Source organism: Aulostomus chinensis, chromosome 5, assembly GCF_037954235.1.
Source record: "Aulostomus chinensis isolate RoL2024-O1b breed Wild chromosome 5, RoL_Achi_v1.0, whole genome shotgun sequence".
Classification (NCBI taxonomy): domain Eukaryota; kingdom Metazoa; phylum Chordata; class Actinopteri; order Syngnathiformes; family Aulostomidae; genus Aulostomus; species Aulostomus chinensis.
Genome location: NC_141324.1, coordinates 26667348 through 26952469, shown reverse-complemented (window position 1 = coordinate 26952469; position 285122 = coordinate 26667348). Strand labels below are relative to the sequence as shown.

The 285122-nt window shown below is 43.0% G+C and overlaps 12 protein-coding genes across 21 annotated transcripts in view; 9 read left to right on the top strand and 3 right to left on the bottom strand.

Annotated features, from left to right (window-relative positions):
- piezo2b (piezo-type mechanosensitive ion channel component 2b) overlaps nt 1–74163 on the top strand; it is a 74448-nt gene extending 285 nt beyond the window's left edge. Inside the window, exons 1-54 of one of the 3 annotated variants that reach the window (XM_086204290.1) lie at nt 1–284; nt 7143–7238; nt 13189–13314; nt 19845–19887; nt 23622–23784; nt 25528–25792; nt 27400–27613; nt 32480–32654; nt 34517–34636; nt 35933–35968; nt 36612–36717; nt 37291–37469; nt 37613–37843; nt 38432–38552; nt 38846–39042; nt 39423–39547; nt 39743–39916; nt 42908–43254; nt 46221–46381; nt 47273–47449; nt 47619–47741; nt 48248–48448; nt 49263–49467; nt 50081–50182; nt 50532–50697; nt 53537–53780; nt 53869–53977; nt 54467–54623; nt 55598–55687; nt 56412–56530; nt 57089–57157; nt 58158–58261; nt 58825–58923; nt 59605–59725; nt 59839–59916; nt 60060–60226; nt 60311–60504; nt 61622–61795; nt 62179–62844; nt 63562–63820; nt 63974–64153; nt 64230–64536; nt 64878–65010; nt 65661–65808; nt 65886–66097; nt 66456–66614; nt 67910–68057; nt 68362–68550; nt 69011–69103; nt 69444–69613; nt 70138–70257; nt 70394–70473; nt 70737–70935; nt 72558–74163. The exon at nt 1–284 is cut by the window's left edge and continues 285 nt beyond it. In XM_086204290.1, coding sequence (XP_086060416.1) covers nt 221–284; nt 7143–7238; nt 13189–13314; nt 19845–19887; nt 23622–23784; nt 25528–25792; nt 27400–27613; nt 32480–32654; nt 34517–34636; nt 35933–35968; nt 36612–36717; nt 37291–37469; nt 37613–37843; nt 38432–38552; nt 38846–39042; nt 39423–39547; nt 39743–39916; nt 42908–43254; nt 46221–46381; nt 47273–47449; nt 47619–47741; nt 48248–48448; nt 49263–49467; nt 50081–50182; nt 50532–50697; nt 53537–53780; nt 53869–53977; nt 54467–54623; nt 55598–55687; nt 56412–56530; nt 57089–57157; nt 58158–58261; nt 58825–58923; nt 59605–59725; nt 59839–59916; nt 60060–60226; nt 60311–60504; nt 61622–61795; nt 62179–62844; nt 63562–63820; nt 63974–64153; nt 64230–64536; nt 64878–65010; nt 65661–65808; nt 65886–66097; nt 66456–66614; nt 67910–68057; nt 68362–68550; nt 69011–69103; nt 69444–69613; nt 70138–70257; nt 70394–70473; nt 70737–70935; nt 72558–72810 — 8958 coding nt within the window. In that variant the 5' untranslated portion in view covers nt 1–220 and the 3' untranslated portion in view covers nt 72811–74163. The remainder of the gene's footprint in view (nt 285–7142; nt 7239–13188; nt 13315–19844; nt 19888–23621; nt 23785–25527; nt 25793–27399; nt 27614–32479; nt 32655–34516; nt 34637–35932; nt 35969–36611; nt 36718–37290; nt 37470–37612; nt 37844–38431; nt 38553–38845; nt 39043–39422; nt 39548–39742; nt 39917–42907; nt 43255–46220; nt 46382–47272; nt 47450–47618; nt 47742–48247; nt 48449–49262; nt 49468–50080; nt 50183–50531; nt 50698–53536; nt 53781–53868; nt 53978–54466; nt 54624–55597; nt 55688–56411; nt 56531–57088; nt 57158–58157; nt 58262–58824; nt 58924–59604; nt 59726–59838; nt 59917–60059; nt 60227–60310; nt 60505–61621; nt 61796–62178; nt 62845–63561; nt 63821–63973; nt 64154–64229; nt 64537–64877; nt 65011–65660; nt 65809–65885; nt 66098–66455; nt 66615–67909; nt 68058–68361; nt 68551–69010; nt 69104–69443; nt 69614–70137; nt 70258–70393; nt 70474–70736; nt 70936–72557) is intronic. The other 2 variants (XM_086204291.1, XM_086204292.1) reach the window with 2 other exon arrangements.
- Nucleotides 74164–75030: 867 nt separating this feature from the next.
- On the bottom strand, nt 75031–79754 carry napgb (N-ethylmaleimide-sensitive factor attachment protein, gamma b). Its single transcript, XM_086204303.1, has 12 exons — nt 79598–79754; nt 79262–79329; nt 79074–79158; nt 78981–78998; nt 78866–78896; nt 78665–78774; nt 78307–78373; nt 78145–78215; nt 77708–77786; nt 77248–77327; nt 76947–77076; nt 75031–76234 (listed from the first exon to the last, which is right to left on the bottom strand). Exons 1-12 carry the CDS (start codon nt 79651–79653, stop codon nt 76094–76096), a joined length of 936 nt encoding a protein of 311 aa, XP_086060429.1. The 5' UTR covers nt 79654–79754; the 3' UTR covers nt 75031–76093.
- A 322-nt stretch (nt 79755–80076) lies between these two features.
- On the top strand, nt 80077–87967 carry rab12 (RAB12, member RAS oncogene family). The gene is made up of 6 exons (XM_086204306.1): nt 80077–80532; nt 81682–81742; nt 83503–83641; nt 84574–84663; nt 84944–85048; nt 85848–87967. Exons 1-6 carry the CDS (start codon nt 80298–80300, stop codon nt 85953–85955), a joined length of 738 nt encoding a protein of 245 aa, XP_086060432.1. The 5' UTR covers nt 80077–80297; the 3' UTR covers nt 85956–87967.
- Nucleotides 87968–88664: 697 nt separating this feature from the next.
- mtcl1 (microtubule crosslinking factor 1) lies at nt 88665–148185 on the top strand. Of its 7 annotated transcripts, XM_086204298.1 has the most exons (16): nt 88665–89955; nt 93657–93881; nt 94229–94387; nt 117377–117436; nt 118784–120169; nt 123986–124126; nt 126726–126827; nt 127474–127698; nt 128278–128442; nt 131341–131508; nt 135093–135365; nt 137918–138259; nt 138525–138601; nt 139019–140561; nt 140771–140795; nt 146880–146992. In XM_086204298.1, exons 1-15 carry the CDS (start codon nt 89149–89151, stop codon nt 140786–140788), a joined length of 5691 nt encoding a protein of 1896 aa, XP_086060424.1. In that variant the 5' UTR covers nt 88665–89148; the 3' UTR covers nt 140789–140795; nt 146880–146992. The 7 variants fall into 7 exon arrangements, with proteins under 7 accessions (XP_086060424.1, XP_086060425.1, XP_086060420.1 ...); XM_086204299.1 differs by lacking the exon at nt 140771–140795 and having other exon boundaries at nt 127477–127698; nt 146880–148185; XM_086204294.1 differs by lacking the exon at nt 140771–140795 and having other exon boundaries at nt 127477–127698; nt 146862–148185.
- Nucleotides 148186–156347: 8162 nt separating this feature from the next.
- Nucleotides 156348–168354, bottom strand: acss2l (acyl-CoA synthetase short chain family member 2 like). The gene is made up of 18 exons (XM_086204289.1): nt 168068–168354; nt 167715–167910; nt 165045–165136; nt 164084–164187; nt 162094–162166; nt 161856–161931; nt 160931–161015; nt 160500–160637; nt 160152–160322; nt 159902–160035; nt 159060–159192; nt 158868–158924; nt 158577–158657; nt 157776–157884; nt 157543–157611; nt 157275–157451; nt 156932–157006; nt 156348–156834 (listed from the first exon to the last, which is right to left on the bottom strand). Exons 1-18 carry the CDS (start codon nt 168189–168191, stop codon nt 156707–156709), a joined length of 2022 nt encoding a protein of 673 aa, XP_086060415.1. The 5' UTR covers nt 168192–168354; the 3' UTR covers nt 156348–156706.
- An 833-nt stretch (nt 168355–169187) lies between these two features.
- ndufv2 (NADH:ubiquinone oxidoreductase core subunit V2) lies at nt 169188–175594 on the top strand. Its single transcript, XM_086204288.1, has 8 exons — nt 169188–169343; nt 169840–169893; nt 170973–171035; nt 172210–172326; nt 172482–172650; nt 173068–173177; nt 175236–175312; nt 175401–175594. The coding sequence occupies exons 1-8, from the start codon at nt 169302–169304 to the stop codon at nt 175492–175494; spliced, it is 726 nt and encodes a 241-aa protein (XP_086060414.1). The 5' UTR covers nt 169188–169301; the 3' UTR covers nt 175495–175594.
- A 2832-nt stretch (nt 175595–178426) lies between these two features.
- ankrd12 (ankyrin repeat domain 12) lies at nt 178427–213983 on the top strand. 2 transcript variants are annotated; one of them, XM_086204285.1, is made up of 13 exons: nt 178427–178620; nt 194284–194397; nt 198402–198552; nt 200184–200255; nt 200627–200767; nt 201947–202150; nt 202519–202661; nt 203342–203489; nt 203647–208055; nt 208766–208864; nt 209303–209446; nt 209537–209632; nt 212651–213983. In XM_086204285.1, the coding sequence occupies exons 2-13, from the start codon at nt 194338–194340 to the stop codon at nt 212834–212836; spliced, it is 5853 nt and encodes a 1950-aa protein (XP_086060411.1). In that variant the 5' UTR covers nt 178427–178620; nt 194284–194337; the 3' UTR covers nt 212837–213983. The 2 variants fall into 2 exon arrangements, with proteins under 2 accessions (XP_086060411.1, XP_086060413.1); XM_086204287.1 differs by lacking the exon at nt 200184–200255.
- A 1176-nt stretch (nt 213984–215159) lies between these two features.
- twsg1a (twisted gastrulation BMP signaling modulator 1a) lies at nt 215160–227997 on the top strand. The gene is made up of 5 exons (XM_086204284.1): nt 215160–215719; nt 216402–216543; nt 224095–224194; nt 226192–226449; nt 227527–227997. Exons 2-5 carry the CDS (start codon nt 216415–216417, stop codon nt 227706–227708), a joined length of 669 nt encoding a protein of 222 aa, XP_086060410.1. The 5' UTR covers nt 215160–215719; nt 216402–216414; the 3' UTR covers nt 227709–227997.
- A 1307-nt stretch (nt 227998–229304) lies between these two features.
- ralbp1 (ralA binding protein 1) lies at nt 229305–239025 on the top strand. The gene is made up of 10 exons (XM_086204283.1): nt 229305–229404; nt 230990–231295; nt 233198–233629; nt 233709–234058; nt 234584–234745; nt 234950–235081; nt 236103–236213; nt 236361–236482; nt 236730–236850; nt 237154–239025. The coding sequence occupies exons 2-10, from the start codon at nt 231046–231048 to the stop codon at nt 237451–237453; spliced, it is 1980 nt and encodes a 659-aa protein (XP_086060409.1). The 5' UTR covers nt 229305–229404; nt 230990–231045; the 3' UTR covers nt 237454–239025.
- Nucleotides 239026–239466: 441 nt separating this feature from the next.
- rab31 (RAB31, member RAS oncogene family) lies at nt 239467–248618 on the top strand. Its single transcript, XM_086204282.1, has 7 exons — nt 239467–239650; nt 240626–240705; nt 242144–242225; nt 243814–243885; nt 244355–244461; nt 245104–245213; nt 246070–248618. The coding sequence occupies exons 1-7, from the start codon at nt 239615–239617 to the stop codon at nt 246165–246167; spliced, it is 585 nt and encodes a 194-aa protein (XP_086060408.1). The 5' UTR covers nt 239467–239614; the 3' UTR covers nt 246168–248618.
- A 2746-nt stretch (nt 248619–251364) lies between these two features.
- vapal (VAMP (vesicle-associated membrane protein)-associated protein A, like) lies at nt 251365–263411 on the top strand. The gene is made up of 6 exons (XM_086204305.1): nt 251365–251563; nt 258121–258273; nt 258830–258933; nt 260170–260250; nt 261789–261968; nt 262458–263411. Exons 1-6 carry the CDS (start codon nt 251506–251508, stop codon nt 262617–262619), a joined length of 738 nt encoding a protein of 245 aa, XP_086060431.1. The 5' UTR covers nt 251365–251505; the 3' UTR covers nt 262620–263411.
- A 1288-nt stretch (nt 263412–264699) lies between these two features.
- Nucleotides 264700–282060, bottom strand: LOC147261950 (protein APCDD1). Its single transcript, XM_086204281.1, has 5 exons — nt 281564–282060; nt 274062–274236; nt 273406–273931; nt 267378–267699; nt 264700–267031 (listed from the first exon to the last, which is right to left on the bottom strand). The coding sequence occupies exons 1-5, from the start codon at nt 281601–281603 to the stop codon at nt 266574–266576; spliced, it is 1521 nt and encodes a 506-aa protein (XP_086060407.1). The 5' UTR covers nt 281604–282060; the 3' UTR covers nt 264700–266573.
- Between the last annotated feature and the right edge of the window lie 3062 nt (nt 282061–285122).

Here is a 285122-nt window from a genome sequence, read left to right as displayed (position 1 = left end):
GCTGCCGCTGCCGCTGTGGTGAAGCCCGGCCGTCTCTCACTATGGAATAACCGGCGCCCAGGTGTCTTCAGGGAGAGCTGATGTGGCCATTTGGAGGAGCGCACCAGTTTGATGCCAGCTGGGATTTGACAGAGCGCAGGAGTTTGGGATGCGAGAGGAATCCTAGAGAGAAAACCCTCGGCTTAGTTCACCTGGGAGTCAACACGGGCTGCCCGGAGCCATGGCCTCGGAGGTGGTGTGCGGGCTGGTCTTCAGGTTGCTGCTGCCAGTGTGTCTTGCAGCTGGTGAGTTGTTTTTTTTATTTTAAAAAGAAAAACATCTTTCAGGCATTTAAATGTGTGCGCCAGGTGGGTTTGAGTGCTGACGGGACGTTAAAATTGCGTTCGCCGCGTTTACTTCACGAAACAGTTTATTTTGTTTATTTTGTTTCATGTTTATCTCCTGACATTTATCCTAAAACATGAAGCACCTTTCTAAGGTGAAAAAACCGGGACTTTAATGGTTTGACCTCCTGATGCTGGAGGTCACAGCTCATCTGTCGCCACCGCTGGTGTCCAACTCAAACCAAACAAACACGAGGACTCACGCAGCTGCACAGATGACAAAGTTCTGCACCACATGGCGCATTCATCCCGCTTCTGAAAGAGTGCTTCTGATGAAACCGACTCATATGAAGTGCATATTTTCTCTTTTCAAAGTTTGGAAATGCTTAAATAAGTTCCCTCTTAACCAGTTTGTTCAGCAGAGGCTCTTAGGTATTTATGTAGCCCAAAACCACAGTTTACCCCAGGGGGCTTTATCGTCTCTGTCCTTTGACCCTCAAGTGAGGAAAACTGCCCTGAATGACCTATAATAGGAGAAAATGCCCTGATGAGGAGTGTGTGTGTGGGTGTGTGTGTGTGTGTGTGTGTGTGTGTGTGTGTGACCCAGGACTGACAGACATGCAGCAGAAGTACAGACCAGATAAATCAGTAGTAGAATATAAGTAAAAGCTAAGTGTTGAGTTATAATATCAGAGATCACGGTGTGCAGGGCAGTGGAGGCTTCATGACTCATCATTGCTGTGGATTGCCGGGTGATTCTTGTGTGTCTGGTGTTAATTGTAACATTCTCAGTGTGTAGATGTGTGCTGCCAGCCTGAGCCGCTCTGCTCCAGCACGTTGGGTTCCCTCTCTCCGTGTTCCTGTGCATGAATGAGTCCTGCAGTGACTCGCTGGTTTGCGGACATGATGTTTGAGGTGGGATCACATCTTAGATGCAGACTGGATTAAATGGAGTTTGTGTTTAAAGCTTTGTGGTTCCGTGGTAGGCCACAAGTGAAAGTGATGAGCGTTTAACTGCCACGGAGGTTCTGCTGCGTCGTCTGTGTAAGGCTCAGGAGTCTGAGGTACTTTTAAAGCTAACAGCATGCTTTCTATAGATAAGACCCACTCAGTTCCACCATAATGCATCACTTGAAAGCCTGACGCCCCCTTTATTTCAAAAAGCAATTGTGGGACCAGGCATTGTCTCCATTAATTCGTGGAAAGTCGTTTTAACAGTATGAATTAATAATGTGGTTGTGAGGGAGAGAAGAACTGCCTTCCCTTTTATCGTAAACATATCTTTAATATTTTATGTTTTTTCAAAGTGCAAATGAGCTCTTGTCATTCACTGCGGGTGCTGTACACAGCAGCTGACAGGATGGAGGAAATGTAAAGTGGAAATCAGGGAACGCACACAGGAAAAGACACTGATGCTGATTTCTGCTGCCAGCACCACCTGATCAGCAGCTGATTTCCTTCCTTGGTTCCTCCTGGTTGTCCTCTGTGACTTCACCGTAATGAAAGTGTTCATCAATAACCATCAGCTCGCTGTCAGATTATTGTTGATCCTCGTTAGTTATATTTCATCTCTTAATCAATCAGCCAATCAATCAATGGTTATTGTGTACAGCAGTTTTCAGGTTGGTGCGGCTCAAAGACGAGGGACGTGTCCATGCTGGGACAGAGCGAGTTGAGAGAGAGAAAACGAAAAATTCACGTTTAATGTGACATTAAAAAAAAAAAAAAAAAAAGAAAATGTTCGGTTATGGAGTTAAAAGCTGCAACAGTGGTAGAAGTTAATAACGGGAATAAAATCTCATTTATAATTGCTCAGATATTTTACAAAGGCAAACAAACCGATGAAAATAAAAGTAATGACAGTAACAATTAAGCTGTCACAAAATAGCTGCAATGAACATAAAGCAGAAAAAGTTGATTGCTGAAAGTTGAAATTGATTCAAAATTGTTTGAATATTATGACATTGAAATTTCCTCCATCGTATTTCAGGGTGACTGTCATTAATTGGTGGAAATAATTAGATTTTGTTTTCTTGTCTTTACATTCAAGTTGTGTTTCTGCAGTTTAACGGTCGGTAAGTCACGTTTATGTCCTCTTCTTGTTGAGTGAATCCTGGAGAAACACAGCAGCAGACCCCCCCCCCCCCCCCCCCAAGGTTACATGACTCCACACACCCACTTCTATCTGTCTCTATACATCAGTGTATTAATGTATACAGCAGATCCTGGCCGGGCCCTGCAGGAAGACTTTGTCTGCTGACGTTACGTAGTCGCCGTTTCCTGCCAGCCATCTTACAGCACCTCTATTGAAAAGCACAAAACTGTTGGGCCAGTGTGTACACAGTCGTCCTGCCACCACACACACACACACACACACACACACACACACGTGCACACACGCACACACGCACACACACACACACACACACACGTGCACACACTTGGTCACGGCTATATCAAACAGGTTGCTTGTTTATGTGTTTACCGGCAGTGTGTGGACATGATTAAGCGCATACACTCGGCCAAATATCTGATATCAGACCCATGAATGCAGACAGAAGGCTGCAGGTCAGCTGGGTGGCGGAGGGCGGGGCCTGACACGGCGGAGGACACGGCTTCATCATCAGACTCACAATGCTTGTTTCACCTCTTGGGTTTTTGACTTGGCAGTTTCCACACATTGTTCCACAGAAGCAGCTGTAAATGGCTGTTAAAAAAAAAAAAAAGATGCTTTAACTACAGTGAGGATGACAAACATCCATTTCTAAAACTCCGGGAAACAAAAACGGTCCCAGCCAGTGTTGAACTGGGCAGAGACAGAAGTTCGACCTCTGCAAATGTGACAAAAAAGTTCATCAACAAAGCTGTCAGATGAGCTCCAAGCTTTCAGTGGAAGTACAGCGAAAGTGGGAGAGGAGCGCTTGCGTTTGCTCCGTTTACATCTTCCTCTCTCCTCCTGCTGCCAGTCCTCTCCTCCATTTCTTTCTTGTTTTCCTGCTGGTCTGCATTTGTTCGCGTCAGCCACGCCCTCGGCCACCAAACCAGACCCGCCTTTTAATTGACTTCTCACTGGAGCTGCTGTAGCCTTACCAGAGAACTCTGCGAGTGTACTTATATTACTGAATTTACCGATGTTTTAATGGACAAGCTTAACTTCTCCACTTGTCAAAATAAAACGTGTAACACCTGCTCACATCTGGATTTAATCGGCATTCAAACCTGGGTCCGATCGGCACTGATGCGAACACAAACCCTGTGAATGTCGTCATTTGCAGGCAATGCAAAGCGAACATTTTTATTCCCTGACAGATGCAAGGCGGTGTTTGTTCACTTTGTTTCCTGGCGTGATTCTGACTCACCAGAATAAGGAAAGGAAGTCAACTCGTCCTCTGACAAAGGAGAAGGGGTGGATCGTCTGGCCCTCGTGCAGGCGTGTATGTGCAGTAAACTCATTAAGAAAATAAACGGCTGATTGAGACTAAACACGGCTCCCGCAGTTTTAAACGACATCAGCTGGATGTGATTCACCGCGGTTCATTTCAAGATTTTTCGAGTGTTTGATGAAACGCTTGAGCTCCGCCCAGCGGTGGTGCAGATTTGATGTGGTTTGCTCTTTCTTACTTTCCTTTAGGAGGGCTTGAATTCCTCCGTTATCTCCCAGCGCTGGGCCTGACCAGGCACCGCACCACCTTATCCTCAGTCTCTACTCGCAGTTACGTTTTGGCGCTCAAACTCTGAACTCTGGAGCCTCTGGGTTGCGGCTGTAGTAACAGCTTTTAACTGGAACACACAAAAGCCTTATTCAGCTGTGAATGGGATTTTTTTTTTTATTGTTCTTAATCTGATGTCTGAAAACAACAGCCGATTATTTTCGTTCCCTGTGTAAAAATCCTCCGATGGTGAGTCACACGGCGAAGGCAAATGGTCAGGAAGACTGTGGTCAAGTGTCTGCAGGCGATCAGTGGGAGCGGAGCCACGCAGACACAGCACAGAGAGATTTTCTGTATCTCCGCACGCCTCGGAATCAAAAGGGCAAGTTGAGTTGATGCAGATGAGTAAGGAGGCTGTAAACAGCAGACTTGGGTAAAAAGAGGCAGGTTCACAGCTTATTTAATGTCCCATTTGGTAAAGATAAGTGAAGTGGGTGGAGACAGAAAGTGCACAGGGAGCTGTAAGGCATTCCTTTCACACAACTCACCTACTTTTTTGAAAAAAAAACAAACAAACTTGCAACATTCAAAAAAAAAAAGAAAAAAAAAAGGGGGGAGATTAATTTTCATTGCTGCATATCTGTGCACAGAGAAAACCAGGGCGCCCTCTCTCACTGCAAGGCGCAGTAAAGCGAGAGGCAGAGCCAAGTCCAATCAGCATGAATAGGGCCTTTGAATGTGCAAAGATAAATAAAAGCTCCATTTTTTAGCAGTTAAGTGTAGTATTTTTGCTCTAGTTCAAGACCAGTAGCTGCCCGCTCCAGCCCATCTCTCTGACTCGGCCAGTAACTCACGCAGCCAACCAGGTTGTAAAATCTCTGTTTGTTGATATAACTGAGAAATTTGAGAGGTCAGACTATTCACCCACATTTTATAAAATCTCACGTTGCATTTCCCTGCAGACCTGCAGTGAAATGAAAGGAGGGAAAGTGCTTATCACTCATTTTGAGCATACTTGAAGTGATACCTCACCCCAAAAAAATGATCAGTGACTCTCTGGTACTTCTTTATTCATGTTGCTGGAAGCGACTGGAGATAGAAAACTACCAACAACTCTCAAATACTCGGATAAATCTCATCCAGTTCCTCTACACCAAGACTTGGCTAGCACTTCAGTTTGTGTTAAAAGCAAGCTGAAACTGAACTGGTTCTTGTGCGTTTTAGCTTCATGCTTTTACGCGGTCTTGCTAATGCTGCTGAGTACAGAATCTAAACTTTTTTAACTGTAAAATTATTTTGTAAAATCACAGCTTTTGTGAAATATTCAGCATTTCGCTTGATAAAGAAGAACTTGACAAGTTTGTAAGCAGAGCTTTTGTTTAGTTTTGCTGTCGTTACTCTTTGGTCTCCATTAGCTCCCGGCAAAAAGTATGAGGCTAGCATTCTCCTCAATCTCTGTTCGCCTGGAAGTTATACAGAAGAAAAAAACAAAAACAACAACCCTTCATTAGCTGACATCTAATGGTGGGTAATCGATAATTTTTGGGTGAAGTACTGCTTTAATTTAATGCAAAAAATTTGTTTAATCTATTTTTTTTTTTGTTTTTAAAAGAATTTTAAAGGTGAAAGTCGGACAGCTAAAGATCAGCGAATGTCCCACGTGTGTTTGCTAAAGCGTGGAAACGGCTAAGTGTTCACATTAGTGCGTTTCGTTCTGGAAGTGATAATTGACGTCCGAGCTGTTTAACTGGTAAAAGCTCCAAACTGGTCCGATGGTCAGTCTGACTCGAGGAAATGAGGCAAGCGATGGATCAATACATCGATTAATGGTTTTTGGAAGTCATGTTTGCACTCAAGTGTTAGTACTTTCATGTGAGCTCAAAACACTTCCTTCGTGTGTGTGTGTGTGTGTGTGTGTGTGTGTGTGTGTGTGTGTGTGTGTGTGTGTGTGTGTGTGTGTGTATGACTGAAGTCTTCAGGGACACAAACCAGATTTACGACCACTTAATGGGGACAGATGTTTTGCGTCCCAAAGTGGTAGGAATTTTTTTTTTTTTTTTTTAGGTCAGTGTATGTCAGGAAATGCACATACGTTTACATAAATACCTCAAAAGTAAATGAGTGTGTAACGGGGGGGGGGGGGGGTGGTGGTGGTGGTGGAAGGGGGTGAGAAAGGGTGAGTGTGTTGTGTGAGCATATGGAGTTACATAATCCAGTATCGAGTGTAGTGACGCTTCCTGAATACTAAGACAAGCCTTAATAAATTCAAAATTTCTTTTCAAAAGTGATATGTTTTCAATTATTCAATTTTTAGTCACAAGACTTAATTGATTGTGCGAAGTGAGCTGTACACAGGCAAAGAGGATGACAAACCTACACTGAGGAGGGGTTGGAAGTATAACAGAAAGACCAATCAGTATTTTTTGTGTTCTATCTTGACCACACATGTTAAAGCCAAACGATGACGTCACGGACGCCGCTCCTGACATTCCTAACTCCTCGCGCTCCGTGCGGCTGTGTTTCATTTAACATCTTGGCAGCAAGAAATGATTTTTTTTTTTTTAAACCTCTCAGTGTTTTAGGGTCCTCTGGCATGTGATGTCACTCTTTTTTTTGGGGGGGGGGGGAAGTCTTCGTTTTTCTTTTTTTAAGAGTAAAAGTAAACATCCAGTTTCAGTAAAATACCTCCTCCAGGAATTTTTTTTTCTTTAAATCAAATATTTAAGTATAACATGAGGCTGTAGTTTGTTGTGGAGCACAGAGAAGCAGCGCAGTTCTCAGTTCGTTAATTGTCTCTCTTAACAAGGACTGTTGGGTGCTTATTGTGCCTCAAAACAAACATCAACTGGGTCCGCTTTGTTTTACAGGCCAGATGAACAGATGATGAGGCTTGTGAGTAGAAAGTTTGGTTAGAGGAATGTTCTGGCTTTTTATGACTGCGAGAAACTTTTTCTACAGCGGGAACATTTTAATGCCTTTCCCCACATGTTCCCTCAAATCTGTGTTCAGTGACGAGTCCTGACCGAGGAGCTCGCCGCCACTGCCAGATTCTCTGGCTTTGTTCTGCTGCTGAAACGATGCTGTGGCGTCAACGACGCTGAAATGCAGTTGTGTTCTTGTTGGATGGAGTGGATTTTGCAGCTGAACTCCTTGTGTTTTGTCTCTGCAGCGTGCGTGTTCAGGTACAATGTCCTGTCCCTCATCTACCTCATCTATCTCCTGCTCATCCCGCTCTTCCCGGAGCCCACAAGCACAACCATGCAGGGTAAGATCAACCCCCTTTGAAGTTTCACACCTCGGCTATTTCAAGGATCGGCGGTTCCCCGAAAAAAAAAGCCTTGAGTTGCAATATTTTTCTCTGTAATATAAACCAGCCCTTCACCGGGCGACGTGAATATCCTTGTGACGAAGATGGATTCGGCACATACTTCAGTCCGTGAAAGGTAATATCAGGTGTTGCGGGCTTTAATCCACCTGTATAAATAAAAACGATCCACGGCGAGCCAGATCTAATATTGGCAGCAGTGGTCAATCAGGGTCAAATCTCATCCACTTCATAAAAATTAACATTTGAGGCTTCACAAAAAATACAGTCTTCCTCACGAGCTGGACAGACGAGAGCATAAATCCAACACAGCGTATAAAATATCCCTCGGAGAAGAGAAGCTGTTGGGATGAGGGCTGTTTTTGATCAACTTTCAGTTATCAAAACAGGGCCTCTACTGGCACTTCGAACCACGAGCTGTACGCCTTTGACGAGTGTTATTATTTAATTCAGGCGGTGTAAAGGTTAGGGTGAAGATCTGTATTTAAACTGCTTTAGAAAAGTAAAAGTATCCGCATTCTCCGTCCACTCATCCCCTCAGAAATATAAATCACTATGGAGTTCATGAGAGGCCCTGCCTGATGAATGTGGGATTGTGGTCATCTCGTTCAGCCGCACCTCGATGCGCTTCCATCACCGCAAGATGCTAAACAGCACACCTCCCAGACCTCTCGCTATCCGGGCTTCTGTGGAACCCACAGGCAGTGTTTAATAATACATAGAACCATATGGGAGGAGGGAAGGACATCGGGTCGGAGAGCTGTCTCTGCTCGTCTCCAGCTGAAATAACAATCAGGAAGTAAAGCAGAGAGAGAGAGGGAGAGAGAGAGAGGGGGGGGGTGAGTAGAGGGAGGGGAGGGGTCAGACAAAGTGGACCACTTACACTCTCATCAATAGTTAAAGAGAGAAGTCTTCTAGTAAAGCTGCATGTTCATGGATCTCATTCCTGCTGACTTTAAATGTGGTTCAACATATCATGATGCTATTTACCTGATATTGTTTTATGATTATGAACTCTGGAGGCGTAGCAGCCACGAGCGCCGCCCCGCCCCCGCCCACACAGTACAGATATGTTAAACATGCCTTGTTATGAAGTTTGTGTTATTCATGTTGACTTTCTTTCGCCTGCACAGGAAAACCAAAGCGTTTGTTCCTTTAAATTCAAATTGAAGTTGTCATGAAGTCCTCAAACTATTCTGTTTATATGGGAAAAAAACCAAACTATTGATGTAATACACGACCACCACACGCACACGCACACGCACACGCACATCGTTACGTACTTGTCATCATTAATTGTACCAGCCAGAAAAATAAACTTTGTCTGCTGTTGAATAATTGTCTCCTCCCCTTTAAAATCAGTTAACGGCAATAAATCAACTTTCGTCTAAATGCCATGAGAACTGGAAGGAAAAGATCAGGTTTGTTGTTTAAATGTCATTGACTTTATGTAAACATGTATATTTCATTTATGTGAACACACATGTATCTAAATGCAGGTACTGTGAAATGTTTTCATAATTTTCATGAATGAAATTCAGAATGCAGATACCTGTGCTGACGGGCAGCCCTGTGCACAAGCAGCACCGCCCACCCACAGCTGCTCTGCCCCAAACGTAATCGGCCCTTCCATTGTTGATGCTTCTCCCTTCCGCCAAACTGAGTGAAAACTGACCTCATAGTTTTTTTTATGTTATCTTGCAAAACAAACCAACCAACAGCACAGATCATTCATCATATTCCTTCAAGTATTATATGCTCCGATTAGGAGGCTCCCAGCAGAGTCACGGAGCGGCGATGCAGTGGGCTGCACCGCATCCCCGCAGTCACGAGCTCCCGGGTCGGTCAACTTCTGTAACAGCGTCTCTTGTTGCTTCTGCTCCCCGGTTACTCAACTTCAGGCTGACCTGCAATCAGTCGAAAGTCCTCTCATACGTGACTAAAAGAATTATGTCCGGGGTGGCGCACGCAGCCTGAACCTGGAAGGCATCAGATAAGAGCCCCTGAGAACAACAGCGAGAGACGTTCCCTCTCGTGGGGGTGTGTGTTTACATGTAGCTGAACAACAATAAAAAGAGGATATCACACATCTAACCATGCGCCTGTTGGGACTGGGCGAATGCCACGCACATTCCCACACACACACCATTCCCACACACACACCATTCCCACACACACACCATTCCCACAGTCCCTTCGACAAGCAGGAGACACACACTCACAACGCATCACACTCACATTTCCTGAGAAATAAGCAAACTAAACTACACGTGCTCACGTGAGCTCCCGTCACTCACATCACGTCCACTGTGACGTCTTATGATCAGGGGGCTTGAGGTGGGGGTGCGCGGGGCATGGGTGGGGGTGGGGGTGGGTATGTGATGTATGAGCCTCGGAGAAAGAAAAACAGAAGAAGGGAACAAACAAACAAAGAAGAAACCAAAAGCTGCCGCTCTAGTTGAGGGTCCGGGGGCCGTCAGACAGACAGCGTCTAGGCACCTGCTGATCAGCTTCCTGCGTGGAGCCAGGACCATGGTCACCATAGCAACAGACCTGTTCAAACAAACAAACAATTAAAGAAACATCTGTCTGTAAATGCGTATGTATCTCAATACACTTTACGGTATATATGACATATAATGTTTTTGTCTATACGTTTCCTTTCTTCTTTGTCAATCATATAAAAAAAAAAATGAAGATTAGGAATTACTTCTAATATCTTGTGACCACTAATTAATCCAAGTGTGGGATAATCTATATCTCAGAGCCACAAATTAATAAACTTTTACCATAATTCATGAAGTATGGGCACAGAATATTTTTTTACCCGAGTCTCAGGCCACTCTGGGATTCCGTACGGATTACAAATCTTGTATTGAAAATCATCATCCAGAGTTTCTAATTGGCTGTAGCTGATTTATTAACCTGCTGCAGAAATGTACACACTACCAGTACAAACATAAAAACACAACACACACACACACACACACACACACACACACACACACACACACACTTAGTGGGCTGAGAGGAGACCCACTTTTTGCATTCTTTCAGAGGGACTCGGGAGAGGGATGAGATTAAACTCAGTACTTTGTTTTGATGGTCCGTTTCATTTTGTCTGTAAAATCTTAAAAGACGCGCAGCAGTTGAACAGGTAAAGTTAATACGTACCAAATGTTTGATGTGAATTATACATTTAGATGTCATTTTCTTTTTTTTTTTTCTTTTTTTTTAAAAAATCAACAGCAAAACAAAACAAAGCAAAACAAAAGCCACAGCACGCCCAAGGATATGCTGCTGCTCCGATACTAGCAGGACAAAATCCAGTGCAACCTGTAGATTGACTCTCTAATTTGTAATTCCGCTGTTTGGCTTCCCCTCCGCTTGAGCGCTCTGGGTTCTCAGTGGAGGGGAACGTACGGGTTCTCACATGGGTGGACAGCATTTGAAGAGCCTTTGTTGAGCTGCTGTATGGGCTGGAAAGTGGCCGGTGACATGGCGCTTTGCCTCGAGGGAGTCTTTCAGCACAGTTGCATACATTTTTATAAATATTTGATGTTATGGATGTTTAGGCGGGTCGACTTCTTACTGATATCCAACATCTGTCTCCGATCGCCAAAACCTCTCAGAAGCTGATTTACGATGCTCGCTTTATTTCCTGGTTTTAGGCCTCTATTGAAGTCGGCTCTCTATTAGCTGTGTTGTAAAAACAAACAAACAAAAACAAACAAACAACAACAACCAGATGCGTGCAGCATTTTTAACTGCCCTCTGGAAACACTCATGTTGGGTTTAATGGCGAGTTTGCAGTGTGTTTTCTTCACTGCCCGTGTGGTGTTTAAAGGGATGCGCGTTGAAGACGCGGCGTGTGGAGTTCTCATGGCCGCTCTAGTTTTGAGATAATCTCACAAAGCAGAATATCAGCTCCCGATGAGTGTGAGGGGACCGTAGGAAAGCAGAGGCCCGAGCTTGAGGCTACAGAGGCGAGCTAACAGTCATCATACTTCATATTTACAAGCATTCTTTTCCCTTCTTTGTGAAAGCCAAGGGAATCGCAGTAGGAAATTAGCACAAATTGTTTTCGCTTCAACATTTAATGAGCCTGCCAGGGTCTGTGGTGGAGCTGAGGGTTCACCCTCCATGGCCAGAGGCTGAGCAGTAGCACTTGGCCTTAGCCAGCATATTGTGCCATACTGCTGTAAAACTGTTATGTGTTCCCCACAGGGATGTAATAAATGTAATGAAGCTGTGCAGAGAGAATTGATGCAATGGAGATGTTGAACCATGACGAACCGCTGGACCAGTTCGGCAGAACTTAACCTTTCATGGCCGAGGGACACTGCCGTCGAAGCCCATGCTCCCTTGAGGATGAACATTTTCATTTGAGATTGAGAGGAAGTCAGAAAATCCTACTGTAGGGGATTATCACCATAACAACTCCTGAAATTATCCCAAATACCTGTAGGTGCTCTATAAAATGTCCATGTGCTGAACAGCTGTGGCAGCTCCTCAGCCTGCTCACATCCTCCCCTCCCAGGAGCCGTGCTGCATCTCTGCCTACAAACAGTGGCCGGTCGTACACCGACGGTGTCGTATAGCCACGCCATTTTTTTTATTTTTTTTTTTGGGCAACAGGACCAGCCACAAGATCCAGTAAGGAAAGACTCCAACCTTGAGATTTACTCAGTATCAAAGGTTATTCTCCTGTGGCAACGAATGAGAGACGAAGGCCTCATTTGGACAAAGCAGATCATTTTTCTGTCCAAATTGTGATTTTCCTCTGATGTCCTCTGATCTGTCCTGCTTTGACGTCTCTGACCAGTCCACACGACACAAACTGAAGACAAACGATAGCATGCGCCAGACGCTGGGTGATACTTCGGACTTTTTATTTATTTATTTTTTTTTAGTGTGCAGCCTGAGATTTATCTGCACAATCTGATAAGAATCCGATTTCAAACCTCCAAATGCGGTTTTGAACAGATTCGCTAAAATCATTTCATGTGGTTTTTGGCTATCCAAACTGTTTCAAATCAATCTGGATACACCAAAAGTTAGGTTTTGGCGCATCTGAACAAGGCCCCAGAGAGAAGAGAGTAGTCCTAAGACCTGCAAGTAGTTAGCACTGTTGAGCTTATTTAAGTTTATTTTCAGTTAAGTGCCTAAAATACGGTGTAAGGGTAACACTAGATTAAGATATTTTGTTGCACAGAATAAAAAGCAAGCAAGAACACCACACTTAATGTGTCTTCAAAAGCGACGGTTGCTAACAAGTGGCTGCATGAGGCTAAAAGGGTTGTCGTGGACGTCATCACGACGAACAGAAGAAGCGTCTGTGCTGTACTTCATTCACAGCATAACGTTACGTTACGTCGCACCTCTTAGACTTCATTTATACTTCAAAAATCATAAAAGAGATTGTTCATATGTGGAAATGATCACGCTTCGAAACTTTTATTTCTTTGTTTTGGGATAATCTAAAGCTGTGAGTGAAAACGCAGCTGGCTTTTGCTGATGCCGGCGTTGTCGTTGGCCAACGAAACGACTTCGTCCCTGCGCTCCGGCTGTCACGCGTCCACCTGAACATCCTCCTCCTGCTCTGACATTCACCCTCTTTACCAAATCTGAAGCAGCTCACAAAATAAATCTTTGTTACAAGATTTATGATTCAGATGCCTTTTTTTTTTTTTTTTTGAGTTTTACAAGAATTCAGAAGTACCAGCTACTTTAAAAAAAAAAAAAAAATCACCTACGTGTGAGACAAAGTTCTCTCTGTGTAAAAGCAGGCAACTCTGGGTTTTTGGTGCCTGAACGGCAGGAATAACATGTGGAAATCCTTAAAGTGAGTGGTTGTGGTGATGAATTCACTGTAGCTGTTCTCCTTCAGGCCACACAGGGCGCCTGCTGCAGTCCCTCTGCTTCACCAGTGTGTCCTTCCTGCTGCTCCACATCATCTATCAGATTACCATCAACAGCCTCCTGGCCGGGAACTCCATCGCCTCTGACTTCAACTGTAAGTAGACTGCAGCCTTTGTAGTTCAGGCTGTTATGTTTAAACTGAAGAAATCAAAGCAACTCGCAGGACAGGAGACCTCAAAAGAAGGTGTGTGGAGAGTTGCTGTTTTTTGTTGTTGTTTTTTTTAACCCTGAAAAGAATAAAAATGTTACTTATTCCAACTTTTTGACGAATTATTGTCTACTAGTTATCTTCTTTGTTGCTGGAAGTCTCATAGAAAAAGAGAGCCAGCATTGTTAGCTCCTGACTCAGTGCTGGGAAAGCGTTGATAGCTTCTGGTGAAAGCCTCCGTCTGAACGTGTCTGGAGGGGACAGACCTTGTCTTCTCATGACTTCTCTCTTTCTAATGGACGGTCCAGACACGCCAACTGTACTCCACGGGAAGAACAACTTGATCGTCTTAAGCATAGACACACAGAACTGTTCAGACAGGGTGAACTCAATATTTTTTCTGAGATCTTAAATCTACATTTGGCGTCAGTCTGTCAATCAGTCTGTTTTTACTCCCTTTATTTAATGACGTCTAGTCAAAGATCTCAGACTTCTTATGTGTACACAAAAGATTCTTTCTCACAAATTTTGTTTCACAAATGCCCCCCCCCCCACACACACACACACACCATTGCTGTGAGCGTCTGTCCACAGGTGTGACGTAGCAGCATCATGCTAATCGTACAGGTGCATCTCAGATTGGTCACGATAAAAGCATGTTAACATGAGCCGTAGTCTGGGAAACACCTCTGTTATTGGCCCTGGACTGTGGCCCCGTCACTCACACATCCCCCTCCGCTACAGCGCAAACCGGGAATTCTCCGTAACACGTCCTCAAAGTGCTGGGTGCCATTGAAGGCAAGCGTTTGCGAACTCTAGTTTCAACAACAAATTGCAGTCAGGTGAGGACGACGAGCTCTCAGATCAGCTGCCATGAGAATTCTGTCATTGTGCGAACCGGTTGTTTCATCAGCGGACTGGATGGCTGGTCCGAGATGACCTCCAGAGGTCAAATGTGGCGGTCCCGGTCCGGCGTGGTTAAACGTGGCCAACGTGTGTTAGGCTGGTCTGATGTACCCCCAACAACGATGGCTTCTGTTTGCAAACTGAACATTTTATTTCACTGGCGAAAGGCTCTGGGGAAAACTGCTGCTGTCAGCACGCAGATTGCACGCTCTTGTGACCTCTGTGGTACCACGGTGTCTTCGAGGGTCCTTTGATCGAGCGATACAAAACACACCTGAAGTGCCAAAACGGAGGGTGAGAAAGTAAGAAATCAGGAAATGATAGAATGGATGGAGGTATTTTACCCTGAAGCGCGTCTGGTGTTGAGCATCGCTTCTGATGATGGATCCGTGTGTCACATCACACAAATGGTGGCGAACGCCATAGGGTGCCTAGGAGGCTCTAACTTGGTCCTGATGTGTTATTTCATTTTGGGGATTTCAGTCTAAGTGTAAGTCATTGCCGTGAGCTCATTACAGAGGATTCTAACAATCCTGCAAACTATTTTGACAAAAAGCGCATGTCTGAAGGTTCCACTCGTATCATTTGTGAAGGTGTTTTGTGATTTCTATTCCTTTATCTTCGACCGGCGTTTGTCTCAGGAAGTCGGACATTACTCTTCCTGTCCTGAATCCAGTGCCTACATGTAGAGTAAATTCCTTATCTCAGGTTTCTAAATTTGGTTTTAAGCCCCTTGACACCCTTTCCCTTTTGGCAGCCAAGTGTAAACAAGTAGTCCTCCTTCACAGCGAGTCCCCACCTCCCTAGATAACTTGATGTAATTTCCTCTGTTCGCCGTAGCCAAACACACCATTAGAGCTGTAAATGGAATTGTGTATGAATGAGAAAACATTTCCAGAGAGCGAACACCTCCAGCTGCTCCAGCAGGTCAGTGACTGGTCACCAGATGAGCCTCAGACGCCCTCATCCGTCACCCCCGCGAGCTGATGGTGCATTGACAGATACTCGTGGGCTCGTGTATGAAGCAGATGGGTGGAGATGATTTAAGATAACGTCAAGTCAACTGTCAGATGCCCCAGGCGGTTTTCCTGTGATTGTCTAAACCTGTTGGCACTCATTGTCCCTGATAGCAAACCGCGCCCACTTAGTTACTCAATTTGGTTTAAAAAAACAACAACCCTTATATACATATTTGTAGGTTTATCTTATGACCATGAGCACCGGCTCATGGCGGTGAGACGGTGTGTTGAAGGGCTGCTCGGCCCCCTGGTCCGTGTACCTTCCGTTCATTCTATTTTCAATTTTCAAACTCAAATTAGAAAACAAAAAAACCCGACTTTTGTTCTATTTCCATTTCCGAAACAGAAGGTACACGGACCCTGATTTATTGCCCTGCTGATAGCAACCTCGAATTGCGTGTTGGATACATGTCCCCTCCTGGAAATGATACGACATGCACAAAATCTCCTGACACTCACTTCAGAACGTCCCTGCTGCATTGTAATAGATTAGTGGAAATGTCCAGGTACGAGAGATTTTGAGCTGTTGTGTCTCTTATTAAATCCCCGTAGGGCTCCAGGGACACCATCCTGTCCAGGCTTCAAATCCAACGCCACCTGAACCTCCTACTGTTTTGCTAAAACCGCTAAAATGTGCTAATCCCAGAAAAAGGCTGAAACACTGCCGCCCGGTATTCTGCTTCCAGTTCACCTTGTAAAAATACCTAAAAAAAAAAACAAAAAAAACCTTGGACGGGAAAAAAAAATAAATCCGGAATCGAAAAACACCACAATGTGTAATTTTATGGCTGTATTTGAATGGAAAGTGCCTCGTTTGTTTTTGTTTTTTAACCTGCTGCACATATTAAAAAAGAAAAATGCCCTGTTTTTTTTTGTTTTGCGATATGCCTTTCAAAAATTGAAAATAGAATGAACGGAAGGTACGCGGACCCCCTCTAGTCTTCTTGGAGGCCCCGTCTGGGACGCTCAGGATGCACGTTGACTTTTGATCGCTGCGACCACATTCAGACGCATCTCTCAGTCGTGAGAAGTAGAGCTGTGTTGTAACCTTGATACAGAAATATTCCACAATACATTTTCACAGTTCTGTATCGATAAACCAGTCGCTGGAATCAGTGAGCAGTCGTCTGAGAAACATTTTGAATGAAGTACTTTTGATTGAGTTTGCCTGTTAAGTTATTAATGTTGTGTCTGTCATATTATTAGACTGCACCAAGTTCTCATTCAGCCTCATTTGGAAATTCTCACTAAATTTTGAAGAGCAGGAGCCCCAAACCTTTTTCTCTGGGAGGGCCTTAACTGGAACTTAACGCTGGGCTGCGGGCCAGTAGCCAATAATGAGGGTCTTAGATATGTTCAGAGCATTTTTACCTCTAAAAAAGAAAAAAGGGACTGATTTCTATCTCTCTTCCTTCATAGACATGGGGATGTATTGCTGCAGCCGACCCAGCAGCCCTTCCCTCTCTGCATTTGACCGAATTAGATCCGACGGATCGTCCGAAACAATTGTGCTAAATGATGTTTAACTTCCACGGGATTGAGGAGACCTTCTTGTGTGTGCCATGATGTCATGTGTTCATTTGTATTCGGAGCAGGGACGTGAGGTCCGATCACGTGACTGACCGACTCATTTCTCCCTGCGGATCATGTGATCATCGCTGCGATGTGTAGAAATGTTGGCGTTGCATATCGGCAGTCTCTGCAGAGGAGGACAACTGGTGGCAGGAGGGAAAGTGCATCGAGGTTAACGGTGCTGCAAGTACAAAGAGCGTTTTATGATGTTCACATCAAGAGTGAGCACCGGTATTGTTGGAGCACAGCTGCCTCTGTACACATCATCATAGTAACACCTTCCAGTCGGGCCAGTCAGTGTTTCGCTGCTCGTTCTCGGGATCCGACCGGCCTGAATTGACCTCTGGCATTCCTACGGGGTGAAATCATAAGCGGGACAGGTTTCCTCCAGCACTTCACGGCTCAGTTTGGACTGGGTGAAGTTGAGTGTTGCAGATATTTAGGCTCCGGGGAACCGAATGAGTTCACGCTGAACGGCTTTCTATTTGAGGATATAATTTGATTATTGTGATTATTTGGCCTTACAGCAACATTAGTGGATCTTATCTCCTCCTCTTCCTGTGAGTGATCCTGGAAGTTCTCATTCACTTCCCTTTGTAAATGACACAAAGACTCGAGTATTTGATGAATCAGAACTAAACGGTGAACAGGTCGGCGAGTTGTGATCAGGGACGTCTTCATACAGTTTTTTAAAAAAAATTTTTTAATCTCAGCTCTCACTTTCTTACAGGGCAGGTAGATCTCTGTGCTTTGATTTGCTGCTTCCACTGATTTCAAAATGTGGTTTGGAGGTTTTGAGATCTGTGGGTCATGATGTTAAAGGGCTGGCTGTTAAATCTCGGTGCTGAATCTTTATCTTTGAGGAATTCTCTTAATAAAGCTTTCAGCTTTACAGGCTGCCAGCAAACATTCCCACTTGCACATTTCAGGTTTTTTCCGTCTCTAAAATGACTCCTCAGAGGTACTCAGAAGTTTTAGCTCAGGCTGAGTTGTCTTGGCTTGGACTTCCCTCATGTGCATGGCTTGTATTTTAAGTCCTTTATCTGTGTGTGAAGTGCTTTTCAGCAAGACGGCACGGATGAAACCTCTCACTGACGTAACAGAGTCGTGAGATATAATGAGTTGCACGCCGGTTACCTCATGATGTTTCAAGCTGTCTCTCCCAATCTTTGGAATTCTCGTCACTTGGCCTTGTTGTTGGTTTTATTCAAACGGGCCTTTGCTTAACATACTTAGTTGCAGCATCACATTACTTATTTATTTATAATTGGCATAATTATACATTCATGGTTTTGGCACTCGGATGTCTCTGAATTTTCTGTTCTGCTCGTGTTGTTTTAATTTGTCAGCCCTGCAGTGTTTTTTTTTATCTCTCCCTACTTTCTCATGCTTTGCTTTTAATTGTGTTTGTTTTATTAATGTGAAGCACTTTTTGATTTTCTGTCTCGCAAGAAGGTGCCATTTAAATGAACTTTTCCTGCCGATTCCCCAAATCAGCACATTTACCTCGCTGTAAGTGCAAACACATCGATCCAAAAAAACGTAGAAATCGTTCCCATCATGAAATACTAGACAGTAACCTTGAAGTTGGTTGAAAAAAAACAAACAAACCTCAAATTTGATTCAAAATCCCTGCACAAACATCAGCTCCAATCATAAACACATGGACATGCACACGCCACAGTCATTCATAGGTGTTCCTGACTGAAATATCATTTTTGAAGTCAAAAACCTGCAGGTTGCCTCCCACTGGTCCCACGTCAGATCAGCGCCCGTCTTCCTTCACATGTTGGAAACGTGAGAGCGCAGGTGGGCGGATTCTACGAGAGTCTTTAACGCCTGTGTGGGCCCGTGGGTGGCGTGTTTGCTGTCAGAGGTTATGTCAGGGCTCAGTCACGAGGGTTCCTCCCGGCGCAGGTGCTTCGTTAAATAGAACCGTCACACACCCGCTGACCCCTTCGCTCTCGTTCGTCTCACACAGATTTCATTTTATCGTGATCCTACCGTTGATCCCAGGAGCAGAACTTCGAAGGTTGCGTGTAGTTTATTGGACACATCTGTGATCGTGAGCTATTCCTGCAGCTGTTTGTGTCTCTGATGAGTAATAAAGCAGCAGCCGAGTTTGTACTGACAGTCCATTAATGTTTTATCCTCTGTGAGTGGAGTCTGTTTTTTATTTCCATGCCTGATAGTGTTACTCATTCTTTTACTGGACATTGTGTCATTTATAAGAGAATCTCGATTTTGTTTCATCTTTTGATTCTCATTTGGAGTTTGGAAGTTTTTCGTTCACTAAATGTGTGATGGGACCTTCCTAAAAAATAGCATACAACGAAACAATGCTGTCCTCATTGAATGTGTAAGCCAGAACTGCTGCAAAAACATTTTCTGAGCTTAACAACATCCTGAGAGTTTTCACCCGCTGGTGACACAGCTTTGTCACTCCAGTGTGTAAAACATCTTCACTCTGTTTGCTTCGCTCCGTAAAGCAGAAACTTGCACCGCGGCAGTTTAACCCTCAATTAGTCACTTAATACACTGACAAAACAGCCGGATGCACCGGTGTGTCATTGAGGCGAGCTCCTCAAGTCACCAGCTGATGTGATGTTTGGTTTGGCAGAAGAACAGAGCAGAACAATCAACCTTTCTCAGCGTGTGCGGGTTGAATACCTGGAAATCTCTCTGAGCTGCAGAGTGACGTTCAGGAACACTTCAACCAGTCCAAGCTGTGGAGACCCGGCTCACATGAAGTGGTTCACTGTCGCATTCATGCATGCAAGTTTAGTATGCAGATCGTACATGCTGGAAAACAAAAGAGCGGAGGCAGCGTGAGCCTTATCAACCCAGCTCTGACTGGTGTGAAGATTTTATCAAACAGCTTTCGACTCTAATGAAATGTATTATTAAGTGTTTTATGTATTTGCTTGTACTGTTTATGATATTATTATTCACCAAACCTCTTCATACATTTCCCTCCAGGTTCCACATGGGAGAAGTCCATAAGACAAATAGGGTTTGAGAGGTAAGACACCGTCACAACCACCTGCTGACTACACGACGTTTCTTTACAATACAAGATGAACATTTATTCCATGTTTTTAACCCTTCGAGTGAGATAATAATGAGCTTTTGTTATTAAGTGCTGAACAAAGATGACACAAAATACTGAGATCAAGGCCAAAAGACACCAGCGTAGTGCGCAGAGGTAGAGACCGGAGCAAAGGTGGAGTAAAATGTTCAGATGTATGAACACAACTTGAGTCAGGTCTTAAAAATGTGTGCGAACAGTAGAGATGAGAGAGTCTCAGGCTTTTCTCAAAGCTTCCACCAAGAGAACAGTTTTAAGAAGAGACTTCGAAACTCTTGACATATTCAGTTGTCATTTTCTCTCTCAGCAACCCCCTCTAGATAATAAATGAGCCCACCCAGCATCCGTGGGTGTGCTGATCGTACAGGAAGTTGGTGGCGGCCGCCGTCTTCCTCTCTAGAGGCAGAGCCAAGTGCCACTGATCAACAAAAACCAGGTTGCACGGGGCTATGAACGGCTCAGTATTCAGACCATAAGTGGCACCAGCACTTGATGCCCTGCTCATTACACACGCGCACACGCACACACACACACACACACACACACACACAGGGACGCAGCAGTGCAAATCTTAGTCCCACTCCTCCTGTACAAGGTCTGCATGCTTGCAGGTCCGCGACAAAATATCAAAAATATTATTTTACAGAGACAAGTGAGCAACAAGACGTTTTGGATATAAATACCAGTAGTTGTGGGTAGCTGACCGATTGATTGGCGATTGTGTTACGCCCAAAACGCACCTTGATTCATTTAAAGATCAATAACGTCCCCTTTGTTCCTTGAGCTGGACTTTGCACCCAGAATATTCATCATTTAATTGATTGGAGGGGTCGGACACCATTGGCGTGAGACCACGTGCGGTAGATCTCTTACGGGTCAGTTGATCCGTCGCGTGGAGGCTCAAACAGCAAAAGCCTGATAACCTTTCCTCCGCCAACTGTGACCTGGAAGTAGCCAGCAGGCTCCATCGGCAGAGCGTAGAGACCGTTAGGGCTCATAATAGGTTAGTAAATCAGGGATGTATCTCGGGGCCAGGCAATTTAAGGCCTTAAAAGTGAGCAGTAAAATTTCAAAATCGATGTGAAGTCTAACAGGGAATCAGTGAAGAGAGGAAAGCCGCGCGGTAATGCGATCAAGGCTCCACGTCCCAGGTAGCTGCAGCATTTTAAACGTGGAAGAAAGCTTGACAATGATCATTTCTTTGTTTACGTGTCAAAAATGAATCATGGGTCATAATGAATCATTACAATAGATCAAGTGTGTCTTCTTTTTAAGAGAGGCCTGACTCAGTTCGTGGTATTTCAGGAAGTGATGGGGCTCACTAAAGGGGAGGGGCCACTTTTTAAAGTTTTTTTTTTTTTTTTTTTTTTACAGTATGCAAGCAGGAAGGTGCATATAACACCACTTTTATTCAGAATAAAGATTGTGTTTGATAAAATAAAGATGTGAGGTCAGGAGGCCACCCGTCTGATTCTCACCCTCTACTGTATTTACAACTGGAAGGTCACATTGTCTCTACAGTGTCCTAAATATAACCCAACCACACAATGACATTAACCGCCACTTTTTTTTGCATTTAGCTGCGCAGACCCGCCGTCCGACGGCTCCTGACTGATCCCTGTGTGGCTTCTTGATGAACATTAAACCCAGTTACACCTGACAATCCGTCCACAGCCTTATTTTTCAAAGCTTTTGTCGGTGTCTGTCTCCTCACACGCCATCATCGTATTAGATGTGCTTTTAAGGCCACGTCGTTTTTCCAGTACTCAACATTCCTTGGTGGATAGCCTACTGTAAGTGGCGGAAGTAGGGTGGTAAACAGTTTTAGCCCCCTGCTTTTACCTTTTGTGTGTTGAGGATCAACTATATTTACTGTTATATTTTCTCCACAAGCGGATGTTTTCCTCCCAGAGCTCACTGTTGGGCGTCACTGACATATTCCAGCTTCTACAAAACCGACCTTTTCAAATCCTTAAGTATAGTTTATAGAGGTCATAACTTGAGGAGTCTGAATTTGTAGCTTTTTTCGAAGAAGCTGTGAGTGATTGCCCCCGCAGCCTGAGACAGCAGGTCTCTGCATATGGAGGATTCTAAGGTCTCTATTCCAAAACGAATTTTGAGCGTGTGATTTCCTAATTTTGCGTTCAGATTTTGTATTGCTGTCCGTCAAAACCCCTCCCTCGTGTTCAAATAGCCGCTGCTCACTCATGGTAAGATTTTAAGAAAATATTATGATTAACAGAAAGGTGGAGAGGAACTCCCCGGCTCAACCTCGCCTGACTCTTGACGGTTTCCATCTCTTTCATCGCGTGAGGTTGCGTGACGCTTCCTGACAATGAAGCACGTGGGGAAACAACAAGACGGTCAGAATAACCTGACCAGCAGCAGCGGATGAAGGTTCTCCATCATGCTGATTATCACTTTAACGTGTTAACGTTTACAAGTGTGGAGCAGTTTCTGATAGAGAAGACCAGTTCTTTTATCATTCACATTTGGCCGGCTTTGTTTTTTTCTTCTCGTGCAGCCTGAGCCTGTGACTCATGAGTGGGTTTTGTTTACAGTAAACAGTGTAATTTCACTTGGAGCCCAGCGTGAAATGTAAAGAACACTGCGGTGGCTGAAACACAGGATGCAGTGCGATTGCTGTAAAAACTAAAATAGAAATTGGTTGGGACGATAAAATGAGTGAGTTTTAAAGCTTTTTTGAAATCTGTTAGCAATTTCAAGGACAGTTTTTATTTGCCTTAATTTAACGTACAATCATGACACCTCATAAAAGACAAGCACATCACAATGAAGCATTTGACGCCTGATGTTACTGTAGCTGTCATAGCAACAGTCTGCCGCCACACCGGAGCTTCCTGCTTGAACAAACCTTTTGGTATTTACTCAGAGGTAAGCAGACATATCGAATAACAAGTGGTACAAAAGCTGTGTGTACCCGGAGAGATAGAAAGACTCCTATTGTTGTTGATTCATGATAAACACACAATGTCTAGACTGCAAATATTAAATATAAATGATTCTAACATGCTCGCCCAGGCCTGGCTGCAAAGAAAATTCACATTAAATTCTGTTTCTGTCGTCACTCGGGTTATGAGAGTAAACAGGTCTACTTGTTCAGACTGTATATCAGGACACTCTTAAGGGAGTAAACATGTTTTTTCCCCCTCACTTCAGTTGAGACTTTTCGCCTGAGTGGAGTTTGACTCACTTGTTAACAGCAATAGCGTCCTGATTTCATTAAAAGTGGGTGGTTCTCCATATAAAAACTACAGCACTCAACACAACACATGCTAAAATAACAGCTGAGCGCTGGAAAACTCCAGATTCCCATGCATGTGAACAGGTAGAATGTGTGGAAAGATGTAATTGCTGCAGTATCTGTTCTCATGACTCAGAGTACAGAACCGCCTTCATGGGCACTGATAGCAGGGACAGAACTCACCTTTCTCAAGGGTACATGTGTGTACAGGCAATTTTTGGAGGTGACATTTTTCTGAGTGTCATGAGAAATGATTCCCTTTGGACTCTTAGGTTTGTTGTACTTAATGTCATCTTAATCCCGTTTTCTGCCTGAAAGACGGCTCCAAATCCCAGTCTGGCGAGGTACTGGGGTTTCCGTGCTCTCTGTCACTGTGTGTCCTCTGTGTTCGGGTCGTTCCCAGTGTCATCGGTGCAGATGCTGGCAACGGCATTCGAGTGTTCATCCCCGACATTGGCATGTTTGTGGCTGGCCTGGCCATCTGGCTTTTGTGTCGAAGCCTGGTCCAGAAGAGGCCGCCTGAGGACATGGCCCAGTACAACACCGACTTTGAAGCAGAGGACCAGGTGGGTTTCATTTGGAGTGACACACACTGCCTGTCTGTCTGTCTGTTTGCAGGGTTTAAGGAAGGGCTGAAAGACATTTTCAGGTTCTCAATCAACTATGGGTGACACTTGAAATCATAGTTCATCATAATTCCACATAAATCCCGGACATTGCAGCCCTCGCTGAACAAATCCCCACAGTGGTAATCAAGCTCATCGCCGCCAGGTAAATCTCTGCGGCTCACAAGAGTTTGCGTATGCAGTGACACTCCTACACTACGGGAGGATCAATACTCCACATGCTCCGTTTAGCTACTTCCTGTAGCCTATTGCTAACTTATACAATTAAATGATTTGTTTGTGCAGCTCTAAAATGTTTCTAAATTTATCTGATAGTGAATCGCGCCATGTTGCCAGGGTTTTTTGATGCTCTGAACCGTTTATCTCACGTCTTGCGGCCAAAACACCTGCAGCGGTGACGGGAGCACTTGTCAACAGTTGTTAGGGTTAACATACGAAGACGGAGGCGCCACTCTATGGTCTGGAGGTCCGGCTGAAACAGCGCTCTGAAAGTGTCTCGTGAAGCAGGATGAAAAGCCAGACAATAACACGAGGAGGAGAAGTGGGCGTGAAGTCCCGACAATGTTTGGACCCGTGAGTGAGTGAGAGAGAGAGAGAGAGAGAAGTTTGTCTCCATGTAGCTGCTGAACCCGACCCCACCACCCTTAACAAATATGTTTGTGAGGAAAAGGCCCGCTTGCTTCTGGTCATGCATGTTTATGCGCGCCGCTAAAAATGTAAGATGGATGGAGGAGTCGGTGTCATGATATTATCGGTTCAAATTAGTCTGCGCATGCTTATGTAAGCCGGCGTCAAATCTCTGTATAGGAAGGAAGAAACTGTCGGGATTTGATATGAAGATACAAGAAATAGATATTTTGAACACACTGATGAATAGTCGTGATCAAGGATCTTAACTGGAAGGGTTAAGAGTGTTTTTGTTCTCTTTCTGCCAGTCTTTGTCGTGTTTTTTTTCCCCTCTCTCTCTCTTATTCAGTCAGTCACAAACACTCATCTAAACATCTTCCCCATGAAGAAAAGATGCCAGTATTTTTCAGACGAGCAATATGCCGTGGTAATAGGTAATGTTTAAGTGCAGCCTCTGTCCAGTGGTGTGGACGTCAGGAGGGGTTTGACTACAAAGTTCCCTGTGATGGTTGACGACTTGGACTAAAGCCCCCATCCACTGGCACCGTCCTCATTTCTCTTTATGACTCCATGTTAATTAAATCCACACTCACTTTCACTTCAGCTGTGCTGGCAGATGGCATCACTCCATTACCGAGAAACACCAGAAATTAATCTAAAGCCTGCACTGTGTTCAGGCTTTTATTTCTGTCAGTGGGCCCTCGGAGCTGAAATTATCGTTTGATTCATTGCAGGGTTCGCACGTCCTGCTGCTTTCTTTGTTTATTGTCTTCGGTGTTACGTGTATAAATCACCCTGAATGAGGTGAAAGCTGGACTTGATGCAGACCCAGTGTGTTGGTTCCTGAGAAAAACCTCAGCTACCAGTGGCTGATCAGTTCCCTGCAGCAGCTACACAAACCGCTCAGATGCTGGGTGTGAGGGCGGCGGGTGCAGCGGCGTGGTTACGCTGCCGTTACCTGTAGGGAACTGTTTTCAGCACCATGGAGAGCTCTGACCTCCAGCGTTCATCACTCAACACAGAAATGTCTCTGTCATTTACACGCAACCGTAAAAGGAAGAGGAGGAGAAGCTGAGCCTGGACGACAACATCCTGCTGGAGGAGGACTTTGAGGCCGGGTACGAGGCCGAAGAAGAGGAGGAGGACGACGAGCTGGAGGGGGAGGAAGAAGAAGAGGAGGAAGAGGAGGAGGAGAAAGAGAGCACAAAGATGAAGATCCTGCGGCACGTGGCTCAGGTTGCGTCCAAGTTGAAGGAAATTATCGGTAACTTGATCACCACGGCGGGGAAGGTGGTGGTGACCATCTTGTTGGGGGTAACAGGTGAGTGGAGAGTCATGTGACATCAGTTTAGCCAATGATGGCACCTGGAAATGACAACAAAACTCAGAAGGGACAATATTCCTTGCTGTTTTTTACTCATTTCAGCTCAGCGTGTGTCTGTATTCTACTGCTATTTTTTGGGGATGTTTGTCTTTGACTTCACGTACAAAGAGGGATCGACTTTTTTAAGTTTTTAAAAGTCGATCTGCTTGGATAGGTTTTGTTTTGGATATGTGTTTGTTTTTCATATTATCAGTAGCTGCGTTTTTTTGTTTTTATACGGCTGCCAATTAATGTCCCTGAAGAAGAAAAACAAAACAAAACACTAAAACATTGTTCTGAGTAAAGACTTAAATGTTTTTAGGTTGGTTTTTTCCCCCATTCAGTTCAGTGAAAACGTGTTAGAGACACTTCATGTTCATCCAAAAGAATTCCATTTTAGGAGTTATTTTAATAACTTATTTATTTATTGGGTATGTTTTAAGTTTACACTTTTTTTAAACGAATTGTTGTTCATATGATATTCATTAGAGACTTTCCCTTTGACACGTTAATTCACAGGGAGTCTTGCAACTGAATATTGTCTTCTGATTTCCGTTACCGGCTTCCTCGACTCACTGATAATCTGTGATATCCCTGAAAACTCAAATCGGTCCATTTGTAATAAAACAAAAAAAAGACAAACTTTAACTGAAATAATGACCCCAAAAAACACAACACAAAGCTAACGTAGGGCTAAGTGTCGACAAATTCTGAATACCTGAATATTTACTGAATAATTTGGGTGTGTGAGATGTTTTTACTGTGGCAAACAGAAACACCCAAACATGGTTGCTGATAGAGAGTCTCCGCAACTCCAACTGTTGATGTTTCACTACCGCAGCGCTCTTGATGTGTCAGCCATGAGACCGTCTCCGCCTCTAACACCACAACGTTGCTTCTGTCTGTCTGTCTTTCCGTATTACAAAGACGAGCCTCTGATGGAGGGACAAAGAAAATATGAGGGAGGAGAAAAAGAGATTATATGAGGACTGGACAAGACAACATTGTATTGTGTTTATATATATATATATATATATATATATAATATATAATATAATATATATATAATATATATATAATATATATTATATATAAAATTGGTAAAAGACAATTTTTCTGTCTAAATCAATGCTGAAAAGCAAATTGTAAATCAGACTTCACACGAAAAGATTTGTGAAAGTGTGATGATGCTTTAGTTGTGAATTATATGATGAATTTTAAGCTGTCATTTGCATGTCAAGCACTCCCTGTTAGATAAGTGGATTTCATAAGGAGTTTTCTTCCACCTGCATCAATTCTCGGTGAATCAAGGAGTCAGAAAACGGTAGCAACGCACTTGTTGATGGGAGCTAACGGAGACCGGAGAGTAACGACAGCAGAACGAGACGAAGCCTCCATTTACGAACCCTCAAATGCATCATCCGGTTTCATTCAAATATTCTTCATCCAATCATATGATCAATATTCAACAAACCCTTTGATACCAGCTAAAATTGACCCATCGGTTCTGGTTCATTTATTGTTTACGTCCACCGAACTTCTCGCCACTGTTTTGGCGTCCACAGGCATGATGCTTCCCTCGTTGACCTCGGCCGTCTACTTCTTCATCTTCCTGTTCTTGTGCACCTGGTGGTCCCTGCGCCGCAACTTTGACACCCTCATCTTCAGCTGCATGTGTGTCCTGATGGCCATCTTCAGCGCTGGGCACCTCATCGTCCTCTACCTCTACCAGTTCCAGTTCTTCCAGGAGTCCATCCCGCCCGACGACAGCTACATCAGGTCAGACACGCGAGGGGATTGGATGTCTACCAAGTTTAGTGTTGTTTTAGTGAATATTCAAATTCTTGGCATTATAAACAGAGAATCTCATCATTGAAATCCTGTGGATTTTATGGGTTTTTTTTTACCACATACTTTCTACCCAACAGGATTTAATCCTTCAGAGCCAAACATAAACTGTTGCTCACCCAAGCGAGCAAAAGTCAAACTCACCATCATTAAATCATGTCACTTGTAGGATTTTATAAACACATAATTCTAAAGCGAATACTCTCAAACCCCGTGATAACACGAACACCCATGACGTGATGACTGCGCTCAGCAGCCGCGGCGTTTTTTTTGACTCTCCAATATTTACTGCGCCCGAGGCAAGTTTGTTTAATAGATAATAAATATTTACTATTGTTGCAAACAAGAAGGCAAAGGGAAAGGCAAAGCCATCCGGAGGGTAGACGTATCCACCTCCTACTCACAGCACATCAAACTCAGCAGCGGAGCTTTTAAGCTGCTTTCTACAACCGCTGTTGCTTTATTATGCAGAGACAGGAGACAACAAGCTGTCTGTGGCTGCGGCGGTGAAGGGTTGTGGTCGGAGTAAAACCACATTGTTGCACTTCTTGCCAACATACGTTAGTCACATTGGTGAGGTCGGGTCACTGAGTCGCCGGTCCTGCATGGATGTGATGAGAGGAAATAAACGAGGGAGAAAAAAAAAAAATCCTGCGTGGGATTTTTGAAACTGAGCCAAATCTGTTCTCACTCACAAATGTTGACGAACCACGTTTGATCTTTAACTGGATGAACATGAGCAGGAAACGTGCAATTAGCAGCATAATTAACAATTCAGCCATAGAAGTTTGTAAACCACAAACCAACAAACTGTTGGACCTTTAACGGTAGACTACAATCAAATAAGCTGAGAAAGAAAAGAAAGAATAAAAGAAAACTTTCCTCGGTTGTTACTTTTTTCTAACTTGAGTCCCGGCCTGCGGCGCTATGCACCTGCATGAACGTGTCGAGCACAATCGTGTCATCGTTTCCACCTGTTGTGTCTCGGCGGCCGCCCGCTTGTCGGTACAGCTCTCCTGATGCGCCCCCACCTGCGCGTGCGTGCGTCGGTCTCTGGTTACAGACCGGGATAATCCATGGGGGGGGTTATGCTGAAAGTTGTGTCACAATAAAGAAACTGCACATCTCCAGCAGTACCGTGATCTAGAAACACACCCACCGTGCAGTCACAGCTCCTCCCCCCACAGGTTGTGACGCTCCAGATGTGATTCGTTTATTATTTGAGCTTTAAATGAAATGAACTCTTTTGCATTGAGGAGGAGGAGCATGGGGGTGGAGGTGGTACCCTGATGTGCACCGCAAGTTCAGCAACAGGAATAAAATCCCTTTTTAAGGGGGTTTGTTGAGCAGCAGTACCTTGAATATTTGAATGAGTATAAAGATTTAAGGATTTACTAAATAAGTGGGTGTAAAAAATTGTTGAATTTTTTTTTTTTTTTCTCGCAGCACAAAACTCAGCATGCTTTTGTGCACTGGTAGGAGAAGTTGACAGCACCCAAATTGTGAGCCTCCCTAAGAACAAATGGGAAATGCCAAAGCTGAAAGCTACAAATGCTCCTCATGCACAATTTAAGATAAAGTCAGTGCTCATTTTATGCACGAGGCCTGTTAAGTGTTTCTTTACGGATCAGGAATACCAGCCTACAGGTTTGGAGAAACGGGGATTTTCTGCCACGAGGAGGGACAGGAGGCTGCAACATTCTCATTAAATCTCATACTGCTCTTCATCAGGTCTGCCTGTATTCTACAATAAAATTCCTTTGGGGATGATATTGGGTGTAAAAGCCAATATCAGAATTTTTTTTTATATTAGATAAACTTTGAATCTGCTCATGAGGTCTGGAAAAAATGAATGCATTGACTCTCCTGACATATTCTGCTAATTTGAATGTCACCACTCACGAAGGTAGGACAGTGTGAGCAATTCTCAAAATCTGCATTCGATGAAAAACAAACAAAAAAAACAGTCGCCTGCTTGATAAAAAGTGAGATGCAGCTGGAATAAAAACAAAAGGCCGCGTTGCCGTTCAGCAGCTTGCGTTGCCAACCGTGTAGAAACCAGGTGACCGGCAGCAGAGCAGCTGTTGTCTCAGCGCCCTTGGTGCTGCTTGGTCATATTGATCTCCTAGTTTCTCATTTAAAAGCTGTGCGACTGAGAGTCAAGATGGAGGCTATTTACTGCTATGAATAGATGAAGCTGCCTTGAACCAACCTTGTGTCCTCTCCCAGCATAGGCGGCTGATAAAGCTGTGATTACAGTGGTGTATTGATGGGTTTCCAGTAGGGAAAACAACTCATTAGAATGGATCCCTACTTTACACCTACAGTGACATCTCCTCAGACCCGATACCACCCAACCTGGAGGAATCTGGGCGGATTATAAAGGATATTTTTGATACCTCCCTTTTATTGTCTTGGATTCGTGCTCCTAAAATGAGTGAAAGTCCCCATGTTGTTCACCGTCTTAGGCCTTTAAAAACACATCTCAGAAAAATCAGGAAAGTTAGTGCCTCTGCTCACACACACGGAGGCCATAACTTGTAAAAATGGCTCCCTTAAGACTTTGAAAAATAATATATGATGTGGATCTTGTGGCAAAATAAAAATGTCACCCGGCGAAGACATTTTAAGTCGGTCTTTCACACTAGAATGGCGTAAGCTAGAATGCACCTTTGAGGTAGATGACACTTCATTCCATCATCAACCAGGACCACTATAATCTTATAGCTGCCCCGCGCTGGCGAAAGTCTCCCCGGTAAACTAAACTTAGTCACGCTGGGGTGCACAACGTCATCTGGAGGCAGTTAAAATGACGAATGTAAGGGGATTGACTGTTAGCAGCAGTGGAGATGTGAGACACTCCCCCTTGTGATAAACGTATCAAAAACAGTGCAGAAGGAACCGCACCGTGATGCTGATTTGTGTGTGTGAATTCATCGTTTTTCTACGCCTGTCCACAAGCCAGCACGCACCTTTTTTTTAAAAAATGCTTGTTCTCTGAACGGAGCTCAGACTTGATCAGCTCTGACATGCCGTAACTCTTAATGTTTGGAATGGATCAGTAACACGGGATGTAACGGGAGATCGTTTGTGAATTATTGATATTTATACATATATTTCTCAAGGAATTTGAGCGTGTCGATGTCTTTTTTTTGTGTTTCTGTTGGAGGTTATTTAAATGTGTCACATCAACACACTTTATTGTAATATTTTGGGTCACATTGGCTTTGTGGATGCAGGCAGGAAATTTGCATAAAGGCAAACCATACAGGAGAGTTCATGAGCTCTGTAAATCATTGCGATGGAGTTCTGCAAGGCCCCTCCTTTTTTTTTTTGGATACTAGGGAAGATTTTGGAGATTCTATATCCAAATGTGTATGCGTAGCCTCCCTGGTGGAGGTCTGTGCTCTCTGAGTACTTTCTAGTCTGCATATGACAGGTTGCTGTAAGAACAACCACAGTGAGGTACTGCTTCGGTTTAAGAGGTCACATAAGTAACACTTTTTTTTTAAAAGATATTTTAATGGCATTTGATTGTAACCTCCAACAGAAACACAAAAAAACACATCTACAAGCTCAAATTCCTAGAGAAATGTATGGATGAATATCAATAATTCACAAATGATCTCACGTTCGCTTTACTGAAAATTCATGAGTAAAGTCAGAAATTTGCTCGATTTATTTTCCAGCTGTAAACATCGGAGAATAGATGCACCTTTTTGTTTTTCTTTGGGACAGTCACTTCTGATATGAACTTGTTCGTGCAGGCTAACATTTGGAAAGTTCGCCTCTTTCTTTGACGACGATGACAACGACGGCGGCCTCTTTCTTTGATGATTCATTACACGAACAAGCCAACTATTTCATCATCTGTCGCCTCCTCGTGCGTTCATGCCGACCTTCCACCGCGCTGAGGCATTTCAGAGTGAAACCCAGTGTGATGATAAAAGTAGCAGGTTCTGCTCCGCTCCAGGTTAGGAAACTCTTACCATCGTAAATATGTGCAGCTCCTACCAGACAATAGCCCCCCTCACTGCCTACTGTAATAGTGCTTGTTGACAATGGCTCGGCCTTGCCGCTGGGCCGGTGCTGAGTGAGGCTGTTGAGACGCCTGGTTTCCACTCCACTTCCTGCCTCCCTGACATACAATTGAAGTCCCCAGTCATGTGACCAGTGGGCCTTCCCCAGCTGCAAAGAGAAACCTTTCAGGAAATGGGCCGGGGTCAGGTGGGGTTATCCTTCATATGACACAGAGGAAGAAGTCACAGAAGGCTTCTAAATCTGCAGGTTGTCACTGCTGTACGTAAGCAGCATTCCTGTTCCGCGGGTTACCTTTGTTCTGTCCAGAAGAGAAGAATACAATCACATCCTTCGGAGGTCCAGATTTTTAGCCTCACTTCCTCTTCAGATTCCAAAGTTAGAGCGTGCAAATAGATTGACTTTTATTTGCTTTATAGATCAAAAGTAGCAAAATTGACAGCTTATATATTAGAGAAAACGACGGTTGTCATTTCGTGCTACAAGTGCAAATAGTATTGTTTTTTGATTTGAGGAACTGAAAAGGAATGCAGCAAACTGACAAATCTTAAATGTGTTTTCGATATTTCTGTCCCTCTTGCATGAAAGGCATATTTGTGAAGCAGTTATTACCCTGTTCTGAACTTCCCACTGCAGCAAAACAATACGTAAAATTGTCTGTTTTGTAAATCACCAGCACAAAACGCGTGTTGCTGTCAAGAATTCACATTTTGGATACGACAAAACTTCACCCGAGCATGATATTTTGTGTCTCTGCAGGATCTTTGGCATGTCCCCTATAATTCAGAGCAACTGCTCCAACACATGGAAGCTGATTGTGCACTCGGAGCGAAAATGGCACCATTTCGTCAATCCCTTCATGCTGCTGCTCCTCTACTACACCCTGGCTACGCTCATCCGCCTGTGGCTGCAGGAACCTCTGGACCAGCTGACGGTGAGGACGCCACACAGAAATGCGGTGAAAGTGCATTTTCAGTCCAAGTTATTTCCCCTACTACATACAGTTTCATTATATTTATGATGTCTCTGTCTTGTTCTAAGAGCCAAGACATTAAATTGATACAGGTTGTTTCTGGAGACCGATCCCCGTAGCAGAGAAGAGACATTCGGCCATTAAAATGAAAACATGGCTGAGATCTAAAAAAATGAATCATTGCTTTTATTTATTGTAATAATTGACCTGAGTGTTATCTAATCGTTGTTGGAGACTAAAGAGAAACTCTTTTTTTTGCAAGCATCGTGGATTGTGGGAAGCAACACGTCTCCTTTCACCTTAGAGCTTCAAGCTCAGCTCCTCTGTCCTGTAATGGAGTTATAGATCAGTGTTTTTATAGAGGGGTCAATACTTCCCTGTAAACCTGTGGGGCTCTATGCATTATTGATCTCTCCACAAAGGAGTGTGTGTGTGTGTGTGTGTGTGTGTGTGTGTGTGTGTGTGTGTTTGTGTGTGTGTGTTTTCACCTGCTCTTACTCTTTAGAAGATGCTAATAATAAAATATGAATCTTACGTGAATCAGCACTTGAAAGGCTTGTTCGATAGTGAGGCCAGATTATGAGTATGACCTCATGTTCACCAAAACAGAAATCTAGAAGCAGTGTTTCAATTAACCGAAGGGTTCAACCGTAATGTCATGTTTTGTTTTGGTTTTTTTTTATATTTATTTAATGACATTAATTTACAATTGTGGCAGAAATGAATGAGTCAGTCTCTGCTCTGTCGTGAGGCTGAGACGAGAGGTCCGCATCAGTGTTGCCGAGGCGCCAACTGCAGATGCAAACACACTCGTCGCCTTATTTAGATAGAAAGTAAACGTTGTTACCATCCAGTCTGTCTGGTTAACAGATGAATCATTTTGTTGAGGCTGCTGGTGTTTCTTTGCCTCCTTTGGAGGGAATGTGTTATTAGCCATGTTGTCCAAGCCAAACTCTCGTTTTTGCTGGAAAAAAAAATTGGATGTTAATTGAAGAAAACTTACCGGTGATGTTAATAATGCTTAAAAATTACACACACAAAAAGTAGAACTTGTGGTATTTTCTTCCCCGCAAAATGGAAGGAATAAACGTGTGTTGAAGGTTTTCTGTTTAAGAGCCTTGAGAGTGAACGACTTGTAGAGGAATGTGCACTTTGTAAAAGTTTGGGGATGTAATTGTGCAAGCGCATGAGGCGATGGATACCACATAGTTTACTGGCTCTTAAACTGGACCCTGTTACTCCCCAGTTACCACATTTAACATACAGGAAATCAACCAAAACAGGAGCTGACCCCTGGACTTGCCCTGCACTTCCACCTACAACATGAAGTTTTAGAGCTGCGAAGAAGAACTGATTGGTTTGTATTGTTAGAGGAATGAAGTTAGCAAAATGTCAGTATTTTGCATTTGAAAATTGCGCCGATAAAATGATGCTAACCGATGAAGTTCTGTGGCTTCATTCTCTGTATCTATTTGTTCATGTTTTACAAAGGGTTGCTCCTGAGCCAGGTCACAGAGCAATGAAAATGTTGGATGTGTTTTGTAATGCACTGATATTGGATCAGTAGGTGTTGCCTGGCAAACTTGGAATGTTCATTATCCCAGTAGATGGTAAGAAATGTGAAATATTGACCCTTAAACATGATTTTTCCTCCGAGGTCGATTGGCTTCCCTGCTACTGCTCTCCTGCACCGTCTCCAGCTGAAAAGCTATGAAAACTGTGGTTCTTGAGAGTCTGGTCTGTGTTGCAAGGACACGCAGCTGACTTCAAAATCCAGCAGGGAGAGACTGAATCATCCAAACGGACTATCTGTGTTATTTCAGGACAGCAAGGATGACGACGTGTGTGAGGAGGACGAGCTGGTTGGAAACGGAACAAATAACTCGGCCAACAGGAAGAGGCAGCTGTGGTGGGAATCCCGCCAAGGCACAGATGAGAAAAATGTACGTGAAGGTTAAATTGCATGTGATGTTGTCGGACTATTCAAGGTGTCATCTTCCAGTTAGCTAAATGTTTAATATCTCCCATTGTTGAATCACTGCTTGGGGTCAATCGGGGGGGGGAAATATCCTTCCAGGGAAATACTGGGGAGAAACTGTTATGAAAAATAGCAGGAAATTCAACTGAAAATATTTTCCTCATCTACTGAAGTGCTAAACTTCTCTCAATAAACTGGGCCGATAAAAACAAATAAAACACTTCCTTCTTTCTCTCCACTGATAACTGATGTGAGTGTGCGACCACAGGCATTGGTGACTGCACCTAAATGGATATTAAATATCGAATATGTTCAGTCAATTCTGTTCTGTTTGTCTTAAGCCGTCAGATGAGGCAGTGACCCACACATGCTGAGTATCCCAGCGTTGCTTGCGTTAACGAAGTGTGTTGTGGAAACGTGAACGCCTCAACTGCACTACACGGTTTTATCCTTTTGTGACGCGTACAGCGGTCCAACGGCTTGACGCCGCGGCTCAAACTTCCGGGTTTTTAGTTTGAAGCACATTATTATACAGGATTAGCAAGAAAACACTGAAAATACGTCAATAGTTGGATGACTGCTGTCCAAATGCAGTCAGTTAAGGGTGAGTTGAAGCATCATAACTGGAATTTTGGACTACGTGTACATCTAGGAAACAGAGAAGAACCTCTTCCCAACAGAAGGTAATCCATAAACATGCAGTAAATCAGAGGCGGTGAGTTTGAACGCTCACGTTGGCCGGCCCAGTGTTTGTTCTTAGCCAAATCTAACCGGGGCCTTCTTGTACCAATCAGTGCTGCTGGGCTTGGAGTGAGTATTCACTCTGTTGTGTTACAACATCGTGTGAAACAAATATGACAGTGTACTGGAGTACTCGAGTGTGTATTTAATGCCACTGTAGCTTAAAATGACAGGAAAACAGTTCTTTAACTGCAAACTGACGTCTCCCAGCTTTACACAGGTTTTCTCCCAAGCTTTCACCGTCGTAGCAGACTAATCCCCGGAAAGATTTCAGCTGGAATACTCTCACAAGCGCATTCTGACCTTGTTTCCATACCAAGGTCTCTGCTGGCCACCTCCTGAGGTTTAAAAGCTTTTAGGGTGTGCAGACACAGATGAGTGATGGGCTCGATTTACAGAGTAGTGCTGTTCAGCTTTGTTCCTGCTTATCAGCGACTATAAAGAACAAGGAGGCCTTTGACTTCAGCAGCTCGTCGATAACACGCCTTGCCTTGTATGCTCTTTTCTCGTCCTGCTGTAGCTCCTCTCCACCCAGGATGGCATCAGTACAACTGAGGTGGGAGCTGCTCTAGATGTGTCTTGTATCTTACCCCCCCCCCCCCCCCCCCCCAGTGTTGCTGCTAGCTAGGAACCACTGCGAAGCACTTCTCACACGGCACTGACCAGGGTTGTAGATTACGGCCACGTTTGGCGACAATCACGCACCTACTTCAGTTGTGTTTTTTTTATTTTTTTTATTGACTGTCGAGTTTGTTGAAATAACTTTAAAGCCAAATCTCTAAAAATTCATGTTTGTTGCAGAATTTCATCTTTAGGCCAACATTTTTTTTGTCTGCCCTATTTTCAAAATTTGAAGCCTAGCGTGCTAAATATCAAAGTGATCCTCTTTGGGGTTTTATTGTTTAAAATGCTTCTTAGAAGTACGGGGCAGCTTGTACTTGTACTTGTGTGCCGTGTGAAAAGTAGATCCCTGTAGCCCCTTCCAAGCCAACGTGGAGGAACTTATTATCCCCTAAAACAAAATTCCAAATAATCTACTGTTTTGATGGGAAAATCTTTGATTTGGTGAATAGTTTATTCACACGAATGCAGTCACTCATTTTTGCCTTTGCGGGGCAGAATGCTGAATGTATTCTAATCCCAAAAATAATCCCTCATTTACAGAAATCTAAGTGTTCCATTTCTGATTTTATCCGCAGGCCATGCCCCCCAACGGGACATCCTTTGAGTTTGTCACAGATAACGGACCAGTCTGTCTGTACTCCACCCCCCAGTATAAAATGGACCAGCCCATTGACTCCACCGGTGAGTTATTTCCAGATTGACTTCACGGACCATGACAAGTTTTTGAGAAATATGTCTATTGTTCACACTCCCCTAGCCAGACAAGAAGACTATTGATGAGCAGTTTCATCTGTTTGATGGCATCATTTTTGCTCATTCTTGACTCTTTCATTTGGAACTTTTTCACGTTTGAATTCATAAGTGTGTTGAAGGGTCATGTCACTGATTTAACACTTGAAAGAAAGCAACCCTGCTCAGTTGCTATTCTCTGTTGTTTTTCATGCAGCTGTATAATGTATGTGTCTATTGTCTGGGAAATGTTGTTCTTGGCTCACAGATTCAGTTTTGGCGGAAAGCAGGGTGCTGAGTTTGAAAGATATGAGCAGTTATTAGGCAGGAGTGGTCTAATAACCTCTGTTCAATTGCATTAAAGGAGGGTTTTATCCCTTCTCTTTAAAGTCAGTATGTTTTGGCATGTGCTGCCTCAATCTTCTTTTAATTATCCCTGACTCAGTGGAAGCTCACCACCTTATCCTTGACTCAAAAAAAAAAGAAAAAAAAAGCCTCAACTATTTCACCAATGTCTCCAAGCAGAGAAGAAGCAGTGTGTGTATGAGGTGTGTTTGCCTCCGGAGGACTCAGCCTTGGAGGGAGGCGAGGAGAAGTCTGAGGGAGAGGAGGACGAGATGAAGAAGAGGGGAGTCGGCGCAATGGTCAAGGTCTTCCACTTCATCATGAAACAGAGTTACATCTGTGCTCTGATAGCCATGATGGTACGCCACGTAGCCCGGTTCACTTACGCTGCATTTGTCTCGTCTGTAAATTTACTTTTAATTTGTGAGTGTAAAAATGATCACAAACAAATTGTTTCAAAAATGACTTTCTGTTTCACTTCCTGCGATTTGGCTCTCTTCAGGCCTGGAGCATCACGTACATCACCTGGCTGACCTTTGTCTTCCTCATTTGGTCTTGCATGCTGTGGATGGTGAGGGACCGTCGGCGCTACGCCATGCTGACCTCCCCTTTCATGGTGGCCTACGGCAACCTGCTGATAGTGCTGCAGTACATTTTCAGTTTCGAGAGCGTCGCGACGGTCCCAGGACTGTCTGTTGAGAAGAAAAACCTGTTCCACTCACTGTCCTCCAAGGTTTGGAAGTTTAGATTAAAAGTCAAAGAATGTTTTGCTTCCTTGAAATGCAGCCATGAAAAAGCTGATGCTTGGGTGAGAAGCTGTGACCCCAAAACTCCATTTTGATGTGATATTAGCAAAGATTTGGAATACAAAATGTCAGAATTGAATATATTACACGATTGAGAGACCACATGAGAATACAAATGAGGCTGCCGAATTAAACGTCCTTGAATTTATGAAGAGAGGGCGGTCGTCCAAGGGTCTCTTGAGGGATGACGTCTGGTTTGTAGGCTTTTTGCATTCCTGGAATTGCTCATATGGAATTCCACCTTAACAGCTACTGAACCCGAGCTAATTTCCTCCCCTGAGGGGTTTTTGGTGGTGGCGTTGCATAAAACAATGTCGCTGAATTTCACTGAACTCGAGTGTAACACAAGCCAAGGAAGAACTCAGTAAAAATTTGTCCCTTAAACATTCTGAAAAAAATGACTTTTTTTTTTTTTTATTAAGTTTGATTGATTTCACCTTGGCGGAGGTAGACACGCACACACGTGCAATTTGATTAAGAGTCTTTCTCACACTTTTCATTTTTATTTCATGTAGGTCCTGTGTCTGCTGAGCTTCTGGCTGCTGCTGAGACAGACACTTACAGAGAGATTGGAAAAACAGAAGGAAGACAGTGCTGATCTGTCGGACGTTCAGGTGGAGGATCAGAAGATGAAGGGTAAGCCCCCGACGCTTCGTATTAAATATTCCCATCAAAGCAGAATCCTGTTTTATTAAATTGATTATGTTTTCTTGGTTGTAACGGCAGGTGGTTCAGTTTTGCTCTGAAAAAAAAAAAAAAAAAGTTAAACTGTGCCGCCGCAGACCTCAGGTTTTATTAGAATATAAAGTATTTTACAGCTCTGTAATTTCTGCTGCACAAAAAGATAGTTTGTAAGACAAAAGCCTGGAAAGTTATTCAATAGTAGCAAGGGAGTGCAGAGTTTTCTGATTCCCTGCTGTGTTTTATAGAGAAAGGGGACACTGAGCAGGAGGAGGAGGAGCCGGACCTCATGCAGGTTCTGGGCAACTTGGTAATGGCCCTGCTGGTCAAATACTGGATCTACATCTGTGGCGGCATGTTCTTCTTCGTCAGCTTCGAGGGAACCATCGTCATGTACAAGATCATCTACATGATGATGTTTCTCTTCTGCGTAGCACTTTACCAGGTACAGTTGACCTGAGTACACCTGAGGCAGTAGGCGACGTTTACTTGGTTAATGTCTACGTTAAGTACAGACGGATGAGTTGTTGCAGGAAGTGTTAACACTCGTGTTTTTTGGTGTTTTTGCAGTTTTTATGGCTACACTCTTGTTTTTAAATCATCTTGAGGTACATTTCCATGATGAGAACGGAATATTTCTATGTCCGGACAAGTTTTCAAGGTGTACAAAGCCTGTCAAAACCTAATGAGATGCATTCTAGTTTTATTACCAGTTGAATTAAGGCTGTTAATTTAGTTGTAGGGTCAGCTTGTAATCTAATTTAATCTAACTGTGCTCTCCGTCTTCATGAATGCGTTACAGATTGTGTTTATTTTAACTATCAGGTGCATTACGAGTGGTGGCGGCGAATCCTCAAGTACTTCTGGATGTCTGTGGTGATGTACACCATGCTGGTCCTCATCGCTGTCTACACCTTCCAGTTTAAGCGTGATGGGACAGAAAAGGACAGGTGAGCTCAGCCGGCAGACTACAAGTTTGAGAAGTAGGAAATTGACTCGCTGGTGATCTCGCTTCCCCGACAGACAACGGGGACGTCCAGTTGTTTTTTTCTTTACGTGATCAACATATTCAAGCCTGGTGGCGTCCTCAGTAAGAGGACCTCAGAGACGATTTCATGACTCTTTGTTTCTTTTCCTCGCTGAAGTTTCAAGGACCTGGGTCTTGAGAAGTTCTCTGTCGCCGAGCTGTTCACCAGGATTTTCATCCCTACTTCCTTCCTGCTGGTGTGCATTCTCCACCTGCACTACTTCCATGACCACTTCCTCCAGCTCACTGACCTCCAGGCTGTAGTTGCCAAAGAGGAAAGCACAATTTACAGGTGAGAGATATTTATTGTTTCTTCCAATCCAACACTGAAAAGTCTATTTTTCAAGGCCCTACAAGGAGATTTTGCATTGATCTGGAGGACTTAATGTGATTTAATCTTTTGATTATCAAGTTTTGTCAGCAGTGCACCTTTGGAGGTGAGTTCATGCTACTGGGTTTAAATTTTAAAGAAAAATATAAAAAGTAATACACAAATTTTCTACTGGCTAACCTTTTGGAGCTCACTGACAAAAGCCTCCAATTTGAGGCCAGACTGCTTGCAAGAATTTTGAGTGTTTAAATGGCTTGCCAACTTCTTCAGGAGCACGTTGAATATCTGAAATTTTTGGATGAGCTTTCGCCATTCAAGCCAATCAGAGCACAAGACACGGTGTTAAAGGGGTGGTCTGAACAATTAGGAACTGTTGTCAAGGTATGTGCATTTGCATCATAGACCAAAGTTATTGTTGCACTCTAGGACTCCGGCCTTAAATGGACTTTTAAATAAACAGGCTATGCATTGTGAACGCGTAAGCGACATTCCGAACACGTGTTCTTTTCTCTTTCTTCCAATTGGTGCACAAACATCTCGATTGCTTGATTCTCAGAGGCATCCATTTTTAGGCAAAAAAATCCCAGCTGGTGCATGGTTGGCGTCATTTGCCGTGTGAGTTCTGTTTGTTTTCATCATCAAAAATACTTGGAGGCGGACAGACTCATGGTGGACTCATCGATCTGGTGATGTGTGACCCCCATGTCTCCATGCAGTCATGTGGGGTGTAAACAAGTGAAGATCTTGAGCATAAGTCCAGCTTGCAGGCCTGGGTTCATGCTGTATAGCATTCTGTGCACTTTAAGAAGCAGTGGAAGTAGCAGTTTGCTGACTAAGTAACATGAACCGGCTGTATTTGGCATGAAAACATCCCTCCCATGACTTTGTTAGACAATCATTCACCCTCCTGTGTGACAGACATCATAACCACCACCCTCATCTGTCATTGTGTGCTTTGTTGTGCTCCTCTGTGTTCAGACAGCCACATTTTCACACTCTGCAACTTCACCATTGCAGATTTTCTGTCTTTTTGCGTCCGTTTGTCCCTGCTTTGCTTCTCTCTGTGACCTGCTGCCATCTCTGCTGCTCTTGTCTTCCTCTCCTCACAGCCATGATAAAGTTAGTGGGCGTGTCTATCTGATCATGAATAGGTGGGTAATATGCTCGCTTTCTGTTGCATCCATCTCCATCCCATTTCACCTCAGAGGCTTAACTTCTCCCTCCTCTTGTCATACATTATTTCCCACTTTCTGACCTGTCCCTCTTCTCTGTTAGGGTAAATTGAGGAACCTTAATCTTGACGTGAATTCTTGTTCAGTTTTGTTCCATGATTTTGCCTGTAGCCCTGTCATAGCTCTCTCGGGTCCCCTGTTGTCTTTTTTGGATCTTCAACGCTCCCTGAATTCAGGCCCAAAACCCCCTTCAGTTCTCTGTGATACTTGCCAACAAGCATGGTGAAGTGTGAAAGAAAACCTTCTTCTTCAGTTTCCCGATCTTGCAAATAATCCACCTCCTCTACTGCACCGAACCCAGGAAAATAACCCCCTTCCTGAAAGAGCTTGATTCCCCCAAACCACACTGGCCCTTTGGCCAGTTTTCCTGCATTCGAAACAAACTAAATGGATATTTTAAAGCGATTGCAAGTATAAGTTTCATCCTGCCTTTGTCGGTGTCTCTCCTCACTGTTTATCCTGACATTTTTTTGACTTCATTGTCCTGAGCAGCATCAAGCAAAAAATTACTCAACAGAACAAGTAAGTGTGACCAGCGGGTACCGCAGTGCTTGCTTTGATATGTGGCCGGTTCATGCAAGCCAAACCCAACCTCTGACTTTGTTCCACTGCCTGAGAAAACGTGGTTAATGCCTCCCTTCAGCTACCAGCATTTATCTGCTTCAAGAAGAAAAAAAAAACCCACCCTGGACATGAAAAGAAGAGCAACATCGATTGTTTTACAGAATGCAGAGAGAATGTGCACTGCTTTGTAATCACACTGCCTGATGAAATGCAGCTGTTCATTTACTGGACGAAGAGCTGATGAGATTTGCACCCTACTGACAAGCCGCTGGATTATTACTGTGTGTGTGTGTGTTGTATTTGTATACTAATGAGGACAGAATGGCTTCTATAAGATGCTGTGAGACAGTGAGAGACTCTTCAATCTGCTCAGTAGGTGTGGAGACCTCATTTATTTTGAGCGTGAAGAAAAATTAAGTCAAGAAATACATTAAAATGAAATATATTATCAAGGAAAAGTTACAAATAGGAAAAAATCCTGTGAATCAAATCTCTGGTAATGTTCAGAAATTAAATTGATTTCTGTAAATTGATTGTTTTTCATTAAAGACTCAACATACCGCCGTTTGTTATCCCGGTTCATCACATTTGCCATAACTGCAGTATAAAACACGTTTGGATTTGTAATGATAATTACACACATAAGAATAATGTATAGGAAGTGACGGACGCTCTAAAGTTAGAGAAACATTTCAGAACAAGCTTGTCATCAAATCTTTTCTTATTCGCTGTTATAAGGCGCTGAAACAAACAGCCAGTCGCTTCAAATAATGCAAAACTGGATTTCTTAAGCATTAAATTCATACCATTGTTACATTCTCCAGTATCACGAAGGTGTCGTAAATTTTGCAGACACAACTACCAGAGGCTTGAGACCGAAGCTGTCAAACAAGCTGCAGTAATCCCTCTTAAAAGGTCTGAAAGCTCCATCAGGCGTCGGACGCGATGCTTTAATTAAGAACGTGAACAGCGGCAGTCTTTTGCCTTAACTAATGAAATTCCTCAGAATCAGAGTCTCTTATTCCTTTGCAAAAGCAGTGAAGACAACTGCCAGTCAAGAGTGTAACAGTGGTCATTGATGGTCCTCGTAAGTATACTAATAAAGATGTGTGTGAGTGTTTGTCTTTGTGTGTGATAACCTGTCACGTGTTGTCAGGTTGGTGCACCCAGAGGGGAGCCTGGCAGACCTCACCATGCTCAGTGCCAGCTCAGTGGATGCAACGCTGACCAAGACGGAGGAGGAGGAGGAGGTGCAGGAGAAGCAGGACGATCAGGGGGACAAGGGGGACCAGGGGGAACAGGGAACCCAGAGGGACCAGGGGGACCAGGGGGATTGGGACATGGCGAAAGAGAAGGAGCAGACCCTGGTGGTGGTGATGGATGGCCCTGATGTGACCGGAATGAAGCCCAAGACCTTGTACGACCCGAGGCAGTCCAGCACAGATGAGAGCCACCAGTACAGTGTGGGGACGGAACCAGAACCGAGCACCGAGCAGAGCTCAGGTACGCGGTACCTGCAGCTGAGTGCACGTTCATCATTTTAGAGTTTCAAAATGTCCGACAAATCATGTCGCACTTGCTCGTTTCATCTGATCATCAATTAGAGGTCAGTCATTCAGTTCAAGGGGCTCCTGCCTCTGTTTCATACTTTAATTTTGAGGGTGTTTTTACTAATATTAACATGTATTTATGGTCATAAAGTTTCCAGTTATGGCTCAGAAAATCCCACTCTCTCGTGGGTCTGTTGAATACATCACATTCCTCACGGTGAATGAAAACACCTGTGTGGGTGGAGAACGTATAAAGAAAGACACAGGGCTGGTGACAGCTTCAGTGAATCCCCTTTGTGATGCGTTTAGGGGCATCAAAATGGAACGGTTCATTGACTCACACAGATCAGGCTGGCCCACATCACAATGACGAGGTTTTGTTATTTTCCAGTTTGTGTGTTGGTTGGCTCGTCAGGGACAATTGGATAATTTTGTTCCATGAACAAATTGATGTTGCTCCAACCAAAAAGTATATTTTCGCCTTGTAAGTACTGACAGTTAGCTCTCTTGAGATAACGAAGATATGTTTTTTCCCCCTGTGTGACTCTTAAAGAGGGCGACAGGGTGGTGCAGAGGTCAACACTGTCCCCTCACAGCAAGAAGGTTCTGGGTTCAAACCCACGGTGGAGCACGGGGTCTTTCTGTGTGGAGTCTCCATGTTCTCCCTGTGCCTGTGTGGGTTCTCTCTGGTACTCCAGCTTCCTCCCACAGTCCAAAGACATCAAGAGAGGACGAGGCTGATTGATACTCTAAATTGACCGTAGGCGTGGCTGGGAGAGCCAATGGTTGTCTGTCTCTATGTGTTGGCCCTGTGATGGACTGGTGACCTGTCCAGGGTGAACCCCGCCTCTCGCTGAAGGCTGCTGGGATAGGCTCCACCCCCCCACCCCCCCTGCGACCCTTAATCAGGATAAGCAGTAGAAAATAGATGGATGGATGGATGGAGGGTTGGATGACTCTTCAAGAGTCAACCACACATATTTTAGGTGTCTCTTAAGATAAGGAGAAGTTGCATCAGCATAATCACCACTACTAATACTTCTTTATAATGTCTCATGTAGTTACAGCAGTGAAGACGCTAAGGACAGTTTCATTAGATATTGCAGTTCTACACGTCCTGCTCCAGCTTGACGTGCTGCGTGCTGGGCGGTACTTGGTTTTGGCTGGACTGGGTTGCACGAACTGTTGCAGAACATCTCTTACTAAAACACCACAGGATTGTGGTTTGCATGCGTATCATGTAACCTCACTGGCTTGAACACGTTGCACGTCAGTATCATTTCTTCAGATTGCCCTGATTCATATTTAAAGCGCCTGAGAGAACAAATTCCAACAAATTGTGAATATATATTAGTATATTTCCGTTCATACTGCTGACTGCACCTCGAGGTTGTGGCTGATGACATAGCGGCAAGTGTTCCATGTTAGTTTTCTTGTATGTTCCTTTGGAGCGTTGTGTTTTAAAGGCTCTTAAGAAGGTTGTAACACTGCAGCACGTTTAGTCTGAGCTCAGACTCTTGGGACAGTGTTTGTGAGGGTCTTCCCTCCCTCACGTCTGACTCCAGAAGCCCTCAGAGGACGTGTAGCATGCAGTTATTCAGGCCAAAGCTCTCTTAGGGCTGTTGCCCAAGTATCTGCTGCCCGCTCCCTCACCAGCCAGCTATTCATCACTCCGAGGAAAGTTATGAAGATCTGTCCATTGCAGATTTTTGGTGTCGGGACGATTTATCCTGAGTTTTCTGACACAGCTCACTTTCATATATTACATTCTCCTGCAGAGGCCAACCAAAGCTACACCCACCGCATATTTACATAGACAGTCACACTGCTCTTAAATTAACGTGGTGTTTATATACATAGAATATAAAATAGGTGATAAAACACAACCCTGGAGCCCTTCTCAGTTTATAATGAACGAGGGGCGATTCCAACTATATGAACTCGTAGAATTTCTTATCCAAACAATAAGGCCTCTATAGCTGAGATACTAAAGCTTTGTAAAAATGAACACCACCCTCTCTAATTGTGACTTTTATATCCTTTGTGAGAGTATAAACCCAAACGCTCAGGTGATTAAAGCAACAGTTTGGAATTTCCATCCACCGTGACATACGTGTTCCAGCAAAATGTTTTTTTTAATGTTAGTTAAAAAAAACATTTTACAGCCTCAGAACTACTAAAACACACGCTGAGCTTAATGTAGTGACCATGAAAGTTTTATTTCACTCACGATACTTAAAGCCTAGACAGTTACATGATTACCAGTTCTATTTACACTCATTTTCATGCACATATGAGTTAGAGGTTCTTTGCAGGGCTACATTTTTTCTTATTGTGGAATTTATCGAATCATTAAACAATTGACTGATTAATAATTTAGTGTATAAGGATGCAGAAACTACTGAATAACTTATTGTACTTTCCTAAAGCTGAAGTTGTAAAAGTACAATGACGCTTGCTACCAGAGTTTGATCCATTTGGTCTCTTACATTTACAGTTTCAGTTATTCAGTTAAATTATTTATCCACGCTGAACTTAGCTGCAACACGACCGGATCGAGCCACCTCCGCCAGTGGGTCAGTTTGTTGTCAGACTTTACGTTTTGTGAAACGCAGGGATTTTCCCGGCAGCGATGACCTTAATGAGGGCAAACTTACTGGCAAGGGCCTGAATGTGAGGGATGTTCATTTAAAGTTGCAAGTTCTTCGGATTTGTTGATAATAAAGATAAATAGATTAGCAGCAGCCTTATTCTTTAATGGGATACAATCGAATTATAAGTCTGTTGATGCATTAGTACCCACCGAGGGCAAAGTGCCAGGACGACAGTGTTTATACAGACGTTAAGAGAACCCTTCACATTTGCACCTCCGTTGTCTTGTTGTCGGTTTGTGTTTAGATCTGGTTTTCATCTCCTCAGACCTGAAGAATAAATGGCACCTGGTGGTCGACCGTCTGACTGTGCTCTTCCTGAAGTTCCTGGAGTATTTCCACAAACTGCAGCTGTTCATCTGGTGGTTACTGGAGATCCACATCATCAAGATTGTGTCCTGCTTCATTGTCCTGGTTTCTATCCGAGAGGTATGAGGGCTTCTACTCTCCAGATTGCGCTGGACAGTCTGTAAATACCAACCAACTTTTCATATCATCTGGTTTGCATTGGGCCTCCTGCGTGCCGCCAATCTTTCTCTCATCTTGACAGTCAGACTCGTTACAATGAAAAGCGTTCAGTCCTGTTCTTTTTTTCGGACATGACACTTTCATCCATGAACAAGAGGAGCATTTATTACACCTTTCTGGTGCGAGGAAGCTGGTAAATTAGTGGTCATTATTGCCTGTTTGTTTTATTGCACTGATGATAAATGAATAAAATTGATGTCTTGCAATGCTGAGGCACCTCAGACTAATAAGAGTTAGCCTGCATGGCCTACACAATCACTTAGTAATAATAGCAATGCATTGATGAGATCAAAACCAATGATAGAAAGTGATAACGGAGAGAGGGGACCATATAGAAAATAAGAGAATGTTGTATTTCAATCGATAGTTTGATTCGAAGCTGTGAATAAATCCCCAAGGACATCATACGAAAGCTTTTTGATGGTTCTTCAAGAATGTTTTAAAAGAAGAAACTGATGCAGCAGCCAACTGGATCCACACCTGACAACTTGAAAAACTAACTGTGGGGTTTATAACCAACTGGCTGAGGGTTTAAGGTTGCATGAGCTCCTCTTGTTTGCCAGGTTCTTATTAAAAATCCACATTTACAGACTTGAATTTATGCACTGTTACCATCTTGCCTTTGTAGTTGTTGCCCTCTTGTTTTATGTGATTTTTACACATTAGATTTGCCTGGTATTGTTGTTAATTAAAACAGCGCGATGCAAATATCCTCCACTGAAGAATGATGGTTGCCGGTCAGCCGTGTGTCAGTCCTCCATGTCCTCATCACCTCTATTGCGTCCTCTGCAGGTGTCTTTGCTCAACTATGTGTTCCTGGTGTCCTGGGCCTTTGCGCTGCCCTACAGCCAGTATCGCCCCCTTGCCTCCAGTGTTTGCACTGTCTGGACGTGTGTCATCATCGTATGTAAAATGTTGTACCAGCTGACGTCGATAAAGCCGCCAACCTACTCCAGGAACTGCTCCATGGTGAATATAATCAGACAGGGATTTGTGGAGCCGAGCTGAATAAATCATCATCCTTCTTAATAATTTAGTTGACCTTTCAGTTATCTCAAGCATATGAACTGTACATTAATGCTTACATTTAATATCACACACCTGACTGCAGGGTCTGAGGTCTGTTTTCTGTTCACAGCCAGAGGGCTACACCAGAGACCAGGAGGAAGAGTTGAAGGAGTCGCTGCTCTACAAAGTAGCTGTGGATCCGGCCAACTGGGTGGGCCTGCAGAAGTCTGACGACCTGCTGGCTTACATCAGGGTGGGTGGCAGAATTTTTTTCGCGGCTGTTTACAGTGCACGCATGACAGTAGCGAAGAGAAAAACAAGAAGTCTACTGATGATAAATAAATAATACAACAATGATGCACCTCTTGTTTTTTCCTCATTTCATTTTGAATAGATTTGCTCTTCATTGTCTTCCCTTTTAAAGAGTTTCTTTGCATTTGTCTCCTTTTAATTCTGATGTGCATTTAGAGACGCAAAGGTGGAAAGTAGCAAATAAAAATGTACCTTTTGTACTTTGGTGTTTTATTCGAGCGCAGATGTACTTTTCACTTCCTACATTTGCAGATTCTGTCGTTTCAAAGCATTTGAGCAGAATTACCTGTTGTTTTAATTTTGTATTATTGCACACCTTTGCGTGTACGTCATCAACCAGCTGGAATTGATAACACTTACCCGCATATGTGACATCTAGTGAATCTTTACCCATGGAAACATTCAACAGCACAAAAACAACTTGGTGCTCTTTCCCCACGTGTGCAGAACAACCTCTTGATGCTAGCCCTGTTAGCATTCGAGGTGACCATCTACCGCCACCAAGAGTACTTCCGACTGAGGAACAAACTGTCGCCTCCGGCTGCCAGGATTATCTTCCATGACATCACACGGCAGCACCTGGACATCGGCATCGTCAGCTTCATCAAATACTTCATCAACTACTTCTTCTATAAGTTTGGACTTGAGGTATGGATGGATGGAGGCAAAAATACACGGGTGTGGAGAATTTGTGTCAGTGTCCTGTGATATCCAAGAGAGAGTTGACACTTAGAGCCCTGCAGGTGAAACCCATAGGCCCTGAAAGTGTTGATCAATGCATGATGGAAGGCACAGCAGACTCCAAAGTATCACCATTAGCTACATCCTGCCAATGGCCTCGCACAGTCTGCAGGATCTACTGTACAATCTCGTTCTTACAAAATTAGCTTTTTTTTTTTTTTCCCCTTAAAATTTAGTCCAGATCCGTCAAGTAGTTTTTGAGATCTGAAGCTAACAAACAAAGAGTTACACGCTGGTGATCACATTGCCCAGACAGCAGTGGTGATTAAACTGCACAGCTCGACCTTTCCAACGAGTCCGTTGGCTTGGCTGTGTGACACAGCGTTGGCTAGAAAACTAATTAGACTTCCCATCAAATGCAATCGTACTTAATCTGCACACATGCAGTGATTTTCTTCTGACAGACAGATAACCAACACTGGTCACATGATCTTCCTGGCAGAGGCAACCAACACTGCCAAATATAAAAGTACCCCCCCCCCCCCCCAAAAAAAATTAGCCCCAGATTTTAATCGGCTCTTCTTGTCTCCATACCACCACATTAATAGTCTGCTTATAGTAGTGTAGCAATAGGTTTACCACATTGATAGTTTTTGCCTAGCACCTCTAACAGTGATGGTAGCCTAGACGGTGCTTAACTACTAGATGGTAAGAGCCTGAAGGTAAAGATGCAACAAACAATGCGCCTCTCATGGCCTCTTCTCTGGTGTGCAACCCACAGACCTGCCTGCTGCTGGTAGTGAATGTAATCGGGCAGCGTATGGACTTCTACGCCATGCTTCATGCCTTTGCTTTGATAGCGGTCATGTACAGACGAAGGAGGAAAGCCATTGCTGAGATCTGGCCCAAATACTGCTGCTTCCTGGCCTGCATGCTGACCTTCCAGTACTTCGTCTGCATAGGGATTCCCCCCGCAGCCTGTAAAGGTTTGTGTTCACCGAGAATGAGCGGTGATGTCACAGGCTTCCAGCAGCCAATAACTGGAAAGATGATTAAAGTGACTGTCAGTTGCACTTGATCTATGTTTTTATTTTGTCAATACATAAATTCAAATACAGCAAAATCTTTTATTTCTGTTTGGATCTCTGCCTGATAAATGCACAGAAGTCGAAAAACAGCTTTTTGTAATGCAGTTATTTTTCAAGTTATTCATAGTGCTGCGATCGTGTAGACCATATCATTAGTTTTATTAATAATGAGTACAACGGAAGAACATTGTCTCAAGGTTATGTCTTAATTTACCCACTATTACAGGGGAAATAAAAGTTGTTTCCTCTTATCACCTTGTTTTTATCCCCGATTACTTATTTGAGACGCGAGTCCAGGTCAAGTCAAGGTCTTATACAGTCAAAAAGTGAATCCAAGTTTCAAATTTTAAAAATTATTTTATTTACATATTTATTTATGTATTTGTTTATTATTATTATTATTATTATTATTATTATTATTATTATTATTATTATATATTTTAAATATATATATTTATATTATTATATTATATTTATATATTTGTGTGTGTGTGTGTGTTGGTTCTCTCAGATTATCCCTGGAGGTTCCCCAACTCTACGACAGACTCCAACGTGGTCAAGTGGCTCTATGTTCCAGACTTCCTCACGTGGCCCAACCCATCGTTCCTCATCTGTAGGTTTCTTCCTTGGCCTGCTAGTTTTCTTTTAGCAACTTTGGAGACTTTTAAGAGGAAGATTTTACGCAAATTACTTTTACATTAATACTTTTATTTTGATAAAGTAACTCAGTTGTGCTGCTAATACTCGACTAATACGATTTTCAACGCCGTATGTACCTGCAAGGAGTATTTTAACTTAGCTGTATTGCAACTTTTATTTCAGTACCAGCTCTTAATCCCTCTTCCTCCACTGCCTTTTAATGTCCATGCAGGTAAAATAACACGGCTGTGTGAGTTGTTGAGAAGGTGTGGTGACAGATCTCGCCCTCCTTTCCTCTCCTCTCCTCTCCTCTCCTCTCCTAGACGACTTCATGTTGTTGCTGTGTGCCTCTCTTCAGAGGCAGGTTTTTGATGATGAGAACAAAGCGGCGGTCCGCATCATGGCTGGAGACAATGTGGAGATCTGCAGAGACCTGGACGCAGCCTCCTTCAGCGTCCACAACCCTGTGCCCGACTTCATTCACTGCAGGTACAGCTGGAGCAGCGTTACTCTACATTCACACAGGAGGATGGTGTGGCCCTGAGCGTGTTTGGACCAGAGAGCAGTACGGCACGATATTAGATTCCTAACTGGTGTCAGATTTTAAATTGGATTACATGAAAACAATTGTCATAATTTTGTTGCCATTTGAGCCAGCATTGATATCGAAGGCCATGATGCTCAGGGAAGCAGAGGAAGTGAAATAGCCGGTGTAATTGATGCTTAATTATGAAAGATGCCTGTAATCATGTCAAAAGTAAAATGTGTTCAAAACAAGCAGAGCTATTGAAAACTGCATTTCTACCTAAAATATGTATAGTCAACTCTCTCTCTCTCTCTCCCTTTCTCTCTCTCCCTTTCTCTCTCTTTCTCTCTCTCTCTCTCTCTCTCTCTCTCTCTCTCTCTCTCTCCCTCTCTCTCTCTCAATATTATAAGTATTCTGTGCAGTATCAGCCTTTTAAGACAAAGCTGTGGTCCCTGGTTGGATGAGTCCTGGTTTAAAGACCTGTGTAGGTGTCTTCGCCTCTTACTTCCCCCAGCAAACACTGAGCCACGGTACCACTTAATATTTCAACTGGATTTCTCCAGTCGAGCTGCTGGAGGTCAACGCTGTAGAGAAGCGCTGTTGTACTTGGCTGCCAACTGTGTAACTGTAGAAGTGGTTCTGAATAAGAACATACTGGCTCAGCAAATCCCTTATCCTGCATAAATAAAGATGAGAAAAAAGAAAACGAATGACAGCAGCTCACGTCAGAGTGTTAGCGAGAGATGTTATCAGATACGCGTTATTGCAGAAGTCTGCAAGTCTGATACGTGAACTGTCATGTGTTGCACCTAAAGAAGAGCGGAGAGAAGCTTTTGCGAGACTTGGAGATAAAGTGTGAGAAAGACCAGTGATAGGATCCTGACCTGTCCACAGCCATTGATTATGTGCTCTTCACATTCCACTGTTTTGATGCGCAAAGTAGGCAAGTCTTTTATTAACGCACTCTGTGTCCATCAACAAGCACTAGTAGAGAGAAAAGAGCTGCGCAGCCTGTCTGTCCACGCCATAGCAGCTCTGCACTTATTCCATCGTTTCCCTCCAGGATCAAATTACGGATACGAGGTGGAGTGGGGGAGGGGGGTGGGGGTGGGGGGCAGAAATCCATAATCCACAAAAACACTCTGTCCGTCACTCCGCGACTCAGACGCTTTTGCCTTGTACTCTAACTCAATAAATAGCTTTCAAGTATGGAAAAGGTATTTTCTCCCCCCTGATAAAGATGGACACTCTCTCAGCTATTCCGGCCCATCAACGCATCATCCGATCTCAGCCACTTCATCAGAATTCCCTCTCAAACGGCGCTGTTGTGGTCCCATGTTTTTCCCCCCACATCCATCAAATGAGTGCATGCTTTTTCCCATGTTTATCCATCATATTAGCGGCGGAAACACAACATCCATACACATGCTCTTAGCATATTACAGCGCACACACATGCAGTAGTGCACCTGTGCTGACTGAGTGACAGGAGTCAGGTTTCAGCTCGCACTGGCGGTCACTGATCAGACTCTTACCAGTGTCCGGACACTAACCCATCCACTAAGTGTGATTAATATTGTGCAGTTGAAGTTTGAATCCTTGGTAGCGAGTAGCGTTCTGCATTGCTGAGAAGGAAATCAGTTCTTCTTTTTTTTTGGGGGGGGGGGGGGGGGGGCACTGTCGTCACAGCGACTTCCAGACTCAAAGTTCCAGGAGGTTTTGCCCCAGGGGGACAGTAAGATGTGACAAATTGGGACAAACAGCCCTATTTAAGCGATTTATGGTGCATGATCTAAAGCATCCATTCAAATCAAATCAAGTGAGAAGAAAGGTCATTTGTTCACTGACTTTGGCAGAATCACTTTTTTTTTTTTTCTTTTTTTTACACAACTGGTGGAGCTGCCCCCTGCTGGTCATTAATCAGAGATCAGCTTCGGGAACTTCATGATTGAGGGGTTAGCAAACTGGATAAGTATTTTTTGATCTTGTGTGAATATTTGTTCCCTGGTCAGATTACATCACTTTTGGGTGCATCTATCACTGCTTTGAGATGCATTCACAATGTAAAAGTAAGAAAGCTCTGGCGCCGTGCCTGTCTGTGACTGGATTCACTCAGCAACTGGTCATACATGAAATTTGGCTTGTGCACTGTTGGCGCCACAGGGAAGAGCAGGGCTGAATTTTAGGTCTGGGGTTTGATGAGGTAGGACAGAGGTCAGAAACTCCCATCCTGCCTCACAGTAGCCTTCCACATGATATCAAATTATTATGTTAAGCCTGACCAGAGATTTGTCGTCATTATTATGATTATTATTATCATATTGTTATTATTACTGTTATTGTCAATGCTAACCTCTTAGCTCCTAGCTAACATGACTGTTTGAGGTTCCCTCTTAGTTCTACTGCTCTTCAACACACCAATATATCACTTTTAAAAGCCAGTGGTTGAAACGCTTAAAGTGGCTCCCTTGGACAAGACTGGACAATCAGCCCCCCCAAAAATTTTGGGTTAGTGTCCCCTGGTCTGAGATGACATTCTGGATTCATTGGATTCTTATTGACAGTCTAGCTGAGAGCCAGGGTTCTTGAGAGCTCTGTTTCTCTGTAGGTTGCGTTACATTTGGATGGCTTGCTGATAGGGACAGAATACAAAGAGACATACTGAGATTTCAGTGCTGCCTTGAAAGACGGCGGTCGGAGGGACTGAGAGTTTTGTGATGTCACACGATCCATGGCCCCGCCCCTCAAAACACAGGCTGAAAACCGGTTCGCAATTCACATTCAACTCCCCACTGTCTTTTAGGTCCTACCTGGATATGCTGAAGGTCATCATGTTTAGCTACCTGTTCTGGTTCGTCCTCACCATCATCTTCATCACTGGAACCACACGCATCAGTGTCTTCTGTATGGGTTACCTGGTGGCTTGCTTCTACTTTCTGCTCTTTGGCGGTGAACTTTTGCTCAAACCAATCAAAAAGATCCTCCACTACTGGGACTTCCTGATTGCCTACAACATCTTTGTGATCACCATGAAGAATATTTTGTCCGTGAGTATGGCAGATGCTTTACTAAGAGAGAGAAGAGGATTGTCGACGTGATGGAGAGTCAGATACAATAACGGATTGTTGTCCCCAGATCTTGGCCTGTGGCTACATCAACTCTTTGATAAAAAACAACTGCTGGTTAATCCAGTTGCTCAGTCTGGCCTGCACCATCAAGGAATACAAAATCAAAGATGACCTGTGTAAGTGAACATCAGTCTGCATTTTATGGTTGGATTTATTCATATAGATATAAAAGGCAAGATATTCCCCTCACATTTTGGCTACTATTATTGCAGCTTTAAATTGTTACATTGATTTGCTGTTCCAAATCGTGTCCACGAGTGTGTGTTTCCAAATGATTCAGAATTAAACCCACATCCTTGTTTATTTTTCCATCTTTCATGCCAGTTTTGTTCTACTCAGTCTTTAAATTGATCCCGATGGCAAACAGCTTTGCAGTGAACAGAAATTACTGCAACTGTACTCCTTCAGTGTCAGGCACTTTACTCTCTCTTCACATTCAGTTGTCATGAAAATAAAATAGTTTACAGAACAGCTCAGTTGCTCCCTTTCCAAGAAACACAAGCGCATAATTTTGATCTCCTCGGTATGCCGGTAACTGTGGAGATGAGCGAGGGATTAAATCAGGTATTTATTGTGAATGGCTGTGTTTTCTGTTGTTTGACCAGCTGCTAATTCTAAGTGTGAGCTCCCCCAAAACGAGGCCGGGATCATCTGGGACAGCATCTGCTTTGCCTTCCTGCTGCTGCAGAGGCGAGTCTTCATGAGCTACTACTTCCTCCACGTGGTGGCGGATATCCGGGCATCACAGATCCTGGCGTCCAGGTACAGAGCTGGATTTTCTCACTACGTAGAGACACCTATTGTTACCAGATATCTATGTTTTTTGTCATTATGGTAAATGGACCTGCTTCAAAACTAAATGGCACCTTCCATCGTCTGTGCTCCTCCATGGACGCATTTACTGCTTCGACTCCTTGCAGTCACACGGCAGTGCCAGTAAGGGCAAGCTCGGCCTGCAAAAAAACTACTCCAAAATGGGGCAACTGTCCTGTAGAATACATTCCATAAAGCTTACATTTCTCAAAAAAGTGTTTAAAATCTTGATCTTGATGGAATCTGATATTATTTACTTGATGGAGCAGAATTCCTTCTCCCATAGGAAATGTATAAACCCTTGTTTATTTAGAATAAATTCAGGTATATTATAGAAAATAAAGCATGAATGAGTAGTAAGAGACAGCAAAAAAGGAAGAGTGTGTGTGTGTGTGTGTGTGTGGGGGGGGGGGGGGTCATAATTGACTTACTTATTATTGTCATTAAAAGACTGAATCAAATTTTGCAGCCCGGTATTTTATTCGTAAGCTTTCTGACAGAAGACAAACCATCAGGCACGGGGGGAAAACCACCTCCTCTCCTTGGCAAAGGTAAGGAAGAACAATGCCAGTTGTGCCCTTGGGTTGCAACGCTTGCAGCAGAAAACAAAGTTTCGTGAATGTTTCGTTTGAGGGCTGTAATCTGTGGAGCACAAACCTCTGCCAAGGCCAGTGATAGAAATACAAAGACTTCCTCCTTGGCCTGTGCTCAAGGGTGCAGATCTCTTTGGGGGGAGGAATGTCACTCATATCAAATTATTTGTGGCAACAGAACCAGCTACGCCACAATTGGCATAGAGTTCTAAAGCATCAATCATCTATGTAGCACATAATGACCGGTACGGAGGGTTACAGATCTACGTTCAGCGTTGAACTGGATGTTGTGAACGCGTGATCAGTCGATGGCGTGCCTCTGTGTTTCAGAGGGGCCGAGCTGTTCCAGGCCACCATAGTGAAGGCGGTGAGAGCCAGACTGGAGGAGGAGCGCAAATCTGTGGAGCAGCTGAAGAGACAGTGAGAATCAAAATGTTGAAGAGCAAAATGTTGTTGCTGCTGTTGTTTGTGAATTTTTGTGAAGCACTCAAATCAATTGGGGATCATTTTGTGTGCGTCTGCCCAAACTGAGAGAAGGAAATCATAGGATCATCATGAACGGGAGCTTCAGTTTAAAAAAAAAAAAAAAAAAAAAAGTTGTGGCTGCTTGTACTACATAGGAACATACAATATTGTTCCTCGGTGCAGTAGCAGCGGTTGGCCAGTAGTGGGGCTCTGTAGTTCTCTCAAATAGGACTCAGCAGCACGTGTGTTGGGGATCACTTTAGCACCATTGACATCGCCATTGTTGTTATTTGTCTTTCCGTGGAGCTTCTGGACGGCTGCGCTCACATCATGTGTGTATATCAGGATTTTGAATATCTTATTAGGCCTCATTGGTAAACACAGAAGTAAAACATGTTTCAGAGGGACTAAAAAAAAACCTGTTCAGGATTGAAAGCATCTTTGCCGTTTCCAGGAAGTCGGCCCTCAGTATATCATACTACATAAAGTTAATGTGTTTCCACCACTTAACCTCAGGAGTTACTCATAAACTCTAATAATATCCACTCACTCGCCTTAATGAGCACTCCACTGTTATATAACATGCACTAATTTCCATACGAGATGCTTATGGGCAGTCAGTTATGTTCCCCCGTGTCGATACTGAAGCGTGTCTTCTCCATCTCTCTGATCTAATCAGGATGGAGCGCATTAAGGTGAGGCAGCAAAAGTTCAAGAGAGGCAAGGAGAAGATGCTGAGCATGGTGCAGGAATCCGGAGACGGGCAGACCCTCGTCCAGCCCGTGGAGGACGATGATGGTATGACGAAGGCTGCCGGGGCTTTTCACTCTCACGTCAATATTTAGTGATGTATTATGATTGCTAGTAGGGATGCACAATAATAGTGGCATCACCGCTATCGGCAGATATTGATCCTTTCATAATATATCAGTATCAGTCTGATGGCCCGCATTGATGGTTTTGCTCAAGCCTCTTCACCTCCGCTCATCATCTGTTCCTTTGATGAGTAAAACAATTCAGTAAATATAGAATTTGTACATTTTTTCCAAACGTTTTGGAAATGAAGAGAAACATTCACAATATTTACGCGTGTTTTCCGGTGTGTAAATATCACTGCAAATATCGACTAGCTATGAAATCACTTGTAAAAATATCTGCAAAAAAAAAAATATCCAAAGTTCTAGTGGTGCTCGGGGAAGGTGGGTGAGAGTGAATTAATGCCTTATTTTGTAGCATTACGTTTAAAATTTCTCTCTGTTTGTTTTTGAAGAGCATTTTGTCAAAATATACATTGAAATTTGCAGAAGAATTGATTTTCTTGTGAAATGTTGCATTGATGTATTTGTGAAATTTTAGGAGCACGGCGAACGAAAGCCAAGACCAAAAAAAAGCAGTGGTGGAGGCCGTGGGTTGACCATGCTTCCAGTAGGTTGACCCCCCAAACCCTCTTTTTCTCTTCCTCCACTCTGATTGGCCCTTGCGTCCTTGACCAGAACACTGAGGATTCCAATACTGGTCCAGGGCTCTGAAGGCACCAGCATACACTAGCCTTTCACCATCCAGACTTTAGTCCTTTTCTGCCTCTATTTAAGGACCCCTGTTACCTCGTCTAAGAGGAGGCACTTAAAATGATGTATAATACGGTCAGTGTCCTTGCAGGGCAGGGTTTGCCTTAAATAGACACTTTGAAATAGCAAAGAAAGAGAAAATGACTAATGGCTGCAGTGGGTTTAAACTTCGGTCTCACCTTAAGAGCCCACAGTAGAGAATCACTCTGTCGTAAAACATTTTCATGCAAAGATATGAAGTCAACTTGCCTTTATTCTCAGTACTGGAATAAAGGAAAAAGAGTTTTTTCATTCTTTGCTTGTAGACATGATCACCCAACAGGTATTTCCTTGAAGAATATTGAACTGAAGCCATGATTGGACCATTGAGATGCAAAATAAAAGCGGATGATGATCGTATTCCAAAAAATGGTTGCCTGTTTGGTTTGAACTCATGTCTCATACTGCAACCCCACATGACATTTTTCAAATAATTTCTCCATTTTTATATCCGTGTCATTTGATGTTTCGTCTCCGTCTCCCCAGCATCCTCCCTCGCCTCCCACCCACCGTGGTTCTGTTCAAGGACATAAGTCAGCCCATTGCTTCTAACACGTCAAATCTTTAAAAAACATTCTGCTTTGTGCTCATGGTGATATTAGCCATACTAACATGTTTGGTATGGTGTTTTTCTGCTTTATATTGTCACGCTGTTTAAAAAGTATCTTTTAGATTCAGTTTGATATGTGGTGAATAAAATAGAGTTTAATGAGAATTTCCTCTTTAAGCGAGCGACCCATCTCTGAGCCTCATTTTACCGCTGTGACTTAACTCTCGCTGGGACTGAATGTAACTGAACTTTATCCCGTGTCCCTCAGTGGTTAGAAGTGGAGAATATTACTTGTTTGAAACTGACAGTGAGGAAGAAGAGGAGGAGGAGGAGAAAAAGGAAGAGGACCCACCAAAGAAGTCTGCGTTTCAGGTGCAGTTTTCCAGCAGCTCCATGTGAAGGGGGTCTCTGAATCCGCCTCAGACACAGTGGTTTTATCACCCGACTGTAGATTTTTATCAATTGAGGATGTTGCATTCAGCAAAGGTGAAAAATAGAGTTCACTACCAGCCCTTTGCTCGGTAACTGGGTCACACTGGGAAAAAAAAACAAATGTTGCTAACTTGCTGTAAATATAGTTGTCTAATTTGTAATTTTTTAAAAATCTTAATTGAAGAATTGCTTCACAAGTAGCATCTCAGGAGCATGAAGATGCTTGGTTTTTTTTATAAGGAGGATTTCATCTTTTTATTCAAATAACTTTTGCTAACCGCGTTAGCAAATTATTTTACTTACTGCAAACAAAGAAAATCTCAAGTTTTTAAAAAATTGTTTTTACTAGAAATCAGATAAATCAAGCAGGACTTCCGGTGCCACATAGCACTTTTAGATGTTCCCATTGTATCTTATTTTCTTAAATGATCTACTAGATTGTTTCTGGTGTGTGATATGGCTGGTTTCTACTAACCCTCTCTCACTCTGTCCTCCCTCTGTAGCGAGCGATTGGGAAGTTTGTCTCTGCTGTTCTGGCTTTGCCCAAGTCTGTCATAAAGCTGCCTAAAACTATACTGCAGTATGTAGTGAAGGCAGGCAAGGTACTCACCACCAGCACTAACACTGCTTGCTTTTACTGTATGAACGATGACTACCACCACTTTCTAGGTCCTGTTCCTTGATGTGCTTTGATACAAACAGTTAATCTGCAGCGCAGTGATGGACATTGTTGGAAATATCATGATCTCCCTAAAATGGCTTGACATAAATCACTAAATATGACCTGGAATGGCATTTAACTTCTTGCGTCTTGCTGTCAGATTACTGGGCTTGAAGTAGTTTGCATGAACTAGAGGCTTTGTTCTAAAATCGTGCCATTGTGACACTCGTTCTCTGTCTGATGTGACCTTTCCATGTGATGCGTTGCTCTGAAAATGTCTGCTGTCATTCTCAGTTATGCAACAGCTTTCAGTGTTTGAGTCTTTTTGTGTTCTGTGTAAGTGACCACACTGGAGGCTGCGTTTGTTTCAGTGCAACAAAAAAATGACGGTGCAACAATTGCAGTTGCAGCCGTCAGCTAAAAAATAAAAGCTTGGAATGAGATAAGCTGAGGAAGTCAGTGGGGAAGAACTCCATTAGCATGCTATGTGTTGCAACTCTACGACAAGAAGACCTTTAATTTCCTCTTGTTTATCACATTGAAATTGTCTTTTTGCCTTTTGCTCACCTCCTCGACTTCTCCTTTTTGAATTTCCACTAAAATTCCTCCTCTTGTTGTCCAGTTTCTTTACCACGCCTGGATCACAGACCCCAAAGCTGCCCTGAGGGCCCGAGGCAAAGAGAAACGCAAATTTTGGAAGAAATACACAAAGGGGGTTAGACACAAGAGAAGCAAGAAAGAGGGTAGGCGATTTCAAGAGAGAAACACTGATGAAACTTTCCTTAAAATGAATCGTGGTTTTAGTAGCATCATGTCATTTTAGTCACGTTGAGGCTTGTGCACTCTGCTTCTGCAGGCCATGTAGCCATCGAAGTTGGTGAGCTGTCAGATGACCAAGAAAAAGGAGATGAGAACAAGAAATCTAGTGGTCCAGGTTGGGCTCTCTTTAAATGATTTCATTAGATATCAAATAAAACGCACAACTGTGCTGTCAGCATCCTTCTTTAGTGGAGCCTAAAGTTGTTGTCGTGAAAATGCAATATCTTATAAACTCCTGTGTTGTGTGATCTGACCCAGACAACATCATCAAGCGAGTGTTCAACATCATAAAGTTCACGTGGGTGCTCTTCCAGACCACCGTGGACAGCTTCACCAAGTGGATGAACGACATGTGCAGGGAGTACATCGACATCTCCACTGTGCTGCGGATAGAACGCTGCATGCTGACCAGAGAAGTCAAGAAGGTGCCTGATTCAAAGCTGCTTGGGGGGTCGTTGGTATGATCGAGCGAACCAGTAAATGGCTTGACTCCTCTCTCCCTCTACCAGGGCAACGTACCATCCAGAGAGAGCATCCACGTCTACTACCAGAAGGCCATGAAACTCAACATGTCCAGGCAGGCCAGTGTGGATCAGCTGGACGAGGATGAGTCGGCCCTGGGCTCAACAAGGCCAAGAAGAAGGCGAGCAGGCTACCGCATGGAGAGCCAGGACTCCACAGCCTCTCGAGACAGCATATCGAGGTGCACAGCGTGGGGAGTGAACGCCAGCAAAAGAGTGCATGAACATTCCACCTTTGAGCTTTGCTTTGCTGATGTTAAGGAGGTTGTGGCTGTGGGGCAAAGTCCAAATGCTGAAGTTGAGGCACTGTAATGTCCGCTACAGGTCATCAGTATGTTTCAGATTTTAATCTTTACATTAGAGCCCGCCCCTATGTGAGTGCAGCATTATGAAAACTTTGCAGATAACTTTCCATTATGTTGTATAAAGGAGCCGTTTTTTTAAGCGCAGGTTAAACAACTACACTGTTACTCACATGTAAACAAAGTAACTTCTACATATGACAGATATAAGACTGTAAATTGGTTTGTTTTGATACATTTTGCTTTGGCTTTTGGCTTTTCAGGACGTTTTCTTCTGTTTGCATATCAACCGACATCAGAATGTTTGGATGGGTGGTGTCTGTATCGGCCCTCAATAATCCAGTCAGTTGGGTTCCTGTGTTGCAATTTCCCAGTATCACAAGGCCTCATATTTCTGATTCGTATTGTTTATTGTCAAGAGGGGAGCAGTGATACTCATAGAGACAAACACCCCTCCATCAGGCTTTTGTTGTCATGGCAACAGCCTCTCAACATTACTTCAATACAGGTAGCCCTTTATCCATCAAGCTCCTCATGCGACCATATAAGACACAAGATACATATTTAGGTTGAATTAAAACATCATTTTCTCACGGAATTTCTGCCCTCACAGAATATTGTCATTTTTTTTCCACGGAAATCTGTTGTTTTTGTGATTTTCCAATGATGTGAGCGTTACAAGTACAATTTACCTCTACCGTCGTTTGGAGGAGGCAGAAACCTCAAAGCCTCTGTGAATATAAAATATTATATATATGTTATGAAGGTGCATTCAGTGAGCAGAACATTGTCAGCCATTGATAGGAGAGTCGTATTGAGCCATTCCATCCTCATCCTCTGCTACATCTCAGGATTCTTATGGTCATATGTTGATAAGCGATGTCGTTTCCGGCGTAGTTGTAACAGCCCCTGAAAGATTCCCCGCTTTGATTTATCTTACATCCATTCCATCTCATCCTCTTAACGCTTTCCATCTGCCATTCTCGCCATCTGTCAGCGCCTTCACCGAGGCCACCACCCTGTTTTCTCGCCAATCCACCTTAGAAGATCTTGATGGGATGCCAGAGTGCATTCCCAAAACCAGCGAGCGAGCCAGGCCAAAACTACGAAAGATGTGTGGCATGGACATGTCCAATTCCTCAGTGGACAGCGGCAGCAGCTTCATGTCCAGGTGCCCAGCTGCTGCATCACTCATGTATCGCTTAGTAATGTAGCTTCCATGCATAATTATCATACTTGTGCCTCTTTATTACTGGTGCACAGATTAATGCACCCTCTTTTTTTTTTTTTTTTTTTAAATTTTGGAATTTGGTTGAAAAATTGCAGGATTTTCTTTGCAAAATCCATAAAAGACCCAAAACTGCATATCAAATTTACCCTACAATTTACAGAAACTTGTTGTTTGTAACATGCTGCACGGTCTGTGCTTCGTGATGTCATTCTGGTTTCAGTGTCAGTTCGTTATGCGGCTCCAGTGGGTTGTTATTAGAGTAAGAGAATCAGAGGAGTCTGAATGCTGTTTGACCCAAACTCTGCTGTGTTTGTACCCTGCAGCGAGGCCACTCAGTGTGTGATGCTCTACTCCAGACAAGGCACCACAGACACCATCGAAGAGGTGGAGAATGAGCATGAACAAGGGGAGGACACACAGCAGGCTCCCTGGGAATCCCAACAGCTGGATGAGGGTCTACAGGACAAGGGTGGTCCTTGGAGTGATGTGGAACCTGGCGAGACAGAGGAGGAGGAGCAGGAGGAGGAGGAGGGTGAGGGGCGGGAGACTCAGGGAGAGCTTGAGGGGCTGGAGGGGTCCATGGACCAGGAGGGAGAGGAGAGAGAAGTTCCCTGGGAGTCTCTTTGTCCAGAGGAGGGTCCCTCTGTCAGACAGGAGGAGGCAGAGTCTGCCCCCCTTCCTCAGGAAAAGGACTTCACCAATGAGAGTGAGGACAGGGGAGGACAGCAGGATCTCATGCAGGCTGAAGGACAGGCAGGACTGCTCTACACCGCTGACACGGACGCTTCCAAAACATCCGACGCTGACGTGCCTCCTAGCTACAGCAAGGCGGTCAGCTTTGACCGGCTGGAGGTCAGCGATGATGAGAGTGACATGGATAGGAAGAGGCGTATGGTAATGACCTCTGACAGCCGCTCGGACAGCAGGTCAGACATCATGTTGCCTTCAATGACCACTGAGCTGACGGCCAGCGAACTGCTGCTCAACAAGTGAGTCCAAACGCGACAGAGGCTTATTGTCATTCCCCCACTCAACACCTCCAGAGACACACAGCTGCTTCAAAGAAAGTTTCAACCCCCAAGTGGTTAGATTCATGAACACGCTCTTCAAAACATGCATTCACAGTTCATGTTTTGGTTTTATGGCTGGTTTTGGCTTTTATGTGTATGTAAGTTTTAAGGGCTGAGAACCAGGGCAGACGTCTTTTACTGCATTTGAATTTACATCTTTACTTCTGTCAAATTTCTGACAATGAACTTGAACTTGTTGGGAGGCTCTAAAGGGACGTGAGCAGAGGAAATAATTACTCACCAGATGCTCACCGGAAACCAGAAAATTTCTTGTTCTCACTGCAGAGTTTATGGTTTCCGGCAAGCGTGAGACAATGTTCTTGTTTCCAGTGAGCACCAGATAGTTTCTGGAGAGCATGAGAAAGTTGTTTTTTTTCTCCATGTCCCCTTAGGCTCGGTAAACCTGTGTGCATAATTACGAGCAGCAAAATGTACTTCAAGTGTCAAAAGTAACGGGAAAGCCCATGATCTCCCCTCAGGGCTACACTATATTTAGCCATGATTACTTATTCCTTGATTAGCTTAAATTTATATTTATCAGATGACATTTTTCTTTCACATTTTTATGTGTGACAACTCTGGTAAAAGCACAACTGTTTTCTAGTGTTAAAGCCCCCCCATCACTGTTCTCTCCAGGATGTTTTACGATGAGGAGCTCGATCACTCCGATAAATTCTACCAAAGTCAGCCTCTCATCCTCCAGCTCTGCTACGCCCTCTACAACATGCTGGTGGCTCACTCTGAGATGGTGTGCTACCTGGTCATCATCATCAACCACATGGTGTCGGCCTCCTGTGCCACTCTGGTTCTTCCCATCACCATTTTCCTCTGGGCGATGCTGTCAGTGCCCCGTCCCAGCAAGCGCTACTGGATGACCGCCATTGTCTACACAGAGGTACAGATATGATGATGTAAAAAAAAAAAGTTCCTCGACATTCATGTTAAATTGTGTTCAAATAGTTGAATAATTCAATTTTTATCCATATACTGTACATTATCTTTGATGTCTTTTGATATCTTTGTTTCATTCGTGTTGTTTTCCCTTCAGATCACGATTGTCATCAAGTACTTCTTCCAGTTTGGCTTCTTCCCCTTCAACCAGAACAAGATAGACAAGGATAAACCGTTTCACCCTCCAAACATCATCGGCGTGGAGAAGAAGGATGGTTACGTCATGTATGACCTGCTCCAGTTACTGGCCCTCTTCTTCCACAGATCCATCCTGAAGGTGCTGCAAAGTCCACGTAGCTCTGATGTAAATTCTGGTATAAAACATGACACCTTGTCTTCTCTCCGTTTTCCAGTGCCACGGTCTGTGGGATGAGGATGATCCCAAAGAGAAGAAAGAGCTGCAACCTCAGAGTGAGTCAGAGGATGAAGGGAAAGACAAGGAGGAGAGTGAGAGGGAGTCTGACCCCGCGTCCTCCTTGAACAATGAGACGAGAGGCTCCACTCACACTTTGAGGTCCATAAACTTTGGGACCTCCATAGATTCGGGTCACGTCCAGATACACAACCCACCACAGCAGACGTACCAGCGCCGCAAGAGCTCCAGCGGAGGCTCGCACATCTCTCACCGATCTTTGCGCTCTTCTGCACGGTCAAAACGAGGTGACGGGCTTTTGTAATCTGGTTTAGGTTCTTGAGGTCGTAGAGTTTTTGGCTGGATAACAGAAAAATGAATCGACAGAAAATGAATAAGCAATTAAAAATACAAAACAATAACCTGTGTTGTTTCTCAGTCTTTGGCATGACTAAAATTTAAGAAAGAAGTTCTTGGATTTGGGATTTATTTTAAATGTAATACAGCGAAGTGTTTGAGGGAGAAAAAAAAATCTGCAGATTCATCACTAACCAAAGTAAGGGAGCTTGGAGTAAGTCCCTGGCTGTGTCAGCTGCCCGCTGCATCGTCAGAGTTCATTTACAGCTCGAAATGTAAATTGTTTCCACAGGAAGTGTGACTTCCCGGAACAGCAGCCGCAGGGATGGCAGCGAGGCCAGCGTGCATCAGAAGACCCGAAAACAGATGATTATGGAGAAACTGAAGGAGCAGCTGTACAAAGGAAAAGCTTTCATCATAAAGCAGTATGATATGCAGTATTTGCTTCGGAATGCACAGACGTCTGCTCTCTGAAACCCCCCCCCCAGCAGATGATGTCCTTCACGTTCTAATGTTGTTGTGGGGATGTGCATCCGCCTGTGTCGGTGCATCTGAATAATGCATCCGTCATATATCAGGAAACATGTTATGCACACCCTTGGGTGCACAGTTTGGCACAAGTATAGAAAAAAAAAAAGCAGCAAATGTTGTTCTTATATTGGGTAAGAAAATGACAACATAGCAAGTAGCAGCTACTCCTGTGACACTCCCTGTGCCTCTCTGTCTACGATGAATGATGCTGGACTCACTCATGCTTCCCCAAACTGTACAACCAGTGACCTCTGACCTTTCGCGTGTTGTATAGCTTACAGTGCATTAAGGTGACTTTTGCTGTCAGGGACGACACCAACATATAAACACAACACGTGATCAAAATAGCAACAAATTAAAAGCAAAATGTGCGACATGGACAAAGACAAAAAAAACTTGACATGGCAACAAATGAGACAAAATGTAAATTACATGTAAATGAAAAAAACCAAAAAAAAAAAAAAAAACAAATGCAAGAAAGCCACCCCTCTCTCTGCTCACAGTAACGATGGGTCTTGAACAGTTGTTCTCATCTGCGTCGCAGGTTCTTGGAGATCTACCTTCCCATGCGGCAGTTCTTCTATAACTTGATCCATCCAGACTACAGTGCAGTAACAGACGTCTACGTGCTGATGTTCCTCGCCGACACAGTCGATTTCATCATCATTGTGTTTGGGTTCTGGGCGTTTGGTGTAGGTTTTTTTTTCCGTAAGAGTGAGTATATCCCTCAGTTTTCAGCAGTATTGCTGAGTTATCTTTTCCCCTGCAGAAACACTCAGCAGCAGACATTACATCATCCCTGTCCGAGGATCAGGTGCCAGGACCCTTCTTGGTTATGGTCTTGATCCAGTTTGGGACCATGGTGGTGGACAGGGCTCTCTACCTCAGAAAGTCTGTTATGGGAAAGGTCATTTTCCAGGTCATCCTGGTCTTTGGCATTCACTTCTGGATGTTCTTTATCCTGCCAGGTGTTACAGAGAAGTAAGATATATTCATATTAATATCAATTCAGAGATCAGTTTGTGTCCTGAGCAATTTACGTGAAGCTTGATATTTTTGTTGTGTCATTTATTCCCCAGGTACGTATTTATTAAAGAAAAAAAACCTCAGAAAAAAGTCCCCATTCACACAAAGTTTTTTATGATCGATTGTAAATCCTAACATTTTATATTAGGTGGAAATGTGCTCTTCATTGATTTTCCTTGTCAGTTTCTGTTAGAAAAATCTAAATTATTCATTATTTTCTGCTGTCACTTAACAGTCATTTTGGATTGATGCTAGCGTTACATATTTAATGATAATTTGACGAGCTGCGTCCCATTTCTCTCACCTTCTATAGGCGTTTCAGCAAAAACACAGTGGCTCAGATGTGGTATTTTGTTAAGTGCATCTACTTTGGGCTGTCGGCGTATCAGATCCGCTGTGGTTATCCTACCCGTGTGCTGGGTAACTTCCTCACCAAGAGCTACAATTATGTCAACCTCTTCCTGTTTCAAGGGTGAGTTACGCTGGGAAAGCATCTTTTATTCCAGCTGAGCAAACCGGTCCAAGTCTCAGGTCGTGTCAGGGTGGCGAGGAGTCGCTGCTGCGTGGCTGGAAAGACGCTGATGACTGTTTCATTGATATATCTCCAAACAAGATATTTGCCCGAGGGAAATCTTTGGGGAATTTGCACGTGAATATTCCCTCAGAAAACACATTTGTCACATCCTGACAACAGATTTGATAACTGATTCCAAGTCATTTGGCCGTTTAATGTTTCTTGAACTTTTTTTCTCCACATTTCACAAGTAGTCTGCAGATGGTAAACATGATAGAATGATTGATGCTGGCTAAAAGGCTTCGTCGCAGCGACAGCCTCTCAATTCACATTTTTCATCACACACATTTTACCTCCCTCGTGACAGTCAGAGATAATTTTACAAACCCAAACGTCCATCTCGGGTTAATAACTGCACTGCTGCTTATTATAATATTAGTTTTGGATTGAGAAAACTGCATAGCCGACCAGCTTTGAAGTGTCTGGCTGTGCATGAATATGATGTCTTTGTAATGTGTTTTTACAGTGAAAAATTAAAGTAATACTTATAAGAAGAGGTCATAAAGTAAATTAGGAAAAAAAACAAACGGCTAGAAGGGAATGTTCCCACAGAATTAGCTAACTTCAGCCGCAGGTTCTGAGGTTGCCTCAAGCAAATGTTTTAATGTAACATTTAAAGAACCTTTTGACAATATTTTTGTCCAGGATAATTATGTTGCTTCAGTATATTGTTAAATATTTAGTTGGAAAATGTTTCAACTGCAACACTTTAAAAAATATTTGGTCAATAATCTGTTGCCTCAAGCAACATTTCTAGGTTATTTTATCCGGAATATTACCCGGCTCTTAGGGAGAACATTCTGGGAAACAATTTTTTTTTTTTTTTTAATTTCTGCCAATTGCATAATCAGAACATTATAAGTAGTATTCCCAGAGTAGAGAGAGATTAGGTTCCAGTATTATAATTTAATAATGATGATCATAAGCATTTACTTAATATACTACACTGTACGTGTCCTCATACATCCACAAAAACGGTAAACCTGAACTTAAATGTCACATTATCCAATAGTGATGAAGTGCAGTAGGCTATGTGTTTCCCAGGTTTTATTTATATATATATATGTATTATATTATATATGATTGTATTTTATTATTTGTACATTATTCACAAATATGAATTCATTGCTCAAAAAAAAAATCCAGCTTGATCCTCTTCCCCAGGGTAACTAACTCTGGTGTGTTACTTCCAGTTTCCGGCTGGTGCCCTTCCTGACGGAGCTGCGAGCCGTCATGGACTGGGTTTGGACTGACACGTCCCTGTCCCTGTCCAGCTGGATCTGCGTGGAGGACATCTACGCTCACATCTTTATCCTCAAATGTTGGCGGGAGTCTGAGAAGGTGTTTGTCTTCACAGCATCAAAGCCCAAAGCTGTCATGTTGGAATTCTTGCTGAAATTGACTTGTGCGGTTTCACAGAGGTCTTCATCTTTTCCCCTTGTTTTTGTTTTTGTTGTTTTGCCTGCCAGTGTTTCATTTTCATGAACTTTTCTGGGAAATAAAGTGAACTTTCTGTCTTTTGGGACTCAATCAGAAAGTTTTTGTTCTCTCTTGCTTCTGATTCTCCTGTGAATTGAGCGCATTGTGTTCCCTTCAATAGTCCTGGTGTAACTGTAATGTCCTTGGTGTTGTCGTGCGGCTGCAGAGGTACCCTCAGCCGCGAGGCCAGAAGAAGAAGAAGGTGGTGAAGTACGGGATGGGAGGGATGATCGTGATGCTGCTGATCTGCATCGTCTGGTTCCCGCTGCTCTTCATGTCCCTCATCAAGTCTGTCGCCGGCGTCGTCAATCCTCCGCTGGACGTCTCGTTTGAAATCACCCTGGCTGGTTTTCAGGTGAGAGCTGCTCCTCGTGACAACAGCTGCATGAAAGAGAGACCGAGAAGCAAACAGAAACAGAGAGACCAGCACTGACGCTCTGCCAAAAGCCAAATCTCAGCTGGATTCTTTCCCGGAAGGCCAGGTCTTAAATTATATCCATGGCTACTTTTTCACATCTTGCGTTGCACAGTTATTTTTGTTCCCATCTTTCATCCGTCTCACTCTGTTTTAGCATAAATTCATTTTCTTGTACAACATCTTAATGACTTTCACGTTTCTTGTGATCAAATTTCCTGGGTCTGCAGGAAAAACATCGGCAGCTGTGGTTGTAAATCGAATGTCATATCTGTATCTAATACATGTCTTGCTGATAAAACTACACAATTATTTTTAATATATTTTTAATTATTAAGTAAAAGTACTAACAAATGTACGTGTAGAAGTCTTTGAAGTCTTTTTTTTCTTTTCCTCCCAGCCCATCTTCACCATGAGCGCTCAACAAAAGCAGCTCAAGAGCGTGACAGACAAGGAATTTAAAGATTTTATGGAGAAGTATGACAGGAATGATGTAAGTACATGACTCACAGGGATTTTTCAGTAATTATGAATTTGGTTTTCCTGTCATTTATAAAAAAAAACAACAACATTTTGTCACTAATTTCCTGTTCATTGGCTGGTTTCTTTTAACTTTATTCCAGGGTTCTAATCATTTTCAAGTCATTTCTCAACAAAGACTTTAAAAAACAAAAACCTTGTAACATTGCTCAGGAATGGCATCTGCCTGAAAATATTCCTAGATATCGAGAAAGTCACTCCGAAATATCAAATTTCCTGCTTTTGGCCATTTATTCTCATCATGGATGATTGAAAACGTCTGGTGCTTATTTGTGATCTCGTGTCCCGGTCAGACAGCCTTGGAGTGGCTGGAGGGCTACATGTCGGGGGACCTGGTCATCGCTGAGCTGAAGGGAAGCTCCAACTCCCTGTGGACCATCAGCCCACCCAGCAGGAAAAACCTGATAGAGATGTTGAACTCCGAGGAGGAGTTCCTCATCACCGTGTCCTGGTCGGTGCAGAGGTATTATTTGACGGGGGCGACGCGCAGCTTCGCGGCTGCTGTTGACGCCGGAGAGAAAGTGTCATGTGTGAAGCCCAGGAGGAGCGGCGGTGTGGTTGTGTATTACTTGTACACGCAGTGAAAAAAAAATTAACCTCAAGATGAAACCTGTTCCCTTTGATTTTTGAAAAAGATAAACAAGTGCAGTAAAAATGTATTTGGGCCACAAATTACTTACATTTTAGGAGCGAGATAAATTGTGTGGCCTCAAATTAATGACGCTGAGGGAACCATTACATCCTTGATGGTTTTTCTCTCGATGCTCATTTAAAAACAAATCCCTCTTTTGCAGTTTCAGGACCTTTACTGTTATTGTAGCGTTTGATTGTCCAGCTTGTTAACATCAGTAACATAAACCACAGAGTCTAGTCCACTCAGAGGTGTGTATGTCGGAACTGTGTCATATAAGCTGTTGATAGATCGTTTAACTCGGAGCAACAGTTTTATGAGCTGAGTAAAACTCCCGTCCTCTCTTGTGATTACAGGAACCTCAGTCTTGGTGCCAAGGCTGAAACGGCTTCTGGAAAACGAGTGACACCCCTGGACACCATGACAAAACAAAAGCTGATAGTGATCCTAAATGGAACCGGAACTGACTCTCAAGTGTAAGTATTCCAGCTGCTTCCTGTCCTCTTGGACTCATCGAACTCTGAGCAGGAAATCGTCTCCTTTTATACTTTTCAACATATCAAGAAGTCAAATTACAGATTTCCTGCAGTGACGGCCTCTCTTCCTCTGCAGCACCCTGACAGACATATTTCCACGTTATATTAGAGCCCCCAGTGACTCCGACGCCAAGCCGGTGGAGCAGCTCTACGAAGGTGAACGTTTCAGTTTTCATCTCAGTGTGAACTGAACTGACTTTTGAGAAAGTTGTTGCTTTATAATTTGACAGCAAGGGAAATACTGTGCCTGTTTTGACTGCCCCTAGTGGTGGTATCAAGAAGTGCAGATAAAAACAAAAAAATGTACACACAGACAATTAAAAAATAACGATATATAAAATATATAAAAAGAAACAGGTTGTTGCTTTGGTTTCATTTTGTCTGCTGACTAAATTTGAATTTATTCTTCATCCTTGTAGACAAAAAAATGTTTGACGTAAATTTGACCTTGAAGCGAGCTCATAATGAGTCGGAACAGATCCAGGAGTGGTGGATCGTCAACCAGACAAAATTTGGGCTGATAGAAAAGGAGAGGGGGAAGTATGAAGAGTGCCTGGAGCTCTACGTGTTCAGCGACCAGGTCAGCCCGCCGAGTTTGGGCTTCCTGGCCGGATACGGGTACGTAGTGACTTATCAAGAGTTTGACATCGTGAAGTATCATCATTTTACTCATTAGTCATGCAGCTGTCCAAAGTTACAGGGCAATAAATCCATGCAAGTGTATCCTGTCTTCTAAGTTTACTTGGTTAAGTGTCCAAACCGATTCTTTCACAACAGTGTACACGTGTAAGACATCCTGGCAGAAAACCTGCAGGGCAAATTTTTTGTTGTCCAGTTTAGAGTATCAATCAGCCTCGTCCCCATTTGCTTGTCTTTGGACTGTGGGAGGAAGCTGGAGTACCAGAGAGAACCCACGCAGGCACAGGGAGAACATGCAGACTCCACACAGAAAGATCCCGTGCTCCAGCCGGGGCTTGAACCTGGAACCCTCTTGCTGTGAGGCGACTGTGCTGACCGCTGCACCACCGTGCCGTCCCATTTTGGTTTTAACTCGTCTTATTCAGAGCTGATCTTAGCTGCTGTGTTCCTAATGCCTCTGTGTCAATCTGTGCAAGTCTCAGCACAGAATTCATTGCAGGGAGAGTTTATGGCCAGTCGAGTGGTGTAAAGGGTCTTTACTTGTGTTTAAAACAGTATCGGGTCGACAGATTGGCCCTCACCTCAAACCTCTGACCAGACATCAGCTCAGGTGCATCCAACATTTTCAATCTGTAGGAGAAGTGTGTTGATTCAATTGACTGGAGCACTGCAGTGATAAAGGTTATTGATGTATGCAGCTGGCAGGTTCTTGCGGCCTTCACCTGATACCACCAGCTATCCATCCAAAGATATTTACCACAATAAGCCCAAGAAAAGCAGCTTGACTTCATGTTTAGATGTGAAAGAAGTCAAGTTGACGTTGCTGCAGAGTGGCCAGCAGGAGGCGACTGATAGCAAGTCTGTGAAAAAGTGACTGCATCTCACTTTGCTGGTGAGTTTATGGTCTCAGTCACTAGTTTTGATTCTTTAACCCAATTTGATGTTAGTTTTTATGAATTAACGTACCATTGAGGGTAAAATCCATGATATGCTTCAAAGTGTGGGTACCTTATTATTGAGTTTCTGGAGATGAAGGCTGCTCAAACTTTTTTTTTTTTTTTCCAAAAGGCCCAAAACTCAAATTAAATGAGGTCAAAAAAAGAACGAGATACTTTTGTCTCTACCCTCTCTAATTTAAAAAACAAAAAAATTTGAGATCTTGCATATTAAAAGAGTATTTTTACCTCACAAAATCAGCATAAACTGTGAATGATATCTTTTTTTCAAGTAGAACCTTATGAGGACCAAACCTGGCCCCCTGGGCCCCCCTTTGAGCAGCCCCTGTTTAATAGATTGCTTTAAAAAGTCAGATATTTCAAATGTTGTAGTGCTGCACTGTGACCTCAAGAACCAACCACTCCGACATGGTCTGCAGGCGCTTGTGTGTGTGTGTGTGTGTGTGTGTGTGTGTGTGTGTGTGTGTGTGTGTCTAAAACCTAAAAACAGTGTCTGATGTGGGAGATATTCTAAAACTCCAACCAATCCTGCTGCCTTTGCAGCCTCATGATCACAACTTACAGCATTTCCTGTCTATCACAGTCAACTTCCTGTCTGCTTCCAGCACCGACCGCTCTGATTAACCTCCTGTGCTTCCTGTGTAGAATCATGGGCTTGTACGCCTCAGTGGTTCTGGTCATCGGCAAGTTTGTGCGTGAGTTCTTCAGCGGCATCTCTCACACCATCATGTTTGAAGAGCTACCCAACGTGGATCGCATCCTTAAGCTGTGCACAGACATCTTCCTGGTCCGAGAGACTGGGGAGCTGGACCTGGAGGAGGACATGTACGCCAAACTCATCTTCCTCTACCGATCGCCAGAGACTATGATCAAGTGGACACGGGAGAAAACTCAGTGAAACCCATTGACAGCACACCCAGAGACACGTGGAGGAGGTCGCTCTGTTGATGTGAGCAGCTACTACAACCCATCTGCCTGCTGAGGGAGCGCGGCGCAGCTGAGGACACGTCTCCTTCCTCTTTGAGCTCTGATGGCGGTGGTAGCTCCACACTTTTTTGAGTTAATCTTTTTTACTCTTTGGTGATTGAAAAAACAACAACAACAACAACAACAACAACGACGACGGTCATCTGAATAAAATTGTGAGCACAATTTGCTGGTGCTGTGTTTATCTAACCTGGCTTTGACTTCCAGTGGATAAAATGAAGCAGCCAGAGAAATCTTTTAGGACAGTTTTAATAAATTAATATCTGATCTGAGAAGTTCCTACCCAAATACAAGCATTGATTTTTTTAAAGCTTAACTGCTTGAATCTCAACTGCTCTCCAATCCACTGTGTTTTTAGTTTTGTTTTTACTGGCTTGGCGGAGAGAAGCTCAGACAACAGTGATCTATAAGGGCTTCCCATACAAACCACATGAGCACAATCTCATATCTTCTCCAACTGGAACGCTCGGATTGTGGGACTGTGCAATATTGAGCTCCCGAGTTTTTCAAGGATGCGGATCGAAAAAGTTGATTCTGACACTTAAAGAGCACCTTGTTTCTTTTTTAAAGACCACGCAGGAGCCACTCCAGACGAAATGAAGACAACATTATCTTGCCTTATTTTGTTTGTATGAGTGAAACTCTTTATCACCCACATATCTTTCTCAGGAAGATTCGCAGATATTCAGTGTATGAGTTGTATGTTACAATATGTAGGCATCGATGGATCTAAAAGACTGACGAGAACTATTTAAATGGCATGATAATGTAATGTAAACCCGGTGAGATGGACTGTATAACTCGTATGTTTACTGCACAAGGGAGACCGTCTTAAGAGAACAGATATCTACACACCTGCTGTGGGCTGGTTTCCTCACTGAAAATGAGATTAATTGCCAATAATCCACGTGATGAATCATCCGCAGGTTGGCTCGAGTCAAGACCAGCAGAGGGCTGTTTGTCAATCAGGGTAACTTGCATTAAGTGGTAAAACGTACACCACCCAGAGGCGGGCATTCAGCCAACCAGGACGAAATAAAGAGGCCACACAAATCACGCAAAGGGCTGGAACATGAAGCTCTTTGGTCCAAACTATGCATTAGAGGACACTGTAGCATGAGAGAAACTCTTCATTATTGCCATGACTAATTTTCATTACATGTACATATAAGTTGAATGGGACGAGTCTTCGGTGGAATTGAAATGTGAAACTATTATGTGATGTGGAGGTTCAGAGATCTACTAATAAAACAAGTGGAAAGGTGTGAGCCTCTGTTTCCTTCAGGTGAAGGTCTGGTGCACAGGCCGGGATCAGGTGTGAACAGGACCCCCCCAGATATCAGAACCTCAGAGGACAGACTTTAATCAGGTACTACATTCACAGTTTAAAGGCCTGTATTACATCCCTGAATTTAATCTGAAACCCTTTGTCATTTTGCCACTGTGGTATATTTGAAGCGTTTTCTTGAAGTTTATTCAGAACGCTGTCTCGAGTGCGGAGTTCGTAACACTTGATGGACGCTGGCTCAAGCGCCACGAAGCAGTTTGACGACTGCACATGTGGCAGAACGCTGAGAAACAACCCACCTATGTGGATCAGAATACTCCATGACTGTATTCAGTCAGTCTCACTCCGCCTTATCCAAGTTAAGGTCATTAGAAAAAGGCTGCATACATGAGAGTATTTTCTTAATCCGGCTGTTACTGCAACAGAACCATCCGTGGAAACGCTGCCATTGTGTGTCAGCGTCTGTTCCGGGCTTCTGTAGAAACATGGCAGTGTCATCTGGTGGGCTCGTTCATGGGGACCCTCTCCTGATGGCGATGTGAAAAGACTTCTTGGTTTTAGTAGGCGAGACAAAGATACTTGGCAAGAACACTAGTTTTACCTCACTCAGTTGCAACATTCCGGTCAGTTTGGATTTTGTTCAGGCCGACTTGAATCAGCGCAGGTTCTTGGGGTTGGGAGGGAACGAAGCTGAATGGGAGAGCATGAACAGGGAGTCAACATTAGCCACCGTCTTAGGAGGCTCTTACATGTCTGTCAGGCACCATTTTGGTACAGGCAGTTGCTGTTGGCCACGTGGAAACGTGTCCGCTAAGCCCTTAAAAAAAAATGACACCATTTAATGCCACTCAATGGAAATGTTTATTGATGTATGTGCAAACTTTGGAGATATGTTTTTGAGGAATAAACAAGTGGGCGACAGCACAAATAAAAAAATGTAAACAGTCCCTTTATAACCTTTAGTTGTGGTACGTGGAAATGGTTTTCATAATCATGAATTTGTCACAATTGCAATATAAGAGCATTAAGATTCATCACAAAGACACAACTTGAGTGTTTAAGGGGGAAATCAAGAGGGAATTGACTATAAACACTCTTCTTCAGCTTTATCACTTTAATCTGGTGATTATAATGTGTTAGAACACACAGCTGCGACTATCCTAAGGTGCAAGACAATACACACACCCACACACACACCTCGAGGTAGACAGACATGACGACAGTCTACAGTTGGCTACAAGCTGTGGCATCAGGAGCTGTACTTTTTATTTCCTTGATTTATTTGAATAAGCGCTTATACAATTATGTCAATCATTTTTTCAAGCATAAATGTTCAAAAAGTCAAATTTCTGACCTTTTCCATTCCAAACTCATGCATTTACAAATTGATTGCATATTGTTCCAGTAACATTTTCAACTGGCTGCAGCCATGAATACTGAATAAATTAACTCTGTACAAATAAACACCTATACACTGATCAACTCATTGAACATATAGTAGAGAATGTCTGATTTTAATACACCTGTAGCGTTGGTCGACTCCACCCACAAACAGCAAAATTGACAGTTTCACAGAGACCAGAAATAATTAAACATTTACCCACGACAGGAGGCTTTCATACATTATTGAACATTGAAGTATGTTTTTCACTCCACCTCAAGGAAAACCTGCAAATTAAAAAAAAGAAGTTGTCTTAACTCTCATCAGCAACATTTAACTGCTGGGTGTTTTCAATCCGATTTCTTAATTTTTTGTTTTGTTTTTTTGCACAATTTTCACCCATCTGAGCTTCAGAGCTGGAAGAAACGGTTTGTCAGGGTTTCTAACTCACACACGGGGGGGGGGGGGGGGGGGTGAAGTAGTGGAGCAGCAGATGGAAAGAGTCGACTCCATACAGACTGAAGGCTAACACAACCCTCCCTCATATTCATCCTCTTCCTCAGCTGCTGCCGGCGCCCCGCCGGCGCCACCCTGTGGTGCAGCTGCAGCCTTCTTCTTCTTTCCTCCCCCTCCAGGGACCCTCAGAGAAATGGCCAGCTTGGCGTACTGTGAGGGAGTGTAGAATGAAGTGTTATCGATTTGAACATGAAAAGGCCCTAAAAAAAACAAAAAACTAAACAAAACGCAACATTTCTTATTGTTTCACAAGAGATTTCTGTATTTTTATACACCAACTGAGTCACTGGTGTTGTTGAGCAACATCAGGATTAAAAATGAAAATGACTGTTGTTGCTTATGTTGCCAGAACTGTCAATCAAATCCAGCACGCCCCAACACTTCCTGAGACATGATTTTGGCACTGTTGGTGTCTTTGTGTGGAACGTGTGTTGTCCTTCTAAATAAAATAAAATAGAAATGGCGACTGTTGCCCTGTTACGTAATCGTGTAGAATCTCTCTATAACTTCCTGGATCCACACCCCAAAAACGGTGAAACTATAATTATGGCCCTCCTTAATTCTGCTGACACATACCAATCACCCAACCACCCCGGCGGGAGTTTAAAAAAAAACAACAATAAAAACAGTACACTTCATGCAACCCTAGCCAACATGTTCTTATTTGAAAGGCAGCTGATTGCTCCTCGATCTAAGTTCTATCATCCTCCCATATTACATCAACCTCCATCTACAACTTCTGCTGTTACTCTGCTAAGAGACATAACAACACCAGCGATCATCAGGCCGAAACATCCTGACACGCCGTCGGCTCAGGGAGGCACACCAGATTTACTAGCGAGTCACTGCGAATGCCACTCACGTCATTGTCCATGTACTTCAGTAAAGGTGAGTTGCACACACGATAAACCTGGTCCTCGTCCTGCTCGTCGTAGCCCTGCAGTAGCGTCTCCATGGCAACACAATCTTCACTTCCACTGTAGCCTGGTAGGCTGGTGGAGATGAAGCAGAAGTACAGGTGAAGAGGCAGCAGCGCTACGCCGTGATCACTAAAGCTCAGCCATAACGGTTTCTTATGTTTTTCCTTGATTCAAAGTTACCTTGAGGCAGACGTCAAACGCCCGAGGTGACAAACGTAATGAAACCAGTGTAAATTCTCATACCTGTAACTTTCTCTGACACATTTATCGGCTGCGACGTAGTCGCCTCTGTGAAGATGAATCAGCACTTGAGCGGTTGTTTTCTAGAGAATACGAAATCACAGGGAAAAAACGATGAGTGCGCACTGAATAAATGATACACTGAAGTCTTTTGATGAGCCTCCTACAGATGTTTGGGGTGAGCTACATCACCACGCAGGGGTGAGAAATGTGACACCTCAAACAGGTCCTTTGTAAGTACCTACTCTCCATCTCGGATTCATTTATTAGGGAAACTTAAACATTTGTTTTTGCGACGATTGATGGTTAAACCAACGATTGATCTCCCCCTTTTTCCATGATAGACTGTGGAGGGAAGTGATAAACCACACCAACGGCATTAAAGTCATGAGCCTGTTGAGCATGTCAACACTGCCTTGTGTCCACCAGACATCCCATTGTCATAGCTTTAGTGTCCACCCACCTTGAAGCACATTGGAAAGTTCTCAATCTCTTTGTACATGTTCTTCTCTTTCTGCAGAGCAACGGCTGCTTCGTCCAGCCTGGTGAGAGACGCATAAACAGAGTGAGTTCTTAGTCAATAGCAGGTGTTATTACATGGATTATAACACAATTATGTTCCTAGATGACACTGAGGGTGCATGAGGTGGACTAGAAAACGTGTGGTTACACTGTCACGATGGAGGGTGAAATACCATGGAACACCTGAACACCATGGCAATCAAAGTATCAAGCCAAGAAAATCACCCTCAGTTACCTCATCTGACTGTGGCATTTACTCTTAACTTACAGGCCAGCTTTCAACGTCTGCATTCACCTGTAACAGCTCCACTGTATTTGTCCTAAACTGCTTGCTTCAGTTCAATAATAAGTGAGATTTATTCCTCTTTGTCTTTATACCTTTTTAACCTGACCAGCAGTCTGGAGGCTTTGCCCAGCAGCTCAACTGCCTGGCGCAGACGGTCCTCGTTCTGCAGACAGGAAGCAAGGACACGCTCATCAAACGAGACAAAATCAACAATCGGGTGATTGACTGAAACATTCGTGGAGCCTCATTCTCACCTCAAACACACCGGCTGCCTTCTGATATAAATCAACAGCTTTCTCCAGGTTTAGCGGCTCAATGAGTCTGAGGACAAACATTTTAGATTGAGTGAAAGTGTGAACACATTTGCTTGTTTCAGTGACTTGTTTTTATGAGGTTTCTTATATTTGGTGAGCAGATGACAAATTTCCACCTTGGTTCACTATAAAGATATTTTTGTTTTCTCCTTCTAACAAGATTAACCAACACATATCTGCCATAATACCCATCTGGTTGCTTGCAATGTCAAGAAAGTGGTTTAGCCTGATTATATTTGTGTCAGTATGTAAATTTAGGGGCATATATATATTTGTATTTATTTATTTATTTTTTTACTTTCCAGCCCTGTCCAGAGCCATGGCAGCAGTGTCAGGGGTCCCATTCTCCATGTACATCATGCAGGCTTTCTCTATGTACTGGATGGCCTCTGGCATCTTCTTTTGTTCCTGTTGGAGGGCAAACACAGCGATACTACACTCCTGTGGCACACAATTTAAATGTTCATGAGTTCAGTGTTTACGCTGTAGCTGTACTCACCTTCATCATCATACCCGCCTGTTCAATAGCCCTGACGAAGAGGAAAAGAGTATAAAAAACACGGCCCCAGTGTTAAATACTGAACCGGCAGTGACTTTTACAATAAGATACTTACTTTGCAGCATGGAAAAGCCTGCAGCAGAAGTTAAGGAAACGACAGAACATATTCTAACACCAAGAATCTGTGGAAGAGCTCAAGTGAGGATACGCCTTGTTTTCTGTGTGATATTCAGCTTCTTTCAGGTAGGCATCCTTCGCCTGCTCATACTGCTTGGCATTCTTGAAGCAGACAGCTTGAAGCAGGATACAGATGTTGGTTGACAATATCATGATTACAGTGTCTTCCTAGTTAATACTGTGGTATCAATTATGCTGACATGATCGATCATAGGTTACCTGCTTTGGCGTATTCTGATGCAGCACTGTCAAAATCTGGCTTCCACTTTGTCAAACTCGTTTTTAAGCTACAAAAACACACCAAAGAGCAAATTACAAATAGTTCTACCAGGTATTTATATGTGGACAAATTATCAAGACTTCCAGATGACCATTATAAACTATTACAAACACGTATATTACACGTATCGATACGCTGGTGATGCAACATCAGCTGTCAATGTTTGTCGCATAACCTCTAATGGAAATAGCACAGTGGCCTTTTAGCTAAAGAAGCTAACACCAATTGTAAAACAAACTGGCTGCCGAGGACGAACGATTTCTGCCGTCACTCACCATTTCTCCGCTTTAGCTATGTGCTCATGAGCTTCATTGATTTTCTGAGCGGCCATGCTATCACTAAATCCGACTCCGCGTGAGGAACTGGTGATCAGTAAATTGCTATGGATGTTGCTTCGTCGATGTTTGGATTACAGGGGGCGGGGCTAAACACAACGTCGCCCAGTGTCGCAGACTACGGGTGCCGACAAGGGTGGTGCACTTCGCGGCTGCAGGCCGGAAAACAGCAAATACAAGCCCTAACCAAACTGAGCGACTGTTCAAGATTCAGGTTCAGGATCCAGGATTCATCCACTCATGAAACTCCGTTTAACTGGACTTTGTATCATTGATTGTAGGCTATAATTTTATCAACCGGAAGCGCTTGTAGTTTTTTTAAGATAAGATTCATCCCGTTTTTTTTCTTCCCAGAGGCTCTCATTATATCACTGCATACGGAACTTTACAAAATAATAAACTGGAGAATGATATTATAGCCGTTTCCGTCGGAAGCGGAAGCGCAACACGTGATTCGTGACGTCACGGCGGATGACAGCCTTGGTCTCTAATGGCTGAACAACAACAGTCGTCGGCGAGAGAGAAACTTTCTCAAACTCACACAGAGACAAAAGAAAGTTGGAAATAACACATTGTTGGAATTCCTTGTCGGGTTAAGTTACTTCGCCTGTATTTATTTTCAATACCAAATGTGGAAATAATGATGGATCCACGATATGACATCCCGCGGAGGGCCGGTGGCGGCGGCGGCGGCGGGGGCTCCGCGAACTCTTCCCCAGCTATGGGGGCTCAGTCGCGCCGCAGGAAGATGCCACCCAGACCCGCTGATTTCAAACTTCAAATTATCATTATCGGCTCCCGTGGTGTCGGTAAAACCAGCTTAATGGAGAGATACACCGACGACACCTTCTGCGAAGCTTGCAAGTCGACCGTAGGTGAGGACAAGAGTTTTTACTCACAGCACAACAGTTCGAGCAGCAGGGATTCGTCTATGTACTGGACGAAGTGTTGTTGACCCCATGTGGACCGGGCGTTGTGCAACATATTTACTCGTAATTCAGTAATAAGACTGGTGGTGTAATACTCGCCGAAGCTAGCTAACTTAAGCTAACTACGGCACAAGCGCAGCTCCAGCCAGTAACCTGGACGACGTCAGGTTGCTTTGTCTCCAAACATGCCTGGCGCTTGGAAGAACGTTGTTAATAAGCTTGTGTGTAAGAAGTTTTCCCTGCAGGCCTTGAACCTTAAACATTGAAAATTATTGGAGACGTATTTCCTAAATATCATGACTCTCAAGCAACTCATTAATTGCCTCGTTTTGACGAGAACTGGTGATCCTGTTTTGTTCATTTTGTGTGAGAAAGCAGCCTAGTTTACGCCATCCTGTGCATTAATACTGGGGCTAATGAACATTGTCACTTAATGCTACTCAAAGGAGGGCCCCTTTTGCACATTGATCGAGCAAATGTGTCCACACCAAGTGTTCTGTGTGACAAGTTTTTTCTGTTGCAGTTGTACTTGCTGTCAGCTAACAACATACACGTTTAGTTAATCTGAGTAAACAACTGGGACCGAAACAGCAGTCACCAATAGTGTGCAATCCCAAAATAGTCCCAGGCAGACAGCTGATATGGCGAAGCTCCATTTGGTGTCCTGTCATTGCTAGGACTCATGGAAGGTCGTGTGAAGGGTCAGGTATTGGTGTTGTTGAGTTCCTTTGGTCAAAGATGCAGCAGAAGGAACAGTCTAACAGCCACTGAACTCCAGCACATCATTCTTTGTTCAGTTTCTATCCACTTTGGACAGTTTCTATCTTCCTTGCTGACAGATTCGCTGCTAGGAAGCATCGGATCACGTGTGGAACTTCACTAACAACAGATTTTTTTTATGAAGAGACCAGTTGTAACACATGATTTCAACAAAAAAGGTCATTTTTCTCATTGTAATGTTATTATTTGACATTGGTAAAGGAAATGGTTTGATGCAGCGTCGGTGAAACCCAACCTCCCCCATGAAGTTCTTCCTACTCTGACTAATGAAACACAGGAAATCCTGAACTTACTTTGCTCTAATTCCTCTGACAGGAGTTGACTTCAAAATCAAGACGGTGGAGCTGAGAGGGAAGAAGATTAGACTACAAATATGGTACGTTCGCTGAACAGACGTCTTAAGGCCTCATTCAGACGGCGCGTTAAGCTACGTCTTGGTTCACCGGCCACAAGTGGACAGCTCCATGTTTGAGAGTTCTCACTCAGGTTTAGAATTTGCCTTCCCGTCTCGAGTGACCACTTGTGGTTGGATCTCACTTCTCTATATGCAAATAAACATGAACATTTGTTCCATTTGAAAAGACTAAATAAGATGTTGTATTTGACTGGTGCTTTTCTTGTCGCTAGTCTTAAAAGGAGAAGAAGAAATTAGAACCATCGCGACTGCTGGGTCTTTCTTTGACCCGCTCCAGTCAAACTGAGTCATCTATGATGGGTGACACACATGTAATTTATCTAAGTGCACCATTTAAAATGGTTAAAATACACAATTGAGAACATGCATCCATGTTCACGAACGATGTCAGTTGATGAGGGGGTCTTTCAAAGTGGACCAGGTCACATTTATTTGCCTGGACCCCCCCTGAATGTTGTGACTGAAGCTCAGTGCTTCCTGTACTCTGATCATGTGTTCATGTCCTGTATCAACACTACCTTACATTTCATTTCTCCTCACTTACCTCACTTTAACTTTTGCACACATCGTCACAGTTTGTTTGTTTTTTGGCTTTAAATGACTGATTTGTAAAAACAAACCGATGCATGATCTCTTAAGAGATGTAATAAATGTACGTATTGATGAATGTAGATATTGAAAATTTGAATACCCCCCCCCCTTGACAAAATATGACTGCATTTACTGTGCGTGACTGCTGAGTTCAAGCGTGGGAATCTGTTGCGTGTTTCACGTCTCTCTTTGAACTAACACTCCATCCACCCTCCTCTACCAACGATCATTTGTCACTTCACATTTTGTCTATGCTCCCTTACCCCCCCCCCCCCCCCCAATCCCACTCCCACCCCTCAAACTGTCGGCTCAGGATTTCTACCTGCTGTGTGGCTTGTCTGTCATGTTGACCAGCACATATCGAGCTCCATCATTGCTGCACCCTAACCCTGCCATTGTGATGCTATCTCTGTCCGCTCCTCTGCTCATAAGCCTGACTGTGACTCACAAGGGTCGGGAGACACTAGCTGGCTGAAGGTACTGTAACACCGCACTGTGAGCTTTAACTGCTGCTAACGCAGACTGAGACGATACCGTCAATCATCCATGAAGCAGTAGAACGCAAGGAGTTCATTTCCAAAATGAGTTAGAAGTAAGATCAGACTTTTCTTATTCCTCAGCCTGAAGTGCAATTAGTAGTGTTGCTTTGAAGACAACAGTTTGAATGATAAAAACAAAAAATGTCCCAAACCTTCATTTGATGCTCAAACTGTTTAAGTCTCATTTTGGAAACAAACTCTTCGGATGTTTGTAGCGAGACACCAGATGGTGATTATGATGATGATGTGGATACCAGATTATCTATGTTGCTAACCAACTCTTTTTCTTTTCTTTTTTTTTGCTAACTAACTCTTGATTAATTGTGGCTCATAGGGCCATTAAAAACCTGTAAAAATCCTGGAGATAGAAAACAGCAGTTGTCTCTCTGAAAGCCTCCCAGAAGTCATGGAAATGTATTGGTAAAATGTGTATAAACCCTAATTAATGTTACAAAAAAGGTTTCAGATGGGCTCAATCGTTGCCCACCTGATCTTCGAGTATTTCATCAATAAAAAATCCCTTGTATCAATCAGAGTCATTCGTGACTGTTCGCTGCTGGGCTGCCTTTTAATGATTTCCTTCCTCTCCAGGGACACGGCCGGTCAGGAGAGGTTCAACAGCATCACGTCAGCCTACTACAGAGGTGCCAAAGGAATTGTGCTCGTGTACGATATCACAAAGCAGGAGACGTTTGATGACCTTCCCAAATGGATGAAGATGATAGACAAGGTAACTGAACTGTCAGACTGCTGGAATTCTGCCTGACCTGTCAGCCCTTCGTCTTGATAAAAGGACATTTCTTTCTCGAGCCATCTTACTTTGAAGCACAGCAGGACGCGGGGAAAAAAATGATTGGTTAGTACTCGCCAACAAGGTTCAATAGCTAACCCAACTGGTCATCAAAGTCAAAGAAGAAGTTTATCCAGGACTGCTTTGTCCAGAACATGTTGTATGTCTAAATATGTCCAGAGATTGGTTAGCAGAAAAATTAGTCACAGCTATGATGGAATGAGAAGCATGTGTGGAATTTAACAAAGGAAAATGAAAAAACCCAGCGGTGGTACTGTCCACAAGTTTAATGTAATGTTTGGAGTGTGTTGAAATGGCACTTTATGAGCCAGACAGTTTAGACTAAACTATTCAATGTGTGGAAGAATTTAGTGGAACCTGAACCTTGATGCCGTGGTCCCATTGTATTTTCTAGCACATACCCCCCAGCAGATTCATCCACAGAATTTACCCCCCCCCCCCCCTTTTTCTGTGTGTTTGGACTTCTACTTCTACTACTTTCTTTTTTTTTTTACTACTTCATGGTCCTACTTGTCACATTTGAATCGAAAAAACCTCTCCAACTGGTTGAAGAAAAGCCTCCAGTTTATCATTTACATGCCTTTCCAGGTGTTTGCAGGAAATATGACTTGAGGCTCATGAGGTCGAAGTCAGTTTGACCAGATTTGAACACTGACAGCGACAACGGAGTTAAAACCCGTCTATACAGGAAGACGTCTGCTCTTTGAGAACAACTTCCTTTGTAAATGTCAGTGTGGCTACAGTATTTTACAGCCAGTCCAGGTTTCCTGGTGACAGTAGTTTGACTTTTATGAGACGAGAGGCCGGTTCTTTCCTGACGTGCCTCCTGTGCCTTGTCTGTTCCGTGTCAGTACGCCTCTGAGGAAGCAGAACTTCTCCTGGTTGGGAACAAGCTGGACTGTGAGACTGACCGCATCATCTCCAGACAGCAGGGAGAGAGGGTGGGTTCAACATCTTCGAGCTTAGTCTGGAACACACCTACACAGATCCAAGTACCTGAAATAAGATGCAGTCACACAAACAACAAATACTCTGCTTCATTGTGTGTAGTGAGTAAACAATATAGGAGTTAATGGCATTCGCTGAACTTGCATGAGGATCAGTGTTTCATAGGAATCGTGGTTTCTGCAGCAGACACTCTGAATCCCACATTCCACAGTCGTAACTCCAGAGGGAAGACGTCCTCTCACTTCCACTGAGCTCACTCTTCTCCTCTTACAGTTTGCCTCTCGAATAAGCGGCATGCGCTTCTGCGAAGCGAGTGCCAAGGATAACTTTAATGTGGATGAGATCTTCCTGAAGCTTGTGGATGACATCCTCAGCAAGGTTGGTGCTGCTTGATGTCTTGTCTTTTGGGGAGGTGGGTGTTCACTGTCAGTATTTGACAGTTCAAACATTTTGAAAGACTTCTTTTCCTTAAGGTGCTACAATTCTGGTTAAGACACTTAGGGAGCATAAAATGTAACTGTCCACTCTTTCAGTTTCCTCTGGTGTTACAATATCTTTTGACCTCCATGATGAGGTTCATTTTTTTCACCTGTCTGACTGACTGACTGACCTTTAGCAGGATCAAACAAAAACTAGCTGGTCTACTGACATGAAACTTGGTGAAGGGGTGGATTAAGGGGATGTTGGAGCCTGTTAAACTTCGGGAGTACCTGGATCCCTGAGCAGATCTAGCATTTTTTTTCTCCCTTCTTTCTTTCATGTTGCAGGGGAGTTGCTTTTCCTTTAGGAAATATGACATGGGCCTTTATGAAAATTAGTTTCTGTAAGGTGTGATGATATTTCTTGTTGTGTGGGACTGTGTATGGATCCAGGTCCTGGTGGGGAGGGGGCACAGTGGGAAGATCGCACCTTTGCGGATCTTTTAAGGTTATTCTGGAAGAGTTCAATTTTGTTTCCAGCAGGAAAATGATGAAGTAGCTGGGGTTCTGCATCCCTATCATCACGTCTATCGTTTTATTTCCTATCTTGGTTATGCACAAACTAGTGCTTGTTCACCTACAAGTTAATATATACATATATATACATATATTGTGTGTGTGTGTGTGTGTGTGTGTGTGACCATTACTACATTTGTGAAGGATTAACCCCGTGTTTTTGGTCTTTGTCTCCTCAACAGATGCCGCTGGAAATTCCCAACAAGGAGCTTTCCAACAGTGTCTTATCTCTGCAGCCTGAACCGGAAGTGCCTCCGGAGTTGCCTCCTCCTCGCATGCGCTGCTGCTGAGAGCCAGATTTGCCCCCCCCCCCCCCCAAAATCCCTCTCACATTCGGCTCAAACATGCAGAGTGCCAGTGTGGCCACCAGGGAGCAGCACACAGCAGCAGTTTGGTTGGAATGGTTGATCTCTGCTGGAAGATGCACAGACTCTCGAAAACATCCAGTATAATAATCCCACGTTTCTTCTTCTTCTTCTTCTTCTTCTTCTTCTTCTTCTTCCACCTGGTTTTGTAACTGTACACTAGGACACACACTAACACACTTCCTTCCACCTTCCTCTCTTCCCTGGACCCTGACTACCTCATTCCTCAGCTAGCTGTGCCCGCAGGTGCCTTCGAGGTAGAGAGCTCTCTGGTAGCCGTTGCACATTTACAAGCAGAGGGATAACTGAGGGCCTTGTTATCTTCCTGTTGTGTTTTGGTTGATGGTCATTACACACTACGCTAATTTTGTCATCTTTTGAGTTTCCTCATGATCCCAGATGGGAGATTACAGTATCTCCTGTCTCCTGTCTCCTAAGCTTAGATTTAATACTTGTCCTGGTACAGTGGTTCTATATTCTCGATATTAGGCAGTAATACAAAGTTGACTTGAGCTAAACAGAAGCACATGATTTTTCTTTTTATGGATACAATGTAAATATACATGACAAAGGCATGCTGCTGTAACAACTGGACAGATGCAGATTTTTTGTGGCCATCAGTAGGTGGTTGGGGTGGGGGGTTGCGGGGGGGGGGTATATTGCCTTAAGGTGTCGTAGCTGGAATGGCTCATATTTGTTAAAAAAAAGTAATGTTTTGCACTACAATCTGTAGTTGAGCTGACAAGTAGAGGAAGTCAGCCGGAAAGGAAACGACATAGCTTGTATTTTAGCATTAATAAAGATCGATGTTGCTCCTGTTGAGAGGGATTTGAAGACTTTGTTGAATGGGAAAAGAGAAGAAATTTGTGAGGGATTGGTGTTTTCACAGGGCTGTTCTCCTCGTGTGACTTTTCCGAAGGATTAGAAAATGATGGTTTCAGTCTTTGCTTTTCTTACTAATGTTGTGATTCGTTTTTTTTTTCCTCTGAATTCAGATACGGCGCAGAAACGTCTGCGAATCTCCCTTTTTGGTGAGAAAGGCGCAGCAAAGTTTGTTCAGTATTTGAATGACTCAGGAAATGTTGACTGGCTCATATCTGCTTATTTTGTCAAGCATTTGCTGAAGACTTGATTTGCTTAGTTGAGTTATTATTTGATAAAGTAACTTCTCTCTTTGCTTTGAGGGAAGTAGGTTTTTGAATTCACGGTTTGGAATTTTGTTACGGACCAGAATGGGAATATCCCATTACTTGCACATTTAAAAAAGAAATACTAGGCTATGCATGTTAAGCTGTCCCACATTCATAGATATTAATGCTCATTTAATTCTTCTGTTTTGTTGTGAAATTAATGCAGTCAAAGCAGCGTAGCACTGTCTTTTTTTTTTTGTCTTTTTGTTTTTTACGCGTTGAAGCCCGAGGATGAGGAGGGACGAGCCCGTTCAAAGGGCCTGATTTAAATAACCGATTAACCTATCACTTCACTTTATTGATCGAAGGTCAAGCTTTTGTGGACTTTTGTAAAGTTTCGTACCAAAATAGTTTGTGAAAAACGCAAGATGAACACTAACTGACAGCAAAGCACATCTCGCAAAAAGGGTTACCAGCAGGAAAAGACCAGTTGTCTCCAGTTTTAGAAATATGGAGTTGGGAAGGCATGTTCGGCGATTGATTTTTCTTTTTTTAACCTTTCATTTGTCTCCTCTGACTCTTTCCATTCAGCACTAACCCTGTGGTCCTTGTTTTAATACTCCAGCCTTCAGTGTTTTCAATATACGTAGTAAAAACAAAACATTTGTATCCTTTAACATGAAACTACGTGTTTTTAAACCTGTTACAGGTCTTTGACATGTTGGCATGTTTTATGTGGATTTGTGGTATTTATAACTTGTGGCATTCTTGAACTAATTAAATGCAATTAAAGATATCTATATTTATTACCAGATTGTGGTCTTGTTATTGTGTGACAACATTTTCTAATGCTTGTTTCTTTTAACTGCAGAGGTTCTTGCGTGAAAAGGCTGGAAACGTCCTGAAATTTGTAAAGTTCCGGGCCTTGCAAAGCTTGGAAGACATAAAGAAATGTTAGAAAACGTTGCAAAGTCATGGCAATTAGCCTCACAAATACCTGAATAGTAGCGTACATTTTGGTCAATTAAAACTGACTGAGAAAAAAAGGGTTTTCAGTTATTCGTCTTACTTCAATGGATGCTCATGTTGCATCAAAACATAACCTGTCTTTTCTTTTTTTCCCTTGTCAAAATAATATTTTTTTTTCAATAAATGTGTCAGAGAACGTATGGTCATGAAATTATTTTATGCATACAAATATGGAAATTAATTAGTCAAAATGTCTTTGAACCCTGTTCTTTTCCTGCTGAAGGTGTGATTAGGAAAGCATCAGTCTGCTCCGGCTGAATACAACATGACGTCTTTATAATATTTCCCGTAATAAGAGCTTATTATTGCATCCTCTCGGTTGCATCAGCACTTTAATGTGAAGGTGTTCAATTATTTGTGTCTTCAGGGCATGCGCACCAGAGCGTGTCAGACCTGGTCCCGCCTGGTCCCAGAGAAAACAAGGGGTGTGCTTGGGCGCTCGGGACGCAGCAGCGCATGCGCCCCGCAGGAAATCACGGGCGTCGAGCCTCACACCGCAGCGATTGCAGATCTTACATGCCAGATAGGGAAGAGTAGGAAGGGGGTACGACAGGAGACACGGGGGCCCCGGTAGTAAAAAACAAAAACAAAACAGAAGGATGGAGAGCCGAGCTGCAGGAGGAGAAAACGGCGGATCCAGGACTCTTTCCTTGGCAACTTGAGCAGCACAAGCCCTGTCTGCAGATGCGACCTGTCTGTCATCCCATCCGTCCCAGTAATCCCCGCTTCATTGCAGCTTTTCCTCCAAGGAGGCAGAGGGGACTACAATGACAACCTGGTGAATGCAGACGAAATGGACTAAAACATTCCACATTACGCAGGATGCGCATCCATCCCCCGAGTAGAAGGAAGGAAGAGAAACCTGGCTGTCTTTCTGCTGTTGCATGTCAGAGATTTTCCGCGGTGCTGTGGATTGATTATTTCCTTCATCGCCCTCCTGCTGCCGGTGTCGGTGTATAATGGAGAGCTCCAATGGCTCTGGCAGCGACACCAAACCGCAGAACCACCAGTTGGAGAAAAAGAGATTGAACCGAGCGCCCTCCCCTGCCAGACCGTTCCTCAAGGATGTGCACTCCCGCTCCACAAAACCACCTGCTATCGTACCCAAATCCCCCAAACTCAGCAAGCAGCAGTCCTCCTCAGTGCCCTTAGCCCACCCAAACCGCAGCTCCAGACGCAACATAACCGGGGTGAAAGAGAAGCCAGCCACGGCGAAAAGTAACATCAAGTCAGTTGCAGGGAAGAAACCCTCCCGGCTTCCCCAGCATGCAGCGGCCGAGCCCAAAGCTGCCAGCAGCCCGACCCTCGCCAAAGGCAAGAAGGGGAAGCTAGCCTTTGGAACCCCGGGCCCTCTCAGCCATGGATCCCCTATCCGGGTACCAACCGGAGCGCCTCTCGGTCGAGTCAGCCAGACAGACAGCAGCTCAGACCTGTCAGACTGCCAGTCCGAGCCGCTGTCGGACGAGCAGAGGCTGGCACCGGCCGCTAGTAGCGACGCAGAGTCCGGTACCGGCTCCAGTGACCGGGATCAGCTGGGGGCAGATAATCCGCCGCGGGCAGAAGCTGCTGCCGCTCCGCTGCACACTACCGAGGCTCCCGCAGCAGGCAAGGGAGGAATGTCTCAGGTTCAGCCCGCACCAGGGGGGCACGGCCAGAAACACAAAGCCCCAACGAGCGCACAACCCAAACTGCCAGGGAAGGATGTAACCGAGGAGGACCTGCTGAGGGAAATAGAGGATCTGAGATCTGAAAACGACTACCTCAAGGTATGGTTCTCAACAAGTCAGTCCTCAGGGAAGAATTAGAACGAACCCAGGGTGTCCCCACAATCACACATTTATCAGGTGCTCTTAACAAACCCAAACCCAGGTGCCATGTGTACCTGAGAGGGAACCCTTCAGTTCTGTGAGTTCCTCAGCCCTCAGAGAACAGTTTTATACATTTGAGATAACAAATGTACCTTTGAGGGAACCTTCTTCAAAATTCACCTGCAAGTACAGAACTGTTGTCATCTCTTCCTCCATTTCTGAGTGTGACGGGCAACTTCCACCTGAGTGTGTAAGCAGCCATCAGATGAGCACATTTTGCTCGACACCCAGCAGCTGTTCCCCTCACACAGTCCCTCTGCGCTCTCTCCATCCATCATGTCTTCTTTTAACCTTCCCAGCATCCATGCAGGTTTGACCTTTATTGATGAGAGTTTTATTGACACCAGCGTCACCCTGGTGCAGCTCAAGTCCTCTGTTCAAAGAGAGATCTCTTCTTCTGTCCAGCTTTGACAGGACAACTCAACATTTCACTCCTTTTCTGTTGCATGTAGAACACAGGGAATTGAACGGTGACGTGAGCAATTTGTACTCACGGATGAACTGCAGTTTTATTTAATTTATCTCTTCTTCTTTTTTTTTTTTTCACCAAGTAGTGTATGTAGTTTTGAAGTTTTAATTTAGTAAACTCTTCCAAAAAGATGTTGAGCACATATACATCAGCCACACTGAAATAAGGGTTATATAAGCCGATACGTGCCAGTTACATTATTTTCCTAATTGTTTCTTTCCCCACAGCATCTTCATATTTTCCCAACTGCATGCAGGAACATTTCATGCAGGATCCCCCTCCCCCTACTCTAAGTAGGCTATCTCTTAAGTTGGGGAGGGGAGGCAAACCGATAATGCGGCAAACAATCTTGCAGGTTGTTTTTTTTTGTGTGTGTGGACGGGTTTATTTGCATGTTACTTGGAGTATTATTACAAAGTTGATCACGCATGTCTGTGTCTCTCTCTTTGGCTCGATGGAAACACAACAGAGTTAATCAGCTTTACTGGCTCTCGCTGTAATGGCTTTATCCCGCAGGACTTGATAACAGTCAGATGTCCCATGTGTGTTGGGTTCAAACACCCTCCTCCCGCCTGGCTGTCAGTCTGCCAGCTGAGTCTCTGGGGTGAACCACCTCCCCACATCATGGCCCACAATGTCTGGGAGGCCCCGTCACTGCTACATCAGCTGCTCATGGCGTTGTTGACACCTTTTATTCAGACATTTTTGCCTCTGTTTGATTTAGGAAGATGGAGGGGATGTGTGGCAAAGGTCGTGAAAGGAAATTGGAGCCCGTTGCGTCTAAGTCTCCGCAACAATATGCGTATTTTCTGGGACAGAAACAAACAATAAACAGCTATTTTTGTCACTGATAAATCTCTGTATGAAATGTCAGAAAACAGCTGAAAAATTTCAGTCCCTCTGAGCTGGAGGCGGTTTTTAAAATGCTCTGGTTAAATGAAAGCATTTTAAATGTCATTCATGACAACAAAAAATAGAAAACATTTTTATATTTGACAAATTATAACCTCCCCATTTGTGACAGTTTTTGTGTTGATGTGTTTAACGGTGAGCCTGTCATCAAGATCGCTGCTTGTTTCACAAACATACTCGAGTTCATCTTCTGAAATAATTGCTAATCCTGCAGGGAGTCGACGGTAAATAAGTCTGCAAATTGGCCAGTAATGAGTTCACTGTTTCAAGCAAAGACACCAAGCAGTTACTTCTCAAAAAGGAGCATTAATTGCTTTTCTTGGTCTCATTTGATTGATTATCAATTGGCTTTGGCCTGTTGATTGGACAAAACAAGCAATAGGAAGTCACATTGGGTTTTGAGATGTAGTGATTTAAAAAAAGAAAGCATTTTTCTAGACTGAAAGATTAATTAATTAATTAATTAATAGAGATTAATTGGCTCACACATCAACAGTAAAACTATAGAAGTAGAAATGCTGTCATCTCGAAATCACAACTTATTGGTGGGGCTTTTTTTTTAAATTTATTTCGCCAGCTCACCCCACCCAGCTGTCTTGATCTTGGCTCCGCCCCCTCCCTTACCTTGGGAAACATTGTAGACACACGCACACAAAATTCTGTACAGCGCATAGCCCTATGAAAGCCAATACAAAAAAACAACCTGCTGTTTTTTTGCAATGTTCATTGGGCGATGCTACTTGGATCCCACCCAAACATGACGGGTTTTTCCTTAGTCCATCTTGCACGCCTCCACCCAGTTTGGTTGAAAATTGTTCGAGAACGGCGAGGACGTTCCATCCCTGGTAGATGTAATCAGGCGTGTCTGCGTCCTGCTCCTGCAGCCACAGCTCAGGAGCAAAAATATGAACTTTCTCATTAGTTACACACGACATTAACAGAGCTGCTAAACTCTAAATATTCCTACTCCGGCTCTGCTTTTGACCTGGCCATCGATCCAGCCGACCCTGTGAGGGGTCATTAGCTCCTTCCTCCAAACCCGTCCTCGGATAACAACGGACTCTGCTTTTCCAAACGAGGGTAGATTTAATTTTCATTAATTTGACACACTCTTCCCTCCCAACATCCAGCATCTAATTGTCTTTTCATCAGGTGCCAGTAAATAGTCCTCTCGGGGGAAATCTAGAGCGTAAACGGACCCCTCAGTATGTGAGCAAACAGACACCTGAGTTTACTGAAACTGTCTCGGTACTGCAGGTAGATCCTGTCCCTCCTTTTCAACGACGTCTTATTTGATCGAGAGACAATGAATATGAATGCATCCAATCCGAGAGATAAGATGCCGCGAGACAACTACTGACGTTACATCATCAGTGCTAAGAGTTCTTGCATGACTGGAACTCCTGTAATCAAATGAGGGTATTAGCACAATCCGCAAAGGTGTATTCTATCTCTTTTACAATAGATTCATACTGTATTTATTTATTGTTGAAGACCAAAAAAGTAGATCAACTAGACCAGTGTCCAAACCACAGTACTGTAATTTTTTTCTTTTCTGTAGCAGAGTATTTAAAAGAAACACAAAATTAACACTTCAGAATAACAATCTCTGATATTGTTGTCACCATCTTGATTCATATAACTGGATTTTGTGACATGATGCCATTCGGGATGCACAGGAATATCAGGATGTCATCGGTATAGGCAGATATTCTTCTTGAGGAAAAAGATGCAGAAAAGAAATGATCAATTGAGGTATTCCAAATGTTTGGAATTTTTTTCCCTTCTTTTTCCTAATCCACAGCTACGTGTTTTTTTCAGTAAGTATAAAATGTGAATATCCTATGAACTTGTCTTTAATATTGATAATTCTGACATCAGTGATTATGAGCCTAGGCAGTCTTAGAATATTAGCATCTAATATTGTCCATCCCTGTTTTACACGGTTTTACACTCAGTCGGTGGTGACATTTCACGAGGATGAATTCTGGTGTTTTTAACTAATCTTTGACTTTTACTCCAGAGACATCACATCAAAGTGTCTGTGTGCATAGTGGAAATATGAAAACCTAACATTTCTAAGATTTTCAGTTTGGACACACTTGTGTTTAAGGGAACACTGACCATGTATTTTGAGTGGTAAATATTCATACACAAGGACCTACATACTTGCAAATGTACAGAGTGAATTGTTACGATTGTTCTTTCAACTGTCCAGGATGAAGTGGACGAGGTGAGGGCGGAGATGGAGGAGATGCGCGACAGCTACCTGGAGGAGGAAGTCTACCAGCTGCAGGAGCTGCGGAGGGAACTGGACCGCTCCAATAAGAACTGTCGTATCCTCCAATACCGGCTGAGAAAGGCTGAACAGAAAAGCCTGCGCGTCGCTCAGACTGGGCACGTGGACGGAGAGCTGCTGCGTAGTCTGGAGCAGGACCTGAAGGTTGTGTCTATATATGCGTGGTTGTGCTGAGTTTGACCCCACTGTTACTTTCTTTGACCACTGACATCATGGTAAAGGCCCTAAACTGGACCTTGAATCAATGCGACTGAAACACAATAGAGTGATTGTTCATGGCAGTTTTACGGCTGTCGTGAATCCGTATGTTTTGTATCTCCTGAATTGTTTTATGGCTCTGTGCCAGTGACGGCCACGGATGATAGACGCGATGCTTTCAGGTCGTCCGTCTGTCCCATTCTCGTTAGCTTGGTATCTCAGGAACACATTTGAGGATTTATTTTCAAATTTTGACAACGTCTTCATACACGCGTCTGTTCCTTTGACCTCAGGTAGCCAAAGATGTGTCCGTGCGTTTGCACAACGAGCTGGAGAGCGTGGAGGACAAACGCAGTCGAGCTGAGGACGAAAACGAGCTGCTGAGACAGAAGATCATCGAGGTGGAGATTTCCAAACAGGCACTGCACAACGAGCTGGAGAGGACCAAAGAGGTGAGACGACGCTCCGTGTTCCATGTCTGCTGCCATGCACACAAAGCTGCATTTGCTTTCTCTTTTATCTCAGTATTAGCGTCTGCAAATAAGACGACAGTTGCGGTTATCATGAGAGAGATGACATCGGTGCTGGATGCGATGATGTAAAGATGGTGTGAAGTTAGTCTCTCCTCCGTCCCACCATGAGGTGATAGAACAATGACCTACATTTGATTTAAGAGGACATGTCAGTTAATGTGATGTTGTTTCCATTTAAAGGTGATCCCTGTCCTAACTACATAGCTTAGTGCAGCTGATGAGCTCCATCAGTCACCCAGCCTCCCCCACAGCCTGCTCCAACACTCGCTGCGTGCAGCGATGGAGGGAAGGGTGGTTTTTTTATTCATTTCTATCACTCATAACCACTGCTGTTGATGTAGAACCACTTAACAAACACCTCAGGTGTGTTTACAACCTGCAGGGCAAAGGCATTCTCCAAACCCCGTCTGAAGAGAAGGACTCTCTAAAGCAGTGCTTCCCTATTTCTGGGTACTTTGAAAGGAAATCCATGTCTGCTATTGACTCCTCAGCACAGATTGTGCGTGGCTGTGAGCCGCTAGCAGATCTTTTTACCGCACACTGGGTAGTTTTTGGAGGCCTGATTAGAGATTTCCCTCTGTTGTCTCACCATAAACGCGTTTTTCTTGAACGTACAGCAACGTTGATTTGTAAAATCCTCTTTTGTTCATCCACTTGTGAACACACAGATTTATGTTGCATTCCTGTGAGGATGGAAACCACTGCTATTGGTACCCGTCACTCCCCGTTTCTCCCTGCTGAATATAAACTAGAAACCGTGTTGGGTCGGAATCCAGCCATTCCTAGTCTGTAGTACTCTGTCGTCATTGCAACATTATTAGAAGAGTACTCATGGGATGCACACACACCCATCCTCAAATCTGACTCTCAGACAGACGTTAACTGGCTGCGAACTCTTTTATCGTATCAATTCAGCAATAAAAGCAGGTGTGGATAAAAGTGATACTTCACCCAAAAAGTGTTTTTTGCCCTTCAAGCGCTCACAAATTTGAGTCTTCTGTTCACGTTGATGGGTTTTTTTTTCTCAGAAAGAGCCAGCTTGTATATTCATTGTGAAGATGACGACCACTGACGGGGGGTATTTGTCATATAATCTGCATGTTCTTCTCTCAGTAGCACCAAGCAGCACCAGTAGCCCATGCTCACAGTAGCGCAACATCAGGAGTGTTCTAGTTGGTTTTAGGCTCAAATGGGAAAGTGCTTTAGGGTTACTGAGCATACAGCCGCAAACAGAAGATGTGGATTACACCATGAAATGTGCTTGAGAGTTTGTAAACAGATATTTTTGGACAGTTTCAGAGTTCTTTGTTGTTAGTTGCCATTAACTTGGCTGGCTCTTTCTGCATTCTGGAGTGGCAGTGAAGAGATGCAGGAGGGGAAAAAAAATCTGCGAGCTCAAGACGACTATTTTGATTAAGTCGATTCAAAAATGATTCTGTTGGCTTTTTGATCACTCGTGCTCTGCGCTCCCTCTGTACTCTTTATCTCAGCTCTGCTCTGAATTCTGTCTTCTTTTTTGTCACCGTTCCCTCATGTCACGCTACACGTTTGTCTTAATAGCAGTCGAGTGTGGTCTTAGAGGTAATAAGATGAGGGGGGGGGGGGGATTCCCAGGGATGCTCGCCTTCAGCTGCTTGGACTAATCAATTTTGACAACAGCAGGTAACCTGCCGTCTGGCGTCAAAGGGAATGAAGGCTAATACCAGACCAGTCAGCATAGATGGGGCCTTCTCTTGCAAACTGGATGATGGCTTGTACTTCGTTATGTGTGTCACAGTGTCTCTGCTTGGCTCTGTACCTCTTCTGTTCGGTAGAAATCAATATTCTGAGGCAGTTTATGACCTTCACTGTCAGTGCTCACAATGTTGTTGTGTCAAAGGCAACTTATCAGCACGTGACCGAGCTGCGCACGTCGGGATGAGACAGAAAATCCATGTCTTGGCTGGATCTTTGGCAGCAAATGAAAATTCAGGTTTTTTTGTTGTAGCCATTTGACTCTAGCGACCTCTTGGAATTGTTTTTTTAATTTGTACAGCCACTGAAAACCAGAGTTGTCCCAGTACGATCAGTTAGATTCTGACTCCTAGACTGCAGGATGCTCTGTTACTGAAGCAAATGCAATTTAATGCAGCTTGTGTACTTCACTGCAAATACTGTGTGGTGGCTCCATCAGGGTACACAGGACCTCAGGATGACACAGACTCTCTTGTATACAGGAGAAGAGGGAGGGAGTTGCAGAAAGCTACTCCAAATGATTGCAGTTTTTTTTTTTTTTTTTTTTTTTGTGCTCCCCGGAGCTTTGTCCCAGAAAAACGCAACCATCTCTGGATTTTCAACAGTACGTGACTCCATCTCTTTACCAGGAGTGAACTCATAGTTTGCAGCACCCCCAAAGTCATTTTGGAGAATGAGTCCTGTTTTGTTTTTTGTTTTTTTTATCCAGGATTTTTCCTGGGGTTTTCCACCATCTAAAACTGACATTTACTGAGGGATGAATTTAGGTAACTCACACAGTCAGTAATACTGTACATCTCAGTGACTCTCAGTGCTTTAATTAGACCTTGTAAATGTGACCCTGGCGTATTGCACTGCAGCATCGACTCCTCCACTCTCATTTGTTTTTCTGGAGCGATGAAGTGCTGAATTGAAACCCAAATTTTAAGGATTCTGCCCTAAAACAATACCTTGTTACATTTCCTGTTAAACTTGGTTAGATGGCACCTCCCCTTTGGTAGTTTGAGCTGTTCTGACCTTTAGAACACGTCTCCTCCTGCCGGGTTCCTTTCGCTGCGCTACCAGAAGCTACATGGCGCGGCCCGGAGTTTGGCACCCCTGCATGGATCAATCCAACAAGGAGGCCTGTTCTAAAAGAGCGTGGCACGTTCGAGTGCAGACGGAGGGAGGAGAGTAGGGGAGGAGAGTAGGAGAGGACAGCAGCGACCGTCATATGGCTGCATCTCCTCAGCTTCTGGGTCTGATGAGAACAGTAAAACTGGTCGGGCTTGTTGACGGAACCTTCCGTTGTTGCTGTGTTGGCTCGGCCGCCAGCCAGCTCAGCTTGTGTCTGGTCAGTATGGAGGCAAGCAGAGAGATTTGTCATTTTTCTGACATTTGAATAAAGTCCTGCTGATGGATGTAATGAAACGGAACTAATGAAATTGGAGCATCAGGTGATTTATTAGTTGTTCCCAGTCGGCTGTGATAAGTTGATATTTAATTGAAGTAAATGAATCCTTTGTGCTGTTTTCCTCCTCGCTGGGCACCAGTTATCCAACGTCAGATTGCATGTGGACATTCGGGAATATCAATTTGATAGCTGTCAGTTGTAAAAAAGAAGTCCAAGCTTTACACGTTTTTAACATACTGGCCCGGTTCTCCAGAACCTCAAACTCAGTTCACGCCTCCCTGCCCCGTCACAACCTCCCAATTCCATCATCATCAAAAACTATTTAATGATAAAAAGCCTGAAAACTATTTAGCTCCAGCTCATGTTCTGCTTTTGGCTTGCACCACTTGAAACTTACAACATTCATACCTCCACCAAGGTGATATGAGACCATCAGATCTGGATCAGTTCCAAAACCGAGTCAATTATTCTTCAGTCTAAGTTTTATCATCCTACCAAACTTAATTAAAATCCGTCCATAACTTTTTGAGTTGTTCTGCTAATCATCTGACAAGTAATCACATGACCTCCTCAGCAGAGGTTGAAGTCTGATGAGATCACATTTCCTCACTGTCAGTGTCATAGGTCACGTAGTATTTTTCAATGCAATAACAACGAGTGAGGGCAGCTCTGCGGTGCAGTGGTCAGCACTGTCGCCTCACAGCAAGAAGGTTCCAGGTCTTTCTGTGTGAGTCTGCTTGTTCTCCCTGTTCCTGCGTGGGTTCTCTCTGGTACTCCAGCTTCCTCCCACAGTCCAAAGACATCAAGAGGGGACCAGGTTAATCCAGACTCTAAATTGACTGTAGGTGTGGCTGGGAGTGTGAATGGTTGTCTGTCTCTATGTGTTGGCCCTGTGATGGACTGGTGACCCGTCCAGGGTGAACCCCGCCTCTCGCGTGAAGGCTGCTGGGATAGGCTCCACCCCCCGCGACCCTTAACAGGATAAGAGGTAGAAAATGCATAGATGGAATAGCACCAAGTGGTTCTCAACCTGGGGGCGGGGATCCCTAAGTGGCTTGTGAGGTTCTTGGGTTTGGCAAAACTAAATCTATCAATCAATAACTTTCTTGACTAGACGCTGTTTTTGTCTTTTGTGCTTGTTCTCTCATTCGTCCTGGCGTAAATGTAATTGAGTGTGTGAGAATCAGTGTGTGCCTGAACGTGAACACTCCCCTCAACTCAGGCCTTTCTGACTTTAAAGATAGACTGTTTATTTTACATGTTAACTGGCCCACATATAAATGTGTTTCCGTTTTGTCATTGTAGGCTGATGCTGACTGTGACGGTGCATTTATTTAAATAAATCTAAATCCCCGAAGCAAAAATAGAATCTATTATTCTGTCTCGGGGTAAAAGATTGAGGGAGCCAGCAGGAGCGGGGGGTGCCTGTACCGCGGGGGGACGGGGACTGATCTGGATGAAATGGATCAGGACCCAGACACTCTCCATTTCCACATCATCCTCTTTTGAAATGTTTCTTTTTTATATTTTGCAGCAAATTAAAAAACTCCTGAAGCTTGATATTTTTACATCAGTTGGATGGCGGTTTAGAATAAAAATGTGGAGTCGAAGGTATCGGTGAGTGTTTCCACCCTAATGTCTCCTGTTGCTGTTACACTACTACTACGACTACACAGGTAGAGGGGAATACCTGTATTTTTAATTCATGTCAACATTGTTTGTGTGAGACTTCCTGCAGACATCGTTTGTTTCGTGTCAGAGCAGCAGCCTCTGTCGCTCCTCTCAGCAGAAGAAAGAGAGGCTTTGAAAACTCTCCTGATCTTCTTCTCCTATCTACTCCTCACCTCCTCCTCCTCCTCCTCCTCTTCTTCTTCCTCCTCTCCTCTGCCGTGGTTCCCTGTTGGGAGATCATGAAGGAATCTCATTGACCTAGTTAATATCTTGTGTCTGACTCCACCAATGGGAAGGAGAGCAGGCGTGAGGAGACGGGTAGCGCAGGGAAATCTGCTGCAGTGACACACATCCATATAAAGCTTATCATCACGCCATGCCTGCGCATTTTGCTTGATGTGCAAAATTTGACCAGAATAGTGATGAGACCATGTTGAATTAAAATACATTCACGCGGCTTCAGTCCAGGAGACTTTTGCTGCGACGTATAATTAAAACATATGGAGAGTTTCACAACAGATTACTTTAAAATATGAGGGTTTTTTGGGTTTTTTTTTTTGGTGGTAAAATATGCTTTTAACTACATTACCATAATATTTCTGTTTCCTCAAACTGAGATTCTAAATAAACCGCACTTGAATTAGCTGAAGAATTTTAGAGGCAACGCTACTATTACCCCATGGGCAAACTCTCACTGACACAAAACAAATAGGGAAGTAATTAATTCTGCAGGAAACCCTGGAGTGATGTGTGGTGGTTCTGGAGCAGCTTCCTTTGAAGTTTAACACCAGTGGAAAATGAAATTCCTCCTCCATGTGGATGGATTTTTTTTTTTTTTTTTTTTATGCTTGTGAACTTGTTGTCCTACTGTTTTCGCGAACAGAAATATCAAAGCTTCCTTACCATAGTCATAAAACATCCCGAAGCATGTGCTGCCCCAGCCGTCAAACTTAAGATTATAAATGTCTTAAGAGTATTTGAAATCAGACATCTGCATATCCAACTGTATTCTTGTCAAGTCATGAGTCGGGGAAGCAAACTGCACCTGGGTGTTGCTCTTCTATTTTCAGCCTGCCTTTTGGATCCCAATATATCAGAATATTGTCAGTCAGTCTGCATGAGTGCATCATTCTAACGGCAAACTATCCTGATGCATCCATCTTTTCACACCTTTGCCAACATCGTCTGCATCTCCTGTAGGCAACATTCTTGGTGGGCAGTTTGCAGGCTCCCAGTTATAGTCTACCTTGCATGCTTGTGTTCCCATAATTTTGACTTATTTGTTTCATGGACATGCAAGTCGTAAAATGTGCCTGTTCCTTTCGTTGACTAAAAACCCAACCATCGAATCAAATCACCTTTTAGCCATTTTTTGGGGGGGTGTCAGAATAATCCAGCAATTTCATTTGTTCTCCCGATTTCCCCAAACATTAAATAGATATATGTACAGGGCAGTGCAGTCTGTAATGGAGCTGATATTGAGAAAAACCTCCTCTCCTAGTGTACCACTCATCTTAACCTACAACTGAAAGAAGCCAGCCATGCACATGTCCCATCAAAGGCTGGTTTCTTGGGTGCGCCTTCACTCCAGTGTAACAAACAGTTATATTTAGGAGGGTTGGCACCGGCTCGGCAGGCTGTAACTCAGGCTGAGTCATTGTGTATCTCACCTTTCCTCAAACACATAGAAACAGACGGGCCATCAGGAAAGTAGGACTCCCAGAGTTGACGGCTGTTGCTTTGAGGGAATTATTGGTCCACCCAAAGGTGTTGGACCTTGTTAAGGGTCCTACAGAGTGACAAGATGCCTAGTTGGGTCTGGAGTTGATTTACATACTGAAAGATTTTAAAAATCACTTGCAAGCCATCAGGATTTTTACTAATAAATAGAAAGCTAGGTGAGGGACTCATGCTATTACTATTAAAGCCCCATTGTAATCAAGCTTTTTGATCTAATGACTGCATTTCATGCAAAAATGGGAGAATGTAGACACGGTCAGAGAGAGAATCCGGCAGGCAGCAGCCTGCATGTCATTTTAGTTTCTTTTAGCTCATTTTAGTTGTGCATCGCAGATTTAAATATGTCAGTAACTGGTGAATGCAATAGAAAATTTCAGCATTTTTTTCTCAAGAAGTGTTGGAGACCAAAACAGAGCCAAAATTTGCATATTGGTCATAAATATGCATCCAATACCAGGTCATCAAAGAACCGTTTATGTTTCTCCAAGTCTGCTGTAGATGTACGATAAATGAGCTATTCTTCATCAGTTAAAGTTGTATCGTTTGGTTCAGAAAAAAGCAAAAATCTTTTACTGTCCAGTTTAAAGCTGATGTGAGCCTCAAAAGTCATATCAGCACTGTTTCACAGCAAACTATGGTAGCCCCATAAGCACAAGTTCCCACTTGTATCAACTCTGAATTATCTCATCCCCTATCACATGTCAGCCAGCAGCCTTGTTTATACATGGGACTACAGGCTGTGTGGGGGGTCAGGGAAGTCCATTGTGGTCTGGTGGACTAAGAGATTTCATTGATGTGGCAGGGGTCGGCGACTGTCTGAGTCAAGAGAGGGCTGCCACCGTGTTTTGGCCAGCAGCAGCAGCAGTAGCAGCAGCAGCAGCAGGGTGAGACGGGGTTGTGTCGACATCCATGGAAAGCACTGCAGACTTGGATGCAACAGCCAGATAATTTCCCAATCTTTGAGAGTTGGGGAACATTGTACAGCAAAATTCAGCCTTGTATCCCTTTTACCTTGGAGACAAATTGTTGGAGTGGTGACATGGTGGTGCCGTGGTTAGAGCTGACACCTCACAGCAAGATGGTTCTGGGTTTGAACCCTCTGGCCAGCTGGGGCCTTTCTTGGTGGTGTTTGCATGTCTCCTTTGGTTCTCGGTGCTCTGACTTCCTCCCACACACCAAAAAAATGCAAGTTATGTTACTGTAGACTTTAAATTGCCTCTAGGTGTCAATGGTTCTCGCCCCTGTGATGGACTGGCGACCTGTCCAGGGTGTATCCCGCCCAAAGGCAGCTGGGAAAGGCTCCACAAATAAGTCAGTATAATTCCACATTCTTGGAACAAAGAATAGAACATAAAATTTTGTTATGTCTTAGCCCTCCTATATTTTTCAAAATTGATTTTTAGGATCGAATGAAGTTTTCCAAACCCTCTATTGTTCCCCAGCAAAAAGGCTATAAAAAAAAACATAGCTGGCACCACTCTGACTGTAAACTTTGCCCCGAGTGGAGCTCCCTTGCGAGATATTTCCTACAGCTCGACATGCTTTTTGCTTTTTTACATTTCAGGGGCACATACCTGAAAAAGAACAAACAGAGCTGTGAGTCCTCTATCATATTCAAAGTGCTCTATTTTGGGCAGCATACCAGTCTTGGAAGCCGCACGGGCAAACCCCTTTGGGTATTTTCACTCAGAAGTGGATGTAGGAGCCTGCATTGAAGTATTGCAGAAGCCTATAGACGTTTTAGTTTGAAGTCAAGTGTTCTTGTTAGAGAAGATGTGAAAGACCAGGGAGGCAGATGGAGGCTGGCACTCTCTGCTTGCTGGGGTTGTATGTTTGCATGCAAAAAGTCATGATTAAATGATGATTTTTAGCCCTAAAGACAGAGACCTGCCTACAGCTTGGCACAGTCTAAGAAAAGACTTCATCAAAAACTATGACATGCCCGTGAATCTTATCCCGTCTCCGTCCACCTCTTCATCTTGAAATCTTTTCCCTTCAAAAATAATCCACCCCATCCTTTCTTTTCCTCTCATACTGTTGTAGCTTTTTAAAACAATCCCTAATGCGACCGCTCCTCGGTTGAGATGTTTGTTGTGTTGACAGGATTGTCACCTAGAATATTTCTTTCGTGCGATGTTTAAAATTTGCCTCATAATCTCTCTGGCCAAAGCTTTTTCTGGGCCTGTACTCATGGAATCTCTCTCCAAAGCCCTGCACTTGGCAAAAGCTGGTAGATTGGGACGATACATGCCCAGGCCTTAGGTGTTCCATAATGTAACATTGTGGGGGTAGCGGTACAAACCAGCCTACTTGCGAAAGAAACTGCTAGTTTTTTCAGTACCAAACCAAAGCTTCTGACCATAGATGAGGGTTGGATCTTGACCTGAGAATTTGAATTTCAACCAAGCCGACGACGTTCGCATTTTTCATGTGGGGGAATATTCTCAGTCATCCAGGCCCTGCTAACTGGACTGGTTTCAGTTTTCCTGAGGACGTTTCACCTCTCATCCAAGAAGGTTCTCGAGTTCTTACTCACTGTTGGGGAGTTGCAGAATCTGGAAGTAGGGGGGAGAAAACTACAATTCCTCTTTACTTGGCAGCTTGCAGATATGAACTGGCGGTGCCCCATCTGGGCTAAAAGGTTCAGGTAACGACCCTCCAAATGTCTCTTTACCTCTTCCGCCACCTGAGTTCCCACTGTGGCCGCTCGGCTCTGTTGGGATTTGATAATTGCGCAGTACTTTGAATCTTAATTTCCTCCTTTATTGGCTCCCCCTCCCAGCACTTTCCGGACACAAAGCCTGCGTGTGCACTGAGGCGAAGGCCCCTCCCTCTTATTACCAACCGATTGTGAGCCATTTGACACACACAAGGGGACCGTGAAATACCGGGTACAGGAAAGTGGCGCGGGGGGTGAGGACGACCTCATTATCAGCCAGCTGGGCAGCCCTGCCATCAACGTCCCCACCCCAACCCCCCCCCCCCCACCAAACTACCCAACCCCCCCCACCCTTCTGAACCCCTGTCACAAATAACTCTCTGTTGTCTGGTTCCCATTAGTGGGCAGAGGAAGTCCACAGGGACAGATAGGGCTCCCCTTGTAGAGCCTCAGATGGATAGAGGTTTATGATCATAGAATTATAAAGTTTTATGTGTCTGGGCCTTCCTAACTCGGCCCAGTGATTAAGGGTACAGTTTGACTCACGCTAATTATGAGCAGCAGATGATCTTATAAGTGTCTCTGGTCCCCAGTTAGATGATAATCACGGGCTGAAGGATAATAACATGCAGATAAAGGCTTAATCAAAGTCAGCAGCCATCGTGGGACGGCTGTTTACAGATAAATCTCTGAATAAATGGCTTTATATTTTGATCCAGTGAATTCAATTGTCTGATCTTTTTGATTCTAATCAGGTATTTTTCTATTTCCAGTCGCGGTGGCAGACCTCGGTTTCTTAGATGAGATTTCTGAAGGTCTAACAAAGGACACAGTCTCCACCGTCAGGCATTTGAAAGATAACGCTGGAGTTATTTTATCTTCACCTCACCGAGTTTGTGTTTTCACTCTCATCTGCTTGTTTGTGCCTCTGATCGTGTGATTAAGAAAAAGCTACCCACCAAACCTGGTGGAAGGGTGTCACACAAGCGGATCACAATAAATGTTTCAGTCAGGTCGCAGTTTCATATTTCATATCAGCCTTGGCAGAGCTATGCGCTCTGCAGAGTTGCCTTCTATTGAACACATGCTCAGTGCTAAAACTGCAGGAAGGCCGATTTCTCCTTCTCTGTCTCCATAGTGAGGCACCGTGTTGGATGGACGTCTTTGAAAATGCTCAAGGGCGTGGCTCCATGTTTACACCATGTATAATTGATGAGTTGAGCGGAGTCACTTTCATAGCATTTTTCCAGCCCAGTGCAACATTTTAAAGGTTGTCAGCTAATTCTAAGTGGCCCACTGACCAGATGTGGATGAGCACACCTCAGCAGGCTGCAGTTTACCAGCATTAAAAAATAGAATATATATCTGCAAGCTGCCGTATCTATACAATACACACGCATTCGTATTTCACAAAGTGTCAAAACAATCTCCTCCTTTTTTCTTTTTTAAGATGGTCATTCGTCAGAAATTCGTTTTTGGTCTTTTGCGGGATTTGTTGATAAAGGCCTTGATATTTTCCGCCATGAATTAATTCCGGTGCTGTTTAATAATATCTGCTTAATGTTATTTTAGCTTATGGTTATCCCCAGAAGTGCTCATATTTGGGTCAGATATTTGAGGATTTCAAATAGCAGACAGACTCCTCTTTCTCGTTTCTGGGTATCGTTTCAGAACATAGAGGCGTCTCTGTTCAAGTCTAACGCAACTGAAAAGGCTGACATTAGAGGTTTGACATATTTCTATTGCGCTCCCAAGATTCTTTCTGTATTTCTTTACTGAACACGTCTTTATATTTTCTTTACGTGTGTGTTTCGGTTCCCTCTTGAGTCTGTACAGTATATGTAATGTGTTTATCGCTGATTGAATTGGCTTTACTTTTGCAACCGGAGCATGTAGCTCGACAACATCACAGGTGGATCATTAGAAAGCGTCTCCGGGAGCTGCTGTGTTTCTGATAAGCTCTGTATCTACTTTACTTTGAGGATTGCTGATGATACCAAAGAGAGGAAAAAAAAGGATCCAGCTTCTGGTTCATGACATGAAAAGGTGATCCCTATTCCTTACATGTCTGAGCCATTGGATATTAGTTTTGGCAGGAACAGCATGGGAAACAGAGTATCTCTTTCTATTTGTGATTTCTCAGCGTTATTTTGCCTGCAGGCTCCAGTCAAGTGTAACTATCCGATGGTATCCGCCTCGTCATGATGAACGCAGAGCGACACTCACCTCTCAACACGACCCTCCCCCTCTCGCTATCTCTGCATATCACACACCGCGGGCACACTGCCAACCTGCCATCCCAGAGTAAAACTGCTAAAAGAGTTAGCGGACGGATGACACGGCATCTCCTGTTCCCTCCTCCTGGCCCGTCGGAGCCGCACATGTCATTTGTCACTGTTGGTGTTGCTCCACAAATGGGACAGCTTTTGTGACACAGTTTTGTTTTTTACTGCCTCCACTCAGAGACACAAACGTGAGAAGTTGTAGAGACGCATCAGACGACCTCCAGACAGTAGTAGAGTGAGTCCTAGTGGTTTATTAGTCTCTTTTAGTGTCCCTCGGGATGGGTTTTGCTGATTTGTGTCAATGCATCTTGTTTTCTACCACAATGGAGGACCAGATAGACCACAAACATCACTGTATGGACAAGAGACCAGGGGGGATTCTAATTTGAATTGAATTGGCTAATCTCATCAAAGGATTTGGGATTTGGGAATGAAATCACTTTGTTTTTTGGGTTTTTTTTCTTGATGAACCTTAAACAGAGACGACTGATACCGCACACCTGGCTGTTAGCTTAGCTTAGCATGAAGGGCAGAAGCAGAGGGACACAGCAAGCAGGGCTGTCTCCAAAGACCAAAAACTACCTGCTGCTCCAGCAGGCAGCATTTCTGACTGATGGCCACCAAGAAATTGTTGCAGCTAATTTTGTATTCGCTTGACACCAATCATGTTTCCACCAGTGTCTCTTGTAGTGTCATATTAGAAAACTTTAAAGGAAACTGCGATGTTTTTGTTCAACAAAGAGTCAGGGTACAACAAGGATGAAAACCCCTTTGTTGATAATCCGCTGATGTAACAAAACTTTAGCCCAGGTGTCTCTACTGCTGGCATCTATCCAGATATTCCCAAATTATGTCTTCATCTCCAGACAGCTTGCAACAAAATAATTTGATTCCAACTTGCTCTCATGAAGGTAATTCCTCATGGGAAAGGCCGACTAATTTCCTCTCCAGATTTGCAACCTGCTGTTCTTCTACTTCGTTTGTCACAGCCATTCGTAACGTTGCCTATACTGCCACCTTCTGACAGAATACCCATCGCAAAGCCTAGTTTCGCTGCAAGCTAGTGTGAGTTTAGCACTCAAATGAAACACATTTATTGTTGTTGACTGATATGATGAAGGATTAAATAATGTTTTACAAGAATTCTGTAAAGGAATTAAACGTGCACCAACATGAAAATGAAAAGGAGATTCATATAGTTTTCCGTACTGTAGGAATTACGATAGAAATACTTGTTAATTTATATTTCAAGCTTTTATCATGAAGAAAAATTGTTCCGATATTTAAGACTTCTGCGTATAATAATAGTTCATTTCCCCACCTGTATTACAGTTTTAAAAGATTTAGTAGAAGCATTTATGTGTAATTTCTCAGCTTCTTGGGACAGGTCACACTCTTCAGGAAACCACACCTGTGTGATGCAACACTTAGAACAAAGACAATAAGAGCTTTGGTACTGTAGTTGTTGTTGTCTCAGGAAATGTGTTTACGCTTGTCGGGCCAGCATGTCTGATGGTCTCATCATGTCCCCTTTTTATAACCGAAATATCAATCATCACTTCCTCCTCTTGGCCTCCAGCAGCTGGGGCCCCGACTCCCTGCTAGACGCTGCCACCGCCAGCCCTCTCCTCTCTCCGAGCCACAGGCAGAGGTTGCCAGTTCACTACTTGTCAGCCCTCCTCATCATCGTTGGGGCTGAGTCTGTGTCTATCCTGGCTGCATCTTTTCCTCTTCAAAGCCCCAGTGTTCGATGACTAATCAGAGCTACGCAACAGTCTGAGTGTTTGTGTTTTGGTTTTAAAAACTTGTCAGAAGGAGCGATTCTTCAGGATGAAATTCGTCAAATTGCCTTCGCGATGCCACTTGATTGGCTGCGACAACAGCCCAGAGTCATGCATGAGATGTGATTGTCCAAGACAGAAAGACGCAGACGACGAGGAGCCTTCATACTTGTTTTTTTTTCGTGAGATGTAGCCTCATATTTGATGTGCTGTGGTGACTCATTGTTACTTGTTTGTTTTTCTCATTCTACCTGCAGACGGCATCAGTCAGTCAAAAAGCCTCCATGTGCTTCGTTGTCTGATCAAACAAAGGCATTTACTGGACACTGGCATATTTGTCTCTTTGTGGGAAACAAAAAAACAAAACAAAACAAAAACCTACCTTTTTCAGTTTTCGTCCTTAAATTACACTCTGAAAACTACCTGGTGTCCAAAATCAAAAGTTTCCACTCACCCTTTGCTGAAGTCTCTTTGTTGAAGAGCTCCCTGGTGTCTCAGTCTGTCTTTTAGGTCAAGTTTATTTCAATTTCCTCACTTCTAGCCATCTGTCACCATGGCAGCCAGTGATGGACAGCCCAGCACAGTGATGGTCCATTAATTACTGGGATTTGTTCACAGGGTAACCGACTCTCGTAGCTGCTTCTGGCCGTGCGTCAGCAGCAGACTCATCTTTCATGTTAATTATTAGAGGAGAGCAAACACATTTGTATATAATTAATCCAGGTTTGACTTTTTGACTGTTTACATCAGTCGTAGCATTACAATTAATCATCCCCTGAGACATTTAATGGATCTACCAGCAGAATAAAGCAAACAGCCAGCCACAGCTGCAGATTTTATTGGACCATAAACAGTCCTGGGAAATATTGCAATTGATGACAACATTGCCATTTAAGAGCATTTTATGACATTAATGTAGTAATTCTATGGTAGCATAATAATACGACAGCACTGTCAGAGTGAGTCTCTTTAATTCTTCACAATATTCAGCATCAGACATTGGAATTAGAATGTGGAAAAATAAGAAAACGTCCTAAATAAAGGAAGAACCTCTAGAAAATAGACAGGCTGACATGAACCCGCTCGTCTTCCGTATAGAGTCGTCTTTACATTAGTGGCTGAATAGGAAGGAGTGCAAAAAGTGCTTTTGCTTCAAAAAAATAGTATATTTTTCATTTCTTTGGGTCTAAAAAAAAAAAAAATTGTTCAAGTAGGAGAGGAGAATCAGTCTGGTGTGGAATTTGATATGCAGCATGTGACGCGAGGCCACAGGTACAATCATGAACAAAGCATCTGAGGGAATAAAAAAACTGAGGATGATGATATCGTCCCAAATCCTGGGAGGATATTGGCAGCGGCTCCTAAAACTGCTGCATCAGAATCCCTTATACCAGCAGTCTACGTGTACTCCCTCTTATGTCCTTATCTGGTCTAATATGCTCTTATCTTAACAAAAATAACACTAAGACTCTGCTCCCTTTTGTGTAATCTCCTTGTTTGCCTCTAATAACGCAAGAGCTCATAAAACATTGTGGAGAAAAAGGGAGTACTGGGCTTATTTCATGCGCTCTTGCACCAAGGATAGGATAATGCCGTCAATTATTGGTGCGTATAGTTGTTAAGAAAATGACTTCTGACCCTCCCTGAGTGTCCCTCAGGGCGCAAAAGGAGCCCCAAAATATCACTTCATCGATTTTAAATGGTGTCCTGTACAAATCTGCAGCTTATTCTCTTTCTTTATTCACTGGAAGACACTCTTCAGCTAAAATAAATGCCAACATGACAGAATAGCAATTAATCTGGCCAGTCTGTGTGTCATGAAGGCACCTCGAGGTGGAGCGGATGGTAATTATACATTTCAGAGAAGCTAAACCTGCTAATGGGAATTCTCACTCGAGTGTAGCTTCTTTCTCTCTCTCTCTCTCTCTCTCTCTCTCTCTCTCTCTCTCTCTCTCTCTCTTTCCTTACCGTGGGATCTGCTGATTCAGCGCTACACTCTCCAGGCATGTGAGCACCAGTTTGCCAACAAGTTAATGTTTTATGCATGCAACAGACACGCCGCTCACATGCGCGCACAATAACCAGTCACAGACGGGATCTTGTTGATTCACTTGGCAGGGCGACAACTTCGTCACGACTGGAACAACTGATTATTACTTGCTCTTGTGATTTGTTTTCCTCTGATGAAGAAGATTTCTAATTATTATTAGCAGCTAATTGCCTCAGCTAAGGAAGTAATTAGCTAATGTGATCACTGTTGTGTGTCTGTGTGTTTGTATGCAGGATATCAAAAATCAATGGATGGATTTGGGTGCAGTTTGCCTGAGAGATAAATAATATTACAAAAATCTTTGGAGGAGATCTGGATCAGATTGTAGATCCTGGATCCTGAAAACTGCTGGAGGCTGTAGGCAGGGTAGAACTCGTAGTGGTTGGTGGGAAATGGCCGAAGCGAAAGTTTCGCCTTCTGGAAAGCTTTTTCTTCCCTAAAAAAAAACTGTCACCGCATTTTGATCAAATTTGTTGAAGCTGCAGCTGCAGATTTTATTTCCTGCCAAAGTTTTTCTTCGCAATTAGTCAGTGATTCATTCAGCAGGCCAAGTCTCTTGAAATGTAAAAAAAAAAAACCAAAAAACGCTCCTCAGATTGTCCTGAAGCCCAAAGCGACGTGTTCAAAATTGCTGATTTTGTTCATCCAGCTATTCAAAAATCGAAAAACTCTCTCATTTTCTGTCGTAAATGACAAAAATGTTGCAAATCCTTATAATGAATAGTTTGGATACGGCAGTAGCCTTGATTCATCAGCTTGAAAAAAGATGATCCATGCTGATATTCCGTATCCATGTAGCCACCTTGACTACTGGATGTCCTTGTGTTGTTGACTTCAGCATCAGGATGGAACCGTGACACTGTTCTGTAAACAGATTAGTAGAAGAGGAAAAAAAACTCGCCTTCGTCTTCTCCTGGAAGTGCTCTCCACCTTCTCCTCCTGCTTTGTGCCAGTTGGCATCAGGTCTTGTGTGTGCGGCCTGCCAGGATGTTGGGTTGTTGTGTGAGATTTGTAAAGCGTGAGTGAAAGCAGAATGACACGCCCCATTAAAGCTCTATTGTGCTGTTCTTTAATACATGTCGAGCCTCAGACTGAGGTCAGGAGCAGCTTAGTGAAGAGAAGCAGTATTGGAGTGACCCTTTGCTGCTCACACGCGACCCCTGGCAAACACACACATGCACGCACGCACGCACGCACACACACACGTACACAAAAGCAGGCACATCATGCCCTTGTTGCCCACCAGAATGGTAAATAACCAGGAAGGAGCTACGGAGTCCCTGTTTCATCATGCTGCTCTAGGACCTGCAGTTCTCTCGTGGGCGACTAAGAATAGCAGCACTGTTGACGACTCATGTAACCCACCTGTAACCTCACTGCAAAGTCTGAAAACAGGGCTGTGTGTCACACAGCATGGAAACAGGGCTGTGTTGGCCCTCGTCCTGTTTGATATCAAGTGGATTCCCCTGAACTGGTAATCTGGTCACCTCTCGGCCTCGGCAGAAGCTTCATCTCTATTTGATTTGTCTTTCAAACAGTCCTTTGCCGTTGAATGCTTGCTATTCCTGTTTATTCAGTGCTTGTACTCGGATTCCTGCTCAGGTTTTGTTGTTGTTCTTTGCCGTTTTATTGTGGAAATCTCTTCTGTGTCTTTTACATGTATTTGTGAAAAGCTCTTCGGTCAGTTTGTATTGGTTGAAATTCTGGTAACGATACATATTTATTTTGTATATAAACAATCAAACTTCTGCCGTGACTGTTACGTTGCGTTTACTGACTCATCTGAACTTGCTGTTGAATTCATTTTCTCACCCCTTCTGGTTCATTTTAATCGGACGACAAAAGATAAATTGACAAATTTTCATGCTTTGGTGAAAACTGAGAGAAGCTAGAGAGAGAGAGAGAGAGAGAGAGAGAGAGAGAGAGAGAGAGAGCTGCAGAGTCCAAGGCAACATGAGCTTTTACATTCACCCAGTCATCTGATCCATGATCCATACAGAGATATTGATTGTGGCTGCCTTAAGATCTCGTGCACCGCCATGATGTCTTAACCGGTGAGAGGTGAAGGGGGTTTTCAATGTCACATAAAAACTTTTTGTAAAGTCTTTAAATGTGACAGGAGGACGTATCAGGCAGGAGACTCTCAGCAGCGAGGATTTCTTCCTCACCACCCAGCGAGGATGGGGCGATCTGTGGAGAGATACTGATGTCAAGATGAAGAGGCGATAGCGAGGCTGCTCTGTTGTTTACAAGATGCTCACATCAGCTGGGGAAGGCCTGACATTGGAGTGACCTCAGAGAGTGCTGCATCCCGCCTGTCTCACTGCCAAATACACACACACACACACACATACACACACTCCGCCTGTTACACACTTGCAGCAGAACACACAAGCACAAACAACAGGCACATTCACAGACTCCAGATGCACACGCATGCACACACACACACACATACACACACTCCGCCTGTTACACACCTGCAGCAGAACACAAAAGCACAAACAACAGGCGCATTCAGACTGCAGACACACACACACACACACACAAACATACATGTGTGCGGTGTGAGCAGCTCACTCTCCTGGGTCACTTTAATTCAGTTTGACTCGATTGGTTCAAGGCTTTTTGAAATATCACGGCCACTGCTATTCGCAGTCGCCCCACTGTTGGCAGCGTGTATTTGTCCTTCACTGTCGATAATAAATTGAATATCGCTGGCTTGTACGGTCCACGTTGGGCCGACGGAGCACGTCCAGATACGGTATCTTTACACTGCATCCTGCAGGGGCCCAAGATAGATTCATGTAACACAGCGCTATAAATCATCCTGCAGTAGAAAATTAAATAAAAGTGTTTAAAAGAGGGAGTTTGACACATATGCACTGAGTCAAGTGTGTGTGCTGTATTAATTAATTTATTGGAATGGATTAGAGTCCAGATTGAGCGCTCATTCATCCAGATCTCACTAATATAATCTGCCTGTGGACATTTTACAGCGATTTATCTCTGAGCTCTCCCGCCGGGCGAGTGATATTTATTCTGTTGTGTTAGAGTCTTAGTCTCCTCTGTCAGGGCCGAGAAGGGGTTTATCTGCATCCAGCGGCCGTCGCAGCGCCTTTTATGCTGCCCTCCCTCTATCCCGCCCCCTTTTCAGTGGTCACGCCATATTTCCTGTTAAATCCCATTACTAGACACAGACGCCGCTCCCTGCACTGTTACAGTCTTTGAGCAAAATCATAAATAGGCCAAGCTGTTGAGTACAGATGCTGCCGAAAATACTCTCACTCTGTCCCCGTTCTCACTCGTCCTCCACCCTCTTCTTTTCTTTCCTACTTTGGGAGTGTTTGGTGATGTCACTGCACGATGTCATCCAACCCTCGTTCCAAAAAAAGGCCTCGGTCTCTTGCTCAGGCAGGCGTGTAGGATTTCACAATATTCCACCTTCTCCGCTGGGAAGTTTTTCCAGCATGATGATGGTGAGTCATAGTGTGAGATAGTAGAACTCAAGATGTCATCAAGTACGTTTGTCTAAATATACTCTGCTGAAAATCAATGGTGGGCCGTGTGTGTTTTCACTCTGGGACTGTAGAGAAAAAGATTTTGGATAGAAAACATGTCCTGACCACTCCCAGGCACCGGAATACAGAAACATCACATAGAACGTGTTCTTTCACTGAGTACCTTCCATATTTCACACCTCATCTTTTACTTCAAAAGGATTTTGGACAGCGACATCATTTTAACCAGAGTACTCTTTAACCAGGGTATTTCTATTTGAGGAACTACTGTGTACTTCTTACCTGACTTCTAACATTTTAACTGCACTTTTAAAGATTTTTTTGTTGTTGCACTTATTACATGAAAAAAGCCACTTATTCTAAAAACAAGTCCTGATATCTCTCTGAAATGCTAATGCATATTTGAGTTAAGTGCTCTGAGATGCTTTGACCAGACGTGACAGCAGGTACACATTGAGGATGCATAACTGAGACATTCAATACCGCAAAAACTGTCGCGCAAATCAAACTGTGGTCTCTTCAAATGGTAGATTAATCCAAAAATGAAAAGATGTTTCAGTCCACAAAACTGTGCTGGGGTTTCTTCAGGTTATTTGGATTACTTTGGACAAACAGTATAGAAGCATTTTGTGCTTTTATGATTTTTTTTTTGCTAGTCTGTTTGTTTGAAAATGGAGCTCCATTCACTTCAGTTGTGTGAGTGATAAATGCGACGTGTTTTTCTGTGAAACTCCAGCAGTATTTTGTGCACTAAAAAAAACAAAACAAACAAAAACAACTCCCTGAACCTTCCAGACAGTGACAGAGTTTCCATTTTTGTGTTGCACTGTCCCTTTAAAACCCACACACTCTATCACCAGCTTCTTTTATTTCTGATGCCCTTCACAGGTGATATTTGTGGGAAGAAGTCAGGACAGAGAGGAGAAAGAACACTGAAAAGATAAAAAGAGGAGAGAGGGAGTGATGGGGTGTCCAGGAGGGAGGTACTGCAGCAACTGACTACAAAACCATCTCTCTGTCCGTCTGTCCGTCTGTCACGGCCCACAGCGGCTGATTCACTCAGTCCCAGAGGGCTGATGGATGTGTAACTACAACCTGCTAATCCCACCGGCTGGCTGGCTCTGGGGAGTCAAACCAACCACACCAGTGCTGCAGCCCGCTCCCCACCAGCTGGAGCTGCCCGCCAGGCTGCATGACTGCACGAGTGCCCGCCACTAACCCATGCTAACGTGCTCGTCGGAGGATGATGAAGTGCAATTGTGTGTTTAAGTGGAAGAAATGCAGCTGTATTAGCTAGCTAGAAAGCTGCTCGGGAGGCTGAACAATATTTCAGTGGCTAAACTTGTCAGATAAAACCCTTGGGAGGAAGAATATTTTAATTAGTGTTGAGTTTACCCTCTGATCCTACTGTTGTTTGGCTGAGCCTCTAACTGACTTGTGTATACAGTAAACAGGGATCCCTGGTAGTGGAGGTCTGGGGTTCTGAGGAGCTTTACACGAGATGCTGTCTAATCCACTGTCTCCCCAGAGAGATTAGCCCTGTCACCAGCTAGCTGGGACTTAAACCACGAATGGTGCTGAAGATACAGACACAAGGGAGCAGGAGCTGGAGGGTGGGGGGGACAGGGGGTGCGGTCGAGTCAGTTGACACGAGCGTGGAAACACACTTATGATGCAGACAATAAATAACCAGAATGATATAATATATCACTACACATAAACAATTACAGCCTTGGAGAGGATTCCTAGGGCTGATGGATAGACTTCATATCATCCCCTCTGAATGGAGGGATTACAGGAAACGATAAGCGGAGGTGCGACAAGGTAAACAACAGCGTCACTTTGATGGTTCTCTTAGTTCTCTTAGTGTCAAAGGATCAAACAACATGTCAAACACATCATGTAATCGCCGCTGGACGCCGGCTGCTTCAAAAACAGGAATTATCCTATCAGCATCCACTTCAAAGCAAATGTCTCTTTTTAGTGCATCATCAGGTTGCATCACAATAAACTTCAAACAAGACGGTGAAGGCAACAGGAGGCCTGACAACGAATACACCGTAGAACTTGGGAAACCACAGAATGAAAAGATACTGGGCACAAAAATTACAAAAAAGTACTAGGCAGCAACTCCCCCATTTTTACACGCTCACTCCTACATTTGTAACTGTCACTGTCCAAATTATGGTTACGGGCATGTTTTCATTCCGTCTCTAAGTGGGCACTCCCTTCCTCCTGTCACAGAGCCAGCAACTGAGTCAGTGTCCGTTCCTTCTCCGGGCAAAACAGGTTCACCCTCACACTTTCCGTCTGTCTGGCCATGAATGATTCACACTGTCCTACTGGTCTATTTTGGCGGGCAGCAGAGCTGCTGGTGCAGTGAGGTTTTTGTTTTGCGCCACAAAAAGGAGAGTAGTGGGGGACCTATGTCAATATATATCACAGTGAAATAGTCATGTATGGAAGCCCGTTCACAGTCATAAGTCTGTAAAATGAAGTTGGACTCAGTGTAGATTCGACAGACTCAGAGATATCATAATAGAGTAGAAAAGAAAAGAAAAGGTGCATCAGTCTCAAATCAAAGTACAACTGAAGCCATACTGAAGCTGCATACTGATTGTGTCGCCGCAATTATAGATCTCTGGGAGAAAGCCTGAATAAAAAAGGCATGATTTACTTTCTCTAACTTATGGATATTCCTCTTAAAATACCTCATAAATGAGCTTGCTCAGATTCACAGTCATTTGGGATGGGCTGGTCGTGTAAGATAGGGTGGGCCCAACGCTTCTGATGATGACGCTGCACCTGCGGCAAAATTCGTTTTCTCTCTAGAAAATGCCAAACAGAAGCAGGTTGGAGCTTGTAAATGTCACAGTTTGCTGCCTTTCTTCATTTTAAATTTGAATATTATGGCTATTAAACCACTGTTTAGACAAAACAACCAAATTTAAGACTTAGTCATGGACGCAAACACCCCCCCCCCCAAAAAAAAAAGAACAGGTTGATTGATGATGTAAATAATTGCTGCAGTAAAGTCAAGTGGTTGGAGTTTGCTCTGCTCCACTAATAAAGGAGTACATTAAGGTTTCACAGAGACATCGGGAAAGATGAGGATATTAATATGAAGTTGTGCTTCCTAGAAAGGAGCTCGGCTGTATTTAACTCATCATCAGAACCTTTAAATAACTCTGCCAGGGCAGCAATCTCTTCCTGGAAGAAGGTTCACACTTGACAGCTCTGCAATAAGCCTTTATGGATGGGGATTTCTTCTTTTCCGTCACCCTCCTTCTCTTTCCCTCGGTCATCCCGTCTTATTTAGCCGGTCAGCGCTGGCTTGATAAAAAAAAAAAAAAAAAACAGAAAAAAAAAGAATGATTTTTATTTGTCAGTAAGACTAAGCTGGCATGCAGAAAGCCCTGTTTTATCCAGGCTTTGCGTGCCATGACTAGTATTACAGGACAGATTTCCCCACTGGACAGGCAGATGCTTCCGTACAGAGCAGGTCGGAAGCACCATGTGTCGGTGAACCCGAGCCGGGATAACACAGCAGCCCTAAAGTCACATGTGAACTTCCTCATTCTTTCAGGTTTTCTATGCTGGGAATGTCAGGAGTGACGATTTACTGCTACTCACTCACTTTAGTGGTGACCAGATGTTGATACAGGCTATTAGTATTACTACTGTATGTACATGTATCAGGCTGTACTTATGTACTTCAGTCTGCATCAGATTAAATAGTTCCTCATTAGACTTAGCTTTGACCTGATGGTGGAAGTGTTACATAAGACTCTACCTCTGGCGGGAGTCTGATCAGCACTCGTTTTCGCCTCCACATTTGTAATATGCATAACAGCCATTATTATAATTGACGTTTATCGCACACATCTGCATAATCTCTGGCATCAGGATATTTCTCAATAGCATCTTGCACAGATTCTCATAACTGAATTCACAAAGCCGCTTTTATTGCTTTCATCATTGTGTTTATTTTCCCTCCCACTGTGAATATTTCAAGATTGGATTCATGATTGAATGCCTTGAATTATTCTATGTTTGTTTGGTTTTTTTTTACAGACGGCACTGAGGAGACGAGGGAGCAGGGAAACATTTAAAGACAAGAAATCGACTTGTCAGGTAAGAAAAAAGAAATCATCATATCGATGACGTAGGATATTTGATGTGGTAGCGTGACGGTTACAGATGGCTTTGTAGTCTACACTTCGCCTTTTTGTTTGTGTAATTATTTGTCGACTCAAATGAATTCAAAAATGTGATGATGAGGCAAACCTCACAAGACCGTCACCCTTTGCCAAAACCAAGTCCTTGGCCAGTCTGACTTGTGTTATTTCAGTCAAAGAAAGTTTGAAAGTCTGAGATGCAGAGCAGCCGAGGCGGATCTTTACGCAGAGAGCTTGAACAAAAACATGAACGCTGCCGGGAATTGATGGTTACATCCGTAACTCAGGTTCTCTGAGCTGAGCGATCACAAGCTCGTCGTAACTATGGGACATGCAGGTGGAGGTGGTCTCAGTTAGAGCTGCTTGATTTTGAAAACGCGTCTATTTGTAATTAATTTCACCGATAATGAAGTTGATATGATTTGCAGTGTTAGAGGGAATGTTCGTTTTTATCGACAAACCCATTCTAATAATTCTGATGTGTTTTTTATGGGAATTTTGATATCAAACCAAGACGTTTTCTTGCGTCTGTAGAACGTGATGTGGAGCACAGCCGTATTTCATTTGAAATTGGGTTTTGACGCACAATCAGCCTTCGAGAATTATTGCACCTTACTTACCTTATTTGACAAATGCAGCAGACCATATTGCAGTTTAAAGTTTGATTAAGTTTGTAGCCCCAGTCTCAATAAGGCAGGACTTTCAGCTGAACTAACGCTGCACTGACAGAAGAATGAATAAGATAAAATATTAGTGACTGGATCATTGCCTGATATCGACCTCCATTGTAGACTAAAAACTCGAGAACTAGAGGTGCACTCTGGAGAGGTTGTACCTTCTCTGAGGCTGATGTTTTGTTGTGGTTCATGGATCTGACCCAGAATTTAAGTTTTATCAAACCCGGACTGACTGGAGTTTTTGCATTGTCCTGCTTACAGTCAGAGAGACAGCGAAACCAAGACATGCTGATGAAAATCCCATAAATATCTCATGCTTTTGCATTAGTTTGCATGCTTTTTTCAATACACTGAACCTAAGCACTGATGAATAAATCCCCACAATATTCTGGCGTTGTAAAACTTACTGGAGCACCAAATCTGCATGAAAATCAACAGTCCTCAACTAATTGAGTGTTTCCTGCAGTTTGGGTGACACTATTAGCAGCTTTTTCAGATAATAAAATCCTCAGTTGGTGGCGCCTGAACAACCGACCAGGTACAGAAGTTGTACAGTATTGAGGGATGGACTACTTTGTGACATATTTTGGTAGTTTTGGTTTATTGTTGCCTTGTCGCCCCGCTAGGAGGACAGTGCAGACCTCAGATGCCAGCTCCAGTTTTCTAAGGAGGAGTCCAGCCTGATGAGGAAAAAGATGGCAAAGCTGGGCCGGGAAAAGGATGAACTAGAGCAGGAGTTACAAAAGTACAAGTCAGTTTACGGGGACGTGGACAGTCCTCTTCCCTTGGCTGAGTGCGCTGGTGGAGGCCCTCACACAACGCGAGAGGCTGAGCTGCGATTGCGCCTCAAGCTGGTGGAGGAGGAGGCAAACATCTTAGGAAGGAAGATTGTGGAGTTAGAGGTGGAGAACCGTAGCCTGCGGGCAGAAAATGAGGACATCCGCTGTCAGTATGAAAGAGACTGCTTTGGGCGAGAACCTTTCTCAAGCATGCCCTCGTCACCGTACGGTGGGGACGCGCTGGAGTCGGCCAGCGAGCTACGCCGCCATCTTCAGTTTGTGGAGGAGGAAGCAGAGCTGTTGCGGCGCTCCATCTCAGAGATTGAGGACCACAACAGGCAGCTCACCTCGGAGCTGAACCGCTTCAAGTTTGGCCCAACCAGCAGCTCAGGGCCTGTTGGCGAGGAGGGTAGTGAAGGATTATTTAAACCTGGTAATGGGGGAAACGGTAATGGCTCCAGCAGTGGGATGATGATGGAGGAGCTGAAATCTGCCAGGATGCAGATCAACGAGCTGAGTGGGAAAGTAATGAAGCTGCAGTACGAGAACCGTGTCCTTATGTCCAACGTTCAGCGCTGTGACCTGGCGGCACACCTCGGCCTGCGAACCGGCAGCCCTCGAGACAGCGACGCAGACAGCGATGCAGGCCGGCGGGAAGCTGCTGAAGATGAGGAGGCAGGGCGACTTCTTCTTCTCCATCCTAAGAGGGAGGGTCCTATTGGGGGCGAGAGTGACTCAGAGGACCTGTTTGAGAAAACGGCCACCACCTCAGGGTTCGGAAGCATCAAACCTTCAGATGGCAGCGAGCTCAGCGCCACTGAACTGGCCAACCGCAGGAGGGAGGAACGGGAGTCATTCACCAACGTGAAACGAGAGGCAGAGAGGCTGGGGAAGACAGTAGACCGTCTGATCACAGACACAGACAGCCTGATCTTTGAGGGTAGGCTACTGGTGACGACAGGAGAGGGTCTGGAAGGAGGAGCAACGTCTGGATCCAAGCCAGACACCCAAGTCCTGGACACCATCAACACACGCATGAAGGCTTTCCGTACGGAGCTACACATCTTTATGGAGAAGCTGGACCATGTTGGCGAGGGGCTGAGAGAAAGGACAGATGATTTGTCACCAATGCCAAACCTCACAGAGTCCAGTAGCTTCCTGTCCACAGTCACCTCCATGTCTCGAGATTCTCCCATTGGCACCTTAGGAAGAGACCTGATGACGGACTTTCAGGTAAATTCAGTGGGTCCTGTGACCTCTTTTACTGTGTTTGAGGTGACAACTCTATATTTGTGCATATTCAGTTGTTCTCGTTCTCTGTCCTTCTTTGCAATGAGAAAAATGCAAACAAGGGTGAGGAATATCACACCAGATATATTTAAAATGAGACACCCAACAGTGTATCTGTAAATGTTCAAATAAATGTAGAGCTCAATTTAAATGGCTCCAAGTGCAAAGACAGATTTAAGGCCAAAATTAACTAAATGCGATCCTAAGTCAGTCCCCCGTGCAAAAAAAGTACCCGCTTTAATTCAAGACCGTGGCAGCGTTTGCAGAGCACACGCCATCCACAGCCGTGCCTTTCAGAGGTGGTCTCTAGGCAAAAAGGGCTTCAAGGATAACTTTGGATTTTTTCAAATGTATCTTGTTTCTTGTAACTCCACTGAAAAAAAAAAAGGAACAAACATTTCTTTGTCCATGCAAATTGATTTCAGCCAAAGCTAATATAAGGCCTCAGTAGGCTTGGATCATTTTTATCGAAAAGGTTTTCTTATTTGTATTCCTTTGCTGAGCCATGGCAAAAGGATTCATCGTGGTAGCTGCTTTGCAAAACCCTTTTTCAGAAACTGCTGAAGCTTCAGTCAAACTAAGAATGGGAATCTTCGCTAAACAAGGACTTGGTTTCGCCTGTAATACTTTACACCTTTCAAATGGTAACACATCAGACAGGTGTATCAAGAATCCTTGCTGTGTCTCATCACCATTCTGACGTCTCGGATGTTATTCAGGAGAGATCAGAGGAGTTTCTAAAGAAAACTAGCATGTAGTGAACATGCCTTCGTAGCTTTGCCGATCATTCAGTCGTGGTTCTTTGTGCATCTCTGAACAACATTCGCCAGACGTCACATTGGTCACCCACTAGTGGGGAAAGTGAGCTGGAATTAGACATGTTTAATACATTTGAAAGAACCCGAACCTATCCTCAAAAGCCAAAGACATCCACAGTGACGCCATAGCCCCCCCCCCCCCCCCCCACACACACACACACACACACTCCACCTTGAGCCACCCAGCTCTACCACACTGACACCACCGCCGTCACGTCTCCCCTTACCCACCGCCACCACCATCACTTCCTGCTGCGGCTGCCACATTCACATCTGCATCTCCATGCACATCCTCATAGCCAGCAGCCCTGCCTGCTTTCCTCTCCCTGCACACACTGCTTTCAGTCAGCCAGGGCCAAGGGAGGGTATCTGAGAGTGTGCTTGGGATGAAAGTAACAAGAGTTACTGCAGCTTCTTCCATTTGGCTGGATTCAAAGCTTTCTGGATGTAGTGAAATGCTGCATGATAGAGTTTTACAGCTGTATTTACAGCCCATGCTATCATTTCTATGGCTCATTACGACACATAAATGGTTCTGCTGTTATATTACATATCATCACAGACACACACACACACACACGCACGCACACACTCGGGATTGGTTACGCCGTGTTGTTGCCAAGGCGACAAACTATAAAACTGTGTGCTCTGTCTAAAATAACAACTGCTCAACACAAACCAGCGTAAATCAGAGCTGCACGGTGTTGTGCGAGTTGCCCGTGGAAGAAGAGGCTTGTTGGCCGGCGTCCTGCGGCTCAGTAGTGAACATGTCAACACACTGTGTACGCTTCCCAAGCAGATTCATTATCTGCATTATAAGCCCAACTATCAAATAAAACGAACAGCTGTAACATTTCTCACTTCAAATTGCGAGTCTGTATTATATAACAGACTGAAGCTGCTTCCATCCTCATTCTACCCAACGACTTGTTTCTGCTTTGCTTCTCTGCCTGTAGGTTAGTCTGGGTGAAGCTGGGTGGATCCGCCGAGCCCAACCACTGCACTAACAACTCCCGCGTGTTCAAACCATTGAAAACTGTTGACAGTTAAAGAATGGAGTGTAGAACGGAGAGAAAGTGTCACAACACAAAGTGTAGTCTCTCAAGAACACACGGAAAAGATGTGCAGAAGTTCAACCAGCAGCACTGAACAGAGAAAACAAACGCTGAGATGTTTGGCCTTGTAGTTCTGACTGAGGATCTTGTCACGGAGAGATGATTAACTTGTCATCATGCTGTCTGTAAGCTGTGCAAAAATCAATCTTATAAATTACAATGTGGTTCCTGGGAAGAAAAAAAAGAATCCCACACAGTGTCGAGAACTTAATTAACTGACTAACTTCTTTATATATCAGGCGAAATGACTGATAATTATATTCAACAAAACCTTAAAAGCAGCACTTCTTTGTGAAAAAGATGATGTTTATACATAGAAAAGAAGAACAACGGAATTGTGTAGACACTTGAAATCCGAATGTCACGTTAAAGACTTACCTCACCAGAAAGGCTGATTTCCCTTTCAGGTATTCACAAATAGGTGTCTTGAGTCCACCAAGATTTTTCTGTGTCTCTTCACCTTCAGCTTGAGGCTGCAGGTGAAGAGCCAAACAGCAAAACTGCCCAAAAATGTTCACGAACAAACTCGCCGCCACATCGTGTGATACAATCCACTTCTTCCTCATCCAGTTTTCATCCACTTTGATTTGACCTAAAAACGAATCATAACACGTGCGTGTTGGTGCCACTGTGAATAAAAGTGAACTAGCGTTAGCAAGTTGGTTAGGACGGATTCATGAGCTGTAAGTGCTTAGCTTCATGCTAAATATATGTGGCTGGCACTTTCCGACTTCTGGAGTTACAAAGAAGTCATGCAGGAGTGAAAAAAAACATTTTTTGCCAGCTTAAGACGCCTATTTGTGAGTAAATGGAAGGCAAACTACGTTGTTGGGGTGAAATATCACTCTAACACCAGCATATATATATATATATATATATAAAAAAAGGTAAGACGCTTCCTATTTCAGATGCTAACTCGTACAAAAAAGATGTCATTTTCTTACCAGGATGATTGCAACTTGGTTGTGTTGACACATCTTTAATTTAACACAGAAGGACAAAGCTTTCGCTGGCGAGGAAAAAAAAAAAATCCTCGCTGGGATGAAAAATTAGTGGGCGCCGCTGCAAAAGGGGCAGCTAGCATGGCTGCAGCTTGAAGCTCGACCGAAGCCTCAAATGCCTCTCGTGTCTTTTAAGTGCTGTAATGTCTGAAAACAATGTGCATTGTAAAAACAAAAACAAACAAAAAAAACAAGATGCAACTAGTTTACTGCTTCTTCAACGCACGACTGTGCACGGGCATGTGTTAAAAACCTTTAGCGTGCTAGCTCTCGCTCTGCAGTTTGCCATGGTATCTCTCAGCTGTTGGTTTGGACTCATGTATCCCTCATTGCATGCGCTTCATAACAAGTGTTTTGCATTCTTTCCCCCCCCCCCCCCGATTCCCTCTCTTTGTTCCTATTTGTGTTCCCGCCAGATGTTTCAGCCCATGATTTTGTTCATCCTCATTCTTGTTCTCTTCTCATCTCTCTCGTATGCCGTCATCTTTAAGTTGGTCTTTCTCTTTGCGCTTTTCTTTCTACTCTAGTCCGTTTGTTCTTTTTCACACCGTGTAGTCAGTTAGTCAACCCCCCCTTGCTTATATTCTTTACCCATTTTCTGTTTGTTCTTTCTTTGTCGTCCCTGCTCGCTTTCTTTCCTCGTACCCTCACCCTGTTTTTTGTCTTCTGTCTGTTTTGTCCACAATCCACCTCACACATCATCCCCTAAAACAACATCACCACTACCTGCACCTGTCACCCATAACCCCCCTCCCCCAACCCCTTACCACCACCATCCATAAACCCACCCACTCCCTTCCCTTCCCTCTCCCACGTCACTCACAGTCCGGTCAGAGGGATGAGCTGGAGTGGCGTCTAGGACAGGAGCAAGGCGTGGAGCCCCAGAGCCAGAACGGGGGCCAGGCCCAGAGCAGGGGAGCCACAGGACTCACTAGGTACCACAGGCCCCTGGCTTTAAGAGCAGAGGTCAGTGCCTCCTCCCTCCTCCATCTCCCTTCCACCTGTAGGAATGAGTTGACACTGGCTCCACTGTGAGCCCCAAACATGGGCCTTCTGTCCAGTCTTGAACTCGACTACTTAAAACAAACCTGGTAGATTTTTTCACTCCAAAGCTGCCAGACACTCCAGAACACTCAACAAATCACATCGACAGAGTGCCACGGGGATGATGTATTTTTGTCGGCCCGAAAGGGATGAAAGCATCTCTGTGGGTTACCTCGGTCACAGAACACTGGGATTTGACTCTGGATTTTGGCCAAAACCGAGTTCAGTGGCCAACGATGGTCCCTGATGCTTGAAAATTTCATTTTGTAAGCTGATCTTCACAAATACGTTGGCTATAAATGTTAGACTCTGAATGAGCTACAGCACGGATGCACGACTCCTGTTTTCAGAGTGATGAAGTCGTCGTATTTAGCGACTGCTGTTTTTTTTTTTTTTTAATGTGGTATTTATTGACGTATTTCATGCCTTGGAACAGCAGCTCAAAGTTCCTGAAACTTTTACAAACCTTATTCCAGGCATTCACGCGGAAAGCCCTTCACAAGTCTCTTTTCATTTGAGACGGAGGAATTTCTTTTTAGGGCTCGCTCCTGCACCTCTCTATTGATGCGAAATATGAACCAGTGCAGAACTGTGTTCGATTTAAATTTGTTTTCCACTGTGTGTGAAACATATTACAATGATTTTGATGAAAGGTAACACAAAACTAGAGATCACTCACTGCACGCGTGGAACTGAAAGCAGAAATGTGGAAATTAATAGAGAAGTTGATGAGGTAAAATGCATTTAATATACCACATTAGGACATGTAAGACCACCTGAAATATAAATGGAACGATACAGTCTTCTTATTTTGAGAAGATCGAGTGGAAAGTTTCTGGGGTTCCGTTTTATTTGAAATGTCACTGCAAAAATGAAGCTGCTGTATGGTGATGGAGTTGGACAGTTAATTCACATCAAAAGAGAACAAATTGTACCATTTGAACTGAGCTGCATGTGCATAACTAATTAGATTCTAAAAAAAAAAAAAAAAAAAAAAATCTCAACAAAAGAAAAAAAAACGTTATTCCAGCGCCAATATCTTGAGGTGCTGAGGATAATCAGGAAGCCTCTCACGTCGAGTGACACTCCAGCCACGTTACTTTATGATCCTGAACACAAAATCACTTCCTGTACTCACGAAATATCCTCTCCCACAGCCACTGAAGTTTTGTTTAAAGTATTTTGATTTAGTATTTTTTTTTTAATGTATTTATTTATTTATTTTTACCACATGTAACCTCCTCCGTTTGTACCATGGTGAATCATTTGAGCCTTATGCCCCTGGACATGAGGCTTATTGCTCCTTTTAAAGAAACCAAGTAAAACCTGAGGTTCTTCACCTCAGAACTTCAGTTGATTTACATCACCAAGTGAGACCGTCACGTTTAAGGGTTTGAGTAAATTCAGCGTAGACACATCAGCCACGCGCGGCTACGGTATTTTCCTTCTCTCTGTCTCTTTTTTTTTTTTTTTTTACTCTCAGGCTTGTGTATGCACTCAGTGTACCGAGGCTGCGTCTGCACACTCACTGGCTCATCACTGCAGTCTGTACCGTCATGACTTGACTCAGCAAACCGAACCCGTGCAGAAGTGCAGCTCACACTAAAGTGTCACGTTACACGCCGAGAGAATCAGAGAGCGCTATCGTAAGGTTGCCGCAGCACACATCAGCTCCGATCTGTTCAGTCCTTGAGTGGCTCGGCTGTTTAATGAACTGAGTAATCGCGCGACACTCTGATTCATAATCGCTGCCTCATGCTTGTTTTCATGGAGAAATTGCCCGCTGTTATGTAACGCCGAGGACTGGCAGCGGCGAAGTGACACATAACTGTTGGAGTTGTAGCACATTTGTATGGGTTTCTTTGTGTCCCTGCGCTTTCTGCTGCAGAGTAATCTGTGAAGTGAGATGAATGAATGGGAAAGCAGCTTGGCTATGGCAGGATTAGCGATGTACTCCGGGCCTGCGTGATTTGCATTTGACATTGGGCTGACAGGGAGGCGATCCCGGGTCAGTACGCACAGAACAGCTCAACTGACTTTCAGAGGGTGACAGCGAAGGCCAGTGCACGGGGTGAGGAAAACACACGGAATTCTAAATCTCTGCAATCTCCCAATGAATCCCGTGTGTAGGTGCGTTTTTAAAGAGAGGACAGTTCGGGCATGTCTTGTGACCTGGATGAAGAGTCAGTCATTGCATTGAAACCATAAACATGAGCATCTCATTTCCTTGAGGGCATTTTCACCTGTAATAATAAAATTACACCTCTCAAATGAGATGTACTTCAGTGACGCCATGTCGATGTCACTCATCTCGAGCCAAGCGCATTCTTAGTTTCCTTAATTTATCTAAAGCAATCATTTTCTCATTCACAAAGCCTAAAACACCTTATCAGGTGTTCGGATGTTGGTGTTAATGATCAGATGGAACCGTTTCAAATAGAAATGCTTGTTCGTCTATAAGTATGTGACCGAACTCGTCCAAATAGCCGGTGAAGTAACTGCTCTGCTGTTGTGGGTTCAGCTCCGGGACGCGCCTGCCTCTGACATCCATTTTCGCCTGGATCACGAACGAAGACTGAGACCTGCACCGGAGGAACGGGAGGCTGCCGTTTCACTGCCTCAGGTACAATAATGCAGTCAGTCACGCCATGCTGGAGTCTCTTTATATTATGAACACATTCCCAGATGTACCACACTTCAGTGGCTCCGTCATCTACGCTGAAACTGAATGGCGTTTTAATTACATCCCACCAGAGCTCTTCAGAGTTATGTTCTTTAATGAATATTAATACCTGTATTTTATATTGAGATCGTGTCATCGTCAGTTTGCCACATGCAGGATCTATAAAACCAGTTTATGGAGCTACAGGGGACCAATCTGACAGAGTTCTGACCTTGAGATTAAGATCAACGGGATCTACTGATTCATATTTATTCCTGTAATCAAAGATAAAAGACAATATTGTTTGAAAGTCTGGATCTGGTCTGTTGTGAAAAGCCGAAACTGCTTGAGTTTTAGAGATGAAACAATTCAAATCCATCAACAGAAGAAATACCTTGTTCTCTCTCAAACGTGAAAATGTTCCTGGTTTTCCTACTTAGTACGTTAGGTAATGTCTTCAAATAATGGTAACTATGCAATCCATTTTCCCCTGCGAACCCCCAAAAGCCCGTATACCCAAAATCATGTATCACCTGCTTTGAGCTACACCCACAAGAACACCGTCAAAACCCCTTCCAGGGTGTTAATTCAATGATTCCCGTCTCAGCAGGAAGACGAGCATTTATGTCTGGAGGCCCAGCGAAGAGGTCTGGAGCTGCAGGGTCTTCAGAGCCATGAGGCTCCCTGGGCCCAGGAGCGAGCCGCGCTGCAACAAGAGGTCCGCCTCTTCAGACGCAACACCATCATCTTCTACATGAAGCTCAGGTGGATCCTTATGCACTGGAGGCTCGGCCTCAAGGACGACCCTGGAGAGGAGGCGGCGCATCCAGAGGTGGGTCGGTGGCTTGAGGCTCACTCTAACTTGACTATGCTGTTTCTGCTTACTTTCTCTCTTGCGTTGTGTTTTCGATGATTAGTTCGTCTTTGTTTAGGAGCGTTGCAGTCATCAGTCATGGAATGATCGTAATGATAACCTTATCCGAATTTATTACGTGAATTCACAGACATGCATCGCGTCATTTAAAATCTGTGAACTCTCAGGCGTTTTAGAGATTAGCAACATTGCCGCTGTGTCTTTACGTGTTTATGAGGTCATATAAGAATAAGTCTGATACAGGAGCTCATCAGCCTGAAGGCTGGACTCTGTGTTTGCCTTTGGGTTCAAGTTTTTACTCCAAAAACCTTGTGATCACATCAGTGTGTGACTGTGAGTGTCCCACAGGTATGATTACGAAACTGACTGCTTATTTTTCCGTGTAAACAATGTGATGGACCAGCAACAGACAACTTGTCTCTCTCTGTCTTCTGCCCCATTGCATGCTGGGATACTCTGAGTGACTTTGAGCCTGAAACAGGAAAACGAGTGCATGAATTGAAGCACAGCTTTTCATGGCCACATCATCTGTTCCAGTTTGAGAAATTGGAAGGCATCCCAGAATTGGGAGTGATAATGGAGCAGGCAGAGGGGGAGGCGGAGAGAGACGACAGACTGTGTTTACCGCCAACTCCAGGGGACGTAGCGGACCCCGTCATCCCGCTGCTGTCACCTGACCGGCACCTGCAGCATCAAAGACAGGTAATCGCCTAGTTACACCTCCTTCACCGGTCTGACTGGAAAAACTGTTGACTTTTGCTTGGAAAATGCCAGGTTTTTCCGTTTATAATACGATCAAACTCGTGCAACCTGTGCTCATTGTTTTTGTAAATCTTTAATTTTCTGTCAAAATATGAAATTTTGTGTTTGATATCAGTTTTATGTTAATATCCCAGTTTCAGGGTTTAAAAGTGAATTGATTGGCGTCACTTATGGAAATGACCTGAAATGCATTTGTTGATATTTTACTGAAGTTGTCAACCTCCAAGTTGGAATTTAGACTTTTCTTGAACGCAGCACTTTTGCCATGACACAAACAAGTCTGTGCCAATGAGTCTATATTAAATCGTATGAATCAGACAAAGACGTGTCATAGATAGAAAACTGGACATTTAGATGACTTCACTAACTGTGTCAGTTTGGACTTCCAGCTACTCGTTTCATTGTGCACAGTTTCGTTTTTGGCAGTCGCTCAGAGATGTTTGGCATGAGCTGCAAATGAGAATTCTGACCCAGATAACGACACGGAGGCAGTAATTATTTTGAGTAAATCGTGTTTTATGCCTGTAACTCTAACAAAGATGGGTTCGTCGACTAAAGGACCCGTGTTTGCTGAGGCTGCTCCGAGTTTAAACCTAACCTTAGCGTGTGTATGAGTTTGCGATCGAAACTATGTAAGCATTTTAGGTCGGATGCATTATTAAGCAGGCCAAAGTGGTCGACTTTGCCCGAATGTTGTTGTTTTTTTCTTTTTTTCTGCAACATACAGTGATCTGACATCAGAGCTCTCCAGTAAACAAGCCCAGAAGACTACTTTTAAGCTTTTATGAACCACAGCAGAAATGCAGACTTGCTTTGATACAGTAAGCATTTGCTCACATGGCTTCTACAGCCGAGCCGAGCAAGCGGCGATGATAATTCCTGCAGCAGAGTGAGATAATAGCATCTTAACTCTGGAAGAGGTCACTGAAAGTTTTGAGTTCAGAGTCTTGAATTATTTAAGGCCCAAGACAGGTGAGGGAATAATTCCACTTAATTCCTCCAGGGTCCGCGAATATCTGATACCGCTGAGTTGCTTATGGGAACTCTAACGATTTGATGATGATGGTGGAGAGGGATGTCTGACATATTGGCCCGCAGTCCCTCAAATTTATGACCTAATCCACTTCCAGGGACACAGACCATGCTAACACCAGTAGAGTTGGGATACGCATTTGGGGACAAAGCTGTGTCCCTCATTGAAAGACAGATTTTTGGGTCAGTGGTTGAGGTTAGAGCAGGGTTGTGCTAACTCTCTCCCTTGGAGGACTAAAACTGAAACTTAATGGTGGGCTGCACACACACAATGACACACTGTGCCGTTAAAATGTCTTTTGTCTATGTGCTTCTCCATTCTTTAATACTTTAATTACGCTAAACTGACTCCTGTTTGAATACTGGGGTAAAAAAAAGTTAGTCATGAGGGATCGTATTTACTTAAAGATTTTTTTTTTTTTTTTTACTTTAAAAGATAAAAACAGTGAATTGCAGCAGCTGTTTAAATTATTTTAGATAGCCTTTTTTAAATTATTATTAGGCCTGTAAATATTATTTTTTTTCTTTTTAAATCTGGTCGGTCGAATTGAACAGGCCCCAAACTGAGCAGCCCTTGGTTTGAGGAACTGAACCTGACCCCTGCTGAGTGACAGGCGGGACGTGCAGGGTCCCACCAGGCAGACTGGCTCTCATATCCCACACAGCTTAAACTCACACCCCTCCGGTGGCGTTGCACCATCCAAGGGTCCGATTAAAGATGGCTAAGATTTCAACCGCGACAGGTGACTTTTTTCAGGTGAAGGCACGCTTAACAAGAAAGACAGACATTTTTTCCTCACTTGTCGGGGTATCTAAGATGTTTCCTTTTCAACTGCGAGAGAAACACTTTTACAAACATACCCTCAGGGTGGAACTGATGACATGAAAAACGTCTGATTTTTATTTTGAAGCTCCCGCTGTTTGAGAATAGCAGGAACAAATAGTCAGATCTACTGCAGTTGCATCTGGCTTGATAGAAAATAACCCACGGGGGTTCCTCCTCTATCTATAGGTTGATCCGCGCTGTAGGTGAACTGGCATCGTCCTGTCAAGTGGCGCTGTAGTGAAAGATCTATTTGAACTCTGTGCGCCGCTTCTTCCTGCCAAGACCTGCAGACTCTCCAACCAGAGGCAAACACACACCGCCCCGAGTCGACACTTCTCCAAACATGCACTGCTCTTTCATCTGTGACCCACTGGATGTCACTGCTCAAAGAAAGCCTGAGGCTCGAAATGAAAACGTGTCAATTAAATCAAATCTCCTGCTATTTATTGCAGCTATTTGGACTGAAAAGTTGCAGTTCATCAGCGGTAATTACTGTATCACAATTAATTAGGTTTTTTTTTTTCCTTTCAGCTAATTCTTTATTGAAATACATTTTCACACAGTTAATTGCGTAAACAGTTGTCTGACAAACCACGCATTTTATTGTTATCTTCATTTTTTTGTTGCATAAAGTGGCCAACAGTTCGGTTTCTGAGTAAATCTGGATTTACTTCGATCAGTCAGGTGTTCACTCTCTTATACGTGGAGGGAAGATGTGGGAGAAATCAAGGACAAAAAAAATAGATCAGGAGACAAGATGGGAAACGATGATGTTTCAAGTCAAATTGATTTATAAAGCATCTACAAAAGAGGTCGTCCCACAGCGCTGTAAAGACAAATAAAGGACGCAGATAAAAACAGAATAAAAGTCCATCACTGATAAGGACAGAACTTGCTGACCTTGCTGTGTGTGCTGCACTCACCTTGTCTCAATGTGTGTTTTTGCTAATTGGTTTGCGTGCGTCTCCTCCGCTGTGCAGTTCGGGGAGAACAGGCGCGTGCTGCAGGCCCTGCGGTCGTTGCTGGAGGAGTTTCGAGAGGAGCTGCGGGAGGAGGAGGCGCGGCGCTGCCAACTGCAACAATCCTACGCCAATGACAAAGCTGCCTGGGAGGTCAAGTGGACAGAGATGAAGTGCCAGGTCGCCCAGGTACAGATGGCGTCTCAGCAGCTTCCTTAAAGGGACAGCGTACAATCTGGTGTCCTAATCCATGCGTGTATTCAAGAAGCAGCAAGACGACAGTAAACATGTTGTCTTCTCTAGGGATGAAATCCCACTCAGAGCCACCTTAAGTCACAAGCGCCTGACCTGTGTTTTAACAAGGCTCTCCAGTATGATTCAAAAGAGCCCTAAGGAGATGAACGACAACTGAATCTGTGCCCTCATCCGTAACTCATGTGACCAACGTATCAATGTCTAACCAACAATCAGTCGTTGAATGAAAGGAGAACAGCTTCCAATAATCCCCAAAAAAATAATAATTTGCTTGCTAATATCGTGTCTTCTCTCCATCGTTGTATGATTTAATGAACAACTAAAGCCCTGCAGGCACAGCTTCTTCCTGGAATCACATGATTTTTACTTGGTTGAAATAACAAAAGCAAACGAGATAATTCGACGAGCGCTGACTGTACCACTGCAATGGTGACCTTTTTTTTTTTTTTTTACAATATTCAACAGATTGTTGTTGTTGTTGTATCTTCTCGGTCCGTACTTCAAACCTCCACCGAGTTTACAAAAAATATTTTTTGCGTATTGCTGCCTGACTGACGAACGACACCAAGAACCCCACGAAACCACAAGGCCTCCCCCGACCAGTGACACTCATCCCATTCCTGTGTGATAAAATTTGCGAAATTAGTATATTGTACATTTCTGCATCTTTTCCTGCTCCTCCTGATTAAATAAGTCTCAATCGTTTCACACCGTTCCACATTTGGAAGTAAACAACAGACCTTTCCAGTGAGTCTAGGTGTTTCTCTGTAGAGCAAAGCGTGAAACTGTGTTCTGCTCCGTTCCGTTTCGTCTCCTGCATATGTCATTGCGTCTCCTCTTGTATCCTTGTCATATCAAGGGTTCGTCTTACACTACCTTTGTCTCAGTGTTGGCTTTTGTTGTTTTCTCGCCGATTCATCTCAGTAGCTACTTTTCCACGGAGATTCCACAGTGCCGCTAAAAAAAAAAAAAAAAAAATGACTCCACCGTTTTGCCGCCTTGCTTGTTTACGCCTCAGGAGGAGACTTTAATTTTGTCACTAATGGCAGAAGTAAATGAATAATATTGTAGGCTTTATAGGTGTTTCAAGTCATTTTGATAATGCAGTTTGTGTGGACCCCAGGAAGAATTGCAGTTACTGAGGCTAGCGGCTAACAAGGAACCTTAGGAACTATTAACAGAAGTAAAGAAGAGCGAGCTCGCGCTGAGAGGAAGCTCATTTTTGGGACGGAGAAGTGGCACAGTAACATGAAGTTAGGACCAGTGGGCTTTGTGGTCCACGTGAGCAGCGTCGTTAGAACTTCGCTGTCACAACTGTCGTTTCAGTACTGTATTTGACAAAGTTTGCGATCATCTTGAGGGTAGTAAATCTATTACTTCTTGACCTCTGCGGTATCTGATGTTATTTTGAAAACCACGCCGTCAGAGCCTTTCTCAGCACTATCTGACAAAAGGGAGCCGCCGCTATGGGAACCAATTAAGCAGTTCGAGTTTTAGAAGGGAGATAATCATTTTTAACCCTCGTACTCTTAATCTGTGTAGCCTTTACGTGGCTCATATCTTTGGAAAGAGGCGCTCAGAGGTCAATGAGAGCCTCGATGAGAACTAATTTACTTACTTTAGTCTCATACCATTTCATGTCACGCTCTGCTCCTCTGACTCGGCAATGATGCCCCGAATGTATGTTTTTCATAATTATTCAGCCCAGTGGAGCAGAGAAGGATTGTAAATGACCCCCTTTGTGTTTATAAGTGGATATCCTGTAAGGACCCATCCGTCAATATTACGCCCGTTCAGAGAGCCAGGATGTCTTGGCGGCAGACAGTTTCAGGTAAACGCAGCCCCTGGAACACACGGCAGCTCTTCCCAAGGGGGGTCCCAAGCCAGATGTGATAGAAAATCCCTCCAGCAAGTTCTAGATCCACCCCCTGGGCCTGCTCACAGTTGGACATGTCTGAAAAACCTCCAGTTGGAGGAGGATGGATTCATCCCAGTCAGATAAATGAACTTACCTGACAACGCATCTGGTGTTGCAAATCAGGCAAGAACCAATCTAATCAGGATTCTAGTAATTTGTAACCACCAGATGGTGTTTTATGAAAGTCTCTGACCTTTTGCAGACGGCTCCTATGAGTCGCTTCTCAGGGCTGATCAGGGTTCGCTGCCTCCTCCTGATGTGAAGGAGCTGGAACTCTTCCCTCCAGATGTCTGAGCCCTCCAAAGCCTGGGCACTTTCAAAATCCGTCCATTAGTCCGTTGTGATCAAACCGTGGTGCAGTTTATCCACCGGTGCGGTTCATTTGGGCACTTGTGAAAGCTCTGGTTGGGCTGCCTCTCCGAAGTGATCTTGGCCCATTTCTGATTGAACTCTGGGGCAAACCTGATCTTTGTCTGCATGTCGCATTTGTTCTTATGTAAACACAGCATCAGGTTACGTGTTAGTAAGAAGACTAACAGGGACTATTGCTGAAATCCAATGATTGCAAGCAATCTGGGCTGAAAACTTGACCAATTAGACCAACATCTGTGAGCACTGCGCCTTTATCACCCCAGTAAATGTCTTTTTTTTAGATTTGGTCCCCTTGAATTCTTGCACCAAAAATTCTTAATCCAAAAAGAACCAGTCAGGTTGATTCCTACTAGTCAAATGGACTGTAGTTGTGAAAGGGATTCCTTATATATCCTAGTGGTTGTTTATGTTGGGACTGTGGGTACCTTGTCCAGAAGAGGCAACATTCCTGGAGTCAGGCCTAGAAGCGGAGTTCACTGCGGACACAGCCCAGAAAACAACATGGAGTCACGGCTCTGCAGTAAAAGGGGTCGAGTACGTTGCCAAACAAGCGGCAGGCACGGCACCTTCGTGTGCTGACCCCTGGCATAACAAATCGGGGGATATGATTACGAGATATTTATGTCATTGCGCAGACAGCCTCATGTTTCCGACTGTGTTCGGGTGACCAAACCTCCCAAATAAATCCTTATTTTTATAATGTGTTATAACGTGCTATTATTGTGCATCTTATCCCCTCTAGAATGTAATTAGACAGTTTTAAAACCCACTGTAAAAGTATGCAAGACAAATGTAATTGGAGTTACGTAAGCTCACGTTTGAAGGCGGCCTTGACTCACTCAGCTCCAGCACTGCAGACTCGGGTTTGTAGCATTATGGCGCGAGATCAAAGCCTGTCTGAAGATTGGAAAGTGCTGTCTGTGTAGGTTCTCATTCATCCAGGTCATCGTAGATCGAAGCGAAGTAAAATCTGGTCAACTGGACGTGGGACGTTTGATATTGGAAATGATATTGGAAAGTGCTGCTCTGTCAGGGAACGAGAGGAGTGCTGCTCTGTTAGGGAACGAGAGGAGTGGCCTCCTCCTGTTGTTCTGAGGATTTCTGTGGAACATCGATAATTTCGAGTCACCCTGCAAGCATGTGAATCACTGTGTCCATGTTAGCTTCTGTTTCTGTGAATGGAATCCAACAATCAGGACAACATCTTGTGTGTTTGCTGTTTACCCAGTTGGAGGAGGAAGCGCGTGGTAAAGTGCGAGATGAGGCCCAGGGCGGTGAAGGGGATCCTGTCGAAGACCTGGAGTGGGCCTTCAAGCAGGAGCGCGAGGAGCACCAGCGTCTGCTCGCCGAGAGCCACAACACCTCGCTGGACCTCCGCTGGAAGCTGCAGCACGGAGAAAAGAGGTGGAGCCGCGAGAGGGCCGAGCTCCTGGAACACTTTGAACGGCAGAGGCAGGAGTGGGACGGCAACACCAGGGAGCTCCACCGCAAGATGGAGAGGGTGAGAGGAGGGGGAGAGATGCACTGAAATACAGTTAATGATAGAAGAAGATGGAGAGTGAAGACAGAGAGAGATTAAAAAAAGGATTAGACGGAGAGAGTTTAAGTCGGGCTCAATTGGGAGAAGAGTTTTTACACCTTTTTATCTGTTCTCAAAGTCTAGATGAACTTTTGCTCTCAGTATGTATTCTGATAGGGATTCAAGAACCAAGAAAAATGAAAATTCTGTTCCCCAACAACTAGACAATGTTATTCTGACGAGGACCTGTGATTGCAACCAACATTCCTTTCCATATTTGATTTGATTATTTTTCAGTATCTCCCGACTTGCTTTGACTTCCTCACTTGCCTAAAGCCAATTTTTACTTGCGCATATACAAAATGTCTTAATTATCAGTGGTTAATAAGTACCAAAGAGTGAAGGTCAACCGTCATTTCTTCGCGCTACAGCATCATCAGTCTCCGTCATCATTCTGTCTTTGTGGTAGAAATCATGTTTTGCTTTTTGATCACGCGAAGCAACCTAAACCTTGGACTTTTCTACTCCCTGGGAAAAAAAAAAAGAATGAATATACACAGATTTTACCATTTGAGAGCAAACTTTAAAGATCAAACTAACAAACGCGATAATTTAAAGATCTGAAGGCTCCACTTGTTGGAATGGATGCTAGAGAGAAAGAGTGACAAAGCACCAAAGGCAGTTACCATCCTGTTATGTGGTACTTCACCATTGTCAAAGCTTGATACAATAAATACAGAGCATTACTGAATAATTGATGTCCTCTGTGGGATTTAATTAGAGCCACTGCAGCGTCTCACCTCCCTTCTATGGGATGTTCAAGGGAGGAAGTGGGAGCATGCAGTGGATAATATGATATGAGGGTGAGAATATTAACATATAAAGCGGGGACAGCAGCGATAAAAGCAGAACAGAGCTCGTGTTTACCATCTTAAAAATACTACCAATGCATTATTCAGGGATGTCGCAGCAAACCATAAAGTACAGGTCACCGGCTGAAATGCTCATACAGGCAGGAGAAAGTGAATGATTAATATGGATGATCTCCTTCAACGCCAAGAATGGAGAACTCTGAATATTGCAGGTGGACTACTCAGCGGCTGAAAGCTGAGGAATACAGTATCTCTGCACTCTGTACTGTGATAGCATGTTCAGAACTTATTTAGCAGATTATAAAGTAGGACAAAGTACATCTTAAAGCATCCCTAAAAGTGTCTTTTTTTTTTTTTTGTCTTGCAAGTACCCAAAGTAGGTATCTGAAGCCCACGGTAAAGTTTTTCCCTCCTGCATTACTTCTTTGTGCCTCAGGAAGAGCCAGCCTCATGTGTTTAGCTTGAGGCTAACGGCTAAACACGTCTACAACAGTAGACAGCAGTAAAAAAAAAAAAACTGCCCCAAAATGTTTATGTACAAAATCTCAAATGCATCGTCAGGTATTTCACGTCTTCTTTATCCGGTCATGTGCTCACCAATCCACTCACTCACAGAGTGACAGGGAGGTGGTCCTGCATGAACCAACGCTTAAATGAAATTATTGTGGTTCCTTTCTCTTTTTTTGTTGTTCAAATCAAAGTGTTTTGAGAACGTAAAGAATAAATCAGGTAGAGAGTCTGGTGAACATGCCTCTGCCCTGAGCCCTGGCCAGCGGTCCAATCAGCCAGCGACTGTGGAGGTTGCGGGGGTCTGCTGAGTCTGTCGACTCATGGAAGGTGGTTCTTATTGAGCCAAAGCCTGCATGACTAAAACGTGACCCTCAGGCTGGCTTCACACTTCCCGGATAATTACAATCTGATTGTTTTGTACCTCTTTGTCTTCTGGCTCGGGTCGCTTACTCCATTTCCTAATGGCTGTCCCTGAGAATGGGAGGAGAGCTATCAGAGAATTCATACTTATTGATATGCAGGAGGAGAAAACACATCCCCAAAAGGCTAAACGGCTGTGGGTGAAGGACAGGACACTCAACAGAGAGACCAGTGTCCTTCCGAAGCATTAGAGGCCACATGTGTTGTATTATTTTGACTTTTTTGGTGACGTAGAACTATAACTAATCAGTCAAAATTTAAACACATTTTTATAAACTCACATGGCGTTGGAATTTTTTTAGACCAGTTTCACAAACGTTTCCTGAACCGTTTCAGCTTCTACACCATCCACCTCACGCTTTGCTGGCTTCTGTTGACGCAGCTTGTAAAACACAGTGAGGCCCTCGTTATTCTCCTTGTCGTGATTTCTGCTCGGAGGATTCAAAGCTCGACGTTCAGGGGAGGAATGAAAGTTTCCAGTTTTTAAAATGTTTAAATTATTTTGTTTTATATTATTGCAAGTTAGAGCGTGATGTGTTTGCCACCTTTGGGTTCTAGGTAATGGTGATGTTTTGGACATTTTATACACAACTGTGACTCTGCAATGTAAAGAATCATTAGTTTCAGCCGCTCATTTCAACCACGTCAGTGTCCAATTCCCTCTTTCACTGAGAGAAAGCATGTAGTTTTCCGATAATCCCATTACGTTCATGTGTGTGTCTCCGTGTGCAGCTGCAGAGGGAGCTGAACGGCCGCCGCGGTGAGGGCATTGACATCAAAGACAGCAGCTCAGGCCTCAGGGGTGTGTTCTCCCCTCAGGACAGCCCTTGCAACGCCCCTCGTTCACCTCGCTCTCCCCGCTCCCCTGGTACATCCACTCCTGTCCTGGTCCCCCCCACGCGCTCCCTCTCGGACTCTGAGGCCATGATGGAGGAGCAGGGGGCTGCCATGAGGCTGAAGGGCCCAAAAGAGAACCTGTTCCTGGACGCTCTGACTCTGGACCCCCTCAGCGGCCTGGAGGGCCCTCCACCCTCCAGACTGGAGAGTGAGAAGAGGTTCCCCTGCATGAAGGAGGTAAAACACTCAGTAGATGACAAATCAAAATTAAACACACAGAAATAGTTTGCATGAGGAATAAATTAGAGGTTATATTTATTTCTTCCCATGAAATTAAACATGAAATCAAAAATGTTAAATATTTTAAATAATCTGGTTACATTTTATGGTTTTACTCAATTTTCTTAGTGTAAACATATTCTGAATTCATTGTTTTTAAGTTGATTCATATTCATTTAATGTACTGCTTACCTTCCTATTTTTCCGCATGATTTGGTTGCAGGCCCTGAACGAGCTCTCCGAGAGAGAGGCTGATCCTGCCTATCCAGACGAGGAGATGAGCGGCGGCAGTTTGCTCAGGTAACTTTGTTTGAGTCAAACGGACTTCAGAAAGTCCTTTTTAAGGGGCCAAACTATTCTGGGGAAGCTGCTGTGTTTGAGAAGCGGCCTGTAGATTATTCAGCCTGCTGCTGCATTTTTGTTGCTCATACATACACATGGGTCCCTCAAGAGATCAGCTATTGATTCTGTTAACTGGTACTGGAGGTGACAGTTTTCCCTCTGGTGATTTTTTTTTTTTTTTTTTTTTTTTGGTGAAGGTTTGAGGAAACGCTCCCTGCTGTTAAATAATTCAGACAGTTTTAAAACAGCTAAATTACTCGTCAGTAAACACTCTTAAACATTTAGCTCTTTGTCAGTGTGCAGAGGGAGCCCAGCAGCATCAGGCTGCTCGTTGGGACGTTTGGTTTCTTAAAGGTGACTTGAATGTGTTTGCAGAGCCAAGTCCGTCTGCTCCATGAGCGACTTCCAGCGGTTGATGGACAGCTCGCCGTTCCTCCCTGACAAGACCCGCCACGGTCAACAGGGTCAAGATGACGTCACGCCGCCCCTGTCTCCAGACGACCTCAAGTACATTGAGGAGTTCAACAATGAGGGCTGGGACTTCCCATCATCCACCTCTGGTCTTGGTCCTACTCGGGAGGCCCGGGGAGGGGAACCTGTTCCAGATTCATTCCAACCAGCCTCCTGGTTCCTCACCACCAGCGCCAGCCTGACCACCAGCACCCTGAGCAGCCCTGACCACTGCCACAAGTCCCCTCTGAGGTGCACTGCAGCAGGGGCGGCAGGGGTGGGAGCAGAGCACTATGGGGTCCACATCCTCCACAGCCCCACTAGACATGGGGCAACTGAGCGCCCAACTTCCCAAGACCCAGACTTCCTGTACGCAAAGGGGACCAAAGCAAGAGGTGGAGGAGAAGCAGGGGTGGGAGCCAGTGGGCCAGATGAGGTGTTCAGTGGGAGGTGGCCATGTGGCCTTCTTGAGGGTGCGGGGCTAAGGACTTCTCCTAGTCAATCTCCTATCTGCCCAACAGTGGGCTACGCTGCCTCACTGGAGCTTCAGCTCTCCAGAAACATGAGCGATGACATGAAGGAAGTGGCCATCTCTGTGAGGAACGCCATCCGCTCTCCGCCAGGGCCGGTAGTCCGGGACACAGCCTGCCAAACCAACGGTTTCACCACGCGAGGGACTCAGACCACCCAGACCATCAGTGTAGGTCTGCAGACAGACCTGCTGAGGAACCTGACCAGCAGCCCTCACCGCTGTCTTACTCCTAAAGGGGGCAGCACTCCCATCTCCTCTCCGTCCCGCAGCCTCAGGAAAGTTCAGTACTCTCCAGTGGTCCAGAGTAAGTTTGAGCGACCCTGCTGCTCACCAAAGTACGGCTCGCCTAAGCTTCAGCGTAAGCTGTCCACATCCAACAAGGCAGAGCTCCCCAACACCAGCCGTGCTCCCACCCCCACCACGCCCCAGAAGGGCAACAGTGAGTCAGCGTGGGCCCGCTCCACCACCACACGGGACAGCCCCGTCCACACCACCATCAACGACGGCCTCTCCAGCCTCTTCAACATCATAGACCACACCCCCGTGGTCTACGACGCCATGCAGAAGTTCAACAAGTCCCCCAGTCGCTCTCGCCCCACGCCGCCCTCCACCTCAGAGCCCAGCCCAGCTCACGCGGCCCTCGCCACAGACCCCAGGACTGTGCAGGAATGCTTGCGGACTAGTCGCGGGCGATCCCCCAGCCCCGTGCAGTTGATAGTGGAGACACAGGGGGATAAAAATCCAGAGGTGGTAAGCATTCGCCAGGACCTGTCTGCTCCTCCGGGCTACACGCTGGCTGAAAACACAGCTCGCATCCTCAATAAGAAGCTGCAGGAGCAGAGTTTTAGGGAGGAGAGGAGGCTGCAGGCTGGAGGACACAGCAGAGACGGCAGCCGGCAGGCCGACTCGGACAGAGGACAGGCTGGATGTATAGAGGTAAACACACAGACGCACCGGACTCATCGCTCCATCTTTCATTTGATCTGGGGCTCATGTTTTATGACACAGTGATTTTTTTTTTACAACCTCTCCTGGGATTTTCCTCATAAAGGTCGAAGACAAACTTTTAAGGGAGTATTAAAAGATGAAGCTTTAATCATATGCACCATCACTAAAATGTTACTGCTTTTTTTTTTTTTTCTCAGATGGAAAGCACTGACTGATGCAATGGTAATGTTAAAATACTGAACCTTCCTCAGTAATACTTCTCTTCCATATTGTACATAAAGACTTAAAGTTTCCTTTTCTTCTTCTCTGCTTCCTTCTTTGCTGTAGTGACGTGTAGTTTGGCTTTAACTCTGACTGAAGCCCGACCAAAATGAATGTCAGAAAACTGGAGAAGTGAATCATCTCACAGTAACGATGCCGTTCATCATCGGCTGTCATTTTACTACATTGTCTCAGAATCAATTTGGGCGACACGAGTTTGTTTTTTTGTTGTTGTTTTTTTGTTTTGGGGTGTTGACGATGACAGTCTTCGATATTCAGAAAAGGCTAACAGAAGCGCCGGTTTCAGCGAGAGAAGGCGGCGCTCTGAGGTGATCTCCTCAACACCCACTCAGCTGTGTGTGTGTGTGTGTGTGTGTGTGTGTGTGTGTGTGGGGAGGGGGGATAAAGACAAAATGAGTTTGTGTGTCGTGTTTAAATGATGGTGTGAAATCAAACGTGACGATATGTATTCATTAGTAGCAAAAGCGGGTCATGTTTAATTAAAACTGTCCATCACAACAACGATCCTGGTGTCAAAACCATGAAATGGAGCTTCGTGATGTCCATCCACGGAGGGTGGACACGAGCAGGGTCCTCCAATCTGCAGAAAGATTTGAATCTGGTACCTGAGTGTACGGACGATTATGCAGCGTGTATGACGGCCACAGTTATAATTGAGCTAAAATAATGAAATGCAATGGTACTTCTGCGAGTGGTGTGTCAGTGTTGTAATACAGAGCCAAATGTGAATGACAGACTGGTGTGGATTTGCTTGAGTTGGGTTGTAAAGTCTGGGAGGTGTGTAATAACAATAATAATAATAATAATCAAATTATAAATCATTCAACATGAACATGAAATTAGTAAAAAAAAAAAAAAAAGAAATTTCAAAAAATTGATGTCTCAGTTCTTTTTTTATGTTTTTGTAGCATTTATTACTGTATTTTTGTAAGTTGTAATTTCCTATCCCTCCCCTTTTTTTTACTTCGATAGCATTAAAAACATAAAATGACAAAGATAATGTAAAAATAAGAAATATGATGAAGTTTAAGGTAAACAGAATAGATGATACATTTGTATTATATTATATTATATTATATATTGCAGCTCTACAGTGAGTCAGACACTCGTCTAATGGAGGTTTGAGCTCACTGATTTGCAGCAGACCCTAGCTCAAGGGTTCTCAAAGTAGGGTTTGAGGACCCCCAGGAGTCTGTGAGGTTCTTCTTCAGAATATTTAAATGCAAGTCTTCTGAGGTCTGTGTTCAGAAAGCTTCCAGCAAACCTCACATTATTTACAGTTTATCGTCGTCATCGCTGGTACGCTTCCCTGTTACCCCCCCCCCCCGCCCCTGCAAAATGGCCGGCCCCGTGTAGCAACCCCTTCGTGTTTTTTCCAGGTCTGAGGTGAATGAGTGTGTGTGTGTGCGTGCATGTGTCCCCTAATGTCTCCTGCTCTACTGCTCTGCTTCTGAAATGCAGACTGATCATGTAGCTCCTCTTCCTCGTTGCCCAGTGTTACTGATTAACATTTCCCGCTCTATCTTCCCTCCTCCCCCCTCTCCCCCCTTCCCCCCTGGGCGTTATCTCTCCCCCCTCCTCCCTGTTCGCTGTGCTCTGATCCAGAACCACACTGTCATACTAACAACTCCTTGGGGACTCTAACTCTGGTTGTCTCCGTGATGTAAGTTCCTCTTCCTCCTCTTTGGCGGGGGGTTTCACCAGCCACATGGACCACTCACCTCACCCCCCCTGCAAATCCTCCCTCTTCCTCCTCCTCCTCCTCCTCCTCCTCATTGATGCATGCTTCACAGGACAGCAGTGACAGTGTGTGAAGCCATCGGAGTGGTGTCAGAAGTTGTGCATCCGTTTCTTCGTCTTGGTGCGCGCATGCTCACGTGTTTTTTGGTATAAACCATTGATTTATTTAAAGGGCCATACTGCTGTTTTTGCTTATTTTAACCCATTTAACACAAATCAAATGTACCTTATGTCTTCAGATTAGATCTAAGTTACCTGCCAGCATGGCGTCAAATCAAAAAAGAAATATTTTTCATGGAACAGCGCAGCTGAGGGCTGAGATGGGTGCGATCGGTCGCCTTGTTGGTGTGTTCAGGTGCATGTAGGAAGTTGCAGCATCTTAAAATTTGTGAAGCGTTTGCTGGTCAGAGACTCTTTTCATTACGCAGGCAGGTTTGTGTTACAGCTCAGCCGGTAAAACTACATTTTTCTTAGAAATGTAATTATTGTTTTACCCTTCAGCTGCATCTCTTTTGATCTTTGATTGATCATTTTTCAAGCACAATTTAGAGTGTTAGAATAAAAAATACACCTTCAGTACTTCTACGAATGCAGTTTTCACTATTTTTAGTTTATTAGATTAATAAATCAGTTGATTATGTGGAGAAAAAAAAAAACGAATCCCTAGCTATGTTTCTGTATTACTCAATTCACTACCAAAGACTTTCCCCATTTTTCAATCACATAAAGTTGAATAAATCTTAAAGGATCATTTAAGACTTAAGTAGCTATTCTTAAACTAAATTGATACATTTTAAAGTTTTCAGGAAAAGAGAAGAAAACCGTTTTTTTTTTAAACGGCTTTTTTCTCTTTTTGCTAATTATTTCCAGAATTTTGTCGAAATTTGCCAAAAAACTCAAAAAGACCAGTTATTAAATGAACAGAAGTAACTGTTAATGGGAGAACTCCTGCAAACACAGCCGGCACGGTCCTTTAAAGCAGCTCAGCAGTCGTCAGTGTCTTGATTACTGGTCTGCGATCGCTGGACCAGTAAACATGACCCATGAGGGCAACTCTTCCAGTTTCACCCTTGCAGCCTGACACTCCTCGACTGGGCTGTTTGTACCTGGACCGTTCTAACATGTTTCTGCCAGGTTCTCCTCTTTGTCTGCTACTGGATGGTGTTTTTTTTGTTTGTTTTTGTTTATTTTTTTTACGTATTTGCCCATCTGACTTCCTCTTACAGTTCCCTCACATTTGCTCTCACACTAACAAGACCTCCAGCAGTTGAGCGATGAAGACGACTGCTAACACTCATCACCGTCTGTGCTAACACTCTCACCTCTCCGGGATGCATTTGAAGTCTTAATATTTATGATTAAATATTTGTGCATGCTTGAAGGAAAAGTCCACCTTCAGACACTCTGTACGTCTTCAGTTCGATACGTAATTGAAGTGAACAGTTTAACATTTCTCGGAAAACGTACACGTTAGATAGTTGAATAAATAAAACCTGTCTGAGAGCAAAAAACGCACATAAAAACTGGGCTGTCACTTTAACGCATTAATTAGATTAATCAATATATTTATGAAAATGAACGCAGGATTAATTATAGCACACTTGAGTGGCAATTCAATGCGAATTTTACCCAGACACAAACTTGGCCCATTGAAGGACCCGTACTTGGCAGTGGCTCGTCGCTTCCCACGAGCGTCGCTGGTCAAAGTGCCTGTTTGAGGCTCCGCCTTAAGACGCCCTGACTGAGGTTTTATTCAATCACCAATAAAAATGTGGATTTAAAATCTTCTCTTCTTAGTTTATTCATTTGATCAGTCATGCACTACACTTTTGGAATGTCCTCGAATTTAAATTCTTTATTTGGGGACCTGAAGCAGATATGAGATTAAAATGCGATTAATTAATTACAAATCCTGTCATTAATTAGATTTTGTTTTTTAATCTTCTGACAGCACCAATAAAAACATTTCTTCATTCCTGGTTGATCTGATGAAACTTTTGATTATCGTTGGTCCCAGCGAGTGACTTTTAGGAAAAGTTCCAGTTCCAGTCAGCACGTCAAAGTACCACAAATTACGCAAATGTGAGTTGAAATACACTAAAATTAATGACTGGATAGAAGTGAAAATATCTGTATTTTCATTCATTTTACTTGAAAATGAATCTGTTTTTGCTCGTAATGAGTTAAAATCAACTCTCTGTGGACCTGAGGTTGAACAGGTTGCCATATTTTCTAAAGGAAAAATTAGTGTCAAAATACCTTTATAAAAGAAGTTAAAATGTCAATAATGACACGAGAATGATAGTTCCTTCTCATTTTATTATCATAATCAGCCAAAAATCATCATCTTCTTCTTTCCAAATCGGTCAGCTCCAAATGGAACAAGTGCTTATTGTATTCCAGTGAACAAGACGCCCGGTCGAAAATCAAGTTTCTATAACTAATTGGAATGCGGCCGTAGAGTCAGGAGTTTTGACCAACCGCTAATCTATGGGGAAGGACAGGCCACCGGTAACATTACGGTTTAATCTAAACCACATTTTACCAAATTTTTGTAGAAGTCAGAATTCATTTCTGCATTTGCTTCACTTCACTTTTACTTCTGGCTGATTGGCTCTACGAAATCAAAGCTGCGGTCTGTTGAAGTGGATTTTTCCTTGAAGTCGGAAGCATCGAGGGTGAAGTAAAGTTTGATGTGACTGAGTTTCAGTGACTCCCTGAACACTGGTGCATGATCTGTGGTGTTGTGTGATCTGATGTTGCCGCGTCACAAATCTTGTATTAACCCACAAGCTGCAGCCCATTAACTGACGTGTCCGGTGGGCACAGTCTCCATCAGCTGTACGATGGGTGGAGATGTTTATTCGGTACACACGCCACCCGTCCATCTTGTTTTCCTGCCTGTTGGTCAGGACGTCCTGCAGGTTGCACTCACTTGTGGATTCATCCTTCCATCCGTCTGCTTCATTTCTACTCAGTTCTTTTGGGGTTTTTTTTGTCACGCCACTGCAGCCTGACACGTACTCAAAGCACATCTAGATTCAGTGTCCTCTCATCCTTCAGCCAGAGTCTCTAACGCCGCAGATGAGCTATTTATAAATCAGGCCAGTGGTGTGATCGCTCACCCAGTCACTCTCACATCTGACGGGGAGAAAAACTAACCCTGAGACGCGTCTCTCTCTTCTTACCGCCCTCCTTTTCTCGCTTTAGTTTGAGAGACAGATGTATAAAGATCTCTGCCATCTAAACACCGTTCATCTGTGTGTGTGCGTGTGTGTGTGTGTGTGTGAGTGTGTGTGCGCGCCGCCACAGCAGTAACACAGTTACACAGAGTCATAAACGCTTGAGCTCAGAGTCTGATGCATCTCAGCTGCTGTGTAATTGGGCCTTTGGGCACAATCCATAAATACGCACGTCATGCTTGCTTTTGGCAGGCGCCTGGAGCAGCACCAGAGCTCCTCCTCTACACTGCACACCTGTGTGGATGTCCTACTAAATGACACCAGGTCCTGCTGGGTGTTGTTTTTGTTGCCATAAAGCCTCCTTGGGTGTATGTAATTTTAAACCACCACTACTACTACTACTACTACTACTACTATTATTATTATTATTATTAGATGTTATATCATTGTAGAGGCTTTACCTTGAGATGAAGAAAGTTCCAGTGTTTACAATTTGTGCAGCTTTTGTTTTATGACATTATCGGATGTGTTAGATTTCTTTCTTTCTTTCTTTCTTTTTTTTCATTGCTTAGACCAGGAGCTGCATAACTATGCAGCTCTGATTGGTCGGTCGTTTTCTAACCCTGGGGGTTCTACCTGTGGCCGCGGGGCTCCAGAGATATGGATGGTCTCACCAGGCTGCTTTATTGATGTTGGCGGCATTTTTTTTGTGTGGTTTTTCCTTCAGTTTCCTTTCTCCCTTTCCCTTCTCTTGGACTTGTGGCACTAAGTTGGTGTCTGCTGAGGGAAGGGGAGGCGTTACATGAAGGAGGCGCCAGGTGCTGCTGTTGCTTCCTCTTATTGATTGAAACAATAGGAACGCCACGTAAACTCTCCTGAAAACGTTCTGCGTTAAATTTCGCCTCTGACATCTGTTGGTCATAGAGCAACCATCCATGCGGAGCATCAGTTATACATCTGGCCCCGCCCCCTACTCACTCTTCTCTAACTTTCTCTCATCCATCGTTCTCACATCTGTTTATTTCTTCTGGTCACGAAACGCCTCGTTGCTCTCCTCCCCATTGCTCCTCTCTCTCTCTGACAGCTACATTGTCATTGGCAGGACCTGCCTCGCTCTCCAGTGGCACCGCCCCTGGACTCCTGCTTCCTCAGACCGGCCCGTCCAGCCAACCGCCGCCCCCCCTCCCGCTGGGCTTCCCGCTCTCCCGCTTCCTCTCCCAAGTGGAGCGAGGGCACAAAGAGGAGGTTCACCTTTCCACCTCCGGGACACAGGAAACCCATCCTGGAGGGCGAGGAGCCGGCGTGAGGCCTCCGCTCTCCCTCCTCAACCTCAGCCTGCCTCTCCTGAACGGAGCCTAAAAAGACCCAGTACCTCAGAATGAACCCGAATCTAAAGACTCCTGTGAGCCTGAAGGGGGGCCGGGACCCTCCCAGTAACACCAGCTGACCATCGAGGAAAAACAACCAGAACTTCTTCAGAGAAGAACCTGGAATGTACTGTAACATCATCAACAACAAAACTACAAATCACCTAATAAACTACATTTCCATAGAAGGTGCCTGTTCACACTTGAGTTCCTCATCAGCCCACATGTGGCTACGTTTGTGTTTGTTAATACGTGAATGCGTTTTAATCATGACGTCGGCGGTTTAGTCCTGGCAACTTACGTCACTTCGTTTAAGTTTACGCCATCGCTCTTTTGTTTACACCTTTTTAACTGTACTTTGTCCTGCATCAATTTATGCTCAAACTGTTGTTTTGCTCTTATAAGAGTTCCTTCATTTTTAAAAAAAAATATTTTTTTGGTTCCACATGTCTTTAAGACGTGAAGTATTCAGAAAGGGAAACACAAGGAAACAAACAAACAAACAAAAAAACCTTCTTCTGCTTCTTCTGGTTGGAAGCAGAGACACATGATGTCATTTCTGATGCTAATATTTATGTTTACGTTGGGATGAATGTTTGGCTCCAGGAGATATGGGGGATAAACTGAATAACCTTATGCATCGCTGGAAGGCAGTTGTACAAATATCAGTCCAATATTTGCATGCCTTTTGAACACTAGCACTTTAGTGCATGTACATATGAGCTCTCGTCATTTGTGATCACTCAGCTCGATTGGGGGAGTAAAGAAAAAAGAAACCATGAGGGAAACACTTGGGCTGTTGTTTTTGTTGGTTTGACTGATATAAGATGTTTTTAAGTAAATTATTGTACCTACCAGACTGTCTTTGTACAGTTGTTACTATTGGATATGAATTATTCTTTCTTTTGACAAGAAAATGGGATTGTGGAAAAAAAAATATGAATGTTTTCAATGAAAAGTCTATGTCAAGAAGTCAATCTATAGTCTAATGTAAATATTAAATGGTATTAAAAATGAATGTGTATTTACAAGATCTCCTGTGTGTGTGTGTGTGTGTGTGTGTGTGTATGTATGCATGCATGTATATGTGTGTGTTTAAATCTGTATAATGTGTTTTAGATTCATCTCATCATGATAAAGGTTAAATACAGCCCATGATAGATTATATTCTCTTTCATTAGACCTGAGCTTGTGTTCTTGGAAGCGATGCTGACTGTGTGTGTGTGTGTGTGTGTGTGTGTGTGTGTGTGTGTGTGTGTGTGTGTGTGTGTGTGTGTGTGTATTACAGTGCAGAGCGCAGGATTACAGTGGGTCAGGGGGGACAGACACACACACAGAGAATGTGAATAAGAAGATTGTGTCCTCCCAGAAGTCAAATCCTCTTGCATCATGGTCATACATGTGCCACCTTAAATGTTTCCCTGCTTGTCACGCAAGATAAAAGCCAGACTAATAATCACGGAATATTTTATGTAAAAATATGTTTGTTTGTTTTTTAAACAAACTCAACATGTTTCATTTTTCATCCCAGACCACCTCTAGACTTACCTTGAACTTTAAAAAAAAAAAAAAAAACTAAAGCGTTATGCTATGAAAGATGGTTCTTTAATACTTTAGTAAGTTATTGTCTTACATACTTCTACTAGGAGGTACCTCCCCCCCAGCGTGTAGCAGCAGACACATGCTATAGCACCTAAATTATACAGGAAAAAATAAAATAGATATACTCTAGTGTGAAATCACACAATTGAAGATAATGAATTCATAAATCAAGAAAATGCTTGACATCTTGTAGTTTTATAACTGATAACACCATGACTCTTTACTACTCCAGCAGCTTTCACAGTACTTGGAGCTCAAAGCAGCTACATGAAATTCATCAGTCGATATTTAAATATTTAAACAAGCATTTTTCCTGCTGTAAAAATATTATGTATTCATCAGTGTCTCCATCACATCCTTCCAGCCTCTCTAAATGACAGGTAATTGGTTTTTGCCTTTTAAAATCTTCACAAGTTTTCTCTGGTCAGCTACGTTAAAGGAACACACCAAGATTTGTTCGGAACCAAACAGACACAAGAGGATGGATCATCTTCTCTCCTGTGTGCTGATCAAGTGAGCTGAGACCCACCCAGACCAGCTGACCACTGGTTAGCTTAGCACAAGAAAAGGTAGTGAATGGGAAGCGCTAGCATACCTCTGCTATAGCTCATCACATACACTTTTCTTTACATGAACAGAAAGGATTTTTCTTATTGTGTTACATATGTTTAGATAAATTAATACCGACAAGTATTTGTACAGGAATTTATAATATAGGATTTTACATGGAAAGTTACCATAGCAGCAATATTCTTAGCATTTAAACTTGCAAAAATGATTTATTTATTTATTATCAGCAGCGCGGTCTGTTAGGGCAGGTTCTATTTATTTATTTATTTATCTACTTTCTGCAGCACTGCAGTGGTCCTATTGGAATGCAACACCGACCTCGCTGCCAACCATTTTGATAGGGGACCATGGAGAAGAAAGCTGTTCCCATAAAACAAAACAAAACAAAACAAAAAAAACCTGCGCTTGAAGCGAATCAATCCTTTTAAAAAAAACGGAGAAGGAGACAATTTTTAAATCCCTGACAAGTGCAGCAGCCTCCTGAGTTTCTTGAGGGTGGCTGCGAATGGAGACAAATGCCACAAACTTCACACATTGTTTTTTTACTCCAGGCATTCATTGGCTCTGTGGGGGAGCCGCTGATGGTCGGGCAAGGAAACGAGAGGATAATAAAGATGCAGAGAGAGGAAGGCCTGTGCGTACCTTTCAAGGAGTTACAACGATGAATAATGAATGCAGGGCAGCAGCGCGCTGGGAGCTGCTGATGGCAGCGAGCAGGTCAGGAGGGAAGAAGAAGGAGATGCTCTGCTTTCACTTGCATCCGCCCTGAGAGGAACCCACCCCTGCTGAATAATTTACACCATCACTAGAGTCCCTGCTAACACACTCTCTCTCTCTCACACACACACACACACACACACACACACACACACACACACACACACACACACACACACACACACACACACTTATGCTCTGTAAACACTAGAAGCTGCTTTAATATCTGGTGTCAGCTGCAGCAACAAGGGCATGACCTTTTTGAAATACAAGTGACCCCAAATACAGTCAAGGTTTTTAGTTTAGTTTTTTTTTTTTTTTTAAGGCAAAGACGGAGGACAAGTATTTCATCCCTTCTAAGTTACCTGTGACATCACCAGTGGGGAGAGATTCTGTGAGCATCTCTTTCTCTTGCCCTTACAAATCTGTCCCCTGTCATGCTCACTCAGCTACTATAACCTCCAGTTCCTCCTCTGTGAGGTTCAGGATCAGAGACCAACAGAGACCGGCTGACCGCCAGTTAGCTTAGCACGGTGGATGGTGGTGGATGGGAAGTTTTAATGGGCCTCTGTCAAAAGTCATCACTTCTCTCCGAAACGGTCTTTGTCTGCATTGATAGAGTTGTGCGTGACACTCATTATGAATTTCAAATGGCTGGATATTGAGGTTTCAGAGATGCTGTTGTCATGAAAATGTCCAGAACCGAAAAAGCGCACCGTTGGGGTGAATATTAACCGTTTATTGTTCAAACGATGTCAGGTGGGGACAGCAGTGGGTGGCGGAGGTCCTCCCTGAGATGAGAGAGCTGGAGGAACTTGATTCAAATCCCAGACTGCGGGAGCGGAACGCAGAGCTCCTGAGGTGCAGATAGACATCTGGCAGAGTCTGGGAGGAGGAGCCGGGTCTTGATGCTGTGCAGGTCTGGTTACATCATCAGGTGGAGACAAGCAGAGAGATGAAGATGGGCACCACAACAGATACATGCTTCGTTCCTGACCAGGTGCTGTGATTTGATGCGGCCAGTGTTGATGAATAGAAGAGCGAGAGCTGCAACTAATCATGGCTGACTTTGCAGGAGAGGGAGAAGAGGATTACTTCAGGACAAACCAAGATCCTGCACCTTATCCACACAGAGGGGGAACTACAGGCAAAACTGGGGTATGCTAACACTTCCCGTTCACTACCATTCATTGTGCTATGCTAACTAGCAGTCTCAGCTCCCTCCTGCAGCAGAGGGGAGTGAAGGGTGTCTCTCTTCTTGTCTGACCATTTCCCAAAGATGCTGGCGTGTTCCTCTAAGTCACTGAACAGCTGACTCTGTTTTCACCACTTTACAAGGTCATTTTTAACAGATTCAATTAACTGATAAGAAAAATAAACTCAGCATCAGTGAAGCCAACAGATGTTTGTCAGGATACCAACAACAACAACAACAACAACAAAAAACCCAAACATCAGATTGGACAGGATTTTTGTGTCTTTGACAGGACACGAATGAAAGTCACATTAGCTTTAATGGCACATGAAATAGTTTCAGATAGGAGCCAACTTTCAAAGAGGGACGCTGCCTTGTGTCGTCTCCTCTGCTGTTGACGGTATGGAAGATGCAGATCAATGAATGAATCACAAATGTTGTCGGTGAAACTAAATGTGAATGGAAATTAGCGTGCGTGTGTGTGTGTGTGTGTGTATGTGCGTGTGTGTGCGTGTGTGTGTGTGCGTGTGTGTCCGCGTGTGTGCGGCTAAAACGAGATGACAAATAACTCGGGAAGACTTCTGAAGCGTTAAACAGTGAACGAATGACTTCCTTCAACACTAAATCACGACTTCAAATGAAGCTGCTTTGGAATATTTGCCGTGACGTTTGACTGTGATTGAAAAAGATTTTTTTTTTTAAATAGCCACGTTTTCCTCATCGGCCGTGGTGAATAATGCAACAGTGGCTGTCAGATTGTTCACAGTAGTTTCCCCTCTTGCTCCCAAATCTTTGGGAGTTTGACTAAACCGACTCGACGAGCCTCTGGTTTTTTTTCTCCTTTGCCTTTGTTTTGGAGTGTTGCGCAGCTGCTGACTCAACTGACAGTTTTTGAAATCTGAACACAGAGGATCAACACAGGGAGCTGAATCCCAGAGGGCAGCTCACCACAACTAGCCCCCCCAACGAATCGGTTCTTCTAGAAGCTTCAAAAAGGCCTGGATAATTACTGAGAGAGTCACAGTCATTAAACACGAGAGCACAGTAAGACATCAGATAAGAAGCAGCGCCTCGTAACGCCGGGAAATCATTTTGGCTGGTCACAAACAAGCGGCTCGCAGATGAAAATATGTCGCCAAACAAAAGAAAAGTTTCATAAATCGCCATCTTCACGCTGGCAACAAATAAAGCCTCAAAATTTCACTCACTTCCATCAGCGTGAAACTGCCTCAGGTGTCTTTGTATCCTCAAGTCTTTCATTAAAGATTCATAAAGACAAGTTTTGCATTTGAATAACTTCAAAACACTGAGATTCAAAGCTGCTGCCTTCCAAACTTTCATTCAGACAATCGGCGGAAGGACTGATGTGAGACCTCATCCTGAGAATCACGGAAAATTAACATCTCGCTTAATTTTTGGAGTTTTCTGCATGAACATTTCCACCCGCGTGATGAACCTGCTGTGTCTTTCACGCTCAGGACCAAACGGCAGACCGACAAACTGAGCTTGTTGATCATTTAGCAGCCAGAGAGCCGAAGATTTCCCCTGAGAGACAGTAGAGACCAGAATAATAGAGCTGGAGGAAGAGTGACAATTGGACTCATGTTTTTCAGAGGGCCGAAAACACCGACTTTAGATGAATACCAATGCTGTTCTAGATGTAGGAATAATTGTGTAACTGTGTGTTTAAGGATCATCTGTGAGCAAATATTTGCCTTTCTAACCTTGTTTATTGTAAAATGTCAGTATGGAATTGTAGAAATGGTGATCTTGCACAGATTATTTTAATAACTCTCCTGCCTTTTAACGGGCAGAAACTCTCCCTGTTCGGCTGATGAGTGGACAGCGGCACAAACAGCAGCGTCCTGCACAGTAAAACGTCCAACTGAAGAAACACCGTCAGTCAATATCTCGTAACGTTGATTAGCCCCTCCCACATGATCCTTTAAGTTGAAGAATTTAATGATACAAGAATCTTTCACTCTCGGTCGGCCAACCCTTGAGTGGGTTTCATGGCACTGACAGGTTGGTGAAAGGCTGCACAGACACATTTTACTGGAATCTTCTGAGCTGTCCGTCCTCCGAGTGTTCTGACGGCTGGATTAACCTTTCTGAAGGCTCGGCGCTGCCTCGTTCGGCACACAATCTGTCAAAAATAGGACCCCAAATTGCACACGCCGACAGCTGCGAGCAAAGGCCACAAACAGACAATGAGCGCCACAATGGGCCTGGCTTTGCCATTAGCTTAGAGGTTGTCATGCCAACAATACAAAAGAGCCACGCACGGAGCAGGCGAGAGCTTTGGCCCTGAGGAGATTTCATATTGAGCTGGAGCTCTGCCTGGAGGCCCTTCACTTCACTTGTTACATCATTATTCATGTGGGGGAGAAAAAAATGCATGCCCAGCTCCTGAGGGGCAGCCGAGGCCCCAAGACCAGAGCAGTGGCGGCTACGGGGTTGTTGAAGCGTGGCAGAGGCCGGGCGTCACAGGGCCGGGTGAACAGAACCACGTTTTTCAGGACGTCCACTGAACCCTGAACTAAACCAGCGGGGCTGTCGTTCCAACTGGTGTAAAACAAGAACTCCAACAAAGACAGTACTGTATTCTTACATTTTATTTGGGTAGAATCTGAAAATGCTCAATCAAAGTTGCACATTCATATTCTAACTTCAAGGAAAAAGGTATTATTCTGAACAGTCTCCCCAAATGATGTATGACATCATAGTATTCTACTTCCTGAAGCTTCAGGAGGAGTTAACGTAAACACAAGTATAATATTTTCCTCTGAAATCAAGTGGAGAGGAGGCAGCTATTAGCACAAAATGGAAATGCTCATGCACAGCACAAGTGTTTAAGAATTGAGGAAATGTAATCTGTTGTTGTGTTGTATAAAATTTTGCAGACACTTGTTTTGTCTTTTTTAAGGCTGTGGTCGACCTCTTCACGGTTATCTCAAAGCCTCCAGCTTCCAGCGGGCTAAAGAACAGAAAGGCAGCTTTCATTCGGAGCCTCTTCAATCTTTTGTCCGTGTAATTTGCTTGCAGTGTTCTTCTTGGCACTGACGCTTGAGCCTGCACACACAGCACTGACATCTCTGTGTCAGTCACAGAGGGCCTCGGCCCGGACGCGCTCACGGAACCACACCAATGTGGATGGATAACGCAATGCGGTCTCTTCCTCTCAGAGCTGATGTGATGATGCCACATCAAAAACAATGACGAAGGATTTGAGGCTGAAATTGTCTGGAGACCGGAGCCTGTGAGAGGCCGGAGAGGAATTACAGCGCTTCACACATTAGAATGCTGCTGTTTCCCTCAAGATTAGGATGGAAGAGATTATTTTAAAACTCGGTTGTTGTTTCAACTGTACTGAATTTGATCAAGTACGCAATGAAGTGTGCTGCACACACGCACACACACACACACACACACACACACACACACATTTTGGTCGTACTGACCTCAATTCATTGCTTGATGCGTGTAGCAAGCGTGAGGTTTTGCGGGAAATCAACAATGTTCCTTGGTTGCAATCCTCATCCTCACCACTAGATGCCACCAAACATCACACGCTGGTCCTGTCAACATAGACCCTTCTCACAAATGAGAGGACAAGCACAGGCGGTAGCAACGGTACCAATCAAAGTTCTGATTCGATCCCATGTGCAGTTGGTGCGGTAATGCTAAAACGAAGACAGGGAGACTGAAATTCTTGGAAGTAATGCTTTTCTTGTTGAAAAAAAATCACACCAAATACACTATTTGATTAAAAAAACTAAGTTTTAAGCTTCAACACTTGTAATAACTATGCATCAAAGTATGAAATGAGAAGCGACGAATAGACAAAAATGGATGCTTTTGAAAGAGACGCCAGTGAAGCGGACCAATCAGCTGATCCAGATCACGTGGGAGGCTTCAGGCAGTTCCAGGTTCCCGTGGTGGTCGAAGATGCCGACGAGTGAGAAAAGAATTCATTTTATGGGATGCAGGAGACTGTGGTGAATACAGTGTTACAATGTATTTGTTCATGACGTGTAAAATGTGGAAAACACAGGAAGTTTGAGAAGACCCTTTTTTAAAATTCCCTTTAGAAAAATCCTGGTGTCATGTGACGTGAGAATGAGGTGGAAGGAATCACTGCGTGGTTTGAAGGGCGTTGGAGAAAAATGTGAGTCTTCTGACTAAAAAAAAAAAAAAGTTCAGTTCTAAGACACAAGATACATTTGACTTGGTTGTGATAAAAACAAATTATGTGTCAATTGATATTTGTGGCAGTGAGTTAAACAGAAATCTTTAAGAACAAATTGACCACAGAAGCATGATGTCAAGAAATGTGCTATTTTGTGATGTTAGCAAAAGAAAAACATGCAATATATGATATTGAACCTCTCCACTCTTCACTCATAGTGTGTGCATACTGATGCTAACACAGACGGATGGGAGTGGAAACTCAACATCCTTGGTGGAGGTAGAAATTAATAATCCTGTGCAGTCAATACATTTCCCCCCCCTGATTTCCATATCTGAAGATCCTACTTGTGGTCATAGCTGCAGGTTACAAAACATCTCTGTACTGCTGTTACCAGAAGAAAAAGGGGGAGAGTGGGGGAGATGGAGAGGTTGTCATGGTAACTACTCATTTTCTGCTGGGGGTGATGATGTAACATTGCCCCTATATTGTGTTCTGGGGGTTTTCTTGCCCTCACAACCAGAGGCAGATAGAAACAAAGGAAATCCACTGAGGGCACTGTAACTGACCCCAAAACACAAAATTACTCAAACCTGTCTCAGGTACTTAACGAATCTCCTGCTTTCGATCTCGTCGTCCTTTTTACCCCCCTCTTCTTTTTGAAGCCACACATGCTTGTAATTTCATGCACTTGAAACAAAATCAGCAGCCATATTTCTTCTTCTCCCTGCTGGAATGATCACACCTTCAAAGTTCAGTGTTCTCGTTGTGCATCATCAGCTGCACGACAAAGGCACGAAAGCCTCTGCAGGAGAGGAGAGAAAAGCTTTAACAGTAAAACATCCCATCACACCTGCACAGGAAGATTCCTGCCACATGAGGGCACTGATCAGCTGCTGCAACAGAGAGCAGAAGAACAAAAGCAACAAATAGATACAATTGTTTATTCACAGTATATAGAAATACATTGCATTTGAGAAATTTATACACAAAGCAAAACAAAATCCTGCTGTGCAAAGCTGATACATATGAAACATCAGACATGCACAAGAACTGGCCTTTAAGAAAATATAAAAGAGGATCATTCTGCATTTAGTTCATTGTTTTTGTTGCCAAAATAGAAACTGACAACAGCTCCATAAGTTTACATTTACACAACATCGCTTACATTTGACTGGCTTTTCCTCAACTGCAGTATAATTTTCTGATTACATTCCCTTCATTCAGTACAAGCAGAGAGAGAGAGAGAGAGAGAGAGAGAGAGAGAGAGAGAAAAGCGGGGGGGGGGGTCAGGCTGCAGCTTCACATCTCTGGCTAAACAGCTCCTCCACCACTTTGGGATCAGCCAGTGTCGAAAGGTCTCCCAGGTCCTTCTCGTTGCGGGCGATCTGTCTGAGGATTCGTCTCATGATCTTCCCTGAATACGACCACAAGAGGAAGAGATGAGGAAGAGAGTGGAGGAGGAGGAGGAGGAGGAGGAGGAGGAGCAGTATTAGATTTCAAAGAGGTGATACCTGAGCGGGTTTTGGGTAGTGCTGGTGCATTTTGAATGAAGTCCGGTGTTGCAATCGGTCCAATCTTCTCCCTCACTACAAAACAGTTAAGGAAAAATGTATTTGCAGAGAGGAAGGCGGAACTCAAAGGCCAAACAATCTCATTCTTCAGAGGACAGAGGAGCACGATAAACCCTGTAATTATAGATGCAACCTAATAACCTTTTCAAACACACACACTTTTTTTTAATCTATTAATCCCTGAACTTGTTTCCTGGATGAACTAGAATTTTCTAAACATGAAAAAAATTACAGAATAAATGTCCTGCAGCCCTGAAGTAAAGCCCCTGACTCTGAGCCTCACCCAGTCTCTTGAGCTCATCCACCAGTTTGTGGTTGAACTCCCTGCAGTCTTTGAGGGTGACAAAGCAGTACAGACATTCGCCCTTCACTTTATGAGGCCTGCTTACGACTGCAGCCTCCGCCACTGCTGGGTGCTCCGTCAGAGATGCCTCCACCTCCGCAGTGCTCATCAGGTGGCCTTGACGGACAAAACAAAAACACCAGGTCATGGGTTTCATCAGGAAATGCTTTTATGAAGAGGTTGTTTTATCAGACAGGCAGTTCAGTACCTGACACGTTCAACATGTCGTCTATTCTTCCCGTGATCCAGTAATAACCATCTTTATCTCGTCTGCAGCCTGAGAGAGAAGAACACAAATTGCATCACCCCACCAAAAAAAAAAAAAAAAAAAAAAAAAAGAGTTTTATGGCATCTTTTGCTCCTAAGGAAACTTCAGCAGAGCGTCATGTAATCTTTGTGAAGGTGGAGTGAACATGATGTTCCCACGTCAACGTGACCTACCATCGCCGGTCACATAAAACCCTGGAAATTTCTTGAAGTAGGTGTTCTCGAAGCGCTCGTGGTTTCTGTAGACGGTACGCATGATTCCAGGCCAGGGCCTCTTGAAAACCTGCAACACACACACACACACACACACACACACACACACACACACACCATATGTATAGCTACCACAGCTAAAAAATTACTAGAACAATCCCTTTCACAATCATCATTAACTAGATGCAACAAATTTTCAACAATCGCTATCAAAATTCAGACTCCAGCCGCCCTCTGCACACAGTGTAAGACCTGTAAAGACCACAAACATGAGTGATGCACGGTGCAGAGTTCAAGCCGTGTGTTTTCATACCAGATTTATGTATTAGTATTAGAAACTGTGGTGAAGGCCGTGAAACTTTGCACAATTCTTTGACACCGGCGCAGACGATCATGAGGTCAAGAAATGAAAACAGCAGAGGAAAGTGATTTCAGATGTCATTCATTTATGAGTTTTAAACATAATCAGCATGCGATAAAACAATAGTCCTTCTATTGCTCATGTCCCGGAGACCTGATGGCTAAGCGAGGACAAAGAAATCATGTCAGCCTGATTACATTTTTGTTTTTGGGCCAAAACTTACATATAGTCTTTTGAAGTGAAGACCTAATATCTTTTCAATGTGTGTAGTCAGAAATGGCCTCAAGCAACAAAAATGTACAGCACATGTCAGTAAATTAAACTGTACCAACATTATTTGTAAGTCTACAATATGAAGAATATGCAAAATAAGTTTGATTGATCTCATAAATTGAACTTACAAGATAACCCTCAGCCTCGCCGTGCAGCTCCTCCCCGTGCTCGTTGAGGACGGTTGGCTCCACCCCGAAGAAAGGAAAGGTCTGCAATATGAGACGGTTTACGTGTTATGAATGTACTCTTCATAACTTTCATGGGAAGTCTGAATGAATATCTTCTCCAGAAAGTTAATATCCGATGAATGACTCAACCTTTTCTCACCAGCATGAACTCCTATTGCTAAAACTCCTGACAGGAGATGCGGGTATGTTTAAGGTTGACACAGAAAGTATGAGGTAATGGGTTTCACTTACAGCCGAGCCTGGTTTCAGCGGTGTGGCTGCAGGCAGAGGAGTTAAAACATGACCTCCCTGCAGGAAGGAGAAGCCATATTTAAACCTGCATGAGTCATGCTTTCATCTTTGTCAAGTAGTTTTTAGTACTAACACATAAAATCACTGGAATTGCCCTTAAAAAGCAGTCAGATGATGTTGTCTCACACTTACCGTCTCTGTCTGCCAGAAGGTGTCGACCACGGGACAGCGGCCCTGACCCACCACCTCGTAGTACCAGTGCCAAGCCTCCGGGTTGATCGGCTCGCCCACCGTTCCCAGAATCTTCAGGCTGGAGAGGTCATACCTGAGAGAGGCAGGTAAGACAAGGGGGCCTCAGATATCTCAGTCATCCTTCAAATGTAGAGATCTACCATGTTATTTCACAACAAAACTACTGAGCATGCTCAGTTACAGTAGCGCCAAACCTCAAGTGTGGCTTGTTCGACTTTTGCGCACATCAAAGTGTTTATGGATTACCGAGCTAACGGACGGACGGAGGGGACACTGATTTCACCAGATGATGCACTTGAAAGACATTTTTGGACAGTTTTGCTGCTGTTAGCCGCCAGACACCATTAGCTTCGAGCTAAATGTATGTGGCTGGCTCTTCCTGCATTTCTGAATCACAAAGAACAGATGCAGCAAACATATTCATGAGCTCCAGACTCTTATTTACGAGTGTTTGAATGGCAAAAAACACTTTTTTGGGTTAAGTTTTGTTTTACAGTGTAGGATGAGGTTTAGATGTTTTCTGCATTTCACCTTAAGGAGGTACATTGTTGAAAAACTATGGTTTCTAATCCTGTTCTGAATTTTGCTAGTCCAGTGCATGAAAACAGCCAAATCACACACCTCAGTCACACCCCTATTTATACAGTAGGGTTGCAGTATGACACAGCAAAATGTTACATAAGACATGAGTGAAAGGGGACATACAACAGCTGGAAACCTTGTTGCACTCATGTTTCTGACGCTTCAGGAAAATTGAGTGAATATTGAGGATTGGAACTCACTTCTGCAGTGGTTCCTGTCCGTACTTCATCAGCAGGCGGATGGCAGTGGGAGCAGTGTAAAACTTGGTCACTTTGTACTTCTCAATAATCTCCCAGAGTCGGCCGACATGAGGGTAGACTGGAATACCCTCAAACTGAAAAGTACACACATGGATCACTCCGAGCAGCAAGTACTAATACCTTGTGTTGAGTTTCAGTTTCTGATGTGGGACCGCATCTAGTAGAACAATGGGCATATAAAACAACTCACTAGAACACTCGTAGCACCATTCGCAAGGGGGCCGTAAGTGATGTAGGAGTGGCCGGTGATCCAGCCAATGTCAGCAGTGCACCAGTACACGTCGCCATGGTGATGATCAAAAACGTACTTGAAGGTCAGCGATGTGTAGAGCAAATACCCAGCAACAGTGTGGAGAACACCCTGTACCATACACAATGACAGGAACACTATTAGGAGATAATCGGCGCACACACAGCTGCAGACAGCCCGAATAAGGGGGCACTTGATGCTGGCAGAGGGGATACAGGTGTGTGTGTGTGTGTGTGGGGGGGGGGGGGGCAGCTTTTCTACAGTTTCTTCAGTTTTCTACATGTCAACCTTTGGTTTTCCGGTGGACCCGCTGGTGTAGAGGATGAACAGTGGGTCCTCAGCGTCCATCCATTCAGGCTCACAGTCCTCAGGAGAGTCTCTCATCACCTCATCCCACCACACGTCGTACTCCGAGTTCCAGGAGGTCTGAAGAAACCAGGACAAGAAATTAGAAATATGAAATGCTCGATGTGTTTTCTCACATGGAGGAGACAACACATCCTGTCAGATTGGTTCATGAAATTTAGGAGATACCATGTATGACAGTGGTCAGTGTAACGCCTGGGGCCTGAATAAATGTTTAGTGGTAGTCCTGAAAATCCCAAATGAGTCTAAGGTGAAGCAGCCGCTCCGTTGGCGTCATTCATCATATTTTCTTCATATGCAAAAAACAGTTTGTTACAATAGAACTTTCTCAGCGTCCAAATAAAGATGTCCACCTGTAGTTTGTGTCCTGACGCACCGCTCTTTGTCCTCAGCGCGTGGTGCCTGACCACAAGGCATTTAGCGACGCTGGATGATCCTCTGTGACAGAATGAAAACATGGTGTGAGAGCAAACGACATCCAGTCTGGAGGGTCATGGGAGGCTTTTGTACAGTTTGTGTTGTTTTGAAATCTCTTGTGACAGTTTTCCACATCTTCTACAGCTCTGGCTCAGAAAAGCAAAAAACTCCACAAATAACTAGTCATTAAACAATGGAGGCAAAGAAGAGGGAGATGAAGGTCTTTTGTCCAGGAGCAACAGACATGCAACATGTGTTTCATGTCCCAAGAAGACGGATGGAACTGAGGAATACTTGTTACAGAGGAACAGATTCACTGCAGCAGTACATTGTACGTCATAGGAGGTAAAATAATATAATAAAGTAGTTGTATACAAATTGTGAAGGTATTTTGTCAAAGCAGAAAACCATTAAAAAAATGTTTGACAGAATTTTGGTATTCTGGATGGTATCTAAACACATTTTATTGTGAAATTACTTCTCCAAGCTGTCGTAGGAGCATGGCTCAATGATTTTATCCCTACTTACATCTCCTGCACCCCTACATTCTGACCCTTTGTACTAATTTGCCATATCCTGCACGTCTGACTTCCGTCCCAGGCTCTTGTTGCCATGGAAGAGGAGCCATTTGGGTTTCCCTGATGAATCTGGGTACTCCATGTTGCCCGGCAACCTGAAACCTGTGGAAACCTGACAGTAAATGTCCTCTATATCCCTGATAATAATTCTGTGTGTGTGTGTGTGTGTGTGTGTGTGTGTGTGTGTGTGTACTCAGTGACTCATACACCAGGTTGGCTCCTATAACCAACAGCTCATGCAAATAAAGGGCATTTGCTGAGATTGGAGAAACCTTGTACCTACTTTTCTCTGCATGTCTCCAACGCTTCATCTGCAATCTGTTTCAGGTTGATCAGCTTCTCTCCTCTGTAAACACCATCTGTGTATAACAAAGTGGCGAAGGGAGGGACCAGTAGATGAGAGACAGACAATAAATAGATGTCGAGGTGTATCAACAAGCTTTACTGCCCCTGAGTGCTACTGAGGATCCCAGGAATGCTGCATCGGCATACACATCTCCCAGCTGGGCTGCTGGACCTACCTGCTGTCACCAGGACGCTGCTGTGGGCGTCTATAACCCTCTCACACAAAGACTCAGAGGAGAAACCTGCAAACTGAACATGCAGACAGTCAGAAACAAAGCAAATGTTAGGAACTTTTTTCAAAACAAAATTCTGACCTCCATTTAGTCTGGTGAAACTCAATTTGCGGGATTGCCAAGATAGCATTCACACATTCACATCACATTCACATCACATTCACCATCCGCCGGAGCAGTTGGGGGTTAAAGGCCTTGTTTAAAGCACCTCAGCTGTCTTATTGAGGGTGGGCCAGCACTGCTCTTCCACTTTCCCTACCCAAATTGATCCTGTGTGTCACGGGGTTGGAAGCAGGACCCCCCCCAAGCTTCTCTAAACTTTAGGCCACAACTAAGAATCATTCCGGTTGATTTGACGGAAAAATTAATTCTACAAACATAACTGTTCTGGCTGAAGCGCCTGGCTGATCGTGTGAAAAATGAAAAAACAAAGTACAATCCAGTCACATCTCGATTTAAAAGTTTTCATTATGGACTTCTTATGTGTGGATTTGTTGTGGCATGTGGGTGTATTGGAGCAGATTCAACTAACATAGTTAAAATTGCATTTTTTATTATTTTTATTATTATTATTTCACATTGGGTTTGGCCAAGTGTCTGTTGTTTTTCATTGTTTGGTTTCTTCCATCTCTGTTATAATAAACAAAAATCAAGAAGAAGAAAAGCACAACCCGATCATTCACAGCTCCTACACTGTGGGACTTATCAAGTGCTTAAATATCACTTCCACTCACGAACACAACGCTGATGAAGGCCTGAGTGACCTCACGCGACTTCACCAGTGGCTGCGACTGCACACCCAAGACCCATGTTTATAAGCTAACTTTAATCAGAAAAAGTTGCTATTTTTCACATGAGATTCCCTCTAGCCTGACCGGTGCTGATGTTAGAGTCTAATTTGATGTGTCGAAGCTGTAAAGCTGGTGAGTAATATCTCCTATCATTAGGAAGTATAGAGGAATAACCTTGTTGAATATTCCATCATCAACCAGACATCCAGATCGGTCCCCTGCCTGGTCCTGGTGCTCTGGCCGTGGTTAATAGTTCACGCAGTATAAAGTTTCAGTGTTGATGACAACATTATGACTCAGGTCATTGAGGACTCTGGACTCAGCAAAATGTCACCACATTAGCGTCACTGGCTCTGCGTCCTGACTCACATCTGCGATCTCATTTTATGCTAAATTAATTTCGAACTAGGATTTAGAATGAGAATGTGGTGCTATTTAAAAGCTCCAACACATCCCCACGTTGCTAAGTGATGAATCATATCAGATACGATGAAGACTTGGAGGTGGAACGTGAACATAGAACAAGCACAAGCAAGGTCACTCATATTCAGGTCTGCCAAAAAGAGGCTATTACCAGTCATGAACCCACCGTGGACCAGCCAGGAGATATTTTTAACAAGGCTGCTAACCTTTGTACAAATAGGGAAGGTTGTACCAGGAAGACAGTGTAGGCTGGCTCCCAAACCAACCCTAACTGATCTCTTCGCAGACTGGATAGAGCCTGTAAACGTCTGACCCATATACCAGGGAACTACTAGCGTTCACGCAGAGAACAGCTGATAACTACTGGAGCTGCAGTCTGGTCAAACACACTTTCTGGACATGTAATTTTGGGGGGGGGGGGGGGGGGGGGATTGGGTCAAAGTAGCAAACACTGCTAACCTGGAGGTTGACTGACTGAAAAACAAATCAATTTGAACTGAGATTAAATAAAATGGAAACGCACGCGTGCTGACGTAGCACCAGGAAACAGATTCCTGCTATGAGCGTCGCAAAGTTTCTCATAGATCACAACACAGAAAGTGTCTGGGAAGGGAAATAATCACTGTTCTGATACTGCATGAAAGTCCTCTTGTTTAGAAATCACGACCTCTTCATTCTTGAAACAAAAAGAAAAAGCTTCTCTTCATCACATGACTTACCACAATGGAATGAACAGCACCTATCCTGGCACAGGCCAGCATCGTATAGACCAGCTCCGGGATCATGGGAAGGTAGATGGACACTCTGTCTCCCTTCTTCACACCTTCATCAAGAAACATAAAGTTGTCAACAGCAGTAATCACAGAGGGTAGAAACCAAATTGAACAGTTCAAGAAGACGAAGCTCATCATTGCCTGACTTAGACTGCTTCTAAGCTCAACTCCAGCAATGCTAACATAACCAGCATCACCTCAGGGTTTGGCGCTTCATCATCGACATGCTTCCCCTTGGACACATCATGTGCAGCCATACCGTTCTGCTGCTGCACCCTGATAACACCCGGCTCTAGATCTCCACCAAACCCATCACTCCTGTCATTCTCTCCCCAATCATGAACTGCAACTCAAACCTTACAAATCAGCTGCAGGACAACCGAATCCCTCCACCCCTCAAACCAGAGTTTATCACTCAACACTTATGGTCCCACAGTCTCAGCCTCCCCTCCTAATATTAAACCTTAGCGTCATCCTGGATCCAACCTTCTCCTTTAAGGTTCACATCAACATCCAAAACATCCTGCAAGATTCCCCAACTCCAGCTTTCATCCATGCAATCAGCACCACCGGGCTGGACCGCAGCATTCGACACAGGCTCATTGGATGAGCAGTGCCATTGTAAGGGAGTTTTCTATTTGCATAACCTAGTTTTGAGATCACAATTTGCAACAGTATATAAAAGATTTAATCGGAAAAATGGACATGGCTTTATTCTTCAGATTGCAAATTTCTCCAGGAGATCAATAAAGTATCTCGCTATCTCTCTATCTTCAGAGGTGTTTGACATTCTGTCCTAATTTCACGTGTCACATGTTCCTTGAAGTGACTGAGTAATGTCTTTTTAGGTCATGCTGTTCAGATGCTCGATAATAATCTCGAGCTGATGAAGACTTCGTCTTCTCACCCATTTGCTTGAGGACGTTGGCGCAGCGGCACACCTCGCCCAGCAGCTGGCGGTAGGTGATGGCTGTGCGGTGGTCAGGTGAGTTGCCCTCCCTGGGAAGAAAGCACAGAGAAGAAACACAAAATCTCCTCATGTCCTTAACAACCTGGCTAACATGATGTTCAGCCAGCGTGTTGAAATGTGTCTATATTTGGTTTGGCTGATCATCAGGATAGACTTTGAAAAACTATGTGGCACACATAAGGCCTCTGGTGCGGAGCCAAAATAACATCAAGCTTTATCTCTGATGATGAAATATATGCGAACAGTGATGAAACTCTGCAGCAGTTCTTATTGATAAAAAGTTAATGATTAATGTGCCTTTGTATCCTAGATCATTTCATTTTATTAAGAATTGTTTTGCCCTACATGTCTATCGGCAAATACTGAGCAGAACCAACCAAAAGCCAAAATCTCGCCTGGAGCTCCACAGCTCTTGAATTCAATCATAATGTCTGTTTATTTAGAAAAAAACAAAATAGATGTCATAAAAATTGCTGATAAGTTTAGCGGAAATGTTCCACTGTGGCCTTTTACCACATTAATATACTACATGATGAATAATTTCCCCAGCAGTTGCGAGGAAACTCATCCACAACCTTATTTCCTACAGGTTTGACTGCTGTAACAGGATTGTCTCAGATCTCCTAAAAAGGCCCTTTGACAGCTGTCACTCGTTCAGAATGAACCAAGAAAGCTTTATATACAGCTACATTTGTCAGCTGTCTGAACTGCTCCACACAGGGTCTTAAAATTCCTCATTTACATTTTGTAAATCACTAAATGCTATTAGGAGCATACCCGTTTAATCTTCTGCTACCACACCGACCCTCTAAACTTCTGGGGTCGTCTGCCATTAAATCCAAATCTGCTTTCAGCCATTGCATGGCAGATATCTGGAGCAAATCCATGTGTTATACTTGCTAATTCATCTATTTTATTTCCTTGACTTTTCTTTGCTTGTTTATAATATCCTACACTATTCATTTAATGTCATTCAACTCCTGCTGCACGAGTCTCCATGTTGTATTGGGTTTTTTTTTTAATGCTCATGTTCTCGCTTAACAGAGAAAAACAAGACAATAACACTGGATAAGTGATACTCTTACCTTTAGTGATGTAGAAGAAAGTAACTGTACTCTTTACTGTTAAAAAGCACTGCAAGGCTCCTTTATGCCAAGCACAGCAGAATATCATTGTCATATTTCAACCTTCATTTGGGTCTAACGATCAAAACAAAAACTGCTGCATTCACAATAGCAGCCAATTTCTGTTGATGCTGTCGCCCATTGAGATTAATTAAAAGAATATTTTGTTGAGTGAATTTGAAAGGGAAACCACTGCAATTAATAAGTAACTTAATAGGTTTAGACCCAGTTTAAGCTCTCTGACATTGAAAAAAAGGCAAGTGTCACTACACAAACAATATGGAACCAATTGTGAAAAACTTACTGACATTTCAAACCCAAGTTACAACTTCTTCTCTAAAATACAGTTTTCTTGACAAGCAGACTTGATGTAATTACTTTAATGTTGATTGATGCAATTTAATGGTTCTCTTAATGGAAGAAATAAACATAATCCCTTAAAATCTGTGGTTTGGACGACACACGGTCTTATTCATGTTGCGCCAAATTAAAACAAAAGTGATCTCGTGATACTTCACTTCTAGAGGAGATCCAGCTTACTTTAGTTCAGTCGAGAGCTCAACATTCTATCAGCCAGTACAATACATTTATCACCTCTTGCAAACTAAGTAGCAGCAAATGAGAATCTTTAAATAAAAGGACCTGCTATCTTATTTTTAATGATGACCATTTAAAACAAAGTCATTGTCCTATTCGAAGTGTTTAATAGGAAATAAAGAACCAATTGGTCACTGCTAAGTTGAATATAAACAACAAGTAAGACAGCAGACTGTCTATTTTGTCTTCATATGGCGTCACCAGGAACACATGAGCATCTATTACATAAGTCCTTGATGCGATGCAAACACAGTTGTGGGTGATAGCTGTGCTCCACTATGCTCGGTTCCATTGAACCCCTATTGCTACTAAAAATGCAGAAGAGCTATTTCTTGTTTGCTAAACTTCAGCTGACAGATCAAATATGTAGCATAATGTCCCTGTAATGCCATAACATCATAAAGTAGATCCTTTATGGTGAACTATGGTGTGACGCTTCACCCCGACCAGAAAAGTAGTTCTTAAAGTACTTGAACTAAAGTTATTTAAATCGAGAACACGTGCTAGGTGGAGCTGGGTGAGAAATCTGCTCAATATCCATCTGAAGTGTTTTATTCTTTAGGATTTGAAGAAAAACTATTCATTTGTATTTTAAAAAAAGGCAACATTTTCCATGCTTGGATTTGTATCATACAATCCACGGCAATGCTGTGTGGAAAAACGTTTGGAATGTTTTGAAACCAATGTGTTTATGTGATCCGGTCATACTCTGAAGCGGTAGCAGTGCGGGACTGCACCACTATGTTCTACCAGCTGAGGTTTGTTGTGGTGTTCTGGGGTTGCAGAGGGGACACAGCAGTCGCTATTGGCAGGAATACTTGACATAACTCAAGGCAGCGTTTCCCCTCAGAGCCATCATTCACCCTGGTCACCCATTGTTGCTTACCAGTAATAGGCAACCTTTTCACCGAGGTTCCTCTCTTTCACATGTCTGTCCAGGATATTATAGCATATGTTGGTTTTTGCACCTTCCATGCATTTGACATAAATGTTTCCTTTAGTCACGTCAAAGTTATACTGCAGCATTGGGCCTGTTGCAGGCTTCTTCCAAAAAAAGTCATCTGCAATCTCTTTCCAGAAAGCTGAAACAAAGTAATACATAATTTCAGTGTTAGGAGGCTGCACACATGCCAGATAAACACAGTGAGAATCTGTATACAGTCAAGCTCAGCAACATGAGGGAGAATGAAAGAAAATGCTCCAAGCGCTGCTCTAAAAATACAGACATGTTTGACCTACCTTCTGGATTCTCTAGAGATTTCCTGTAGGCTGCCAGATAGGAGTTAAAATCGGGTACATGAGCATCCCTCTGCAGGTCATCAGGAGGATAGTACATTTTGTCCTGAGTTTCAGGAACAACCATTGTGGAAGGCTAGATGCAGAGAGCCCTATATCATCTGAGGTTGAGTCAGAAAATGGGTTAATCTGGAGGCACTGCTGATCTGTCTGGATCCTCCTGTTTAAGGAATGAGCACTACAAGGCCTCCTGAACTGAGGCAATACAATTCAGCATGCATAAAGACCCACCTCTAATCCATGAGCTGCAGGCTCTCTCTCAGTCTGCTTAGTGTCAGGACAGCCAATCAGCTTAGCTGGTGCAGCACTCCCACTTTTTTATTGGATGAGCCTTTCCTGGCCTGTTGATCGCATTATTTTTTTAAGGGAAGAGGAGGAGGTGTGCAGCAGGATGAATACTTGGGATTCAGATGGGTGCAGGGAGGCTTGACTGGATGGGGAGGGTGATGGTGCAGAGAAACAGAAAAACATTGACAGGAAACAATTTCTAGTTCACTGACAGCAAGAACAAAATAGAAGTATCTTCACTGCATCTGTTTACAATCACACTTTCTCAAATATATAACATTATAGCTTCATAATTTGTACATAATAATTTATTTCATTTGCATGATATGATGTTTTAAAATTTTGCTTCAAGGTACTAGATCAGCATTTGTTATCTTGAAAGCTACGACTCAAACTACTTGGAAAAGGAATTCATGTGAAATATTTTGCCATGATACCAGATTTTCATTTAAAGAATCTAGACCCAACAAGTGTCATCAGTTTTTGCTAACTACTTCTTGACTCATACTCATAAAAATAACTACAAAGAAATTGTGCCCATTTCATTGAGTGTTACATGAAATCTATATTCTTCATTCATCATTATGGCATACAGTAATGTGTAATAAACAGTAAGTAACGGCGATGTTCTCATGAGTAAACGCTGGTAAACATGCGACATGTTCTAGCCAAGAGGTTACATAACATAGCTCAGAGGTAATGATCAAATGGCTGTTGGCATCATTTGTTTTTGGATCTGAAATGTCATTCTGGGATCGATTAACTTGACTGCCTGAAGCGGCGTCACACGTCAGACCCTCTCAATCGAGCGCGGTAACGTTGTTGATGTCTGCTGCGAGAGTCCCGTCCATTTGCTAACGCAACGGGACCAAAATTGAAACCCCTCAAGATGTTCTTGTCTGCTGCCGTTCGTTCTGCAGTGTCGCGGACGGTATGGTTGAGAAGTGTGTTACAGATTTGGTTGCATTTAAGTTCTCTTTTCGGTGAAATGGCGAGAAAATATTCTGACTTTTCACAAGGGCAAGTGGTGGAGGCCCCAAGCTAACAGCTAATGTTAAGTAACGTTAGCAATGTAGCTAGTTTTGCTTACAGCTGTCAAGCGTAAAAAAGGAGCTTATAAACAAGCAAAAAGGAAATATTTGCATGATCTTTTAAGAATTATTATTAGCTTTTCTTGTGCTTGTTTTTAGCTTTTACTCTCACACGGTGGAAAACACCGTCGCCATTTTTTTTAACGTGATAAATCTGTCAACGTGTGTCACTGGGACTCCCATCAGAGCTCAGACAGTTTGAGGGTCACTTTTACAATGGTTGACATTTATCAGTGGCGTAGAGCCAAACGTGTTGTCATGAACGAGCGTGAGTCCTATGCCTCATCTGCCGGTGTAACTGTTGCATCCCTAAAAGTGCCTCATTTCGTCTTTCAGGTCAGGGGTCTGCACCGGTCTGCTGCTCGTGCCGGGGCCGGGGGGATCTTTGTGGTAAGATCCTTTGTCAAGATGGGTGCAGGAACCAGGTGTCATGGTTGAATTTCTGTGGGACACCTCACAGTTCAGGTTTCAAAGCTTGAAGAAGACATAGTTCGTTACAAGAGCATGAAGGATGACGACCAATTTTTTTTCCTGAGAAGCAAAAAATGTTAGGCTGTCCTAACAGTTGTTTCTGTATTTGTCATCTTGTGATTGTTACTAATACAGCTGCTTTGGTTTTCCCATTGTTGCAAGTTCAGCTATGACAGGGATGAAACATGTAATGCACGTTAGCGTGTCCAGAAGCCATTTTTTTATGTTGTCATCACCCTGAGTGATATATAATAGTCGCATATTGTATTTTAACATATTGCTTATAATTGTAAACCACTTTTTTACGTTGAAGTAATTTAAATGTGTTAAGAAAATAAGCGTGATTAGGATCTCATTTAACAGGCTTTTGAGCCTCTATTGTTGAGGTGTTGCTAGGTTTTCTGGCATGAGTTTAACAAAGGCAGCTCATTTATCCAGGGAGCTGCGTTAACTGGCTGTTAGAGCCATGCAGTGACTTGAAAACATCACAAGCGGCGTTCTTGTGTAACGGAAACATGCCATGGTTTCACAGTCCCTTGACAAACCAAGTGTTTTTGACTTGTGTGGTGGGGGAAAGTAGCTGGGCTGAGTTGACTGTTCACTCCTCTTCAATTGGCATCATTGTTTAAGATGAGCATTTCAAATACCGTTAAATTAATTCCAAGCACCATTTAAGTTACTGTCCTAATTTTACAAATTATTTTTTGCTGCTCACAAGGGGGCAGTGTGTCCAGAAACCGGAATAACTGTCATAATAATAACCTCCATGTTTAATTCTGAGGTCTAATGGAAACTCCATTCTCCCCCTGGGCTCGATGGGTTATTTATGTTTAATTAGCAGACTGGTACTTATTACCCTTAAAAGACTATTTTTCAGTCATGAGATGGTAGTAAAATTAAATCCATATTATCTTTACATTTAGAACAAAGATAATTACCCATTTAGTGCACAAAATATGCATTATTGATGTTTCTTAACTCAGAATACTTTGTTTTAGCACAGAGATACACCTGACAACAATCCTGACACTCCTTTTGAGTTCACTGAGGAGAACAAAAAGGTAAGACACTCACTGAGTTGTTTATCAGACATTTTTGTAGTTCTTGCCCAATGTGATGTTCCCTCTCTCATGATTTCATACATTCCTGCATGAGTCTTAATTATGGGGAAAATGACCTGTGGTCAAGTTCGTTTTATTTTGGATATCTGACAGACGTTCGCCCCAGATCTCAGAGCTGCCGTAAGAAGCTAGCAGGCCTAGGAAAGCTCGCTCCTAACCACAGGCCTTTTACGGGTCATCAAAGAAATTACTCTTTGAGTGAAACAAAATCCTGATTATTAATCCAAAAAAAATTCACTAGTTTCATTTTACATGATAATTTGTGGGAAAATATGTGGAAAAAAAACCCTTTGACATTAATATTTGAATAGAAAATTCTTGTGGGTTATTTTCATAGCTTCTGTGTCATGTGACCCAGTGGCTCCAAATCAATAACATCCATTTTTTAATAGATTTTTATATTTTTCATGAAGAATATTTTGAGCAGAATAAATCCTTTTCTTACAGCTTCTACGTCATGCAACCAAGAAAAATCCAAATCAGAAAGAGACATAGCTGGAATGGAGAAATACAACACACCTGTTTTTATTGCATTTTACTGTCTCTTTAATTAATATGCATATTTGAATGCAAAACTAACAATTTTCCTTCAATGGCTTCAATGTCATGGGACTCAATGTCTCCCTGGCAGGAGAAATTAGACACACCATTTATATGATTATAGTGATTTGTCTGTCAAGTAGGTACAAAGGCTGTTGCTTTGGGAGAAGGGTACACAATTTGAAAAGCAAAATCTGATATAACAGGTGTAACGTGTTCTTGCTCAGCATTTGAGATTCGGAGTTCTGAACAGTTTGGGAAGAAATAAGAACATTATAGCAGTTTAGCCTGCAGGTCAAGAGCGCAGGAGTTAGTCTGTGTGTCACTCATGAGATGACTAGGTCCCCTTTTTCTCTGCGAACAAAATCTGTAGCATGTTTGTTTACTTTCAGTTTAATGGGATGTACCTGTTCACCACATATATACATTTAGACGTGGTAATCGTCTCATGTGATAGCTATCGAACCAAGACAAAAATAAGGATTACATCGTTTGACACCAACTTAGATGATAGAATGCTGGTGATGATGCTATTTACTGTTCATGCTTTGACAGCTCTTCATTTGGTTTGCAGAGGATCGAGGCGATCATTTCAATGTACCCAGATGGACATAAGCAAGCAGCCACCATCCCGGTGTTGGATTTAGCCCAGAGGCAATATGGATGGCTCCCCATCTCAGCCATGAACAAGGTGCGATGATATTCACGTTTTACAACTATGCGATGCCAATTTATAATTCTTACAAAAATCATTTACATAGTATTGTAATGAATAAAACATACTCCTGAATAAGTTTCACATCATGTGCAGGACCCCAGTGAATGTCTGCAAATGTTTTGATTCAGGTCGCCGAGGTGCTAGACATCCCTCCCATGAGGGTGTATGAAGTAGCGACATTCTACACAATGTTCCTGCGTCAGCCCGTGGGAAAATACTTCATTCAGATATGCACAACTACACCCTGTATGCTCTGCAACTCAGACAGCATCCTGGAGGCCATTCAAAACAAACTGGGTAAGAGAGAAATTTTCCATCTTATGGTGGGTCACCAATGAAGAGATGAACATGGAAGATGAAAAACAGTCTTTATTATGCATATTTGACATAACCAGAGATGATGAATAAACATGTGAATATACAGCCGTCAGTACATTCAAACAAGTGTGCCAGAGCAGCAATCAAGGAGACATGAGACTGAAATCCCCAGTTGAATTTTACAGAAATGAATGCTAACATAAATCAGTCTGTTTTGTTGAAGATACAAATTAGATTCCTCCTTATAAACCTAATAATGAGGTTGTACTTTTGTCTTGCTGAGAGTCACAGCTGTATTATATCAGGCAGTACTGCTTAAGTTCCAGCAACCCAGTCTGCAGCATGCCAGCGGCGATAAGCCAAATGTAAAACTTGTCTTAATTTGTTTATCCAAAGGTATCAAAGTTGGAGAGACAACACCAGACAAGATGTTCACGCTGATAGAAGTGGAATGCTTGGGTGCCTGTGTGAACGCTCCAATGGTCCAGATCAATGACAACTATTATGTGAGTGCTTGAGTACTCTTTGAGAGCGTATTTGCTGAAGAATTTAACATAATTTGGTTAAAGCCCGAAATTAGTGTTACTCTGTCTGTAGAACAAGCCCCATTTTTTTTTTAAAGAGAGTGTCAAACTCTACACATTTTGTTTGAAAGAAATTAATGTGGGTGAAAATCATTCATCTTAATTTACTAATAATCCTGCTGGAAAGTCAGTGTTGTCCAAATTCCATCAGCCCAGTGTGATGTGAAAAGCCTTTGCTTTGGATTTTTGGCTAATTATCTGGAATTGTAAAGTTTTTCTCTTTCCACTGAGGACATTTTGGATATTGGAAACTGCCCTGCCCTCCCTCTGTCAAACTTTCACAACTGGCGTGTCAGTGATGGTATTTTCAACAGTATCAGCAAGTGATATTACAAAGGAAACAATAGTACATTTCCAGAATGATAACTCTGAAACCTCAGAGCTAGAACTGGAGAGTATTTTGATTGAGGACATTAAAATCGCAGGAGAAGCTTATGTGTTAATTGCAAATGTCAGCATTCAACATTTTGACAATTTATGTGAAGGGCAGACATATCGGAACACCATGTTCTTGCACAGCAGGGTAAATATGTATAATACATTTAATTTTACATTATCTAATGTTTTATTCCATGAGAAAATGAAATTACCCCTTCTTCTCCATTTGTTTAATGTGTGGCAGGACATTGCCCCCTCATTGTAATTAACCTTCTAAATGAGAGCAAAAGTATTTGCTGTCATACTTGTGGGTTGTATATGCACACCTTTTCATCATATTCTTGTGTCTGAAAGCTTGGCAGGCCTCCTGTCCCTAGTTACTGTTGCTAATGTAGGATAAGACAGTGGTTGCCGTACGGAAGAGCTTAGCAAAGGGTTTATTCACAGAAGTAAGACTCAGAACAGAGGAATTTTATGTAACACCTCAAATTCTTTAAGGCATAATCAGTAGAGGCACGACAGTGAGGTTATACTTAACAAGGCATTTGATAATCACAGATTATATCATAATTATATATAATCAGCACTTAAAATACTCGTTGGATACTAAATAATTCAGCAGTCATTTAATTCTAATATTATATTCTAATTTTCTAATATTCTAACATTAATATTAATTCTTTTTCAAGAAAATAATTTTGTTATTGTTAAAGGAAGCTTATAAGCCTTGAAGAATCATGGATCATCCCGAGTTTACTTTGTTATGGTGGCAAAAATATATATACATATAAGAGACATTTTCTGTTTTATTTCGGTGTTTCAATTTCTGATCCTGTCTTTATACTTATTTACAGTTAGGATTTTATATAAAAGGGTTGAAGGACTGTTCGTTCATCCGTTAAATATGTCCCAACTGCATAAATCCATTTTGCTTTTTGAAAAAGACAAAAAAGGGACAGCAGGGTCTGCTTTTGTTGCCTGAGTTTAGTAAAAGTAAAAACAAAATCAAGTTTATAGTTATTTGGCTCTATTTTTAAACCTCATAGACAAACAAACTATTTTTTCATTAATCAGATTGGAACTAATTTCACAAATTTACGAATGTAATTATCATTTGTTACAGCCCATCATTGCCCTTTAGTCCAGTAGTGCATGATAGCTTTCTCTAGCCAAGCAACAACAGAAACAGAAAAATGTGAAGACATTTTTAATATATCTGATGCAGTTTCAGCCACTATATACTATATATACTATATACTTGTATTGTTATGCCTGGCGATAATTATTGAAGCATTTTAAAGGGTATTTTGTGTATGTGTTGGTTAAAACCTGGCAGAGTAAATCCTTCTTTGAAATGAGCTCGGACTAATTGTTGCTTTCTCTTATATTTCCTGAGTAATTCTCATTCTATGATTGATAGTTTTGTTTTGACTTCCTAAACTTCCTTTACCTCCTCTTGAACGTTGATTTAAGTGGAGATGAGATTAGCTTCGTGGAGGTTAACAGATGGGTAAAACTCTAAAGCCCTTTGCTCTAGTCCAGTTCTGTGATTCTCTAATGGTGAAAAACCGTTTCACCATTTGACTTTGTTCTTGTTTTCAGGAGGACCTCACCCCCAAGGACATTGAGGATATAATTGATGAGCTTAAAGCAGGCAGAGTCCCACCACCAGGGCCAAGGTACTAACAAGACATAGGTTATGTTCTGACTGATTTTATAATCTCATTGCCCCAATATATAGTGTAAATATGCATTTGTTTGTTGCAGAAATGGACGTTTCTCCTGTGAGCCTGCAGGTGGACTGACCTCCCTGACAGAACCTCCGAAAGGACCAGGCTTTGGTGTAAGGCCGGACTTGTAAACAATTTCGTCCGCATTCTGCTTTTCGTCAAAAGCAACATGTCCTGACCTGATTATGTTTGACTCAAACAAACTGTAAATAAATTGTTCATGTACCTGTGCTCTAGCTGTCAGTGTGTTACTTAAAGGAATCCCAGTGAGGCAAAATATGATTTAATTGCAGTTTTAGATAGGGATGCACCGATCCACATTTTATTACTTCCGATCCGATCCCGATACCTGAAATTTGGATATCTGCCGATACCAATATTTTGCGGATACCAGAGCTCTATTTGCTTTAATACTTTTATTATCATTATCTTTGACTTGATGAGGCTGTAATAAACTCCTCTACAGGCAAACTACTACTACTACTACTTTTTAGCTTCTCGGCTAACTTGGTTTACACTCGGAGGTAAAGTTCAGGTAGCGCAGTCTCTGATAAATATCTCCTGGAATGCAAACTATACCTCGGCTGCAGATGCTCCATCAAGCTGCAAAACCCCTCGGTTTTCCACCACTGTTAGCGGTTGGTCATCGAGTACAATAAAGTTGAGCAACTTCTCGGTAATCCCTTTAGCTTTCTCGTTGTCTGCTGGAAGTTTACTCTGCTTGCTAAACGACTCCAGAAGTGATTCCAGATGGCTCGTTTCATATTTCTGCTGCCTGGCTAACAGCTCCCGGTGCTCCTTTCCGTGGTGTTTTTTTTAAATGTTTGTTAAGATTGGTGGTGTTGTACGACGCAATGGAGCTTCCACCTCTCAAAACAAGGGCTTTGCAAACATTGCATGTTGCTGTCTTACTTGCAAACGAGCAGCCAGGAGTCACTTGTGGACATACCGGCCCAGCAAATCATGCAGCAGTCACAGACAACTCGTGGATTGAAAAATTTCGGGAGCTGGATCGGAAATTTCCGATCTGTGAATTAGGCTGGTAACGGACCCGATGCCGAATTGGATCGGCCCCATCCCTAGTTTTAGAGGTACAAATTATATATTTAGAGTGCTTGTATGCTTGACATTTTTCAGGTCTCCAGGCTTTACTGTACATGCCTGTCCATTCTTTTAGACAGATTTAAATTTATAGTTATCTGGAGGTTGACCAAATGGTCTGAACCTTGATTTTTAATTTTATTTTATGGAATTACTCTCTGGACTAGGCTGATTGATACTCTAAATTGACTGTAGGTGTGAATGTGAGTGTGAATGGTTGTTCGTCTCTGTATGTTGGCCCTGTGATGGACTGGCGACCTGTCCAGGGTGAACCCCGCCTCTCGCCCGTTGATGCTGGGATAGGCTCCAGCCCCCCCGCGACCCTTAATAGAAAGGAATAAGCGGAAGACGACGATGGATGGAATTACTCTCCTTCATTTTTACTGTCAGTTTTGTTTATGTAGGCAATTTTCTGGACTGATGGCTGTTGTACTTTTCCTTTTAATTTTGTCAACTGTTTATGCAACAGAAATACACTTTATTAGTTTGAATTTACAGAGTCGGCATGACTCGGTGGTTGAGTTGCCATCTAGCAACCGAAAGGTCGCTGGTTTGATCCTCACTTCCTGCGGTGACCATGTCCAAGTATCCTTAAGCAAGATACGAAACCCCTAATTGCTTCTGATGGCCCTGCGACGGATTGAAGACCCGTCCAGGGTGAACCCCGCCTCTCAACCAACGTCAGCTGGGATAGACTTCAGCCCCCCCCCCCCCCCCCCCCCTTGGATGAACGGTATAGAAAATGGATGATGGGTGGACAGTCTGAATTTACCACATACAATGCCAAAGAATACATCAAATAATGTCTTCATCACAAATCATATTTATGATTCATTGAAGCTTAACTGATGCGATGTGATGCCCTTATTAAAAATCCAGAAATTAATTCAGGGCTTTTCCCCTGGTCAGGTGATAAAATGGATGCAGAGAAGGAAATCAACACGGCAAAATGCAAGCCAAAATAAACTAAAAATATGCACAAGGCTTGCAGATTTAATACCCAGAACAATGATTTTCTGCTGAGTGGCGGTGGAGTTTTTACATGTTCGAATTTTAAGAAGTTAATTTCTTACCCTGCATTCATGTAGATTTGATTGCATGCAATCAGCACTAATATGTGGATATGAGTTAAAGACTTAATACTTGAAAATGTACTTATGTGGCGCTTGGACTGTGCAAAATGTTACTAAGAATCACATGTTTATTTAGACGTGATGTAGATATCTGCTTAATAAATCAGGTCAGGCTATTGTATGATAAACCCTCTTGCCACACAAAGCCTTGCACACACATCCCCCTTCATCAACTGCTCCTGTCATTTCCATCATGCCCCGGTGGCGTTTTCGTGTCTAGCCGGTGCCCCTCCCCCATTCCGGTTTTCTCCTGCGACTATCAAACCTGCTCTGCAATACATATTATGCACCATGGCGCATGCGCTGAATATCCTCCATGATGCAAATGTCACTGCGCAACCAATTCCAGGCTGGCCGATAAAACGAGTTGGCGGGCAAAAAAAAAAAAAAAAGGGAAATCACCGATATCAGAATAGAGACAGACACGTGGGCAAAATATACAACCGAGTCCATGTGAATGAACAGACCCGTCCTGCCGTTGTTAGCCCCAGCCGTGTTCTTCTAGAAGGTTCCCGGTAACCGCAACACAGTGGAAAAGATGACGTCAAGTAGCCGCCGCTGTTCTCCCTCTCCTTTCCTTTCGGTCCAAACTCACTCGGCAAATACAACCGTCAAGATTTTCTAAAAGCCGCCGTGTGACAATACACGACAGTCGAACGATTACACCTCACTTTACATACGCAGGCGTTACATTATATTGTGATAAAAAAGAGTTAAATCGTTTACACATACCCCATCTTACAGTATATCCAGCAGACGAAGACCTTATAAGCTCGGTGGGGCTCAAGCGGTCACATGACTCCGCTCGACCAATGAGAAGGGCGCTTGCATGTTTTGCGAGGCTTTTCTCGGAGAGGACGGGCGACGAAAGGCTGGGATGTTTTCAAAAACCAGCGATGAACGTCACACAGCCGTAGGCTACGGTTAACGTCTAGTATTTAGGAAATAACGGTTTATATCACGAAATATTAATATATATTTGTACTTGAATGAGTCAGTGGGAACGTGTGAGACAATTTAAAGGTAAGCGCATTTTGGAATTTCTTGTTTGGTTGCCCTGTATCGTAACGAATATCCTAGTTAGCCATCTGGCTAAGTTTCACAGCGAACAGGCTAAGCTAAGTTGACGTAAACTGCGTGCGAAAATGGTATCTTATGTGTTTGCGTGGGTTTGGTATAGTTGTGTGCCACGTGCGTTGCACACATAGAGGTACTTTCTCCGCACTCCCTGAAATATCACCCGTCCCAGCTTTTCAACATACACCGCTGCCTTTTGAACCGACGCGGACAGACAGCGGATAGTAAAATGTCGGGGTGAAGTAGAGTGAGCTCGGTTAGCCCCAGCCAGCGAGTCAGCAGTGTCGGGATGGAACGAGCTTGCTAGCTAGCTAAGATACAGCGCTGGGGAGGGGGACCGCTGAGAGGGCAGTGAAGGGGCTGCAGTGGGCTTTTGTCTCAAGCTGTGCCGTGCTTTCGTGTTGAATATTGTCAATAAAAACCTGACACATGAAACTTGGAATTGTACGCGTCAGCCGCGCGGCAACATTAACCTATGTATTTGTTTGTGAACACACGTTTAGGAACATAATGCGTCCTCAATTGCTTGTGTTTACTAGCCGTAGTTGAGTTGGAACATTTTTTTTGTAGCGCTCAACATATTGCTGGTTGTGTATTGACGGCAAGCACGAGCGACATTATCGTGAGGTGGGTGGTGGTGGTGGTGGTGGTGTCTGCAGTGATACAGCGAAAACCACCCTTCTATATACACCCATTCCAGCTGTAAGGACAAAAGTATCAACAATCAGCGTGAAATAGAGTTTTAATTCGTTTACATAAGCCATGCAAGTAAGGAACAAGCACAGTTTTAATAATCGGGAGCTTGCACCTCCCAGCCATTCACTGACATATTGGGGGTGTGTTGCTTGATACAAAAGCTGCCTGTTTTTAGATGGCTGTCCGTGCAACGACCGCTTCTGAGCCAACAAAACGTCAATTTGTAAATGCAAATATTTACTTGGCTATAAAATGATTTTAAAAAATCTCATGTCAAAAGTAGTACCAAATTATGGTAGATACTGCAATTATTTCAAATGTTATTAATCTCGCACCTATAAGTACAGGGAGAAGTATTTAACCATGGTGATAATGCATTTAGGCAAAAAATATTTAGTCTTCATTTGAAAGCAAAAATTTAAAAAAAAAAGGTTGAACCTATAAAATGTTTTTGTCTAGTGCTGCAAACAAAACAAATTTCACCTGTCAAGTCAGATAAATTGGCTATTCTGGAATTGTGAGGGAAAAGGCGTCATGTGGAAATATTTAATTTTACAGCTGAGTCTTGGCGTGGACCTCATATGTTCATCACAATGTTTTGTCAATATGCTATGATAAATATTGTGTTACTCTACATAATATAATGTAAATTGCAAAATAACCTGGAATTCAAATGTTTATTTCTGCCACTTGAGTAGCAGAAAAATATATACATCACACCTCAATGGACGAATTCAGTCAAAACTTTGTCACTCAAAATTACAATATTCGCAAAGTTACTCAGTTGTACAGTTTTACTGAATACATCTACCATAACATCACACTTAAACAGAAAATACATATAAGCCTGTGTATCACTCACTGCACATTAGAATATACAAATATAGCTGCCATAACATAATCTAATATAAAGCTTCCATAACCTATGGGTCAATGTCGAGATCCTACACATGGTCTAGGGGCTCAAAATATCGCTACATATTATGGGGGGGGGGGGTCAAAATATTGTGTTGTTTTGGATTGATTTAAGGCTTTTCTTATCACAATGTAACTTTTATTGTCACAGGAAAACAACTCTTTATGTTGCCCAGTGTATAACTTTTTGACTTCCCAATGCTATGATTATGTAAATGAATCAAATTTTGAGATAATTAATCTCTATACAGTTGTCTGATTTACATTTATTTTGTAATAATCGCATGATAGCATCAATAACGTATCCTAAAATTGTTCTTTTTGGCCCCATAGTTTGTGAAGAGATGACAATTGACAAGTTAAAGTCATGGTGGGTGCTTGAATTGACAAATCCACTGGAAATGTGTGGATGTGGCCGTGAATTTGACTACTGAATGACATACTACTAAATGATTACCTCTATGATAGCGATGAGGATGTGCCTTTCTAGAGTTAAACACTCACTGTAGTGAGACTTTCCAATTTGATTTAAAGGGCATCAAACTGGAGGGGAGCAGTTTTCTAATTTTTGAACTTTTTCCGCCTTCAAACCTCTATTGAATTTTGGAATAGTGATATATCAGCCGTTTAACCACTTGAAAAATGGATGCCTACATGTTGTTAGAGTAAGTATCACTTTGCTCTGTATACAACTTCTATATGAGTGGATACTCATGTGATACAATGTTGGAAAGCAAAGATTCTAGTGATTGAATTGTTGCAATCCATTTCAAGATACAATCCCTACAGTGCAAACCAGGTAACATCAATGCAGTTTTTAGACAGCCAACAAGGGCAACTTGGCTCTCAAGCATCATAAAAATATAGGAATATACTAGCAAAACACTTGTTAGATTGGCAGAGGCCCAGATAAGATCCACAATTTCATTTTACAAACTTATTGTGGCCGTTAACAGATGTAACTTATGTCACTATAGTTTAAAATGTGTTCTTAAATGTACTATGAAATATCTAACTGTATTATATAGGAATGTCAGTGTCAAATAGGTTTGCTTTCCCCAGATTGAAAGCCATTTTTTAGAAATTTTTACTCATTATCTTGAGTTTGCTTATCCTGTACAGGGAGCCAGGTGAGAGGAGGGGCACTCCCTGGACAGGTTGACAGTTCATCACAGGACTGATGTAGACAGTCAAGCCTTCTCTTTCCCACCTATGGTCAATTTAGGGTCTCCAATCCACTGAACATGCAGTCTACGAACTTGTAAACCTAACAATTAAAATGGCAATATGGTGCACAAAGCACATGGCACTGGAGTTTGCTGCCTCAATGTTTTTGTCATTGCAAACGCTGGCATACACACGACTGTTGGGGTTCCAGGTCTCCACTGTAGCAGCCAGCTTGTTGCTGACATTGTCAGATAAGCATCAGACAGAGAAACTGAATGAAACACACACTTGGCCACATCTCCCAGTCAACATGGACAAAGTGGCAGGTAGTTATGATGTTGCATTCGTTTGTATGAGCTGTCCCGCAGTCAGTAGACAGCACGAGCTCATCTGTCCTAGCCTTGACTTTTAACTCATCCTTCTCAGTTTTTCCAAGCGTTAGTCGTGTAGCTTTTTGGCATAATGTACTCTGGCTCCATATCAGTCTAGGAGCAACGTTGTCTTTGGCTGCAACCCAACCATGGATGAGGCCATGTGCTTCATGTGGTAAAACATAGATCCAGTGTTGCAAACATAACTAAACTTAAGACTAGAATGACACAGTTGACGTGTACAGCCCGAGTGCCTGAAATGAAAAATGAATGACTTCCAGGCACCTTGATGCTCTTGCTGCTCCTAGTGTGAATGCACGAATGGGGTTTGGATATTTGAATAATGTTAATATTACACTGTACATTTTAATAAAGATTAGCTCAGCCCGCTTACTCTAAATTTAAGTACCTTATGGAGTGATCCTGGTAGCATCTGGTAATGGGTCTTGCTCAGTAGATATATCTCAATGCCCATCTACAGTGCTAAAATAAAAGAACATGTGCATAGACAAAATAAAACATTGCAAGTGGGCTTGGCAACTGATGAGGCATCAGGTGGTCATTTGGCTAAGAATGAATGAGATTTCCTACAGTGAAAAAGGTTGTAGCTTGAGAACAGGAGCTGCCTAAATTAAATCTAATGTCCAAATCATAGGAGCTGCATTTTTGATGAAGGTAGAATGTACCACACAACACTGTTTTTATTGAAGTACTGTGGTGTTAAAGAGATGCACCAGCCCATAAATGATATTCTCCTGATGCAAGGAAACATGCTTGTTTGGTACAGACCCCTGAAAAACCATCACATTATCATTTGTTATTTTTTTTTCCAGTTGAAATGAGATGCTAATTATTTGTAATTATTATTCCCATTAAAATCACGTCAAAAAATTTGCAGTAAGATTTTTCTTCACCATTTAGTATTAGCACACCACTTTGCATTTTGTTAAGGGTACTTTGCAGATAACTTCCTTTATGTTGTTATTGAAACTGAGATTTTATCCTTTCCCTCTGTAGCCAACCTGCAAGAAAAGTCCCATATTCGCTTCTAAGTAGACAGTGCATCATCTCTACACTCCTAAAATCATCTATGGAATTGAAAGCACTTCAGAGTTCCGTAAAACTTAAAAAAAAAAAAATACTATGTTTTTTTTTTTGCCTCCTCACAGATGTTTTCTTCTCTCTTGCCGATTGTGTAATATCGTAGATGGTTATCTTGCGACATTTAGTTTGCTGATATTACATTGTTGTTGTTTGGAACGTAAAAAGGGCATTATCATGGCTACATCTACTGCTGGATTCAATGCAGTCCCATAAGAAGCTTAGAAAATGAACATGTTTGCATTAAGGTTACATGACGCCATTCTTGAAGCAGAAAACCTGCTCACTTCTACCCTCTTTTGAGATTTGTAGCAATAGTTTTGGTGTCCTGCATAGTTTCTCTGCATTCAGTGAGTGTATCTGGCACAAAAACAGAACTGACTGCTTGTATATTGACAGCTTTATGTGTGATTAGAAAAGAGCATAGGAGCACAATCACTTGTTGACCACCAGCACAACTGTGCTTCAGCCGAACCACTGGTTATGATGGAATTTACTGAGCTTTGTTTCACCTGTGCTTACCATGGTTTTTGGATCAGTTGAGAATCTCCTTTACCAGACACGGGTTTCCCATTTTTCTTGGAGAAGTCTTTCACACCAGTGGAAAAAAATGTGATGGTGACTAGAGTTTGGTTGGGTCCAATTTGATTCTATGTGTACCAGCCACACTGGCATTTGTAGTTATGACCGGTCCTGGCACATATAGCCAGTTAATTCATCTTCCAAATGAGCAAAGCTGAAGCATGTTTTGATTTTAATGGCTGGATTATTGTTCTGAGACAAAGGTTAAATATTTGTGAATATCCTATAGTGATCATGAATCCACAATCAAGAAAAAGTAATTATTCATATTTAAATTGTATAGGCACTATATATTTTTTTTGGGCTATGTGAAATAATACTGCATCTCTAATGTCATATGACCAGGGGCTCTTCTTCTCGTATGTTATATTGCGAGAAAATCAAAATGGTGTCACAATACTCTAATTTCTTGATTTGAAACAACACCTTGAAACTTACCAAAATTCAATACGACCTTCAATACTGCATGGAAAAATCCACAACAAAGAGAGCAAAACAGTTATATTTTTTTTCCTTTTCTTTTAACACTTAAACTTGCCTCCCCAGTAAATTGACCAACAGTGGCTCTTCAGTGTCATCAAGGCTCATTTGTGTTACAATTCATTATTTTGGAAGTCCTTCTAATTTGATCATGTAGAAGGTATATATTCTTCAATGAAAGCTAGGAAGATCAGGAAATGTCTAAAGTGGCAGCTTTCAGGTTTACTAATCATCAGCCGCCTCCACTAAAAACCTGAGGTTACAGGATTCTGGTTCATTCATTACTCGATTGTAAGATTATTAGAATTGAAACTACTGGTTTTGACAAACAAGATTTGGACAGAGGAATTGAAACGTGGTTCAAAATGAAGTAAAATGTTAGGTTCTACTGTCCTTCATGTTTGAGGCTAGTTAGCAGTGTGGATGTACTACAATGCATTTACTAATAGCTAGCGTTATATTGACAGGATAAACGTCAGGGTCTTGTCAAAAATGCCATGTACTTAGAATTTCAAGCTTGTCTCCAGAACCTGAAAGAAGCAGTAATGCAGAAACAGCTTTAGAAGCCCAGAGGAGTTATAAAAATGGCAGAATTGTATCTATAACACACCATCAAAATTATGTTGTAACTGCCCTGGCTAAATATGCTGCTTTATCACTCTTCATGAGTGTAACTGGAACTAAAGAGACCTGAACTTGGCTCCATTGACTGAGTATCTATGTCTGAGAGGCCCTGCAAATGTGTGTTTGTGTATGTGTGAAGAGGGAGGAGCCTCCTGACTACACAACATGTACTAGCATATGCCAGAAGCTGAATATTTGCTGTTTTTTTGTTTGGTGAGTTGAGTGTAGTTTTACAAATATAACTTGCGATGATGTTGCCATGAGTGCACACAGGCTTTTCAAGACAGATCATTTGAGAGCCCGTGACCTCCTACAGGAGTCTGAGTACAGCATGACAATGCAGAAGTAAGGAAAGGAGGAAGAAGGAAAAGCCCAGCTGTATTATTATAGCATTTTGTTTTTAATTCTTCATGTGCTCCTTTTTTAAAATTTCCTTTAATGAATAAGAACTGAGATAAATAAGTGTTTGATTACATGAAGAGAAGAAAAGGGCAATTTTATATTTTATGTTCTTCATTCTTGGGCCTTTAAAAAAAACAAAACCCTGATGTGCAACAAACCGGTCATATCCTGTTTACAATGGCCTATTTTAATGACCGTGTTTTCTGAAGGCAGAAGAGATCCTGCTGTGAAATGGGTCCGTGATTACTTTATTTGAATTAATTTCTGTGTATGCCTTTTGCTTTGATTTATAGCAGCTCCAAGTTGTAAACATTATAACAGGCCCTTGTTGTTCAGTAATGATCTAATGATATAAATTGGCCCTAACAGGTTCACTCTTTCTCATGTATTTAACCTTAACTTAGAGCTGTGCATGATATAAAAGGTGGCGATTCAGAGGGATCTCACTCATACTCATATTTTTTTTAATATTTGGTGTATGATAACCTGAAACTCTCATTTATTTATATATTTCAACTACAAACAGGATGTACATCCCTTTGAGAATTTGTAATCATTAGAGTAAACTAGAATAGTTTAACACACTAACTTTGTGTACACCAAGCAATGAAATAAAGAGCTGTCAAACCAGCTGTCCATGTTCTGTAATCAGTAAATTGTATTGTCATTAGCTGGAATAAATTACACTTAATGGGCTTTTAGGGGCTCAGTGCGACCATGCTGTGAAATAAAGGCAAATGGTCAAATTGATATGATAAATGTTGAAAGAAATCTGTAACACTCAACCATGTTCTTTGGCATCATTTTAATTAAATACATGACAATTAGTTACTATAGAAATGTTGACATAAATAATATTTCTGTAGTAATAGAGCATACGCGTTAAATTTATTGATCTGATATCACCGAGTTCATCTAAATTTGTGTACTTATAACTTTTGAGATTACACGTATTAGGGTTGTATAATTTGGGAGGGAAAATAACATCTCATTGTGATTGTTTTGACTTGTATTGTGATATGATTTGTGATATTGGAGGGAATCTTTTTACATTCTCATTTCCAAAAAGAAATTCCAAATGAAATGTAAATCGTGTAATTTTTGGGTGAATCTTTATTAAACTGATGTTTTCTTGAGTCAGGGAATGATGATGTGTAGGACAGGACATCCGTGCAACGCCACAGTGTTTAATATAAAATGTCACGATGACACAATGAGCCTTAAACAAATATTGACTCATCACATTGTTTGAAAATTGCTGTAGGTTTAGGTCGTATTGCAATGTTAATTCTGCAGCTCTAAAGTGAATTATAAATTACTGTTGCTATCTTGCAGCGTGTGTCTTGTAGGCAGTTATCTGTTTATCTACACCACCTCAAAAAGTCCAGTGGTGACATGGTGAATAGAAACTAACCGTCTTCTAATGTGCATGATTGTTGCTCACAGAGAGTTGACTGCAACCATCCTCCCATCTTTTCAAAGAGATGCTGCATCAACCTTCACACAGTAACCTCGCTGAGGTTAATTCAGTGGCGGTCAGTGTCTAGCATGTGTCAAGCTTGTGACTAGATCAAAATCTCATCACACTTAACAGGATGTGACAGGTGTAGATGGAATTGTCTTCAGTGGCCTAATGACAGCAGACAGCGTTTCCCTTCTGGTTTATTTTTCAAACAAACCTGTTAGTTGCTCACGGAATACCCAGAAGGTGGGGGTTCCTCTTATTTGGGACTCCCTGCTGTTGCATTTTTTTTTTTTCAAGTCTTGTAGGTGGTTTCTGAGCCCACAGGGGTTTTACACCCTACCCTGAACTTTTCCCCTTAAAATGTTTTTAAAGCAAGTAAATCCAAAGCTCTTCTTCCTGACTTGGTATGATGTATTTGTATCAGTTAAATTATAATCTATGTATTCCCTTGTTAATCTCATTGGAAGTGGGAGTTGGAGGTGGCCTGTCATGACGTGACTGGAGTTCTTTTCTTACCCGACATTGATGCTTCCTCAAAATCCTATGAACTGCTAATTAGTTTATTGAATGAAAGTTTTTCATTTTGATTTTAAAATGCCAATTCCTATTTGGAATATTGATAGTCCCTGCAAGGTAAACTGCTACAGTTCCTTGTGTTTGGCTAAAGTCATGCAAGCTTTTCACTGTGGTTTAAATAAGAACAAGACCCACGCCTAGGCCCTAACCATTGCTCCAATGCCTCCTTTACCCCCCCCCCCCTTCTTTTTTTCTTTTTAACCCATAATCAGCAGTAAAGGCTTCATTGTTCTCGTCCACTGCTTGGGTATCTGATCATTAACCTACATTCAGAGCGGTGGCGGTAGGCTTCTTAAGGCTCTCGGGCGCTCCCAACCAGTATAATGGGCGTGTTTTAGTGAGCTTTGGGCTGGGCCTTATTCTTCTGCCAGTGGAGTTAACCCTTTTGCTACCTCTCATATGTCAACACTAGACTTTTTATGAGAAGTCTTATTTGTGATAAGGTAAGTCTGGAGCCTCATCCTTGTAAATTTTGAGCTATTTCAGTTTTTATTGCAGGTTTTAAATCATGAATAAGCATGCGAAGCAGCATATATCTTGCATCAGGACACACATTTAGGACCACTGAAACTACATTACTTGGTCTTAAAATAGTTTTAAGCTTAGGTTATTGTAAAGGTAAGGCAAGACCTTTAGCTTATGGAAAAGAATATCAAGATTCATTGACGGTGAAATTGTTTGTTTATTTGCATGTAAAAAAACTTCTATAAAGAAGTTATTGTTTGCATTGGGGTTAGAGGTGAACGAGCGCCTTGAGGCCTCTTTGTTAAGCCGTGTTCTAACATGCCTTCAGTTCAGGCAAACCTGTCATGGGAAAAAAGCGCTGCACCTGATATTGTGCTCGGCTTTTCAGTTCATGTTACAAATTGTACAGCACTGCAGTCTACATGTGTGGCTTACATATTGCTTGGGGTGTTGATACAACAAAGAAGTTTTCATCAGTTAATTCCAATTTTTGAAACTTATTAATTGTAAGCTCCATGAGATATCAAACACTATGGCAAGATCTTTGTTGATAAGAATCTAGATTCTCTTACCGTTGGGCACAAAATACACAATTGATGATGTGAAAAATGAGAGAATCAATCCACTGACTAAAAAGCAGATTACTTGATACATTAATGTGTCTCTAATGTTGATGAAAGATGTGTTGTTTTTTTTAAATTTTGTGTTGTTCTGTTTTTTTCATACCTTTTTCAACATTATCTGCTTCTGTAACGTATGCTCAGGTTGCATGCAGTATTATGTCTGTTGCTGGATTCCAGTTGAAGGCTTATTTGCATGATAGTGTTTATATTATTATGTCTCTGTGCCAGCAACATTCGTGGGCTAGAGGCAGTGGTTTTGGTATGTCCCGTTCTCGTTAATGCAATATCTCAGGAACACCTTGAGGGAATTTGTTCAGATTTGGTCACTGTGACAGGCACAAGCCGCTGAGGCATACTGCTGTGACGCTGCATTTCTAGCTTTTCTAGTGCTGTGCATATACAAGTAGTTTTTATTGTTACTTTTCAGTTTTATAGTCTAAATTATTTTGTAATTTTTTACATTTGTGAGGTAATAAAAATTCAACAAATTGCGTCGAAGTTCTGTCACATGAAGGTAATACTAATAACTAACGTAATTGCAACAAAGGTTGACGCAGTAATAGTCATCAGAATGTAGGCAGAAATAACCAATTTAGGATTACACTGCAATAAAACTTGTGATGCACATCCCTACTAGGGATGTATATAAATAATTATGCATTCAGCTCTCGTGATGTGCCATGCCTGCATTCCTGGGACATTGGTACCATGTGAGCAAGTACTCTCTGCTGTGGGTCTTTCAGTCAACAGACTGCGTACCAGACTAACCCCAGAGCATGCTGACATGTTTCTACTTCTGAATAAGAACCAGTAGACAAGCTGTTCATTACGCCGCTGAGGAGGCAGGTAGTCCTCAACGGTTTTATTTTGAGGTCTGAAAAGTGCCATCCACCACACGTTTTTGTCAACCACCTTTGGCTGTTTTTGATCATTAATTACTTGGAGTGGCATAGGAGAGTAGATGAGGTGTTGTCAGGGCACACTCTGTGCCAGAGGATTCTGTGTTTTCTCGATGTTAATCTGGGTTTAAACGTTTAAAAGTTTGTAATATGTTCTAAGATATACATGGAGGATCAAGGTGCCTAAGATGGTTGTGTGCTACATTTTTTTCCCCATTTTTACTCATTTTCATTTTTACAGATGTGAAGCATCAGTTATGAGTCTGTGAAAAAATCAAGATGACATCACCGATTTCTCACACACGTAGCACACCAATATCAAATATTTACAATTTGCATATGATAATTGGATGTAAAGAGATCATTTCCACCACTGTAGCAACAATGTTGAATACTTGGAGCTAAAACCAGCTATTGATATCCGGGAATTCTTGTTTTGACATTAAAAAAACAGGTGCTCCTCTGACCCTCATTTTGGTAGTATGTGTGTTTTTGAATTACAACATGCCTAATTTTCAGAAGCATGCGGCTTTTTCGACTCTTTAATATCCCCTTGCTTAAAAAACAAATGATGTAACATACCTGAACCATGGACCTGTTGAATGAATGACTGACAAAGAAATGAAATGACAACATCCTTCATGTAGTTGGAATGAGTAATCTTCGTTGTAAAGTGGATACACTGACATAGATGAAGATGATGACTCAAAACAGTTACACTGATCACGATGCAAGAAGTTTCTGAATTAATGTGATTTAAGTAAAGATTTAGCGACTACAACTTGCATGATGAACAATTGCATTTTTTGTGGCTTTCATGTAATATGTAGTGTATATAAATACTGAAGTTTTATTCTGCCAGCATAACCTGAATATGTCTTTGTGATCACACGAAAGATGGCTGGATCTTTGCTATTGTTGCCATTCCTGCTTTCTCCGGTAGTAATCAGGCCTTTGCGCCTGGCTTTGTCCTTCTAGTCATTCGGGAGTTGGAGGAGGAGGAGGAGACAAGCTAGGAGTGGATGCGCAGTGGACCTCCCCTATCATTTAGCCTGACAGTACACAGGAGCATAACCATGTGACAGGCTGTTTACTGTCGCAGCAAGCGTAGTGTGTCTCCTGTTGTGTGCTATCGGATTTCCCTGCTTTCAGTTATTTAAGAAAAAAAAAAAAAAAAAAGGTTCTCCATCACTACTGTAAATTTTCAGTATTCTTGTATAGAATGCACTTGCACAAGACTTGAAGCAGTGATGCATGATTATGCTTCTTTTCAGTGTGTGTGTGTGTATTAGAGTGAGTGCGTGTGCAAGAGCAGGCATAGCCACATGGGAGACCAGGGGAAATTCACATGTATTTTCCACATGCTCTGTGTGAGAGCACACAGCAGTCGCACTCTAGTAGCTGTAGTGGCATAATGTTGTTGTTGCTAGTGATGGTAGTGGTGGAGTACTCTGCCATACTCTGCGTACTGTGTGTCAGGACTAGTGCTATTCTTAGCCCCCCCATCCTTTAGTTAGTGGATCAGGTTACCATACTGTCAGTGCTTTTCATCCAGCAACTCCGCCACAAACTCTTCACCCGTCTCAAACTGGTACACTAATGGATGGCCACGCACCAGAGCTGTGCTGCTGTCAGGACCGGCATGCTCCTGCACTACAGAGTTGTTATTTTTTTAGTAAAGATGGAACCACTGGATTGAAGTCCAGGAACACCCGGTTAAAAATAACACTGGAATCTGCTTCCTTGAAGAAGTGACATTGCAGTGAGCATGTTCAACAGTCAGTTGTTTCCCCAGTGGTTGTCATGTCTTGTTTTTAAGACCATTTAGAAATTGGGATTAAAAATGTTATTCCCTACCTACCATGTCCCCATAATATGGTTACTCTGGGAGTAAGTCATGCTCTCTGTGTACCTCAGTCGTCAAGTCACAGCTTTATGTGTCGTCAGAACAGAAGCCTAAAAATACTTGTTTCTATTTATCAATCATTGGCTTTGGCTTTGTCCCTCTTTAATTAAAGTCTGTCCATACTGCTGTGACCAGTTGGAACCTTTGGAGAATAAGGAATGCATAAATGTTGCGGATGGCCTTCATACATACCTCGGTGGAGGTCGCAACTCTTAGTAACTGTCATTAGAAAGTGCTCCACATTATTTACATTTTCTTGCATTATACAGACAAAAAAAATGTCTACAATTAATGATAAAACAAGTTGATTTAATTCAGATGAAGTATATGTCATCAGTGTTGTCATGCTCTAGGTAAATGGCTGAGGTAATTGTTGCCATCTCCTCTGACTAGGCAACATCCCATGCCAAACTAACCAGCCATCAGTCCCTGTAAACTGTAATAGTCGTCAAGGCAAGGTTTGATCTAGACTTGAAACAGCTCAAGGTTAATGGGAGAGCTCACAGGAGCTTATGCATCCCTTAGCTGCTCATGAAATGCAATGAATGTGAATACCAAACTGCAAAGTGCCCAACTGTCTCTGTAATTATAGTCACACCCTCCTTGCCTCGTCTTCAAGCCAGATTGGAGTCCTGTCAGAGTTTTTTTTACTGTTCTGGTCCCAGGCCGGACCATACCTCTTAAATACCCCTGATATGCTTTCAGGTTTTTGTACGGTCATGAAAAAGCTGGGAGACTGACCGACTTTGTAAATGGCATTTTCCAGGCCTCAGGAAGTTTCAGAGAAATGATTAAAGCCAGAACGTTGAGGAAAAGTCAAAGAAATTTGCTTTACAAATGTTTGTGTGTGTGTGTGTGTATTTGTGTAAGACATAAAGATTTGCCTCAAAGGCATGAACGAACCATGGCAATCTATTTGTTAAATGTGTATGAACCCTGGCAAGTCTCTTTATGCTAACATGTTCCCAGGTGGCTGCTCGATTGTCTTTTTCAACTGCCCGAATGACAATACTGCTGCATAGTGGCTATCTGCTGACTAATGATGGACCTCTCACCAGCCTCGGTGAGCAGAAGGGCTGTGTGTTGGAAAAGTGATACCTGTCAACACCATGTTTTAGTGCAGGGGGAGCACAGGTTATAAAAGCTTCCTAAGAAACAAAATACTGGATTCTAGTCTTTGTGTTCAAGGCCAGCTAATCCTGGATTTAAGTTTGAATTCCATCTGAAAGAGGTAAACAAAGTCAAATGTATTTTCTTAATGTTACTTGATGTTCATATTCTTAATTTTAACTCTTCTCACATAAAAATCCTTAGGCATATTCAGCATCATGGACACACCAATGGTTTTCTCTTTACCAGACAGGCAGCTCTACACTGCTGGATAATGATTATGTTAATAGCATAACATTCCGCTTTGGCTGACATGTTAATAAAACTAGGCAGTGTAATTTTGTGGTAGTCTTGAGACTCAGTGACATTTCTATGTGTAAAATCAGATGAAATACTGTTCAAGAGCATCTTTGTGGTTAATAAACCACAGCACAAATCTGAGTTAATATCTTGCTAGCAGAACCATGCTAGGAGGACCAGGTAAAAATTGCCAAAGGTCATTCTAAGTACATGAGAAGAGCATCGTGTGACTCTAAACATCAAACATGTGACTAGATAACTACACATGCTGTGTTGGTTTTGTGCGTGTGTTCAACTGAGTGTTAGACTTTCCCCAGTCACTGCAACAGCCCTCAGTTTCCCATTAAGTCTACTGGCTGTGTTACTACACTGTCACAAACCACATCAGAGAAAAGTTTGCTTATACTGATGAGTGAGCCAAAGTGACAACGGGTACAGGGGATATTTTCCTTGCAGAAACTTTGCTCTCGCAATCCCTAAAGCTGTGATTCATGCGTCTACGTGTGCTTGCTTCCTGCTTGTTGTTTAAGGTCACTTTTAAGAAGTGGAATGGAAATTCCTGTAAAACCTTAAAACACAGCAGAGTTGCACCTCGCAGCAGTATTGTTTCAGATGCTGTCACACCACTACTTTTGTGAGTTAAGGGGCTTTTATTTACCATGTTGTTGCTTCCTATGTAATGCAGGTAACTGCTGAGAGCCTGCGCTGCCTGTAGCCTGGAGATTTTGACCATGCAGAAATCATTTGTTGAAGGGGTTGTTTGTCATGGGGATGTGCCGCATGACTTTCTGGCAGTATGATAATCTTAAAAAGAAAAATACCATGGTTTCACAGTGTTACGGATCTTGATGTGTTCTTTGTTGTAAAATTTTGCTTTTTTTTTTTTTTAAGAAAACAAAAAATAAAGTAAACCTTTTTTGTAAGTTATTTTAAATTAATGATAGTCTTTTGTTGAATTTGGTCCACAAAAGAACAGAATGTACACATAAATGTTGATGGAAACTGAGAGACAGCCACCACATCAACTGGAGAGGCATAATTTGACGCATCTTGTGCTGATTGAAATTTCTGCTGCACACATTACAGAAGTAAATAGCGTTGCAGGCGTAACGCAGCGGAGCCTCGCCTATGTAAATAAGGATTGTGTAAAAATGTCTGTCTGCTCTTGGAGCCACACTTTGCCTGCATGTTTAGCATTTTAACTGGCCGTTCTCCTCAGACTAGCCATCCCTGCTAATGATAGCCAAAATAGTCAAACAGTACAAACAGTCTTTTTCGATATGGGGGGGAAGATCTTCTGGGGGTTCCTCACTTGCACTTTCCTCAGCCATAATCATGTAAACTACGTAGGACAGCCAGCAACTACTGATTGCAGTAGGCAAGTCTAGGCATGCAGCTGGGGTGGTCACCTTAGCTGTACAGGTGGCCGGGGCACTTTCTCTCTGAGAAGCAGCCAATACCATGGCAGAGGTATGACAGCAAATCGTAGTGGTTTTGATATTGTGAAATTTTTAAAGTGTGGTATACTGTGAAACAGGTATACCACACTTTCCTAGTTCATAACAAGAGGAACTGTCTTCAAATGTGCATTGGGAACTCTGACCAGTGTTATAGTAGGTAGAGGTCATTGATAGTGCACTGATTTGAAAAAGGGCTCGAAATTGTGTTCACCGGCAAATGATCGTTGTTCCTTTCCATCAGCAAATCAACACAGACTGAAATGTTTTTTTTTCTTCAGCACATCTGTTTTAGAAACAACAACAAAAACAGGACTAGTTTTTAATTGTTCCCATGTTTTTAGTATTATCTTGTACTTGCAGGTGTTATGTACACAAACGCAGCGTGGCCGCATAAAAAAGCCTGACAACTTTTCAGCCAGATGTGGAGTAAAAATCATTCTTATTACTCTTTTGTCTTCTGTCTGCAGGTGCATGATGAACCTACAGTGCTGTAGCTGTCGCAGCTAGTCAGGTGCCGCACCATGGCCAAACCTGGGAGCGACAGAGATGGAGCCATGGTGGATAAGCAGGCGGGGAAGAAGGTATGTAAGCAAATGCTTTCACCATCCCAAACCTGAGTGCAGTGTTGGTAAATTATTTTCATCTACATTCCATTGAAAACAATACAACAGCTTATTATTGTTTCTGTGCATTCATTTTATCATGATTACTCCTATTAATTACTTGCTAGTGTTGGCTTTCTCAACAAAAGGAAAATCAACATGTTTGAAATGTTGGGGCAGTTGAGCATTTTCTACGTGGACATTTAAAATTCACAACACTCAATAAACAATCAGGACCTGAAGACACCAGCTGATTAAGGTTTAATTTTGTCCCAGTCATCCTGCAAACAACTCTCATGCAACTGTCTTGGGTAACTGGCAGACAAGCTGTGCAACTCATTCAAAATGTGTTGTCTTGTTGAAATACGCATGGGTGTCCTTGGAAAATAGTCGTTTCCACTGTGTGATGGTCCATCGCAGATGGATCTCAGCCCATAAAAGTGTGCCCTATTAACACAAAGCTTCCATTGGCACAGTAAACCTTTAATTGGCATCTTTGTTCCTGAGAGACGAGAGGTTTCCTGAATGCTTTTTTATGTTTGTCTTTGTTTTCCTCATTTGGTAAAAAAAAAAAAAAAAAAAATCACCTGGTGATACCAGCTCAACCTCCTCATTGGTCACATTTTATCTCATTATTAGACCTACATTTCCACTCAGCTTTTTTGAGAATGCGTTGGAGGTTGAATGGCAAAATGGGATCAACATAGCCTAACAAAAGATTTGAAAATCTTGTCTTTTCCTGTCTGCAATGAAATACAAGTCAAAGTTGATTTGGAAATCACTGCCTTTTTTTTTTTTTTTTTAAAGAAATTAGATGGATTATTGTTGACTTCAAAAGCAAAAGGTTAAAAAACACTCTGCAGTCAATAAGCAACTGTTTGGGAACTTGTAGTCGTATCACATGATTGTATGCAGCAGTTAGCTTTCCCAGTTGTCACAGACTTGATGCATTTTTTTTTTTTTTAGCATGAAATTGAGTTTGAAGTTGACCTTGTTTGACCTGGTGCTGCTTACATATTATATATATATATATATATATATATATATATATATATATATATATATATATATATATATATATATAAAATATCTTGCCTTGAATAGAAAATGTAACATAAAGCAAAAAAACAAACAAAACTACTTTGTAAAATAATCCTTGGTGTGAGCCTCATCAACATGAAGCATATCAATGACAACGAATGACTCCATTATATAATTAGTATATTATTATTGTAATTCGATCATGTGTGTTTCTTTGATGGTTGTCCAGAGTTGATATACTGGCTCCCAAACCATTGTATGTTATTGAATAATTCTTATTTGAGCTGCTTTGCTTAGTCACTGTGGGCACTGAGGATGAGGAGACCCCCCCCCCCCCCCCCCCCAAAAAAAACCCCAGCTGCATTCAGTATTGCCAAGAGGCTTCAGCTTGGTGTTAGTTTAGAAGCTTCACTTCCCTTTTTTCCTGAAATATCTGTGTGAGAGTGTGTTTGCCATCATGACACAGTTTAGCACATGACCACTTCTAGCTCCACCCTTTCACAAACATTTGCATAAATGAATGTCTTCAGAACAACACTTTGTAAAGACAGCTGGTGGCACGTCTGACTACTTGCACTGCCAGCCTGGTATATTTTAATATTAATGCTCTTGAGTCGAACTAAAGTTTCATCACATATGTCAGTAATCTTAATGTAAATTTAGCAGGAAATCAACTTTCTCTAATTGTCATGTCACATAATTGCTCTGCTTCCAAAAAACAAAAAAAATGAAAGGGTCAGTTATGTCTGCTTTTATTTCAAAAGCAGAAGTACTTCACATCTAAACTCTCGTCTGCTTTCAACACTCCCAGCCACTTCAGCTTTGCACAGCTGGCACGTTGCTTCACCGAGATCAAAGGAGAACCCCACCGCAGCCACATTTGTCCTGCAAGAAATGTATTTTACTGCACCAGAATGTAGCTCACTAACGACTGGCATTGAAAAGATCTTTCTTGAAATCAAAGTGTTGGTGTCACAAGACGTGTGTTGCCATGCCTTAACACCAAAATTATGACTTTGATACCTGCCAAAATAGTTCGATATTCAGTGGTGTCGATCAGCATACACGTTTAGCAGCTTGTAACGAATGGTAATAAACTGAGTTGATATTGACTTGAGAGTCTTTTTAAAAATAATGGTGGATATAGACAAGCATTTACCTGAAGAAATGCCAAGTTTAACTGTTACCGCTGCCCATAATTGCACAGCAAATTCCGGTTAGTGAAAAAAGTTCAAACTCAACTTTAAAAACTTAATTGCACAGCAAGATATCAGGATTGATGCTCCTAATATTAAAAAAAAAGGCTATATTGAAATTTTTACTTTTTCGTCACGGTTTGTCTTTGACTGGCACTCGAGAAACACTGCTGTGCAGCTCTTCCGTGTGTTTGGTTTATTGTTGGTTTTTTTCAATAGATTTTCACTTGGTTCTGTTACACTGTATGCAAGCGTGTCCATGATGTAATTGAAAACCCGTTCATTTACTGACCTGGCACACACTGACATCTTTGAACAGGTCAGCATGTCTGTGGGTGACAAGAACAAGAAAAGTGGATCACGTGTCATTACGCTCCGTGTCACTGTATGTGTTTGCAGCAATCAGACTGATGGCTTCACACCGTAACACGTCATCAATCAGTGGTGTCCTGATATAATTTGCTAAATACAAGGTGAAGCTTTATCGTGGTAAACTTTGCTGCGCTGAGATTATATAAGACTGAGAGTGAGGATGAGGAGGGTCATAATTATGAGAAGCATCGCTGGCTTTATTCACAAACTTTGCGAATGAAACGATCAAAGTGAGGAAGATGAGACAGATGAAGGTGATTTGAGTGTGTGTGCTGCCATATACTCTTTGTGCTTTTGGCTGCTGATGTTACTGCAGTAAATTACACACGAAAACTGCAGGAGAAATAAAAATGGTGCTTGGTGATGTGGTCAGAATTGGAGGATGCAATAACGCCTGGTCCTCTTAACTTTTTAATGCGATCTTTGTCTCAAACAAAACATTGCTGGGCTGTATAACCAGGACTCAGTTATTTCCTCTTTCCTCCTGTGGTGGCATATGTATATATGTGTGTGTGTGTATATGTTATATATATATATATATATATATATATATATGAGAGAGAGAGACTTTTTTTCTCATTTACTTTGAGCAGACTTTGAATAGACTATGATATAATTTGTCTTTGTATAATTTGGTTAAAAGGATCCATTATGGCTCACTACAAGCACATTTCGTCTACGTTCAAACACTGCTCTTTTCAACTTCAATGATAACGTTGAGAGGTTATCGAGACAAAAATACACTTTTAGATCTGCAGAATCTTTTCTATGCCTTGGCAGTCCGGTTCAGAATCTTTGCTCTATATTTTGACAACACAATGTGAGCACTTAGGAGCCTGTTGGCCATAAAAGTTGATGTATTGTAACTGAACGGAAGCAATCAAATCTGACATTTAACTGTATTCTTCAACTGTGCACCATGAAAACTCTTAACCACAACAAGACATCTTCCTCCTCAGCATTTTATTACTTTCTGTAAAAACAGAACAAAATGTAGTCACCCTGTTTTGTTTTTTTGTTTTTTTTTTTAAATCCTCACTTGTCAAAGACCCTGCCCTGGTAATATAATATTTTGTTAGTAATGCTGGCAAACCTGCTACCTGCTAGACCCGAGCAATAGTTGCAGTGAGACTGTAATATAATCACATGCACTTTGTTGCATTAGTCATGTTATTGCACAAGCTTTGTTTCATTTGAAACACTATCTGCATGTTAAGCTCACTGTTTTTGTTGATTGTGAAATGAGACCACCTTGGTTTATTCTGTTATGGCTGCATTGTTGACTAATACAGGCCAACAGCCTCAAAACTCAAAAATGCTGTGTTTGATATGCCTGATTTTTCTAATGTTTCATTTTCTGCTCACCTCTGACAGAGCAAAGACAAGTTGTCCCCTTTCACCAAAACTCCGAAGTTGGACCGGAGTGAATTGTTGGGAAAGGAGGGGAAAGTCAAGTCTTCCATGAAGCGCAAGCTCTCCTTCACTGCCAGTCCGCCCCGGACAGAGGAGCGAGATTCAGACACTGGTAAGGACTGTTGCTGCTCCTCCCTGCTCCTCCTCCAACAGCCACGCTGTTGGCCTATTGCCATGTCCCCCCACTGCCCCCTGGTGGTTTGTTATTGAATAGTTTCTTTTGAGACTTAAAGGTCAAAGGTTTTGAAGCTCTAGGATCTGAAAGACTTGAAGAGGTCGTAGACTATTGTGTTGATGAATATGATATCAGCCAGAATGTTGTGGGACAATTCCATAAAAGAGGGAATGGGATCACAAGTAGATTTAATAATGTGCTGTGATAAAGGCTTTATTTGAGATTGTACATTCTGTGATAAATCTGCTCCAAAGAGGTAGAGACTGAATTGTAGTCCGTCTCAAATTGTACTGACTGCCTGGAGAATTTTTATTGTCATTGTTTCATCTTCATGTTGGAGACATTGTGAAATGATCGTGTGTAATCTCTTCTACTGGCATCATCTAGGTTTTGTTAGAGGAGGAGTTGTTGTCGATGTTGGTGTATTTTGCCCAGCCCTGATCGCATTCATTTCCCCATTGCATGTCATCAGCTTGACTTGTCTTGATCCAGATCACTTTTGAGACCAGGACATCTGTTTAAACTGCACTTTTAGTACCTGCTGATGTGGCTGGTCGTGATGACGACACCACAGTACAGTGTTCTTTGATTTTGTTTGTTCTCTTCCTTTTCTAAGGTATCAATCAACCATTTACAGATTATTATTTTAATACCGCTATAGCGTTGTGGTCTTATGCTTGTAACAAATCAGATGTGTAATTTAGAATCCATAAAACATTACTTTTCTGGAGATTTTTTTGTTTCTGATTTAAAATTTTATTTTCCTGGTGACCATTTCAAACATAACTCCCTTAAGAAAATGAACGATTTTATGTTGTCTGATTGCCTGCACCTTCAGACCAGACTCAAGGCTCTCATTCATCCAGAGGGTTCACCAGTTCCACCGGTTCCTCCAGCTGCATGTCTTAATCTTATCTCAATTAGCACCATCAAAAGTTTATCCCTAACTGCTATATAGCCAAGAGTTAGATTTGGGTTTGTGAGCACATGATAGAGAAGGCAAACTGGATTGTTATTCTGAATGTAAAACTGGCTTGTACCACTGATTAACAGGCCACAGTGGGTGGACAGCTGCTCGCAGGAATCATCTCTAAATACCTGAGATTGATTTTTCTAACATCTTTGTTCAGATAGGATGTTAGTTAGAATTGGCTTAATATAGCCCTTGATAGAAAAGGTTGTTAAGGGCTGATATGCAGTTTGATTGCCAATCAGCACAAGTCTCCTGAGAATAATGCTATGCACAGGTTATACAAGTAAACTAGAATAGAGGATGGCATTGCTTCCAAATAGTCTTTTCCTTAAATGCCTCTCAGATTGTGTATTGAGCAGCTGTCGGGAAGAGGGAGGTAATCAGTCTGCTGACAACCTCGGATTGGATCTTCTCTCCTGTCTCTTGTGTTGCCATGACTCATAATCTGTGTGCGGATTGGGAGTCTGCCTTGTGCCTCTCTGATTTGAGTACATGTGAGATGAGGAGGGTGAGAGAGTGAGCGTTAATGCAGTGCTTTCCCACCCCTCCCCTCCCTCCTCTCTCCCCATCCCATCCTCTCTGCTTTGCACTGTAGATGACTCAGACCCAGGCCAGTCGAGTGAGACCTGGGGAGAGAGATTAGTGCCTCCCTGCAGGATATACGCAGGTAATCGCTGCAGCCCGTGTCCTCTAGTCACGTCACTAGTGCTACCATGCTGCTGTAAACGCACATACACACATGCACGTGTGTGTGTTTTCACCCTGCATCTGCCCCCCTTAGAGCTCACGCATGTCTGTGTTTAGTAACAACCAACAAAGGAGACGGGGCCTGCGGGCTGCTATTCGCACTTGGCTGCCTTATGAGAATGCTGTCTTTTTTCTTTTCTTTCTTTTTTTTCTTTTTTTTTGTTCCTTTTCAGACTCCATCGTTGTCATCTGTTACTCCGTGTTCCCAACAGATGCAAAGGAGGAAAATGTCACGATCGCGACAAAATACTGTTCGAAAAGTAAACTAACCTTTATTTTATTTTGTTGCAGATAAAGATGGACCAGACAAGAAGAAGATGAAAAAGGATGCAGGGGGGAAGAAGTCTCAAGCTCCCAACCTTTTGTTTGGGTATCCTCTGTCCGAACGCAAACAGATGGCTCTCCTCATGCAAATGACTGCTAACAGTCCAGGTTTGTATGCCTCCCTGCTCACCTTCAGCACATCCTCAAGATGGCTCGGAGAATATTTACTGTTGGATGAGTCATGCTTTGTGAGAAGCGTACTTTAATATTTCAGATTTGCTTGAGTAGAAAACAATTTTCTGATTTGCTGCATCCCAACAGGGAAGACGTTGTTTGGTTGAGATATTGTGAATTTTCTGAGTTGTTTTAAAAATGAGCACATTAGAGAAACAAAATACACAGACAATGAAGGGAAGGTTTTTCAGTTTCCCTTGAAACCAGTCTCAAGTCGTGGTTTAGCTTCAAGAAAGGAAACAGGGTTCCTCCCGGCTGACTGTTGGAAGGCAACAAAAACCATCTCTCATCACCTGAAAAGATTAATACTTAACAAAATATATCCATATGGAATACACATGGCTGCATTTACCTGGATAGCAGTAATATGACTATTTATCTTGTTCTAAATAAGACAATATGAAGATTAAAGTGTTACATAAGCATCATATTTGAAGAATATTCAATTCATATTCCTGTTTACAAGCTACAACACAAAGTCTGACTAATGATAGAGGACACCATCCATATTGCGTCACTACAGCGTTTGACCGGAAATCTCCTGTCATGTTGTGACCATGGTACATTTTGAGTGTTTTTGTTGTTGTTGTTGGTAGTGCAGAAAACTGTGATTAGGTCTGAGTTTATAACTCTTGCCGGACCATTTCTAATGAACATATTGAGTGAGTATGTGTCACAAGAACCTACTGAGGGACTTCATACTCTAATGACAACACACTTCAATAAAGCAACTAAGATCAGCATCCACAATATGTGATTTTAATCTGATGTGATCTCACTGGCAGTCAATTATTCAGAGTATTGCCATAATCTGGTGAATATCAGAATATTGCTGTCCATGTAAACATCGTCACTGTGAATTTGTGGTGAACTTTGTTGCCTGGATAAATAGCCAATCTAGTTGTTACTGTCAGGTCAGCATAGTGGCTTTGGGGCCCTATGAGTTGTTTATAAGTTTTTTTTCAAGAGTCCATTTTTCAAATTCAGTGCTTTCTGATTTGCTTTTTTTTAATCTGAAAATCTGTACTGGTTGTCATAGGAAAGTCTGTACGTGCAGAGGATAGTTTTTGATTTCAGCATCTCTTAAGTCCCTCCATCTCTGCCGGTGTTTAGACTCAACTCCCAGTCACCCCTCACAAACGACCCCTGTGCAGAAGAAAGTCCCCAGCAGTGCCTCGTCTCGACAGAAGGACAAAGTCAACAAGAGGAATGAGCGAGGGGAGACTCCCCTTCACATGGCAGCCATTCGTGGAGATGCCAAGCAAGTTAAGGAGCTCATTAGCCTGGGAGCTGATGTCAACGTAAAAGACTTTGCAGGTGTGATGCCTGGGAGGTGGACATTTAACTACTTTCAGCATGTCTTCATGGTAGCTATTCATGGCATAAATGCTGACTAACAGCTGCTGTTTCCAAGGGTGATGTCTCATAAGATAATAAAATGACATCATTGTGCATATAATCCTTTCTATATTGTATTGTACCACTTATTCTTCAAATTCTTTATCTTTATTTTTCCTGTAATGCTATTACCCTCTTTGAGTGCATGATCTCCCAACATAACACCAGGTGTTTCATGTCACCCAAAGCCAGGAAAAGGGCTGTTAGGCAAAGCAGCGTTGTGTAACTTCTGAAAGCTCTTGTAAGATTGATGTGTTGTTGTTTTGTTTTTTTTTTGTCCTTGCCAGGTTGGACTCCTCTTCACGAAGCCTGTAATCTTGGTTATTACGATGTTGCCAAGGTCTTAATAGCAGCAGGTGCAGAAGTGAACACACAGGGTCTGGACGATGACACACCACTCCATGATGCTTCCAGCAGCGGGCATAAAGATGTAAGATTTTTCTGTCATAATATGAATGTTTATGATTTATAAAATAGGTTTATGTAGACAAGTCATTTGATGGTAGTGATTGTTGAATGAGTGAAAGAATAATGCACTTAGTTAGTTTTAGGATGTCATGAAATGAGGTATTTTATGCCTGATTTTTAATTTGTTTCATAGGATTTTGTGGCAAAAGCGACATCAAACACAGGCTAAGTTCTAGGTGGTGAATCTGCTGCCTGATGGTCTTGTTGGCCTTTTTAAAAAAGAAAACAATTCAGGCATGTTTGAATCCTGCAGTCTTTCCGAGTGTATGCATCTATGAAAAAATTTGAAATTATTAAGAGTATATTTTAAATTGTTAAAGCCTTAAAATGTTGCACCACTTTTAAGTCAGCCAGTCCTGCTTCAAGGCGTAGCTACCTTGTGATCGTCCATCTGTCAGATAGAAGTCCTGAATGTGTATTCACGACACTCTACCCTCTTGTCTGAGTATTATCACTTCTGACCCCAAAACACAAATATGGTGATGCCAGGGCTCCAATTGAAACCTGTTGATAAATGAACAGTCTGTGTTCATGGAGCATGTTCACTGTTAAATTTGTATTTTAATGAATGCTGAATGTCTGTTTAAACCCGAATAGTCTCAAAACTTTTTTTTCCATGATCAAATCTTGTGTTAAACATAGATTGTGAAGCTGCTACTACGCCATGGTGGTAATGCCTTCCAGGCCAACAAGCGCGGGGAGCGCCCAGTGGACGTGGCAGACTCTCAGGAACTAGAACAGCTATTAAAGGGAGAGGTGCCACTTTCAGACCAAGATGACAGCTCCTCAGGTGAAGGGAGAATTCGCTGTTTATGTGACTCCTGCTTCTGTTCATGCATTAAAATACTATTGTAACTGGATCTTCAGAATAATATCTTTTAAAACAGGTTGGTCATTTGTTCTGTATATAATTTGTAATGCTAAATAGCTCCCTATCTTATTTGCAGAGTCTGAAGATCCACCATCTGTAAATCCATCAAGCGTGGATGACAACATGGAAGACTCTGATGCTGAAAAGGACTTGGAAGGCAAACTAGCCACAAAATCATCATCGTCTGTGCCAGGGCTGGATGAGTATGAGTTCAAGGATGAGGAAGAAGAGGAGGATCTCAGCAAAGCTCTAAATGACAGGCACATCCTCCGGAGGGAACTGCGGCAGAGGGAGAAAGAAGACAAAGATAGGAATAATGTGGCAGCAAAGCAAAGTGGCAAGGGAGATTCCTCTTCCAAATCCAAAAAGCAAAAGACTTCTCGTGTCCACTGCAGTTCGGATACATCCAGCGATGAAATGGAGAGCCTTTCAGAGAAAAGGAACTCTCCTACCTGTTCCCAGAGCTCAGAGAGCCTCAAGGTAGACACGAGGTCTAAGAAGGAAAATGCTGAGCAAAAAGATAAAGGCAAAGTCAAGAGGAAGAACAAAAGCCTGAATAAAAACAAGGAAAACCAAGAGGATGGGAAAGAGAACAGTAAAACATTGGTCCTCTCACTCGCAACTGTGTCTGAGAGCACAGATAAGGGTAGGGAGGAAGACTCCTTCAAGATGTCTTTCAGTCCTAAAGATGACTCATCCGTCCACCTCTTCCACTTGTCATCTATCAAATCTCCCAAACTGAACCACAGCCTAACGGATAAACAGACACCACTCAAACAGGAAAATACGAAGATGTGCGTTTCTATCAGTGACAGCCCCTGTCAGGTGGATGGTATCAAATACAACCACTACACAGATGCAGACTACTGCACTGAAGGCTCCAGCACCAAAGGTTGTAAGCACAAGGAGAAGAGTAAACATCAACAAAAAGACTGTAATATAGAAGGGGACGATGGTCGTTCGAGCCCTTACAAGGACAGTAACCTTGGTAACAGTATAGACAGCACTGAAGGTGCCTTACGGAAGACTGACTTAGATGGCAAAGTAGTGAAGAAACATAAACTTAAACACAAGGAGAAGGACAAACACCGGAGAGAATATGAGGCAGAGCGGAGTCGTCACAAGCAGAAGGAGGCCAGGAGAGATGGCCACAGGAATTTGGAGTTTGACAGAGAGTTCTGGAAAGAAAATTTTTTCAAAAGTGATGAGACTGATGAACTTCAGCCAGTAAAAAAAGAAGGTGAGGACAACAGTTTGAAGATCTCTGATTCCTCCCCTTTCAAGGATGACAAAAATGCAAAGGAGAAATACTCCGGCAGCAAAGAAAAGAGGCAGAGAGAGGAGCGAGAAAAGGACAAGGCCGTGAAAAAAGAGAGGAAGGAGACTGCTGGTAAAGAAGAGAAGGTAAAGGATTTAAAGCCGTGTGAGCGTGACGAGAGAGTGGACGGCTCAGGGCGGATTCCAGACGAGCCGCTGCAGAGCAACAGCATGAAAGAAGAGACAGAAGAGAAACCCATAAGTGGGCTCACAGCTGATCAAGAACAGCTGGAGCTCTCTGAAAAAGGCTCACGCGAGAAAACTGACAAGAGACTCCCAGGAAAAGAGAAGGAGTCTGAAAAAATGGAGAAAAGGCATATTGACAAGGAAAAAAAGGTTAAAACGGAGCACTCTGACAAAGCCGAACCGCAGAATTCAGTGGATCGTTGGAAGGAAAAAGAGAGAACAGGAGCCATTTCATCCCACTCGCCAGGAGATAAAAACTACAAAGAGAATGAGAAACTGAAGTCTTTATCCACAACAAAAAAGCACGAAGACAGCAGGAAAAATAAAGAGAAGTTAGACAAGCGGTCTGATAGGGAGAGGCAGGACAGAGATTACAGTGTTGGGGATCACAGAGAAAAGGATCGCACAAACTCTGATAAGAAAGGAAAGCCTCTTGAAAAGACCACAGATCATAGTAAATCTGACCGTTCTAAAGAAAAGGACTGCGATAGGAAAAAGAGAGATAAAATAAAAGATGTAACCCTTTCCTCTAGTTCAAATCTAAAATTGCTTTTAGAAGAGAAGAAGAGCTATCTGTCTGAGAGCAGCAAGTCCTTATCTACTAAATCAAAGGAGGAAGTTGTGAGAACACCGGAGAAAGATCGTGACCGGAGAGACAGGGACAGAGATTCAGATAGACACAAGGATAAGGACAGGCACAAAGACCGCTCCCAGCAGGCCAAGAACAGCAAGGCCAAACCCACTGAAACAGATGCAGACAAGGCCAAATTAAAAGCCTCCCCTGTAACACGAGACACCAAGCCCAAAGAAAAAAGGCTTGTGAATGACGACTTGATGCAGACCAGCTTTGAGCGCATGCTCAGTCTGAAAGACCAGGAAATTGAGCAATGGCATCGAAAGCACTTGGAGAAGATCAAACAGAAAGAGCGGGAAAGGCTTAAACAGCGACCCCTGGTAGACCCGGGGAAATCCAAGCCTAAAGACAGAACAAAGAGTGAAACGTGCTTAAGCAAGGAGCTCATGCGCTCAAAAAGCTCGGAAGCCTCAGATGTCCATTGCCGAGATAAACACCTGAAGGACAGCTCCAGCCCCAGAACGGTGTCCCTGGACGGAAAATGCCTGCCCTCTATCAGCGCCAAGGTCATGTCAGCTGTTGAAAACTGTCTAACCAGATCGCCTCGGCCAGAGAGTGACCGCTGTGGCCTCATGTCCCGGTCTGTGTCCTTGGTCTCTGTCGCCAGCTCAGAGGATTCCTGTCAGGCCACAACATTAACACCCAGACACATGGAATACGACTCCGACATGAACCTGGAAGCCTCAGACATGCAGCCTGCATTCCTCCAGTCTTCCCTTGTCATTCAAGCCACCAGACTGCCATCTGTTCATGATAAAGATTGCAACAGTCTTCCAGATGTGCAACAAACAAATAGGACAGTGTTGTCCGGCAGACATGAATCTCCTTACCTCAGGGCCATTTTGGACGAGGACACCATGTCATCAACTGACGCCAGAGCTCTTGAAAATCTGCCAAAACCCAACTTGACTGCGACCACAGGAGAAGAGCTGAGAACAAGAGAGACCTCTGCAGAAAGAGAGGAGAGCGTCACTGGGCAACAATGTATGAATTCAGTCTCTGATTCAGTCCCAGAGAGTGAAGGGGGCACTCCTGGCTGCTCAACACCACAAACGTTAAACAAAGAGCCTCTGAGTAAAAATCTCATGCTTCCTCAGTCTGGCCTCTCAGCAGGTAGTGGTCCTCCACCAGGGTCAACAGAGCAGAAAGCTCTTTCCTCCTCTGATCCTGTTGCAAAGGACGCCCCGTCTCTGGAGACTACAACTGCACAAAACGAGAACACCAACAAGGATTCTGATCCACCTTCAACACCTACAGCTTCTTCTCTCCCTGCTGAACCATCAGTGCTCACAAACACAAAAACCCTCCAGCAAAGGGAACCTCTCTCATCTTCTGGTTTGGAAACTTTGCAGCAGACGGAGTCAAGTGCAACGCAGGTTTCTGACCATAACGAGACGCCGGAGAATGCTGATGGAGCAGAACAAGAAGGCATGGAAAACATTTCTGAAGGCTTCAGAACGGAGGGGATGGAAAGTCCTACACCGTCTACCAGCACACACATATCAAGCTCTACTGTAGTGGAATCAGGCTGTAGCAAACCAAGCACAGAGTCCAAATGTTCTCAGGAGGATATGGATGTAATTAACCATGACTGTAAGAAATCAAGACCTTCCAGTGACACTGCCAGTCCGTGTGTTGAAGCTCAGATGGAGAAGGACGAAATGTTGTATGCGAGCCCTGAACACAAGACTGAAGAGATGAATGATGTCCCACAACACACGGAGAACAATAGTGCTGCTGCTACAACGGAGAGTTCCTCATTTGAAGACAACCCGGGTGCAGAGACCCCCTCTGAGTTGAAAGCAGAGTCCAACTCTGAGCCGATGGAAGTGGCTCCTGCTGACGAGAAACCGGAGGCGTCTTCATCTGGAGAGGAACAGAGTCTAAGCTCCATCCAGCCGGCAGGTCAGACCGATGTAAGCAGCGGTGCCTCAGGGAGCTCCTCTCCACAATCCGGAGACCTGGAGTCTGATTCTTCTGGGGCCAAACTCAAGATTCGCTCTGCAGACGACGACGTGGACATGCATGTGCCCCATCCACGAAAGAGGAAGATGCCAAAGGTGTCAACCTCCCAGGCCTGCTCTACTACTCAGCCGGAGAAGGAGAGAGGTCAGCAGTCACTAGCCGCTATTGTGGCCTCTGTTAAGCTGGAGGAGATTCAACCCTACCAGACAGAGAGGGCTAACCCCTACTACGAGTTCCTGCACATCAGGAAGAAGATTGAAGAGAAGCGTAAAGTGTTGTGCAGTGTCACGCCCCAGCCTCCACAGTATTATGACGAATATGTGACCTTCAACGGATCCTACCTCTTAGATGGGAATCCACTTAGCAAGCTGTGTATTCCAACAGTGAGTTTCTCACTTTTCATTTCAGTTTTTAGCAGAGTTGAAGGATTCTTAGGAATAGATAGAAATGTGTCAGTCTTTTCTCTGGATTTTTTTTTTTTTTTTTTTTTTTGTAGAACTGCAGATATTTAATCCTGAAATTATGCCAACTCACATTTCCTCAGGCTTTTAGAGGAACATTTTTAGTAGAGCAACAATTCATCTGATGGATGAAGACCATACAAATTATACAGCCATCATTATAGAGCCGACTTGAGGTTTTTACAGCTGTAACTATTTTGGCCGGTTGGTTCAGACTTTGGTTATAGCATTTTTGTGTGTGTGAATTTCCGCTCTCACTCCATATTGTTCACTCACATCTGAATTTGAGCTATCTATTTTAGTATGAAAAAGTGACTGCACCAAACCACCGCGGAGTAACATGCATTAGAGATATCATGTTGCCGTTATTCAGCGTGACTCTGTAAGTAATGTATTTTTGGATTTGCACTCCAGGACATTGATACTGGGGAGTATTTTTGGTCATTTTGATTTTCCCAGGCTTGATTTTCATCTTATATTTTTAGCCTTTTTAGTTCCTGAATCAGGTTGTGCGTTCCTGTATTAGAGCGTCTCACACATTGTAAATATGTAGAACCAACTTCCAGTGGAGATGCTTCTCTGTGACTGATAGTGTTGTAAACTGTCTGTCTCCCTTCTGTGCTCTTACACAGATAACTCCACCTCCATCATTAACTGAGCAGCTGAAGGAGATGTTCAAACAGCAAGAGGTTGTTCGCATGAAACTCCGGCTGCAGCACAGCATCGAAAGGGTACTGGAATAATTAGTTTTAATTAGCTTTAATGTTTAGTTTGGACATCTGAACATTTTTAATGCCACTTGCAGAAACAAAAAGGAACTAATTGTAAAGAAAAAATAACTCCATAAAATCTCTTAATTTTGTGACGATACACCTAAAAAGTGTATTTTGCTTTTCAAATACTACCAAGTAGGTGTATTGGCGTCACAAAGATGCTCTGCATTACTGAATTGTCTCCTGAAAGTTGAAGAAAGAGCCAGCTACATAAATGCAAGCTAATGGCCACCAACAACTAACAATAGCAAAATTGTCCAAAAAGATCTGTTTACAAACTGTCAACTGCATACTTGTGCATGATACAGATACTTTTCTTTTTTTTTTTATCTTGTTCCAAGTTAGCAGCTCGGTTTGAACTTCTAATACTGATGTGATTTTCGTGCCTCCCCACAGGAAAAGCTGATTGTTTCAAATGAGCAGGAAGTTTTACGAGTCCATTACAGGGCAGCAAGAACACTAGCCAATCAGACGCTCCCTTTCAGTGCCTGCACAGTTTTGTTGGACGCTGAAGTGTACAACATGCCTCAAGACGTTCAGGTCAGTGAGAAGTTTATCAGTAGTCATGGTGGGGGAAGTGAATGTGTGGAAATAAGGTGACTTATCGGTTATTGTGTTTGTGATTTACAGAATGATGATGGCAAAACATCCGTGAGAGACCGATTCAACGCCAGACAGTTTATGTCCTGGTTACAAGATGTTGATGACAAGTTTGATAAACTGAAGGTGAGGTGATTGTTGCTCGTATTTGAATTAGAAGTCTTCAGCCAGTGAATTCAAAGTCATGTGTAAAGATGAAATCGTGTTGTTTTGTTTGCTGGAAGCTCTGTATTATTGCAGGTTTGATTACTTCCTGAAAGAACCCAAGGCTGATGAGAAACCAGAGCGATTATTTATTTATGCGTCATTGTCCCTCCCCTAAGCCTGGCTTCCGTTTCCTGAAAACCAAGGTTGCATCATAGAGGCTAAATTAACTCGAAAATGCTCTTAAATCAGGTTTCAGCAAACATGAGGGCTACATGATTAAAAAATAAAAAAAATTAGAGTCTGTGCTCAGTGTGCGTACATTTAGGTGACATGAGAAATAGCTGAGAGTTGTGAGTTTTTCTTTAATATTCTTTGAACCTCAGATGTGAAACAAAAGGTGAAGTTGAAGGACATACCTCCACCTACTGCAGTAAGCAGACATACTTGGGAGAATAAATTGATTCTTCCTTCCTTGATGTTTACTGGGAAAATAAGAGTAGTCCTGTAAAATACGCTGCAACTGTTCATGTAAACCCCCGATTGTTTCAGCTGCGTCCAAACAAGCGTTCCTTCTCTCCCCATATCCATATGACACAGCTAAACCACGTCACGCAGCGCAACGGCAACCAAAATGAAAATAAAACCCAGCGTGAGCGAGAAATCAGTTGCATCAGGACAAATAAAACCACCCAGCTGATGGTGGTGAAAACGAGATGACGAATCTAACCAACCTCACTGAGCCGGAACCATTAAAAGGTTTGTCATTCGGTTGTGGGGAACTTTCTGGACCGAGACAAGACGATGAAAGTCCAAATTATGTAGGTTGTAGGCAGTTTTACCAAAGCAGTGGTAGTGTAGGGCAACACCACAAAAATACATATAATCACCTACATTAAACTCCGCCACAAACCACTATATGACGACGCTGCAAAGGCCAAGACAACATGGGAAAAAACCCCTGCTGCCCGGCCACACACACACACACACACACACACACACACCAATCAGTAACATATAAGAGAGGGCATGTTGAGGGTCATGAAGCCAAAAACAAGTGTTCACTTCCTGTTGCACCTTCATATTATGCGTTTCCTTCTGAATCAGATAAATAAGCACAATATATACTTATAAAAAATTAGGAGTTGAGACGAGATGTGATTCTGCTTTATATTGTAGGTTTATTGGCAGGAATCTGTGAAACCCTAATCAGAGGCTGAGATGTTTACTGGAATCTCCCAGAGCTTGTTTGCCTGTTAAGCCAATTAACGGACTACGTCTTTACACCTGTTGTCTCATTACCAAATATGGTGTAAGAAAAAAAAAAAGATGCTACCACTTTGTTTTTCACAAACTTAAATTGGTTGTTTCTAATTCACCAGAAAAGTACTGGAGTAATTAATAACAAGTTTGCTTTATATAATAACACATCACTGATGCCAAGAACGCGATTCATCTGCAAATGAGCTCGACCGATGCAGTGAGCGTGGCAGCGGGAAACGACCCGCAATTATGGATTAACCGTTCAGTCATTTCTGATTCTGTAAGAGGAAGGTTTGGAAGTCCGACAAAACACAAAAGCGCATATTTAAATGCCACAACAGCTTGTTGAGTAAAGTTGGCAGACGTCTTAGCGGGATCTCATCGGCTTTCTCGCCTACTTTGACAACAGTGTTGACTGAAAACAGCATAACTTCGGGGGGGGGGGGGGGGGGGGCGAAAAACTTCTGTGCACAAAAACGAAGGTTCTGGCAAGACAACTGTTTTCTCTCTCTCTCCCTGACTACTTGTGCTAAAAATGTAAACACTGCAGTCTGGAGACAAGTGTTGAACACGAACCACAGATTTATTTAGTTTAATTAACCACATCCTGATCGCTGTCGTGTGACGGCGGTCCATTTCCGTTCAGAAGACGGTGAATAACAGAAGGAGGACGCAACATAGATATTATTGGGTGATAGTAGTTGGCAACTACATTAACCTGCACTCAATATCCCACTATTCTGTTTTGTTTTTTTGGCTCTTATTCCAAAAATATTCTGACTAAGCAGTTTACATTGCTAAGGAAAACTAATATTACTCTAATGATCCTGGTTACATGCAGCTGACTAAAGTCCAACCTGCTAGGCTGTCGGAAGACTAAAGGTGGAACAAAAGTTGTATGTCGTTTCCCTCCAGCCCGGTTAAAGTATGAAACTTTGAGAAAACTCGTGCATTCATGAAAGGAAACGAAGAGACAAACGTTCCTCTGCTGTTTGCTTATTTCCTTATGACGTGTTTAACTTCTAAGAACTTTGACCGTATTTTGGAACTCAGATGAGCGTACGTGGAAGCATTAAGCTAGCGCGTTTGCGCATCTGGCTGTAAACAGTCGAGAGCCCGTGTGACGCAAGGCTGGCACACGTTCCAAATATTCTGTATACACGTCTAAACCTGACTAATAGCAGCAGGTCCCACATGTCTTGATCAGAGAGAGGGCCAAATTCCAATAATCCAACCCGAACACGCTGTTGAAATGATCATTATCAAGTTTGGAATTCAGTCATTTTCGGAAGAATACTGGCAAAGCAGTGCGAGTTTCCATCCTTTCAGGAAAAAGACTCTCTGACACACTCTGTCCTGATGTGCGCTCATGAAACAGAGTTATTCTACTGTTTTCTTTCCTCATGAAGATGTTTAATTACTCGGAACACCGTGTATTTCTGGAAGTCAGATGAGTTGCACTTCTTGTTAGCGGTTGACGTGGTCGTATAAAGGTGGCGCACTTCTGAACCTGGTCATGAACGGTTAAGAGTGTGTATGAGAAGGTTGCATCATGCTCGAGACGCATTCAGAATACGCTGCAACATCCGGCGAAGGCGTGTCAACGTAGCTGTCCAGATCCTGCAGGTGTTTTTACAGGGGAGTAAATGATCAGTGTGCGGTGTCTGGTTTGTTTTTTATCTGTTTGAGTCTAAATGTCTTCATGGATGAAGTAATGAGGTCTGTTTCCTTTGTCAGACGTGCCTCCTGATGCGGCAGCAGCACGAGGCGGCGGCTCTCAACGCCGTACAGCGACTAGAGTGGCAGCTCAAACTTCAGGAGCTGGACCCGGCCACTTACAAGTCCACCAGCATCTTTGAGATCCCAGAGTTCTACATCCCACTGGTGGAGGTCAATGATGACTTTGACCTCACCCCTATATGAGCTGTAGGTCAGATGTGCTTCGCCACAGCGGCGGTTGCAACATGGACATGGCGGGTGGGGGGGCTCACACGTGAGGAGAAGGAAGGAAAAATGTGAAGCACTTAGAATGTGGCAGCAATACAGGAGAGCACTTAGACGGGAGACTGTTTAACTGAAGAGATCGGTGTAAACAGACACGCCCACCAACAGGTCAGGGAGGGAGGAGTGTCTGAGTTCTGACCGGGGGGGGGGGGGGGTTGAAAGGGGGTCCAGGCCACAAATGAAGCCTAGAGTGCAGAGACCAAATGGCGGGCGGGTCAGGCAACGTGTGGATGACAACCACCTGTTACTGCTCCTCATCAAGCAGGGTCACACAGCTGAAAGATTTCAATTGTTTTGAGTGTTCATACATTGTGTACAGACTGTGCTCTTAATTTTTTAACTTATTTTATACATAAAAATTGTGCATTTGTAAATAGCCATGTAATTATTGTTTTAAACTTGTAAAAACAAGAAATAATAGATATTTTGATTGTAAACTCGTTCCGTCTCATGTTTTAATGGACCAAAGTTGGTTTTTATATCGAGTGTCCTCTTCGTCCGTGATCGTCTTGTTGTTGTTGGCTTAAACTCTTAAGCATGTGTTGGCTTTTGTTGTGTTTTTGTTTTTACGGTTTCTTCCTTCCTCATCTGCAGTTCCAGGCCACAGCTGGTGTTTTTTGACTTTGGCAATTAAATGCTGTGCATGCGTTGCATCGTTTGTACTTTTTTCCTTAAAAAAAAAAAAAAAAAAAGAGAGTGAGAGAGAGAGAGAAAAAAAAAAAAGCTGTACTGTGGACTTAATTGTGAGGTTTACTGAAGTGTTCCGGCTACCTTTGCGCCCTTGTGTAACTGTCCTCTATCGCAGCCTCACTCCTCATGTGTTGTCCATTGTGTCTCGCGCACATTAAAGTCTGTTGTGGCTTCCAAGGAGAAAAAAACAAAAAAACAAAAAACAAAACATACTTTTACAGTTTCAATGTGAGATCACAACAAAACCTATTTTTTCAACATAATGCCTTTTGAACGATAGTTCTAAAAAAATGTCTATTTTAATATTTACTTGTTACATTACTTGTAAATATTTGTAATATATAATTGAATAAATTTTATTTGTTGTGAAACTAAACTCTGTCACGGTGTGATTTTGATATTAACAGAAAGCTACAGGCACTGCTTGTGCTAATTAATGCAATGGCTTGGAATTTTTGCTCATAACATTTTTTTGCAGATTTGAAAAGGGATTTTTTTGGGGGGGGGGTGGATTTTTTATGTTGGTACAAATGCTATTAGACATCTGGAACTACAAGGGACATTTTCTATATTTTCCCTGACATTTACCGACAAAATTATCAAGGAAAGAAGTTAAATTTGAGATGCATTATGTATGAGTCAAATTTATAACTGCAGCCTTTTAAGTAAATGGTTTTCGCTGACGTTTCTCTTGCTGCAGTAAGGTCCTCAGCCAGTAGATGTCGCTGTACACACTGCACAACCAGTCCAGGCAATGCAACCGCAGGACTTTTCAAAACTGATGAAAGCGCAGTGAGAAAAAAAAAAAAAGTTTTGTACTGAAAACTGAGTTTTCTTTTGCCAAGAACCTTCAAAGTCTCTTTTTTTTTTTAGAGGGAGAGAAATGTACTCAATTTTCCATTTCAAATGATGATTTTATTTTATTTTGTCTGAAACAATCAGAAAATAAAACAGTAAAGTGCACCTGTGTCGAGCTACTTCCTAAAACAACGACTTTGTGGTTGTATTTTACAACTGAAACTGTGTACTAAGATTAATTGACTGTATTCCTACCAATATTTAAAAAAAAACATTTATATGGTGAGACTATCACTGAGAAATAATTATTTTACATGTTTAATGTCACAAACTTGTTTCAGTAACGAGATTAAAGGATCTTGTGACGTGACCTCATGTATATATATGTATATATATATATATATATATATATATATATGTATATATATATGTGTGTATATATATATATATGTGTGTGTATATATATATGTATATATATATGTGTGTGTATATATATATATATTTATTCCCTTGAGATATTCGATTATGTCACTCTCTCCCCTCATGACTCCGTCTTCACCTCCGCCCCTCTCCGGCTGGAAGTGACTGCGGTTGCAGCTTTGAAAAAGAGGAAGAAGAAGAAACCAACACACGTGAACACACCTGTGGAGTTCAATGGCCCATCAGATCTTTTGTGTGGCGACAAATGAGCGCAGGATCGCGTCCCAGCGGGGTGTGTGTGTGTGTGTGTGTGTGTGTGTGTGTGTGTGTGTGTGTGTGTGTGTGTGTGTGTGTGAATGTGTTTGTGTGTGTGCCTGTCTGCTCAGCTTCACAGCTTCCGAATCGCTTTTTCTCACCTAATGAGCGCACTCACAAGGCCGCTGATAAGACCTGAGACAAAGGGCTTTCTAATAGGGTGGGGGGTGGTTTGTCCTGGGGAAGAAGAAGAAGAAAAAAAAGAGTGTCTGGTGTAAAGAAGCCTAAATGACCAATGTTCAAGGGTACAGATTTGTTTTGACGCACAAGGCTTTTACGCACGGGCGGGGCGCAGTGGTGAGGCGGTTCATTCACGTCCCCAACCATGAAGACACTCGGCCGGCGTGTGTGTGACTCGAGGCCCCGGTGTTTTCCTCCACAGACGTTGGGATAGAAAATGGAGTGTGTGCCTTTAAGGCGCCCGACTGCCTGTCGCTTTGTGCTGCGGAGAGACTGACGCCCTCTGGACACGGTGGACACTTGAGCGGCGGCAGAACACCATCCTGGAGAAGTTCAAAGAGAAAACAAGCATAGTCCCATCCTAAAAAAGACAAGAGCGGAGCACTAAACCGCCGTCTGGTAAGATTTACTCTGTTCTTCAGTCTTAACTTTCGCTCTGCGATTCTGTTGCGACTGCGTGCGAGCGGAGGAAAGTTTTTTTTTCTTCTTTTTTATGGAGTTATCGATGGACAGAGAGGTGAAGAAAGGCGGCAGCGGGGAGCTAATGTTCCTCACATGTTTGCTCTCCCTCACGTGAAGCGCAACAACACGCGAGGCGTAAAAGCAGAGCAGCGGCCGGGTTGAACAGTGTGGAGACGTTGAGGTGAAGCTGATGTTGCCAGATGTTTTGTTTTTGTTGCTCCTCGGCACGACTTTGAATGAAATGTGACGCAGCACTCTGAGAAATGTCATGTTCACACGTTTCAACCCGCATGAAGACTTTTAAATCTACTTTTTCATGCACTTTCTTGATCAGTTGTGTGATTCTTTTTAATTTCACATCATGGTGACCGTAAACAAGATGATGCTTTGCTGGTGTGAACTCTGATTTTGGTGGAAATTGATTAGAAAAGAAAGAGAAGCAGCTCCAATTCTCAGTTGGCATCTCCCTTCTATTATTTTTTATCTCTCTCACACACACACACACACACACACACACACACACACACACACACACACACCATGTAGCTTCTGTTCATCTTGCAAAAGAATGCACGTGATGAGGTTTGGTCTGCTGGTCTTGGTCCCTGTATCCGTGCAGGTGAGCCATCAGGATGAGGCCTGGTCAGCTGGTCCTCCCCATCGCTGCCTCCACACTCCTCTTCCTCCTGTCTGGATTGTCTCTGACCTCCGGCTGCAACAAAGCTCTGTGCGCGAGTGACGTCAGCAAGTGTCTCATCCAGGTAAAAGATGCGTTCCACGAGTGTCGTGTGAAAAAAAAAAGAAGGAAAATGTTGGATTTTCATTCTCTCTCTCTCTCTCTCTCTCTTTCTCTCTCTGTCTCTCTCTCTCTCGCTGTCGCTGTGCTGCACCGCCATCTTCTCATCTGACACAGAAGAATTTGTAGTCAGCTGTTTTGTTCTTCACCAACTTTTACCTCATCTCGAATGAGCTCCACCTCACTGAGTGACACATAAACTGCCATGAAGCGAACTCCTGACCTTTCATCCGGGTATAAAGTGGGGAATTTCTGCGTGAGCGCAGCCAAGTTTGAGCTTTTCATCCAGCAGGGTTTTAGCTCACGGGAAGAATGTGCGTCTGAACTCACAGTTCAAGTTAAGAGCGGCGACGTGTAGTTTTGATGTTACTGAATTGTCCTGGTAGAACGTGTGAATTCCTCTGGACAACGGCGATGTGGCAGGTTGGTTCTTGTAGTTTACTTGAAAACTGTTTCCAGCCTGCTTGTCGGCGAAGTGTTCCAGGATGTGATGATGAGAACCAAGATGGAATCAGGGCTGAAGCATGCAGACTCCCTGCTGGGATTAAATTAAAGCTCTCCGCTACCTGTAAGACGGCTGCTGCTCACCACTGCTGGTGTGGGCTTTTTTAAATTTATTATATGTTTGTTTTTTGGGTTGTTTTTTTTTGCATCATTTTTCACATCACTTCCTGTGTTTCATATTTTCCCCTGGTGGATGATGGGAAGTGGGGTGGTGCGCCCCCCCCCCCCCCACCCCACCCCCAATTAGCACACATTCTCTCATGTCCTCTCCTTTTTTTGAGGAAAGAAGTGCTGGCTCGCATTCCCAACACCTGTCAAGTTACATTTGAGCGACTGGCCTGCTGCCTGTCGTGTGTGTGTGTGTGTGTGTGTGTGTGTGTGTGTGTGTGTGTTTAGTGGACCTGCCTCACCCGTTAACAACTGTAAAGTACTGTGTTTAACCTCGGTGGTGGTTTCACCTGCCTGACCTCCGTCACCGTGAGGGCAGCCGGGTGTCACTGGTCTCTGGAAAGATCAGATTCTTGGGACAGGAAGTGGAACTTGGCCCGGAAATGAGAAGTGAGGCGATTATCCGACTGACAGAGATGGAATTGAATCTCTCAATTGAACCTTATGTTGGTTGCAGCTTCTCAAATGTGAGAAGTTAAAGTTTTCCTTTTGTTTTATGTGATTGTAAATGTTCTATATTTGGGTTTAATTGGACAAAACGGGCGAGTTGAAGACGTCGCTTTGGGCTCTTAAAAACCTGGGTCATTTTCGCTCTCCTTCAGCTTCTCACACCACGCCGACGCTCGCAGCTACATTTGTTCAACCCTTTGTTACTTTTCATCGTTTATTATTGATTATCCAGAGTGGCATCCCTTCAGTCGTTGGTTCTGTCTGAGTTAAACAAAAACAAATCGGTACAATTTGTCATTTAATTTGGGGGGAAATAAAAGATAAATCTACATATTTGATGGACAGGAAGCATTAAATGTTTACCATTTTTCCTGATGAATTAACTGGGTGTGAAAACCTCTTGACGACCCTCTGCCATCGAGGTCATGTGATCACCGGTGTTAGGTTGGCTGTTTAGTTCGATAGCTCACAAGCTTTGGATGGAATTTGATGGCATTTGGTAGAACGATAGAACTCGCATCGGATTTTGTATTTTGACCTGGAACCTGACCCGGGTGATGTCATATCTCTTCCTGATGGAGGTATGCGCCCCCCCCCCCCCCCCCCCCCCAGAGTTCCCCTTGTTTGATTGAACGACTGTTTCATCTTCACAATGAACACTTTTCATATTGGCCGTCTTGTATATATTTGCAGTATTTTACCACAATTTCAACTTTTTTTTTCAGAAGAAAAACATTTTTCAGTTTTTCCACTTGTTAAACCTGGAATTTTTTTTTTTTTTTTTTTCTGAATCAAATTGTTCATCCAACTGCTCTGTTATTTTGTAGTAACTTTTGATGGTCAGGATGAAGTTTTCCCTTTTTTTTCTTGATGGATGTTTGTGTTTGCATGGTTCTCCAGACTGCATGCTGATACCAGTTGTGGCCAAGAAGATGTTTTACGGTGCTGTTTGTATTTTTATGGCAACGAAAAACTCTGAATAACAAGACCCAGTTATAAATCTACGTCTCCCTCCTCGAGGCCACTACCAATTTCAGATTAACTGATTGAGTTTTTCACTAAATATGGCAGAATTATTGCACCCCGACCGTCAAATTCTTTTCCTTCTGGCTTCACAGGTTTATCAAAATCCAGAACATCTGTGATTCCACAGAATTTGCAGCTCCAGGTTCTCCTCTGTACTACCAGGTGGCTTTCTTCGCCTGATGAATCATTGCTCGGGACAACAAGCTCTGCAGCTTCCGCGACCCCGCCGACACCAACTCGCTAGCTGTCAGAGGGTTTTGTGTGTGTGTGTGTGTGTGTGTGTGTGTGTGTGTGTGTGTGTGTGTGTGTGTGTGCTGTGAAGGAGAAACTTTTCCGCCTCAGGTTCTTCTATAGAAGCTCCATGTGATTAGTGGGATCTGCTGCTCAACGCTCACTTTTACGCTCTGCTGCCATCTCAAGTCATTTGTCTGAATTCCCCAAAACCCCTGAGGGTGGGAGAACATGAGAGGGGGAGGAGGAGGAGTGGGGGGGAGTGAAGGTCAGGAGGAGGTGTGTGTCTGCTGAAGGGAACTAGACATGGGGAGGGAGGCCTGTGAAGTGTGCCGAGATCCGAGTGGACGGGGCCGGTTAGCAGGGTGGGGCGGCAGCAGCAGTCGCTGCGCAGGACGAGGCAGCACATGCTCACTTTCTCCCTGGAGTCCTTTTGTCTCTCCGCAGCTGAGTTTTGACTGATTGCAGCAGTTTCCGCTGGAGAGCAGGAGAAAGCTAACAAGAGCTCTTAAAGTGGCAGAGTTCACCCCATCCATATCGTCTAGGAAATGGTTGTTTTGTGCGGCCGCCCTTATCTTCATGATCGATTTAACTTCTCCGTGTCAAGTTTGGAGCTGTAATGTTTGAGAACGCGGTGAAAAATGCCGAGTTTGCGCGACAGGAGGGAACACTTTTATCATCCCTGATGACCGATTATTTCAGTCCACAGTCGTGTTGGACAAAAAAACTTTTAGAACTTAAAGGCGTTTTGACTTCAACGTTGTTGTTGATCTTTCTTATGTTTATCGACTGACCCATTTAAGCTTCTGACCTTCAATTTTTTTTTTTTTAGTTAAAAAAAAAACGATTTATTTTCATCAAAAACAAGTCTACTTGTTGCCACTCAGTGACAAAGAGCCAGAGAGTTCAGCAACCGCTCGCATGTTCTCATTTAGCATTTGTCTTTAAATGAAGAGTTTGACTTTATGGGGATGATTTGAATTTTCTTCTTTGTTGAGCGCTGGAATGACACCGCTGTCATACCTGCATGTTAAATATGAGCTGCAGACCACCGTTTAGCAGAAGCAGGAGCTGCCTCTTCATCAAATGCAAAGTACATTTATTATTATTATTATTATTATTACTATGATCTTATACCATCATAATTCCTCTGCATTTTAGTCAGTCTTACAAGCATGGCGCCAAAGCCAGAAGGAGAGAAGGAATGAATCTTAGCCCATCCACTGACCTCCTGTTGCCTGTCAGGCTGTTTACACAATTCATTGATGAAAGTGAAATTTTTCTGCGCTCATTAAAAAAAAAAAAAAAAAAAAAAAAAAGATTTCAGGAGGCGGGCCTACAGGAAGGATTTGTGACATCACAAACAGTCCTGATGTCAACCCAGGTCCAGTGTTCCCCAGACCCATTTGTGACGTAGAAACATGAAGCTTTCAGCTCTCGCACATTGAGAACTGACTTGAGAGCAAGACGAGACTGTCGTTAATTTTGTGTGATTAGTTACATATGTGAGGGGATAGATGCTGTCCCAGCCTACCGCACGACAAACAATTACTGCTGTAATATCCAACATGACGCGCAGCTCACATTAGGACTCAAACTGCAAGGAGTTCTTCTTGCATTCCTCCATTTTCTCTGGAGTTTGACATCCACTCTGTCCATTATTAGTGAATAGGAGGCACAGATGCTCGTTTTTATCTTCGTAAGAGAGCCTGGTTCTTTGAGCCTTTGTGCTAAACTAATGGGATCTCTGGCTCGTCTGGTTCTAGAGCAAGAAAACAAGCATGAGGCTCAGACACCAGGCTTGTTGTTTTCCTCGACCTTCCGTCTTAATGCCAAGCTGAACTAAACACCTCCTGGTCCCAGAATCATGAAAACCAAACTAGAGGATAATTGAACCCGGGTTTAATTTGAAGATTGTGGTCAAGCAGCCAACTTCAGTTTTTTTTTTTGGATCTTCTCTAGTAATGAGATGCATGTTTTTCCCCTCCTCTGTATCTGTGCAGTTTCTCAACACTCCATCTCAGAAAGTCACAAATACTCGTGTGTTCAATTCTTGAGCCGAGGTTTTGGGGGGCTTGAGAGGGTAGTCGCGATTAAGTGAACTGTGTGTGGTTTTGCAATCTCTCACTGGTGAGTCACTGGAGAGTCTTTTATCATCGCTGAGTCTGTTTACGTGCAGCGGATAGCTTCTGCAAAGACACAAAGGAGGAGGAGAGAAAGATGTGGAGAGAAACTATAAAAGGGAGGAGGAGAGGGCGAGCAGAGATTTAGAATAGGGAGGGGAGCCGGTTTAGAGGGAGCAACCATGTTCTGTTCCCCAGGTGTTTTCTTCCCTCCCTTGCTCTCTGCCCCCCGCCTCCCTCATCGTGGTGACCTTGACTTAGAGGAATGTGCTGTCTGTTCTGCGTCAGGAGCGAAGAGGGGAGAAATAAGAACGAGATGTTTCAGTTCCTTCGGTGTTTGTTGCCTTCACAGTGTCTCGGTCCTCTGAGATGAGCTGGAGCGACGCTACTTCTCCGGCTCCCAGTAGCGTAATGGGATAAGCAGAGGTCTCATGTTTTGGGATGTTTATGGTAGCTCTTGAAATAATATTATAAAAAGGCAACATGAGAAAACCGCTGAGAGGCTTTTTTTACTCTGTGTTGACAGGCCTCTCTATGAAGCATGTTACCAAAATGAACCCATGAACCCCAAATGTTAGCAAATATTCCATCAAACATTTTCCCTATAAAAGACACAAGTTTGCTGTAATTGCAAAGCTAGTAGGAGTCTTGCACATCATAACACCACATAATCTTTTATTTACAGATCAGGATAAATACTCGTCTCGCCGCTGTGCTGCCAGAGGGAGCCGAGCCCCACAGAGAGCAGCTGACTGCTAGTTAGCTTAGCACAATGAATGGTACTTGTTGGTAAGTGTTAGCATACCTCTGTCAAAAATGATCAGATGATGTTCAAGGTCTTCGTTTGACCTTAAATAATCATCCTCTCCTCTGAAGTCTACCAGGATTAGCAGCAGCCACGATTAGCAGCGGCCACGATTAGCAGCGGCCACGATTAGCAGCGGCCACGATTAGCTGCGGCCACGATTAGCAGTCAACTCACTTCATTAGTTGCTGACAGGTTTTGTTTTGTTTGCCTAAGTTATGATGACTCTCTTCAGGTGCTGCGCCATTGTAAGATTACAAATCTCATAATTTTGAATGGTCATTTCTTAATAATTATTATCAATAACCCTAGTTATATTCATGCAGGCAAAGACTGCTGTTGAATATATTGTTATTAGATGGCTTTTGACTGAACTATGCTAACACTTCCCATCCACTTCCATTCATTGTGTTGAGCTAACTAGCAGTCAGCTTGTCTATGTGGGTCTCAGCTCCCCAATGCAGGGGGGTGGATAATAAGGGTATTTCCAAAAATGTTTGTATGATCCTTTTTATGCATTAGGATGCATTTATATTACAAAAATAATTAAATGCGCAGAAGTTATTTGGAACGTGATGCTTCTGACTCACATTTTCTTGCAGCTTTCTTTCGGGGATGCGACTCTCGCCCTCAAGCACCTGTGATTCATGTAACTTGACCTCGCTGGTTCTGAGTGATTCGAGACTTGGATGAGCACCAAAGCCTTGAAAGACAAGTCTGCGTTGTCCCACCTTGGGTGTTGTCCTCGAACATTTGCCCTTAGCGAGAATAATCGTTTTCTACTTCATATTGTTAATAACGGTTTAGAATGTGGGAACAGAGGCAGACTGTGTCAGCCCCTGACGGAATCTGTCAGCATTTTTTTTGTGATGGAAAACACATTAGAGTTATCAAGCTACGATGAAATATTACGCTGTCTGTTGTACACAAGCATCATTGTTTATTGGTTCAAGTTGTACCGTGGTTTGATGATCAGGCTGTGCTGGCTTTCACTTTAAGTTTTTATTAGATTATCGGCTAAATTGCTTTCGTATTTAGAGCCGCGCCGGTTGTGCTTGTGTTTCTGGTTTAGTGATGCCACCATGTTCCCAGATGCTTCCAGACACAATGAGTTCATAACCAGAACAGTGATCATCAGACAATAAGAACCAGCTTGTAACCACTGGAATTAATCTCGAATGTAACCTCAGCCAAGCCAGACGTCGCACAAGAGGCTGCGAGTGCTGTGGACTTGTCAGAACCTGCTCTCTCCGTGAAGGGAAATACAGTTGTTGTGTTTTGTTGTGTTTTTTTCCTCCAGTTATGCCTCGCTAGATGCCTCTCATGCCACGTGCCGTGTACAGTTGCACCGTCTTGTAATGGCTTGTGTGTCCTGTAATAGTTAGTCTTCTGGAGGCAAACTGGCTGTTACTCTTTCACTTTGTTATAATAGTACCTCTCTTGTTTGTACAGGGTGTCTACATGGTGTGTTTCGTCGTGTGTGTGTGTGTGTGTGTGTGTGTGTGTGTGATTTTTTGCATCAGTGTTGCTACCGCCCCATCATACCTGAGTCAGCTCTGTTTGGATTGTTGTTGTTTAGCCACATATTTCCACCTGTATAATTGCTGTTTCGAATTTTTGATCAATCTTTTGTGGAAACAGTAACTGAGGAATTTTTTGTTTGTCTTTTTTTTGAGTCCGAGGAAAATATAAAATCCAGCGGAGGAAAAAAAAAATCTGATTTCTTATGGTGACGATTTTGATTCAATCACCATACAAAAAGGATTCGATGCATATCAAAGCTTTGTACTGAACTAACTTTAGTTGGTAACATTATGATTCAGGAAGTGCAAGTGTTTCATCAAACAAAATAAAGCATATTGTATTGATGTATTTCCAAAAACATATATTAAAACTGTTAACATCAATGAAAGTACCCCCCTTTTTTGGTTTGATTTGATCTTCATTTCGCTGCTCAAATGTATTGAAGTACGTGTTTGTATGCTATTATAACGCCACGATTTGGCTGTGAAAAATGCAAACGTACGAGAAAGCATCACGCGGACACAACGGCTCCTCGTTTTGTGCACCGCATTCTTGAGATTTGGTGCAAATACGTGTTGCTTTGTTGAACCAGTCGGTTCTGTAGTGTGAGTTTGTATTTTGCTGATGTGTGTGTGTGTGTGTGTGTGTGTGTGTGTGTGCGTGTGTGTGCGCGTGCGCCCTGCAGGAGCTGTGCCAGTGCCGTCCGTCTGATGGGAACTGTTCCTGCTGTAAGGAGTGCATGCTCTGTCTGGGGAATCTTTGGGAAGAGTGCTGCGACTGTGTAGGTGAGTGCAGCGACTCGCTCACCTCACATTTTAATGCTGACGTCGGTGTGAGTCAGCATAACGTTAACGGACTTGAAGAGCTTCGCCAGTCAGTGAACAAAGAACAATCACAGTCAGGCTCCTCAAGAAAAGCATGGATGGTAAATAATGAGTGCACGTAGGGATTGAATATCAGTTTCTCGTGATCCTACTGAACTTTGGCATTTCACAAATTAACCTGCGGGTCATCATTCAAAACTGAGGCATCAGACATGATTTTATGGTGATTAAAATCTACGTTCCGCTCAGGTTTTCCTAATTCATCCGAAACTTGAGATTTTACCGCTTTTGCAGCCCGGAACTCCAGCTTGGTCTAAAATGTTGGGGAAAACGCTGTCCTGCGCTCACAGAAACACTCTGAGAATTTCTACAAATTTGTCATTTCAGCCCACAGAGACTCGAGGAGGAACTGAACAAAGATCAACGTCGGACAAATTAATTTCCAGAATAATCACAAGCAAGACGTACTCCTTTTGAAGTTGAACTCTTCATGATTGTGTCAAGTCAAAAAACAAACAAAAATTAGTGTTTTTAGTGCTGACTTCGTGTTTCTCTGACTTCAAAACATAATAGGGTCTTCGCCTGAAGTACCTTCTGGCTCAGGCCCTAATAATAATTCTTCAGTGGTGTAAGAGCGCCTTTGTAACATTTAAGTTGTGAGTCTCATTAATCCGCCGGTTCACTGCTGAGCTCTTTATCTCGGTAAAAAATGTGGTCCTAATGCACGATTGGAAAGGTTTGAGTGTGCTGCTGTCCTGATACGAGCCGAGTGTGAGGTGACTGAAGCCAGACGCTGACGGTGCCTCGGCGGCTCAGCCGTGGACAGTAAATTAAAAGAATATTGCGACCGCTGAGTAGTAGCCAGCCACACGTGTACAGGAAGTCCTGAGGTCTTGTTTAAGATCAAAGGCTGGAGACACAGGAAGGAGGCTGACCTGCTCAGCTGAACTTTGACTTTCAGTCTTGAGCTGAGGTGCGGCGGGGGTGTAAATCCCAACGAGATCCGAAACAACCAGAATTTCAGGAAAGATTTGGCTGCTTAACCCCCGATCCGCACGTGAAACCCACTTTAAACTCCGCTTGATGGACAGATATTACTGCGTGTGCTGACAAGGAGGCTTTAGTAGAATCTTTGATGTGGAACGCAAACACGAGCAACTGCGTGCTGAACTCGCCGTGGCTGCCGCCGCCGCTGCTGTGCAGATGTTACGCTGGAGTTTTCCTCCTGGGCTTCTAGAATACTCTCAGGACAGCCTGAAGCTTGGAGCAAGCATTCATATTTTTATTTATTTTCATGCAGTATGACCACTTTAAGTGCATTTCTACTCTTAAACATGTTATCCGTGCCAAATGCTGGCTACTTTGAAGTGTAATATCTGCGAGTGGTTTCAGCTCCAGGTGCAGCCCAGTAGAGGAGCGGAGGGGGGAGGTCTGTGTATTTACAGGGAGGGAAGACCCATGTGTACACTTTATTTAAACCAGCTGCCATTGCTCTGCTGTTAGCGTTGGTTTGTTATCCAATTTCTCTGTCAAACTCCCTCATTAAGTGATGAATCCATGAGCTGTAATTCACTCTGACTCAATGGAAGTGTTGGGACGATCCTATCGGAGGACGTGGGGATTTACTCCAGTCATTAATAGTATTGCTGCGTTTGAAAACTGAATTTAAGGGAATCTTAATTGAGACGACACTCTTGACAGCAGTGTTGGTTTACTGTTGTTCGTATCCTATCTGAAGTGATTTCATACTTGAGTGGAATCTGATCCGTATAATTTGAAAATATATTTTCCACCCTTGAGTCTAAAAGGTCAGTTCACCCAAACAATACAGATAGAAATTTGAGAACCACAATCTTAATTTTAGTGGAAATGAAGATAAACAAATCATTGTTGTGTTTTTGTTTTTTGTTTTTTTGTTCTTTTAATATCCACTGACTAATTCATGCCTCTCGTGTTAGGGATGTGTAACCCTAAGAACTACAGCGACTCCCCGGCCACGTCGAAGAGCACCGTGGAGGAACTTCACCGTCCGATTCCCTCGCTGTTCCGCGCCCTGACGGAAGGCGACGCGCCGATCAACATGATGGTGGTTTCCTTCCCGGTGGCCGAGGAACTCTCACACCACGAGAACCTGGTGTCCTTCCTGGAGTCGCTCGACACCCACCAGAACGTGTCGGTGCCTGGAAACAGTATCCACGCCAGCTACGACAGTCAAGGTAACACGGGACTGGACGGATAAATGATCCCCGCTCCCCGAGATGATGAAAGTGTTTTTCTCAGGAACAGGCAGGGCGCCGGCTACCCCTGACATAAGACTGGTCAGCCCAAAACTTCAGCTGCCCTCTCTGTTGTTGCTTATTCATTATTCTCACGAGAATCTCATTGACTGATGTCTTTTCCGAACCCAGGAGCCCAGCAGTGCCGGGTGAGGTGGTTTTCTGCCTGTTTGGGCCATTTTTGCTCGCTAGTTGGCCAGCAAAACAGCACTGGACGTTAATGTACTTGTTGTTCGTTTTTTTTTTTTTGTGGAAATATTTATGTTTATGGTGTTGGTCATGGTTGAGCTGGAAATCAACCCTGACAAACCCACTAAACTCCCCTGAATTAGCCTTGGCCATCCACAGGACCCCCCCCCCCCCCCCCCCTCCACCCTCTAATGTAAAACTCTAGCTCCGCCTCTTTGAAAACAGCCTCGAAGAACAATCCAAGCTGAGATTAATGCAAAAACAAGAGGGTGAAAAGATACTTGTTTTGCTCACGTCTTGTTGCATATCATTATTTTCTTCCTGCCAGTTCCATTAATCACTCAGACCCGTGGTAATACAACCGGGCTTGACAACACGGCTGAAGTGGACTACAAAGTCTTGAACCCAGACCAGTTTGGGTCAGTTTTCATCATCTCGGGGAGACTGGACTGCCAGCAGTCCACTGGTGCAGGGAGCTGTCGCGGGCTCGAGCGTGTTGTTCTGCTGCCATCTTTTTTTTTCTTTCTTTTTTTTTAAAATATATATTCATGTGTGGTTGTTTTGGCTCTCCACCTCCACGTCTCTACTATTTACCATAAAGACCCACTCGTAGCAGAAGTGTTCCAGCAGAGCCGAGCAGTTTACTCATTAAGCTCACCAGAACATATGGTCGCACTTACTGCGGCAAGTTTATTTCACCCCTCAAGTAAAAGTAGGAAGAGTGAGAGTTAATGTTGATCACATTAAAATCTTTTTTTTTCCCTCTCCAAACCGCATCGACTGACTCATGTGCTCATTTCGTGTCCCTTTTTTTTGTTTTTGTTTCAGAGAACATGTGCACCGTGGTCTACTTTGACGACTGCGTGTCCATCCGTCAGTGTAAACTATACTGCGAGTCAATGGGAGGATCCAAGTACCGCTGGTTTCACAACGCCTGCTGCCAGTGCATCGGGCCCGAGTGCGTGGACTACGGCAGCAAGGCTGTAAAGTGCATGAACTGTCTCTTCTGAAGTGCGGGCACATATTGGTACCAAATGTCTGGGCCATACCAGAGGACTGAGAGCAGAGGAAACGATGATTGTTATGTATTAGCATTCCGCAGTTGCCTTGTAAAATACCCCCTCCACCCCTTTCCTCCCCATGCAAATTGTTTTTTATTCTGCTGTTATGTTTCACTGTATATTTTTAGATATGTTTTCAATAATGTTTTTACTAGAGGTGTATATGAATAATGTATTTTTACACTTATGGTCTGCTAAATCCCAGTCTTATGCCAAATAAACGTTTGGTGACCTGGACTGCTTTCTTGCAAAAGAAGTCTGTTTTTTTTCCCCCCCTCTGTCTTTCTACGGAGCCCTGGAGTGACCATAGAGAAGAAAGTACGTGTTCGAGGCCACAGGATGGAACTGATTCCCACAAGTTACTTAATTTGATGCCACAGGATTTAAGTTCCCCCCTGGATTTAGTTATTTTGAGGCCATGAGGCATAATTTGTTCCTTCAGTTGAGTTATTTTTGAGGCCACAAGATAAAAGATCACCTCACTTTAGTTGCTTTATGTTTTTGAAAAAATTACATCTCATGGCCTCAAAATAAATTGAGGGAACAGGTAAGATTTTGTGGCCTCGAAATAAGTACATTGAGGGAGCAAGTTAAATGTCATTGTCTGACAGTAACTAAATGGAGAGAACAAGTTAGATCTTGTGGCCCCATAATGAAAACAAATTCTCTCTGTGTGCTAACAAACTTTGTTTTTTCTTTCCATGACCACTCTGGGGCTGTGTACTTTTCTTTTAAAGGCATGTAAAAGTGCAAAGCACGACTGGAATAGTAAAAGCTTGTCCTCCCAGTTTGTTCGACTACTGCTCTAATCTTAGCTTAGTGTTGCCCGAGTCAGGAAACGCATCATTTCCTGGGGAAACAACGTTGTTATTATACCATTCTGGTCCACAGGTGTTCCAGTGCTCACTGACCGTCTCATGCAAGCAGGGGGTGGGGGTGAAGTGATGCCAATCGCTCACCGCCACACACAAATGCTCTTTGTAACGCCGTGCTGTTTCAAAAGGCAGCGGGGTGCCCTATCACTGATTCTGTTCCCAATTGGCATGCAACAGCAGTTTGCACGGACAAATGTACCACACACACACAATGAGACCTTGTTTGTCTTTTTATGATATTGAATCACGGCCTCATTTCGCCACTGCAGCTGTGGGAGAGAGCAGACGATGCCAACAAAGATCAGAGTGCTAATGTGTTTCACATGTCAGGATGACCATCCATCTCCCGCCTCCAACCAAAACATTTGGGGGAACTACAAATGATTCAGTATTGCAACTGCTTTCACCAATTTAACGTTGCCCTTCGAATTATTGAATGTTTCTCTTATATAAGCTTGTATAATATGTGGTTGAGAACAAATGAATGCTGCAGCTAAACATTCCTGAGAGATTACACATCATTTTGGAGGAGAAAAAAAAGCACACAAAAAATCCGGAGAGAAAAAAATTTTCGGATGTAAACCAAGAGTTCCTAATCTTTTCAGGATACACACACAACCCCGAGCCTGAAAACGAGTAAGTTTTCTTTGTCGAACTTCATTTCCCACAATGCACTTCTGTTTCTGCGCAAGCGCGCTTCAGTTTATTTAGTATACAGACCGGACAACCGGAAACTACACTCTGAAATTGACCGAACGGGATAGTATTTGGTAAAGTTTCTTCTCTTTTCTGTTTTACTCGCTGAAGGACAGTTTAGCATTTCAAAACTGTAGCCAAGCATCTTTAGTAAGCTATAATTATCAGGTTGTTTTTCCTGAACGTATCAAGCTCTGCTCGTAACGGAAGGCTAAGCAGCTAGCTTAATAGGTTTGCAGCTAGCTGAAGTAACGCTAGCATATGGGCCCCTCCATTCAGAGGAGAGTTTGTACTTTGTGCCGTTTCTAATGAAAATATGCCTCGACGTCTGTACAGAAACTGATTAAGATGTTTCTGGTGACATGTGACTGGTTGTGCTGTTTGGAAACAGGGCGAGTAACACAGTAGTGGAGATTATCTCTCCAGACACCGAGGAAAGATTAAGATGTCTGATAGGTAGCAGTTATTTGTACCTGTTAGTTACTGCTAGTAGTGTTGGTTCTCGTGTTGAGTCAGTTGTAATGAAAATTTAACTGCCTCAAGTTGCATCCGATGTCAGCTTAATCTGACGGTACATATTTCATACGTTAAGACTGCAATAATCTCTTTTGAAGTTGTATGTGGTTAGTGATTTTTTTTTTTTTGTCCTGCTGTCAAATTTTGCAGCCCTCATACAAAGGAGTAAATGTGGGAGTGTAAAACCTGCTGTATCCCTCTAAATTCTGGCAAATGTGCATACAATGTAGAACAACTGCCAGATCAGGAGTTCTTTTCGCACGAACAAGTCAGTTGAAGCAGACTGAAGTTGCAGGGTATCGCAGTGGAACGCTCCTGATGAAAGAATGTATGAAAATAGTGTGTTTTTCTCCTTTTCGACTGTGGTTTATTTGAAGAAGTAATTGTTCGTTTAGAGCACCATCTGGTGGAGGGTTGGTCGTGTTGCAGTTGGTAAGTTTATTCAACACAGCGAGAAGCAGATGCAGGGAAGCACTGCGGTTATGTTTTGTCTGTTTCTTGAGTAGTTTGACCCTTAAGTAAACAAAGCTGTTGTAATACTGTTGTGTACCAAGCAGCACCCCTTGCCTGGAGAAATACAGTCCAAAACAGGGCTTTGCAGTTACTCAAATCTGCAGTGTGAGTTAGTGCTAAGTGTGCAAGTCAAAATACCATTTGAAATTCAATATTGCGGTGCTGCAGAAGTGTCCTACCCACACAAAAAATCAATAAGAATACATTTTTAATAAAAAGGAGAATATGATGGAAAATTTAGCATCCTGTCTAATGATACAATTCAGTCGGAAGGGTTGCAGATTGATGCTTTTTTCAAAATCATGCGGTCATGATAATGAGCAGTCTGAAAAACCAGCGATAATGCGCTGCTATAAGATCATTCATGCACTTGCAGAGCCCAAATCTACCCTTAGATTTTAATCATTACATAGAAGTACGCAACACAATTAACTGACAAATCTCAGTTAACGATACCAAATGGTGACACAAGTACTAGCGGTGGGTGGCTACTCCCAAATTAAGGCTATTTCAAGACTCTTGTGTGGGATGAAATTTCATCACACTGTTCTGCGTCAACAGTCATGTGCTCTTTGTTGTGACAGTCACTGTATTTCTGAATTATTTTTATTTTTATTTTACCTGTTCCAGGTGTGATGGAGAGGTGATACATCTGCAGCCAGAGGATTGATAAGGGTATACCAGCCATGACTGAGTGCTTCCTGCCCCCCAGCAGCAGCCCTGCAGAGCAGCGCAGGACTGAGCACCCCGGGGGCGTGGCCCGCACCCCCAGCTCGGAAGAAATCAGTCCCACTAAGTTTCCTGGTTTATACCGCACTGGTGATCCGTCACCTCCGCACGATGGTCATCACCACGAGGCACCCGACGCTTATGTGTCAGATGATGACAAAGAGCACAACAAGAAGAAGAACAAGTTCAAGAAGAAGGAGAAAAGGAGTAAGAGATGATCCTCTCATGTTTCATGGCTGAGTTTATTTGTTTGATTGCCTGACTATTATAGGTTATGATCATATTATATCAACAAACAAAAAAAAGCAGTTACCCAACAAGTTTGTATCAATGATAGTGAGGAAGGATTTTTCGTGCTGAAAGGTGAGGGAATGTAAACTTGCGCAAATGCAGACACTTAGTTTGATAATGACCACCAGAAGGTTTTAATTTGAAGCTCTTGAGATTAGTTTCAACCTTTCGTAGGCAGCAAGTGGTTTGTGCTAAAGTTTCTCTGGAAAATAGGAGGAAAACAAGAAGTGGTAAGTCATTGCATCATAAGAGGAAATCACTTGATGATGTGTTGGCTCCTCGTACGAATAAATGGAGTCAGTAATTTGCAGTGTTGACAGATCAATCCTGATTTTTTTTTTTTTTTTAAAGATAAAGTTTTCTCTTGTTTCTGCAGCGTTTTCCACAGGAAAGACTTCATTTATGAGACAGTACCTTTTTCCCGCCTCAGGAGCTTCAACAAAACTGACCTGTGTTCACTGAGATCTACGCATCTTAACATTTCTAAACCCACAAATCCGTGAAGAATGTGAAGCACTTTGGGTAAAAGTAAATTTATGGGGAAAAAGAAAACCATTATTGGACCAAGTCACTTTGCTAATCTTACTTAGCAAAATTTGATTCCGGCTGGACTTTTGCCTGCATGACAGAGCGGTTGTTTTATCTTGCATGTTCAAGCTACTTCTCTGCCCTATTTCCTTAGTGCAGCAACACCATCTTTGTCATTGAGGATACGCAAACATAAACACTTTTAGCTCATCCACTGTCACACCACTGAGTTGTAGTTAAGAAGCAGTTGAAGCATGAATAATTTCATGTTCGTTTAAATAGCATCTTTCAATATCACACGTCACTCAGGAATGAAGAAAGACCCAAGAAACAAACCAATTTGTCCCAAAGCAAGTGTAAACAAATGGCTTGTCGAGGCATCAGCAGTGATGGCAGCTCTTCAGTCCAGTGGAGGAGAGTTCCACAGCTCAGGAGCTGTAGCTTCCAAAGCACAGACCCAAACCTAGAACAATGGACAGCCAGCAAACTGGGATCAGATGACCCAGAATTCATCCTCTCTTATTTGATTGCTCAGGCTTTTTAGTCGAGGTTTCAAATGCGATTAAAGGAATCTTGAACTGTATTCGAAAATTGATGGGAAGCCAGTGTTGTAAAGCCATTAGGATTGTTGTGACATGAGATCACTTGGATTTCTTGGACAGAAGCTTCGCAGCAGCATTTGAACAGTTTGGTGACAGTTTAGCCATCAACACCAGTGTAACGGCGGAGCAGTTACCTTGTAAAGGAGATAGCTCCTCATTCCTTTCTCCTGACCGTTGCTGCCTGTAGAAAATAGAAAAATGCACATTTACAAAGGATGTTTGTCAGGCCCATTGTTCGCTCAGATTTTTCCATGTCTGTATATAGTTCCTCTACCAGGGTTTGGTGGAGAGAGGAAAACATGGACAGTTTCAGGGCACACCCAGTGAGCCCAGTGAAGGCCATGATGGGTCACGCTGGACCATTTCTGGGGGGAAACCCAAGTGATAACTAGAGCAGATAGAAACAGAGGGGGCTAATAACTGTCTTTGACACCACCTTGAAGCTGTTTTGCTCTGAGGAGAAATATTTAAACTGGCTTGTTCTGGAGAGGAGAGGCGTAAGGTGCTGTGGGAGCTATGCTAAATTGGTGGCTGACCTCTTTTCCAAGTCCCCCTCCTCTGCTATCTTCCCTCCCTCACACATCTCTCTTCCTGTTTCTGTTTCTCTGCTGTCCTGTTGTAGGAGGAGGATGATAAAACAGAGGTGTTTCTAGCCCCAGAACTAACCCTATATCTGCTTCTTCACCAGCGGAAGGCTACGCTGCCTTCCAGGAGGATAGTTCTGCAGACGAAGCAGAGAGCCCGTCCAAGATGAAGCGCTCGAAGGGAATCCATGTCTTCAAGAAGCCGAGCTTCTCCAAGAAGAAGGAAAAAGACTTCAAGGTGAAGGAGAAGGGCCTCAAGGAGGACAAGGCCAAGGATAAGAAGTCAAAGGACCTCACTGCTGCAGATGTGGTGAAACAGTGGAAGGAGAAGAAGAAGAAGAAGAAGCCAACAACAGAGGCAGAGCCGATCCCAGTGGAGACCCCCACCTTCAGGCCTATCTTTGGAGCCCCCTTGGTTGAAGCTGTCAAGAGGACAGCCCTGTATGATGGCATCCAGCTGCCAGCCATCTTCAGAGAGTGTGTGGACTACATTGAAAATTATGGCATGAAATGTGAGGGTATCTACCGGGTCTCAGGTATGGCAACGTGTGGATGCAATTCATCACTAATATTATTTGTAAGTTTGATACTCAAACCAACCTCCCATCCTCTCAGGTATGAAGTCCAAGGTGGATGAGCTGAAGGCAGCATATGATCGTGAAGAGTGTCCCTGCCTGGAGGAGTATGACCCCCACACAGTTGCTAGCTTACTGAAGCAGTACTTACGTGAGTTTCCAGAGAACCTCTTGGGTCGGGATTTATCCCAACGCTTCGAGGACGCCTGCGGTCGGCAGGTGGAGGCAGAGAAGGTGACCGAGTTCCAGAGGCTTTTGACTGAGGTGACGCCAGAGAGCCGACTTCTCCTCTCCTGGCTGATCACGCACATGGATCACGTCATTGCCAGGGAGGCTGACACCAAAATGAATATTCAGAATATCTCCATCGTCCTCAACCCAACCATACAGGTCAGACCAGGCACAGGAAATGGAATCAGATATTACTAGGAAAAGATAACAAAAGAAGGAAATAGGAAAGAATTCATCACCTCACCACAGTGAAAGTGTTTGTCAAGAGAAGCAGTTCAACAGAAATTCAGCCGATAAGCTCGATTGCACCTCCAAAGAGAGGAAATCTTCCCATAGCAACAAACCCACCAAGATCTTAGTATATCACTTCGTTCATCTCGAATGCCTGGCCCAGTTTAGTGAAGCTAATTTATTCCCATATGGGACGTCTCTGTAGCTGCCCCACTTATTCTTAACCAACAGCAGCAGTAGCCATAACACTGTTCAAATAGCTCTGTGGTAATTAATGAATCAAGTTATTTGAGCTAAGTAAACAAGCAGGGTTTTGTTGAGAAATTGGTGGAGAGAATGCAGACAGTTCATCTTTTAACTAGAGTTCTGTGCTCATGACACAAAGTTCTCTTCGCATGCGTACTCTGTGTGTCCCTTGTGTTCATTTTTCTGAGTTGTTCACCTTAATCTTAGATTGGAAACCGAGTCCTTTACATGTTCTTCACACATGTGAGGGAGCTGTTTGGAGATGTTGTTCTGAAGCCGGTGGTGCGTCCACTCCGCTGGTCCAACATGGCAACAATGCCAGCGCTGCCTGAGACTCAGGATAGCATCAAAGAAGAGATCAGACGACAGGTGGGTTTTGTCCCAGAACAGTTGGGAAACTGTTCACTGACAGAATGGCAGAGTTTGACTGTTAGGAATAAATCTTTCTTGTGGCTTTCTCTCGCAAAGAGTTTTTCCGGTGATTTGGGCTCTCACAAGAAGGCAGTGCGAGGAAAATGAGAGGTTTAAATATGACCTGTTGTATGAGTGTAAATGAGATGCTTGTTTTCTCAGGAGTTCCTGCTGAACTGTCTGCATAGGGACCTGCAGGCAGGAGTGAAGGACTTGTCCAAAGAAGAGCGACTCTGGGAGGTGCAAAGAATACTGACAGCCCTTAAACGCAAACTGAGGGAGGCCAAACGCCAAGTACGTTGTGTCCCTGATTTTTCAGTTTATTTCAAAGGAGGCAGTAATTTGGGGAAATACGTTTAATTGACTTCGGGTGGAGAAATGAATGGTAGCTTCCAGTACTGTTGTTGAGCTAAAAGGCAGCTGGCCTTATTGTCAGTAAACAGATATGAAGTGTGTTTCCTTAGATGTTGAACTGTTTCTTTAAACCTTTATTACCCAGTTTTTGCCACTTATGTGAGCTCTTGAGCAGATCGCTCTTAAGATACTAACTTCCAAATCCAGCATTTGGAGAGCAACATATCATTCAGTTGGTATTTCTGTCTGCCTGCTGAATGTGTGTGTTCTGTTTTTCTGGTTTCTGTACAAGCTTCACTTCTCCACTGCATTACCACCAGTAAATTTCTAACCGTGTCTGTTTGTCATTTGGTGCTGAGCAGGTTAGTCTTTTCCTACGGAAGCATTCGATTTTTTTTCGGTATCATCAGCCAGCTAATGGTGGCGAGAGTGAACCAAAACAGTGTAGTTATGGGCTAAACAACAAAAAACTGAAACTCCAGTTGTCGGCTTGAGTCAGACAATAATCCTTTATAGGCTCATGACTGAAAGTCACGCCCAACGTTACACTTTTACTTTGATACACTGGTATAATTAAAAAAGAGAGAGAGAGAGTAGCTATTTTAGGAGAGATGCAATCACAACCACATGCAGCTGCTGTCTTGTTCATTTGCCTCAATAATTTTACATTTTCCTGCACCACTTCTTTTTGCAGTGCGGGAAAATGAGCGGCTCTTGTTCAAAATAAGTCCTGCGGTATCGTGGGAACTCTGTGTTCCCTGTTACAGTGAACATGACAAATACTGGCATTCTCAAAGATGACCATGTCATTTATTTCAAACCCCTCTGACCAGCGAAGTTTGAGCAACAAACTAGCTTGTTTTCATTGCTTGCGTGTTTTTGAGAAAACTGTATTTTCCTGACTTTTGTGTTTTCTCCATTTCTCTCTTTTTCTGTCATTCTTCCCTTTGTGGGGCTTTAGGAGTGTGAAAGTAAGATAGCCCAGGAAATAGCCAGTCTGTCTAAGGAAGATGTTTCGAAAGAGGAAATGACAGAGAATGAAGAGGAAGTCATCAACCTCCTCTTAGCTCAGGTGAGTCATCACCACACAAACACATTTGTGCTTACACGAGCAAATAGTCAGGCTGACACAGGACTCTTGAATTAATGTTTTTCCCTTTAAACTACTTACAGAAGTCTTAATCGCTCTTGATTCTGTGTACGTTGTCTCCATGTTCAGGAAAATGAGATCCTGACAGAGCAGGAGGAGCTGATCTCTCTCGAGCAGGTGTTACGAAGACAGATCGCAACTGAGAAGGAGGAAATCGAGAGGCTTCGGGCAGAGATTGCAGACATACAAAGGTAAGAAGACAATTTATCTGTGTGCTGTAAAGTCGATGAATTTGAAGGTTATTGTCTTTATTGATTGCTAAAATTGCTCATAATATTTCCCAATGTCTTTAAATAGTTTTTTCTTTTGTTCGATTAAAAGTTCAAATACATTCTGTGTATTATTGTGTGGGACACATCATTTTTTTGTTTGACATAGTGATTTGAATTGACTTATGGTTGCTACGATCCCACTCTAACCACCGATTGTGTTCTCCAGTCGGCAGCAGGGTCGCAGTGAGACCGAGGAGTATTCATCAGACAGTGAGAGTGAGAGTGAGGATGAGGAAGAGCTGCAGATGATTCTGGAAGACCTGCAGAAGCAGAACGAGGAACTGGAGGTGAGAGCACACACTAGCGGCTCTCTGACATCATCGTGGTCCAATGTTCACCTGAAACGTCGACTTTGAAAGTAAAACACATTGAGGAATTTCTTTCATATAACATTGTTACACTGATAACCTCTCTCTACCATGGGGGCCAAGAAAAGTCTCACATGCAATTTGTGAGAATACCATCCTGTTTTCTCAAGCTTAAATCATTATAAATTAATTGCGAGCAAGGCTTTTGTCGGCTTCAGTACTCTTAGTGGCAGAGGTGAGGAACAATAACCGTTCTACTGTCTGGATTTATTTGTCCTGCAGAACAAAAACACCCACTTGAACCAGGCCATCCATGAAGAGCAGGAAGCCATCTTAGAGCTCCGTGTCCAGCTTCGGCTCCTGCAGAGCCACAAGCTTCAGCAGGAACTGACTGTCCAGCCGCTGGCCGAGCAGGCCCCGCCCACACCGTCGAGCCCAGAGCCCCGCAGCGAGGAGCAGGCTAAGCGCTCCGTCTCCACCACAGCTGGCAACACCGACGTCGCTGCCTTGTCCAATGGAAAGACGGCTAAGGATCCCTCAAAGCCCTCGCCGAGCAAAGACAGGAGAGATGCCAACATGTGAGACGTCATCTCAGTGGCCTAACGTCTCGCCACCACTGGTCTACGGCTGGTTCTGTAGTGTCACTTATTTACATGATCATATCCACCTAATCACCGTCATGGAAAGTTCATACAGTAACACTGCATTTGGCATCCTGAAATGTTCCACTCAGAACAATTCAAATATCTTTGTTTCTTGTTTTTTCCGAATGAATCATGAAAGAAAATAGAAACGAGATGACTGCTGTAGTTGACAACTGACTGTGAGAGACTAGGTTGGACCATATTTTCATCGCCAAGCCTGTATGAAGGGGTGTGGAAGGAGAAATGAAGTGATCCCTGAGGCAAGTAGAGGGGTGGAAGAGAGTGTTAGAGGAGGCACGTTGCCAGTAGATTACAAAAAAAAGTTTATTTTTTACTGGTAAGCAAAAGAATCTCACTATGTCCCTTACCTGGATGCAAATTTGACATGTTAGGATAGAGACCACTGTGCCAAAAACTGAACATGCCAGACTGGACACGTTTCCCCGGAGAACCACTAATACAAAAGCTCTTTGAATAATGAAGATTTGCGATTGGTCTATATATTATATATTTAAGTAGTATTTTGATGAATGACTATGACAGTGTATTCATGAAATACATTGATTTGAAATGACAGCTTTTTAGTAATATATGAATATATGTATAAATATATTGTAGATCCTTTCTTTTTCTTTGGACAGCAAATGCACATAAACATAGTGGTGTTGGACCTTGCTACTGACTGGTGGATTAAAAACATGAACGGCAAAACGGATACGCTTCAAATCCATCGCCGCGAGATCCGGATGAAGAGCGGGAGGTGGGCTTGTCATGGTCAGTTTGTGAAACAGCACTTTGCTCGTTGGTGCAATCATCTTTTCTGTTATCTCTCTTGCACAAACAAAATAAACACGGGAAAGAATATTTCTCCGGTTTTATGATGGGATAACACGTGAGTGGTGATGATTATTGTCTCAAATGAGTGCAGGAGACGTATTTAGTTTTGTTGGGTTTTCTTTGTTTGTTGTTGTTGTTGTTGTTGTTGTTGATGTTTTAAACTGATTGGGGTTATGGCATCAGTTGGAAGTGAGTATATATCTCAAGACGTCAATCATTTCATGCCACAACTGATTCATGACGATTGCAAAGCACTGTTTTTGTTCAGTGATATTTAAAGCAAAGGTATGGCCTACTTAACTTTGTTTCCTGTATATTATTGTAAAATTGCAAACATACTGTACTTTCAGCTCTCATGTTTTGTCTTATGTTTTTTTGTTTTGTTTTGTTTTTTTACAATTGACCTGTATGCTAGTGTGGGCGGCCCTTTCTCAAATTGAAGCAATCTCATGTGGACTGATGATGATTCATCATGAAAAGTTTATTTATCCTGTGACTGAAACAGATAAACGCTAGATTGGGCTCAGAAGCTTCTCATAAGGTTATTTTCATATCGCTCTAAGCTTTTGTAGCTTATTGTTGCCGACAGAAAAATGCTGTGAAGAATAAAGTGTCAATCTGATGTCCTATGTCTCTCTCTTTCTGACAAAAACACCAAAGTTGTACCTCACTTGAACTAAATAAAATCTTTGCATTCATTGTAAAAGGAAGCCGAACACTGATTGGATTAAGAGTTGAATACAGAGAGATAGTACATCCACTCAACTATTTGTCAATACACTTTTTCCGATTTGGAAAATATCCTGTTAAGTAGGATAAAATATCCAGAACAACACTGGAAACATTGAAAATTAAAGCATGCTTTAATTTCCGATTGGTTTTTTGAAAATAAGTATGTGCAGTGTGTCATGTATCATTTACAAGCCAGTATTTGTCAGGGCCGAAACTGAGAGTATATATCTATGTATATACATATTTTTTTTTTATTCTTAAACTGATGGCACTTTTCATGACTAATGGAAATATCTGGAATTTTAGATTCCCTACAGTAAGATGCCGTGGTCTCGAAAGTCTTATTTTGAAATTATCTACCGGATGTAGTTCCTATTGCTATGGCTTGATGCTAATTGGGCTCGATGGTCAGCAAGTCTGTCTCAGGGGCTGGGTTTTCTGAACTTGCATCAAAAAAATTTCAAGCATGACGAGACAAAGACACTAAGTGAACAAGGAAAATTATGTTATAAAAACTTTAACAATTGACAATGGCTATAAGGGAGCTTAAAGTTTGTCTTTTAGGGGTAAGTGTCATTTTGTTGTTGTTGCACTGTTTTAGGGTAAAATTCCTTCAAGTCTGCTGCGAGTTTTACTGACTGTTTTTTTTTTTTTTTTTTTTTTACATGTTTAACAACACCTTAACAGAAGTAAGCCGAGCTAACTTTCCTCAAGCTAACACGACGGTTCATTCGATTTGCGTTGACTGTGTTTACTTTTAGTGTGTTGTTCTTTGTCAGAAACTTGAAAATGTTGTTGATAGCTAGCTCAGTTGACCCAACCACTAGCTCATCGGCCGGTGGGCGCAGCAGGGAATGGTTTAAAAAAAAAAAATTTAATCGTCTATGTCTGCTTCTCATGTTAAGGGGAAAAAAAACACGGTTTACCGCCATTAATATCTGCATTTTATTTTTCTCTCCGACAAAGTTTATCGTCCATTACGTCATCATTGGACAAACCGCTACGTTTCCTGCTGCGTGAACAAAACCGTCCGGTCCGTCATAGTAAACGCTGACAGGGACAAAAACGAGACATTATGACAGCAAACTGTTAGTTTGTCCATCATGAAGATGCTACAAGCTAAACTGCAGCCACCAGGCCTGTGTCTGTCTCTGACCAGTGAGAGTCTCCCTGACAAGTATACCAGTGTATTGTTAGCTTTAGTTTGGCTGAGTGTCAGGTTGTGAACCCAGGATAAGAGTTGTCATTGTGCCTAAATCATCAAATAGTTACGCAACTTAATTTACATTAGATGGGATGAAAGAGGGGAGTTAAAAAAACAAAAACAAAACACCCCTACAGTTTGCTCACTTGTAGGAGGATCCCCCCCCTGAACCAAACTAGACCAGGAATGTAGAGCAAGGTATACAATTGATGGACAAAAAAGAGGTTAAGTGATGACATGTGACCAGTTGCATCATCAATGGGGGGGGGGGGGGGGGGGTCAATAATGACCTTGTGTCAATTTGCTGCAATTCATGTGTTACTCTCTTTGTTTCCAGGACACTGGAGTTGGGAAGTCCAGTATTGTTTGCCGGTTTGTTCAGGATCATTTTGACCACAACATAAGTCCCACTATAGGGTAAGACCTTCACTGAAATCCCAGATTCCCACAGACTGGTACATCGCCAGATGATTTGCTGAAATCGAATTGAATTTCTAAGTGATTAGAAATGGTTTCTGTAACTATAATTGTCACAAAAGATAGACGGCATACAGAGATCGCACACCTCCATCAAGTCAAGTCCATCTAAAACAAGCAGGGCTGAGCAAGGTTGAGCAGACCTTCGCACCGCTGCACACGGCAGTGTGTTGCTGTTCTTTAGAGAGAGGGAGAGAGGTGGAACCTGATAATATTTAGATTTTACTTGAAGGAGCAGACTGATCCTGCACTCTGGTGCAACTAGCACTTTCTTTTTCCACTAGGTGGTGGTAGAGAACACACTTAAAGTATGTTATGTAGTGTACCTCTTGTGGAGAAAGCACCATGAAATTTTTGATTAATATCAAATGTTTGTTACAGCAGGCTTACTTCCTGTGACCACAGGTGGCGCTGTGACTGAGATTGCGCTCTTAGATGTTCCCAGGTTAACCATGGGAAGTTTTGGAAAAGATCTGAACATGTGGAATTCACTTTCAACAGTGTACTGTTCTGTTGCGAAATATCAAACTTGGCCTCATCGACATGGTAACACTGTTTAATGAAAGCTCACAGGTCCTCATCGGGTCCTGAAGGCGTTTCTGACCAAATCTGAGATGGATCTGGTTGGCCCAGTAGGAGTAGTTCATCAAAGTGTTAAAAAAAAAAAAAACCCAACAAGAACATGTCATTTCCTGTTGCCACCAGGTGGTTTTATGACTTTTTGCCCTGGGATTCAAAGGATTCTTTTCTGGCCTATATGTTACTCCTGCACCTGATCAGGTGAAAATCCACCAGATAGGTTTTTCACTGTCTTGCCGACAAACAAACAAACAGAAAAGAACAACAACAAAAACAACATTAAAAACAGTTATCAAGCAAAAAACTAAAAAAATGCTTTTGGTTTAGAAAGTGTGTTTGCAGCCTTTGTTCAAACACTTCCAGGGAGAATGGAGGTCACAAGTCCATACATTACTCTAACCATGCTTTTCAATTTTCTTTAAAACTATGAGGCTGAGCAAAGTGAACTTTTCATGACAAATAAAAAAAGTCAAACCTCTTTGCTAGTAGTATACACTTATATTAGAGATTAAAGGCACCTGAATAACTCTACACATCACCCATGTAACCTTTTTATAAGACAAGTAATTTCATCCAGAGAGAGAGCCGTTGGAATTTAGAAATTAAAACTATATTTTGACTTGAAAACATTGCAGTGACCTTCTCAGATGCTTGAGCCAACCGTTTGCTCTGTTATCGTGCTGAGTTTGATGATTTCACACCTCTGAGGCTGGACAGCCACTGTGGGTTCATCATCACACTCCTTCATTCTCAGTGTGTGTCTCTCCTGCTGATGTGAAATACCTGTAATCCTCCACAGAGCCTCATTCCTGACCAAGACAGTTCCGTGTGGAAACGAGCTGCACAAATTCCTGATCTGGGATACAGCAGGACAGGAAAGAGTACGTATCTCCTTAACTGAAGCTCCCCAATTAGCCTTTATTTTTTTTCTCACATGGCTCCGTGAATCAGACACAATGTTCAGTCGCATTTAGCATCAGGAAGCTAGTGGCTACACTGTCGGGGGGTCCTCATGACTGAGCTGCTTTTAGTTGTGGAATGATTCACGTAGAGGTCAGAGGTCATGCAACTGTGGGGACATCGCACCGATTCATTTGAATTCTGTTAAAGGTTCACAGACAAACAATAGTATCTCCCTCCTTCTCTATGGAAATGGTACCTTGAAAAATTGACGATATTTTTCTATGGCGTACAATTATATTTATTAATACACACCGCTAGGCAAACCAGCCTGTTTCTTTTTGAAATGCAAAAGCAAGCAGATGCCTCGTCAGTAGAAGTGAAGTTTGCGTTAACAAGAACTGAAGAATAGCGTGCGTTTCAGTTGTTAAAAGATCTTTTTAAGCTTACGGAAGTAAATGAAGCTCTATGCTAATTTGTCCTTAAGGCGTTTACTTTTGTTGATGAGTTGTATCACAAACTGGTTAGTTCCTGAAAGAGCGTATCGTGAACCAGTCACACACATATTTTTCTCTCTAGTTCATCAGTGGATAAAAACCGGGTGGGGAAAAAAAATGAAGGTGTTCTCAAACTTGTATTCCATTGTGCATTTTCAACCAACAGAAGAGGTTATGAACCTCTCACCAACTCTCCCTCATTATGGCTAATACTTTCCCTTTAATATTACTGCAAGTTTGCTGGGCAGTACTTTGTCAGGGAACTGTGAGGACAGTGTGATTAGCTTATAAAGTATAGTTCATTAATTGGAATCGCAAACGTTTCCCTTGAAGGGACTTCTATGGAGTTTTTCGGAAATGACTGTCACTGCACTTGATTAAGCACAATGCTGAGACCACTGGCTGCAGCATGAAAATGGTTAAGAGTTCTTCACCAGTGGTTATGCTGTAATGTGGTTAGCTTATTTGTACTGCGCCTATTTCCAGAAATGTAGAAGTGACATCACACATTTCGGGTGACTGCAGTGGGTCAAATGCTAATCCACATATTAGTGACGTGTCAAATACTCCGCAGTGTGCCTGTAAAAGAGAGGAAGAAGAAAAACACTGCAAGGTGATGACAATCAGGCAGGCTGTTGAAACTTAAAAGATTTTGAAAAGGATTATTCAGTTTAACGTGCGTAACAGGCCTCATAGACGCCGACGTTGGGGCCTCGGTCATGAAATTTTGAATTTGTTCAATTTAGTCATATAGGCAGGAAGCAAACTGTCCATCACCAAGGTGAAGGAGTGCACAGTAAATGTCAGGAGCGCAAGGAGTTCTCCCGGCCATCAGGCTTTGCCACCTGTCTTAAAGACCCTGTGAATATACACAACAACTGTCGTTTGCAATCAAAACACAATTTTAAACACAATTTTCCTGCATTTAGTGGTTTTGAAATATGTGTCGCACCATTTTGTTGTTATTTTAATTGAAAATTCATCTGCGTCAAGTCATTGCAGGTCAGCTGTTGTTTGCTGGATGATGAACTGATTCTGCTAACTGCTGTAACCGTGTTGTCTTTCATTTTAGTTTCACTCATTAGCTCCCATGTACTACAGAGGATCAGCTGCTGCTGTCGTTGTGTATGACATTACCAAACTGGTAAGCACATCAGGACGTGATTACAGTGCATTTAACCATAAATGGTACCAGTAGGTTTAAATTGTGGCTTTTAGGAATGACACCCCCAGACTAATGGACAACATCCAAGGAACAAAGCGAATATCTTGTATGAACAAAAAGTCCCTGGTGTAATTCCTGTGTGAAACTGCGGGGGCAGGTTTCCCGCTGGGAGGATGGTGCATAATGCGATTACTTTTCCATCACTCCTGGATGCTGTGATTCCATGACCTACAAATGACATTCCTTTCTGGTGTGTTCATGGAAACCTGTCTGAAAAGAAACACCGTCTAATGCAATGAATTTATGAGGCGTCTTGGAGGAAATGTTGGGCATATTCTCATACCCAGTGACCACGACATTCCTGTCACTTTATATTTCCTAACTAAACAACCTTTTCAGGAAATAGCTGCCACTCCTAGCATTGACTGGTATGTGTTGTGTTTACCAGGACTCCTTCCAGACACTGAAGAAATGGGTGAAAGAACTGAAGGAACACGGTCCAGAAGACATTGTTGTAGCCATAGCAGGGAATAAGAATGATTTAGGAGACATCAGGTGGGCTCTTCTCTTCATCTACACGTCCATGGCCATAAAATCTTGCTTCTCTTTGGTGCTACACATTATCGCCTGACCGATACAGTTGTGTTTCCAGTCGGCCACATTAATATAAAGTTGATTATCATTAAACTGTAAATTATCCCGCCTCCCTTACATGTCTTTATTCCAAGTGTTTGATAACTAAATTCGGGGGATCATTGGGAAGAGCTCAAAGTTATATTCAGGCTGACATATTGATATCAGAATTGTCTTATTCCCTAATCGCGGTATCAGTATTGGCCTAAAAAAAGACAGTCCTGTTCAGGACCTACTACATGTAGTATTTAAGTAGTGTCAGTGTGCTTTCCATATCTGTATTTTGTGACAAGGCTGATATAAAAGGCAGCAAAAGAAATGAACACAATTGTTATTACTCACAGATTTCTCTCTCAGGAGGTTTGATAACTGAGTAATTGCCAAAAGTGCCTTTTGTTCATTATTTACTAAAATAAATGCCTCATCTTGTCCTCCTCCATGTTCATCACCTCTATTAGTCATTGAGAGCAAATCAGTAAGACATGGAGGGGATAAAAGTCTCTGATGACCAGTTTTATTCGACGCCAGATGATGGTAAACATCCCAGCACTCCGTGTCTTCCAGGGAAGTACCTATGAAGGAAGCTAAGGAGTTTGCTGAATCAATCGCAGCTATTTTCATCGAAACTAGTGCCAGAAATGCGGTCAATGTTGAAGAGCTCTTCCAGAAAATCAGTAAGTGTCCCTATGTGTTTCTATCTTGTGTGTCAGAATAGTCTCCTTTGGGGAAACTACAAGGAAGGGAGTGAGGGAGTGCTACCAACCTAAAGCTTGACAGGAAGTATGGGAGGAAATGTAGCAGCTTAAGGTTATTAAAAGGCTTGAACACTCGCCTAAAATGATGACAGGTTGTTAAAAGAATACATGTTACTGCATCTGCCAAAACGTCCTCTGGCGTACAGCCTTTTTCCCTTGTAACCATCAATGCCGTTGTTTGTGCTTAAGAACTGTTTCACAGAATCCTCTGAAACGATTTCAGTGTAGCTTAAATTCAACCCCTGTCATATTTCACGCTGTTGGTAACTTTCTGTGGCCACCATGTTGGATTATTGACTTTTACACATCACATCCTAAAAATGCCTTATATGCCTTAATGTATGCAGTTCATACTCTGGACTGTTAAAGTAGATGGAACGCTTCATGTGACAAATTTATGATCTTGTATTATTGACTTCCGAAGATGGATTTTGCGGCAAGGGGTATGATAGTGTCAGGGGGAGTCGGCTTCATTTGGTACATCTAGTTGGGGATTGTACATCCTTGAAAGTGGGACATTCACAAGAGGCGATTACAGTGATGCATTTGAGCAGCTTCTTTCATTTGTTAATAAAAATCTGTCATATTTCAAGGATGAATTTCAATATACATATAGGGACATGCGCGTTTGGGTAAGTATGGATGAAAGATTAAAAATGTCTTGTATTTGTTCTAAATAACCATTTACAAAATAGTGGTTGCACAAATATGACATTGCAAAATCAACATGATAAAACTACAAGCCTGTGACAAAATTGTTTGTGTTGCGTTTTAGGTAAACAGATTCCGCCCCTGGAAAATCCCGAAGTGGAGAGTAACGAGTCTTTTAAACTGACTCGGCAGCCGCCGCCTGCCGCCAGGAGATGCTGCTAGTACCTACGTTAGCTCATGAGCTTCCCTCCACACTTGGGACCCCACCAGCACAACACACAGTCCACAATGCACACGGAGTCTCCCTCCAGGACAGACAAGACGGTGGACAGAGGTCAGCTTGCTTGTGTGGCCAACTGCAATACGAACATGTCATTATGTGGGTCAATGCACCAGTTTCAGCAAGAGCATTTCTTACAGTAAATTGTAGCAGTTTCAGGAAGCAGAAAGCTTGCAGTTTGTCTCCCTCCAGTGGTGTATTGTTGAATTACAAAGTGAATCCTTTATGTGTAGTAAGGTACATGGTTCATCACATTAAGAGACTCTTTATCAGATGGCAGTTTTATTCCAACATCTACATTCACTTTCAAATAAAGCACAAATTAACAGCAAGTCATGTAGGTGATAAAGTGCGTCATTAATCCAAGTTTTGGTTTTTGAAACTGCATTCCTATTTCAAGAGCCAACTGCTCTGCTGATTTCATTGCACTGCGGCTCTTAAATGGCACACATTAATGGGCTTTTTAAAATAGTATTTTTATCATGTTTTCCTCCTCGCGGAATTTTTGTGCTAATGTATGTGTACCGCTTGCACAGAATTTCAGTAGAATATCTGAATGAAAGGTTAAGATCGAAACCTCAGACGAGCAATCGGTTCTGTAGCACAGACGCCACAGCTGTACATTCCACCTCATTGTGTTTGCAAACACATTTGCTGTATAAAGGTTTAACTGCGATGCTGTAGAGTGGAATAGCTTTGAGGCCTAAAATTATAATTACGGTATGCCACCCCATGTTGAAACACTGTGACCAAATACTAGAATTGTTTACATGGACTTTTCTACACGTTGAAATATTGTGTCTGGGATTTCACCACAGGGAATGGCTGTGCACAAGCCAAACATGGGTTTTCCATTTGTTTTTACCTGAAAAAGGGTTGCATGTCTGTGGCTACAACAAAAAAAACAAAAACGACCTGCACGTGGGTCAGTCTTGGAGGAACATGCCAGCTTTTTAGAAAAATATGTTTATTTGCTATCCTCCTAACAGCGAGATAAAAGATCAATCACGTTCTCTCCCCTGTGCTGCATTAGGGAGCTGAGACCCTCAGAGACCAGCTGAAGGCTAGTTAGCTTAGCACAATGAATGGTAGTGGGTGGGAAGTGTTAGCATCTCATCAACGGCAATCAAATGGATCTGATTCAGGATTGTGGTTTGTCCAGGAGTAATCATCCTCATCTTCTCCTACAAAGTCGGCCATGTTAAGTAGTAGCGGTCACTTTTCCAGCCGTCAACAAACGTTTCGTGGGCTGTTGTGTGAGGTCAGTGCGGGACGGTGGCTCTGACCAAGTATTTGGTTCTTAAATTACAATATCTCAGAATTTTGGCCAGCTGGTCCGCGTGGGTTTGCTACCTATTGCGGCACAGAGGAGAGCCGAGTATCTACCTTCTTCTCTGGCTCTGGGGAAGAAGGAACGTTTTTTCCAAAAAAGGTTAGTGTGTTCCTTTGATTTGCTGATATTGAGCTCAGCCAGACAGGTCGTCTATATTTTAACCAAACTCTTAAATGACATAAGGGCGAATATCTCTGCATCATCAGATGTTGTCTTGCAAGAGAGCAGGTAAAGTGTAAGGGGAAATAGCCGCTAGCCCAGTTGTTCAGTTCAGTAGTTAAATGTATTTGTACATCCTGCGTTGTCCGTGGCAGGTGTGCCCCTGGACCTGACCGCTTAAGAACCGTTTAACTTCATTTTTTGCGTACAATTGACACAGTTTTCATCTTATCTTGTCTTGAAAAGATGAAGAAAACCCCCGCACTTTTCCATAATAGTAGCATTAGATCAGAAATCAGAATGGGTGTGAAAATTAATAGATACACCAGACAGTGTTTGTGGTTCTTGGTTTGTTTTTTTATACTTTGATGAAAATGTTTACAATTGTACATCAGTAAAATGTTACTATTTGACCCTCTTATGCCAGAGTAACAGAGTCTTAGTTTTTACTAACCAAATCTCCAATATGACGAGAGTCTTCCACTGCCGTGTGATGTCGTATGAAACCCATTTACGAGCAGCACAGTGGGCCTGATGTGCCATGTGTCATCACAGTTGACGCTTATATGACTGATTTAACGTCGCACAATAAGAGAGAATGGGAGAAAAGGACTTCTATTAGAGATTAATTGCTGCCATTGCAGTACTTCCATCATTTTCATTTGCATTCTTAATAAAGTGCCTTTGTAACGTTTTTACTCAGCAAATGTTTCTCCTGGCTAAAGGTGCATACTGCTATAATAATGCATGAAAAACCTGCCTAGATCAATGCAGATTGTGCATAGGTTTGAAACTGTAAATTATCTGCAGCCCTCATTTTACTGTAAGTCATTTATCCTCTGTAGAGCAGATTAATGTGTGTGTGTATTAATCAGTGTAATAAACGAGTAATTATTCTGTTTTGCTGTGGGTTGTTTGTTTTTGTTTTTTTTTTTCCCAGTTGCTTCTCAATTCTGAAATCCTGTAAGGTTGTTTAGTAGCAGAACACCCAAAAAAGGTCATAGTGCACAGAAACATCAGATGACGATGATGATGAGAGAGGGTGGACTAACAAGGTCACGACCTGGATTATCCCTCTGATGTCATGAAAACCTGGTAGGCGCATCCACCCTCAAGAAACAGTAACGAGTGGAAAATGGGATGATATTTTTTGCTGACTTACGCGTATCGGGTCACTGGAATCCACTTTACAGCAAAACGATCTGCTTGACTTTGTTGACTTGACCCAGGAGTGAAACTCTTTGGAGAAGAGGGGATTCGACTCCCACAGCCATATTTCAAAAATAAGACATTTTCACATTAGTGTTGTATTATTATTATTATTTTTGTGTGTGTTTGAGCTTTTTAAAACTCTGCAACAAAAGCCGCACCAAATACATCCTGAGTGGAGCGTTGGACGAGGTCCTGCTCAGCACACAGCAGTGGATTACACTTTTTAGCAGCTTAAGAGTTGAGGTCTTCTCTTCCTGTCACGAAGATGGATTTAACCATGGCCGCGGTTGTCAGCGACGTCTGACTGAGGGTAAAGTGGGATATTAATAGTTCAAACCGAACAAACACACTATGAAAACCCAGGATTCCTCCCTCATAAACACCGTCCTTGAAGTTCTTCTCTGTCTCATCGTCACATGATTCTGTGGAGAAAAAGTTCGTTTTATTTGAGGACGGTGGGGATTTTTTTTTTTTTTAACCACACTGCAGTCAGACTCCGAACTTGTCTTTATTACGGCGCTGGATTTAGAAATGGCTGCCATAAAAATGGGTTTGATATTTCATGAATGGGCACATCTGAATGTGAATCCTCTGATAGTCCCAAGCTTCTCTTACTGTCACCCCTCGATAGGGCTGCTGCTAACGATAATTTTAGGATTAATTCATTACTTTAGATTAAGACAACTGGGGGGGGAAAAGAAATGCTAACCACAATTTCCCAGAGTGCAATGCGGCATATTCAAGATGCCTCTTTGGTCTCTCCAACAGCCCAAAAGCCAAATGTTCTTTATTTTCTCTCCTTACTGTCGGAAAAACAGCAAATCTTTATACTTCAGAACAGAGGAGGTGAGAAGCTGTCCTTGTGATAATGGGATATTCTCTTGTTAGCATGAGACACAACATTTGTTATCCTGTGATGACGAAAGGGATCTTTTTATTCTTTGGTAATGATACAATTAACTCACAACTGTTGGATGAAGAGAGCACAAGCGATTCATCGTCAAGAGAAAACGACCGAACTTCATGAGACAGTGAGACAATTATTTTGTGGTGAGATAAATGAATGTATGGTTCCATTTGAAAGCAGTTACAAGTGTTACTTCTCTCATCCTCTACATTTGAGAGAATGTAAAAAGCCAATATTTTATATCTTTGCTTGAAAAGCAATTAATCGATGACACGGCCCATCAGTTCCCTCTGTCTGGTTCCATTTTAGATCCCAGTCCTGGTTTTTCTTTTCTTTTCTTTTTTTTAATTCAGAAGTTGATTTACATTTGATTATTACATCTTGTGTCATGGGAACTGGATGAATTGCTGCCTCTGTTTTTACGCAACTTATTTCGTTATCAAGTTCAGTGGAACTTGTTTTAATGTAATTAGCTTTGATTAATTGATTTTAATTGTGAGTCTGGAGCAGTACTGCTCCAACTATTTGATACCATGCCACTTGTTTTTTTTGGTTTTTTTTGCTAGTAAACGTTACACAAATTCCATAAAGGATGAGCCGCTGCGTGTATACCTGTCCTACCTGCCTACCTGATTAAATCCCTTATACATAGATATTTATCTGTTGGCTTAACATTACATTTACATCATTTAGGGGATCTTTTGTCCAAAGTTACTTACTTAAAAAAAAAAAAAGGTGTTTATTGCATTTGTAAAATGTGACATGCTCGTGGCCTGGGTTTCTTGATTTGGGACTTGGGTGTCCAAGTTTGGTCCCACCTCTGTTACAACTACAGGTTCCACACGATCACGAGGAAAAAGAAATAAAATCCACGGAATTTGAAGTCTGAAAACATTTCAATGTCTGCAAAAGCTTTTGAAATGAAACATTAACCCAGAACATTTAGGAAAAGTCATGGAAATTTGCTTCACAAGCACCTAAATATTAGAATGTTTTGGGGTTCATTTAAGATCCGACTTAAAAAAAACAACCTCTTGGTAAATATTCAACAGATGTTTATCAAACCTCCATAAATTGTCATGAATATTGATTCAATTATAGATTTTGACATGGACTTTCTTGTTTAAAAAGACGTCTCAGAATGTATGGTCATGATAAATGTCCTCAGTCATGAAAATATATTGGTAAAGTGATGCATGAACTGTTTTAAGGAAGTCCACCTAGACAACATGTGATTTTTTTAAGATTTGGAAGTTGGAGAAAATAAGAGATGAGTAGGACACAAATAACTCGCATATGCAGGTATCGTGCATGACTCCTTTTCCATAAAAAAAGGGTGCGTTTTTTTTGTTCACTGTTAAAACAACACACGCAGATCAAGTAACTAAAATCAAGCTGGGTGTGGGTCAGATCTCCTAAGCTGTTTTCGTTGGCAGTATAACCGGTAAGAGTTAACTAAATTAATGAAATTAAATTACAGGACGATAATCACATCAGTGAGCCACGAGGGCGCGCAACAGGGTAGAGCACTCGCGCGTTCAAGTATTTGTACCCACATGCTCGTTCTCCAAGCTCAGTCAGCGTTTTACTCAGTGGTGGCAGGGGATACTGGATTTCCACTTGACAGTCACTCCCCGCTACAGAAATCTAGTGCATCCCCTCAGCTAAAATGTCAAAGTTGGATCAGATCCTTGTTCTCGACCCTCCCTCTGACCTCAGATTTAAAGGTAGGTGAACCAGCGGTTGCTAAGGAGTGACACGTCCGGCGAGTAGTGACTGACTGACTGGAACGATTTCACAGTACCTCAAGCGAATTTCGTTGCCAGCAAGCTAGCTTAGCATTCACCGCCATTTTAAGTTAGCCAGGAACAAGACGGGCCGCTGTATCCTCGCACTGTAGTGACGTGGATAGCCGGCGTGGCGTGTATCTTGCTGGCCTGACATGCATGTCCAGCTGGCTGACAACACTCGGCAAAGTGGTGGACGGACGCTAGGAGACTACCAGTGCTTGCTACACGGGTTTACAGTGAACATTGAACGCATCGTGTTTGCTAGCACCAATGAAACACAAGACACTTTACTGTGGCTAAGTGTTAGCAGCAGCAAACTGTTGTTATTAAGGCTCACCCCACCACTCCGAGTCACAACGTTAAAATGGAAAAAAAAACAACAACTCTTGAAACACAAATCAACCGTAAATCCTGACATACGTCTGACACACATATTGTCATCGAATACTGGGGGGGAAAAACTGACAGCTAAAATCCCAAACTTAGCTAATCAATGGTAACAACCTACACACAGATTTAAGTGGCTAGCGTAATGCTAGTTATGTTCTATTGACTCTTTAAATGTTTTTTGGTCAGTTTTTGAGTCTACAGACACTTTATAGGGCTCAACTAATCCTACATTTTATGTCATTGCTAGTAATGGTTGCATGTACCGTAGAAATGATGTGTCAGTTGACGGTTGGCCAACCATAGTTAGGCTAGCATGCTAATGCAAAAGTTGATATATGACCCTAAGTGCATTGTTAGCTTCTTTTCATTCGCTTTAGTGTCTTGTTTGCCGTCTCGCACGGCTGAGTTCATGTTAACATGTTATCAACTTTTTTATGTTTAGCTTAACCGTGTGACATTTGTATGAGCCCAACTGTTGCTCTGGTTATTAAGTGGACTAATACAAAGTGTTCGAGCTCTCAGTATAAATGTCTTGAGAAGTGACAGAAGCTTTTCGTGCAAGGCTATGATATTGTTGAATAATGAAGACATTTTCCTCTACAGATAAAACATGTGTTCTAAAGGCATTTTATCTTATAGCCCCTTGCATTTTTGGGATGCTTGTCATAGTTGCCACTGTCTGGGCTGCTAGCAATAATGCCAAGTTCAAACAGGGAAGTGTTTTATTTTTGCTGAAGTCACCAGTCATTATGCCCAAACCCTTAGTGTGAGGTCTTTTTGCACGTAAGAGGTACTAGGAGCAAGGTCAGTATATTAGTCGTAATCTGGGTTTGACTGGGCTGTTGGGAAGGTCAACTGATAAAGTACCAGACCTGCAGGATTCCTTTGGGTGGGTTATAGTCATGGTGGTATTTTGAGAAAGAGATGTTGTAAACAGACGTCATATCTTCATACATCATTACAAAGTACAATGGATTCCTCCCTTGAGGTCTTGCACTCGATGATACCACTGAATGTGTACAAGCACAAGAGCTCCATGCTTATTCAGAAATGCATAATCAGTCTTTATCATGTGTGATAATTTCACGTTTTTCTCTCAAATCAGAAAACTTTTTTTCTGCTAGTTTGTATTGAAACTTTATCAAGTGCAAGACTTTACTCACATCCTTCCTTAGAGATGTAGGCAGACGTTTCTCAAGGAATGCTGAAAATGAATGAAACCCACGGTGAACTTGGCCATAAACCAGTTGTCCATAAACCAGTTGTCCATGTCCAAAATATAATAGTTTGATTTATTTGCTTTGAAGTTAACCTTGCATGGAACAAGTTCCACTTTCTTTTTGAAACATGTCACCGGTTGTCTTTATTTCTTAACTTCTTTATATACGTAGTAAAGAGCCCACCAGTAGAAGACTGGGTTCACTTGTCAGCCCTGTAAATTTGTTTTGATACATGTATTTAAAAAAAAAAAAAGAAAAAAAAAGTTTAACCTAAATACATGGATGTCTGTCCTTCAGTTGAACCTTTAATTTGTACTGACAGGGAGAGGGATGGCAGAGACATGATCCGTGATAATCCGAGCCATGGACCCTCTCATTTTACCTGATTAAGAAATCCTGTTCTAATTAGACCTATTCTGATTCCTGATCAGTCACAAGGTTTTGATTTTCCCTCATCAGATTGAACTTTCAGCATCCCGATAGAGAAACATTTGCATCAGTAAACTGTTAATATGTGCCCAGCGTGATACTGAGCATGGTTTGAGGGTCATAAATCAAACACAACTTGCTCTCTAAGGCATGATGAATTAAATCCCTGTGGTTCTCTTTAACCCGCACTAGTAGCTTCATATGAATTATGGTTAAGGTGTAATGATGTTTCTGCTGATGAGAGGGATGACTGCTTAGCTGACCAGTGATTTGTGTTTGCTCCACTAGGATTTGAATAGACCGGATTTACAACTTCTTCCGTATGGTGGTTTGATTGTGAGCCAACTGTATTATTCCGAGCTTTTTGTTGGAGCTACGTTGTACTTTGTTTGTTCTCTATTGTAATTTTCACTCATTTAAATTTATGAAACCACGTGCAATAATGGAAATGAATGTTGGTTGGAGCCTTGGCACCATGAAATGTATAAAGGAAGGTGAAAGTGATGTCTGTCGTGTGGTGTGGAGGAGGACAAAGCTGCTTCTTGACCGTGCGCTGGTGTGTGTGCTCTCACCTCAAGTTCATGAACGGACCTCACCTGTGCTAAGGTGAGCACGAGGGAGACTTAGAATAATCGCATCACTGTTTTCAGGTGCATATGGACACTGTACATTTGTTTTGTGCTGGACACACATCTGAAACAAAGTTCAACCCTTTGCCCCTCAGTGACTTCTTCAAATTAGATACTTTAGTTCAGTGTTTGTTTGTTTTTCATTTTTATTGTTTACATGGTTCAAGCCACTAGACTTTTGGTATTTGCTCCTTGGCAAAGATTTATTGTTCTTCATTGTTTTAGTGATTCTGATACGAACACCCACACTGAAACCAAAATCTCGCCTGAAAGCTGGAAAACAGACGAGCAGGAACTAGTGCTGTGTTGTAGAAGCAATACAAGGACAGGCAAGATGACCACAGCTCGCTCGCTGTCACAGAGACGGAGCTAAATCTGTATCTGAAAGCTGGGTTGCTTCAGAGCCTCTGCTGGGATTCCTGCAGCGAGTTAGAGGGGGCAGCCCTCCTTTCCTTGGCTGGTATTTTTAGAATAGGATTTGCCTGGGGGACCCTAACTCAGCATACATGCAACAAGATGAGAGAGACACTGCTTGAGCAAAGGTGACACCTCAGAGTTAGGCAATAGATGTGGTGTGGGAGTACAGCTGATGCACACAACTGCTCTCCAGTATCTTATCCATTTCAGTCTTACATTTAGCAATACTTGCACTGTAAAACCATCGAAAGAATTTATTTTCCCATTTCTAGAGCTAAGTTCGTAGTTGGCATAGGTCGGTGTGTCTTTTGAGAGTCTGGCTGATGAGGATTTAATGAATCTTGAAAGAGCAGTTGCTGCTCTTCATAATGGGATGTGTTGTGCATTTGACAAAATGATTCATTTTGGGGTTTTTTTTTTGTGTACAAAATAGAAAGCTTAAAGCTGCAAGCATATTCAAAACCAGGATGAATGGTTTACACGCTGAGATCTGCTCCGGATCATGTTTACTTAACTGAATTTCTCACTGACGTCATTTTCAAAGAGTGGTTGTTTTATTGAAAGCCCTTCTGCTTGATTCCACAATAGTTTGAGAAACTGGCAGTAAGACATAAGCCAGTAATTTTCATCTGTCCTTAATAAGAAGGGGATGATGCATATAATGATCAAAATTAATGAAATCTTTTCACACAACTTCATTCTATCATTACGTGATGTGTACTACCTTGTACTACTTGATTTAAGACGAAGACCTAAGTGGCAAAGATGTGCATCGAATTATCAGATGTTGCAGAACAGTCACCGTCATTAGTTTTACCGGTTTGAAGGAATGTCTTTGTGACGCTCCTACATTGAAAACAACCCAGTCACCACCGTAACTATAGCTTAGTGGAGCCACTCCAATCTGGTCATGCACTGCTTCTTATCTCACTTGAGCACTGGGTGTGAAAGAGGGCTGAATGTAGGCTTTTGTCAAGTAGTGAGTTCCTACCAAGCTTTGGTGGGGTAGGATAATGCAAAGATGGAGCTGATGTATTACGTGCACAGCTTTTTCTGTTGCGCTTTTTTTTTTTTTTTTTTTTACACGGTGCTTTGAATACAATAAGGTACAAATCCAGCAAAAATCAAATAATCGTAATAAAGCTGGTAAGTAAGACTGGTTTAAAAAGATGCAAATTTATTTGACATTTTGATTCTTTTGGCTGATGTATTGGAAATACAAAGGAGTCACTGTAACAGGAGGTTCCCCGGATTCCCTTTTTTTTTTTGGAGACAAATGCTGGAATGAAGAATGTTTGGGATAAGCAGGGAAAGCCCTTTATTAGATTAGTTGCTGCTGCTGATCTATTTTAATTTATGGCAAGAGAGAGATTTGTTGATGCTAATGATTAGATATGGGTTTATAAAGATGTACAAGTAAATGGGAAATTTACTAAGTAGTTGCAAATCAACATGGAAGTTTTCCCAGTACATGATAGCACAGAATTCAATTACCATTTTGGCTTGCCATGATTAGAACAAAATACAATTAGGATAAAACAATGACTTACACTACTGTGCATTCCATTGTGATATGCACGGCCGTTTTGTGATGGAACGATAGAATGAACGCGTTTTTGTTGATGAGAGATTAAGCTAATTCAGCCCCAAGCATGTTGTTTCCAAAGTTGATGAATAATCTAGTTAATCATCATCTCCATCTTGAACAAAATGATCATTGTCTTTTTTCTTTTTCTTTTTTTTACTGTAATCAAGCCACCTCAGTAAGTCAACAACCTCAGAGAAATTCTGCACTCAAGTTTATGAAACACTGACCCAACAGTTGGCATCTTTTAGAGCCGATAAAAATACATGGAGGGGTTGCTAGGATAATGCCACATTTGATAGTGTTGAGATACTATATATCTCAATTCAGCATCAGTGTAAAAGTGTGGTCTCATCGTGTCGTCTGTTGCTGCTCACAGCTGTGGGCTGCATGTCAGAGGTGCGGCTTGTTGTAGCTGAAAGAGAAAATTGTGTCCCAGTTCAAGATGCTGGGTCTTAAAGTGTCAGGTTTTATTTGATTGAAGACGTGAAAATGGGCTGGACCCCTGCCTCACTCTCCACAGTGAGGTGATCAAACCTAAACAAGTCAACAACTCAAATCAAACATTTCTATTTTAAAAACTCAAAAGTGTCACATGCGACAGCAGGTGAAGTTGGACCACAGCATCAGTGCCATGCTGTCAACAAACCAAGCATCATGGGACTTGTCCCTGACAGACTCCAAGGCCAATTTCCCTGATTGAGTTTGCGTTACCTATGACTTGGCATGCAGTTGTTTTCAACAAGGCTCATCAAAGCTGGATGGGGGGGTGGGGGGGTGGCCCTGGTTAAGAAGCTAATTAGGAATAAACATCGTCACAAGACGCAGATGCCAATATTGATCTCCTGATATATGGCTTGAGGACGGCAGGACCCTTCCAATATGAACATGAGACATCTCTAAAAAGTTAGCAAGTTCACTTGAGTTCAGTGGTTTGTTCTTTCCCCTCAGCAGACAAGTAAAGCTACGTATGGAGATCCCGATAAAGATGAACGCACCATGTCCATCTATGCTTTCAGCACTAAAAGTAATATAATCTTTACTTCACCTGTCCCTCGTCGTCCCTGCTCTGTGCTCTCCACTCATCCCAGTACACAAGTCTGTGTTGCAAATGAAAGCAAAATCCCGTTCCCAGTAACTTGGGTGCTAACTGATGTTTGGGCCTGACACAGGAAACTCTCTGTCAAGCCTGCTTACTGTACACCCGTGGAAACTCTGGAAACAGAAGTTGTTGTTGTTTTTTTCTTCTTTCTTTCTCCTGAATAACAGAACAAAGTTTTTTTTTTTTGTTTTATTTTCAAAGATTGTGTTTTTTAAGGTCTAGGCCTTTTTGACGTGAGTTTGGATGAGGACAGCTTGCCTTTGATTTAAATGGACCTAATCACATAGGCGTGATTGAGTTTGCAGCCTGACACTATGTTTCAACTGATGTCCAAGATGTTTTTGAACCAAATCCTGCTGGACAGTACCTCTTCAGAGCGTGAAATGTGATTAGAAATATTGAATTTCCTCTTTCATCACTGCAGACATGCAATGTAGTTCCTCTTCATTTGGTGTTCTGATTTCAGCAATTTTAATGGAAAATTGTTTCCCTTGCAATTTCGTGAAGTGGTAGTGGGTAATTTTAATAATTTGCTAGAAACAAAATGTTCTGCAAATGGTTGATCATAACAAAGGATTGTAGAAAGGGATTTCAAAGTGGGGGACAGCAGTGTGATGATAAAAGCTAATTTTGTTTTCCATGTTCTTATGCTGTTGTGCTGTGCCGGTCTGAGTAATAACGTAGAAATTGATTGTACTCCATTGTGTCTTTCTGCCCATCAGGTCCCTTCACAGATGTAGTCACCACCAACCTCAAATTGAAGAACCCCTCTGACAGAAAAGTGTGTTTCAAAGTGAAGACGACGGCACCACGTAGGTACTGTGTACGGCCAAACAGTGGTGTCATCGATGCGGGAGCAACTGTCAACATCTCCGGCAAGTCATTGTCTCTTTCTAGCTTCTAAACCACAGCACCTGCCAGTGGGCTTTAAAGCCCATAATTGCACTGTTGTAGTCAGAAGCTTTGAAAAGAATCAGATTTTTCATTTCCATGACTGTTCCTTCAGGATTAACGTTCAGATCGTGTCTTAAAATCCTGATATTTCACCTCGACTGACCTGAGAAGGTCTGAAAACGTCTCTTCATAAACTTTAACTAAATAAACACATAAATCATGTACATCCAAAGCATTTTCATTCTTCTTATTTGAGCGATTTCTTTCTTTGAAGTTTTTGTGATAATGTTCATTCAGACACAGCCCTGGAGGCCTGGTCAGGCTGACCTGAGAGCGATTCTGATGTCACTGTGGTGGTTTCATCCTGTCTCACCGAGGCAGACAGACAGACAGACAGACAGACAGGCCTTATTAGCCTCCAGCAGCTAATGAATGGATGCTCTCACTATTATGGTTTACTTTCTATTGATATAATCGGGGGGATGTGGAGAGGCCTTTTGCTCAAGTCCTCTAACATTGTTCATCTCTTATTCACAGTCATGCTACAGCCCTTCGACTATGACCCCAATGAGAAAAGTAAACACAAATTCATGGTGCAGACGATTTTTGCCCCGCCAAATGTTTCTGACATGGACTCATTGGTGAGTGACCTTATATTCTCGCTGACGTGTTGTCAGAAGACCTTGTATCCTCCCTTTTTGTTTCAGTCGGGGTTTTGCGTTTGTTTGTAAACCGTTTCAATTCTTTTAGTTCCACTTGTGACCAGAGAAGAGAGGGAGGTTCACCTAAGAAACACAGTCACAGGGTTTTTCCGTACTCTCTTCAGTGGGCCTGCCTTCATAAAAACGTACTTTAAGACATTGCACATTATTTTAGAATTTGAATGATATTTCAACATTTTGACTGCGCAGGAAAAGTGCAAGCGGAATAATTCCCAGGGCTCTGGGATTGTGCATGTTTTTCACTGAGGCTTATTGGAGCAATAATGATTAATTCAAGTCTTCGGGGGGGGGGGGGGGGGTCGTGGTTAAATCACATTTGACCTTCAATAGGTTGAGTATTTTAAATGTTTCTAATAACGAAGATGAACACACAAGGCATATTCACTCCAGTTCATCAGAATCACTATACAGAACTAACTGAACCCCATCGTCATTCATGTTCGATTGTTATTGTGTTCTATCAGTCCACTGGAATTTGTATCCAGTTCCACTTAGATATATTTGGTCCTCCCCTATGCTGGGATAAATGTTCTCCCCAGTTTCTTACCACTCCATTCTCAGATGAGGTAAACATGCAGGAAGTGACTGCAGCCTCCTGCGGTCCAGCAGAGAGCAGCAAAGGCTCAGACAGCGGCAGAACATGCGCCTCCTCCTGCAGACGTGTTCATGAACTGGCTTGTCTTGAATGAGAGGCAGAATCCAGGAAGTGTAGTGGAACAAGGCTCAGTCTCCCTGCTAAGCAAACAAGAATCGACCAAGGTTACTGATTTATCCAATTAAGTTGCTCCATTGTGCCGCTCAGCCTCACTGTAGTTCTGTAGCAGGACTTGAGAGATGCGGCTCATTGACTGAGGAGCAGCCGTGTGTTTTATTAGAACTTCGCTGTAAAAATCACAAAACCTTAACGTTTGTGAGCTGACTTTATTGTCTCTTTTTATTCTGAAATATTGACTTTCAAGCAATAAAAAGAAGTTAATTTTCAGTTTTAAGCAGTTCCCTTTTGAGCTGTACACTTTTAATTTTTATCCATAGGCTAAACATTCAAGGCTACATTTCGTGTGTGTGTGTGTGTGTGTGTGTGTGTGTGTGTGTATGGAATCCAGCTGCTAGCAGTTTGGGTTGATGAATAACATGCACATTTTTCATCTCCTCCAGTGGAAAGATGCGAAACCCGATGATCTCATGGATTCCAAGTTGAGATGTGTCTTCGAGCTGCCTTCTGAAAATGATAAAGTGGTAAGAGACGCTGCCGAACTTTAAAAACAGCTTATTTCTGCACATCTTTAATCAGAACCTGGAGTAGAATCTAGTTGATGATGCACTCCTTCTGAAAACGTCCAGAATACCGTCCGTAGCAGGAAAAGCTAGCCTAAGCACCCTTTCCTTCGGAGCTCATGACCTTGTAGGTGGTTGGCACTTTTTGTCGGGCAGCTTATGGCAAACCCAAGTCCTCTGCTGTGAGAGATGGCACAAAGAAATGAGGAAGAGAACAAATTGATTTTGGGGCTCTCAATGACGTATGGAGATCTGATTGCCCAGACCATGTTTGGAGGTTGCCAATGATATTTTGTCATTCGTAATGGAAGTAGTAATGTTTGTAGATACAAAGTCAGGAGGTATCGCTGAACTGCATGTGGAGGAGATGCATTTCAAGCCAGGCATGAACTGAAGTGCTTGGAGCTGTCCGCTTGTGATCTGATCACCCAAGACACGCGGTTCAGGTGAAAATGCCACCAGGTCCAGCCAGATTTAGCCCAGGGCGTGCAGCTACGGCGTGGATGAGTGGGCTGCTGACTCAGGACGGTATCTGGTCTCTGCTCTGGCCTGTGTAGCATGCTCGTAATGTGCTAAAGTGTGGAACTTTGTAAGATGAATATGGAGCGTAGGATATGTGAGGGCAGTGCATGTTTCACAGCAGCATTCTTGTAGTAAAAGCCTGGACGTGTTGTTATGCTCTTCCTGTCCAAACTGTCAAGCACGTGAAGATGAAACAATTTCTGCAGCAAAGTTTTGTTCACTGACAGCTTACAGTCCTGGAATTGCATCCACTACCCAAGAGTCCACACGCAGCCTGGCGACTTAACAACAAACCACCCAGGGCAGTTGCATTATGCACCGGCTTCCAGATACGGATCAGTGAAAAGTTTTACCTGGTATAATCAGTCCATCCTGACTTATTCAGTTGCACGTCTGTGCAGTCCCAACGAGACAGTGCGACTGTGTGAGTTCAGGTTTCAGTGATTTAGATAAGTGCACAGTCTCCAGGGCCGCTAAAACATTTTCCTAATGCAGACACCAAGCAGCACTGCAGTTGATCTGATTTTAAAACATAGTGATTAAAGTTTCATTTCTAGTAAACAAATTCAAACCATACACAGAATATTACAAGTTAAGATTGAAGATGGGCTCATGGTCGAACAAATGCTCAGCCTCGTGGGCTTCTGTTTACATGCCTGGATTTTTGCATGAAGCACTAAAACCTCATAGTCTGTCTCAGGATCTTCACCCTACTGACATTACAGCACATGAATCTCCATCATGCAGTCCTCCTCCTCTCCTCCGTCATATTTGTCCCACCAAAAAACAGCCACATCACACATGGGTTTTGGAAGGACGCTTTTCCTCCCTGCTCCCTTTGATCTAGTGATCGTCTGTGCCCTGAACACGGCTGTTTTCTTTGGCCCAGCCTGACGTCTAGAGGTTAACCTCCCTGCTACTCGCCCTGGGCATGCTGGAAATTCACTTCTCTTCTCTCCCTCTTCTTGTCTGGACAGAATGACGTGGAGGTGACCAAAGCAGCCCCTGTGCTGAACTCCGTGAAGGCTGATCCATCAGCAGCCGCTGTGCCTGTCACTGCCACACAGGATGATGCAGAGATGAAGAAAGTGCTGGAGAAGTGCAAGAGGCTCCAAGCTGAGATGAGCAAGCTGGCTGAGGAGAACCAGCAACTAAAGGTTAGATGTGCTGACATATTTATTTAGAGCATCAAATATTAGGGGCCACTCAGGTGATGCAGCTGTATATTTTGTTGCCATCCGATCCGGGGCCACTGGTTCAGTTCCCTGTGTTGTGCGTCCGTACAGACACAATCAGCCGTGTCTGGGTTTGGAAGCGGGATGATGGTGTGGAAACTCCTCTCCACGAGGGGAAAAGAGGCAGCTGATGACGCGAGCAAAAAAGAATAATACTCTATATTTTAATTCCGCCCTTTCAAGATCCTTGATTTCATGACGTATAAAATAAATGTAGAAAGCAAAATGAGGACAAAAATCAATCAGTTTGAATTGCAGCGGTCCTTTGCCATAGTTGGGCTGTAGGACACTGAGTGTGAACGATGGGCGTGACTTGAACACTCCGGTGAGTGAAACTCACCGTATCAGCCTCGCGTTCTGTTCTGCTGTGTGACGATGTGGCCCTTCATCTCTCCTCTTCATCGTTTACAGGAGGACGGTGTTAGAATGAGAAAGATGCCCCGCTCAGACCACATGACATCAAACTCAACCAGCCTCCTCGGCCGAGAAACAGGCACCGCCTCCCTGCCCTCCCTCCTCGTCGTCATAGCAGCCATCTTCATCGGATTCTTCCTAGGGAAGTTCATCTTGTAGACTGGGAGATGCATGCTGTATCCCCCGCCCTGGCTCCAGATTCAAAAAGGCCTGGAAAACCCGAGTCTTTCTGTTGACTTTGCCATATCATTGGTATTGTGGCCTACAGTGAACACATCTGTACAGCATCATTCGAAGGCGTCGCCTTTTTACAATCTCGCACAGTTAGTACACAGAGTTGAGAGAGAGAGGCAACAAAAAAGTGGTTGCTCCCTTTTTTGTTTTCTGTTTTTTGCTGGCTGGAATATGCAGGTCAAGTGGCAGGACAATGAAAGTTGTATGCTATCAGTCACCACGGAAGATGCACCTAGAGTGAAACAAGAGCAAGAGGCAGTCAAACGATGAGGTTTCTTTTCTCTCTTCTCTGTTGTTTTTAATAGGAGTTGAATGGAATGTTAGTTGTCTTGTAAAATTGTTGTTTTAAATCCTTTTAAACAAAAAAGGAAAGGAGTTCCATCAAAAGACTTGGATACTTTTTGCTGGATTGCCACTGAAGTAAACGTTTTTCTCAGTTTGTAATTTCTACTTCTTGTCTTGGAATGTTCAGGTCCAGCTGGGGATATAGGTGCCTCCTCTTGTACATTTGTCCTTTCCTTTTTCTGACAACACCAATGCAGACATTATTATTATTATTATTATTATTATTAATATTATCATTATTATTATCATTATTATTATTATTATTATTATACAAATCTTATATTCCTTCTGAGGCAAACAAGAAATAAGGTCTCCATTCTTAAAATCCTGTTCCATGGTATTAAGCATTGAAAAATAAAAATGAAAAAAGTGGTTTTGATACCAGTCTTTTCCTGTCTCTCTCTCATGCGACCATTCAAGTGTGTGTATTATGTAAAATAACTCATTTTATCCTGTAAAATGAGCGATGTCCACTCGTGTGGCAGCCTCGCCATCTTTCTGGACAGGATGCTTGTGATCCCTCTCCACCTGCGTGAAGTCTGGAGGAGTGACTGCGAACGTTGACTGGTAAGTAATTTTTTTTTAAAGGACTCGGCGATAGTGAAGGATACTTTGCAGCTAAATTTGATACTAAAGAAATAGGACTTGAGCAAGTACGTCTGCCTTCTGACAGAAAATCGGTCCGCAGCATCATGTGGGGGATTTTTTATTCATTTTTTTTGTCTGGAAATGGAACTCTTGTGTGGCTTCAGGCCAAACAAGTCATCCTTTACTCTCACTAGTGCACCGATGAGCCTGTGGCACCCACGGCCCAGCTCACCGGGTCACCCGTTGTCCTTCCACAGATTTCAGTTGGTCGGTGCTTACCCCTGCACACTGTTCTGGTTCTGACTGGGTCATCTGGCCGACAGTGTCTCCCCTCTCAAAGTTGCTTGAATCTGAAGAGCGAACAAATAATGTTTTCTGTTTATGTGAACTACAGGTACCAACAGGTAACGGTTCATTTCCTTCATATGGAACTGATACCCGCCCCTCTGTTAGGTTTCATGACGCTCTTAAAAAAAAAAAAAAAAATCAACTACCTGTAGCCTCTCTAAAGGTCAAGTTACAGCTTTCTGCTGCCACCTGCTGGTCAAAATGTGAATTGCAGCAAATGAAGTAAATTCTCACTCGTGTGTAATGACAACACATCAACCTCTTCTCACATAAGTGCGTTGTGCTTTTTTTTATATACTAGAGTTTCGCCGCTGGGGTTTTTGATCTTGTCATACAATTTTGTCCTTGTGGAACTATTAATATTCATGTAATTGACAGAGTTCGCGTTGCCCACCGATCTGCTTCATCGGTAACAATCGCTGTGTCTTGTCTTGTGGCTGTGCTTTCAGGAAGGTCAGAGTGTTGGTGTCTTGAAGCATTAATGACACGATCCGAGTGTATCTTGCCTCCAACTGCTCCTGGTTGTTGTTGGCAGCCTCCACGCTGAACTCCTCCCTCATACGTCTACACCTCCTTCTATAAAGGGACTTTAAATGCTCTTGTGGCCACTGTAATATCTCATAAAGGGATTAACAAAAATGTTGGATGTTCTCAGTATGTGCAAAGTCAAATATCTGCCTCCACGAGAACAGCTGGATGTCGAGCCAACACAAAGGAGGAGTATCAAACCTTTAATCTCATACATGTATCCAGTTACAGAGACGTTTCCTGGAGCCTATTACAGCTCCTACTGAACAAGATTCTGCATCTTCATGGATATTAAACTGGCCGTCACTTAGTTGTTAATGACAAGAATGCATTATGTTGTGGTCTTTTTTTTTCCCCCCTCCTTTTTCAGATGGAAAAAAAGGACAACAAATGTTTAAATTATCTACCACTGTGTTACACCCCAGAACCTCATTTCTACTTCAGTTATTTGGAATTTGTACTGCTGTCACGTTAAGAAACACTAAGTGGACATGAAAAGAAGCTATTTTGAGGACATGAGATATAGCTTGTTCCCTCAATTTAATTAATTTGTGACCAAAAGATATAAATTGTAAAAAAAAAAAAAAAAAAAAGAAGAACTAAATTGTGGGAACAAGTTTAATCTTTCTTTTTTCTCTCCCTCTCTCTCTCTCTAGCCACTTCAGGGCTCGGTAGTAACCACCTGAAGGAGGAAACTTCAATTTCACATATTTCCCACGGAAAAAAGTACTGGAGCTCCTCATGGACGGGTAATACACCCACACACGAACTCGTCAGAATCTGTTGTGTTCTGGATGGAATATTTCAAATTTAAAGTCGGAAACAGTGTTAACCAAGCAATATTCCTTACTTTCGTTGCGCAATCTGTACATGAAAAGGTCCACATTCCTACCTTCACTACGCGTTAAACGCTTCAAACTTGTAGCTCCAAAGCTGCACTTTAACGTGTCTGCTTGTGCAATACTTGCGTCTTTTCTTGTGCGGACAAATCATTAGTTCTGCGTCTTCAAAATGTATTTTGGTCAGTGACTTCGAAACCATGTTGAAAGTGAGCGGTCGTGTAACCTCAGCATGGAATGGAGCCATGATTTGCCTGAAGCAGGTCTCCCATTTCTTTCATTTGGCCCCTTCTTTTGTTTTGATCAAACAAAAACATAAACCCGTTGTTTGTCTTATTTGAATTTGAGTACATCATCCCAATTCGTGTAAAACTGTGTCGGAGTTGTGCGTCACAAAAACGACCCGCACAGTTCTGTATTTTGGTTCGCAGCATGTGGCGACTGTGTCATGTTGTGACTTGTGCAGCTATTTAAGTGACAGCACGTTATATTCAGTAAAACTAGCTAGTCTCACATGTCATGTACAGCAGTAGGGCCTGGTGCATTACACAGATGTGGTTATTTTGTAGGACGTTGGGTGCCGAGCGGATTTTGACTTGGTTTATGTGGGACAATGAAAGTTTTAGGTGCAGTTTCCATCCAAAGTACGACACAATTTCAACACTGAGTTCTCTGAGGAATAAAACGTCTTCTCTTTTTGGAGGCACAGTAGATAATTGCCTGCAGATGAAAGAAATATCTTGTATCCAAAATATAGAGTATGCTCTTTATGTGGAATAGATTACATAATTGCTGCTGAGTTCATCATTTTTTAAGGCTATATTTAAAACTCCTTTGATATAAGCACTGTAATTCCCTTTCGCTGTAAACACTCCACAAGCCTCGAGACGGGGAGGTTATTGACAAGACTTAAGAAAATCCATAAAATAACATCTTTTTGTTGTACTAAACCAAGCATAGATGTGAGTTTCGAACATACTCTCAGGTCTGTGTGGTTACATAGACATCTCTGTGGAAACAGTCTTTGGATCCACACTAAAGTGCAGTTTTTGTGGTGCAGTGGTCAAGTCTTTGGTAACTGGGAAGGGAGCTCAGCTGATTGGGGGACGGTCTTTCCTCCTTCTACGCCTCGGGGTATCAGAATTTAAAATCTTAACAAGCTGTCTCCCTGCTGGAGTCCTTGTTAATCCAACTCTCATCATGTGTCTTTATGTAGAAAAGCCCCCCCCCTCTAGCTTCGCCAGCAGATCAGTAGAGACACGACAACGAGCGCCACCATGACGTGATTCTGGCTGCCTCTGTGCCATCCTGTGGAATCATTATGGAGCAGCTGAGGCTGGTCGCTGTCGTGTCCGCGGCTGCGGTCTGATGTCTGGCTGCTTGATGAACACTGGACCAGAGGCATCTGATACGAGGTGGCTCGCTTCTCCGGCCGGTCTGGGCTGGAACCGTCGCTGGGACGCTGGCCGTTGTAGAGCAGGTAGCGGCCGTGGGCGTCCTGCTCCATACGGAAGAGCTCGTACTCCGTGTGGGGGAGACGGATGCCCAGAGCCACACAGCCGTTGGTCACGGTGACGTCCTGCTCCACGCCGACCTGCCACGACCTCTCTGCACCACACTCGTTACCGTTGAAGACGTTGAGGAGGGAGGTGGTGGCAAAGTCCATGGGTGTCACTCGCATGTGGTTCACTAGAAGTGAGAAGACACAGGAAGTGACAGCAGCAAAAAGATTTAGCTTCTGCTGGTGGTGTGATGTTGAAGTGACGCTGTGCTACAGACTACAGGTGCAACAAATACGTCCCCGCAGAGAGGAACCCACTCAGGTACGAACGGCCCCGCGTTTAACGAGAGATAGAAACATCATGAAGAACCGCTACTGCACCACAGTGGGAGAGGAGGTTATGATCTCACCAGAAGAACCCAGTTCATACATCTGTTAGAAAATTCCACGGTTCACAATGTCGCCACCCAACTCTGGAAAAGAGTAAATGCACCAAAGTGGTTTTAAGAAGGAGAGAATACAGTTACCAGTTACCTTTGAAGACAAAGTCAGTCCCGCCCATGACGCGGGTGGAGTGGAGCCCTCGGCTGTAGCGTCCGCGGGCGTAGATGGTGAAAGTGGGGTGCTTGCAGACGGGGTCAGAGTAGTGGTAGTAGTGGCCCTCCCAGGTGTGGTTGTTGTCGTGGAAGATGAAGTGACGGGTGAGGAACAGGACCTCCGGGCGAACTTCGCAGCGCTGACTCACCCACTGGCCGTACAACCCCACAGTCAGGTCGGCCCTCGGAGGGAGGATGGGGGGGTGACACGCGTCTGAGCGGTAGATGATACGACAGGCGATGCAGCCGTGGTAGTGGTTCTGGAGGTGAGAGGACGGTTGGCGTTTACATTGATTGCATGGTACTCAAACAGAAATGAAAAACTCTTAAAATGTTAGAGCAAGACGTCAACTTTTTAGGAGATACACTTCTTGTTCTTTCTCCTCAGAGCCGGGAAACAGACTCTCAGAGATCAGCTGACTGCTCGTTTGCTCAGCACACTGAGTGGTGGTGGATGGGCAAGTTAGCATACCTCCGTCCTGATGCTCAGCTTCCAAAAAATCCCCATATATGTATAAATATTTCCTTTATAATATATATTACTTTAAAACCTAGTGTCCTCAAGAAGTGGGTGTCTATATTTCTCCATAAGCTGCTGAGTTTGTAAAGTATTTACCAACTGGACCCTGCACAAACCACTTAACATCGCTGAGAGAGAATCCAGCGCCGTCTATGAAAACTGTCTGAAACCAAAACTTTCCTCATCCATCATCAGTACATTACGTCATGAAGTCCTCATAAAGGACAGCTGGCGTGTCTTCAGAGGTGAAGGAGGAAAAACTATTTCCTTAAGTCAGAACCTCTTAGGAGCGCTGGAACCCAGACAAAGTTCAAGCATTTTCTCAGGGTGATCACATCATTTACTGTAAAAGACAGATGTCTGGCCACACACAAGCCAGGACAACAGGACCAGCTACACCACTGATGTGCTTTATTCATCCCAAAAATTCTGCTTTGCTGTGTCTCTGAGCTCCAGGCGATCACAAAACAGGACAACGCTGGAAGTCACGAGTCCACTAAATGTCCTCCAAACACCAAACCCCTGGGACGTTTGAGTCTTGAGGGTGGTCGGGATTTTGTTTTCATGAGTTTTATGCGGAGTGATAGAAGGAGATGAGAGAGGGGTAATATTACCTCCCACAGATGAGATAATCTCAGTGGAGTTTTTTAAGCGCCTCAGAGGGAGAGGTTAATGGGACGACTGGATGGGAGGCCCGCGTGTAAGACAGCATTGTGTATTTATATGTGTGTAACTCCCATAAAATATTCATGTAGAGAGGAAAAAATAATTACAGGTTCTCAGAGAGAAAATATGCACATACATGTACATAAAGCTGCATAAATATAACATTAAGGGTTTCTGTTTCAGGTGTGGATAACAAATTCCAGATTTGTAGAACATAAAACACAGACAGCCTGTCAGAGCTGCAATAAACCATGTGACCATGAACACATCTTCCTCCTGGTGAGATATTTGTCTCACCGTGTCCAAGGTGATGACGAGTGCAACATGATTATACTCTAATCAAGCAGCAGTCCTGGACTCAGAGGTGCCTTTGGCGAGCGTTTCAGAGCGCAGGTTGCAAATAAAAGTCAAACTGTTGCTGAGATACTGGAGACTTCCTCCACTGAGAACTGGTGCGCGAACCTGGACACGAACCTTGTGAAATAAAACAGACTGATAGGAAGACCAGCATCATTCCAACCCAAACATCTCATCAAAATTCTGTTTATTTGGTCTAATTGAATGTGTGTGTGTGTGTGTGTGTGTGTGTGTGTGTGTCTAAGTGAAAAGTTTAACTGTAATGTAGGAATGTTCATGTGCAAATATCTTTTCTATCTGCTGGCACCAGAAGGCCTCCGGTGTCCTAATTACATTCACAGATTTATGATACTTTTTGAATGAAAACCCGATCCAAACAACAGTTGTCGTTAATATCGCTCTGCTGTCGCTCCTGAACCGCTAGATCTGGCACATACACTTAAGTCCAGTGTTAATGCACAATTTGTATCAGGGCTGAGTATCAGTAAGTACCTCGAGGCATGATTTTATCATGATGTACTGCAATATGACATGGTAATACTACAATACTGTCTGCCACTCCTGACTACTTTAATAATATGTTCATCACACCTGCTTTATCTAACTCATTGCTCTCTTGCGTCTTTAAAACCAAAGTGCACTCAAATGTCTACGAGGCTTTGGAATATTGATGGTTGTATTCTGAAAAATACACACGTCGCTGCGTTATGGCACAGCCCTAATTAAGGGACAACCTCATCCACAAGTGAAAAGAATTTCACCCTTCGTTTGAGGGTTTTCGTTCAAATGTATGTGGTTGAGAATGTTGTTGTAATATTTGCTGCTGGCTGTCTTAGCCGGGACTCAGCTGAAAAAGAGGTTTTTAATCTCAACGGGACCTTTTCTGGTTAAAGAAAGGTTAAATAAAACATATAGGAGGCTGACCAGCTTCACTGCTGAATGTTTTTCAAAGGCTTACAGGCTCACTAGAGCTGCCAAGGACATGTAAAACTCACTAAAGTAGAACACGTCGTAACAAATGACTCTCTGTGTGATGTAAAAACATAAAACCACAGAAACACTTTAAGAACAGCAGCAATATAAAAACACAGATCATAATAATCAAATAGTCATTACGCTGCCTCTGTGACGCAGCGCCGAACCAGCAACAGAAAATGGAAAAAACAGAGGAAACAAACTTAAAAACAGCTTTTGCATCACTACTGAGATCCACCCAATAACCACAAATGAATACACTGGCACCGGCAGATCTCCTGGACTAAAACCAGCTCCGAGTACACCGCGTAAGATTAATGGATCGGATAGTCACCATGGCAATAAAAATCCCTGAAAAGAAACCGTTACCAAACCTCAGGAGACGGTTGAGAACACTTTGTGTAGGCAGGAGTGAGGTTTTTTCTAACACTGTTTCACACAAAAATATATCATTCAAACCTGAGTTTGTGCATAGCCGATGACCAGCGGGCCCCCGAACTGACCGAGACGGAGGGCGTTCAAACACGCCTTCACCGCCTGCTGCATCATTATAGGTGCATATTAGCAGGGTTAAAGGGCCAGTCAACCCAAATGGCACATTAACATGTTTTTACTCTGGTGGTTTCTAACTGTGCACTTTTGGTCTGCGTGCTGAGGGCTTGAGTAATGAGCATCCCCACCGCCACCTAAAGAAAGGCTTGTTTTTGACGCCTTAAGGAGCGTTTCAGGGGTTTAACGAGGATTCAGTATCAATCTCATCCTCACGGTTCATTAAGTAGTGGCTGACTTCATTTGAAGACAGCTTCAACTGGAAATGAGGAGCCGCAATGAACCAAAACGGTAAAACCCAAAACAACGAACCTGAAAGACTCCCTGAAATGCAGGTCCTGTTGTAATTCTCTGCAGGTTCATCACTACAGGCAAAACACACACATCCAACGTAACGTTCCAGACCAAGAGGTGCCTGCAGAACATCTAGAATATGATTCCTGATGGTTTTTCACAAGTAAAAATTCCTCCATTTGCATTTTATTGGGGAGGCTAAAGATGTTTGTGGGGCAGAAATCTCAAAATGTGGGCAAATAAAACTGAAACAACTTCTACCATCCAAACTGCAGAGATGCCACTGGAGGAAAATGATAAAATGTATCATTTGTAATGCTGGTAAAATTGTCCCTTTCAAGCAAGCTGTAATTATGTTAGAAGGATTTTAAACAGCAACTCTGGAAGACCAACACCCAGTCTGCCTTTTTATTCACAGAAGTGGAGTTACCATCTCGTGGTTGTACGCCTCCGCCGATCGGTTAAGTTGTAGGTCACATGTGACGGCAAGATACATGTAGAAGAGGAGCCAAGCGAGAGATTTTCGACAAATGGCCAAATAAAAGTTTATGATGTCACTGGGAAGTTGACCTTTTTGAGATTTGTGTGAAATGTTGTCATAATCCGTGTGTGAATTACTGAGTTATGGTCCAGTCACAGTGCCCTCAGGTTTTAACCAGCCAGTTTGTCCTTGAATCCGAGTGGACGTTTGTGTCTGATTGGAAGAAAAGCCCCGGTGGCATTCCTGGGGTATTATAGTCACGACAACGAGACGGACAGATGGACTACCCGTAAACACAAAGCCTTTAGCAAAGGCTGACGCAGGTGTGGTGCATAAAATAATTTTTTTTTAAAAAGAGCATGCATGAAGTCAGAGCCAGTATGTGCTCACTGGAATATGCCGCATGATTCCAAATTCTAGGAATACCACATGTTGATCCCTCCCAGAGATACTGTACTGCAGGCAGGGTTTCACGTTGCGCCTCTGCGGGCCAGAGGAGCTTAAACAGAGAAGCTGTGGTCATCAGAGCAACATGGGGGGGGGGCTTGTCTGATCACAGCTTTTCACTTCGCTCTCTGTTTACTTTCTGATCAGCCACACCAGGCCCATTACCACCCCCCCACCCCCCCACCCCTACAAATGGATGTTTATTTAGACAGCGGCCCTGAACAGGATTTCATTGTAATCTCCGCGGAAGGTGACAGTGAAAACATCACTCTAGAGTTTCTCCCAGCGGTGAAACTGCTGTTCAGAAGTGTAAACACAGATGGACAGACAGAGCTCGGCCTTAACGTCAAACTTAGAGGATGAAATTAGTGCAGAGTTTCTGGTTTCCGCTCGTGATAATGTTTAGTGTGTGGGGTTACAGGAGCAGGATTAAATGCTGACCCCCAACTCATCTTTGGATCAAACGCACTCACCGCTTTCAGGGTTTGCAAATTAAAGCTTAAAGCTTTAGCCTGCTGTTTCTGTGCTCTTTCGCAGAAATTTTCAAACTGTTTCACCCTTTTCTCCACTCACAGCCCACGTCTTGTTGTGTGTGTGTGTGTGTGTGTGTGTGGTCTCAGTGTGGAGGGTTGACACAGTGAGAGGATGCTCCACTCTGACTCCAGACATAAACGCGCCCCCCCCCCTCGTGTGGTCGTGCATTCCAACACACGCTAAGTGCAGCATTTGTGAGGGTTCTTGTGTTTATGGACTAGTGACCCCTACTGGTGAGTTGGGATGTTGATTTACCAAAACATGTTGTAGGTCTTCAGTCGTACACAAACCTCCAAAGACCCAGAAATGAACTGGGAACTAAACTGGACCCCAGTAGAACAGAGAATGCCCGACCCGCAATTTGATCCATTTGTTATTTGAAAGTTGGAGCCTGGCCCGCGTAGAACTGGGAAACGACTGACCTGGATTCCGCCCACAATTTCACACTGATTGCTAGACAAAAGTCAGCAGAAATTCCTCGTTGTGAGTGGCTCCATATAATCCTTCTTCCTTTGCCAAGAAAGTTGCAAAAACACACCCATGTTATCTGTTCTTCCTCTCTTGCTGATTGAATCAATGTGGCTGATCCACTTGTTGTTTCCATTTAAATGTCCTTTTGAACTTGTTTGCTCATTGTGACAACTGCTAACATTAGCATTGCTAACCTGCAATGGTCTGTGCTCTCTGTGACTTCCTCAGCAGCAGAGCCCAGACATACTGGTCATGAACGGCCTTTTCTGATCCACTCAGGTATGAGACCTCGGGACCAGAATGAGACCCAAGTCAGGCCTGAATGTACAACGTGGATCTGAACTTGTATGCGTCCTGGTACGGATCAGAGGTCCTACTGCTGAGGCGGACCTCTAATCTGAATCCAAATGTCTGGACTTCACTGTGCTTGCAGACCGACCGCGCAAAGTTTAGAGCTGCTAGGAGTGACAACTAGTTCAGCTGATGAGATTGGTAAATGAGTAGTTTGATTAGCGTTAGCAACAGCAACCTTTAAGTGATGGAGGAGATTCTGGCCTGACACCAACGCCATCTCAGCCTCAGAATGACCAGATCATGAATGCTTTATCTTCTAAGCTTCTGCAGAAAATTTCACCCTCAGCCCTTCATGAAAGGTGACCGTGAGGAGCTGACCTTGGCGTTTTGCAGGGCCATCTGGTAGCTGGATGGCTTGTAGTACAGCCTCTGGGACGGCTCTGTGTGGATGTCCCCCAGAAACAGCTCCTCCACCAGGTGGTCCACGTTGTGGTGCATGTACTGCTTCTCCACCCTCAGCAGCTGCAGCTCGTGCATGGCGAAGTTGAGCTCCCTGGAGCAGTCGTGGCCACCCTCCTCGCTCCACAACTCATAGATCACACTGGGCTCCCAGGGGCCCTTCACAGCCCCCCGACAGCTGCGGTTCAGCCTCTGGCTCAGCTCTTTGGCCACGGTGGCGGTGTGACACACCATCTGAACATGGTGAAGATGGTACTCTGCCTCCGTCCCACCACGGATGATCCAGGAGGCCTGACGCAAACGCAGACGTCCCCGGATGACCAGCGTGTAGGTGGGTTTGGTGCAGTGGTTGTCCTCATAGTAGAACTGGTGGGCCTGGAAGGTGTTGTTGGGGTAGAAGCGATAGGAACGCGTCAGGAACTCTGGACCTGGTCTGACCTCACAGCTAAAAGATGAAAAGGTCCACGTCAACATCACATTACCATGCGCTAACATGCATGTTTTGTCTGCACTTTACACAGGCAATATTTTTACGTCATTCTCATTCTTAAACCAAGAACAAAGGACACACCCACCTGGTGGAGACCCAGTGACCCTCCACGTTGGGGGGCATCTGCACCGTGATGCGGGCTCCATTGTGAAGGTGCTTCAGCATGTGATGGCACTGAGAGTCTTTCCCCGCCCAGCCAAAGGTTTTCTCCAAGGAGAGACGGCTTGTTTGGCCATGGAGGGAGGAACCTTCGACCCAGCCTGTGGAGAACAAGGAGACAGGAGGTTTGGCTCAGGTGACACATCGCACTCTTCACTAACGATGGTTAGGAGGGAAGCGATTCAAGATCCCCGCACATGAAGTAAGATAGACAAAAATACTCTGCACGTGCATGATTCTGCACAGAGAAGCTCAAACACCGCAACTGTGGGAACAATCAGAAAAACGCACTTTGGACCACAGAGAGACATGAATAAAAAAGTATCAGTTTGATCCGTAAAACACTTCAGTAATATGAGAAAGACGACAACATCCACATGGATGAGAATTAGTCCACAGAATCCCAGTCTGATCGCATCATTCAGTGGATTTTCTTGTTAAATATATCAAATTTGGTTGTTTTTTTCTATACCATTGTCTTGGTAGTATAAGCTACATGATTAAAAAAATGCCAGTCGTCTCTAAACATAACTCTAGATCCCTAATAAACACGTTGCACCTCCAGCAGTTCGCCTAATTGGGGTTAAAATACTGAATAAGCGACCTAAAAACAATTTACTCTGGCCGCTTTTTCTACTTTCAGATCTTCAGCTTCTGAGGCAACCAATAAGAAGGCTAATTAGGCCCAGATCAAATAGAAAAAAGGAGTTGCTTTGTTGGTTTGAAGTTGGCTCTCATGTTTTCAGTCTGCTTATTCAATCGCCGAGCCCCTTTGAAGTGTTTAGAGGCTCTCATTTAGTCATGTTAACTCATGTCATCACCCAGGGATTACAGGGCTTCATCAGTGACCTGAAACACCTGGTATGAGTGCAGGCCTCATGGGTTCATATTAGCTGAACACATGATGAAAATGCAAAAGCTCAGATGTCCAAGTTCAAGAACCTGGAGGTGATTCTTTTTTCTTTCTTTCTTTTTTTTTAACCACAACAGACTTAAAGAAGTACTAAAACAGCAGTGAGGACATGGCTCGGACATCGAGCTACAAAGTTAAAAGGACGTGAACAGTATGGAGGATATTCACGGCGGTGCACCACATGAAACAACAGTACCTTCAACAATAGGCTGGGCGTTTGGGGATAAAATATCGGAAATGAAAGCATTTTCAAAGCCTGCAGCCAAAGAAAAGCCTTGAAGCTCACGTTCCAGCACAGACTGATTCCATGTAATACAGAAAATCTACCTTGAAATATGAAGTTTTTCCCCCCAAATTCTTTGTGTTGGGCCCAACATGCCTGGCGATATTACTTAACACCTTGGAATGCTGCTGTGGTCGCCTCTGTGCTTTTAATTTGAGGCTAATAACACAGAGTTAAGAACAAAAACATCTGATTAAAAGAAACCCAAAGCTCCGCTGAGAACAAAGCTCCATCCAGCTGTTTTACACCCCGAGAGGCAGCGCCGATGTGTGTTAGCTGAGGTTTGTGTGTAAATCACCACATCACAACGCCGCTCGGTGGAAACACCGGACAGTGAGGAGACTTGATCCCAGGGCTCAGCTGGTGGCATTAGTAACGCTGCGCTGCTGGCTTGAGTGGTGTTGGAATTCAACAAAAGACTTCACAGTTTGATACATGTTGTGTGTGTGTGTGTGTGTGTGTGTGTGTGTGTGTGTGTGTGTGTGAGGATTTTTTTTTTTTTTTTTTGCACCTGCAGTCATGCCTGGACAGGAAAAAGACCCCAGAGTGCGTTTATACAGTCTAGTGACCAATCAAAGTGCTTTCCAACAAATTCCCACACATGCAGTTGTTTATTGTTCTAGATCTTGAGGAGCCCTTGAGCCATCCAGGGACCTTTTGTTGTTGTTGTTGTTGCTGTTGTTGTAAATTCTCTCGACCCCCTGAGCCAGCCAGAGCAGAAACGACACCAGCATGTGGTGAATTTAAGGGGAAATGTGTTGTACGCACACCTCGAAGGTCCAGGAAAGGACACGCGCAGAAGCCTTAATCAGTGCAGGTTCCTGAACCGATGGCGTTCAAGATATTCTGAAACTATGGGTCTGTCTATCGAACCGACTCGCATTCACACCATCTTTGTGACACTGCAAGAGGGTGTCCCACAATGGCAGTCAGACACCCTCGCAGAGTTCTCCAGCGGAGGGGAAATAAATCAATAAATAATAACACGGTTGATGCAGCGATGCTGGCTGGGCCTCGTGCCGCACTTGTAACCTGTATACCAGTTTCGTCACAGTTCGCAAGTAAAATGTTTTCACTCCCTCTGGGACGCTGACTTGGTTGTCTGGAAATAATTAATTGTTGGTGAGTTCGGTTCAGAGCCAGTTCCCTGTCGTTGAGAGAGACCTAAAAGATACATCACAAATACACGCAGGCGCAGACACACACGTAGTCTTCTCGCTCACGGGGGGGGGGGGGGGGGGGGGGGGGGGGGACTTTAAAAGTACAAACTCACAAAGGTCTGGTTGTTCAACAAATTTTTAAAACATGATGAATCTCTTTTCATCACACACACACACACACACACACACACACACACACACACACACACACACACACACACACACACACACTCACACACACAAAAAAGACTTTTTTTTGTCCAATAAGATAAGGTTCAGATTTCTGAGGTTCTTGAACTGGGAAAACAGCAGCCATGAACAACAGGTTTTCAGAGCTATTCTGATACTTCTGGTGGCTTCATCTGATCTTTGGCAGTTTCCATAGTTACAGTAACGTAAATTTGACCATTCTGACATGCAGTATGTTATGATCCATCAACAGTACACACACACACACACACACACACACACACACACACACACACACACACACACACACACACACACACACACACACACGCCACCTTAAACTGAACTGAGCCAACGAAATAAGAAGAAAATTTGTGCTTTATGGAAATTCAGATTGCTGCAGAAGACAAATATCTCACAGAGACTTTTATTATCAGAGACAAAAAGCTTGTTAAGAGTGTATCAACCATTTATAGCCTTTTCATCCTGTAAATCTACTGTCAAGTGCCGTCACAAGCACCAGCAGAACCTGATTGGGTCTTAAACCTTTCCTTACCAAACATGGTCTCCAACATCACATGGTCAACGGCCCGCGATTTCAACATCTTTACCAAAACATCCCTGCCTCACCCATTCCCGCTTCCGATGTCCTGCCAAGATTTCCCAGGACCCTCAAATACTTTTCTACTCCCACTTCAACAACTGTTCTGTCCTCTGGAGAGGACGCGAGGGCGTTTGAGGACACGCCGAAGGTCACAGGGTGCAAAGACTAGACTGACATGGAATACCTTATGGAATATTTTCAATAAAATTTATTTTGGAAATTAACTCTCAAAACAAAACAAAACAACAACAAAAAATCATTCCACTGGAAAAGGCACAAGAAAAAGTCCCAGAAGCTCATCTGTATTTTCCTTTTCAGAATTCAAACAAACGTTCCCCTTTCACCTCATTTAAAACAAAGTATGCAAAGTTAAAAAAAAAAAAAGAGCTCTGATTCATCCTCACGTGTGGCATCGCTGCTCCTGATATTTGGCCATTTGATCGGATGTCTTTTCAAGAATCGTTAGTGGTTTAGTGAAAATATCATAATTATAATGAAATGCGATCTTTATTTAGGGTGATTTTTAACTCAGTTACAAATCTGTTTTACAAAGAATTCTATTAGAACAGGGCCAAGCCACTCGAGATGGAAAACAGGCTTACGGAGGAATAAATGAGGAAATGATGAAAGAGGTTATGTGAGGCTTATTTGTAAGATTACTTTTTAAGGGGATGCGTCATACGGCTCCTTCTAGACACGTTTAAAAGAGCGTCAGACATGTTAGCAGTGGGAGTTTCCCTCAACAGCGTCTTCACCAAAGTCTTCCCTCATTAAGCCAATCATCAGAATGTCCCGACTGGATCGTCCCTCGCCGTCGCTGCTCTCTATCGAAATCAAAGCGGCCACAAAACTCCCAGAGCCCGAAACCACAGAGAACATTTCCAGTTGGCCTGATACCACTGGTGAGGTAACAGCACTGGGACGTCTGACAAGCAGAGAAACTCCACATCGTTTATGGCAGGAGAAAAATCCACAAGTGCCAGGGCAGAGACCAGACAAAGGACTGCTCTCTGCGTTGTCTCAGAGTCTGGGGCTCGCCGGGATTTAAAGGAGCTACAGAAAAATAACATGACACCTTTAACTTGAAAGCCACTGAATCCAGAAGAGGGAAGTAAATAATCAGAGCTGTAAAGATGTGTAAAGATTGCCGGTGCTTGAGGGTTTTAATTTTGGAAGACTTCTATGGATCTGGATTTCACACAAAAACCACATTTATCCAACGGCTAGAGTTTGGAATTAGTTTGGACAGATTAGGTCTTTAAATGCAATATGCAGTGGAGCTGGCGCTGTCTGTTTAGTCACCGCTAACATCAGCACGCCATTACCCTCATGAACACATGAAATTTCACTCAAAATCACAAATGTCAATCTCGTGCTTCGGCTAAAAGAAAACGCAACAGCGGGGATCACCAAATCAGCAGGAGCCCTCCTGAACATCTGGGCCAAAATTCAGGGCCATCCATCTAAAAGTTGTTGAAATACTTAAAAAAACAAGACTGATGTTCTTTCACAGCACCACACGTTGATGGAAAAATTATTTTGCACTCACATTCCCACATTTAAGCCGTTTAGTGGCTTTTTCAAACCCTCCTCCTTCACTGGTTGGGTGGTTACACGAGGCAGAGCTCATGTCCACTAAAACACGGGATAAATTCTTTACGTCATCGTCACGCCCTAATTTCCAAATGCCCTGAAGGAAACACTCGTGATCGCACTTGTTAGGAAAATGTCTGCTGAGGTGATAAATCAAGCGCAGAGTGACATCATTTCCTCAAACAATCAAATTTAGTTTTGGAACCACACGAGTCGACCCCTGCTGGCCGTAAGAAAGAACGCAGGTTTAAGGCACTTGCTTCATTGAAACGTTTACATGATGGAAAATGTTGATTTACCACCTAAGTTTCACTAAAACTGCTTTAGGTGCACATAAACATGCTCGTGTGACTGAATCGTAAAATCCGATCAACATTCCTGGACGATGCGGTTAAGGAGCCATGTACTCTGGCACGCTTCGTCCGACCCCACATGACCTCGGTGTTCTGCGCATGTTCTGGTGGTCCCTGTGGTGTTGACCTGAGAAACTGAGCAGTGGGTGCTGATGCTTAAAGCATATCTGGACAGACGAGGGAAGAAATATTGTTTGCAGTCTCTTGAAGTAAACAGCCGTCTAATAATAAGCTAATAGCAACAGACTCACCTCGTGTTCCGCAGGCAGACGCGCCTCTGTTCTCCTCAGGTTCTTCTACACTGAGACAGCAGCAGCAGGCCTATCTGAGCTGTACCTGACTGCCAGGACGGTCTGACTGAGTCCATGTAGACTCTGTAGGTGTCTGCTGACATCACCATTCCTTGACCGTATAAAGATGTGATTTTTTTTTTTAAATGCGACTTTTTTTTTTTTTTTGGTGGCATCCTGACAGTGTCTACGCCACTTTTTTTTTCCAGCATTCAAACGAACCACATGGGAAAAACCACATTTGACAACCTTTGCTCCTTGTGCACCATCACAAAAAAAAAAAACAACCTACAAGATTCCACTCTTAAGCTCAACATGGACAAAAAAAAAAGTCATTTGATTGCTCCAAAAAACGAAAATAAAACATTCCTACGACAACTGACAACCCCGTCTGCTGATCAAAATCAAGGAAAGTGATGGACTCGCATTCACCGAAGCCTCTGTTGTTCTATTTGTTTGTCCTTTCCTGACTCTCAGCACTTTCCCTGCAGATGTCACAAGATTATTCTCTTGTATCGTGATGTTTCTGTAACCAATTACATTGAATTACAGGGGAATTACAATAATTTTAGTGTTTTTCTCTGCCAGTGAATGAATGAAACGACTGCTGCCAGGGTCATCCGGGGCTGCAGGACCATCCCTGCTCCTGCACGTCCGTCTGTCCCTGCTGGATTGTTTGGACTAGCTGCTGCTTTTTTTCCCCTACCGCTACTTTCACGACTTCTGATCAGACTTCCCTTGATAATGTGTTATTTCGCGGATCTTCTTCTCGTGTCTGTGCAGTTACTGCTGTGATTTATGGTAATATTCCACGCTCTCCAATTTTGAAAAGTCAGGCATGAAATGACACACTCTGACTTTCTAGTGCTTGTCACTAAAGATGGTGGCAGTGCTTGTCACTGACAGATAAATCAGCAGGCTCACAGCATCTTGAGTATCTAACCCAGATACTCAAGATGCTGTGACTACTACGCTGGCAGATATGAAAGAAGACATCAGAGTAGTTTAATTTCTTTGTCGTCAAGGAGCCAAGTTTGAGGTTTTTTTCCTCAGCAATCCTTCGATGTATAATGTTTTGGGTTAATTGTACAAAAAAAGCAAAAAAAAAAAAACCTTGGAAGTCACAGTACATTCAAGGTTTTATGAGAACATTTTCATGCATTTTGTAACTTTTTTTTCATGTCAAACTAAAAAAAAAAAAGCCAGCATTGGTTCACTTCCTTGCATTTGGAACCTGCCTTAACATCTCGGATGTAGTAAAGGTTTACGGGCCGCTGGAGCCCAGCAGGAGTCTGGTTAGACTCCCATCAGTCAAAAGGTGAGGCAGACGCTGCTCCATGTGAGCCCAGTTACTTTTGTAGATGTGTTCCTTCACTGTGCTGAGGTTTCCTCCCTGCTGTAACTTTGCAGCGCACTCTAATCTGGGCTGCATTTTCATTGCCACCATGAAAGGCTGCAATAACACAGCATTTAATTGAACGTTAGATCCACGTACACACACTTAAGTCGACTCCAAAATATCCTTTTATCTGTTATTTGAAGTTGAAGCCAAATTGTGTCTTCCAGTGTCACCCACAGCAGATGGATTGGGTCAACTGCAGTCCCATAATCCTCTGCTGCTCAGACAGGGTTTTCATCAGGGATGGATGTTTTAAGTGGCTCTTAACTCTCTCATAAGGCTTTCATCTGCCCAGCAGCCCCCGGGAAACATTTTATTGCCTTTTAGCCTTCAGACAAGTACATCATTGTGGCATAAAGCAGAACTTGGCCAGAACATATATTGCTAACAGTCTTTTTCGTCAGCAACCAGCCAGGAAGGTAAACAGGTGCATTTCAGGTTCCTACAAGTAAAAGTATGTGGGCACAAATGACATGGAAGCAAAAGTATCCTCTTAAACATTTTAGAGGATTTGTTTCCGTTTCACATTGAGCTCATGTGCACATTTTCAACTCGTGGAGAGTTAAAAGCCTTCGCTTGTTGCACGGGATGAAAGCAACTTTACGCGTAATGAACCGGATCAAACATGGAAAAAAGTTTCTTACCCAAACAAGCAACGAGAAGCAGCGTGAATAAAGGATCCATTCCGCTCTTTAACGGATTGAAGAGGGCTTCGCTGGTCACACAGACACACCGGGTCGTCTTTCACACAGCCTCGGTTTTCCCGAAACAAATCATCACATCGTGTATCCACAGTGTGGAGGAAACACTCCGGCGAAATCCGAGCATCCTCCCTGGTTCGCTGGAGAGAATTAAAACCGACGGGGTTCGAAGTTTGTTTGTTTGGTTTTTTAAAAGATAAAAAGCAGGGATCACACTCAGAGAACGAATGGAGGTTAAACTTTTTTGCCGGGCGTCCCAGGGCAGTAAAATCGCTGACATTCAGGATTCAAATCTCTTGGTTTGGTTCTTCTGCGCGCGTCCTGCGCTTTGGAGGCGTGTGTGTGGATACTGGACTGAACTCCCGCCTCTGTGGAGACTTTATGGGCGTGGAGTGGGTGATAAAGTTTTCTCCTGTTAGGTGCACACAGGGAGAAAAAAAGAAAAAAGGAGAGAAAAAAAAACATTCATCTGCTGAAGGTGCGTAAACAAAGATCTTATTAAACACTTTGCCCTGGCATGAATTAAAAGAAGCTGCTTATAAGCTTTACGCAGGAACTTTTTTGCTTTGAATTTCTCAACAACTCCATCTGACGCTTGTATTTTCCGCAGTGAAGCTAATTCAACTACATTCCCTTGAGAAAAGAAGTTCTTCTGTTACCAAATTAATTCTTCAAAACTAGTAAGACTTGAAATATGTGCGTCAAAACAGAAGCGCAAGATCAGGAGATGTTTTTGTTGCGCGTATTAAATGCAAGTGAGCGTGATCACAACGAGGTATGAGAGGTATTTTCCACCTGAAGTCCCTGACTGGCCGATGACAGTGGGAGTAATGAGACGCATCAGCACAATTAATGGCAAAGAAGATCAGAAATCCCTGCCCGGTAACAAACTAAAGCTTCATAAGCGGGTAAAAGCACAGAAAGCTGATGTGCTGCTGCATGGAGGTTTTTATCTACCAATATCATTCTTTTTCTTTTCTTTTTTTTTATTAGAAAATGTCTCACTGTAAGCCTACGTGAAGGACTTTGCACATATTTTTCCGGATGCTAGCTCTCAATTATAAACCCTCTCATCATAGGTTGCCTCAAGCAAGAGAGGGAGCGAGAGAGAGAGAGAGAGAGAGAGAGAGAGAGGCCTTGGCCTTGAGTTTTAGATCCTCTCCATCTTTCATCTCTGGGCTCTTTGTTGTCCCTCTGAACTTTTGACCCCAGGGCGACTCTCCAGCTCCTTGTCATTCATCCAGTCAGCCGGTCTGAGCCTGAGGAGAGAGTGTTTGGTTCAGTCGCACCCCTCATCCTCCCATACGTGCAAAAGCATCAACGATAACTGCAAAGTAAACCACTGCCTTCATCAACGCATTTCAAAAGGCATCTCTGACCTTTTAACCCCTTTGAGTAAGTGCTGATGTCAAATTTCCTTTTTATCATATGTAGGTTTTGTTACAGCAGCGTTGTGATTGTCAGTTGTTCAACCATTAGTTGTGCGAGGCTGACGGCTCGATATCACAACCTTCGAAGTAGCTACTGGTGCTCCAACTGTTCCCTTCGTTCTCTCGAGACAATAGAAGTCACGGGCGAGGCACAAGACGGCAGACTTTACTTCTTGTCTGTAAGACTAAACTGTGGGCTAACAAAAAAAAAAAACCTTTAGAACTCATGAATAAGGTCCATTGTTGGCAGTTTCTATTTAAATTTGTACCTGTAATAGACAGATAGACGAATACATACATGCATAGATACATGGATGGATAGAACTTGTGTTTTCAAATTCGAACATTACTTTGTAAATTGTTAAGTTTGCTTGCCCGTAGAAAGGTGACGGTGACGGAGGCCCCAGCGAATACAAAAACAGTATTTCATGTGCTTATCCAATAATCCTGCAATCCTTTATCAGCAGAGCAGTGCACCACGGAGGGAGTTCTAATTAATTTCTATTATTTGGAGCTTTAACCCACATGGCTGCCTCCCTCAGTTCGCTCCATGGTATTTGCTCTTTTCCTTCTAATCCTGGATCCATGCTCTGGGAGAGTGATTCCAACCCTCCTTTCTCAATTCCTTCTTTTTCAGGTTGCAGAAAAGCCGCTGAGCAGGATCCGGACAAACACACTGATGGGATTTGCAAGAAGCCCGGAAGGGGGTGTTAATAAGGGGTCTGTATAGAGGAGAGACTGGTGAAACTGGCAGGCTTGTTCTGGTGTGCTGACCCCTGTGTTGTCCTGTGTAGCTAATCAAAGCATCACTGCACCGTCTTTGTGTGGCTCAGGAATGTGATCTATGTGAGGTGGAAATAAGACTGCTTTCATTGTCAGAAGGGTCAGTGGGACAGTAAAACCAGCGCCTGTTGCTTTACCGTCACATTTCCCAAAAGAAGTGACGATATTATGGACCAATAAAGTCTGCTATGTTGTTGCAGTTCAGCCTGTAAGCTTGTTTTTCTCCCTCAGTAACGTCTTTAACATGCTGTTTCGTTCTGCCTTCATCATCAGCGTCGCTACGAATGTGAGCGGGGACAAAGTGACTGTCTCTCTGCTTCTGATTAAAGCTGTGTTCCGAGGACTTGGATGACTCTGCTGTTTTCTATTTGCCTCTCACTTTTCATGCCTCCCTGTAGACGTTTGTGTCATTTCTAGAGGGTGCTATAAAAGAAGGGAGTGGTGCACAATGAACATAAAACTCACGCTGAGTTATGAGACGTTAATTGTTGATTGTTCGTTACTAAATAACAGGCCACAGAAATGTTTTTTCAGTCGCTTATTATCTATCGTCTTGAGGTGAGCCTCACCAGCTTACCACTCGGTCACCATGAACCCATCAGTTCAGCCAAAGTTTGTTCAAACCCGCAGAACTTTATTTAAATTGCAAAAGGAAATCAAAAAGTTTCCAAAGATACCAAATATGTCAAGCTGAATTTGGGTGAAATGTGTATAAAATGAAACCACCTCAATTTGATGGAATGGTGCAGCCACAAAAATACATGGCATCTCTGGATTGAACAATTAGCGTACACATCATAAAGTTTATTTACTCCCACGTGGGGACAGACGAAACAAGTTGTATACACCAAACTGACATGGTATCATCTTTTACGATGATATCATACGGTAATAGCATACAATTTGCATATCCAGCAGAGATAGAAAGTCCAGTATTCACCACTGGCTCGGCTGTTTTGCTCTCACCAAGCTCCCCAGTAATATTTCTGGCTCTGTAAATGAAAGATGCGTCGCTGGGCGCTAACTTTATCTGTCAGCAACTTAGTGATGGCTAGAGAGAGACCCGCAGTTGGTTTATCATCCGTCATCACAAACAGCTGCCTGCTGTGTCTGGAAGCGACTCTGAGGGGAAACTGTGAGAGTGAGACAGCAAAGAACAATTGTGGGCTTAAAGGTACTGAAATGCTGTGTTAATACAAAAATGTCGGTTAAAAAAAATTAAGAGGCCTAAATCCCTCTGAAATGTGCAGTCTAAGCCCCCAGCTGCTCCTGAATGTTAAACGTAGCTC

Excerpts from the sequence above, each read along its gene's own strand:
- ndufv2 (XM_086204288.1), top strand. The coding sequence starts at position 169,302 with ATGTTCTTGTCTGCTGCCGTTCGTTCTGCAGTGTCGCGGACG. Across the intron at positions 169,344-169,839 it reads GTTCTGCAGTGTCGCGGACG|GTCAGGGGTCTGCACCGGTC; the intron begins GTATGGTTGAGA and ends TTCGTCTTTCAG. Across the intron at positions 172,651-173,067 it reads GGCCATTCAAAACAAACTGG|GTATCAAAGTTGGAGAGACA; the intron begins GTAAGAGAGAAA and ends GTTTATCCAAAG.
- vapal (XM_086204305.1), top strand. The coding sequence starts at position 251,506 with ATGTCAAAGTTGGATCAGATCCTTGTTCTCGACCCTCCCTCTGACCTC. Across the intron at positions 258,934-260,169 it reads TTTCTGACATGGACTCATTG|TGGAAAGATGCGAAACCCGA; the intron begins GTGAGTGACCTT and ends CATCTCCTCCAG. Across the intron at positions 261,969-262,457 it reads AGGAGAACCAGCAACTAAAG|GAGGACGGTGTTAGAATGAG; the intron begins GTTAGATGTGCT and ends CATCGTTTACAG.
- napgb (XM_086204303.1), bottom strand. The coding sequence starts at position 79,653 with ATGGCCGCTCAGAAAATCAATGAAGCTCATGAGCACATAGCTAAAGCG. Across the intron at positions 79,330-79,597 it reads ATAGCTAAAGCGGAGAAATG|CTTAAAAACGAGTTTGACAA; the intron begins GTGAGTGACGGC and ends GTGTTTTTGTAG. Across the intron at positions 76,235-76,946 it reads TGAAGTACATGGACAATGAC|TACGCCAAGCTGGCCATTTC; the intron begins GTGAGTGGCATT and ends ACTCCCTCACAG.
- rab31 (XM_086204282.1), top strand. The coding sequence starts at position 239,615 with ATGGCTATAAGGGAGCTTAAAGTTTGTCTTTTAGGG. Across the intron at positions 240,706-242,143 it reads AACATAAGTCCCACTATAGG|AGCCTCATTCCTGACCAAGA; the intron begins GTAAGACCTTCA and ends AATCCTCCACAG. Across the intron at positions 245,214-246,069 it reads AGAGCTCTTCCAGAAAATCA|GTAAACAGATTCCGCCCCTG; the intron begins GTAAGTGTCCCT and ends GTTGCGTTTTAG.
- mtcl1 (XM_086204293.1), top strand. The coding sequence starts at position 89,149 with ATGGAGAGCTCCAATGGCTCTGGCAGCGACACCAAACCGCAGAACCAC. Across the intron at positions 131,509-135,092 it reads TGAAGTGCCAGGTCGCCCAG|TTGGAGGAGGAAGCGCGTGG; the intron begins GTACAGATGGCG and ends CTGTTTACCCAG. Across the intron at positions 138,260-138,524 it reads GGTTCCCCTGCATGAAGGAG|GCCCTGAACGAGCTCTCCGA; the intron begins GTAAAACACTCA and ends ATTTGGTTGCAG.
- rab12 (XM_086204306.1), top strand. The coding sequence starts at position 80,298 with ATGATGGATCCACGATATGACATCCCGCGGAGGGCCGGTGGCGGCGGC. Across the intron at positions 80,533-81,681 it reads AGCTTGCAAGTCGACCGTAG|GAGTTGACTTCAAAATCAAG; the intron begins GTGAGGACAAGA and ends TTCCTCTGACAG. Across the intron at positions 81,743-83,502 it reads AAGATTAGACTACAAATATG|GGACACGGCCGGTCAGGAGA; the intron begins GTACGTTCGCTG and ends CTTCCTCTCCAG.
- ankrd12 (XM_086204285.1), top strand. The coding sequence starts at position 194,338 with ATGGCCAAACCTGGGAGCGACAGAGATGGAGCCATGGTGGATAAGCAG. Across the intron at positions 200,768-201,946 it reads AATGACTGCTAACAGTCCAG|ACTCAACTCCCAGTCACCCC; the intron begins GTTTGTATGCCT and ends GCCGGTGTTTAG. Across the intron at positions 208,056-208,765 it reads GCAAGCTGTGTATTCCAACA|ATAACTCCACCTCCATCATT; the intron begins GTGAGTTTCTCA and ends GCTCTTACACAG.
- ralbp1 (XM_086204283.1), top strand. The coding sequence starts at position 231,046 with ATGACTGAGTGCTTCCTGCCCCCCAGCAGCAGCCCTGCAGAGCAGCGC. Across the intron at positions 234,059-234,583 it reads TCCTCAACCCAACCATACAG|ATTGGAAACCGAGTCCTTTA; the intron begins GTCAGACCAGGC and ends CCTTAATCTTAG. Across the intron at positions 236,483-236,729 it reads GAGATTGCAGACATACAAAG|TCGGCAGCAGGGTCGCAGTG; the intron begins GTAAGAAGACAA and ends TGTGTTCTCCAG.
- twsg1a (XM_086204284.1), top strand. The coding sequence starts at position 216,415 with ATGAGGCCTGGTCAGCTGGTCCTCCCCATCGCTGCCTCCACACTCCTC. Across the intron at positions 224,195-226,191 it reads AGAGTGCTGCGACTGTGTAG|GGATGTGTAACCCTAAGAAC; the intron begins GTGAGTGCAGCG and ends CTCTCGTGTTAG. Across the intron at positions 226,450-227,526 it reads CGCCAGCTACGACAGTCAAG|AGAACATGTGCACCGTGGTC; the intron begins GTAACACGGGAC and ends TTTTTGTTTCAG.
- acss2l (XM_086204289.1), bottom strand. The coding sequence starts at position 168,191 with ATGGTTGTTCCTGAAACTCAGGACAAAATGTACTATCCTCCTGATGAC. Across the intron at positions 161,932-162,093 it reads CAGCGTCCTGGTGACAGCAG|ATGGTGTTTACAGAGGAGAG; the intron begins GTAGGTCCAGCA and ends TGTTATACACAG. Across the intron at positions 156,835-156,931 it reads ACTACCCAAAACCCGCTCAG|GGAAGATCATGAGACGAATC; the intron begins GTATCACCTCTT and ends GGTCGTATTCAG.
- LOC147261950 (XM_086204281.1), bottom strand. The coding sequence starts at position 281,603 with ATGGATCCTTTATTCACGCTGCTTCTCGTTGCTTGTTTGG. Across the intron at positions 274,237-281,563 it reads GCTTCTCGTTGCTTGTTTGG|GCTGGGTCGAAGGTTCCTCC; the intron begins GTAAGAAACTTT and ends TGTTCTCCACAG. Across the intron at positions 267,032-267,377 it reads GACTGACTTTGTCTTCAAAG|TGAACCACATGCGAGTGACA; the intron begins GTAACTGGTAAC and ends TCTCACTTCTAG.